Source organism: Chanodichthys erythropterus, chromosome 16, assembly GCF_024489055.1.
Source record: "Chanodichthys erythropterus isolate Z2021 chromosome 16, ASM2448905v1, whole genome shotgun sequence".
Lineage (NCBI taxonomy): Eukaryota > Metazoa > Chordata > Actinopteri > Cypriniformes > Xenocyprididae > Chanodichthys > Chanodichthys erythropterus.
The window spans coordinates 3,827,501-4,080,000 of record NC_090236.1 but is presented as its reverse complement, the minus strand read 5'-3'; the positions used below and the strand labels follow the sequence as shown (position 1 = coordinate 4,080,000).

Sequence of the window (252,500 nt, the reverse complement as noted above, 5' to 3'; positions counted from 1 at the left end):
GAGCCTGAGGACTCTGAGCCAGAGGACTGCAATCCCCCTGAAGAAGAGGATGAGGATAACCAGGAATCGGAGGATGACTTTGAGGAGGCAGATGCAGACCAAACCTTAATTTCTAAAAATGGGCAAATAACCTGGTCTACCATTCCACCTCCACAGAGGCCAGGGAGATCACCAGCTGCACAAGTTATAAAGTTGACACCTGGACCAACTAGGTATGCTTGTTCTCGTGTAGAGGACATAAAGTCCAGTTTTTTATTATTTTTTCCATCATGCATTCAAAGCATCTTGGTGGAGATGACTAATCTTGAAGGAAGGCGTGTTTATGGAGCTGACTGGAGGGATGTGGACTGGACAGATATGGAAGCATATATCGGTCTGATACTTCTTGCAGGAGTTTATCGCTCCAAAAATGAAAACCTGGAAAGTTTGTGGGATGCTCAAACTGGGCGTGCGATTTTTGGTGCAGTCATGCCGCTGAAAAAATTTAAAATTTTTTCAAGAGTCATCCGTTTCGATGACAAGGCCACAAGACCTGCCCGACGAGAGAATGACAAGCTGGCACCAATTCGGGACCTGTGGAATTCATGGGTGGAGCGCCTTCCAATGATGTTCAACCCTGGTCCAAACATAACAGTGGACGAGTGCCTGGTGTCATTCAGAGGTCGTTGCATGTTCAAACAGTACATGCCTAATAAGCCGGCAAAATACGGTATCAAAATCTGGGCAGCATGTGATGCCAAGACAAGCTATGCTTGGAGCATGCAGATTTACACCGGCAAGCCTCGTGATGGACCACCTGAGAGAAATCAAGGCATGCGTGTGGTCCTTGATTTGACCACTGGACTCCAGGGACACACTGTTACGTGTGACAATTTCTTCACTTCCTATGCCCTTGGACAGGAGCTCCTGAAAAGGAAAATGACCATGGTCGGAACTGTTCGCAGAAACAAGCCGGAACTCCCATCAGCACTTTTGACAACGAGAGACAGAGCTGTGCATTCCTCTCTTTTTGCATTCACGGAGACGCACAGTCTTGTCTCATATTGCCCCAAAAGGCATAGAAATGTGCTGCTCATGAGCACCTGTCACAAGGATGCAAAAATCAGTGACCGGGAGGACAGGAAGCCAGAGGTCATCTTGGACTACAACCGCTGTAAAGGCGGAGTTGACAACCTTGACAAGGTATTTACAAATTTCATGATTTGATGCATTATTTTGATAGTGAGTGGTATTTCTTTTGCCAGCAGATTTACTGATATATGTGTGTGTTTGCAATATTACAGATGGTTGCAAGTTACAGCTGCAAGCGTAAGACTAATCGTTGGCCAATGGTTGTCTTCTCTACCATCCTTGATGTCTCGGCCATAAATGCCTTCGTGGTGTGGAGAGAAATCAATCCATCTTGGGAGAGAGGGAAGAGCACGCAAAGGAGGATCTTTCTCGAGCAGCTGGGCAAAGCTCTGGTGTCCCCTCTTATGGAGCGACGGCAACACCTGCCTCGTGCACCAGCATCTGCATCAATCCTAAAACGACAATGGGATTCTTCCAATGCTCCAGGGCCCTCCACTGAACCACAACCAAAGCGAACAAGGTGTCAGGTTTGTCCACGGGCTAAAGATGCAAAAACTGACAAGCAGTGCGTGATCTGCAAAAGAGCCATTTGTGCTGCTCACACAGTGTTCTTTTGCCAGAAGTGCGTGGAATGATTACTTTATCATGTGTTTTACACCATGTATTTTAGAAATTTTTGGTAGTTTGTTATTGCTTTTATGTTCAATGTTAAGAATGTGATTGTACAAAAATAATTTGTTGTCCACTTTTACTTCTGTTCATGTCTAGATATTGCTGTTGGTTATTTACACTTTTTTTTTATTTTGTTTACATTCTAAAGTTAATTATTCTATTTTTTTTACACTTGATTCATTAAAATGTTCAATAATATGCAACTAAAGTCTGAATCTGTTTTTTTTTCCTTTAGGTGTGACTTATGTGGCATTTATTAGTAGTTGACCACATCCAGTAAAATGAATGGCTTTCAATGGCCCTCTGCTGGTCAAAACAATTTACTGCTTAAACTGTAATCCCCTTAGGTTTTTCATTAACCAACAGATGGCAGCATTCTACTTCTAACACCTAGATGAATATCCAGAAACAATTTAAATTAAATTTTGATAATAATTTAAGTGATTTTTTCATAAAAAAATGATATTTCATGTGCTAGCTAATTGTGTTGTTGCAGATTTTTGTGGTAAATGGGTACAAAAGTCCTTCAAATCTCCCAAAACACAGTATTAATGCATAGATGAGAAGTAAACAAAAAAAATGATATATTATTTGTATTATTGAAAATGTATATTTTTTCCACAATTATGCTTTCAATTTTGGGGTCATATTGACCCCAAAGACCAGATTAATAAACAGGAAACGAGGTCCATTTGAAGGTTAAATAGATTTAAGCTTATTTTTAATAACTGAAATATGATATATTTTATATTTGTTTGGTTTATATATATTTTTAGAAAATAAAGTTGTTTCTTTGGATCTTTTTAGTAGGCAAAGTATGATCAGTCTGGAGCACTTTTCATTATTAAATTCGATTAATTTCCTTATTATGAAATTTAAGTCTCAAGTGCATCACTTCATTATGGAAATTAATTTTAGCAAATAGGAATGTTTATGGCATTTGGTGAATGACAGCGGCCTCTCAGCGCCTAGGCTCCGCCCCGCATGTGTTTGTGTGTTGTCGGGGCCTCCGGCTGCACAGTCCACATTTCCCAGGCGCATCATCAGGGCTGACGTGGGCTCTACGTGTGTATCGAGTCGGGCTTCCTCTTCATCCGTAACGAGTGACGAGACTCTACGTAAAACTCTGGTAAGTTATTGCTGGCATTTCGATTTGCCGCCAGAGAGGATATGGAGATGAGCGCAACGAGACGAACATGAAGCTAGCTGCAGTTAAATGAGTTTCTCAAATGTAATATTTGGACAAGCCGAAGCTGTCAGGACGCGGTTCCAAGTTTAACCAAGCGCTAAAAAATATACCTGCGAATAACGAAAAGCTCTGAGATTTCATATTCTGAATGTTTCAAACTATTTATCAGAGTCATGCGGAAGCATATTATACCAAAGCTAAAAGATTAAGTTAAATTCAGTGTTGGCGTCTTGGCGATATTAAAAATTAATTGTGGCTTTGGAGAATGACGCAGCTTATTTCAGGAGTGTTCAAATATGTACAGTAGACAGCTTGCCTAAAGAACTTAAAATCTTTCCAAATTGCTTTACTGCTGTCTTGTATTTATTTGTGAGTCCATGAATGTTGCAATAATGTATGTCATATCCTCGTGCCACCGTTTGCTGTTACATAAGCACGAGCTGTTCAAAGTTTGCGCGCGTTTCTTGTCAGTCAGAAGAAACAAGTTAAGAGAGCACTGACATAGTACAGCCTTAAATCAACATTCTCAGCGTACTAAAGCTATCGAGTAAAATACCTTTCCTCATAAATTGTATGAGTCTGCTTATCTAGAATAGTTTAGAAGTTTGTGCTCTTGTCAAGAAACATGCAGAAAAATGAGGAAGTGCACGCGGCCGTTACAGCTCGCTCTGTTTTTGTCTAACATTACGTGCAATATAAATCACCCCATAATAAACCACTGTAATATTAGATTTTTAAAACACTATTTTTTTTTTTTTTTCACAATTTTTTTTTTTTAATGTTTACCTGCAGCAATTTGTCTCTTGCAGTATTGTATGGAAATTAATTTGTTTTCCCTTTAAGTTATTTTGATTTTAAAGTCTCTGACATAATCAAACACATTTTACCATTATTTTTTTCATGCATTTTTCATTTCTCACAAGATTAGGGAAAGATATGCATCACCCTGATAATAGTATGCAGGTACTGTATCTAAGAGAAAACCCACTTTGCAAAAGAAGTTTCTCTCAAATGCATGAAGATTTCAACACAAACACTCATGAATACAGAATAGTTTTATTGCATAACATTTTGGACCACTAGAATGGCAAACCTTTGGCAGAAATGATGGATTATTGCATCAAATGCAGTAGGCTGTTCAATCTTGTGACGTATGACTATACAGAGCGCTGACTGTGCATTTCCTCTCTGCTTTGTTGCTAGGCCGATCGCCATGGAAACTGCAACCATAGCGCAACAGGAAGCCAGTGCAACTGAGAAAGTAACAAGTGATATACAGTCAGACTCTGACTCACTCACACAGGTACAGATATGACGCCCGTTTTATTTAAAGATCATGCCAAACTGAACACAAATACATTAATGTTTGAATAAACTAAGGAAAATGAATGAATGAATCATCTATATAGCACTTTATTATGTACTGTTGTATACCCAAAGTGCTTTACAATCATATCACCCACCACCACCATTTTGAAAAATAAACAGACACTGTAACACACATTTCTAACCTTAGCAAAAAAGATGGTTTGACTATCATATTCATATATTATGGTATTTATGTTGTCTGGCTATCACCAGACCAAGCTCAATTTAAAATTGAACAATGATCTGGGGAATCTGTATGCATTTTCTACTGCACTAGAGGCGTGATCAACGAGCATTATTCACGCAATTTGATAGTCCTTCAACCAATCAGATCAACGATCCGGGTGACGTACTTTGCAGAGCGACGCGAAAACTCCAGACAGGTTTAGTTTGTATTGGTTTGTAGCATTGATCAGCGGTTTGCAGAAGCAGCAATGGCATCGAGCGATTTTTGCAGGTTGTGCAAAAAAAAACATGAAAGTGAGTGGTATTTACACCCACTCGAGCGATTTGTTTGCTAAACTAAAGAAGTCATTCAGCATCGTTGAGAGGTTAAAAGGAATTGACCCTTCGCAAAGCCCCGCCCCCCTTAGTTACTGTTGCTTTGTCCGACAAGCCATGGCGCTGTCACGGCACACGCAATGAAAAATACATCGTAGAGCAAAGAGGACACTGACAACACGTCGACAGACAAGACAGAGCAGGTTACTTATGATATTAAACAAAGTCCCAGCTTTCACACTGTGTAGTTTTTTAAGAAATTAAAACGGTAAAAATCGTTTTGTGGCTCTTTAATGTGTCGTGACTTGTTGTAGCGCCTCAGCTCAAGAGGCTCTTGAACCGACCATCTCTTCCTACTAGTCCATCTATAGCATCAAATAAACATGAATGAACACGAGAACAAAATTTTTTTTCAAACGCAGAAAGATGTCAATATACACAATTTTTCAAGTTTAACTCCACCAAGGTTAATCTAACTCCTGACTGCTTTGTCGGCCAAAATGGCGGATTTTGCGTTTTAATTGGTTAGATCACTTGTCAATCAAAGGTCGTGCGAAAGACAGGTAGACATCATCGTGTTATACCTGCCAATAGCGAGCAAGGTGGATAAGCCAGTCTGTGATTGGTTCCCACAAAAGTGTAACAGAAGCAGTAGAAATGAATGTACGGGTTTCCAGACTGAGTTGCCGGGCGAAATCAAATCGCCGGCAGATCAGACTGGGTTTACCCAGTCTAGTATTTATGTGGTTCTCCAAGAACAATAACATGGCATTACCAGGGCTTAATTTGAGGGGGGATGCAGGGGGATGCATCCACCTTGTTGAAAAAAAAATGACAAAAAGTAACAGAAGGTATATTACTTAATTAGTGTTTTAAGAACATTCGATGGAAACGATGTAAATACAAGTCTTAGTAAATGTTACCATCTACTTATTAAATGAAACCAAAACATGTGCTGATCTATGAGCCATTCAAGCACATTCCTGTTATTCATTTACCTGTAACTTTACCTGGAGAGACTGACCAATCACATTGCAGACAGTTAGAGCTGTAGCCAATCGCAGGGAACATTTACTGTTTCCTGGGATCAGTGGGATGAAGGAGAAGCAGATTGACATAGTAACAAGAAGAGTGAAAGTAACTGTATTGAGCACTAATGAGATTTGAGTTGAGTCAATGCATCTGATCTTCTTGGTCACACCCACACACACACACACACACACACACACACACACACACACACACACACACACACACAAAGCCGACGTCAGACAAAGCAAATCTGCTCAGGAGACGATAGGACACTCATGGTCACGTGGCACAGTTGTTATCTATATGGAAAACATATGTAAAATACATATTTCTTCAAGAACTTCAGATGGGTTTTGAAAGAATATCCCCCTTTTTCATTCAATGAAGTCTTAAAATGAACAAAACACATTCTATGCTAAATACAAATGATTTGTGTAAGGAACATCCAGAAATATAATGAAAATTCCCCTCCTCAAATTATTCTTTTAAAGGCTCATTTGGCATTAAAGGGATAGTTCACCCAAAAATGTAAATTCTGTCATCATTTACTCACCCTCAAGTTGTTCCAAACCTGTAAGAATTTCTTATGAATTTTCTTACAAAATATTTTGAAGAATATCCCCCTTGACTTCCATAGTATATGGAAAAAAATATTATGGAAGTCAATGGTGTCCATCAACTGTAGATATTCTGAAGACATCTTCTTTTGTGTTCAGCAGAAGAATGAAATTCATACAGGTTTGGAACAACTTGAGTATGAGTGTAAATGATGACAATTTTCATTTCTGGGTGAACTGTCCCTTAAAGGCGTGTACATTTGTGTGTTTGACTGTACGTGTGTTTATTTATTTTATTTAATAAAAAACTTTGGGCTCTGTTCATACTCCACTGTTTAAGATTTCATGCACCATCCATTCAAGACACAGCTAACAAAAACTACCACTAATTGCTCAATATAAGAACTCAAGAGTTGAATTTAATTCAGAAATAACTTTTTGGCAAAACTATCCAATGATAGAGCTCTGGATCACTGAAAAGTGTGGGGCTCAAAAATAAGTGTCATTTGGAAATCATTTATAGAGTTATTTTTATTAAAAATATTGATTAAATAATGTTGATAATGATTAAACATTTCAGTGGCCTCCAAAGGCGCTATTTTAGGTATATAAAGGGATGGATTGTGTGTTTGTGTGAGAGAGAGAATCTGGTGGTCACTTCAATACTACAATTATATAAATAATTTAATAAATATTGCCTATTTTCTTCAATTTAAACCATTAAATAAAAATGTTTAAGGTACAGTGGCCCCCAGCCGATGACCACACCATCCCCCATACATTTTTTTTTTTTTTTTTTTTTTTTTTTTTTTTACAATTCAACCTATGGGTATTATCAATTAAAAAACATGGTACTATTATGATACAGTGTCTGAAAAACATGATAATATCATGGTACTTGATATGTGTTGTCAGACAGATTAAATGTTAAAAAGGACACTGAACAAAATGTGACTTTATTGTTTTAAAAGATGTTGTTAAACAAGTGTTATTTTTAGCATTATTTATATACTATTAAAGCATTAATATTTTGAATTAACTTTTATATTTATATATTTAGTTTTAATTTTAGTTTGACTTTTAGTAATTTTATGTGCTTTTGCCATCTTTTATTTATTTATTTATGTATTTATTATATATATATATATATATATAATTTTTTTTATTTTTTTTATTTTTTTTTTTTCAATTTTAATAATTTTAGTATTTCTACTTAAACTTATTATATTTCAGTTTGGGGTCATTCCGTGTCAACTCAACCAGAGGTCCCCGGCTCAAATTTTTGATTTTGTTAATATTTTTTCTGTAGAAAGACAAACAAAAATAGTGATGAAAGCCAAAATATTAAGTGTCACAGATGTACATTTACTGAGTAATCCACTATTTTGTAGCGGATCAAAATGACCATTTTCACCTGAGATTTGGAGCCAGTTTACAGGGGGGTAAAAATGACTTTAGAAAGATGGCAGCATCATTATTTTATTTTTACAGAGAGATTGGTAGGTATATTAGTAAAAGCTTTCCACTTTAGCCATCTTTGCATTATATGCCAAATTTCCAAAATTTGGTTGATTTGACACAGAATGACCCTTTGTTGCTTACATTATTTAAATTAGTTAGTTTTTGTTGAAGTTTTTCATCTAATATATATTGTATTTAATTTCAGTTAAATTTGAAAAAGATTTATAGTTTTGATTAACAGCACTGGGTTAAATAGCCTCAGACATGTCTTACCCTCTCTCTGTTTGTGTCCCTCAGGTGAATGAGGGTGTAGCTGTGGTGTCATTACCTGATGGACAGACACTACATGTGCAGGGAGTCATTCAGACAACACAGCCCTCTGTCATACAGTCACCTCAGATACAAACTGTGCAGGTACACACATACAGGTTTTTTATGTATGTAATACATGTGTAGGGGAGCGGTGTAAATACAAGTCTTAGTAAATGCTACCATCTACTGTATACAGTCCAACACTTATGAAACCAAAACATGTGATCTATGAGCCATTCAAGCACAATCCTGTTATTCATTTGCCTGTAACTTTACCTGGAGAGACTGACCAATCACATTGCAGACAGTTAGAGCTGTAGCCAATCGCAGAGAACATTTACTGGGATCAATGGGATGAAGGAGAAGCAGATTGACATAGTAACAAGAAGAGTGAAAGTAACTGTATTGAGCACTAATGAGATTTGAGTTGAGTCAATGCATCTGATCTTCTTGGTCACACACACACACACAAAGCCCACGTCAGACAAAGTAAATCTGCTCAGGAGACGATAGGACACTCATGGTCACTTGGCACAATTATTATCTATAGGGAAAGTATATGTAAAATACATATTTTATTTTGAAAGAATATCCTCTTTTTTCATTCAATGAAGCCTAAACATGAACAAAAAACATTCTATGTGTGTATGACTGGTGAGCTAAATACAAAAGATTTGTGTATGGGAAAATCCAGAAATATAAGTAGTTATTCACTGAAAATTCCCCTCCACAAATGTTACCATCTTTTAAAGGCTCATTTGACATTAATAAAATGAAAATTCTGTCATCCTTTACTCATCCTCAAGTTATTCTAAACCTGTAAGAATTTCTTATATGAATTTTTACAAAATATTTTGAAGAATATCCCCATTGACTTCCATAGTATATGGGAAAAAAATACCATGGAAGTCAATGGGATCCATCAACTGTTTGGTTAATGACATACTTCAAACTTTCTTCTTTTGTGTTCAGCATAAGAAAGAAATTCATACAGGTTTCTTGAGGGTGAGGGTAAATGATGACAGTTTTCATTTCAAGGTGAACTGTTCCTTAAAGGCGTGTGCATTTGTGTGTTTGAATGTTTTTAGGTAGCTGCTGATACAGGTACAACACCATCAGACTCTCAGAAGAGGAGGGAGATTCTGTCCAGACGCCCATCTTATAGGTGAGATCAATTCAACAGTGACACAATGTTATTTTAGCATTATTCATAAACTATTATAGTATTTATTCATATTTTGAATTAGCTTTTATTTTTATATTTTCAGTTTTCATTTTAATTTGAGTAATTTTGTTGTTTGTTTTTGTAATTTATAGTAGTTTTTAAAAATATTTCTATTTAATTTATTTTTATTTAAGTTTGAGTCATTTTAGTACTTCAACTTCAACTTATTTAATATCTAGTTTAGTCATGAAACTCTAGAGGGCGCAGGCTGGCAGGTCCTTTACAAGCAATCTGCAAGCCATCACATCATTACCGCATGGCACATGCTGATTGGCCTCTGCTGATCCTGCAGCCAATGAGATTGCTTGCTCACATTAAAAAAGTCTGGTTCATTGTTTGTTGTAAGCTAGTGCTGCAGGGTGCTGCTATCAGAGTTCTTCGGGGACCTAATGTCTATTCATGCAGCAGCAGCACATCTTACATGTTCACAGCAGCATGTCTGTGTATCTATTAGCAGTAGCAAGTCTATACTTTTCAATGTTGTTTATATGTCTATGGTGTTTTAATATGCTTTAAGACAAACCATGTGCAAATTCATAAGTCAACACCATTGCTGAGTATTTTCTCCTTAAAACTGCAGTGAAAACACGACAGTCTCTAAACCACGGCTCGAAATCGACAGTGTTTCTTACGTCACAAACTACCTTGTAACCAATCACGTTAACGTGCATGCAAGTTTTAGCATATCATTAACTATGCTGCAAAGTAGGGCAGTCTCAAGAAGACAGGTTATCTCGGTATATTTTTCTGTTGATATGAAGAAAACATTCGGGTACATTTAGCAATATAGTGGGTGAATTATGTATATGATGTATATTACAATGTTATGATGAAATATATGCCTTTCTCCACTGACATTCTAAGTTGTTCAAAGCACTTCTAAGGATATTGATATTTATAAGGCAGCTGTCTGACTCTTAGAGGACGAACGGGAACATGGTTTGTGTGTAACATTAGCAGTGCATTATTAACTGTTTGATAACTAAGTCAAGCAAAATGCTAATCATATTAAGTACCGTTGTGCGTCCAATGCTGTAAAGAGCGATACCACTATGCTGTGTTTACCTCAGTAAGTTGACCGAGTGGATCTCTGAGGTAGTGTGAGTGGAGGCTGGGCTAATTTGCATATTCATGTTTCCACATATACTAAATGAGGCAAGGGTGTAGATTACATTCAAGCTATTTTAAGGCATGAAGAAATTTTTTTTCACATGAAAAAAATGTTTAAATATGTCATTTTGGTGATCAAAGATGAGTTTTACGGGATAAAATTATTGACTTGAGAGGGACTTTAAAGTGTTACATCTGATATTTATAATAGATTTTATCCTATAGATTTTTTCAGCTTTATTGTAATTACAGAAAATTATTTTTAATAGTGTTAGTTAAGTAAAAATACTTCAAATTAAACTGGCAGCCAATCAGATATCTCATAACCTGACATCATTCATATCATCCCTGCATTCAACAACAAAATACTCCAAACCCAATAATACCCAGAAACCCGCACACATGATAGTCTGAATTTATTGACATTTTGTGACAGTTACTGAAATCTACATTGTCAGATGAAGATGTTTTTATTTACATAATATGTAATTTCAGGAAAATTCTTAATGAGTTGTCATCAGATGTACCTGCTGTGCCAAAGATCGAGGAAGAGGAGAAAGTTGAGGAAGAAGCCCCGCCCACCTCTAGTGTTGCTACAGTGACAGCACCATCTTCAATCTACCAGACCAGCTCAGGGCAATACAGTACGTCTGAGTTTATTACTCGTAATAAACTATTATCTCGTGCTGCATGACATCTGAATTCAAGTTATTACCCTTATTATTAAAGGTTTTATTGTTCTTATGAAACAGCAACACATTAGATATTACGCAAATGTTTCCCAAATGTATGAAAAGCTTGCAAGTGTTTGGGAAATTGAAGATAAACTGACTTATTGTTTTGTGTCTGTGCAGTTGCAATCACTCAGGGTGGAGCGATACAGCTGGCCGGCCCTGGAGGAGAAGCCTTGCAAGGGGTTCAGGCTCTGACTCTTCCCAGCCCTGCCACACCCCAGCCTGGGGCCACTATCCTGCAGTACGGCCCCCAGCCTGGAGACCCTGGCCAACAGCTACTGCTAACCGCTGGACAGGTGCTCGTTCAGGGTAAGACACTGGAACTTTTATGAAAATGCTTTAATCTGAACCACATCACTCCTCTTCTTTTGTTTCTGAAGTCAGTCAGACAGAAAGAGGTTGTCTTTTACAAAACGTTATAATTGTTGTAATTTCAGCAATGTGGAAACACTAAAGCAACAAAGTGTTTGTATGAGCTGTGTAAGCTGATAGCAGGCCCTGATCATGCAAGGACACTGAACACATGTTGTATTGTGGGAAACTAGTTAGACTTGTTGTATTATGTTCTGAAGTTCCACATTTTGCATCAAAGGTTGTGCAGGAACTGAGAAAAAAAACTGGTTAAATTTGTCTTGAATTGACGTTAAAAATAATAAAAGTACCCTGATATGCTGGGATATTTAATTTGAAGTATTTGTGTTGAACATTGCAAAAATCATTTTCTTAAACAGTATTTTGGTCTTGATTTCCAGTAAAATATCTAAACATCCTTGAGATTAGGGCTGCACAACGATTAATCGCGATTAATCGTTTGCAAAATAAAAGTCTGTGTTCACGTAATATATGTGAGTGTTCTGTGTATAATAATTATGTATATATAAATACATGCACATACGTGTATACATTTAAGAAATATATACATGTATAAATAAAAATACATATTTATATATATTTTATGGTAACACTTTACTTGAAGGTGTGTGCAGAAGACTGACATGACACCTTCATAATCTTGACATGACACGTGTCATGAATATAAAGGTTTTATGCAAGTGTCATTCGCTCAATTATGTCATTTTTAATGCAAAGATGACATTTGACATTTGAAGTTACGACAACTTGACATTAGCAAAACATAACCTGTCATAAACATGACATAGCAGATTAATTATCAAACTTATAAAACTACTTAGCTTTATGGGTTAACATTACATTATGTTGGTAACACTTCAGTATAGGGAACACATATATAGACGATTAACTATGACTTTTCCCCTCAATAAACTCTTAATTTACTGCTTATTATAGTTAATTGTTAGGTTTAGATATTGGGTAGGATTAAGAATGTAGAATAAGATCATGAAGAATAAGGCATTAATATGTGCTTTATAAGAACTAATAAATAGCCAATATTTTAGCCATATGAATGCTAATAGTAATAAGCAACTAGTTAAAAGACCCTAAAATAAAGTGTTACCATTATTTTATAACAGTGTCATCTTTTTTACGAAATTTGAAATTGTCTATTATCTGACCTTCTGTTGGAGGAAACTTAAAAAACATGAAATGAAAAATATCATGACGCTGTTATAAAATTATTTGTCACAGTATTGTCACTTAATGACATTTTAATGACAAGTTAAATTTGTACCACTACTTGAGCTCAAGATACATATTCATGACACTATTATAATGGCCTCATGACAGCCAATGTCAAAACCAACCACATGACAGTTTAATGCAGTGTAAACCCATAAAGCTAAATGATGTCAAGTTGTCATGACAAAGACACTGACAGGTTATGATGTATTGGTTTATGTCAAGTTGTCATAACTCGGACATCTCAAACAATGTCATCTTTGCATTAAAAATGACATAATTGAGCCAATGACACTTAATGACAGTTGTCATAAACATTCATAAAACCTCCTTCATATTCATGACACGTATCATGTCATGATTATGAAGGTGTCTTGTCAGTCTTATGCACACTCCTTCAAGTAAAGTGTTACCTATTTTATATTACATATAAATATAAATATTTTATATAAATGTTAATATAAATTATATAAATATAAATTCAATTTTTTGTCTTAAATATATACATGTATGTGCATGTATTTATATATACATAATTATTATACACAGAACACGCACATATTATGTAAACACAGACTTTTATTTTGCAAACGATTAATCGCGATTAATTGTTGTGCAGCCCTACTTGAGATATTACATTTTTTTTCAAAGAATATTTAAAATATTTACATTTATTTTAAGTTTATCTTACCCTATTTGCAAATAGTTATTAAGTATAAATCCAATATACAAATATAAAATGTAAGGAAGTTTTATATATGTATATATATAAACAAGTTTTATTTATTTTTTATAAGGGTTTAAATAATTTTACTTCAAACAAAAAAAATACTGATAAAGACAACTTTTGCAGTGAATGGAGAGAGAATGGAGTGTTTAAGTGTTCATCTAACTTTTTTTTCATTAAAGTGACTAGTCTAATGTTTTTTGTGTTCGTTAGTTTGAATAAAAGTAACTAAAAATAAATGTTTTATGCTTTGCTCCTAGTAAAGTTGTAATATTGAGAAAGGGCTGGAACATTTAAACTACTGCAGATCTGAGCAGAATATAGATCATAAGAATGGATAGATTGTTTCAGATTATTTTCAGACCTATTGAAATAGATATTTATCTATGTAAACACAGGACGACTTATGTGTGTGTGTGGATGACCATTTCAGATGCCTGTGTAGTGTTATGAGGTGAAATGGGCACAGTATCCTTTTGTTTGTGCTGTAATGCTTTTGCGTCATCATGATCTAAAAATACATACTCAATAACGTATCCCTCCTTCTCTTCTCTTCTTCCCTTCTCTTCTACCATGAACTTAAATATTTAAATTCCATGCAGTTGCACAGACTTGTTAGAAATCAGTTTTAATGTTCCTCAGGCCATAAATTTAATCATAGATGTTTAATTACAAACTTAGTGTCTTCTTTCTCTCAATCTCTCTCTCTCACACACACACACACACACACACACGTGTGTGGGTGTGGGGAGGGCATTCTCCAGAGACAGTGTGTTATTTCCCTGTGAGGCTGCCGTGATGTCATAGTGATGTCAATGCCCTTAATAGTAATCTGACTGAGAAAGAGAGGGACGGAGGGAGAGAGAGAGAGAGAAAGAGAGAGAGAGGGAGGGAGAGTTAAAGGCAAAACATTAAGTGTCACAACTCAAACTAAGGCAGTCAGAAAGAGTGTATGAGAGAGGAACTCACTCAGTGAACCAGCTGGAAGGAAGAGAGAGCTTTAAGAGGAAATAAAAAGGAAACACAGAAGATAGTGCTCAAAAGACAATCACAACTGGATTACTACAGCATAGAGATGGCAGTGACCGGGGAAGAGACCGAGTCAGGTGAGAGAGATGTGTGTGTGTCAGTGTGATATGCTGTATGCATTTATGAAGTTCTGTGTTTTGTCATTTGGTGAATAAGCTAGTTGCAGCTAAAGATGAAAAAGAGATTGTTTTGTTTTTTAAGTGCACATGGGTAGATGACTTTTAATTTAGTTGATTTGTAGTTGCTTTTTAATCACTTTTTTGCTTTTTACTAGTCAATTTTAAATGATGTAGTATAGTAAATAAATTTTTCTATATTTTCCATGTAGTCTCAATTAATATAAGTTTGTATAATAATAATAATGCATGTATAATAATACGTATTATTAAATATACAGTAATTATCATAAACATATTATAAAATTAAACAATAATAATTATGAAGTGCTGTTTACATTTTTTAGAGTCACTGCAGAAAATGTCAACAATCAAAAGTATTTAATGCAGTGAACTATAATAATAGATTATTAATAATAATAATAATAATAACATTTGATATATTGAATGTTATAATTAATGTGCCCTATAACTCTGATAAAAAGCAAAAAGAAGTTATATCATGTGTGAAAGTTTGTAAACACTCTGAGAAAGTCGGTCCTCAGGCAGTGGAAGAATGACACTTGTTTTCAAGCTCCTTTTATATGGTCGAAACTTTCTTCTCGGTCGTAAACGCACTCATTGACATGCTTCTGTTTTACGAATTCAGGCTGCAAAATTTGCCTGTCTATTCACACACATGAATCATTGAGAGAGAGGCAGACAAAAGCAAAGAGAATGAAGGGGGAGGGTGGGAGGGGTTTCTGTTTGACGTCAGTCTGTTTCCTGGAAGCCAGCCGAAGCCGAGACTGAGAGAGAGGGAGAGGCGGAGAGAGAGAGAGGGAATGGGGCGGGGGTTTGGGCAATGACGCACACAGTGACATCAGCATTTTGTCACATTGTCTGATAACAGATGCGCACACACATACGTGTATGTTAAGTCAAAGCATATCCATTTTGTTGAAGGACGTTTACTGCTGGGAATATGCTGATAGCTGCATTTAAACGGTCTGTACTGCACCGGTGACCTTTTGTGGTGCTTGTATTTGGGTTTTGAATGTTACTTCAGGTAATTTTAATGTTGTTTGTGTGATGTGAAGGTTTTTATATAACTGCTCACTGTTATTGCTTTGGATTTATTACATAAACTAATGAGTCCAGTTAGACTTGCTCTTTTAAGCCTGGTCACACTAGAAATCACAGCTGATTGGTTAGATCCAGTTTTGTGTGCCTCTTTATTGGTTAGATGAATTATGACTGGCCATATGCTAATTTTCAGTAAGCGGCAAAAACTTTCTTCACAAGTTTAGCTCCAAAAAGAATTGCAAAAATAATGATTATTAGTGTATCCTATTTTCTCAAGATAAGATTCTTTATGGGCTCTGTTTGTTTCCATATGTTTGGAAATTAATATTAATAATACTTATTATTGTTATTAATAATTATGAAAAAATAATAAATTATATACTTAATTTTTATTGTATGTTTTGGTATCTTAGCTCAAGAAATAATAATAATAAACTGTGGTTGAGTATAATTATTGTCAATAATTATAAATGCATACATGGTTGTATGGGGTCTCATATATATATCACCTCTGATCTACATTTTAAACCTTTTCCAGATGAAGCTATAATCAGAATTACAAAAGTAATGATTATTATTATTATATCATATTTTCGCAATTTACTCAGCTCTGTTTCCATACGTTTGGAAATAATAATAATAATGACAATACAATTAATAAATAAAATTCGTATTTTGTTATTATCAGTAATAATAAATAATACTTTATTTTTTGAATATTTTTATGTTTTAACTCATATAAAGCATATATACCAACACTGATCTACATATTTCATTCATGAGTTTTCAGCCACAGATTAAACCATAAAAATGTTATATGTTGTATCACTGGCCATCAATTATTGGTAACATTTTACAATGTAGTTGTAAATGCTAACATAAACTAACTATGAACAATAATATTTTACAGCAATTTTTTTTTGTAGTTTAATTACATTTTAGTTTCTAATGTATTAATGTTAACATTTATGTAGAAATGAAAATTAACTATAAATAATACGATGTAAATGTATTGTTCATTGCCATTTCATGTCAACTGCTTTTATTGTAAATGTGTACAACCAAAGTTTGAAATATTACCCTTTCATCTGTCAAATTGTATAATGCATTTTTGTGTATTTGTGCATGTAGCTGCCACAGGAGACATGCCAGCATATCAGATCCGCTCCCCGTCGTCCGGGCTACCACCAGGCGTCGTTATGGCAGCGTCGCCGGGGGCGATGCACAGCCCACAGCCAAACGCAGAGGAGGCCACACGCAAGAGGGAAGTCCGCCTGATGAAGAACAGGTACCCACACACCTGAGTCTCAATGATTTGTTTGTGCATGTGCTTGCACGTGTTCGTGTTTGACCTTTTATTTGCATATTGTAGGGAGGCGGCGCGCGAGTGTCGCAGAAAGAAGAAAGAATATGTCAAATGTTTGGAGAATCGTGTGGCTGTGCTGGAAAACCAGAACAAGACTCTCATAGAGGAGCTCAAAGCTCTCAAAGACATCTACTGCCACAAGCCAGAATAACCCTCACAAACACTGCGCAAGGACTGTGTGATTCACAGACTACCCGTCTCTTCTCTTCTCCTGTCGCATCGCCTGGATTTGATCGTTTTTGTTCATTTGTTTGGCCAAATGTTTTTATAAGAAGTTGCTAACGTTGCTTCGAGGATGCTGAGGTCTACTGCTACCTGCATTTTATCCTCTCTCTCTCACACACACACACTTTAAGATGGCCGTATATTATTGCTGTTCTCTGTGTTTAAAAAAAACTGGAACTCTTCATTGATATGTGTGGAAAAATATACACGTTATACTTGAAGTCGAAATCAGAAAATGAAAGTTCATTACGTAGATGGCGTAAGCAGTCATATTAACCGGTTGCACACTGCACACATAAGCAGCATGTTAAACAGTTTTGGCGCAAAGCTAGTTTCTTCCAATGCACAGGTTTTAGTAGTAAATATGGAGAAAATGCACTAAACCCATTTGAAGCATTCATTGTTTGATGCAGGTTACATTTGCAGTGACAGTTTCTATTCAGAATCCAGGTGATTTAAGCAGTTTATTGCGACACTTTCCATTTTGGATGTGAACTAGGTCCTTGTGTAAATTAGATTTCAATCACTTTTGTACAATTTAATATTTATTTTATAATTTATGGTTGTTAATAAAGAAAATACTTAATGTAGTACCCCAGAAATCACTATATTTTCTGTATAGATCTGCAGATTCAGTTCATGCTGTTTATGTGTGCAGTGTGAAACACATCTAATACAAGATAAAACACAAGTTTCCACATAGTAGTTTTTATATAGGTGAAATGATGTGTGTTTGATTGATTGAAGTGTTTTAATTTGTTTATTAGCTGTCATAAGAGCTCACGGCTGAATATAACACTGACCCATAACTTCAAGAAACGTGGCATAATGTTCTTAAAGGGATAGTTCACCCAAAAATTGTATTATGTGTTCTATTTTTTTCTTTCTTATGTGGTACACAAAAGATATTTTTTTAAAAATGTCTCTTTGTTTTTGTTTGTTTGTTTTTTGACCACACAATGAAAGTCAGTGTTGTCCAGCGATGTTTTGAACCCCCTTGTCTTTCGTTGTGTAGACAAAACCAGTTCTTCAAAATATTTTTTGTTTTCCACAGAAGAATGTTTGGAATGACATAAGGATGAGTAAATGATGACAGAATTTTCATTTTGGCGTTAACTATCCCTTTAAGACTGCTCTTAACTCCCTTTATTTCTATTATATCACACAGATTTGCTTTTATTCATTCAGCACACTTTTATTCAGTGTACAAGTAAGAAAAATACAAGTATAAGCACACCTCTGTCAATTGCCTCATGTTGGAGCTGTAATATGAAGTGTAAGATTTTTAGTTAAAATACTTTCTACTATCTTAACATGCAGACAAACTATAAATTAGCCATTTGTAGGTTGATCGCTCTGTTTGTTTGAGCATCACAACATTGGCTCAACCAATGGAGTGAGTTTAAGGCGGAGCTACCTGTGTGAAATGTTCATTTTTGCTAATCTGTTTTGTGATGCTAGAGGCTGGGAAATTACACACTTCAGCTTTAATGCTGTTTATCTGTGCATAAAGTGTGAAGAACATTGCAGTTTGCATGGTGAAGTAAGGAAAATGGTGTAACTATGAATTGTGAACATGTTACTTACCTGTAGGTGAACGTCACAAATATTGCTTTTGATGTAATATTGTATATTATTTTAAATCTCAGTAATGAATTTCTCTTTCATTGTTTATTCTAATATTAGAAGTGAAGCATGAAAGTAAAGAGCCATTTATGAGTAATAAGTCAGGTGACATTAACTCTGAACAGATTTCCTCATATTTCAGCTCTTAGGATGCCAGTGTGTGTGTGTGTGTGTGTGTGTGTGTGTGTGTATCTTCTGTTTCTCAGACTGCTAGCCATCATGACTTCATTTTCACCTACAGCCAATCACGTTTCTGTTTCGATGCTGTACTATTTTATGAAGTCCGGTCAGAACATTTGGTTTAATATTTAAATGGCTTATGTTTTCAGCTCACCTCTCAATTAGACTCTTCAGACTGATGTTAATATAACAGATTGTATGCCCTGCCTTTCTTTAACACTGTACAGAACGCTGACATCTATTTTTAATAAAATATTTTTGTAAATGTATGATCTTTTCACATAGTCAAACCTGGATTTTGAGAAGCTCTATTGTGTGTGTGTTTTTTTTTTTTTTTGTTAGGGTGTAGTATTTATAACTAGCTATAAAAACAAAAGTGGAATGTCCCCATTTAGATGAGTTAGCTAATTATTTTTGAAAAAATCATGCATTTTTGTTTAAACATGCACAACACTCACACATGTACACACTTGAATGTAAAAGTATTTTTGAACAGATCCTGTGAGTGTGGCTTTCAAGAATTTTATTGCACATTTTCTGAACCAGCCTTAATGCTTTTCTGATCTTAAATGATATCCAAGCCCGGTTGGTCTGGTCTCTTGGCTGTTTTAGAAGGGTTTTAGGCACATTTCATCTGGTCAAGCTGGGAGATCAGCTTCCTAACCAGTTAAACCACATGAACACCAGCTGGGCCTAACTGGAAAACAGTTTGAACCACCTAAGACCAGCAAAGCTTAATCTGCTCTAATATGGTTTCAGAAGGATATTTCTTCAGTTTCATTTCTGTTTCTGTTGGTTTCTCTTTCTTCCAAATTCTCACTTAACTGTACCACTATAGCAATTGCTTTGAATGTATAGGTATAGCTAATGCATTTTCAGCTTTATCTGATGGTTGAAAATGAACGTTTTCGATATGTTTTGTGTAATCAGGATGAAGTTTTGTTTTGTTTTGTTTTGTTTTAATTAAATTGCATGAGTGTCTGAGCGGTTTGGACGCTAGAATGTGCTGTATCATGCTTTTGGCACGAAAAGGCACAGATGGAAAATTCCACAGGGTTTGAGCGCGCCCTCTACTGGAACACATCAGTTTTACACGCTCAAAAACTGTGTTTCTGCACGACACTGTCATCTAGTGGAAAGCAAGACATTTTTACCTCCCCATATAGGTACTATTATCTGTTTTTTTTGTTACTTGTACGTATTCTTTAACTACCAATATACGTAATCCAAATATCAGTAGCCTAGTATTTAAATAGAATATCACAATTGTTTTCATGTAATCCCATTGCATAAACTTTCAAGAGTTAGAAAGTTATTAAAGGGTTAGTTCACCCAAAAATGAAAATTATGCCATTAATGACTCACTCTCATGTCGTTCCAAACCCGTAAGACCTCCGTTCATCTTCGGAACACAAATTAAGATATTTTAGATTTAGTCCGAGAGCTTTCTGTCCCTCCATTGAAAGTGTATGTACGGTATACTGTCCATGTCCAGAAAGGTAATAAAAACATCATCAAAGTAGTCCATGTGACATCAGTGGGTTAGTTAGAAGTTTTTAAAGCATCGAAAATACATTTTGGTCCAAAAAATAACAAAAACTACAACTTTATTCAGAAAACAAAAACTTCTAACTGACCCACTGATATCACATGGACTACTTTGATGATGTTTTTATTACCTTTCTGGACATGGACAGTGTACCGTACAAACATTTTCAATGGAGGGACAGAAAGCTCTCGGACTAAATCTAAAATATCTTAAACTGTGTTCTGAAGATGAACGGAGGTCTTACAGGTTTGGAACGACATGAGGGTGAGTCATTAATGACATAATTTTCATTTTTGGGTGAACTAACCCTTTAAATTGGCACTCTGCTCTTTATCTTTGCCTTCTGTCCTACTGGGTCTGTCTATTCTGATGCTGTTGACATTTTATTATCTTAGGGACCCAACTGTTTGCATGTTTCTTAAATATGAAAGCAGGAAACGCCTCAGTTCGGAGAAAACGAAAGTTATGCAGTTGTCTCTCTACACACCAAAATGGCAGAATCCAGTATTTCATGGTCTCAGGAACAATTTAACTGTTCAATCTGTCTGGATCTACTGAAGGATCCAGTGACCATTCCCTGTGGACACAGTTACTGTATGAACTGTATTACAGACTGCTGGGATCAGGATGACCAGAAGGGAGTCTACAGCTGTCCTCAGTGCAGACAGACCTTCACTCCAAGACCTGTTTTAGGTAAAAACACCATGCTGGCTGAAGTGGTGGAGACACTCAAGAAGACAAAACTACAAGCTGCTCGTCCTGTTCAATGTTACACTGGATCTGGAGATCTGGAGTGTGACATCTGTACTGGAGACAAAAACAAAGCCATCAAGTCCTGTCTGGTGTGTCTGAACTCTTACTGTCAAAATCATCTGGAACAACATGAGAGTTTCTTCAAAAATAAAAAACACAATCTAATGGACGCCACTGGACGACTGCAGGAGATGATCTGCCCTCAACATGAGAAACTGCTGGAGATTTACTGTCGTACTGATCAGAACTGTATATGTTATCTGTGTACAATGGATGAACACAAAAACCACGACACTGTATCAGCTGCAGCAGAGAGGACTGAGAAACAGGTATGATTTGATTTACATAACACATAATAGCTACATAAATTAAGATCATCATACTAAAACAATTCTTACATGGGATTTCTTCTTTGCAGCTATTTAGTTTTGTGACAATTTTAAACTCACACAGAGTTTTACTTGATTTTAGCATGCAGTAATATTTATAAAGTTATTTGTCATTCCTGCAGAGTAAATTGGGTGAGATGCAGAGAACAAACCAGCAGAGAATCCAGGAGAGACAGAAGAAGCTTGAGGATCTGAGAGAGGCTATGGAGTCTCATAAGGTGAGTTTTGAGCAGAAGAACAAGTCAAGTTAATAAACATAATTTTGGGAGGAGTATGCCCATCTAATCTTCCAATTAATACCAAGGTATAAAACCAGCATATTACCTCTTCCTGTTGTTAGTTCTTTCGGCATCCCTCCTCCTTTTTGTACAATTTTGCCTGTTATAGGGGGACAATGGGAGCTTGAGAAGAATATCCTCTCCGAGCCCCCCTATAGCAGATAGCAAGCCAAATCTGTTTAAGATTATGTGAGCACACAAACTTGTGTACTGCTGGCTGCTGGAAGAGCTGTTTCAGACTCAGTTAGGACTCTCCTCCATCAGTCAGTGAGGAGCCAGTGCTGGAGCTCTTTCCAGTCCCACTGAAGCCCACTGTGGGGAACAGACTGTGTGAGGGACCAGTAAGAGCTGATTCTAATGCGTCTCTCTCTGTGTGTCCTAACAGCGCTCTGCACAGGCAGCAGTGAAGGACAGTGAGAGGATCTTTACTGAGCTGATCCGCTCCATTGAGAGAAGCCGCTCTGAGGTGACACAGCTGATCAGAGATCAGGAAAAGGCTGCAGTGATTCGAGCTGAAGAAATACTGGAGCAACTGGAGCAGGAGATTGATGATCTGAGGAGGAGAGATGCTGAACTGGAGCAGTTTTCACACACAGACCATCACATCCATTTCCTCCAGGTAACAGAGATCTGACAAACAGGACAGTAATCTTTAGGAAGGGAACAGATTGTGTTTTCCATCAAATGTTTCTGTGTCTTTAGCTGGTGTTTCTCTTTTGTCTTTATCATAGGAAAGAAAAATCAAAAGTTTAACATCTCAAATGTTTCTCCTAGACAAGAATGAGGTTACTTTAACATAAAATGGAGACTTTTCCTCGTCTCACGTTTGTCTCCTCTAAAGTTTAAAAGAGATCTCATAAACTTAATATACTGTGCTCAGAGTATTCTCCTTAGCTAAAGACTTTGCTGCTCTCACAATTGTATCCTCTAAAATTTAGAAGAGATCTCAACAACTTTACAAAGTATATTCTAAGTGAAATATTTCATTGTGAACTCAAACATTTCTATCATATGTATTAAGAATCAGATTAGTCAAGGATTGAGTCATAAGCAATTTAATGCTCCAGGGTTATATTTCCTGTTGCAGTTTTCCTGATAACAGCGTCTGGTATATTACTATTTTCAGTGATGTGCCCCAGCCATATGCACATAAACTGTACAGCTTTCTTATTGTATCAACAATTACGAGTATCATTACTTTATTTCTGCATATTTTCACTCATAATATACAGTTGAGCTTGAAAGTTTACATACCCCTTGCAGAATGTGCAAAAATGTAAAAAAAAATATATTTTTTTTTAAATAAGAACAATAATGAAAATTGCATGTTATTTTTTATTTAGTACTGTCCTGATTCTGAATAAACTTTTTCAGATGTTTACATAAAAAAAATAGCTGAATTTATAAAAAAAAAAATGACCCCATTTAAAAGTTTACATACCCCCTATTCTTAATACTTTGTGTGGTTGCCTGGATGATCCGCGACTGTTTTTATTTTTTATTTTTATTGTGATGGTTGTTCATGAGTCCCTTGTTTGTCCTGAGCAGTTAAACTGAACTCTTTTTCTTTTTTAAATTCATTTATTTTTTTGTTGATACTAAAATGAAGGATATGAGAATCACAACTAAGTCTCATGACAGGAAAAGCAACCACTGAACAATATTTTTTTTTCCTCTGGGTTTCTGTCTGTGTAGAGTTTCCAGTCTCTCTCTGTTCCTCCTGGATCTACAGATTCATCCAGCATCACTGTCAGTTCTCGTCTCTCTTTTGATGATGTTGGTAAATCTGTGTCTCATCTGAGAGAGAAACTGGAGCATTTCTGCAGAGAGGAGATAGAAAAGATATCTGATAAAGGTAAAAGACTTATCCATGATTTTATTAAAGAAACAGGTCATATTGTGTAATATTTTAAAGTTTTGTAGATACAAAGCATGTCTATATCTGAATGGTTTTCTCTTTATACAGTATGTGAATTATAATAATCTGTTAGTTTCCATAGTAACATGCATTGAGATCATTTATACCTCTGAACCCAAGACCAGGGAGGATTTCCTTCAATGTAAGTCTCTATTAACAAACAAAAATAATGAAACATTACCCACTCTATGATAAAATTGCAGAACAAACTCCATAAAATACATATGTACACAAATATCAGTTTCATCAATATCAACATCAATAAAGATTTGAATTTCACACAAGACTTGACAAATCAGTTATATTCCTTTATTATTAAATTAGTTTATTTTTCATTAACAGAACAATAGTCAGCAAATTAAAGCACTAAAAGGATTAGTTCACCAAAAAATGTAATATCTGTTATTAATTTCTCACTTTCATGTTGTTATTGCCTGTAAGACCTTCGCTAATCTTCGGAACGCAAATTAAGATATTTTTGTTGAAATCCGATGGCTCAGTGAGGCCTCCATAGTCAGCAATGACATTTCCTCTCTCAAGATTCATAAAGGTACTAAAAACATATTTAAATCGGTTCAGGAGAGTACAGTGGTTCAATATTAATATTATAAAGCGACGAGAATATTTTTGGTGCGCCAAAAAAACGACGACTTATTTAGTGATGGCCGATTTCAAAGCACTGCTTCATGAAAATTCGGAGCGTTATGAATCAGTGTGTCAAATCAGCGGTTCAGAGCGCCAAAGTCACGTGATTTTAGCAGTTTGGTGGTTTGACAAGCGATCCGGATCATGATTCGACACAGATGATTCATAACGCTCTGATGCTTCCTGAAGCAGTGTTTTGAAATCGGCCATCACTATATAAGTAGTTATTTAGATTTTTCGGCACTCCAAAAATATTTTCGTCGCTTTATAATATTAATTGAACCACTGTACTCCAATGAATTGATTTAAATATGTTTTTAGTACATTAATGGATCTTGAGAGAGGAAATGTCATTGCTGTGAATAGAGGCCTCGCCGAGCCATCAGATTTAATCAAAATATCTTAATTTGTGTTCCGGAGATTAAAGAAGGTTTTACGGGTGTGGAATGACATGAGGGTGAGTAATTAATTACATTATTTTAATTTTTGGGTGAACTAACCCTTTAACAATAATAATTGTTACATATAGTGCTTGTGGTAGATTTTCCAAGATGCACCTGACTTAAGTTACCTTCCTGGGGCATCTCCAAATCGACACTCAATAACATTTCAGGTCAACGTCTTGACACCCTTAAAAGTGCTAAAGAGGATCTTTTCGTCGACTGAGAAACCAAAGACTGTTACTGAGTTTTTGAAATGAGCGCATGCATAAGAACAACCCCCTCTGCTTTCGTGGGAACGCCTCCCAAAACTCGTGCAGGAGTATTGGAACACGAGTGTTTACCACTGGCATTATCTGTGTTGTGTTAGTGGATTCATTATGTCGGACTCACCGCAGGTAACTCATAATCTGCAGTTGTTACTCCTGTCTCTGGACAAAAACATCGCATGCGGCGCCTGTGGAGTGTGGAAAGTTACTGGAGCGCTCGTCTCTCACAAGGAACGTCACGGCAGTGATTGACAAGCCAGAGGGCCAATCGTTTACGCGATGATGTTTTTAAGGCCCTACCTCGTGCACAGATGATGTATATTAATATTATTCCTTTCAGTGCACCTAATAAATAGTCTTTTATCACTTAGTAAAGACAGTTTCAAGTAATATTGCAAAAATGTATACAACAAAACATCCTCTTTAGCGCCTTTAAACCTTGTTCCCTGACTTGCTGCGCAGCAATAATCAGACACTCTAGTTTTTTTGTCCTTCAAAGCTTTAATCACGGCCGGGAGAGTTCTCATAAATTCCAGAGAGTCTCTCTCCGAACAAAGGAATACAACAGGTTTTATAGGATTTCAGGTACACTTCACAGTCAGTATGGCATGATCTATTACTCATTATCATCAGTCTCAATACGATTGGTTTAGATTTAAGAAAAACATCTCAGTTCCTCTGTCCCACATAAATTTAGATTAGAACAACTGAATCACAAGATCATCAAAAAATGTCTCAGGGTTAATAGTTTACATTACTCAATAGGTTAAAACAATTCCTCAGAGACTATTTTTTATCCTTAGAAGGATGCTATCAAGCAGAATATTTCTGAATCACAACACTCAGTCCTAGTGACTATTCCTCTATTTAAAAGTTAGATTATTATTAGGCCTGTAAAAGAAAAGAAATGTTAGTTCATTATTAATTAGTTCAAAAATTCTATCACATGCTTTTCTCATAGACTAAAAGTGATTTACATTTCTGCTGTGCAACTAAAGAGAGACTCTGATTCATATACTCACATTCACACACACACACACACACACACACACACACACACACACACACACACACACACACACACACACACACACACACACACACACACACACACACAGAGGTTATGTCATGACACATGTAGTGAGGTGCTTTGTAAAGTACTTTATTTAGGTTACTGTCCATAAAAAGTAAAAAAAGTATTATTTTAATGAATGTACTGATGCAATGTACTGATTTAAATGATGATTATATGCTCTATCTCTGTCAGATTCTCATCAACTCACTCCGGATTTAAACACGGTGAATAAAAAGCTCCATCTGTCTGAAGAGAACAGAATGATTAAATACACTGACACAGTCCAGCCGTATCCTGATCATCCAGACAGATTTGATGGTCTTCCTCAGGTGTTGTGTAGAGAGAGTGTGTGTGGACGCTGTTACTGGGAGGTTGAGTGGAGTGGTGTGGTGGATATATCAGTGTCATATAAGAGCATCAGCAGGAAGGGACGGGGAGATGAGTGTGGATTTGGATTTAATGATCAGTCCTGGAGTTTGTACTGCTCTGACTCCATTTGTTCATTCTGGCACAATAACAAACATACGTCACTCCCTGAAGTCTCCAGCTCCTGTATAGGAGTGTATGTGGATCACAGTGCAGGAACTCTGTCCTTCTACAGAGTCTCTGACACAATGACCCTCATTCACAGAGTCCACACCACATTCACTCAACCTCTCTATGCTGGGTTTGAGTTCAGTTCAGCATGGAAAAGTGAATCAAAAGTTAAACTCTATCAATTATAAGTAATAAGGATAGAGAGAAGTTTGATAAATAAGCATCTTTTATTTTCTAATCAATAAATAAACACTGAGCTTCTCAATAAAATAAAAATCTTCTCATATGATCTAAAAATGACTTCTGGGTTAGAAAGAAGTCTTCACATACAGATGAGTTACATTTAAAAATGGGTTTTTATAAAATCAATTGGACTATAAACTCAACGCTGCTGCCTGCCAGCTGTCTGATCTACGCTCGGAGCTTCGTGGAGATTATCCTAAATCCTTCTCTTTATTCCTATTCGCATAATATAACTTTCTTATTTTTCACTAGATTACTTAACATATTGCATAGTATTACTAAACGGAACGATTTATTACTAGCAATCCACCAGCGTAATCACCTAGTGTTAGCCATAGCCTGCTAGCTACCGTCTACTTTCTTTTTTTTCCTCTAAACCAACCTTCCTTGTCGATTGAATGGCGGATTTATCCGATGTATGTTATTCTGATCTGTCCTCGCCAGATCGGGAAGCTGTGGAGACGTTGCTGCCCGGCATTCATCGATCCACCGCGAGGTACAGCGTCCCGCACATCACCCTCGCCCCAGGCACCGGCAAGCGACCGAGACATCCAGCCAGCGAGTCCCGTGTGCGTTGCAGTTTTTCGGACGGCGCTCATCAAACACACGGTCAGTCATGTCCGACGATTATCATGTGTAGTAAATGCAACATGTACAGCTTAGCTCTTTCTGTCAGCAGTGAGACTTACACATGTGATAAATGCAGGGATATTGTCAGGCTGACAGAGAGAATCTCAGAATTAGAGACACGCATCCAAACTTTAATTGAGGATAGTGAGAATGAAAGGGCCTTAGATACTGCTTTGGATGCGACTAGCCTAGTAAACACTACACATTCGGTTCCGGTTGTAGAAGCCACGCAGCAGGCTAACTGGGTGACTGTGAGGCGGCATAATGGCAAGAACAAACACCACTCTTCCGTTCCGATTAGAACATCAAACAGGTTCTCCCCACTCAGTGACGCACCCACTGAGAATCCTGTTGAAAGTGCCCTAGTAATTGGCGATTCTATTACACGGAACGTGAAAATAGAGACACCAGCCACCATAGTCACATGTTTGCCGGGGGCCAGAGCACCTGACATCAAAGCAAATTTAAAAGTGCTGGCTAATGCTAAACGTAAATATTCTAAAATCATTATCCACGTCGGCACAAATGATGTTCGACTTCGCCAGTCGGAGATCACTAAAATTAACATTAAAGAGGTGTGTGAACTCGCAAATTCAATGTCAGCAAAAGTAATTTGTTCTGGCCCTCTTCCTGTTCGTCGGAGTGATGAGATAGTTAGCAGGTTATCATCACTCAATGGCTGGCTGTCTAAGTGGTGTGCGCAGAATAATATAGGTTTCATAGACAATTGGAAAAGCTTTTGGGGCAGACCTGATCTGTTGAAAAGAGATGGTATTCATCCCTCCCGGGATGGTGCTGCTCTTCTCTCTAGAAATTTGGCAAATAGTCTTAGAGCTGAAACATGACAAACCAGGGCCCAGATCAGGACGCAGACAAACTGGCTAAACCGACCGTCTGCTAGCCGCCTCACGTCACAGAACTCAGATAATTCACAGCACATAGAAACACTTTCACCTAGATATTATCACATAGAGACTGTGTCTGTACCTCAAACTAATAAATACAAAAAAACTTCCAAAACCTTTTAAGGGTAAAAATTTAATTGATGTTCAAAAAATGAAAATCACAGATAAATCAGATAAACAAATGATAAAGCTTGGGTTACTGAATATTAGATCTATTTCTTCAAAAGCACTTATTGTAAATGAAATTATCACAGACAATAAACTAGACTTGCTGTGTTTGACAGAAACCTGGCTAAAACCAGACGATTACATTACTTTAAATGAATCTAGTCCTCAAGGTTATGATTATCGACACAATCCTCGACAGAAAGGCAAAGGGGGAGGTGTTGCTGTAATTTATAGTAATATATTCAGAATCATTCAAAAGAATTTCAAATATAATTCCTTTGAAGTGATGGTGCTTTATGTAACATTATGTAAGTTGACATTTGTGCTGGCTACTGTATACAGGCCACCAGGGCACCATACTGACTTTATCAAAGAATTTGCTGAGTTTCTATCAGAGTTAGTACTGGCTGCGGATAAAGTCCTTGTTGTTGGTGATTTTAATATCCATGTAGATAATAATAAAGACGCATTTGGATTGGCATTTGCAGATATTTTAAACTCTATTGGAGTTAAACAACACGTGTCAGGACCCACTCATTGTCGCAATCATACCCTAGATCTAATACTGTCGCATGGAATAGATATTGATGCTGTTGAAATTCTACAGCAGAGCGATGATATATCAGATCATTATTTAGTCTCGTGTATAATACAATTAGCCAAGGCTACAAAACCACCACCCAGTCATAAATATTGTAGAACAATCACGTCTGCCACTAAAGATTGCTTTATAAATAATCTCCCAGAGCAGTTTCATCGCCTTAGTATACCTGACAACTTGATGCTGCAACAGAAACTATTGGCTCTCTCTTTTCCAGCACATTAGATGCGGTCGCTCCTTTACGTCTAAAGAAGATTAAGGAAACTAATCCAACGCCGTGGTATGATGAGCACACTCGGGCTCTAAAACGAGCTGTTAGAAAAGCTGAACGTAGTTGGAAGAAAACAAAACTAGAAGTTTTTCGCCTTTCTTGGAAAGAAAAAATGATTGAGTACAGAACAGCCATAAGAAATGCTAGATCTACTTATTTTTCAAATCTCTTAATAGAAAACAAACATAATCCTAGGTATTTATTTGACACAGTGGCTAAATTAACTAGAAACAGAGATTCAACTGCTGACGTTTCCATAGAGCACAGCAGTAATGACTTTATGAACTTCTTTACTTGCAAGATTGATAATATTAGAGAGAAAATTATAAACATGCAACCATCTACAGTTTCTCTTCAGACAGTGCACTGTAGTGTCCCTGAGGTAAAACTAGAATCATTCGCCGCTATAGGAGAGGAAGAATTATCTAAACTTATCAAATCATCAAAATCAACGACATGTATGTTAGACCCAATGCCGACTGAACTACTGAAAGAAATGCTTCCAGAGGTCGTAGGTCCACTTCTTGATATAATTAATTCATCTTTAACACTAGGACACGTGCCAAAAACCTTTAAGCAGGCTATTATCAAACCTCTTATTAAAAAACCTCAACTAGATCCGAGAGATTTAGTAAATTACAGGCCAATCTCGAATCTACCTTTTCTGTCAAAGATACTAGAAAAGGCAGTTTCAACACAACTGTGTTCCTTTAGAAAGAAATGGAATCTGTGAGGATTTCCAGTCAGGATTTAGACCATACCATAGTACTGAGACTGCTCTCGTTAGAGTTACAAACGATCTACTCCTATCATCCGATCGTGGCTGTATTTCTCTATTAGTGTTATTAGATCTCAGTGCTGCTTTTGACACTATCGATCATAACATTCTTTAAAAAAGACTTGAAAACTATATTGGCATTAGTGGAATTGCTTTGGCATGGTTTAAATCATACTTATCTGACCGTTATCAGTCTGTGGTAGTTAATGAAGAGATGTCGTATCGATCACAGGTTAAATATGGGGTACCACAAGTCTCAGTATTAGGACCGTTGCTTTTCACTCTGTACATGCTGCCCTTAGGAGAGATAATTAGGAAGCATGGTGTTAGTTTTCACTGCTACGCTGACGATACTCAGCTCTATATTTCCTCGCGCCCTGACGAAACCTACAAATTCACAAAACTAACAGAATGCATAGCTGACATTAAAAACTGGATGACAAGAAATTTCTTATTATTAAATTCAGAAAAAACTGATTTCCTAATCTTTGGACCAAAAACTTCCTCACGAAAAAACCTTGAATACTCTCTAACACTTGACGGGTGCTCCATTAAACCTTCGTCCTCAGTTAGGAACCTGGGTGTGCTCTTTGATACCAATCTTTCATTTGAAAGTCATGTTTCTAGTATCTGTAAAACCGCCTTCTTCCATCTAAAAAATATATCTAAATTACGACATATGCTCTCAATGACAAATGCGGAACAGTTGGTTCATGCATTCATGACCTCAAGACTAGATTATTGTAACGCTCTACTGGGTGGTTGTTCTGCTCGGCTTTTAAACAAACTACAGTTGGTTGAAAATGCGGCAGCTAGAGTTCTTACTAGAACCAGAAAGTATGACCATATTAGCCCAATTCTGTCAACATTACATTGGCTCCCTATTAAACATCGTATAGATTTTAAAATCTTGCTACTTACTTATAAAGCTCTAAATGGTTTAGCTCCCCAGTACCTAAGTGAGCTCTTAATGCATTATAGTCCTTCACGTTTATTGCGATCTCAGAATTTAGGCCAGTTGATAATACCCAGAATATCAAAATCAACTGAAGGCGGCAGATCATTTTCCTATTTAGCACCTAAACTCTGGAACAATCTTCCTAGCATTGTTCGGGAAGCAGACACACTCTGTCAGTTTAAATCTAGACTAAAAACACATCTCTTTGCTCTTGCATACACATAACACATTATCAATACATTAACATTTTTCAAATCCGTTAAAGGATTGTTACGCTGCAATAATTAGGTCGGCCGGAACCGAGAACATTTCCTATAACACTAGATATACCTGTACATCAGAACAAGAATGGCATCTACGCTAATATCTGTCTCTCTGCTTATCCTGAGGTTTGCCGGGTGCTGGATCCAGGCCGTATCCAGGTCAGATGGAGAACCTGCGTCTGGACCTGACTACAACGTAGCCCAGGATCCCCGTATCCGCTTACATATATTTATATATAATCGATTTTTAATCTCTATAATAAAAATGTACAATTCAGATTTTGATCTCCATATACATTTACATATATATATCTTCCAAGGGTTTTTTTCCCTCCTAGGACTTTTTTCCCAGTGCTAGCACGCTGGGTTTTTCTCCTAGGGGGTTTTTTCCACCCCTGGAAGTCAGCCGACATTGGCTTAATGTAGCACCATCTTGTATATGTTACATATTACCACGCTTGTTTGTACAGTTTTAACCACTTCCCTTTTTTTCTGTGCTTCTAATATGTAAAGCTGCTTTGAAACAATTACCAATTGTAAAAGCGCTATATAAATAAATTTGACTTGACTTGACTTGACTATAAGCTGAACTGAATTTTATCAGCTGCATTCTAATGCAAGTTTTAAGTTACTATTTGTGTTCTGGTTCAATAAAATATAGCCCCAGATTTATTTTCAGGAGGGCAGAAAAAATATATAATTATTCTCTTTCAGATTTGTTATATTAAAGCCATTTAGGTGTTTTGGTTTTAATGTATTTCTGATATATTTATTTGATCTAGACTTTTCTGTAGGTTTTGCAACAGATAGTTTTGAAAGACACCTATATTATAATCCACAGTTAACAAACAAACTAGAGATTATTAGCTTACATTGTTGACCAATATCAATAAGTTAAAAATGAATGAAATAGTATTATACCAAGTAGTACAGTATCACTACATCTATATTGTTGATTTCTACAGCACTTTACTTAATCAGCTTTCATATGAGTCATAAATCTGCCTGAATTTTGTGTATTTTCACAATTTGAGTGTGTGTTTCTCCTGATGTATACTGTTTCACCACAGGAAACACTCTGTAACTCTGGGTACAGTTCACTCAATAAATATCACTGCCAGGGCAATTCTCTCAAGTCTCTCATTCTTGTCTATATTTTTGGACCAATTCCCATAGGAAACAAAAATCAAAAGTGAGATCTCTTTAACAGGAGACAAAAACAAGACAAGTGTGAGAAACAGGAAACTCAAGCAAAAGTCTCTATTTGATGTTAATGTAACCTCTTTTATGTTTCGCAGAAACATTTGAGATGTTAAAGCTTCTGTGTCATTCATCCACACCATTTCAATCGAACACAATACATGCATTGTCATATTTGAAGTTTAGAGACAGTGTTTTGTTGCACAATGATTTAACAGAGGAAATCATGACCTATATTTACATGCATTTAAAATAGGTAGTACAAGACCAACTTTGCAATGTTAAACTAAGAACAAAAAGGTTATGCAACAAACATGTAGCACTAGTGCACACTAGTATTACATTTGTTAAAAAGAGAGTATTTATCTTAGAGTAAACATCTTACACTTGTCTAATCCCTTGTATGGAATATGTGCTGCATATATAATGCTTGGCACTGAAGATAAATTTAAATTAATAACCCTTGCTATTCTGAAATTTATAATGCTATTTTAATTTACAATATTAGTTAAAATTTAAAACGTTTCTCCTAAAATAAAATTTAATACATCTGGGGACACCTAAATGAGACATATGAGAGAATAATCAGCCCTTAGTATCCCGAGTTTAGAGAAACGTCTATCAGGACCATAGCCTTGTGGGCAGCACATCTGACAGCATGAGTTTGAATCCCAGCTAAAGGTACTTTCCTGCTACTGTTCCCTTCCTGCCTGTCTCTCATCCTACAGTCCTGTCCATTAAAGGTGAAGAAAAAAAGAAGAAACCTATGAAAATGTTTTTTATAATGGAGTCTTGAAAAGATTACAGCAAGACAAGAGATGTCCCATGTTTCTCATTTTGGACTCCTTTCTCTCAGGACTTTATCATTTGTGTCTACTTTTATTTCTATTAAGGAAGTTTAGAAGAAACATCTGAGACACTGTTGATACTACGATAAAAGGCATCTTTCTTCAGCTCTCTCCAGGCTGTTGTGCTGCTTGGCTGGCTAGCTGTTCAATGGTTTCCTCTTTTTGTGTAATCTAGATGACAATATGTGCCTTTTTTACCGTTTGAGTCACTTTTCAAAAGTTGCTAAAAGTTGCCAAATAAATTTTAAAAATAGCTTAATTTGTTGCTATGTGCTTTTTGAAGAAAAAAAAAAAAAGAAAGTTGCTAGGGTAGTCTGAAAAGTTGCTTAATCTAGCAACAGGCAACGCTGGCTGTATCAGGCGTTTGGCAAGAACAGGCAGATGTGGAAAATTCCACAGAAGGAACACGGCAGTTTTACACGCTCGAAAACTGTTTCTGTACGACACTGTCATCTAGTGGACGTTGAAGGTAAGCCGTTTTCCTCCTCTATTTTACTGGTGTCTATTACTACATATTCTTTAACTACTAGTATACTTAATCTAAATATCGGTAGTATTTACATAGTATATCAAAACTGTATTATTTTAATCATGTAAAGTGAACCCATTGCATAAACTTCCAAGAGTTAAAAAGTTATAAAATTATCTCTCTGTAGCTTTGCATTCTTACACTGTCTTACCAGGTCAGTTTATTACGATTCTGTTCTACAGCTGACACTTCATTATCTTAGGGACTCAACTGTTTGCACTGGTTTTGGGGGGGAAAAATCAGACGCACCGGAAGCAGGAAACGCCTCAGTTCGGAGAAAACGAAAGTTATGCAGTTATCTCTCTACACACCAAAATGGCAGACGACAGCATTTCATGGTCTCAGGAGCAATTTAGCTGTTCAATCTGTTTGGATCTACTGAAGGATCCAGTGACCATTCACTGTGGACACAGTTACTGTATGAGCTGTATTACAGACTGCTGGGATCAGGATGATCAGAAGAGAGTCTACAGCTGTCCTCAGTGCAGACAGACCTTCACTCCAAGACCTGTTTTAGGTAAAAACACCATGCTGGCTGAAGTGGTGGAGAAACTCAAGAAGACAAAACTACAAGCTGCTCGTCCTGTTCAATGTTACACTGAATCTGGAGATGTGGAGTGTGACGTCTGTACTGGGGACAAAAACAAAGCCATCAAGTCCTGTCTGGTGTGTCTGAACTCTTACTGTCAAAATCATCTGGAACAACATGAGATTTTCTTCAGAGGTAAGAGACACAATCTAATGGATGCCACTGGACGACTGCAGGAGATGATCTGCCCTCAACATGAGAAACTGCTGGAGATTTACTGTCGTACTGATCAGAACTGTATATGTTATCCGTGTACAATGGATAGACACAAAAACCACGACACTGTATCAGCTGCAGCAGAGAGGACTGAGAAACAGGTATGACTTGATTTACATAACACATAATAGTGACATAAATGAAGATCATCATAAAACAATTCTTGCAATTAAACCCACACATAGTTTTACTTGTTTTTAGCATGCAGTAATAAGGTGAGGATTATTTGTCATTCCTGCAGAGTAAATTGGGTGAGATGCAGAGAAAATTCCAGCAGAGAATCCAGGAGAGAAAGAAGAAGCTTGAGGATCTGAGAGAGGCTGTGGAGTCTCACAAGGTGAGTTTTGAGCAGAAGAACAACTGCTGGCTGCTGGAAGAGCTGTTTCAGACTCAGTTAGGACTCTCCTCCATCAGTCAGTGAGGAGCCAGTGCTGGAGCTCTTTCCAGTCCCACTGAAGCCCACTGTGGGGAACAGGCTGTGTGAGGGACCAGTAAGAGCTGATTCTAATGCGTCTCTCTCTGTGTGTCCTAACAGCGCTCTGCACAGGCAGCAGTGAAGGACAGTGAGAGGATCTTTACTGAACTGATCCACTCCATTGAGAGAAGCCGCTCTGAGGTGACACAGCTGATCAGAGATCGGGAAAAGGCTGCAGTGAGTCGGGTTGAAGAACGACTGGAGCAACTGGAGCAGGAGATTGATGATCTGAGGAGGAGAGATGCTGAACTGGAGCAGCTTTCACACACAGACAATCACATTCATTTCCTCCAGGTAACAGAGATCGGACAAAGGGAACAGTGGTCTTTAGGAAGGGAAGAGATTTTGTTTCCTATCAAATGTTTCTGTGTCTTTAGCTGGTGTTTCTCTTGTGTTTTTGTGTCTGTGTAGAGTTTCCAGTCTCTCTCTGTTCCTCCTGGATCTACAGATTCACCCAGAATCACTGTCAGTTCTCGTCTCTCTTTTGATGATGTTGGTAAATCTGTGTCTCAACTGAGAGAGAAACTTGAGCAGTTCTGCAAAGAGGAGATAGAAAAGATATTTGGTAGAGGTAAAACACTAATTTATCCTTTTATAAGAGAAGTAAGTCATATATCATGTAATATTGTAATATTTTGTTGATACAAAACATATCACAATATCTCAATGTCACATGGTTTTGATAGTATCACTATACAGCATGTAAATTATAATAATGATCTGTTGGTTTCCATAGTAACATACATTGAGATCATTCCTACCCCTGAACCCAAGACCAGGGAGGATTTCCTTCAATGTAAGTCTCTATTAACAAACAAACATACTGAAACTGAACAAGTTTGAACCCACTCTATAATAAAATTGCAGAATAAACTCCATTTATAAATGACTACAGAATAAATATGTAAATATGAACACAAACATCAGTTTATCAATAAAAATTCTCATTTCACATGAGACTTTATTCAAATCAGTTATATACATTTATTATCAAATCAATTTATTTTTCATAAACACAGAAATACAGTCAACAAATGAAATTAAAGTACTAATAATAAGCCGGACTATTTCCATTCTCCACTCGTCTCACTAAAGTGTGTGCTACAGCTGCTCACGTCCATGACCTCCTCTATCTCCTGCAACAAAACAGAACTGCTATTATTTCCTTCCATTATTGCATTAACTACTTGAACTGCTATACTCACCTGCTTGTGACCAATACCTGCTTCTGCATATAAACTCTCATTAATTCCAACATTGTTGTGACTCTGTGTTCCATAACACCACTATTATTCTTATATTTATTTATATATTGTTTTATACTCAAATTTATAAACACACAGCTTTATGATGTCAATAATGACCGAGAATGGCACTCACATGCAGTCAGGTGTAAAGCACCTGCTCTCTGTTATCTTCACTTTAACACTGTTACTGTCCATAAAAGACTAACTTAAATCCTTCAAGTAAAAGTATTATTTAAATGATTTAAATGTACTGATTTACATTTTGATTATATGCTCTGTCTCAATCAGATTCTCGTCAACTCACTCCGGATTTAAACACAGTGAATGAAAATCTCCATCTGTCTGAGGGAAACAGAGTGATTAAATACACTGACACAGTCCAGCCGTATCCTGATCATCCAGACAGATTTGGTTATTGGGATCAGTTGTTGTGTAGAGAGAGTGTGTGTGGACGCTGTTACTGGGAGGTTGAGTGGAGTGGTGAGGGAAATATAGCAGTGTCATATAAGAGCATCAGCAGGCAGGGACAGGGAAATGAGTGTAGATTTGGATGTAATTATCGGTCTTGGTGTTTGTCCTGCTCTGAATCTTGTTGCTTATTCTGGCATAAGAACAAACAGACTAAACTCCCTGGAATCTCCAGCTCCTGTAGAATAGGAGTGTATGTGGATCACAGTGCAGGAACTCTGTCCTTCTACAGCGTCTCTGACACAATGACCCTCATTCACAGAGTCCACACCACATTCACTCAACCTCTCTATCCTGGCTTTGAGGTCAATTTAGAATGCAAGACGATCAAAATTTAAACTGTGTGAATTATAGAAATTTGAGCTCCATGATAAATCAGCAACTGTGAGACATTTAAGTCTTTTATTTTCTGATCAATAAATCAATACTGAACTTCTCATTAAAATAAGGCAGATTTCTGAATAAAAATCTTCTCATATGATCTAATGATGATCGTTGAATATGACAAAGTAATTAATGAATATGAAAGTTACCATTGGCAGTATTAATAGAAATAATATACACTATATTGCCAAAAGTTTTGGGACGCCTACCTTTACATACACATGAACTTTCATGACATCCCATTCTTAATCCGTAGGGTTTAATATTGCGTTGGCCCACCCTTTGCAGCTATAACAGTTTCAACTATTCTGGGAAGACTTTCCACAAGGTTTAGGAGTGTGTTTATGGGAATTTTTGACCATTCTTCCAGAAGCGCATTTGTGAGGTCAGGCACTGATGTTGGCGAGAAGGCCTGGCTCACAGTCTCCGCTCTAATTCATCCCAAAGGTGTCCTGTCGGGTTGAGGTCAGGACTCTGTGCAGGCCAGTCAAGTTCCTCCACACCAAACTCGCGCATCCATGTCTTTATGGACATTGCTTTGTGCACTGGTGCGCAGTCATGTTGGAACAGGAAGGGGCCATCCCCAAACTGTTCCCACAAAGGTGGGAGCATGAAATTGTCCAAAATGTCTTGGTATGCAGAAGCATTAAGAGTTCCTTTCACTGGAACTAAGGGGCCAAGCCCAACTCCTGAAAAACAACTCCACACCATAACCCCCCCTCCACAAAACTTTACACTTGGCACAATTCAGTCAAGCAAGTATTGTTTTCCTGGCAACCACCAAACTCAGACTTGTCCATTGAATTGTCAGACTGAGTTGCTGTTGTTCCCAATTACTTCCACTTTGTTATGATACCACTAACAGTTAACCGTGGAATATTTAGTAGAGAGGAAATTTCACAAATGGACTTATTGCACAGGTGGTAACATGGTACTACGCTTGAATTCACTGAGCTCCTGAGAGCGACCCATTCTTTCACAAATGTTTGTAGAAGCAGTCTGCATGCCTAGGTGCTTGATTTGATACGCCTGTGGCCATGGAAGTGATTGGAACACCTGAATTCAATGATTTGGAGGGGTGTCCCAATACTTTTGGCAATATAGTGTATTTCACTGTATTATGTCTTCACATACAGAATTAATGACATTTATGAGTCACATTCAACAGCCTGTGTACATCACTTGGACTAAGCTGAACTGAATTATACACAGCTGTATCCCACTGCAAGTTTTGAGGTTTCACATGGACATATTCTTGTACTGTATGTGTTCTGTTCAGTAAAATGTAAAGTAATAGAAATTTAATTATTTTCTTTCATATTTGTTATAATATAATATAATAATATTATTATCAGGTGGTTTGGTTTTGAAAGACATCTATATACTGAATCCAGTTAACAAGTAATCTAGAGCTACATAGTCTCCTTTAGTGACCAATATCAATAAGTTAAAAAACATGCATGAGGAATACTACACCAAGTAGTACAGTAAATAACTACTTTTTTGATTTCTACAGCAAATAATATTTTACTTGATCAGCTTTCAAATGAGTCATAAATCTGCCTGCATTTTGTGTATTTTCTCATTGTGAGTGTGTGTTTCTCCTGATGTATTATGTCTTTTCACAGGAAACATTCTGTAACACTCTGTAAATATCACTGCCAAGGCAATTCTATCAAGTCTCTTATTCTTGTCTTAATTTTTAGAGTGGTTTTATTTTCTTCTTTTCATGACTGTAAAGAGATTGCTGTAAATTTTACAGTAACTTACTGGCAGCTGGATGCGATCAACCTACAAATGGCTAATTTATAGTTTGTCTGCAATACAGTCAACAAATGAAATTAAAGTACTAATAATAAGCCGGACTATTTCCATTCTCCACTCGTCTCACTAAAGTGTGTGCTACAGCTGCTCACGTCCATGACCTCCTCTATCTCCTGCAACAAAACAGAACTGCTATTATTTCCTTCCATTATTGCATTAACTACTTGAACTGCTATACTCACCTGCTTGTGACCAATACCTGCTTCTGCATATAAACTCTCATTAATTCCAACATTGTTGTGACTCTGTGTTCCATAACACCACTATTATTCTTATATTTATTTATATATTGTTTTATACTCAAATTTATAGGAAACACAGGAAACATTCTGTAACACTCTGTAAATATCACTGCCAAGGCAATTCTATCAAGTCTCTTATTCTTGTCTTAATTTTTAGAGTGGTTTTATTTTCTTCTTTTCATGACTGTAAAGATATTGCTGTAAATTTTACAGTAACTTACTGGCAGTTGGATGCCAGGAATTTACTGTAAAATGTTTTACAGTATTGTTACTGTATTTTTCAATTACAGTATTTTGTACAGTGCTGTATTTCAGTTACAGTATTTTGCAGTACAATTTTGTTTTTAATTTACAGTATTTACTATTGTGTTGTCATTTAGTTTAAACAAAATAATTTTAAACCTGTATAAAATGATCCAATTGTGGTACAGCACTGTGTAAACCATATGTATTTTTTTCACTCCCGCCCAAAAATAACTGAACATTTGTCCATAATATTCTTTTTAATCATTTTAAATATTTTTTTTTCTTCTGTAGCATGGCAAAAAAGTACACATACTGAAAAGCAAAACAGGCCTTAAAAATGCCGTAAAAGTCAGTGTGAGTTGTTACATTTCAATAATTACGGCAGTCAAAGCTTGACAAGCTTTCTGATGAAAAAAAAACCTTGATGGGTTCAGCTGAAGCTCTTCTTTGGACCTTTCCATCTGATCTTTGACTTTGGTTTTTGGTGCCATCAGGGTTGATTCTCAGAATGAATCTGCAAGCACAAAAAACAAAACAAAGAAACATTACTTTTCAGACCAGTGTTAGTTTGCAGAATTTGCCTTAACTCTCAAACTTGGTTCCGTATGCATTTTGATGTTAATAAAAACACACACTACCAGAATTCAGTATTTGAGCGCTGTCTGAGATGCAGTTTTCAGATGCAGTCTCTTTCAAATCTTGTGCTTTTGAAACATTAGATTTATTTGAAATGAGCAAGATATTAACTGATCTAACAACTTTATTGCTTATGACAAACCAAAAAATGAATCATATGGGGCATTTTTTAGGGCCATTCACACAGAATGTGTTTTTCCATTTTTTTTTTTTTTTTTTTTTTTTATGTAAACGTTCCCGTTGTGCTAGTGTCTTTTGCAACGTTTTGCTCATGACATGGCATTCTGAAAACGCAGTGCTCAAGCAAAGCCCCTTTAAGACAAGTAATTTCACTTGGCGGCCATCTTTGAAATGCCTCTCGGGCATCCGAGTGCAGCTCTTATCTCTTTGAATGGGGAAACATCAAATTCTCTAAAGCTGTTTGCCAAGATTTTGATAAAATTTCATATTTTAAATCACCAATGAAATCTGACAGAAATTGTCTCAGAAATTTTTTTTTTAAATGACATGAGGGTGAGTAAATGATGACAGAATTGTATCTCTTTAAGTCCGCTCTTTACTTAACAATGAAAGTTTGAGGTTTGTAAGTTGGTGTGCAGCTATGAGATTGTGTTTGTGAGAAAATGGTGAATTGTTTCATGAATTCTGTGTTAGCAATTGAGAAAAACTGTAATATGCAGACAAACTATAAATTAGCCATTTGTAGGTTGATCGCTCTGTTTGTTTGAGCATCACAACATTGGCTCAACCAATGGAGTGAGTTTAAGGCGGAGCTACCTGTGTGAAATGTTCATTTTTGCTAATCTGTTTTGTGATGCTAGAGGCTGGGAAATTACACACTTCAGCTTAAATGCTGTTTATCTGTGCATAAAATGTGAAGAACATTACAGTTTGCAAGGTGAAGTAAGGAAAATGGTGTAACTGAATTGTAATATTGTATATTATTTTCTCTTTCATTGTTTATTCTAATATTAGAAGTGAAGTATGAAAGTAAAGAGCCATTTATGAGTAATAAGAGTGCAGATTCTCAAAGTCAGGTGACATTAACTCTGAACAGATTTCCTCATATTTCAGCTTTTAGGATGCCAGTGTGTGTGTGTGTGTGTGTGTGTGTGTGTATCTTCTGTTTCTCAGACTGCTAGTCATCATGACTTCATCTTCACCTACAGCCAATCATGTTTCTGTGTTTCAGTGCTGTAGTATTTTATGAGGTCTGGTCAGAAAATGGATTTGGTTTAATATTTAAATGGCTTATGTTTTCAGCTCACCTCTCAATTAGACTCTTCAGATTGATGTTAATATAACAGATTGTATGCCCTGACTTTCTTTACAGAAGACATCTATTTTTAATAAAATATCTTTGTAAATGTATATGGTCTTCCCGCATGGTCAAATCTGAGTTTTGAGAAGCTATTGTGTTTTTGTGTACCTACAAGGCTCTTTTTAGGGTGTGGGTTAAGGTTAGGGTGTAGTATTTATAACTAACTGTATATAAAAACAAAAGAAGTGGAATGTCCCCATTTAGATAAGTTTTTTTTTTTTTTTTTATCCTAAAAAAAAAAAGTCAGTCATGCATTTTTGTTTAAACATTTTTTTTCCTTGCACAACACTCACACAAGTACACACTTGAATGTAAAAGTATTTTTAAACAGATCCTGTGAGTGTGGCTTTCCAGAATTTGTCTAAAAATTTTATTGCACATTTCTTAACCAGCCGATGCTTTTCTGATCTTAAATCTTCAAGCGTGGTTGGTCTGGTCTCTTGGCTGTTTTAGAAGGGTTTTGGGCACATTTCATCTGGTCAAGCTGGGAGATCAGCTTCCTAACCAGTTAAACCACATGAACACCAGCTGGGCCTAACTGGAAAACGTACTCGGTTACTAACGTAACCTCGGTTCCCTGAGATACGGAACGAGTACTGCGTATGGGGAAAGGTCTCCTTTTTCCCCGTTACTGAAGCCTTTTTCAATAACGCAGTGTAACTGCATCGTCATTGGTTCACTCATAGACAAGTTGTTGAACCAATGACGGCGCGGCATAGCCGCTCGGCCTATGGCGACAAAGCCCGCGAATATTCCCGCCGAAATGGGCGGGGTAGCTATATAAGCAGGCGCGTCGCCATAGGATTTCAGGTCATTCGACTGAAGCGACGACACTGAAGCCGCAGCCTCGTGGCACGGCATGTAACGCAGTACTCGTTCCGTATCTCAGGGAACCGAGGTTACGTTAGTAACCGAGTACGTTCCCTTTCGATACTTCACTCGTACTGCGTATGGGGAACGAATTCAACCGCGCCGTGCCACGGCAGGGGAACGACTGGACTTGTATTGGACACCGCGAGGGAACCAGAGGACAAGTGAGAAGGCTGGAGCCGTCGAACCCTTGTTACACTACTAAAAGGGGAGTTAACTCCCAGAGTGGCATGAAGCGGAGCTCAATAGAGGCCGCTGGATCATACCGAGATGACCGAGCTTGTAAGGTCGGGACATCCAAATGATAAAAACTGACAAAAGTGGACGGCGAGGACCAGCCGGCTGCCTCACAGATGTCTTTAATCAAAACTCCACTAGACCAGGACCAAGAGGAAGCAATTCCTCTAGTGGAGTGGGCTCTAACTCCTATGGGGCAGTTGAGGCCCATAGAGGAGTAACAAAGAGTGATAGCATCGACTATCCGACACGCAAGACGTTGCTTTGAGACTGAAGACCCTTTGGTGCAGCCACCAAAGCAGATAAAGAGCTGATCGGATTGCCGGAAAGGCTGTGATCGCTCAACGTAGGTCCTTAATGCCCTGACGGGGCAGGCCAATTCCAGCTCTCGCTTGTCCGACGAGGAGGGAAGCACTGAGAGGGAAATGACCCGTGCTCTGAATGGAGTCAAGACCACCTTAGGGACGTAGCCATGCCTAGGTTTCAAAACGACTTTGGAGTCGTTGGGCCCGAACTCAAGGCATGCAGGGCTCACGGAGAGGGCCTGCAAGTCACCAACTCGCTTAACCGATGCTAGTGCAAGTAGCAGAGCGGTTTTGAGCGTCAGGGGCCTGAGGTCAGCTGAACGCAGTGGCTCAAAGGAGGCCCTTTAAGAGCTCTGAGGACCAAAGAGAGGTCCCAGGTGGGAACAGTGAGAGGACGAGGAGGATTTAATAGCCTAGAACCTCTCAAGAAACGCACCAGGAGGTTGTTTCGTCCCACTGACTGGCCAGCAATAGGAGCGTGAGAAACGCTGCAATGGCTGCTACGTAAACTTTGAGCGTTGAAGGTGTGAAACCCAGACTCAAACGCTCCTGGAGAAAAGACAGTATCGGAGATACGTCACACTCCACTGGGTCTATGTTGCGTGTAGAACACCAGTCAGCAAAGACCGACCATTTCTGGGCGTAGGCGTCTCGTGGACGGAGCTCTCGCCTGAGAAATGGTATTCAGCACCTCCCTGGGGAGGTTAGCAGGCTCCCGTCGAGGGACCAGAGGTGCAGAGCCCAGAGTTCTGGCTGGGGATGCCAAATCGTCCTGTTCGCCTGAGAGAGGAGGTCCCGTCTCAGGGGGATCGGCCCACGGGGCTTTCGTGGAAAGCCTGAACAGCTCTGAGGACCAAACTTGGCTCCTCTAGAGCAGGGCCACCAGGAGGACTCTGTGCTTGTCTTCCCTGATTAATCTGATGATCTGCAAGATCAGAGCAATCGGGGAAAAGCGTAAAGGAGGGTGCTGGGCCAGACGTGAGCCAGCGCAATGTCCTCCTTCGAGAAATAAATTGGGCAGTGAGAGTTGTCTTCTGAGGCGAAGAGGTCTACCTCTGCCTTCCCGAAGAACTCCCAGATCGTGAGAACTGTCTGGGGGTGGAGCATCCACTCGTCTGAGGGGACATTGCTCCGGGATAGCATATCTGCTCCCCAAGTTTGTTCTCCCGGTTGTGTGAGTCACTCTGAGCGACTTAAACCTTGGTAATGCCCATTCCAGAAGACGCTTCGCCAGAGCGCATAAGCGGCTGGACGAAAGACCACCCTGGTGATTTATGTATGACACCATTGTCATGCTGTCCGACTGGACTTAAGACGTTGCGTCCCGTCAGGTGTGTCTAAAAGGCGCGAAGGGCTCGAATCACTGCCAACATCGAGGCAGTTGATGTGCAGATGGCTTCTTCATGAGACCACGAGCCGAAGGCCGGTCTGCCCTTGCAAAGAGCACCCCAACCTGTGTTGGGTGCATCTGTTGAAAGCACCGTTCTTCTGAACACCGCCTATAGGGGTACACCTTGACTGAACCATACAGGGTTCATCCAGGGTTTCAGAGCTGTCTAACAGGCCTGATTGACCCCGAAACGCAGGCGGCCGTGCCGCCAGGCGTGAGGAGGGACCCGGAACTTCAACCAGTATTGCAAAGGCCGCATCCGTAAGAAGGCAGAGCTGCAGAATCGGGAAGGCGGAAGCCATCAGCCCTAGCATTCTCTGGAAGTACTTCAGAGGGAGACAGGCTCTGTTCCTGACCAATGCCGCGAGCTGCTGAATGGCCAGAGCGTGCTCTGGCGATACTACAGCCGTCATACGGGCTGAGTCGAAGACTGCACCCAGGAACATTATACGTTAGCTGGGGAGCAGTGAGCTCTTGGCAAAGTTGACCCTGAGACCCAGACACTCCATGTGGCTGAGTAGCACGGATCTGTGATGCTCCAGCTCAGCTCGTGACTGGGCTAGGATGAGCCAGTCGTCGAGAAAATTGAGAACCCGGATTCCCAACTGTCTCAGTGGGGAAAGCGCCACGTTCACGCACTTGGTAAAAGTGCGAGGAGCTAAGGGACAGCCCGAATGGAAGGACCAAATATTGGCAAGCCACGCCTTCAAATGCGAATCTCAAGAATCGCCTGAGATGGGGGGCTATCTGGATGTGAAAGTATGCATTTTTCAGGTCCAGCAAGCAGAACCAGTCCCCGGGGCAAACCTGCGCGAGGATCTGCTTCAGCGTTAACATCTTGAACTTCCATCTCATGAGGGAAAGGTTCAGCAGTCTGAGGTCTAAGATGGATCTAAGACCGCCATCACTCTAGGGAATGAGGAAGTAATGGCTGTAAATCGCTCTCTGAGGGGAGACCATTTCTATAGGCCCCTTCTCGAACAGAGACATCACTTCGGCTCGGAGGACGTGAGCGTCGTCCGTGTTTACTGAAGTGGGAAGCACCCGCAAAAACGCAGGGGTCTGCGAGCAAACTGGAGCGAGTAGCCTTGAGATATTATCCCCAGAACCCACTTGATACTCCGGGGATGGCCTGCCAGGCCCGCGTGACAAGGGGTTGAATGGTGCCGGTTGGCGGGCCGCTGGAAGGGGGCCTGCATACCGGCTAGTTTTTAGAAATGCTCATGCATCCTCATGAACGTGGCTTGCGGGGTGAAACCGGCAAACGACACGCTGAGAAACTCAGTAAACAGATATATGCTTCTTGGAAAAATATACATGTGTCCCACCTGAGTCAGGGGAGAGCATCAAGATATATTCCACAGAGCGGTGTCGGAAGTGAGACCGCTCTACCTCAATGAACATGGCTTGCAGGGCAGAGCCAGCAAGTCACATGAACAGAGGTCCAGCATAATGAGCATGTTAGTTCCACCAAGCACAAGTGAGCATTGAGCTCGCTTTCAGTGAGCGCATACATCCTCATGAACGTGGCTTGCAGGGGCAGGGCCGGCAAACGACACGCAGAGAGACTGGAATAATATGCTACATCAACTGATATGCTGAATATAAATAACATAGGTCTCACCTAAGACAGGTGAGAGTGTCGTTATATTTCTCAAAGGACGCTTGCAGGGCAGAACCGGCAAGCAACGCTGTGACGAGCAGGGCGGGCGAGAGCCGTGAGGGAACGGCGCGAGGCCGGTGACGCGAGTGATAATGAGCGTCACCTGCGAGGCGTGCCGGCCTCGAGTCTCTCACGGAGGAGCTCCGGAGGCATAAAAGGAGGAGCGACATCAGTGAAGGACGAGAGAGGACCAGGCCTGGACTTTATTTTATGGTTTATTATGTTTGTGTGGCCGGCAGACGTCCGCGAGGGTCTGCCGGCATTACTTTCGTTTTGTTTGTTTATTTTATATTAAAGTTTTGTTGAATGTTCGCCGGTTCCCGCCTCCTTCTTCCCACATCTACTAACCTCGTTACATTGGTGCCGAAACCCGGGAGGAAGGAGGGACATGCTGTCGGAGAGCCCTCGCTGCTGAGGGGGATCGCGGTGCTGCGGAGTTCGGGCAGCGCGGAAGTGAAGACCGCGAAAGGCTGCCCGAGGCGGTGGTGCTGGAGCCTTGTGAAAGGTGGGACGGAGACCCGGATGCCATGCTCCTGGGACGAGGTGGGGTGGCTGCCGTCCTGGACCTGGAGGGAGCGGAGGAGTCGCCGCCGTCTGCCGTGGGCCGGAGCCTGCTGCCATCCGCCATGAAGGGGAGGAGCAGGGGACGGGGGACTCGCTGCCGGCTGCCCTCAGTCGGAGGAGCCATCGCCGGCCGCCAGGAGGCGGTCGAGGATCGGGCCGTCCACCGAGCGTCCAGTGCCACCGCATGGCACCGCGAAGAAGAGCCTCTTGGCAGGCTGAGGACCGAGCGGCAGTGTGTCTGGGAGCCGGACCCAGCATTTTTTTTCTTTCTTTTTCCTCTCTCCCCTCTCTCGTCCTGTCGCTCCCCTTGCTTCCGTCTCCTTTCTCTCGTCTCGTCTGTCCTTACCCCCAGGTGCTGCGGCCGCCGGAGACAGGCCCCGAGGGGAGTAAAGCGCAGTCTCGGAGGTACCCCCCCGGCCTGCGAGGGGCGTTGGGGGTATGTGACGAGCAGGGCGGGCGAGAGCCGTGAGGGAACGGCGCGAGGCCGGTGACGCGAGTGATAATGAGCGTCACCTGCGAGGCGTGCCGGCCTCGAGTCTCTCACGGAGGAGCTCCGGAGGCATAAAAGGAGGAGCGACATCAGTGAAGGACGAGAGAGGACCAGGCCTGGACTTTATTTTATGGTTTATTATGTTTGTGTGGCCGGCAGACGTCCGCGAGGGTCTGCCGGCATTACTTTCGTTTTGTTTGTTTATTTTATATTAAAGTTTTGTTGAATGTTCGCCGGTTCCCGCCTCCTTCTTCCCACATCTACTAACCTCGTTACAAACGCGCTGAGAAATTCAGCAAACTCGGCAGAAATACGCTGTATCAACTGTATATATACACATATATATATATATATATATAACATATGTCTCACCCGAGACAGGGGGAGAGCGACATGTTATATTTCTCAATGAAGCGGCTTGCAGGGCAGAACCGGCAAGCAACGCATAGAAAAACTACAGAATCAGCTCCATTAATACAGTATAAAAACATGTTTCTCGCCCGAGTCGGGGGAGAAGGTCACGTTATATTTCTCAATCGACGCGGCTTGCGGGGCGGAACCGGCGAGCGACGCGCATTGAGATAAGGAAAAATACACTCACACAAATAGAAAATGTATCATGAGTCTCGCCTAAGTCAAGAGCATCATGTCAAATTCAGCTGAGAGATTGTTAACTTCTGCAAAAATCTGCTATATAAACTGAATGTTTATAACATGGGAGTCACCCAAGAGGGGGAAAAGTGACATGTTATATTTCTCAAACGCGGCTCGCGGGCAGAACCGGCGAACAACGCATAGAGAAGACTGAGTGCATACAGCAGAAAGATGCTCCATTAAATTAAGCATATAACATGTTTCTCACCCAAGCTAGGGAAGAAAGACATGTCATATATCTGAATTAACGCGGCTCGCGGGGGAGGGACCGGCGAGCGACGCACATAGGGAGAAATAAACTCACTCAGATAGAAAATGTATCACGAGTCTCGCCTAAGTCAGGGGAGAGCATCATGTCAAATTGAGCTGAGAGGGCGAGAGCTCGCATCCTCAACGAGCGCGGTTTGCGGGGGAGGACCCGGCAAATAACGCGTTCGGAGACGGCATTTGAAGCAAACGCCAGCAAGAAAGTAGAAAAATAAGCTCTGTACTCACCTGACGGAAGACGGCAGGGAATAAGCTGAATGCTCTCAGATGCTGAAGGCGGCACGAGGGCGGCGCGGTGAACAGCTGCTAGAGAACGAAGATCCGCGGAGCGGTGGCTCTGCATGTGCCACAGTTGTGGCGCGGCATTGAGGGCAACGCCGCCGCCATGCGGCGATTGTAGCTCTTTTAGAGCAGCGAGAGCCGCTGGGAAAACTCTTTTAGAAAGCGGCGTTAAGCCGCGGGGCTCTTTGAACGGCGCCGGATGGCGGCAGGAGACGCGCTGAGAGGCGGCCGGAAGCGGGAAGCGGGCGGCTCGAGAGCGGCGCTCGAAGGCAGTCTGCGAGGGCGCCGGCGCTGTCTTCGTTCGGCGGTCTCAGCTCAGTCCGCTGCGGGAGCCTCTTCAACGGCGGCGAGAACTTCTCCCAGGCGAGCTTCTTCCAGGCGGCGAAGGCTTCAGCCGGAGATCAGCGAAGAGTGATATGAAGTCGTCGCTGAAGGAGAGAGAACTGAAATCCTATGGCGACGCGCCTGCTTATATAGCTACCCCGCCCATTTCGGCGGGAATATTCGCGGGCTTTGTCGCCATAGGCCGAGCGGCTATGCCGCGCCGTCATTGGTTCAACAACTTGTCTATGAGTGAACCAATGACGATGCAGTTACACTGCGTTATTGAAAAAGGCTTCAGTAACGGGGAAAAAGGAGACCTTTCCCCATACGCAGTACGAGTGAAGTATCGAAAGGGAACAGTTTGAACCACCTAATGCCGAGTTCAGACTGCACGATTTTCAAAGTAGTCGGGTCACTGTTCTTTTCACACTGCATGACTATCTTGGCCAGCATTCAGTCGCTGCTGTGTTCAAACTGCACGATGGATCGGCAACAGAAGGTTTCACACTGCATGATTTTACATTAGGAAGAATCGCCGACAGCTTTGTCTGGCACGCAAACTGCATTTCACAACCAAACACACGCGAGATGTGACAAGGAAACAACGCGATATCACGCGTGCTAGAGTTATTATTATTATTATTATTATTATTATTAAAAAAGCAAGAAGCTTGCAATACGAATTGCCCGTGCGCTGATTTGCAGCGAAAAAAAGAAAAAGAAGAATATGGAGGAGGAAATGGTTGGGGAGACTGTGGATTGTGTGTTCTGCAACGTGAGTTGGAGGTAAATAAATAACTTTTCAATGTGCTGCTGTTGCGGATGGTCAAGCAAATGTTTGTGCTTTGTTTCTGTTTGATATAATTGTAATGTTTATCTGAAACGAAACCATGCTTGCTGATGTTGTGGTCTATAACTCCTCCCCGAACTCCCCGCTGCTCTGTATCTTGCTCTCTCATTGGCTGTCGGTCATCACCGATGTAGTTTTCAGTCAGAACACTTTTCAAACTGCAGGATTTTGAATCGCCGACAGGTCCAGATATTTAGCATGCCAAATATCTCACGGGTGTCGGCGACTCGTCGGCGATTCTCTCAGATCGCGTCTTTGCTCATTCACACTGCGTGATTGTCACTCGCGTGAACGAGCTCCGATTTGCCTGTGATTTCGGGCATTTGTCGGCGATTTCTCAAAACCTGTCGGAGAGCCAAAATCGGGGCTAAAATCGTGCAGTCTGAACTCGACTTAAGACCAGCAAAGCTTAATCTGCTCTAATATGGTTTCAGCTGGTTATCTCTAAATTAATAAAACTAAAATCCTTCAGCACTACTTCTGTTTCTGTTTGTTTCTCTCTCTTTCTTCAAAATTCTCACTTAACTTTTCCCCAATAGTAAATTACTTTGCATGTATAGGCTATAGGTATAACTAATGTTTTTTCAGCTGTTTTAGCTTTATCTGAGGGTTGATCAATTTAATTGTTCAATCTGTCTGGATCTACTGAAGGATCCAGTGGCCATTCCCTGTGGACACAGTTACTGTATGAACTGTATTACAGACTGCTGGGATCAGGATGATCAGAAGAGAGTCTACAGCTGTCCTCAGTGCAGACAGACCTTCACTCCAAGACCTGTTTTAGGTAAAAACACCATGCTGGCTGAAGTGGTGGAGAAACTCAAGAAGACAAAACTACAAGCTGCTCATCCTGTTCAATGTTACACTGAATCTGGAGATGTGGAGTGTGACATCTGTACTGGAGACAAAAACAAAGCCATCAAGTCCTGTCTGGTGTGTCTGAACTCTTACTGTCAAAATCATCTGGAACAACATGAGATTTTCTTCAAAAATAAAAAACACAATCTGATGGACGCCACTGGACGACTGCAGGAGATGATCTGCCCTCAACATGAGAAACTGCTGGAGATTTACTGTCGTACTGATCAGAACTGTATATGTTATCTGTGTATGGTGGATGAACACAAAAACCACGACACTGTATCAGCTGCAGCAGAGAGGACTGAGAAACAGGTATGATTTGATTTACATAACACATAATAGTGACATAAATGAAGATCATGAAACAATTCTTACATGGAGTTTCTTCTAGCTATTTAGTTTTGGGAAAATATTAAACACACAGAGTTTTACTTGTTTTTAGCATGCAGTAATAAGGTGAGGATTATTTGTCATTCCTGCAGAGTAAATTGGGTGAGATGCAGAGAAAATTCCAGCAGAGAATCCAGGAGAGAAAGAAGAAGCTTGAGGATCTGAGAGAGGCTGTGGAGTCTCACAAGGTGAGTTTTGAGCAGAAGAACAACTGCTGGCTGCTGGAAGAGCTGTTTCAGACTCAGTTAGGACTCTCGTCCATCAGTCAGTGAGGAGCCAGTGCTGGAGCTCTTTCCAGTCCCACTGAAGCCCACTGTGGGGAACAGATTGTGTGAGGGACCAGTAAGAGCTGATTCTAATGCGTCTCTCTCTGTGTGTCCTAACAGCGCTCTGCACAGGCAGCAGTGGAGGACAGTGAGAGGATCTTTACTGAGCTGATCCACTCCATTGAGAGAAGCCGCTCTGAGGTGACACAGCTGATCAGAGATCAGGAAAAGGCTGCAGTGATTCGAGCTGAAGAAATACTGGAGCAACTGGAGCAGGAGATTGATGATCTGAGGAGGAGAGATGCTGAACTGGAGCAGCTTTCACACACAGACCATCACATTCATTTCCTCCAGGTAACAGATCTGACAAACAGGACAGTGGAAGGGAAGAGATTGTGTTTTCTATCAAATGTTTCTGTGTTTTTAGCTGGTGTTTATCTTGTGTCTGTGTGTCTGTGTAGAGTTTCCAGTCTCTCTCTGTTCCTCCTGGACCTACAGACTCATCCAGCATCACTGTCAGTTCTCGTCTCTCTTTTGATGATGTTGGTAAATCTGTGTCTCAACTGAGAGAGAAACTTGAGCATTTCTGCAGAGAGGAGATGGAAAAGATATCTGGCAGAGGTAAAACACTAATTCATTAATTATTTTAGGAGAGAAGTAGGTCATACATATCATGTAATTTTGTAATGTTTTGTAGATACAAATATCTACAATATCTGAATGTGACATTGTTTTGATATTTTCTCTTTAAACAGTATGTGAATTATAATAAAGATCTGTTGGTTTCCCTAGTATCCTACATTGAGATCATTCCTTCCCCTAAACCCAAGTCAAGGGAGGATTTCCTTCTGTGTAAGTCTCTAACAAACAAACATACTCTAAAATAAAATTGCAGAATAAACTGCACAAAATATATAAATATCAACACAAACATCAGTTCATCACTAAAAATTCTTTTCACATGAGACTTGATTCAAATCCGTTATATACATTTATTATTGAATCAGTTTATTTTCCATGAACAGAAATACAATCAAATGAAAGTAGCCTACTTTATAAATAAGAATAACAATAAAATTATTCTTCTTATTTAGTGCTTTATACTCATATTCACAAACACACAGTTTTATGATGTCAGTATCAGTGACACTCACATGCAGTCAGGTGTAAAGCACCTGCTCTCTGTTACCTTCACTTTAACACTGTTACTGTCCATAAATCTTTTAAGTAAAAGTGTTATTTCAACAATTGAAATTTACTGATTTACATGTTCATTATATGCTCTGTCTCAAACAGATTCTCATCAACTCACTCTGGATCCAAACACAGCGAATAAAAACCTGGTACTGTCTGAGGGAAACAGAGTGATTGAATACACTGGCACTGTCCAGCCGTATCCTGATCATCCAGACAGATTTGATTATTTTGAGCAGGTGTTGTGTAGAGAGAGTGTGTGTGGACGCTGTTACTGGGAGGTTGAGTGGAGTGGTGATGTGGATATATCAGTGTCATATAAGAGCATCAGCAGGAAGGGACGGGGAGATGAGTGTAGATTTGGTTGTAATGAGCAGTCCTGGAGTTTGTCCTGCTCTGAATCCAGTTGTTCATTCTGGAAAAATCACAAAGAGACTTCACTCCCTGCAGTCTCCAGCTCCTGTAGAATAGGAGTGTATGTGGATCACAGTGCAGGAACTCTGTCCTTCTACAGAGTCTCTGACACAATGACCCTCATTCACAGAGTCCACACCACATTCACTCAGCCGCTCTATCCTGGGTGTGATTTCAGTACAGTATGTAATAGTGGATCAATAGTTAAACTGTGTGAATTATAAATATGACATAAAATGATAAATCGATGATTCAAGGATAAATCAGCAACTGTGAGACACCGAAGTCTTTTATTTTCTAATAAATAAACCAATACTGAATTTCCCTTATTAAAAATCTCATATAATCTAATAATGACTGTTGGGTATAAAAAATAAATTTAAGAATGGAATATTAAAATAAATTGCCAATGAAACTAACACAAAACAAATATTACACTGAATGTATATGAGCCTTCACATACAGGATTAATGAAATTTCCAAATAACATTCAATGACCCACTGTGTACATTGTTATAAAATGGGTTTTATAAAATCACTTGGACAAAGCTGAACTGAATTATATCCAGCTGTATCCCACTGAAAGTTTCTGTTTCACACATGCATGCATTCTTGTTCTGTTTCAGCAGCCTTTAAATTGTTTTCAGGAGGGCAGGAAAAAATATACAATTATTTTCTTTCATATTTGTTATATTAGAGCCATTTAAGTGCTTTGGTTTTATTTATTAGGGGCCAAGCACCAAAGGTGCATGTCATTCAAGCATGACTAGAGACTACATGCTGAGCTTCGGCGCCACACCACCTACTGGTCCGGAGATACGAAAAATGGCTATTTTTGCTTATAACTTCTGAAGGGTTTGTCCAAATATCATGATTCAGGGCATCATGCTGAGTCCAATGATGTCCAATTTTCCCATCTCAGCCATTTTGGGGTGTCAGCCATTTTGAGTTTTGTCATAAAATGCTCTATTTTAATAAACACGTTAGCATATCGTCACAAAACTAGGTATGGGTCATCAGTACAATGCCCTGAAGGAGCCTGAGAACTTTAAAGCCAGCGCCATCTAGTGGTAAAATCAAATATTAAAATGCTTATAACTTTGGGTGTGGTCAACTTATTTTCTCCTTCGACTCCTGAATCCTTGCCGAGTCCAACGATACCGAACATGCTAGGTTTTGACTTATGGTTTGTGCAAAGTGGTGATTTATTGCTCAAAAAACTTTTGCGAATATCTTCAAAACTCTGATCGAGACGAAACCACCATAGGAAACACGGAACCTTAGCTGGTTAACTATATGCTAATACCCTATTGCAGGGATGGGCAACTCCAGTCCTGGAGGGCCACTGCCCAGCAGAGTTTTGCTCCAACCCTAATCAAACACACCTGAACCAGCTAATCAAGGTCTTTAGGATTAGTAGAAAGCTATAGGCAAGTGAGTTTTTATCAGGGATGGAGATAAACTCTGCAGGACACTGCCCTCCAGGACCTGAGTTGTCCATCCCTGCCCTATTGTCAAAAATTTGATAAGAAGTGGCAAAAAATCAAAACAAAGCCATTCATGGGTCATTTTTTATGATCTCATACATGTAAATGTTTATAACTCCAAAACGAAATTAGATATTTTCACCAAATTTGACACACATGTATGGGCTCACTCTAAGGACACATAAAAAAGTGGTGGGATTGTGCCTCTTGGTGGCGCTATAATTGAACAAAACATGAAATTGCCATTAATTACAATACAGAAATATGATTTAAAATGCTATTATATGAATGCATTAGTGTACCATTACGAAACTCAGTATGTGCCGTGAGCATTGGCACAATGCTCTGAAGGTTCTCAAATGAGGCTGGATTGTTGTTCCTTCTTTGTTCCGTAATTGCTGCTTGCAGCTTTAATTGTTATTTTTATTTGATATATACTTTGTCTGTAAGTTTTGCAACCAAGTTTCTATAGAAATATACCTATATTGCAATCTCCAGTTAGCAGGCAAACTTGAACTCAGTCTCCTTTGGTGACCAATATTAATTCGTTAAAAAATATGCATGAAATAAGAATACTACACCAAGTAGTAGAGTATAAATAAATCTATATTGTTGATTTCTACAGCAAAGGTTATTTTACTTGATTTTACTTAATGGAAGTCATAAAATCTCCCTGCACTGTGAGTGTGTTGTTTTTCTGATGTATTCTGGAAACACTGGTAACTCAGTTCACTCAATAAATATCACTTCCAGGGCAATTCTCTCATTCTTGTCTACATGTTTTCTTTTTTTTTTTTTTTCATTACTGCGTATCTAACAGAAACGGGCTTCCATACATTAGTGTACCTGGATATTTGTAAAAAAAAAAAAAAACAAAACTTTTTTTTTTTCTTTTTTCTCTCTGGAACAACACCAAGGTGAATAAATAGTTAATATCATAGTTCCAATGTGTGGTTGCGTTGACAATAAGTTAGATGTACAACCCGAATTCCGGAAATATTGGGATGTTTTTTAAATTTGAATAAAATGAAAGCTAAAAGACTTTCAAATCCAATATTTTATTCACAATAGAACATAGATACAGAGTGGATTAGAGTGGAAGGAAGCCATATGTACTATGTAATATGTGCATCACCCTAATTTGAGTAAAACTGAAAAGTATGTAATCTAAGTTATATTATTAACCTTACTTTCATATTATAAGTTAAACAGATGTAATATTAAACTTGCTTGCTACAGGTCTCAAAATAATTGGGACAGGGGCATGTTTACCATGGTGTAGCATCTCCTCTTCTTTTCAAAACAGTTTGAAGACGTTTGTGGTCGTCTTTGACATATTTTTCATTTAATGATGCGCCAAATGTTCTGGACTGCAGGCAGGCCAATTCAGCACCGAGACTCTTCTATGATGAAGCCATTCTGTTGTAATAGCTGCAGTATGTGGTTTTGCATTGTCCTGCTGAAATACACAAGGCCTTCCTGGTATTCTGGGCGGTGGTGACAACCCTCTAAAGCACCCTTCCTCTCCGCTACAGTGCAGTATGTCGGTATGCTCTCTATGGAGCATCGGTAAAAAGATGCAATGCTTTAGATACAAAAGTGTACCTTTTGAAAGAGTACTGCCCCAGTCACAGCTTTTCTGCCTTTTTCTGTATCTGATTTTGACATTGTACACTTTGATACAGTTTTATGATGTCAATAAATGTGACACTCGTGTTTTCAAAAGTATCTGCTCTCTGTTACCCTCACTTTAACAATAAAAAAATTGAGTGAATTTTAGGTTTCCTGATTCACGTGGATTATATGATCTGTGTCCATCAGATTCACGTCAGCTCAGTGTGGATTTTAACACAGTGAAGAAACTTGTTTGTTTGAGTAGAACAGAGTGATTAAATACACTAACACAGACCAGCGGTATCCTGATCATCCAGACAGATTTGATTATTATGAGCAGGTGTTGTGTAGAGAGTGTGTGTGGACGCTGTTACTGGGAGGTTGAGTGGAGTGGTGTGGTGGATATATCAGTGTCATATAAGAGCATCAGCAGGAAGGGATGGGGAGTGTGAGTTTGATTGTAATGATCTGTTCTGGAGTTTGTCCTGCAGTTGCTGCATTTTGCTCATTCTGTTACATTTACAAACAGACTGAACTCCCTGTAGTCTCCAGCTCCTCTAGAATAGGAGTGTATGTGGTTCACAGTGCAGGAACTCTGTCCTTCTGTTTTCTAAATCAGAATCAAAGGTTAAACTCTGTGATCTGAAAATATAGATGATTCAGTGACTTTATAAAATGGCATATTGCAAGTTTGAGCTCCATGATAAATCAGCAGCTATGTATTTATATGTCTTTAAAAATTATTTTAGAGTATAAGAACTAAATGTATTACAGAAGTTATTACTAGCAGTAACAAAATAAATAATATTACATAGTATCTTAACACAGGATTTATGAAATTTCTACTTTCTCACATTTAGTGACCCAGTAAATTATTACAAAAGACTATTTATATTAAATAATATAAAATAGGTAAATCAGTTAATTTCTTGCATCCTACAATAGCAGTTTTCAAACCTGTCGATCGCTCAAAGTTTAAACATGTTATCCTGCACTCAGCATCTCAGAAATCTACATCCAATCAATAGCCATCATCTGTCTTATCGACTGTTGTTCACACTGACCGCTAGGTGACAGAATTGCAATTTGAATATAAACAGAGCAACGAGAGTACAAGTTTGCCTCTTTGATAAAAAGCTACTAAACTAGTTAAAAAATGAGCCAGGGTATTGAATGATTACCTGGGTGTTTTGTGCCACCGTACACCCGGGCCCACCCGTAGCTTCGCCACTGCAGAGTGACATGATGACACTGCTGTAAGTGGACTGATGAACAGGATCAGTTCCCTTTCGATACTACACTCGTACTGCGTCGAATGTCTTATTATACATAAGACGAGACGCATGTGGGGAAAACTTTTTTTTCTCCAATTTCTGAAGCCTTTTTCAATCACGCAGTGAAACTGCACAGCCATTGGTTCATGAAGTTAAAGTAAACAAACCAATGATGACACGCCGCAGGGTATCGAGCTATATAAGTGGCCGTCTCACCATGACAAATCGATTCATTCTCCTTCAGCGACGCGGATAGCAGCTCGCCGCTCTGCAGCAGTTTGATCAGCTCGCCTCTTCTCTGCTCGCCACTCTCTAGGACCTCCGCCCACGAGCAGCCTGCAGTTCTCTTGCCGCTCTGCCAGCTTGCTGCTCAGATCGACGCTCTCGTGCAGCGCTGATCAACCCACCGCTTCACAGCAGCCAGATCAGCTCGCCGCTCTCAAGCAGCTCTGTTCCCATGTCGCTCCCAAGCAGCCTGGTCAGTGCTTTGCTCCTTAGCCGCCTGAAGCATCGTGCAAGTGCACTTCGGTGTATCCTTCTGCAATGAGGTTGCATTATAAATAAAAAGGCTGCGTTGTTGCAAATGTTGCTCCACGGCTGTGGCACGTGCAGAGACCCTCTGCACGCTGATGAGGGGCACAGTATGTGCGTGCAATGTCTGGGGAAGTCCCATGCAGAAGCTGCGCTCACTGAAATGACCTGCTCTCACTGCAAGACCTATGGGGAAAAAACTGCAGGGCAGAGGATCCCAGCACTTGGATGAGAGTGAGCTTACACCGACTAAAGTCCCATGTACCTCACTTTCTCCACAAAGAGAGGTCTCCCCTGTCCGTTTCTTCCACCCTGACCAGCGCCCCTCTGCCATTGTGAGCGACCTGGTCTTGTACGGGGGATCTGATGAAAAGCCGCTGGATGACAACATGTCCATAGTGGCCTCGGATGCCAAGGAGTGGTTGGGCTCGCTTCATGACCTCTCCCCCCTAGCCATCTTTGGAGCAAATCAGCGCCAGGATGTCCATTGATTCTGTACTCACCCGAGTGCTGTCAAAGGCCGTCGAGCAGCTCGGTCTGGAGTGGTCTGCGCCTCACAAACTGAACAAGTGGTTCCTGCTTGGACGCCGTCAAGCGCCCCCTCCAGCTCTGCTGCTTCGAGTCGCCCCAAATCTGCACCAGCTCAGCAGCCACCCAAGGCTACGCCGCCAACCACTCAGCCCGCGCCACGACCTGAGCACAGTCCTCCTCTGTGGAGGATCCAACCATGGTTCTCGGACCTGTCTCAGTTATCGCCCAAGAAACCATGGCCAATTCCTTCGAGGCAAGACCTCCTCTCTCAAGCGAGAGGAATGATATGGCACTCCAGACCTGAGCTGTGGGATCTTCACATGTGGTTTCTCAATGGAAGCCTGCAAGCCTCCCCAATAATGTCTTAACCCTCGGGGGTCTGAGGATTTTTGGGGCCCTGGAGAAGTTTTGACATGCCCTGACATTTGTGCTTTTTTCAGTTGTTCATAAACATATTAATGGAAAAAGTGTCATTACACTGTATTCAGCACAAACTAGGCTACAATAATATGTGAGGAACATGTATGTACATGTTTGTGTTTTTGAAGGAATAACGTTTATGCGTGGTTATTGAAAAAACAAAAAACTTAAGTCACTGAAATAAGGCCAAAAAATATATATTAAATCTTTGTTCACAAGACATCTGGGTATTTGAGGTTGTAGACTAGAGTTTTTGCTTCAAAATGAGGTTAAAATTATGCTGCCTGCTTGTTCATATAAAACAATAGAGAGATTTAAATTTTCTAAAACATCTTTGGTCAAGAAACACAGTATGCGTGGAGGCGTGAATCCTCATGTATAATGGGTGATTCTCACCTGAGAAGACAAAAGAATCGCATAAAGAGCTCTAATGAACTGCATAAATAATGAGCTCTTTCAGTCAGGTAGGCTGTGAAAAAACCTGTGAGACATTGATCATGTCTCAAGCTCATGGTGTAAATCAAACATACAGAAAAAACAGCAATACTGTGAAATATTATTACAATTTGAAATAATGGTATTCTATTATATTCTTTAAAATATAATGCATTTCTGTGATGCAAAGTGTCTGAACAATTATGTTACCTCTATGGCATTTCATATAGGATTTTAGCTTAAAAGCATGCACATTTGGAGAAATACTGATGGATTCTCATATGTTTGTCAATTTTCTATACAGAGGAGTAATATTCAGGATTTATTGTCATTACTATGAGTGCTGGATACTGTGTTTATAATTCATACTTGCAGCCGGAGGGCGCTCTGCCCCTTTTGTCCACAAATGCCTGAGCACTGAAGAAGAATAGGCAATCCAGGAAATAACTGGACTAACAGAGACCAGAGATCGCTAACTATGGCTATTCAAAACACTTTTCAAGACAATAAATACACGATTGAGACGATGTATGCATGTATTGACTGAATTTGCGTCTGAATAGCGCTGGCTCCGTGGGCGTGGCCGCATTAGCGGATAATGAGCTGAATCACGGATTTCTGACATGGCTCTCTTTTCATACAGATTACATAAACACAGAAGGTTTGTTTTCGATTTGACTTACACGATTTAAAACCTGACATTTCAACGTTTTTTTAGATACAAGTCTAATTTTTTTTGTGATTAGTATTCACTAAGTTACAGTTCATTTTCTGAGAACTATCAGATTGGACTTCGTTCAGAGGGAGACGAGACATCACGCTTCATGTTTGTTTTCTTTATTTTACAAAAAGCACAACATTTTGTTTTTACTCTGAGTGTACACAAATAAAAGAAAATATTCCACAGATTAAAATGGTGTATAACTCTTAATTGTATGTGCAACATTGACAGAGTATTTTGAGTCTCTTTCATACTGGTTAGAAAAAAAATGCGGTGATCACGCCAGCAGAGTGTTAAACACCATCTCACAAGCTAGAGATCCATCAACAAGACATCTCTACTCCCTGAAATGGTCCATCTTTGCCGCCTGGTGCACGGCCCATGGCGAGGATCCACTGACTTGTGACATATCACAGATATTGTCCTTCCTTCAAGACTTAATGGATAGAGGCCATACTCCCTCTACCCTTAAGGTCTATGTCGCAGCTATAGCAGCCTCTCATGCTCCTATAGCAGGGCAGTCTTGGTTGTTCGCTTCCTTAAGGGATCCAGGAGGTTGAACCCTCCCCGTCCCCTCACGGTTCCTACCTGGGACCTATCTGTGGTTCTTAGAGGTCTTAAGGCCCTTCCTTTGAGCCAATCCAGACTGCCGACTTACGTCCCCTGTCGCTGAAAACTGCTTTAATGTTAGCTTTAGCATCGGTTAAGTGTGTGAGAGATTTGCAGGCACTCTCTGTGAGCTCCTCCTGCCTTGAATTCGGGCCTAGCGACTCCAAGGTCGTCCTGAAACCAAGACATGGTCCTATCCACCCCCTTTAAGGCGCAGTTGGTTATTCTCTCCACTCTTCCTCCTTCTCAGGATGATCAGGAGTCAAACCTAAGCTGTAATGTCAGGGCCCTGAGGACCTATATTGACCGTTCCACCTCTTTTCACCAGGTGGAACAGCTTTTCGTCTGCTTTGGTGGATGCACGAAAGGTCTTCCAGTCGCGAAGCCCAGACTCTGCAGATGGATTGTCAATGCCATAGCGCTCGCTTACTCCTCTTTAGGCCTTCAATGCCCTTTAGGCATAAGAGCGGGTTCCACGAGAGGCATGGCCTCCTCATGGGTATGGTCCTGTGGCATTTCCATCGCCGATATCTGTGCGGCGGCTGGCTGGGCCTCGCCATCCACATTTGTTAGATTATATAAACTGGACGTTTCTGCGCTTCAGAGACAGGTCCTTTCTGCGTAAGCCTCACCGCTGTTACTAGTTTATGCTTTTTTCTGTTATGTCTCCAACCATGTCCAGGTATAACTACATTTTATGCCCACTATATGCATCCTAGACCCCGCTGGTGCCTTGGCTATATGGGATTGGGAGGATGACTACAATATTTCAGAAGTATACTCACAAACATTCGCCGACTCACTACAAAAGGAATAATGGCTCTGCACTCAAGGTTATACTCATCGAACGTTCTAAGGAATGCGGCGATCACAATGACATTACAATGGAACACAAGAGTTTGAGTGAATGGAGACCTAGGCTGTTTCGTTGGATTGAAATTGAACGTGCAATACAATACAAAGAGTGACTAAGCATTTTTAATTAATGATTAATGATTAATGTTCATACACAAACTAGCACAGTTTATTCTTTATATTATATTTAACATCTGCAGCAGGTTTATAAATGGGAGAAAGTGAAGCTGTTATAACACTCAACCAAACTTAGTCAACAGATATTCAGCGTTAGCGTCAGTTCTGGCAGGTCACGTCAGTCAAACTCGCATCAGCTGACTCCTAGGTGACTTGCGTCTACCTATAGGAATACGACACCTATCACTGCATCCATATATAAGGTCCTCAGTATTATCAGCAGCTATATTGCATTTCTCAGGAGCAAATTACCCTCCTCCATCCCCAGCTCCTCCTCTCTTCAGTCAGGATTGGCCTTATTATTCCCCTGAATCAGACTAATGTCATAGATCAAAACCTGAAAATATTTAGAGGCTTTGTTAACTGCAGACCTTATTTCAGGCGATTGTAATGAATCTTTAGCGATATTACAAGTATTTAATCAATTCATGGGTGAAATATATGAATATAATAAATCATAAAGCCTTATGATTAATTATGATACATAGGCTATATCAACCCAAGAGGGAATTATGCACATATATTGTGAATTAATCACAACAAATTATAATCAATTACAGGCATGATTAGTTCTAGTTTAATAGTTGTTTAGAGAAACTATCCTAGTTTGTCCAAAACCGTTAGTTTTCTCACAGACTATTATAAAAAGAATGTTATTCTCTGGCCACAAGAATAAATTCATATTATATCATCAAAGCATAAAGCAATGTTGCTGGATAGAAACATAGAAGTGACTTGGTTTTTCTGAATGAGCAGCAGAACAATCAAGCATGAATATAATGTGTTTAATATATGAAAACTACTAATACAGAGGTTATACATCTAAATATACACAGAGGATATACATATATACAAAAGTGAAAGTAAAGGCAGTAAAAGAGAGGTGATCAAAGACCGGCAAATTACAGTTAACCTTTGAGAGCCAGCAAGGAAACTCACAAATCTTACACAAATCTTAAAGAAGTTAATACTTGCATGTAGGTTCGGGTGCTGTAGTTTTAGAGTTTCAGAGCGCTCGGTTTGGTAATTGGTCCTTCTTCAGGAGGGTGTCCTCTGGCGGGTTTTTCAAATGAGGTTTAAACTGAAGAGTAAAATAACCCGAAAAGAAAGAAGAGAGAGAGAGTCCGTCTCCGCCTCCAGAGATGGGGACTGGGGTTCTCTGTTTAGTTTCTGACAGGGCCACAAAGATGCCAAATCCCAGTCTTTCTTAGACCAGCCAGAGCCGATTTGTGATTTACATGCACCATTCAGGAGGCTAAAAGCATTCTGAGAATTCCAAAGTTGGTTGGCTAAGACGGAATATTGTACAGGCGTTACACGATTTAGTAAAAACCCATTAAAAAAACCCATAGACTTTACAGCGTTGGAACCGGAAGTCCTAAAAACTCGTTTCCGGGTTTTGCCTACAAAAACCCGTCATCCCTGAGGTACTTTATTCAAAAACATATAGATAACATTAAATGACTCAGCCAACATTTTTAGATACAGTCTGTTTTGCTATAAACGAAAATTGGGTTTATCCAAATAAATCCAATAAAGTGTTGTGCATCTTCGAGAAACAGTGTTCCATTAGGACTAAAAACTTTCCAGAAGTTTGGCGGATTAAAATTATGCTCCCTGAAGCACTGAAGAAAGAAAAAAGACTTTTGTCCAAATTTCAGCTTCTTTCAGCTTTTTTTGTAAAACAAAGCCATCAAGTCCTGTCTGGTGTATCTGAATTCTTACTGTCAAAATAATCTGGAACAACATGAGACTTTCTTCAAAAATAAAAAACACAATCTAATGGACGCCACTGGACGACTGCAGGAGATGATCTGCCCTCAACATGAGAAACTGCTGGAGATTTACTGTCGAACTGATCAGATTGATCTGTATATGTTATCTGTGTACAATGGATGAACACAGAAACCACGACACTGTATCAGCTGCAGCAGAGAGGACTGAGAAACAGGTATAACTTGATTTACATAACACATAATAGTGACATAAATGAAGATCATTATAAAACCTTTCTTACATGGGGTTTCTTTGCAGCTTTTTAGTTTTGTGACAATATTAAATTCACAGAGTTTAACTTGTTTTTAGCATAGTGGCGAGCAGGGCGGGCGAGAGCCGTGAGGGAATGGCGCATTAAATCTGAATGGTTAATGGTAAAACAAACTTGGCTTGCTGTCCTCGAAGGAGGCTTGAACCCGAGGCTCGGCTCGAGCTCCGAGTTAAACCCCCCTATAACAGTACTGCAAATAGGGAGAATAAGAGAAGTATAGGAGGAGATGGGGAGGAGGAGGGATGCTGGAAGAATTGTCGCTGGGATGAAGCAGTGACTGCTGCTTAAAGACGCTTGTAATGATGATTGACAGGACTGAATGTTTAGGCTCCTCCTGAACCTACATTTGGAACTACATAAAATGAAGGATATATGAGAATCACAACTAAGTCTCATGACAGGAAAAGCAACCACTGAACAATTTTTTTTTGTTTGTGTCTGTAGAGTTTCCAGTCTCTCTCTGTTCCTCCTGGATCTACAGACTCATCCAGCATCACTGTCAGTTCTCGTCTCTGTTTTGATGATGTTGGTAAATCTGTGTCTCATCTAAGAGAGAAACTGGAGCATTTCTGCAGAGAGGAGATAGAAAAGATATCTGATAAAGGTAAAACACTTTTATGCTTTTATCAAAAAAACTGGTTATGTCGTGTAATATTTAAAAGTTTTTTAGATACAAAGCATGTCAATATCTGAATGTTTTCTCTTTATACAGTATGTGAATTATAATAATGATCTGTTGGTTTCCATAGTAACATACACTGTGATCATTCCTACCCCTGAACCCAAGACCAGGGAGAATTTCCTTCATTGTAAGTCTCTATTAACAAACAAACATACTGAAACTGAACAAGTTTGAACCCACTCTATGATAAAATTGCAGAACAAATGCCATAAAATACATTAAAATGAACACAAACATCAGTTTCATCAATATCAACATCAATAAAGATTTTCATTTCACACAAGACTTTATTCAAATGATATTCCTTTATTATTAAATTAGTTTATTTTTCATTAACAGAACAATAGTCAGCAAATTAAATAACAAATGAAGTAATAGCAATAATAATTGTTACACATCATGCTTTTCTCATAGTGCTTTACATTTCTGCTGTGCAACTAAAGAAAAACTGTGACAATTCATATACTCACATTCACACACACACTCACACACACACACACACACATGATGATGTCAATAATGATGATGTTTCTGTACAAGTACTTTTTTAGGTTATTGTCCATAAAAAGTAAAAAAGTATTTTAATGATTGAAATATACTGATTTAAATGATGATTATATGCTCTATCTCTGTCAGATTCACATCAACTCACTCCGGATTTAAACACAGTGAATAAAAATCTCCTTCTGTCTGAAGAGAACAGAGTGATTAAATGCACTGACACAGTCCAGCTGTATCCTGATCATCCAGACAGATTTGATGGTTGGCGTCAGGTGTTGTGTAGAGAGAGTGTGTTTGGACACTGTTACTGGGAGGTTGAGTGGAGTGGTGTGGTGGATATATCAGTGTCATATAAGAGCATCAGCAGGAAGGGACAGGGACAAAAGTGTAGATTTGGATGTAATGATCATTCCTGGTGTTTGTCCTGCTCTGAAACCAGTTGTTCATTCTGGCACCATTACAAACAGACTAAACTCCCTGCAGTCTCCAGCTCCTGTAGAATAGGAGTGTATGTGGATCACAGTGCAGGAACTCTGTCCTTCTACAGCGTCTCTGACACAATGAGCCTCATTCACAGTGTCCACACCACATTCACTCAACCTCTCTATGCTGGGTTTGAGGTCAGTTCAGTGTGTAAAAGTGGATCAAAAGTTAAACTGTGAATTATAAATATGATAGAGATTCTACAAATAAAATTGTTTATTAGTAATTTGATAAATCAGGATTTGTCTTTTATTTTCTAATCAATAAATAAACACTGAACTTCTCAATAAAATAAAAATCCCTACAATCTAATAAAGACTGTTGACTAAGAAAGAAGTCTTCTCATAGAGAAGAAATTTCTGAGTCACATTGAACAATCCAATGGGTTCCCTTTCGATACTTCACTCGTACTGCGTATGGGAAAGGTCTCCTTTTTCCCCGTTACTGAAGCCTTTTTCAATAACGCAGTGTAACTGCATCGTCATTGGTTCACTCATAGACAAGTTGTTGAACCAATGACGGCGCGGCATAGCTGCGCGACCTATGGCGACAGAGCGCGCGAATATTCCCGCCGAAATGGGCGGGGTTTAGGGCTATATAAGCGGGCGTTTCGCCATAGGATTTCAGTTCTCTCTCCTTCAGCGACGACTTCACATCGCTCCTCGCTGATCTCCGGCTGAAGCCTTCGCCGCCTGGAAGAAGCTCGCCTGGAAAGAAGCTCTCGCCGCCGTCGAAGAGGCTCCCGCAGCGGACTGCTGAGCTCGCCGAGGAAGAAGCGCCCTCGCCCTCGCCGACTGCCACCTCGAGCACCGTCTCGAGCCGCCCGCTTCCCGCTTCCGGCCGCCTGCCAGCCCGTCTCCTGCCGCCATCCGGCGCGCCTGAAAGAGCGATTTTCCCGCGGTTTATTGCCGCACTAAAAGAGCTTTCCAACAGCGGTTTTCACTGCTCTAGCGGCCCTCGCCGCTCTAAAAGAGCCCCTCAAATGCCGCGCCACTCGTGTGGCACATGCAGAGCCCCTCTGCATGACGACGACAGTCACGGTGAGCGCGTCGGCTGCCTGGGCAGACCCCATGCAGAGGCCGCGCTCACCGGGACCTCGTGTTCTCACTATGAGAACATGCGTCTCGTCTCTTTGCGCTCGCGGATCGCCTTCTTCAGTGAAGGCGATCTCGTCGCTCGCGCCCTCCCATCATCTTCCTCACGCGAGCCGGCTAGGAAGAGACGGCGGGGCAGAGCGGCCCAGCGCACGGAGTTGGATGACGTCACGCCGGCTTCACCGCGTGCCTCACCCTCTCCCCCGAGAGAGCAGTCCCCCGTCCTGTTCTCCCGCCCTGAGCTGCGTCCCTCGGCAAATGCGAGCAACCTCATCTCTTTTGGCGGTTCTGAGGACGAGCCGCTTGATGACGTCATGTCTCCCGCGGCCTCTGAATCCGAAGGTTGGGCCGGTGATTCTGACCCCGCCCGCCCTCCCTCGCTGGAGCCCATTGACTGCAAGCCGGGTATGGATGCCGAGCTCTTCCGCATCCTTTCAAAAGCAGTAGAGGTTTTGGACCTCGAATGGGCACTGCCAGAGGAGCCATCACGGAGCAGGCTCGATGAGTGGTTCCTGCCGGGTTCCCACCAGGCCCCTCGTCAACGCGCCGTGCCGTTTTTCCCAGAGGTTCACAACGAGCTGACGAAGTCGTGGCGCGCCCCGTATTCTGCCCGCCTATGTACTACGAATTATTCAGCTCTCACCTCTGTGGATGGCTCTGAAGAGAAGGGTTACAAGCATCTACCGCCCCTGGACGAAGCGGTGGCGTCTCACCTCTGTGCCCCCACGGCTGTGGGTTGGTACACTAAGAGGGCCCTTCCATCCAAGCCCTGCGGGACCACTTCTGCCCTGGCTGGCAGAGCATATACGTCCGCGGGCCAAGCTGCCTCAGCGCTGCACGCCATGGCTATTCTCCAGGTGTTTCAAGCGAAGCTCCTCCGTTCTCTGGATGAGTCTGCCGTCGATGCACCTGCCTTCCGTGACCTCCGCAGCGCCACTGACTTAGCCCTGCATGCCACAAAAGCCACAGCTCAGGCTATTGGACGATCCATGGCCAGCCTGGTCGTGCTTGAGCGCCATTTGTGGCTCAACCTGACCGAGATTAAGGAGATGGACAAGACGGCCTTTTTGGATACCCCGGTCTCTCCTTCTGGTCTCTTCGGGCCAGCAGTAGAGGGCTTTACAGAGCGTTTTACTGCAGCACAAGAGTCGTCTCAGGCTATGCGACACTTCCTGCCTAAACGCCCTAGCTCCACGTCTGCTTCCAGCCGCCCCAAGTCTGCGCCGGCTCAGCAGAACAAACCTGCCCCCTCTACCTCTCAGGCAGCACCACTCAAGGAGCAGCGCCATTGTAAGCGCTCCTCCTCCCGAGGCAATGTCAGGGACCCCGGCCTAAGATTACGCTGGACCCGACGCCTCCTAAGCCCTCCTGATATTTCAGGAAGGAAGAGGATGGGGCAAAGTCTTGCCACAGCCGGACCACCCCAAAAGCTCTTTCGTTCCACCCCCCCTCCACCTCGTTCAGCTCTGGGTGTAGGAGATATGTTCAGTGTTGTGCTAACTGGGCCCAGTGCTGCATCCATGCAAAACGCTATTCTTATGGCGAACACTATGAATATTCTACCTTCTCTAAGAAAGAGCGAAGTTCCTCTTCCACTCTTTCCGGTGCACGGGCCCCCGATTGGCGGCCCGTCACCCGATACAATTTAGCCCCTTGTCACGCGGGCCGAGGCCTGGCGGGCCATCCCCGGAGTGTCAAGCTGGGTTCTGGGAACCATAAGTCGAGGCTACTCGCTACAGTACGCCCGAAGGCCCCCGCGCTTCAGCGGGGTGCTTCAGACTTCAGTCAACACGGACGACGTTCATGTCCTCCAAGCCGAAGTCATGTCTCTTCTGAGGAAAGGAGCTATAGAAATAGTCTCCCCCTCAGAGAGCAATTCAGGGTTCTACAGCCGTTATTTTCTAGTTCCCAAAAAAGATGGCGGTCTCAGACCCATCTTAGATCTCAGGCTCTTGAACCTCTCCCTCATGAGACGGAAGTTCAAGATGCTAACGCTGAAGCAGATCCTCGCGCAGGTTTTCCCCGGGGACTGGTTCTGCTCGCTGGACCTGAAAGATGCATACTTTCACATCCAGATAGCCCCCCATCACAGGCGATTCTTGAGATTCGCGTTCGAGGGTGTGGCTTACCAATATACAGTCCTTCCATTCGGACTGTCCCTAGCTCCTCGCACTTTTACCAAGTGCATGAACGTGGCGCTTTCCCCACTGAGACAGATGGGAATCCGGGTTCTCAATTACCTCGACGACTGGCTCATCCTAGCCCAGTCACGAGCCGAGCTGGAGCATCACAGATCCGTGTTACTCAGCCACTTGGAGTGCCTGGGTCTCAGGGTCAACTTTGCCAAGAGCTCACTGCTCCCCAGCCAGCGTATAACGTTCCTGGGTGCAGTTTTCAACTCCGTCCGTATGACGGCTGTAGTATCTCCAGAGCGCGCTCTGGCCATTCAGCAGCTCGCGGCATCGGCCAGGAACAGAGCCTATTTCCCTCTGAAGTTTTTCCAGAGGATGCTAGGGCTGATGGCTTCCGCCTCCCCGGTTCTGCAGCTCGGCCTTCTTCGGATGCGGCCTCTGCAGTACTGGTTGAAGTTCCGGGTCCCTCCTCATGCCTGGCGGCACGGCCGCCTGCGTCTCAGGGTCAATCAGGCCTGTTTGGCAGCTCTGAAACCCTGGATGAACCCTGTATGGTTCAGCCAAGGAGTACCCCTACAGGCGGTGTCCAGAAGGACGGTGATCTCAACGGATGCGTCCAACACAGGTTGGGGCGCTCTTTGCGAGGGCAGACCGGCCTTCGGCTCGTGGTCTCACGAGGAATGCCATCTGCACATCAACTGCCTCGAGATGTTGGCAGTGATTCGAGCCCTTCATGCATTCCAGGAACACCTGACAGGGCGCCACGTCTTAGTCCAGTCGGACAGCATGACAGTGGTGTCATACATAAATCACCAGGGCGGTCTTTCATCCAGCCGCTTATGCGCTCTGGCGAAGCGTCTTCTGGAATGGGCATCACCGAGGTTTCAGTCGCTCAGGGCGACTCACATACCCGGGAGAACAAACTTGGGAGCAGACATGCTATCTCGGAGCAATGTCCCCTCAGACGAGTGGATGCTCCACCCCCAGACGGTTCTCATGATCTGGGAGTTCTTCGGGAAGGCAGAGGTAGACCTCTTCGCTTCAGAAGGCAACTCTCACTGCCCAATTTATTTCTCGAAGGAGGAAGATGCGCTGGCCCATGTCTGGCCCAGCACCCTCCTTTACGCTTTTCCCCCGATCGCTCTGATCCCACAGGTCATCAGACGAATCAGGGAAGACAAGCACAGAGTCCTCCTGGTGGCCCCGCTCTGGAGGAGCCAAGTTTGGTCCTCAGAGCTGTTCAGGCTTTCCACAAAAGCTCCGTGGCCGATCCCCCTGAGACGGGACCTCCTCTCTCAGGCGAACAGGACGATTTGGCATCCCCAGCCAGAACTCTGGGCTCTGCACCTCTGGTCCCTCGACGGGAGCCTGCCAACCTCCCCGGGGACGTGCTGAATACCATTTCTCAGGCGAGAGCTCCGTCCACAAGACGCCTCTACGCCCAGAAATGGTCGGTCTTTGTTGACTGGTGTTCTACACGCAACATAGACCCAGTGGAGTGTGACGTATCCCCGATACTGTCTTTTCTCCAGGAGCGTTTGAATCTGGGTCGCACCCCTTCAACGCTCAAAGTTTACGTAGCAGCCATTGCAGCGTTTCACGCTCCTATCGCTGGCCAGTCAGTGGGACGAAACAACTTCGTGGTGCGTTTCTTGAGAGGTTCTAGGCGATTAAATCCTCCTCGTCCTCTCACTGTTCCCACCTGGGACCTCTCTTTGGTCCTCAGAGCTCTTAAAGGGCCTCCCTTTGAGCCACTGCGTTCAGCTGACCTCAGGCCCCTGACGCTCAAAACCGCTCTGCTACTTGCATTAGCATCAGTTAAGCGAGTTGGTGACTTGCAGGCCCTCTCCGTGAGCCCTGCATGCCTTGAGTTCGGGCCCAACGACTCCAAAGTCGTTTTGAAACCTAGGCATGGCTACGTCCCTAAGGTGCTCTCGACTCCATTCAGAGCACAGGTTATTTCCCTCTCAGCGCTTCCTCCCTTGTCGGACAAGCGAGAGTTGGAACTACTCTGCCCTGTCAGGGCATTAAGGACCTACGTTGATCGATCACAGCCTTTTCGGCAATCTGATCAGCTTTTTATCTGCTTTGGTGGTCGCACCAAGGGGTCTTCGGTCTCAAAGCAACGTCTTTCGCGTTGGATAGTCGACGCTATTGCTCTTTGTTACACCTCTATGGGCCTTGACTGCCCCATAGGAGTTAGAGCTCACTCTACTAGAGGAATGGCTTCCTCTTGGGCCTGGTCTAGTGGAGTTTCGATTAAAGACATCTGTGAGGCGTCCGGCTGGTCCTTGCCGTCTACTTTTGTCAGATTTTATCATTTGGACGTTCCGACCTTACAAGCTCGGGTCCTCTCGGTATGATCCAGCGGCCTCTATCGAGCTCCGCTTCATGCCACTCTGGGAGTTAACTCCCTTTTTGTAGTGTAACGAGGGTTCGACGGCTCCGGCCTTCTCACTTGTCCTCTGGTTCCCTCACGGTGCCCAAGACAAGTCCAGTCGTTCCCTGCCGTGGCACGGCGCGGTTGAATTCGTTCCCCATACGCAGTACGAGTGAAGTATCGAAAGGGAACGTACTCGGTTACTGACGTAACCTCGGTTCCCTGAGATACGGAACGAGTACTGCGTTACTTGCCGTGCCACGAGGCTGCGGCTTCAGTGTCGTCGCTTCAGTCGAATGACCTGAAATCCTATGGCGAAACGCCCTTTTATACAGCCCTAAACCCCGCCCATTTCGGCGGGAATATTCGCGCGCTCTGTCGCCATAGGTCGCGCAGCTATGCCGCGCCGTCATTGGTTCAACAACTTGTCTATGAGTGAACCAATGACGATGCAGTTACACTGCGTTATTGAAAAAGGCTTCAGTAACGGGGAAAAAGGAGACCTTTCCCATACGCAGTACTCGTTCCGTATCTCAGGGAACCGAGGTTACGTTAGTAACCGAGTACGTTTTATAAAATCACTTGGACTATCCACAAGTTTCCGACGCCCCATGAGGCCTTGCGTCAAACGTGGGAGCGTCTTCCGGTTCGAAGTAAACAAGCTGGACGTGACACTCATTCATTCAACAGTTGACAGTCATTCAAGATTTAACGATCCAAACTTGCGAACATTTGTTTTTTACTTAAAGATTTAAGATTCCGGCATCAATATTTGAACAATGTTTTACAGTAAAAAAAAATGTTACAGTAATAGTAATGTATTAATTTATGTCAGGAGTGCACATCAATCATGCTAAATCTAACTGATATTTATATTGACATAAAAAGAAAACACAGACCTATTCAGTTAGGCCTGCTTCCATTTATTTGCGATCACGAGAATGCAAAAAACAATTCCATTAAGGCTTTTAAATCTAAAGGCTTACACATTTAGAAATATATTGATAACATACCCTATGTTTACGTCACTTTTCTGAGACTTTCTATTGATTTTCCTCTAAATTATGCGATGATTGATATCCGAGGATGTTTGCGCGATCTCTCCGTCTATCTATCCTGATCCTTTCAGCCAGAGCAACAGAGGGAGCTCATGAGAAGACAACAAGAGTTATGAGTTATACGAGTTAACCGGTGTGAATCTGTGAAATATGCATTTGTCAGGAATCAACAGGCACAGGGAAGAGACAGATAAAACATTAAACCAAATAAATACACGATTATAATCACATAAGAACTGTCTTCATTCCTCAAGCAGTCTCTGATATTTTCCACAAGTGTATTATCGCAGTGGTTAACATAAGTAGCCTTTAGCATCGCATACAGTGGAAATGCGACTGGCTCTGGCACGCACGACACGTTAGGAGTCAATAACATCATAAGGCTTTGGTGCTAGCATCAGTGACGGGTGAAGTACAGACAGCGGGTTGTTCATGTATTGCAAGGTCAGGATGCTCTAGTCATGCAGCAGCACTTCTGGAAGGTCAGTAAAGTAAAGAGCAATTAAGGGCACGAAAACTGTTTATTGTATTGTGATATTAATGTAGTAAACTGAGATGTTGTCCCTGAGCACCGTAACGACATCTCTCATAAAGATTTGAAACTTTACAAAGTAAACAATAATCAGCCTCTTCGCTAATTAGAACACAAAATACCATTGGTATGCTACTTCCGCCGCCTCACCGGAAGTTGTACCCACGTTCTCTTTTACAGTAGCGCCCCGCCGAAACAGGTAGATAAGCTGAACTGAATTTTATCCATGATTTTATCAGATGCATCCTATTTCAAGGTTTCACACATGCATATTTTTGTACTATTTGTGTTCTGTTTTAATAAAATATAGCCCCATATTTATTTTCAGGATGGCAGAAAAAATATAAAATTATTCTCTTTCAGATTTATTATATTAAAGCCATTTAGGTGGTTTGGTTTGGCTGATATGTTTATTTGATCTAGACATTTCCTGTAGGTTTTGCAACAGGCAGTTTTGAAAGACACCTATATTGTAATCCACAGTTAACAAACAAACTAGAGATTATTAGTTTACTTTGTTGACCAATATCAATAAGTTAAAAAATGCATGAAATGGTATTACTACACCAAATAGTACAGTATCATTACATATTGTTGATTTCTACAGCAAAGAATAGTTTACTTGCAGCTTTCATATGAGTCATAAATCTGCCTGCATTTTGTGGATTTTCACATTGTGAGTGTGTGTTTCTCCTGATGTATACTGAGGAAACAGGAAACACTCTGTAACTCTGAGTAATAAATATCACTGCCAGGGCAATTCTCTCATGTCTCATTCTTGTCTATATTTTTGGACCAATTCGGAAAGAAAAATCAAAGTGAGATCTCTTTAACATCTCAAATGTTTCTCCTAGACAGAAATGAGGTTACTTGATCATCAAATGGAGACTTTTGCTTGAGTTTCCTGATTCTCACACTTAAACTTTTATCTACTTTTTTCACATTTATCCCATAAAGAGAACGGAAGAGATCTCTTCAACTTCATATACTGTGCTCAGATTATTCTCTCTAGCTACAGACTGGCACTCTCACATTTGTCTTCTTTCCATCTAAACTTTTGTAAGGTGTATACCAAGTCAAATGTCTCAATGTCAACTCAAACATTTATATCATGTATAATATGTAATAATAATCAAATTAGTCAAGGGTTGAGTTATTTCCATTGAATGTGCCTTTCAGCAAACCCATAGGAAAGAAAAATCAAAAGTGATTCTCTTTAACTTCTCAAATATTTCTTCTAAACATAAATTAGTTTACCATCAAATTGAGACTTTTTCTTGAGTCTCCTGCTTCTCACACTTTTCTCCCTTGAGACAAAATCTCTCACATCTCAACAACTTTACAGAGTGTGCACCAATAAATAAATAAAAAAGCAGTCTATAACTTCAGGGTTTAAGTCTATATTAAAAGTTAAAATATGCAGAAATAAGGTTAATGTTATTCTTAATTGTTGACACAATAAGAAAACTGTAATGTTGTTGGAAATAGAAATGTACTAGATGCTGTTAGGAAAATTGCTACGGGAAATATAACCCTGGAGCTTTCTTTGCTGAAAGGCACATTAAATGGAATCAATCCTGAGTTCACATTGAGACATTTGACTTGGAATACACTTAGTAAAGTTGTTGAGATCTCTTTTGAAATTTTAGAGATGACAAATGTGAGAGCTCCAGTTAAGGAGAAAAGTATGTGTGATGTTATTGAGATCTCTTATGAGAGGAGACAAATGTGAGAGTCCAAAAGTCTCAAATTCATGTTAAAGCAAACTCATAGAAACAATAGAGATGTTAAAGAGATCTGATTTTTTATTTTTCATTCCTATGGGAAGAGACAAGTGTGAGAAGCAGGAGACTCAAGCAAAAGTCTCAATTTGATGTTAATGTAACTTAATTTCTGTCTCGCAGAAACATTTGAGATGTTAAAGTGTTTTTCTTCCCTCTGGGTAACTTCTGTGTCATTCATCCACACCATTTCAAACAAGCACAATACTGTACATGCATTGTCATATTTTAAATTTAAAGACAGTGTTTTGTTGCAAAATGATTTAACAGAGGAAATAATGACCTATATTTACATGCATTTAAAATGGGTAGTACAAGACCAACTTTGCAATGTTAAACGAAGAACAAAAATGCAACAACCATGAAGCACTAGTACACTAGTATTACATTTGTTAAAAAGAAAGTATTAACTAAACATCTTACACTTGTCTATAATCCCTTGTATGGAATATGCGCTGCTTATATAATGCTTGGCATTAAAGATACATTTAAATGAGAAACCTTGATATTCTGAAATGTATGAAGCTATTTAAATGATAGTTTTAGTATTTACCATATTATTAAAAATGTAAAATGTTTCTCCCTAAATAAAATTGAAGACATCTGGGGCCGGTTGCAAAAATCCTACGGTAGACTAGTCTTAAAAGTTGGTCTTTTTTTCCCCCCAAGCCTGGTAATAACTTTTTAAAGTCAGTTACATAAAAAGGTAGAGCTGTTTAATTTGAAATGGAAAAGTAAGACTAATTGCCTTTTGGTGAACTGCTACTTAGTCAAATAAGTTCTTAAGTTAATATGCAATTATGCTAAGTTTCTGCAGCTGGTTCCAGAAGAATACCTAAATAAGACATATAAGAGAATAATCAGCGCTTAGTATCCCGAGTTTAGAGAAACGTCTATCAGGACGATAGCCTTGTGGGTAGCACATCTGACAGCATGAGTTTGAATCCCAGCTAAAGGTACTTTCCTGCTACTGCTCCCTTCCTGCCTGTATCTCATCCTACAGTCCTGTCCATTAAAGGTGAAGAAACAAAGTCATCCAAAAAAAAAAAAAAAAAAAAAAATAAACCTCTGAAAATATTTTTATAATGGAGTCTTGAAAAACATTACAGCAAGACAATAAAGAGATCTCCCGTGTTTCTCATTTCTCATTTTGGACTCCTTTCTCTCAGGACTTTCTCATTTGTGTCTACTTATTTTTTTCTCCTAAGGAAGTTTAGGAGAAACATCCAAGACACTGTTGATACTACATCGAAAAACAAATGAGAATCACAACAAAGTCTCATGAGCTTATAAGGAGCAACCTCTGAGCAGTTTTTTTTCATGGTGAATTAAGAAAAATGGTGTAACTATGAATTGTGAACGTTACTTACCTGTAGGTGAACATCACAAATATTGCTTTTGATGTAATATTGTACAATATTTTAAATCTCAGTAATGAATTTCTCTTTCATTATAATATTAGAAGTGAAGTATGGAAGTAAAGAGCCATTTATGAGTAATAAGAGTGCAGATTCTCAAAGTCAGGTGACATTATCTCTGAACAGATTTCCTCATATTTCAGCTGTTAGGATGCCAGTGTGTGTGTGTTTGTGTGTGTGTGTATCTTCTGTTTCTCAGACTGCTAGTCATCATGACTTCATCTTCACCTGCAGCCAATCACGTTTCTGTGTTTCAATGCTGTACTATTTTATGAAGTCTGGTCAAAAAATTGGATTTGATACTGCCCTTCACAGGTCAAAGTTTGAACTAATTGTTATATACTATTGAATAGCATATTGCATATAAAAATTAGTTCAAACTTTGACCTGTGGAGGGCAGTAATATGCTTAGCAGTGTCTACACTGCTGGAATTCTAATAGAGAAGAAGAAGAGAGCTAGTTCAAGATGAGCATTTCTGGTTAAATTGTATAAAATTTATTTTTTTTTATTTTTTTTAGAAAATGAGCGATGGTTTCTCTAGATAAGACCATTATTTCTCGTCTGGGAGCGTGTTGAACAATTTAAAGCTGCAGTGAAACTAATTTTGACCTTCAACTGTTTGGTGCCCATTGAAGTCCACTATATGGGAAAAAAAATTCCTGGAGTGTTTTCATCAAAAACTTTAATTTCTTTTCGACTGAAAAAAGAAAGACATGGACATCTTGGATGACATGGCGGTGAGTAAATCATCAGGAAAAGTTTATTTAAAAGTGGACTAATCCTTTAAGGTTAGGGTGTAGTATTTATAACTAGCTGTATATAAAAACAAAAGAAGTGTCCCCATTTAGATAAGTTAGCAAAGTTTTTTGAAATCCTAAAATTATAATAATAATAAAAAAAAAATCACTCATGCATTTTTGTTTAAACACTATTTTTGCACAACACTAACACAAGTACACACTTGAATGTAAAAGTATTTTTGTGGCCTTCAAGAATTTGTCTCAAAATTTTGTTGCACATTTTCTGAACCAGCCTTAAATGCTTGCTGATCTTAAAATATCTCTAAGCCCGGTTGGTCTGGTCTCTTGGCTGTTTTAGAAGGGTTTTAGGCACATTTCATCTGGTCAAGCTGAGAGATCAGCTTCCTTACCAGTTAAACCACATGAACACCAGATGGGTCTAACTGGAAAACAGTTTGAACCACCTAAGACCAGCAAAGCTTAACCTGCTTTAATATGGTTTCAGCCGGTTATCTCTAAAATAATAAAAATAAATCCTTCAGCACTACTTTTGTTTCTGTTTATTTCTCTCTCTTTCTACCAAATTGTCTTGCTCCACTATAGCAAATTACTTTGAATGTATAGGTATAGCTAATGCATTTTCAGCCTATGGTTGAAAATTAATGTTTTCGATATGTTTTTACTTGTATAATCATGATGAAGTGAAGTTTTTTTGTTTGTTTTTTTAATTATATTGCATGACTGTCTGAGCGTTTGGACGCTAGAATGTGCTGTATCATACTTTTGGCACGAAAAGGCACAGATGGAAAATTCCACAGGGTTTGAGAGCGCCCTCTACTGGAACACATCAGTTTTACACGCTCGAAAACTGTGTTTCTGCACGACACTGTCATCTAGTGGACGTTCAAAACAAGACATTTTTACTTTTTTTCCTCAAATAAAATTATCTATTTTTTTTGTTACTTGTACGTATTCTTTAACTACTAATATACGTAATCCAAATATCAGTTGTATTTAAATAGTAAATCACAACTGTATTCTTGTAATCATGCACAATGTAATCCAACTGCATAAACTTTCAAGAGTTCGAAAGTTATAAAAGTAGCTCTCTGTAGATTTGCATTCTTACACTGTCTTACCGGATCTGTCTATTATGATTCTGTTCTACAGTTGACATTTCATAACAGTTTGCACACGTTTCTTAAACAGAACAAGGAAACAGAAACAGGAAACGCCTCAGTTTGGAAAAAAACGAAAGTTAAGCCATTGTACACGTCTCTCTACACACCAAAATGGCAGACGCTAGTATTTCATGGTCTCGGGAAGAATTTAACTGTTCAGTTTGTCTGGATCTACTGAAGAATCCAGTGACAATTCCCTGTGGGCACAGTTATTGTATGAGCTGTATTACAGACTGCTGGGATCAGGATGATCAGAAGAGAGTCTACAGCTGTCCTCAGTGCAGACAGACCTTCACTCCAAGACCTGTTTTAGGTAAAAACACCATGCTGGCTGAAGTGGTGGAGAAACTCAAGAAGACAAAACTACAAGCTGCTCATCCTGTTCAATGTTACACTGAGTCTGTGGAGTGTGACATCTGTACTGGAGACAAAAACAAAGCCATCAAGTCCTGTCTGGTGTGTCTGAACTCTTATTGTCAAAATCATCTGGAACAACATGAGAGTTTCTTCAAAAATAAAAAACACAATCTAATGGACGCCACTGGACGACTGCAGGAGATGATCTGCCCTCAACATGAGAAACTACTGGAGATTTTCTGTCGTACTGATCAGAACTGTATATGTTATCTGTGTACAATGGATGAACACAAAAACCACGACACTGTGTCAGCTGCAGCAGAGAGGACTGAGAAACAGGTATGACTTGATTTACCCATAATAGCTACATAAATGAAGATAATCATTATAAAACAATTCTTACATGGGATTTCTTCTTTGCAGCTATTTAGCTTTGTGACAATTTTAAACCCACACAGAGTTTTACTTGTTTTTAGCATGCAGTAAAAAGGTGAGGATTATTTGTCATTCCTGCAGAGAAAATTGGGTGAGATGCAGAGAAAATTCCAGCAGAGAATCCAGGAGAAACTGAAGGAGCTTGAGGATCTGAGAGAGGCTGTGGAGTCTCACAAGGTGAGTTTTGAGCAGAAGAACAACTGCTGGCTGCTGGAAGAGCTGTTTCAGACTCAGTTAGGACTCTCCTCAATCAGTCAGTGAGGAGCCAGTGCTGGAGCTCTTTCCAGTCCCACTGAAGCCCACTGTGGGGAACAGACTGTGTGAGGGACCAGTAAGAGCTGATTCTAATGCGTCTCTCTCTGTGTGTCCTAACAGCGCTCTGCACAGGCAGCAGTGGAGGACAGTGAGAGGATCTTTACTGAGCTGATCCACTCCATTGAGAGAAGCCGCTCTGAGGTGACACAGCTGATCAGAGATCGGGAAAAGGATGCAGTGAGTCGAGATGAAGGACGACTGGAGCAACTGGAGCAGGATATTGATGATCTGAGGAGGAGAGATGCTGAACTGGAGCAGTTTTCACACACAGACCATCACATCCATTTTCTTCAGGTAACAGAGATCTGACAAACAGGACAGTGATCTTTAAGAAGTAAAGTGTTTTCTATCAGATGTTTCTCTTTAGCTGGTGTTTCTCTTGTGTCTGTGTAGAGTTTCCAGTCTCTCTCTGTTCCTCCTGGATCTACAGACTCATCCAGCATCACTATCAGTTCTCGTCTCTCTTTTGATGATGTTGGTAAATCTGTGTCTCAACTGAGAGAGAAACTGGAGCATTTCTGCAGAGAGGAGATAGAAAAGATATCTGATGGAGGTAAAACATTAATTCATCCTCTTATGAGAGTAATAGTTCATATCATGTGATATTGTAAAATTCAGTAGATACAAAGGATGTCAATATCTGAATGTGACATGTGAATTATAATAATGATCTGTTGGTTTCCATAGTAACATACATTGAGATCATTCCTACCCCTGAACCCAAGACCAGGGAGGATTTCCTTCAATGTAAGTCTCTATTAACAAACAAACATACTGAAACTGAACAAGTTTGAACCCACTCTATAATAAAATTGCAGAATAAACTCCATAAACATAAATATGAACACAAACATCAGTTCATCAAGAAAGTAATTAATAACAAGAATAATTCATTATTATTATGTGTGACAGCCACAAACAGTTTTATGATGTCAATAACAGCACCACTTTCATGTAGTCAGGTGGTGCTTTGTAAAACACCTGCCCTTTGTTACCTTAACTTTAACAGTGTTAATATTGATAAAAAGATAAAGTAAAGGTATTATTTCAGTGACTGAAATTTACTGATTTACATCTTGATTATATGCTCTGTCTCTATCAGATTCTCATCAACTCACTCCGGATTTAAACACAGTGAATAAAAAGCTCCATCTGTCTGAAAGGAACAGAGTGATAAAATACACTCGTAAAGAACAGCAGTATCCTGATCATCCAGACAGATTTGATTATCTGGATCAGTTGTTGTGTAGAGAGAGTGTGTGTGGACGCTGTTACTGGGAGGTTGAGATTAGTGGTCAAGTGGATATAGCAGTGTCCTATAAGAGCATCAGAAGGAAGGGATGGGGAAGAAGGTGTAGATTTGGATTTAATGAGCAGTCCTGGAGTTTGTCCTGCTCTGAATCTGGTTTTTCATTCTGGCATAAGAGCAAACAGACGGAACTCCCAGTAGTCTTCAGCTCCTGTAGAATAGGAGTGTATGTGGATCACAGTGCAGGAACTCTGTCCTTCTACAGCGTCTCTGACACAATGACCCTCATTCACAGAGTCCACACCACATTCACTCAACCTCTCTATCCTGGGTTTGAATTCAGCTCAGAATGCAATAAAGGATCAAAATTTAAACTGTGTGAATTATGAATACAGATATTTTGCAAATAAAATTAGCTTATTGTAAATTTGAGCTCCATGACAAATCAGCACCTGTGAGACATTGAAGTCTGCTATTTTCTAGTCAATAAATCAATACTGCTCTTTTCTGAAATTCCGAAAGTAACAACATAAATAATATTTCACTGTATTATGCACAGGATTAATACAATTTCTGAGTCACATTCAACAGCCGGCATAAATTGTTTTATGAAATCACTTGGACTGAGCTGAACGGAATTATACCCAGCTGCATCCCACTGTTTTTAGGCTTCACATATGATATAATTGTACTGTATGTGTTTTATACAGTCAAATGTAAAGGTAGGAAAAACATACAATTACTTTCTTTCATATTTGTTATATCAAGTGGTTTGGTTTTAATTTGTTGACCTAGAAATTTTCTGTAAGTTTTGCAACAGAACACTTTGAAATATACCTATACTCTAATCCACAGTTAACAAGCAAATCATAACTAGTCTCCTTGGTTGACCAATATCAATAAGTTGAAAAAAAATGCATGAACTAGTAATACTACACCAAGTAATACAGTAAATAACTACATTGTTTATTTCTACAGCAAAGAATTTTTACTTGATCAGCTTTAATAGGAGTGAAAAAATCTCCCTGTATTTTGTGTGTTTTCACATTGTGAGTGTGTGTTTCTCCTGATGTATTCTGTTTTACCACAGGAAACACTCTGTAACTCAATAAATATCACTGCCAGGGCAATTCTCTCATTTTTGTCTTTATTTTTACTGCATATCTACAACGTCCTCTTTGGATTGACATAAGCAATAAATTGGTTAGATCAGTAAATATCTTGCTCACTTTAAATAAATCAAATAAATGTTTCAAAAAGCTACTGCCACCAAGCTTTAGGACATACCACTTAGCTAATCACTATTAGCATGTAGCTATTCACTGCTAGCATGTGTAGCATGTTGGAAGTCCTGTTTGCTAGCATGAGTCAAAAGAGCCAACCGCCTATTCTGATGCAGAGATATAGGTCTTGCTAAAGGGTTGCTAGGGTACTCTGTTTGGTTGCTAGGGAGTGGCTTTGCAGCTGCCAGTGATGATACTGTAAAGGCTGCTTGCCAATATGAATGATATATACAAACCCCCATGCCTCTGTGACATTCAGATTTGAAGATATGCCTCTTTGAGTTTGGGTTGCTAGGTGCTCTAAATGGTTGCTAGGGTGTGGCTATGAAGTGTTGAAGGTGATTTGTGATTGGCCATTTGCTGCCCCGAGTCAAACAAGCCCACCCTCATGTTTCTATGACACTTCTGTCCAAAGATATTCCTTTGATCTTTTTTTAATGGAAGTCTATGGAACTGTTGCTAGGGTGCTCTAAATGGTTGCTAGGGCGTGGCTTGATAGCTTCACATTGATCCTGAGGGACTGATTGGTTGTCTGAGTGAAAAAAGCCCAACCCCTTCTCTGTATGACATTGTGATCCAGAGTTTTGTTCAATACAAAATCTCTATGTAATTTACCATAGTAGGAAAAACACAAGCAGTCACTTCCTGTTTCATGGGCACGGCTTCACCATAGTATGTCTATGGGGCAATTTACGCCCCAGGGGTACAACTTACACCCCATTTTGAGGTATGTTCTTACAGAGCCTGCCAGACTCTTCAAATGTGGTAACCCACGTTTCTACGAAATCCTAGTTAGGAGCTATGACTCGTCAAAATTTGTTGCAATGTTAAGTCTATGGGATTTTTCAGCCGATTTTTCACCCGCCATCCCAAGTACCTTAGAAACTGCCTATCAACAGCCTAGCATCCACCCAGGTTACCATAGCAACCACCTAGCAACACCTTAGCAACCATCACAAATACCTTAGCAACTGCCTAGCAACACCCTAGCAACCACCCAGAACACCTTAGCAACCACCCCAAGTACCTTAGCAACTGCCTAGCAACACCCTAGCAACCACCCAGGTTACCATAGCAACCACCCAGAACACCCTAGCAACCACCTAGCAACACCTTAGCAACCATCCCCAAGTACCTTAGCAACACCCTAGCAACCACCCAGGTTACCATAGCAACCACCCAGAACAACCTAGCAACACCTTAGCAACCACCCCAAGTACCTTAGCAACACCTTAGCAACCAACCCAAATACCTTAGCAACAGCCTAGCAACCGCCTAGCAACCACCCAGAACACCTTAGCAATTGCCTAGAAACACCCTGACAACCATTGTGGTGAGTTTTGCCACTGCAAGCACCATTCACATTTTCTTCAGGAAATGTACATTCTAGTTATTATTATTCAGACAGACATTTATTGTGGATTTCAGTATATCATACAGTGACAGGCTGTGAGGTGTACTATCATTTTAAGGTGAAATTGGGCTGTAAAAAGTATTTATTTAGTTATTTTCATTTATTACAAACTACAAATCACTCGATGATTAAACTATTTTTAAATCGGATGAAACAGTCTCAACATTTCCAACAAGACTGATGAGGAAAACAGGAGAAACGTGCCATGAATGACGATATAAGACTTTTAAATCCCAAAATCGCCACACTAACTTTTACCATGAATAAACTGTAGTAAATTACCATGGTTTTTAGAAATGTCAAATATTTATACTGAAAACTATGTTATAGCCATTTATATTGCAATATGTTTATTAGGTGGGTAGGGGGATATAATTCATGTCTTTGTTTAGGTGTAGTTTGTACCTGTGTTTAGGTGTTTTTATTTATAGACCTGTAACATATCTATCAGTAGTGAGTAGCCATGTATGGTTTTACCTGTGGTTACCAAGTCTCACTGTTATGATATTTTAATACCTCGTAACCTACACTAATGGTTTTCAAACGTTTTAAAAAAAGATATCCTGCCTAAGGAAGTTTTAAAAGGATATCATGCAGTCAGCATCTCCAAAATCTACATCCAAAATCAATACATCTCATATATATATATATATGAGATGTCTCATCGACTGTTGTTCTTCACACTGACCGCTAGGTGACAGAATTGCTACTTGAATGTAAACGGAGCAACGAGAGCGCACATTTGCCTCTGCTTCCTTGATAAAAAAAGCTACTAAACTAGTTTAAAAAAAATCATTTGCCAGGATTATGACGTATTAGAGCCGTATCATTTCGTGTCAAAATGAATACTGAATGGTTGTCCGCGTGTTTTGCTCCACTGGAAAGTTTTTTCAACGGGAAACGTCTGTAAACAAGCACGAGCTCCTGCAGCGTGTCCGTTTCTATAGCAACGCCTAACACTACAGCGAGCAAGTCATGGTCCGCAGTAAGTGCTTTATTTTTTATGTAAAGACTATATTTTTTATGAATTCCTTTAATTTATAACTTTAATTCCTTTTATTTATGTAATAAATGCATCTTTAAATAAGTAATATTTCCTCTCAAACTAGCTGGTAAACTAACACTCTTCTCTTGTGCTCAGTCAGTGAGGATCTGATCCGCCGCAGAGCCGAACACAATAATGGTGAGATCTTCTCCCTGGAGGAGGTTTCCCTCCATCAGCAGGATATCGAGAGGATCGAGCACATCCACAAATGGTGCAGGGACCTCAAAATTCTCTACTTACAAAACAACCTCATCCCTGAGATAGGTAACCAGACATTCCTCTACATATCAGTGGGAACACAGCAACTTCAATGGCTGTTCTTACATATTTTCGTATCTTTGTTTTTGCAGAAAATGTAGGCAGACTAAAGAAGCTGGAATATTTAAATCTGGCATTGAACAACATCGAAGTCATTGAGAATTTAGAAGGTGACAGACTGTTTCATTTTTTTTTTTTCATAACCTATTACCACCAGTTTATATTTTATACTTAATTTACTTAATTTTAGCAGTATATTGGGTTTGAAAATGTAACAAATATTTTTTTGAATGGTTTTGTCTGAAAGTGTGGTGTGTTTTGTTGCAAAGATTCTTTAACCAGATAACGTACATGGTTCTTGTTGCACTCCAGTTCATGTACTCTATATGCACATAGTAATGTATGTATTTGTTTGTAGGCTGCGAAAGCTTACAGAAACTAGACATGACTGTGAATTTCGTGGGTAAGCTGAGCAGTGTGGAGTCTCTGAAGCAGAACCTTCATCTCAGAGAGCTCTATCTGGTGGGAAACCCCTGTGCTGATTTTCATGGATACAGACAGTATGTGGTGGCAGTTCTACCTCAACTACAGGTACTGCACTGAGACAGACATACAGTAGAGAGATATTTTTAGCCTTGTCCATCGAATGAATGATTGTCTTTTGTGCTTTGCAGTGGTTGGATGGGAAAGAAATTGGTCGAGCTGAGCGTATCCAGGCCTTGCAGGAACTGGATGCAGTCAGGGGGCGTGTTTTAGAGCAGGAGGTGGAGTATTTAGAGAAGAGAGAGAAGCAAAAGAGGAGTGGTTTGAAAGAGACCTCAGCCACAGGAGAGCAAGAGCATCCTCAAATAAACCAGTGAGTGTCATTAAGATAGCTGAAGTTTGGAAAACTTGAATTGGGAGGGCCAAAAGATAATTTGGGTTACACTTTTGTGGGAACCAATCACAGACTGGCTTATCCTCCTTGCTCGCTATTGGCGGGTATAACACGATGACGATAGAGAAGCAACAGCAAGCAGCTTTCAAACTCTATCTGATCTACCCGTCTCTCGCATGACCGTCACTCCAAAATAACAATGCACAATCACAGTGACGCCGATTGTGTTAAGCATTTACCTTATCTGAGAGAAATGTAGCAGAGCGTTGATCCGACAGTCTCTTCGTAGGAAGATTACAAACAGCGATTAATGACACACAATGATTCTCTGCAGTTATTTTGGTGGTTTGCTTCACGATGTGAGTACAGGACTCTTTTACTTCAATGCCCCTTGATGGTAGACAATATTTTTATTATTTGCTCTATATGTTTCGTCTCCCTGCTTCTTGAAACTCGTGCCGCCTGAGCTGACTGGAATTATTTTTGGTTGTCATGACAATGACGTAGTTTAGGGCGGCTATATTCCGTGTTCATTTACACTGAACCAGAACAGTATCAGAGTTGCCTTTTAAACTCTCGACGATGCTGAATGACTTCTTTAGTTAGCAAACAAATTGCTCGAGTGGGTGTAAATACCGGTCACTTTCATGTTTTTTTGCACAACCTGCAAAAATCGCTCGATGCCATTGCTGCTTCTACAAACCGCGGATCAATGCTACAAACTAACCCTGCGTCTTAATCAGCTCCCTAGTTCCCTAGGTTGTGAATCAGTATATCATGAAAGTGAATGTGGCTGATTCCCTGATCAGTGCCCTGACTACTGAACTAGGGAGCTGATTGAGACACAGTAAACCTGTCTGGAGTTTTCGCATCGCTCTGCAAAGTACGTCACCTGGATCGTTGATCTGATTGGTTGAAGGACTATCCAATTGCGTGACTAATGCTCGTTGATCACGCCTCTTGTGCAGTAGGAAATACATAGCAAATTCCCCAGACCAATGTTCAATTTTAAATTGAGCTTTTGTCTGGTGATAGCCAGACTAACTTAAAGGGTTAGTTCACCCAAAATGTAAATTCTGTCATTTATTACTCACCCTCATGGCGTTCCACACCCGTAAAACCTTCGTTAATCTTCAGAACACAAATGAAGATATTTTAGTTGAAATCCGATAGCTCAGTGAGGCCTCCATAGGGAGCTATGACATTTCCTCTCTCAAGATCCATAAAGGTACTAAAAACATATTTAAATCGGTTCATGTGAGTACAGTGGTTCAATATTAATATTATAAAGTGACGAGAATATTTTTGGAGAAAAAAAAAAAAACGACTTATTTAGTGATGGCCAATTTCAAAACACTGCTTCAGGAAGATTCAGAGCATTATAAATCAGTGTGTCGAATCATGATTCAGATCGCGTGTCAAACTGCCAACGGCTGAAATCACGTGACTTTGGCGCTCTGAACAGCAGATTCGACACACTGATTCATATGTGCTTCGATGCTTCCAGAAGCATTGTTTTGAAATCGGCCATCACTAAATAAGTCCTTATTTAGTTTTTTTTGGTGCTCCAAAAATATTCTCATTGCTTTCTAATATTAATATTGAACCACTGTACTCACATAAACTGATTTAAATATGTTTTTAGTACCTTTATGGATCTTGAGAGAGGAAGTGTCCATTGATCCCACGGAGCTATCAGATTTCAACTAAAATATCTTAATTTGTGTTATGAAGATGAACGAAGGCCTTACGGGTGTGGAACGGCATGAGGGTGAGTAATAAATGACAGAATTTTCATTTTTTGGTGAACTAACCCTTTAACTGCAATGATTTCTCACAGATCGCTCACTGAGAACCAAAATAGGACCCATCAAAATCCAGAATCAAGCTCCAAGACTCACACAGACGCAGAGGATATGGAGAGGGAATTCTGGGAAAAGCCGTGTGCATTCACACCAGAATCCAGACTAGAGGCCCATCGCCATCTGGAGGACAAGAGGAGGGCCAAAGAGAAAGAGAGGTACTTTTTTTAAAATATTATTATTATTATGCAAACAGACAATTACAATATTTACAGATGTGAAATTAAATGGAAAATACAAATATAAAGACCAACAAAACATACATGGAAATATATGAATAAAGCAGCATGTAGGGAAGTACAAAGACATAACCAGAGTTAAAAATAAATGAATGAAATAAAGAAAAAAATTAATGACAATAATAATAATGATGATAAAGAGAGGTACTTTGCTAACTAAGAAATTATTTTAATCACTGTAATGGTATCTATATCATGTTGTTTTGCCATCTTTACATTTTTATGAGATAAAAAGAGAAAGACAGTAAGTTTTTGAATGTTTTTGCTGTAAAGGCCTTCACTTACAGCAATTCTTTCTACAGGGAGAAGCCTAAAATGAAAACCCCCAGAACTCTGATCACTGCAGACGGAAGAGTGCTGAACGTCAACGAGCCCAAGTACACATACACACACACACACACACACACACACACACACACACACACACACACACACACACACACACACACACACACACACACACACACACACACACACACACACTTGTATATGTGGTTTACGGGGACTCTCCATCGACGAAATGGTTTATGTACTGTACATACTGTATAGTCTATCCCCCTACACTACCCCTATCCCTAAAACTACCCATCATAGAAACCAGTCAGCATTTTTTGAATGTCAATTAAAAAAAAACACACAGTTTAGTATGTTTTTTAAGCCGTTTGGTTTACAAGGACAAAAGAAGTGTCCTCATAAACCATGTTTACGTTGTAATACCCATGTCATTATACACATTTGTGTCCTCATAAACCATGTATACAAGAACACACACACAAATAAAATCGCATGTGCGTACACAACTCCTGTGTAGCCATATATTTGACTACCAGCCTGTGTGAGTCTACAATACAGATTATTCTGTCCAAAGACTGCTTATGCCTGGTTCAGACTACACAATTTTGTTTTTAGTCACTGTCAGATTACGCGATTTTGACTCCAAAAATCTTGTCGTGTCCTGGACTTGAAACATGTCAGACTACACATTGCTACGCGACCAATCGTCGCTTGTTGTCACCACGTGTGTGAGACACAATGACTGAAGCGGCGTGTTTGGTATTCACTGTACTGTTGCCACAGCTCCACGAACTTTTCCTCCATTTCGTAAATCCACCTAGCCACACCATCATCTCTCTTGCGTTTCGCCATGTTTGAAAGTTGTGTACAAAAAGCGTCTGTGCTCCGATTGGTCAGCGTCACCCATGTGACGGAACCCGTCGTGAAGGACCGCAAAAAATTTGAACATGCTAGTCTTTCTGCCGTGACGTCATGAACTATCGCAGACGCGGTTTTGGTTGTCGTATACTATGACACACTATACGAGATGAAACTATAAATTCTTGCGTCCCGACGTCCATTGTCGTTTACGAATCCCTACGAAACCATATTTTGAATGTATGCGTGTTTGAGAATATCTAATTTACTTGCTGATACGTTTTTCAAACGAAACCAAAAGTTATTTCTTTGGACCTCACAAAGGTCGCAAATGTTTAAGGCATAATCTGTTTTTTTATAAACCTGTCTACCCTGACTGTCAGAAATGGTGTAGCAGCAATTTTGAATTTCTGATCTGAAAAGGTTAGGATTCATGTTTATTTAAAGTTTATTTAAACATTAAAAATTCATCCTGTAAAAACTGATTTGGAATTGGACATTTGCATTACATGGAAATGGTGTTTAAAAACCTTGGGGTCTCTTCCCCCTAGTGGGCAGTTTTTATGTTTCCAATTTTACAAAATTTAATAACATTTTTTTCTAATCTTGACAAAACACATGTCGACGGAAAAATTTGAGAGTCAAGGTTGCATATGTGGCCACTGTTTTGTGATAGATGTGATATTGTGACAGAAATGTATTCATTTGTACGGAGCCCCGGACATGACATGCAGGAAAAAAATAGTAGGCTAAATCGTTCGCATGATTTACTAATTCGTTCCCTTGATTTACTAAATTGTGCACACAATTTACTATTTTGTTCCCTCGATTTATAAATCATGCGCATGATTTATAAATCAAGGGAATGGAATGGTAAATCGTGGGAACAAATTTTTTTTCTTGCATGTCATGTGCGGGGCTCCATACATTTGTGACAGAAAAATGCATCAAAATCATTTCAGCGGAGTGTGGGTGTCACCCGGTGGCTATTTGTGGTATAGCACCTAAACAAATACATTTTTGTGATATCAACTTTAAATTTGGAACACAACTTAGTTACACAAATGGCTTTAATTTACTAGCAATTCCAAAGCAAATGCAAATGATTTTGTAAAATATATATTTTGTATAAAATAAAAAATGTTTTTTTTTCAGTGCATTTGCTTTCACATCAGCAATAATCTGCTGAGTGTCTTCTTTAAAAAGGAACCAACTTTAGATCTGTATTCCAAGTCATTCTTGAATTACAACCATTTCATTTCAATGCATTTTCACATCTGTGCTTAAAAAGGGAAAGAAAAAAAGCCAAAAATCAACATTTAAAACAAAACCTCAAAAAGCCACAAAATGCATGATATGGTGCAAATTGGACCAGAAATTATGCAAACAGTCAAAAGTCTGGCTACATGAGACTACGGCACACAAGTCATTAAAGCACAACTGAAAACATGAGTCTATTTATAGTGAGAAACAGGAAACCAACAACATATAAGATGGCTGAACTAGGACACAGGAGAGATGTATATAATAGATGTATATCAACAGTCCTCAACTCCAAGCACAGATATGAATGAGGTCACACACATACTCAAATACTACAATACCGGTTTGAGTTTGGATGTAATTATTTAATCTGATCTCTGTATACAAGGTTGGACTTCAGTCTCACTGAGGATGAGAACAACTGCCTGCTTCTGGATTTACATGTTTACAGGTACAGATCCACTTGCAACAAAATAATCCAGTCATGATTTAGCAGTATTACTTTAGTAAACTTTGAGTGTATGTGGCCGTCATTTAGTAACTTTTCTCCTAACAGCATACACACTCACATTGGTCCCTTCTGTGCTGTAGGCATATGGACACCTCCCTGCTGGATGTGGATGTTCAGCCAACATATGTGAGAGTGACCGTCAAAGGAAAGGTAGACTATCCATCTCTCTTTCTCTCTCTTTCCATCTCTCTCTCTCTCTTTCTCTCATCTGATGAGTTTGACCTTTAAAGCTGATTACCCAGCAGTAAATCTACACTCTTTATTCTGCTTCATTTCCTCACAAATCTGCCGCAGACCAGCACAAGTAACGGCTCTCGCCACACCACACCCCAGATGTACATGTGTGTGTGTGTGAATCTTAGTATTGATGGATATGAGTTTATGACTAGTGATATTGTAGATCACTTTACCAGTGGCAAGTTCTTGAAACCCCATATAAATAAAAGTGTATGTGTGTGTGCAGGTGTTCCAGCTGGTTCTGCCTGCAGAAGTGAAACCTGACAACAGCACAGCACAGAGATCCCAAACCACCGGCCACCTGCTCCTCATCCTGCCTCTGGTACTATTCACTACACCTGAAACACTTCTCAAACACCTGATGTCTTTGAACATCATTTCCAGTCCAATTTTCATGTATATGGGGAGTTCATTCCGACAGTGGCTGTGATGAGGTTCAATGAAACATCTTTTCCAAACTAAATAAAAAGGTAAAATATCATTAAGCTTACATTTTACAAATAAAATCACTGCTTGTCAGTATGTGCAGCATGAACCTCAAATCTTATCAAATATAATATCTGTTAAAATTGTACCTTTAAAATAATCCCAGAACTGCTTTAATGTAGTTAACTGATATGAAATACTAAAGTTTACATGTCATGTGGTGTGTAGTGATGTACATTTAAAATTGTACATTTAAAAATTAATTTGTCATGCTGCCAGACTACTTAAAATTAATAGTATTTTATAGTAATAGTAATTATTGAAGGCAAAAATATAATTACAAATCATGCAAGATGCAAAAAAAAAAAAAAAAAGTGATCATTCACAACACTTAAAATAAAAACTTTTCTTATATATTTATGTACACTAGTGAACTATGGATGCATTTACTTACAATAAAAAACTAATATTGTGAAATATTTTTACAATTTAAAATGCTGTTTTCAATTTTTGAAAAAGTGTATTCCTGTGACGGCAAAGCTGAATATTCAGCATCATTACTCCAGTCTTCAGTGTCACGTGATCGTTCAGAAATCATTCTAATATGCTGATTTGGTGTTCAAGAAATTTATTGCCACTGTTAAAAAAATTTTGTTACTTAATATTTTGTGGAAACTTTGATAGATTTTTTCCATGATTCTCATTTGAAATGGAAGTCTTTTGTAACAATAAAAAAGAAAAGAAAAATCTTACTGACCCCAAACTTTTGAAAGGTAGTGTAATGTTTAACCTAACATCATGAAAAAATATATGGTTTATTTTTTTATTCAGTCAAAAATACTGTGTTTGAAAGCAAAAATAACATTTTTAAATAAAAATAAAACATTGTCTTCTTAAAAACATTTTAATTGCAAAAAATAAAGTATTTGATAGTAAAACTCTTTGCACTGCAAGTAAATCTTTGTTTTTCGTTGTGCAGTTTTCATCACGCATGCACAAATTTGCTCTGTTTTGCTGTCATTGTTTGCGACATTGTTTCTAAGCACCTGAATGAAGACCTGTTTTCTATTGGTCGCTCTCCCTTGGTGCAATAATTTGGCTACGCCCATTGCTCGAACTGAGAGCGGGGTTGTATAGCAGGCTGGCATTGCAGGGTGTTTAGATATATAACACAAGGGCTTAATAATGCCCCCGCGAAATATAAATGTTGATAATTATTTACATTAACATTTTTATGGAACATAGCATTGCATAATACAGTTGCATGAGCCTTTTCGGAGTGCTCTGTCTTTCTCAGCCATGTTCAATGGAGCTTCTAAATATGACCATGGCTGATGATACACTATAATGGCCTAACAAAATCCAAAGTTTGATTATATTTTACTGCACCAACCTTTAATGCACTCTACACAGATGACAGTATACAGCTGCTTTATTGCACTTTCTTCCCATTTAGCACAGGCTTTCTTGGCCATGTGATGTCCCTTTGTTCCTAATATACATTTCTCATCTAAACATCCTTTATTCTTATAATAAATATCCTGAATTGCAATATCCTAAATTGTTGTAATCGTCTGTCTATTAGCTTACTGTTTCATCTTTTCAAACATTTCTATCGTTATAGAAGGGTGCGAGTTATGATGCGTAATATGAGTGACAGATCAGTAGCGAATCATCTGTCTGGAACTCATAGTCATTTGACCTGGAACAGAGGCAGAGCCACACAGCGCTTATCAGATCTCATAATTTAGTGGAAGATTAATAGAAAATTAACTGCTCTTTATAAAGAAATATTACATAAACATAGGAATCCATTTTCCCAAATGTGCACACTTTTGGAATAAAAGTCCTAATGGACATTGTTTATTGCGATCACATTTGGAGTAGACGCGATTGAATATGTCTCGTTATTTCATTTATATACCAATAACTTGTATGGTTTTGTATGTTTGATGTGTACTTCTGACAGAAATTAAAGGTGCCCTCGAATAACAGTATACAATACTCACATAATCCGACGCATGCATGCAGTATGCATGATGAACACTTTTTAAAGATCCATTTTGAGGGTTATATTAGCTGTGTAAACTTTGTTAAGGCACTGTTTAAGGCAAACCCGAGCTCTGTGGGCGGAGAGCACGGTATTTAAAGGGGCCGCAGCAAAAAATCGGCGTGTTTATAATGATGCCCCAAATTAATAAAAAACAATCTATGGGGTATTTTGAGCTGAAACTTCACAAACACATTCAGGGGACACCTTAGACTTATATTATATCTTTTAAAAACATAATCTAGGGCACCTTTAAAAGTTACTGGCACTGTTTATCATAAACAGTGGTCAAATATTGAAGCTAGAGAGCCCTAAATTCTTCTAATGATATTCAGTTCAAGATTAAATAAGACTATCATATAGTAACATCTCACAGTCAATGCAAACAATAAACCATACTGCTAGAGATCTTTTAAAGTTAACTGGTTAACTACATGCACTTCAGAGTGTTCTTACATAGTTTATTATGGCATTACACATTGATGTGTTGCTCTCCATGCCACAACCCCGCTCTCTGTCAGAGTCAGACTGGTGGGATCGCACAGTGGGCGTGGCCAAATTATTGCGCCAAGGGAGAGCAACCAATAGAAAACAGGTCTTTCATTCTGGTGCTTAGATACCACCCACTAAAGTGCAGCTTCACTTGAATTCAAAACTTTTCAACTCACAAGCAAAGGTTTTAGAGTCACAAACGATGACAGCAGAACAGAGAGCAAATTTGAGCATGCGTGATGAAAACTGCACAAAGAAAAACAAAGATTTACTCTTTTTTTACGACTTTTTATTTGCAATCTTTTATTTTTTTAATTGCAATATAGTTATTTTTGCTCTCAAAACACAGTTTGTTTGATTGCATAAAAAAAAAAACTCCATACATAGACGTAAACTACCCACTTGAAGTGCAGTGTAACTGGAATGGGAACCTAAAAAATTGTATAAAAATGCTGGCTAACAGCTTTCTGAAAGTCTAGTATTATCAGTTCATTTAGTTTTTTTAAATACAACTTTTTGTATACATATCTAAACTGTTTAAAACTAGCCAGTGCCTTAAAAATATTCTGATGTATTTGTGTTTATTTTCTAGGCACATGGAGAGATAAAACCAAAGAAACCCACTGTAAGGCCGGCCAGTGTTACCAGTAACCAGAATACCAAGAAAGAGACCAGGTAATTCAGTTGCAGTTCAGCTGCCTGTCTATGTTAATGTGTGTCTCAGGCATAGTCTATGTGTTCATGTCTTAATAATGTGACCTTGGTCTGAGTCAGGGTTAGTTTTCAATCTTAGTTCACATATCAAATACACAAATCTTAAAATAGAATTCTGCAAAATAACTTGTGTATTCCACTAAAAAAGAAAAATCTGGCATTCATATGACATGAGGGTGAGTTAGATGGAGGCAGTATTTTAATTTCTGGTTGAACTATCCATTTAAGATGACAAGAATCGAAGTTGTGTCCTTGAGCAAAACACTCAACTACAGGTCACTCCAGGGACACTGAGCTTCTTATTGGAAATGAGGCTTTGGAACTAAGGTTGCTAAAAGACTGAACTGCAATATATACACACATACACGCTTATGTGTTTTATTATTAATCTCTCTTTATAGTTTCTAGTTTTCTCTCTGCAGTTCACAGCAGCAGATCTTGTGGGGGTCACTTTCACACAGAACAATATCCTGTGTGTGTGTGTGTGTGTGTGTGTGTGTGCATGTCTAATGGGTCTTAATGCATGTTTGCATTAAGCAGTGTGGCTGTGGAATTAGTTAGTTGACTTAAAGGTTTTGTTCCATTGTGTGTCTGTGTGTGTCCTTCAGTCCCTTTATCAGAGCAGTAAGTGAACACCAGGGTATAATATTAAAGACCTAATAAAAATGCAAATAAGATGCAAATAAACCAGTTACTGTCATTCCGCTCACAAACACATACACTTCCGCTCTGACTTTATCCTGATAGATGACATCATCTGAACCTGATTACTCCTGACCTCCTGACACACTGGGAGGTCAGATGCTCTTCACATACACGCACACCCTCGTGTTATTATTTACTGAGACCCTCAGGTCACACACACCAACGCACCTGCGTTTGTGTACATGCCCCTGAGGAAATCACTGCACTTTCTGTAAATCATCTGTGTGTGATAATGTACCCGCCGAGGCACTGATTGGCTCTGAAAGTACAATATAATTGCACACTATCTGTACTTCAGAGTTTCAGTTGCCGCACTAATTAAATTTTGAGCGATTCATTCTTAAACCATGAAAGAGACGGAAGCGGAGATAAAAAGTGACTATAATACTGTACTATAAATAATACACTGTGTATTAGTGTTACTGTGTAGTCAAATAATTAAGCAGAAATCGTCCTGGATCGTCCTAACAAACAGTTTAAATAAAGCCCTGCTGTGTGCTGAAGTCACAAGCCTTTCAGTTTGAGTCCACAGCATGTCAGGGCTGATTTATCTGTTATCTTGATAGGTGGGGCATCACACTTGGATTTGTGTTTCTATGCAAGAGGCAGAGAGCCACACAACCCTGTTCTGTTGGGGAGGCCTACACTTCAACATGATGATGTTGTCATGTGGAAAGCAGTAGTGGATTAATGGGCATTCATCAGCTTACTTCACTGCTTACTCCTTTTCAAGCAAAGACTAAACATGAGGCCTGTCTCAAGGTGCTTTCTTGTCTGTAATTGTGGACTTGTGAAACATCATCAGTCGCTGCCCAAATCCGTTTCAATTCAAAGTTCACATTAAACTAAGTAGAGTTCAAATCCAAATGAGATATAATTCATCTTGTGTATATCTAACGGGCACTCGTTGGTCTTATGTTGTTTCTGGGCATATCGTTTTGGCTGAGGGCAAAGTAAAGTTTCATAACTTATACATTTATACTATTGTAGAGCGCTTGTCTTTGTTTACTTGTCTTTACTTCCTATTGTACAAGCTTCTTATACTTTAAATTTATACTTTTATAATGGCTATTATTTTTCATTAACACATAAACATAAAGATAATCCAAACATGATGACAAAGGGAACAGAGTAGATGCAACAGCTTTACAACAGATGTAAGATAACGACCGACAACTACAGAATGAAACACAAGGGTGGGGGGGGGTATTCCAGAAAATAAGGTTAACTTACTGTTACATATACCCTGAACTCTTGGTTAATGTACCCAAACCTTGCTTACTTGAGGTATGCTGGTTCCAAAAACATGTCTGGGAGTAAGTTCAGCCAACCCAGAGTATGTTCTCGGTTAACACACAAGACATTCTTAACAGAGCGACGAATCGACGATTCACCATGGAAACGGATGCTAAGAAAAAGCGCGCCATTCTACTTCCTTCTTCTTCTTTTGTTTAATGGCGATTTACATAACCTACTTTGTGCACATCACCACCTATTTGATTTTTGTACAATTATTTTTTCAGTCTTTTCATTTAAAAAGTAATCTTTATTCACTAAGAATCAAAATTGTTTTGTTTGTTTGATGCCAATTATTTGATAAGATATCACATATGTATTTTATTATAGAAATTATTGCATAGAAAATGTCCTATTACAAAAGGGAAAAAAACAGATCCATGTGTGAGATGACAAAATACATACATATATTAAAATTGAATAAACATTTAAACATTACCATTACCACTTTATTAATAATACTTTATAATAATGCATTATTATATATATATATATATATATATATATATATATGTGTGTGTGTGTGTGTGTGTGTGTGTGTGTGTGTGTGTGTGTGTGTGTGTGTGTGTATATGTGTATGAGAAGTGTTTCAGTATATATTGTATAATACTGATATAGCAAACTAACCCCTGGAACATAACCTCTCTGGAGCAGGTTGCTGTTGGCTACTTACATACCCCGAAAGTTACCTCCGTTTTTAGAACCGAAAGTTGAAGTTATCCGCTTACTTACTCTTAAACATACCCAGGTATGTCACATAACCTGCTTTCTGGAATACCCCCCAGAACACAAAACAAAAGAATATCAAAAATAAAAGTCACAAAACACAAGGAAAATATGACACCTTGGAAGTTAGCTTCCAAGATGAGAACCCAAGTTCAAGGAAAACAGAATTCTTGGTGCATTTAATTTCTTTTAAATAATGTATTTTTGAGGGAAATAGAATATTTATCAGGAAATAATAGCAGGACTTGATTTTCATTCATTTTATTGGATTTGATTGAATCATAAAGACTGTGCTTATGATATAATTAGTTCTTAAATGACGCTTTTCTGTATAATGACCACTAAACTGTATAACTGACCATTGTCATTGGGCATTTCCTGCATAGCTGTGGTAGTTTCATGTCTCATCACTCTGCTGTCACTTTCTCAGAAATAAAAATAATAATTTCAGCACAAATCAATATTTAATTCCCCATTTATTTATTTATTTGGTTACATATCTGTATAATAAGAAGGATAATTTGCAGTGTCAGTCATTATTGCAAAATAAAAAAAAACACCTTTCATCTGGAGATGAGCTTTATGATGATAACTTTGTCAGGTAAAGACCAGCTGACTTCAAAATAACCCTTTTTTATTATTATATTTCCCCCACATGGCCTGTTTTTTTCTGAAAAGTCATTTTCAAGGTTTATAGATTAAGATTATGAAGTATCTTACGTTAAAAATTATGAAAAACTTTTTTACTTTTGAATAAGGTGCACTGCAGAATTTTACAAAAAAAAATCTAGGACATTTATTCATAAAGTGGATCAAATTTGTCAAATAGGGTGTGTTTGTGTTGAATGGGATTTAGCGAAGAGCAGGTGGGGAAACCGACTTTGATTTTGCAGGGATTGTGCTGACTGAACAGTTAGACTAGAGTTATAGACTAATAAATTTTTAAAATACAACAAAACAGCTATCTCAGACAGATCTGTCTCTCTGCAGGGCAGTGCCAGGGCGTGAATTATTGGAGGTGGATCCCGGTCTGGCTGGGAGTCTGGCCAATATTGTTCCCAAAGGAAAGGAGTCTTCCCACAAGCCCCTGCAGCTCTCACAGCCTCACCAGCATTGTGGCGTTGAGGAGAGGCCTGTGTCAAAGGACTTTGTGGATGATCCAGAAGTGCCTCCACTTATGTGAGCAAGACAGAGAGAGAGAGAGAATATGCTATGATATGACACAGCAAGAGCGCATAAGCATAATCACACTCTCTGCTGAGCTTGTGGAACTGTGTGTGATGAAATAATGTGAGATATATTTAGCTATCTTCATTAGATGTATAGTTAAGCAGATGAGTAATTGTCAGTCTCATTAAAGCTTGCTGAATATTTCACTGCTACAGATCCTTCACTTTCAGTGTGTTCTCTCTCTCTCTATCACACACACTCAGATACTCATTTATTGACTTACAGTCATGTCTGTCTGATATAAAGGAGGAAGTGTCTCTAATGCCATGTCTACGCTGAATTGCTCCCATTATAATCAATGAAGCTGTCCGCAATGGAAATGCCTGTTTTGGCGTGTTTTGTTCAGTTGACACTCTTTCTATTTTTGATGTGCTGCACAAATTATGTATTATTATAAATTAATTGATTTTCTCAATCCACCTGAAATGATTTTATCAGAATACAATATGTGTAAAATCAAAAAAATGGAAAAAAAGATGGACAACATGTCTCCACTCCCTTCCGTTGTAGAAAAATGAAGCCAGAATATCCCAGAAACACTGATTACTTCATTTGGAGCCCAAGTCTGCACAGTAGTGACCCTGAGGTGGAGTCGCAGTATCAAGGTCCCGCCCATACTCCCATACTCATTTGCAAGCACAGCTGTCAATCATGATGTCATATCCTGTTTTTATAGCCTCAAATAATTAGATAAAAAACTAAACTTATTGGAAAAGTGAGCATTTGATAATACTGTGATAAGAACTACTTAAAGGGATAGTTCACCCGAAAATGAAAATTCTATGGAAAAATAAATACTATGGTAGTCAATGTGGGGCGAGATCTGTTTGGTTCTTCACATCCTTCCAAATATCTTACTTTGTGTTCAACAGAACAAAGAAATTAATACAGGTTTGGAGGGTGAGTAAATGATGACAGAATTTTCATTTTTAGGTGAACTATCTCTTTAACATGTCTGAAACCATCTTCAGAACAAAATTATTTGAAGTGTAATTGGATTTTTTAATTCACGGCTCACGTCCCATTAGATTACATAAAGAGGGGGAGTGGCTTATGACCTATACTGCAGCCACCCACAAGGGGGTGATCTGCATGTTTTGGCTTTACTTTTCAGGATGTGTGCGGCACACTTGTGTAAAATTTATTTGATTTGTTATATGTTCTACTTTTGATGGTTACATCAAAGCCACATAAAACACTGACAATATCTGACCGTCCACAAACATTGATTTCTGGTCATTTTCACATGGTCAAGATCTGTGTTTATGTTACTTTAAGTTGTTTAATAGCCCACTATTTCTTATCATAGTCTTCAGAGTCAGATGTAGGCTTATTGTTGTTCAGCTTTTCATTTGTGCTGTCTTTCTCTTTTCTTCTTTTTTCTTTTGTGTGTTGGAGGAATATGTGGATATGTGTTTGAGATGTGCATGACCTTATTTTGTATGTGTGTGTTTGTGCGCTGAAGAGGTCAGATGTGTACATAACTGCCAACTGATGAGCTCATTTCTCTGCAGTATTTCTATTTTCAGGAAAGCAACAAGATATACTCACCCTATAGTTCACACTTTCTTTACAGCTCGCACTCAGGGTCAGCAGGTATACACCTTTCCTCAGTGCTTAGGTTATTCCTCAGTATTGTGTCTGTGTACTTTCCGCTGCTGCTTTATGTGTGTACAAGTGACTTATCGATATGTGCAGATGGTCTGTGCTGGTTTCATTTCCACCTTTATTAAAAACTCCTGTCAGCAGATGAGTAATTTACCTTGCTGCTGACATTTAAACACCCCTGCGCTGTTCTGGACTAAATCTTATGAAAGCCATTTCAGAGACGCTTCGGAAAATGGAGTTAACGCATTACGCTTCAAAGAGCAGTGTTTAGAGAAATGTATTTAATTAATTAATTTCAGGCTAACCAGATTCTAAAAAAAAAAAATACACAGGGGGGCCAAAAGTCTTAGCTTATATTTTGATTTGCTAACAACATTTTCTTTACAAATTATATTATCAGCATAACCATTTGAGTGAACAGTTTAATTGAAAATTAATTGGTTTGTCCCCCTTTTTTGCCTTTAAGGTACAGTAATCAATTTCTGAGAAACACTGTTGATATTTGAAATCAGCCTAAACAAACAAACCCCTCCCTTCATTGCTCCGCCCCCAAAATGCACAAACACGCAATGCAAGAGTGGATATCTCTTTATCATAGCTTAAAGTAAAGAAAAATAATGCTTCACGAAAAATAAAGTGAAGATGACAAACGAACAACAAGAAAGAACAGAAATTAAACATAGAGTACACAAGTATACAAGCAAGAGTTGGTTGTTAAGGCCCCGATATACCTCAAATGAAATCGAAGTTGTAGGGGTAAAAATAAAGTTCGAAATGCGTGACCAGCGATATAAACGAAAATCTGACGCCGCCCCCACTGCTGAGAGCGACGTTTAGATGAATATGTAAATATGTGCCATGCACTTTCTTCTCAGTAACAAAATAAACACAACAAAAATGAGAAAACAGCAAGCATTTATTTTAGAAAGCATAAGAAAAGCGTCTGATTATATCGCGCTCCACGCGAGTGAAGGCGGAGCCTCGGTGCACGCCTCCTATTACGTTATCGTCACTGACCAATGGTAGTACGAAGGTGTTTTGCAGCTGGAGCGAACTTTTCCTGAAAGTTCGCTTTGGCAAGCCATTTCGAACTTCCAAAAAGAATGCCAAATGAACTTCGTTTTGGCCTGATTTTGTTCGAAATGACGTCACATCAGTTCGTTTTTCGATTTTGTTTGAAGTATATCGGGGCCTTTAGTTGCCAGCAGCGCACCAGCTCCAGACAAACAAAGACACTCAAAACTGTTATGTTACAACAGCTAACATATTATAACGACAGCATATCTTAGTTCTGTGAAACAGAAAACCAATGTTACTCACATATGGAGCAGAAACAACACAACCTTGACATTCGTTTTCAGGCCTGTCCCCTTCAGTCCATTATGTCTTTCCAGCGCTAGAAAGCTGTTCTAATATTAGCGCAGATCCTAAAGCTCTTGTTTGATCACAACCCTCCTTTTTCCAGTGATATTCCTTTGACCACAAGTTTATTTAATACTTGATGATCATGTTATCAAGGATGATTATCTAAAGAGCAATGGAACATAAGAATGACTGTCCAGAGAGTTCACACAATTAGTGTCATAAATTTGATAATTTTGTGACCTTGAAATAAGTCATAAATACACTTCTGTCCAAAAGTCATTAAGACTTTTTTTCAAACAAATGAATGTTTTTATTTACCAAGTATGGATTAAATTGATCAAAAGTGACATTAAAGGCCTGTTGAAGTGTCTTGGAACACGCAGCATTATTCGATGTGTTGACGTAATTTCAACTGAAACAGGAAGACAGGGCGATATATCGAACAGCCCCGCCCTTTTAAAGTAGCCAATAGAGTTTAGTTTATATCACAGCTCCGCCAGAGCCGTTAAACTCAGTAAAACCTCTGTTTCCTTTTAATATCTAACCGTTTATTCTCCTAATCTCCTCCATATCACTTTAAAATATAGCATTCTGTGCAGAATTTAAATGGGTCCGATACCTTTCGTGGTCTGAGCTGACTCGCAGATATGCTCTCGTGTCTCTGGACCGGAGTAGACTGCTTGCGTTGCGGTGGTTCACGTGATACTAACGCGAAAACAGACTTCATTTGCATCAATGGAAAGCATATTTACACTGTCTGAATCGTTCCGTATTCTCTAGTCTATATAGTATACTATGTGTCATTCACCATGTAGAAACTAGTAAATGTGTGAGCAAATGACAGATTTTAGCCGAGGCTTCAGTGTCTGTTGATCGTGTAGGAGGGGGCGGGACTACAGATTGTAGAGAGCATTTGATTGGACAGAAGATTTGATGAGAAGCTGAAGTGCGATGTGATGTCACGAAAATCCGTGATCTATTTTAGTGGAAGTGAGAGACTGTAAGTTTTGAATGCTTAAAAGCGAATTTTGTCATTGTTTTGGAACACACCAACTCATTCATAACACTATAGGCTAACATATTAATACTAAAAGCTAAAAAACTTAAATTTTGATTTCAGGGGGACTTTAAAGACATTTATAATGTTACAGTTTCCACAAAAATACTAAGCAGCACAACTGTTTTCAACATCGAGAATAATAATAAATTTCGTGAGCACCAAATCAGCAAATTAGAATGATTTGTGAAGAATCATGTGAAACTGAAGATGATTGAAGAATTTATTTTCAATCATAATATTTCACACTAGCATTTTCCAGTTTTTACTGTATTTTTGTATCAAATAAATGCAGCTTTGATGAACCCAGACTTTTGTATTTCTTATCCTAACATTTTCGATTTCTTCCCTTTTTTAATTTTTAATTATTTTTTTTAAAGTTTTTGTATAACGCTGTATTTTGCTAAATATTGTGTCTTCGGTGTTCATCAGACAATTTCTTTTATAAAAAGCACTATGAAAACGTAAAGTTAATGGGTCGAAATGTGTACTGCATATGCTTTTTTACATTAGGAATTGCCAATCAAAAGTTAATTCTTCTCCAGATGTGTGACTTATTGCCCTAATGTATCCAATAAGAATTTTAGGTTTCTGAAACTGTTGTGAATTAATAAAACATGATGATTTAACCCAGCAGCTGGACATAGACTGAATTATTCACCCCCTGTCATCCTGACAAAGATGCTGTCTTTTCTTTCTCTCCCTCCATCTCCTCAGCTCCCCTGGCTCTGCTGTTCCTCCAATCTCTGACAAGGAGAAGATGCCGCCTGCTCTGACTTTCCAAAAGCCTAACTCTACAGTCAGGTCATTTTTGATGTTACTTCACTTTTATTGATCGGTTTGTCTTTTTCATCCCCGCTTTTCATGCCTGGTTCTCTCTCTCCCCTCCATTTCTTTCTGTAGCCATAGGATCCTGCTCTCCCGAGGGATGTGTATGTCAGAGCGTGGTGGCACAGGCTCTCTGAGCTGAACTATGGTCGCTCTAAGGTTAACGGCATCTCTCCAAGCTGCTTGATATCATAAGCACTTAAATTTATGGCTTATGAATCATAAAAATTTATAGCTGTAATCTTAGGTTGTGTTCATATAAAGAGGAATTAAGAAAGCCTGCATCTACTTCAACTGCTTAATCCCAAAAGAGAATTGGGACTGGTTTTGAATTGACATGGATGACTGGTTAAGCAGTATGAAAGGCAAAGATAAAGAGATTCATGATTGCGCTTTAGATTTACAGGTATGTTCCCATGATGCACTGCAGCACTGGGGTCACCTTAGAGTGTCCCATAAAGCAGTGTATTTAAAGCGCCTTTCAGTTTTTGAGTTTAACAATGTGAATTTACACCTTTGTGGACAGATGGGATCATTTTAGAGCTCCTGTGTGTGTGTGTGTGTGTGTGGTCCTGGTAAACCCTACATTATGGGGACAAAATGTCCTCACAAGGATAGTAATAACAGAATTTTTTGAGGACATTTTGTGGTCCCAATGAGAAAAAGAGCTTATAAATCATACTAATTTTTTTTTTTTTTGTAACGTAATGTTTTCTGTGAGGGTTGTGTTTAGGGGTAGGTTTAGGGTTTGGAGCTAGAATATAGAGTTTGTACAGTATAAAAATCATTGTATATGTAAAGTCCCCATAAAAGATGGAAAACCCATGTGTGTGTGTTTGTGTTTGTGTCTGTGAGAGAGAGGTAGTTCAGCAGCCATCTTGACTAGCCCTGTAAAGTGCATCTGAATTCAGCAGAGAGCAGTCAGATACTCCCACTGCAGTAGAGTCTAAAAAACACCCACAAAGAGGTTAAAAAAAATGCATGCACATGGAAAAAAAATCAACTTTTGAGTTTTGATAAGACATGTGTACTGTAAAACCCCTGTGTCTGCAAAATATTCTCATCTGCTCTGATGTGTGAGATTTGAAACCTAAGAAACTTTATTCTCAGTGAGAGTGTAAATCTCATTAATGATAAATGAAATCCTGAGAACTGCTTCACTGTGGGATTCTCGGTTTCAGTTTCAGATTAGAGTGCTTTATTGCAGTGTTTCCCAACCTTTTTTGTCTTTTGTACCTCCACAACCCCATAAGGTTCAAATTCTCTAACACCAAACTAAAAATGTGTTCTTATTTGGCACAATCATTGATATCTTATCTTACTTCTGTAAAAATAATATAATAATAAAATAAAAATAAAACAACAAAATACAGGTGTATTTTGACCCCACAAAGATAGTAAAACCAGTCAATTTGACTTTATGGGGACACCATATGGGGACATTTTTTAGTCCCATGAGGAAAACAGCTAGTGAGGGAGTTAGTGTATTTTTATTGTACTTTTGATTTATTTTCTTTGTAGCTTAGTTTACCTCCCTACTAGTTAGAGAGTTTATGTTTGTTGTTTTTGATATTTTTTTATATGTTTTTGGTCATTGTAAATACACTGGGGTTGGGAACTGAACTTTGCTGCCTCCGCACATCACACCATTTTATTCTGTTACACGTTCCTGCATCTGTAGACTAAAATGAGGACATAACAATATGTGTGTGTGTGTGTGTGTGTGTGCGTTTTTGTGACATATCAAGACACAAATTTGTATAATGACATGGGTATGACATAGGTATTACAAGGAGAGGGTGACTTATGAGGACATTACCCCATGTCCCCATTTTTCAAAAGGCTTATAAATCATACAGAATTAGTTTTTTTTGAGAAAGTAAAAATGTGCACAGTTTCCTGTGATGGGTAGGTTTAGGGTTAGGGGTAGTGTAGGGCGATAGAAAATATGGTTTGTACAGTATAAAAACCATTACGCATGGAATGTCCCCACAATTCACAAAAACAAACCTGTGTGTGTGTGGAGGATATATATATATATACACACACACACACACACACACACAAAGTGTGTACAAGACGTCTGCAGATTCCAGTCTGTTATTATGAGATACATTGGGCTTCTGGAACATGAGATGCTGACTGTAAGGAGGAATTTACACAACAAAGCAAAGAGAGTATAAAAGAAGAGAGGGAGAGATACAGTACATGTCACTGCAATCGTCTGCTGACTATAGGCTTATGTGCAGTTCTTGCACTGATGTTTTGTCAGTTTATAGCTCATAGTTTTTATTATTTCAGACCTCCGTGCGGGCAGGGGCAAAATCGTGCCCCTTGGTAGAAATCGCGTTCTGGGGGGCAGGAGAAATGGGAACGCGGGGGCCTGCAAAGGGCACTTTCACGCCACCGCTTCATAGGCCTGGCCCTCCTCACTTCCCTTGGACCGCCTCCTCTCCACCACCCTCCTGAACTTTTTGTGCTTTGGGTTGTGTTTTGTTAGGACGTGTGGAGGCACACTTAGAGGTGGTGGGGGGTCACGGGGTTATGTCACGTTTGATTTTGGTTCACGTTTGTTTTGTTCACTTTTTTGTAGTTTTGTTCATGTTCTAGTTTTCAGGTCTTTTATTTTGTAATTTTCACAGTCTTTTTTCTTGGACATGTCATGTAATTCACTGATCCCCTCATGTGATCCTGTCATTTTTAGCTCTGCCAAGTCTTTGTTTATTTTGTGTTTGTTTCATGGATTATTCACATATCTTGTTTAATAAACTGCACTTGGGTTCTTCAGTTTGCCTTCAGTGGACTGCCTTGTTATAGTCATCATGGTCCATCTTATCAAGTACATAAAATAATTACAATTTCTTAATTAATTCATTAATTATCCTCTATAATGGCATACTGATTATCTAAATGAAAGTATCATTTACTCACCCCCATGTCATCCAAGATGTCCATGTCTTTCTTTCTTCAGTCGAAAAGAAATTAAGGTTTTTGATGAAAACAATCCAGTATTATTCTCTTATAGTGGACTTCAATGGCCTTCAGACAGTTGAAGGTCAAAATTATAGTTTCAGTGCAGCTTCAAAGGGCTTTAAATGATACCAGACGAGGAATAAGGGTCTTATCTAGCCAAACAATCTGTCATTTAAAAAAAAAACAACAACAACTGTATATGCTTTATAAACACAAAATATCGTCTTAAACATACTTCCGGTTTCCGCATTCTTCACGCTGTATGTCCTACCCTTCCCTATTCTACTTACGAAAAAAAAAAAAAAAACCTGGCGCCATAAGTAGAATAGGGAAGGGTAGAACATACAGCGTAAGCGTTTTGAAGAATGCGGAAACCGGAAGTATACGTTCAAGGCGATATTTTGTGTTTATAAAGCATACAGTTTAAATTTTTTTAGAAAATGAGCGATCGTTTTGCTAGATAAGACTCTTATTCCTCATTTGTTATTGTTTAAAGTCCTTTAAAGCTGCACTGAAACTGTCATTTTGACCTTTAACTGTCTGGAGGCCATTGAAGTCCACTATAAGCAGAATAATCCTGGAATGTTTTCATCAAAAATTTTCATTTCTTTTTGACTGACGAAAGAAAGACATGAACATCTTGGATGACATGGGGGTGAGTAAATTATCAGGAAAAGTTTATTTAAAAGTGGACTAATCCTTTAAGTAATTTGTATATGTGGATAAGATTGTTTTTTATCAGATGCTACAACAAAAATTGCCATTTGAAGGGACACATGGTAGCAGATTTTTAATCTGTTCCCTTGTTTGTGTGATTTAACTTTAACCTATGCATTTATGCCATAAGATGTAACAATTTACTATTATATAAAAATGCCTTCGGGTTTTTAATCTGATGGCTTTTCAGGTATGACCTCATGAAATAGCAAAGTGTCCACTAATTGTGCAGAATCTCAGCAGATATAGGTATTGTTCTCCTACTGTTTCATGAGCAATGCTTTCTAGAAGAGAAGAATGCTTACACTCTTAAAAAATAAAGGTTTCAATATGGGTTTTTTTTTTCACAGTAATGCCATAGAAGATCCATTTTGGTTCCCCTTCAGTGCAATTCTCAAAATTAACTATTTATTTATTTTGTATGAAGAACATTTTAATAATCTAACAAACCTTTTCCCAATATAAATTACCTTTTGTGCAATGGAAATGTTCCATGGATGTTAAAGATTCTTCAAGTAACCATTAATTCCATTAAAGAACCATTGCTGTAGAAAGTCAAGTCTGATTCTTTGATGTGCACTTTGTGACACTGTTTAGGTTAAGTTCACTTTCAAATAAAAATTAGCCCAAGCTTTACTCACCCTCAAGCCATCCTAGGTGTATATGGCTTTCTTCTTTCTGATGAACACAATCGTAGAAATATTAATAAATATCCTGACGCATCCGAGCTTTATAATGGCAGTAAGCGTGAACGAGTAACGCCTTCCCTATTCAAATTTCGGAAAAAAACGGAACTGGCGTCGCGTCAGTTCCGTAAGTTGAATAGGGAAGGCGTAGGACGTACAGCGTAAGCTTTTTGAAGAATACGGAAGGCGGTCTGGCGGAAGCAAGATATTTTACTTAATAACTTGTTAAATATACTTTTTTTTTTTTTTTACACAAACGCATCGTTTCGCTTCAGAAGGCCTTTATTAACCCTCCGGCGCCGTGTGGAATATGTTTATGATGGATCATACTCGTTTGGTAACGCATACTGCCATTATAAAGCTCGGATGAGTCAGGATATTTATTCATATTTCTCCAATGAAATCTTTTTCTGTGTGATTCATGTGAACGCATCTCCAGCAGCCTTTTCGTGGTTTTGGTTTGCGATGGCATCCACAATAATGCTTTGACGAGGCTCAGAGATGCTATGTCAGTAGTGTGTCACGTGGCCACAAGCTCTCTGTCTCGCGCCACCGTCTGAGCCTCCTCCCTCATCTTCTCAACAAGCAACGGCAGCACACTAGATCAGTTTGGATCAGCAATCATGCGGCCGCGCGGAGAATACGGTAAGGCAACTCTGTGTGTGTACATTTGACAGCAGAACCGCCGTTGTATTTATGCTTTCAGACATTGCTGTGTGTTGCTCATCCCGGTGTAAGCTGAAGGGATGCAATTGTTGCACGGCGTTGTTGCGGATGAACCAGATGCTCTTTGTCAGCGCTGTTGAGTCAGTCGACATAACCGCAGATTTTCCATTTAACCAGGCATTTGTGATTAGATATGGGAGTCGTAATGAATCAAATGATTCCAGTTCCGATTTCGAATCATTAGCTATTCTTTTAGTATTATCGTGGAAAATATATTAGGACAAAGTGAAATCGTATTGCTTGGAGCCTTCAGTAGTTTCAAACGATGAAGTCATTTTAAATTGTAACAGAAAATATTATAACAATTCATAAATAAATTTAATATATAGGCTATAAACCTACTTTTGGATGACTTTTCACAGACTTTTTGTCGTCCAATAGCGTTATGCTGCAATAAAATAAACAAAAATGCTATTTATTAATTACTTAATTATTTTTAATTAAGTACCATCGATTACAAAAATAATATCGTTTATTTGTAACTACATGTTTTCATTTCCAGTTCCATAAGACAGATGTTAACGTGTTCAGAATGTGAATCAGATTATTTCAGCAACCGCTCTGATTTATAAGTAGTCTATTTTTAATTCACTCAAAATAATCGACTCGTAAGAGTCATTCCTTCGGGAATCGGATCACACTGGTCGAGCTGTGTGTTTTAGATTCAATTAGAAGAACCGGTTCGGGAATCGGTGTACACTCGTATGTTCAGTCGTGGTGTTGCATTGGTGAATAGTAGTGCGGGAAACACTGTCAGTGTATGTTAGTATGCTGTTCCTTTCACATCTGCAGAAGAATTCCCATTCGACAACCGTTCATGTATGAGAGCGTGTGTGCGTTTGAGAGACTTGAATGTTTTTTTCAATCCACAGCCCATCCTCGCGCCTCCCTCCCTGAACGAGGTCCTTAAATGACCCACGACGACTAAGGAGCTCGTGCTTTCCCTGTCCGGATCATGGCATGCGCCCCATCCCGGACTTCCACACGCGCGGCGCCGAGGCTCGAGAGCAGTGAACATGGGGATCAGGTCCAGAAATGCCACTAACAGTGCCGAGGACTCGCGCGAGCGGAAGAGCGCGCTGGCCGGAGACCTGGAACAGTGCGCGGGGCAGGAACGGGACGGCGCGCTGCTTCTCGTCGGTTCGGGCAAGGAACCGGACTTCAAACGGGGCTCGCAGAACATCGGTCTGCTCGCCAAGACGCCCCTGGGCTACACTCGCCCCGTGAAGAGGAATAATATCAGGAAGCGACGGATCCAGAACCTCATCTACGACGCGCTCGAGAGACCACGAGGATGGGCGCTGCTTTACCACGCGTTTGTGTAAGTGGACCCGATGCATTTCACACCCAGAAGCGCCCACACACAGAGGGAACAGCCCAGTTAATTATCAATTACAACAATTCAGCTAAATCTAATTTGTTTGTACAGCCCTTTTCATTGTTCTAGCAGCAGCTTTACAGACAATGCAACGCCATAAAGGCAAAGAGAAACTGCCTATAATGAGATTTATTATAACTGATAAATGAACCCAAATAAAGAGAGGAAATTTAATGCAAATACATGAAAATCTCATTTATGTCTTTACTGAATCTTGGCTGAAATTGATGTATACAAAGATGTAACCAAATGCTCAAGATTAGGGGAGCAAATTTGAAAGTTTAAAGGATTAGTTCACTTCTGAAATAAAATTTACTCAACCCCATGTTATCTAAGATGTTCATGTCTTTCTTTCTTCAGTTGAAAAGAACTTAAGGATTTTGAGGTAAACATTCCAGTATTTTTCTCCATATAGTGGACTTCAGTGGGGTTCACCAGTTTCAATGCAGCTTCAAAAGGCTCTACATGATACCAGACGAGGAATACGGGTCTTATCTAACGAAACGATTGGGTCATTTTTTAAAAAAATAAATTAAAATTATCCACTTTTTAATCACAAATGCTCGTTTGCACTGCTCTGTAATGCGCCACTTATTACGTTGAAAAGTCACGCGTGAGTCGTGACGTAGGCGGAAGTACTGCGGTAGGGCGAAAAACTTCATCTAATTTTCTCCTTCAACTTCAAAATCGTCCAATATCGTTGTTTTACCTTTTTTTGGTAAAGGCTGTTTGGCTTAGGCTGCATTCCATTCCACTTTTAGACACGCACTCGCAAACTTCCCTAAGCACTTTCCCTCGGGGGAATCCCTGCCGCCATTTTAGGGAAGTTTATATGGACAGACACTCGCTGCCTCGATTTTGACCGAGTGAGCGAGTCTACTTCATATGTACACTCCAGGCAGCTCTATAAACCTCAATGCAACACGATTGTGACATCACTGCTTATCACGTTTAATTTACCCCACCACAAACAACTGTATGATATATAATTCGTTTTTTTTTTAATAGTTAAAACAACAAAAACAAACCTATATGCATATAGAATGCTGCATTAAACATATCATATAAGGGAAAAAAATGTAATTAATAAAATCAACTTCATATAGGACGTTCCAATTCAGCCTATTGCATGAGTTTCGCCAGTAGTGGGCACTTGTGCAATGTAAGCAATTAGGAATGGGCATTTTTCAAAAATATTGTATTTGAATATTTGGGCTCGTAAAAAACGAATATTCAAATATTTGTTTATTTAAATGAGGTTAAACGAGAAAGATGTTATTTTTTTAAATCATCAAGGTTTTGTAACTAATTCTGAACAAGCTTACTATTAGGAAATATACACAACAAGCCTACGTTATATACATAAGCTTACGTTTCTTTTAGTTCAAAGCAAACAAAAATATAAAAAACAAAAGTATTTGAACTGGAAAAACGCTAATAAAGCAGACAGCGGCAGTTATCATACAAAACATACATAATACACTCGAGTCAGTATATGGTTATCGTGACGTGTTCATATTGTTTCACATGTTCATGTTGAGAAAAACAATATCCACATGCTCGGGTTGAGAAAATGAGCTGAGCTGACGAAACAAAAGATAATGATAATATATAACGGTATGCTAAGCTAAGTTTCTAACAGTAGCACTTTGTGTTTTCTCTTCGTAAATATGTCTCCCTCAACAAAATTTAAAGGAAGCATATGTCTTAAAATCATTTTGCTATCTTCTCGGCTCACTTATTGGGGTAACGTTACAGCTGCGCTTTTACCTGTCGTGAATATAAGTGATGGACAGCTGTCTTTCCTCATTCGACGGGTGTTTTGATTTCATTATGGTGGTGATATTATGATAACTTGGTAAGTAATTACATTTTGTAAGATTATTTTCATCCAAGTAATTCCAAACTTCGTGAGGCAGGCGACAACATTATGCGATGATCAAATAAAATGAACTTGTTAAACACGCTCCACAGCGCCACCCGGTTCATTTAGTTATAACTGCGAGTTTTAGTGCTTAGGATTTATCATGGATTCACTGAATTTACGGCCAGAAAAGCAACATAGTAAAATTCGAATAGTATTTTTATTTTTTGAATATTAATTACAGGTCAAATATTCGACTATTTGTGCACATCCCTATAAGCAATGGCGTACACCTGTGTCAACGAGACTGAGGGAAGTTAGCGAGGGAAGGGCATAAAAAAGTGAACTGCAATGCAGCCTTAATCTTTGCATGTTCGCTTTGTCAGTACTTTGTCGGTACTTCTGCCTACGTCACGCATGACCTTTGTAACATGATTACATCATGCATGCGGATTTCAGAGCTAGTGCAAGATGAGCATTTGTGGTTAAAGGTGCCCTAGAATTAAATATTGAATTTATATTGGCATAGTTGAATAACAAGAGTTCAGTACATGGAAAAGACATACACTGAGTTTCAAACTCATTGTTTCCTCCTTCTTATATAAATCTAATTTGTTTAAAAGACCTCTGAAGAACAGGCGAATCTCAACATAACACCGACTGTTGCGTACTGTACGCCCCCAATATTTGCATATGCCAGCTCATGCTCAAGGCATTACACAAGGGCAGAACATCTGGATCTGTGCACAGCTGAATCATCAGACTAGGTAAGCAAGCAAGAACAACAGCGAAAAATGGCAGATGGAGCAATAATAACTGACATGATCCATGATAACACGATATTTTTAGTGATATTTATTACTGTATTCACGGAGACAAGAGAGTCGTCGCTATTTTAATTTTTAAACACTTGCAGTCTGTATAATGCATAAACACAACTTCATTCTTTATAAATCTCTCCAACAGTGTGTAATGTTAGCTTTAGCCACGGAGCACAATCAAACTCATTCAGAATCAAATGTAATACATCCAAATAAATACTATACTTACATCATCCGATGTATGCAAGCAGCATGCATGACGAACATCTTGTAAAGATCTATTTTGAGGGTTATATTAGCTGTGTAAATTGTGTTTATGCTGTTCAAGGCAAGCGCGAGCTCCGGGGGAGGGGGAGCACGAGAATTAAAGGGGCCGCAACCTATATATCGGCGCATAGTTAATGATGCCCCAAAATAGGCAGTTAAAAAAATGAATTAAAAAAAATCTATGGGGTATTTTGAGCTGAAACTTCACAGACACATTCAGGGGACACCTTAGACTTATATTACATCTTTTAAAAAGAAGTTCTAGGGCACCTTTAAAAAGTATATACATTTTTATTTTTTTTAGACAATAACCGATCGTTTTGCTAGATAAGACCCTTATTCCTCGCCTGTAAAGCTCTTTGAAGCTGCACTGAAACTGCAATTTGGACCTTCCACCCCGTGAACCCCATTGAAGTCCACTATATGGAGAAGAATCTTGGAACATTTTCCTCAGAAAGCTTAATTTCTTTTCGACTGAAGAAAGAAAGACATGAACATCTTGGATGACATGGGGGTGAGTAAATTATCAGGAAATCTTCATTCAGAAGTGAACTAATCCTTTAAGAGTCAGTCATTGAAAAAAAACCCCATACATATTCAACACTAGTCTTGAGTATTGAGGTTCTCCTTGATGTTTATGATGGTTAAGGCCCTAGTTATATATATATTTACAGTGGTGTATTGTCTTTTGATCATGATTGTATCATTATTTTCCTGTTTATCACTGTAAAGCTGCTTTGAAACAATGTATTGTATGACGTGCTATATAAATAAAGGTGACTTGTGGCTATGTAGAGAATGATAGCTTGCAGTTTAATGAGCTGGAGCGCAGTGTTTTTATCACACTCTGAGTTTTGTGCTTTTGCAGTGAGCACTTTGAAGTGTATAGTGTGTGCCCGTTTGTGCTGGAGCTCTCCATGGTGCTGAGGCAGAGCACGACTTCCAGCTGCTACCACCAGAGCTGAGTGACCAGAAATCAAAGCACTTATAGCTGTCTAGAAGTCGTTTGTGGTAGTATAACAGTGCCATACGTTCACCGTTGAGCCAGAGATACTGCCTGTGATCATTGTGGCGCTGAGATAAGGACACTGTGTGCTGTTGTGACACTGAAGTAAAGAGCTCCAGCCTTGACAAAGTGCCCCTGGTCTGTGGAGCTGTCCATGGTCCTGATATCAGTATTGGTTGACCGATTATACAGACGTAATAGCACAGACAACACATAAGTGACCCTTATCTTAATGAGGCAAGAATGTTAATGTTGCTTAAGTGGAAATTGTTCTTTGTCAGCCATTGGAGTGCAGATGAAAAACTTCCGTTGAAGCCCCAAGCTTGACACTAAAGCTCTGTCCCATTTTCTGTCCACTGCTCTTAATGCCTTATGCAGGATGTGAATCATAAAGTATCTGCAACTCAGCACAGATTTTCTCCAGCGTGTCTGTGGTTTCTTAGATTGTATCAGGGCTTTTAACCAGGCCCTCATGTGAGGTTAGGCCACACCATATTAATGTGAATAATTGATTAAAAATGCTTTATATGCTGAAAAGTGTTGTGGCATGCGAGTATGTGAGTGAGATGTGTGTATTTGGGAACAATTCCCAATTAATAATTCAACTTGCCCCCACCCTACCATAGCAGTGTATCTAGAGGAAGGGATTAAATTAAATTGTTAAACGTAGGGTGGGGCCTTCCTTTTTTCTGTTGTTCAACTGATGCTTTTGTTGATCCCTGCAGAGTAATATAAAAACCTCTGCAGGAATAATAAAATAAAACAAAAGTAATGTAAAATACGGTTCGCTCTTTTAAAGATTCAGAAAAATATAAATAATTATTATGGTTTTTTTATGTATATATATATATATTTTATATATATATATATATATATATATATATATATATATATATATATATATATATATATATATATACACATATATTTTTTAATATAGTATATTAGTATACTATATTAGTTTAGTATATAGTTAATTTTTATATTAATTTATGTTTCAGATAATTAAACATTTAATTCTCAGGCTGCACCTCTAGAGACGTAATTAGCTGTATTGCAGGATGGGTGAGCCAACTATTGGTAACTTCCTGTAGTTAATTACCTCAGTTGTTCCCATAGCAATGTGGTGCTTGTGGACTATAGGCTGATATGAGAAAAATATATCAGCACACTTTTTACTTACGTGTGTGACATCTGTAAGGGGCCGTTTACATAACACCGTTTTCATCCAAAAATGGGAAACCTTTTATGTTTTGGCTATTCATTTACATGATGACATTTTGCAGGCCTAAAAACACAAACGTTTGAAAACAGGTTACAAAGTGCACGTTTTTGAAAACTATATCATTATCGTTTCCGTGTCAACTACAAAAACACAAATTTGTAAAAATGATGTTGTGTAAATGCGTATTATGTGTTCAGTCTAAAGGCACATAGTGTTTCTTTACAAAGTGACATCGCCAACTACTGGCCTGGCATGCATAATACAGCATTTTATTCATTTTTGCGGATCCATGTGAATCAGAATGTTGTTATTATTTATATAATTATTTCGTCTGTACACAAAAAACGCAAAGTAAACGTACCCTGTCTTGTAAAAATCGTGTAAACGTACCCTAATTTGAAAATGTTATAGACAAGTTGTCTCTGACAAGACAACCTGGGCACTGTTTCCACCTGATATTAAGATGTGTTTTCGGATCACAAGTGGACAACGCTAAATAAAGGTGTAAAGGGGTGTTACACGTTTTGAGTTTGTCTACTTTCGACCACTTCCAGATTTTCGCCTACTTTTCAAATACTGAACTAACACGTAAACGTTATGGAAACTGGAAAGCGCGTTAGCCAGATGGGATTTAAACTTTGTTGGCTGGAGACCAAAGTTTGGTTTGAAGACAAAAAAACATACCAAACACAACATTCTCTCACCATTCCTTATTTCTAACACGCACTAACAGAGTTCACCATGGTCTTCCGGCTGTCAGAGCAGAAACGAAAGCTGATGCTCTCTGTATGTTTTTCCATCTTCTCCGGTCACATTCATATGTAAATTGCGCCAGCTTATTTCGTCCATTAGATGGAAAGATCTGAAAAAGTGGACCCAATGCATTTCACATCCAGAAGCGCCCACACACAGAGGGAACAGCCCAGTTAATTATAAATTACAACAATTCAGTTAAAACTAATTTGTTTGTACAGCCCTTTTCATTGAAGACAATGCACAGACAATGCAGCCCCATAAAGGCAAAGAGAAACTGCCTATAATGAGATTTATTATAACTGATAAATGAACACAAATAATGAGAGGAAATTTAATGCAAATACATGAAAATCTCATTTTTACTGAATCTTGGCTAGTGTTTCTTTTCAAAGTGACATTGCCAACTACTGGACTGGCATGCATAATACAGCGTTTTTAGTCATTTTTTGTGGATCCGTGTGAACAGAAATCGTTTCGACAAATTTTGTTGTCGGTATGCAAAAAACGCAAAGGAAAAACTTTGCCGTTTTTAGTACATTGTTATCGTGTAAACATACCCTAACTTGAAAATGTTATAGACAAGTTGTGTCTTACAAGACAACCTGGGCCCTCTTTCCACCTGGTATTAAGATGCATTTTGGTCAATTGGATCACAAGTGGACAGCGCTAAAAACAGGTGTAAAGGGGTGATAAACGTTTTGAGCTTGTCCACTTTCAACCACTTCCAGAGATAGTTGAAAATGCATTTGACTGGATGTGAATGTGTTCGAACAGCCCCTAAAGACTGCCTTCTTTTAGAATACTGAACTAACGCGTAAACATTATGGTAAGCACGCTAGCCAGATGGGATTTAAACTTTGTTGGCTGGAGACCAAAGTTTGGTTTGAAGATGAAAAACATACCAAGCACAATGTTCTCTCACCATTTCTGATTTCTAACACACACTAACAGAGTTCACCGTGGTCTTGTGGCTGTCAGAGCAGAAACCAAAGCTTATGTTTTTCTTCTTCTCCGATCGTGTTCATATGTAAATTGCGCGAGCTTATTTTGTCCATTAGATGGAAAGATCTGAAAAAGTGGACCCGATGCATTTCACATCCAGAAGCGCCCACACACAGAGGGAACAGCCCGGTTAATTATAAATTACAACAATTCAGTTAAAACTAATTTGTTTGTACAGCCCTTTTCATTGTTCTAGCAGCAACTTTACAGAAAATGCAGCCCCATAAAGGCAAAGAGAAACTGCCTATAATGAGATTTATTATAACTGATAAATGAACACAAATAAAGAGAGGAAATTTAATGTGAATACATGAAAATCTCATTTATGTCTTTACTGAATCTTGGCTAGTGTTTCTTTACAAAGTGACATTGGCAACTACTAGCCTGGCATGCATAATACAGCGTTTTTAGTTGTTTTTGCAGATCCGTGTGAACAAGAAAAATTTTAACAAATTTGTTGTCGGTATGCAAAAACTTACTGAACTAGCGCGTGAACATTATGGTAAGCGCACAAGCTAGATGGGATTTAAACTTTGTTGGCTGGAGATCACAGTTTGGTTTGAAGATGAAAAACATTCTCTCACCATTCCAGATTTCTAACACACACTCACAGCGTTCGGCGTGGTCTTGCGGCTGTCAGAGCAGAAACAAAAGCTGATGCTCTCCGTATGTTTTTCTTCTTCTCCCTTCATGTTAATATGTAAATTGCACAAGCTTATTTTGTCCATTAAATCGAAAGATCTGAAAAAAAGCCATATATTTATCTGCCCATAGACAATTCCCTTGAAGAAATCAGGATCGAAGTGGTTGAAAGTGGACAAAAGAGATGGATTTAAACACAGTTTAAGATATCGAAAATGTTTTTTCGATGCTTCAACAACTTCTAACTAACCCACTGATGTCACATGGACTACTTTGATGATGTTTTTATTATCTTTCTGGACATGGACAGTATACCGTACAAACATTTTCAATGGAGGGACAGAAAGCTCTCGGACTAAATCTAAAATATCTTAATTTGTGTTCCGAAGATGAACGGAGGTCTTACGGGTTTGGAATGACATGAGGGTGAGTCATTAATGACATAATTTTAATTTTTGTGTGAACTAACCCTTTAATACCAGGTGGAAACAGGACCCTGGATTTAAACTTTTATAAGAAATAAACAATTCAGGGGTGGGAGTTGTGTAGAGAATAGAGAATAGAACAGAACAAAGTAGAATAGTGTAGAGAACAGAATAAGGTTTGTAAGTGCCGTATCAATAGATTGATATAATAATGGTGGTATGGGATCAACGGTGCTGCTTAGCTCAGTAAAAAAAAAGAGAAGGTTTAGGTTTCATGCATCCATTATACTTGCTCTTTAAAATTTGACAGGATGTGATTTTCAGCATTGAGTTCTTACTTTGCCTTTGGCTATCGATTTGTGACCACCATGTACAACAGGGAATTGCAAAGCATTTCTCAGAACGCAGGAATTCTTTGATCTATATCTCAGAAAAGAACGTCCTACTTTTCTTGAACACACACGCTTCTTTTAGAGATTTATCTTGTATAAGATGTCAGGTTGAAGCTGATTTACTCCGAAGATTAAGACAGTGACGTTAGTGTTATGAAGAGTCCCTTGCTTAATTAAACTTTCCATGTGCTTCATTAAATGAGTTTTGGAAAGGTGTCAAGTCATGTATGAATAATGGTTGAAGCAGACTTAGGTCAGGGCACTGATGATTAAATTAAACCATGCTCTTATGTTACCTTGGATATATGATATTAAAAACTTGTGCTTCTGCAGCCAGGCTGCGTAGTACAGTGCGGTCATAGCTTGTGGGTAACGCGGGCCAAGGCCGCTGGCAGCACTCTTGGCTAGAAACTCTAAGTGGAATTTGATACTGGCAGCTAAATCACACTAACACAGGGAGTTCAGCAAATACATAATGTGAGAATTTATGACGGATGAATATGACAAGCAGCAGCTTAATGGTTAAAGATCTGAGCTAGTAATCTGAAGGTTGATGCTGTGATTCGTGAAGTGGAGAGCTACTGGGATCCTCCATCACAGTTTCGCCCTTGAGCAAAGCACTTAACTGCAGGTTGCTCTGGTTAGGCTGTTACTGTCATAAATATACTGTAAGTTGCTTTGGGTAAGAAAGTGTCAGCTGAATGACTAATAAAATAACATGTTGGATGGATTCAAGAGGGTCAGTGAGGAGTGAGTTGCAGTTTAGCAGAAGGTAATCTTCAAGTGAGGCTGCACGACGGGTGGTTGTCGCAATGCAATGAGAACTGAAGGTCAGCTGGACATCTAGGACGATGGCCAGGGTTTACACTCACCTGGGGGTGAAGACTTGTGACCTTCAACTCACAGAGAGATAGAGAGAGCATGTGGGGGAGGTTGGGGCTGGTTCAGAGAGGAGCTCACTGTCTTTCCAGTTTCACTACTGATTAATGTTGATTCATAGCTTTCAACAGCAAACAGAACTGTCCACCTCTTTTCCACATGGAGGTGATCCCACCTAATCCGTTTTCTCCATTGATCCAGCCATTCTCCATAATTAGAACAAATGTATGCCTAAAGGAATAGTGTCCACATTAATATTAATATAACAAACCCTCAAGTCTAAATGTGTCATTTTATTAGACATGTTTTTGTTTTCAAGATAATGAATTAAATATAATGTATTTATTTAAAAAAAATATTTGCCACATATAGAACTTGAGAGTTTTTCTTGTTTTATGTTTATATTTATAAATAAAAGAATGTAATGTGATATTTATGTGTTTTTTTTTTAAAAAAAGGGGTTGTCCCCTTAAATAGCTTCAATGTAGTCAGCTACACAATAAATTTTACCATTCAAGTGAATTTCTTAAGCTGCTCATAATTTACTTGTGTAGTTAAGCTCCACCTTTAAAAAGTAGATATTTAAAAAAAAAAATTATTTGTAATAGTTATATTGCCAAGCAGTGTTGGGGGTAACGCATTACAAGTTACATAATCAGATTACTTTTTTCAAGTAACTAGTAAAGTAACACACTACTTTTAAAGATGACCTATTATGCCCCCTTTTTACAAGATGTAATATAAGTCTCAGGTGTCCCCAGAATGTATCTGTGAAGTTTCATCTCAAAATACCCCATGGATTTTTTTATTATACCATGTTTAACAGCTTATTTTTGAGTGGGAGAAAAAATGTGCTGATTTGGTGCATGTACCTTTAAATGCAAATGAGCTTGTGCTGCCCCCAAGCTTGCGATACACTGAGGCATAAATAATACAGGAGAAGTTCACACAGCAAATATAACTCTCAAAATGGATCATTACAAACTGATGCAGCATATCAGATCACGGAAGTATGGCATGTATTTTGTGGATGTTTACATTTGATTCTGAATGAGTTTGATAGCGTGCTGCACGGCTAATGTGGCTAAAGCTACACACTGTTGGAGAGACTCAATAAGAATGAAGATGTGTTTATGAATTATACAGACTGCAAGCGTTTTCGGGTTAAAAATGAAAATAATGGCATGGCTCTGGTCTCCTTGAATACAGTAAGAAACAATGGTAACTTTAGCCACATTTAACAGTACATTGGCAACGTGCTAACAAAACACATTCAGAAAGACAATTTGCAAACATCATGAAATATATATGAAATTGGACCATGAACAGCTGGTATCGATCCATCTTTGAGAATCAACTTCTGTGCAAATCCTGTGTTTTACTGACCCTCGTGTGCAAAGCAGTCTGATGTAAAATTACTTGCACATACTGGTTTATTAATTTTACTTGGACACATTCCCTTCATAAACAAATTACACCACTGCATCCTTAATGGCTCAGATGCCAGGAGTTTATGGAGACTCATATGTTTACTATTACAGCCATTAACAGATCAGTAATAATGTTTACATAGCTGAGACATATCACAAGCTCAGGGACTGTCGTTCTTGAGTGCTGCAGTCCTGCAGAGTTTTGCTCCAACCCAACTCAACTTCCTTCACATAGCTTTAGTAATCCTGAAGACATTCAAGTGTGTTTGATCAGAAAAAGTAATGCATAACTTTCCATTAAAGTCCCTGTAAAGTCATTAATGTATGTGTTCTGAGTTTGTCACACCGCAGAAAAATGTGTTATTAACCACCGAGCCAAATTCGAATGATAATAAAAAATCTGCAAGTAAATTAAATAAGTTATCAAAATCTTGAAAAAAATAGGCAGCGCTGTCTGCTCTCAAACGCTGGGGGCGTGTCCGCTGTCGGCGCTGAAACCACGCCCACTCGCGAGAGCTGCCGTCTCAACTGACTTGAGTCTTATGTATACATAAGACTCAAAACATACTGATGCATATAAAAAGAATCATTTAGAGGGTTGCAAATTTTAGTAGAGTTACTGTGGACTACCTACTAATTATAACATAAGCAAACTCGGCAACTTACACTCATTGGTGGGCACGAACTGCCGACTGTTGTCGAGTCGAGACGGGAGGATGAAGGGAGGTTTCAGCAATGTGTTTCAGCAATACATTTGTAACATTTATAAAGAGTTTAGAAAGAATTCTCAGAATTGACTTAACAGGGACTTTAAAAGTAACTAAGTAACGTAATTAGTTACGTTTTAGGGAGTAACACAATATTGTAATGCATTACTTTTAAAAGTAACTTTCCCCAACACTGGTGCTGCTAAGGTCTCTTAACTGGCTACTAGATATTTCTAGGATCTTCTAACTGGTTGCTGTTTATTAGTCATTTTAGGGTATTCTTGATACTTGCTAGGTTTTTCTAGGTAGTTGCTAGACATTGCTAGTGTCTTTTGGCTGATTTCTAGGTGTTGATAAAAAGATGTCATGCTGGTTACAAGGGTGTTCTAGTTAGTTGCCGGGCATTGCTAGGGTCTTTTGGCTGGTTACTAGACATTTCTTGGCTATTCTAGCTGGTTGGTTGCTAGTATGTGTTCTGACTTCAGGTCAGCTCAGCATAATGAGCTAAATTCAAAGCAAAAATTGTTAACTTATATTTGCAACAGGTAAGTGAGTTACATATAACTAATCTCATTTTATATAAGCAGCAGTTTTGTAGTGGGTTAAAACTGGAAACGCTAACGGCAAACGCAGTATCACCTCACACATTTTCAGTAGGTGCGAAGTCTCTCCCTAAACTGCATTACCCAGCATTTACGGCCACATACTGATTCCTCACCTCTAGTTGGCCTCCTCTGCAAGTTTGTGTGTGGGTGTGAGTGTGACCTTCCTAGTCAGATAAAAGGTTAAAGGATTTGTTTTTTTTTCAGAGTAAGAGAAAATCCATTTATGTCATGTATGTTCAGCTCTAGGCCAATGTACTCTGTCTCTTTCTCTAACACACACACTCACAATGTGAAGGTAAATATATTTGTGTGAGTGCACATGCGGTGTGTGTGCTCTCTCTGTGGTTCTGTAATTCACAGATCATTTTATCACGGCAGGTTGTTGTGTTGCTGAGTGAGAATGGAAATGGCATGCTGTCAGAGTGGGAAATCCCTCTGTATGTGTGTGTGTTTGGATATGTGCCAACAAAGTAATGTTTTCTTCTTTTTGCTTAGCAAACTTGCTTGACAAAATGAATTAAAGGTGCTGGAGCAGGTTGGCAACACATGAGCCATGGTGCTTGTACGAGTTTAAATCTTGTAAAATTTCTCATTCACTTTCCCTGCTTTTCTTCCCATCATTTAATGTCTTCCTCTCCTCTGTAAATAAAAATGACGAGAAAGCAGCAAAAAGGCACACATAACCATAATTCTTTGCAACAACAGAATAGACTCCAGTTATAAAATTGAATTTTGGCTTCTCATGTAATTGGGTCCTCACCTCAGCAAGACAGGTCCTCACCGTAGTCTGTCAGTGGTGTGAGTAACTGTTGCCTGAATCGAGCAGCATTTTTTGTGTGTTGTTCCACTCAGATATTCCAATTCTCAAGTCACGGTTTGTCTATAGTCTGTTTTCCTTAGTCAGACATTCCCAGTAAAAAAGGCCAAGAATTGGATTGCAATAAAATGGCACTTTGCCAATAAAGTCTTTAGCCAAATATTTTGTGTGTATTATTCATTTTTATTTCAAAATGGTTAGATAGCATTTATAGTGCAGTACCAGAAGTTGAATTAGAATTAAAGTACAATTAAAATGAAATGAAATTAATATATTTTTTTTAAAATATATATTTACTTTTCAATATTAAGGACATCATTTACTCACCCACATGTTGTTCCAAACCTGCATGAATTTCTCTCTTCTGTGGAACATAAAAGAAGATATTTTGAAAGTCAGTTGTGTCAAAACAACATTGGAACCTATTGATTTTCATTGTGTTTCATTTTTCAAAAAATTGTCTTTGTGATCCACAGAAGAAAGAAAGTCATACAGGTTTCAATGACATTAGGGCGAGTAAATGATATTTTTTTGGGTGAACTATCCCTTTAATATTTTATCATACACACAACATATGGGGTATTTTCAGAATTATTATGAGTAAATAAAATTTGATGGAATATTACATGTAATCTTATAATGTTTAATTATAATTTTAGTAAATGTTGGAAACCTTAAACAGAACTTCTATGAAGTTATTATTGTTTTTATGTTATTAATCATTTTGTTGTGTCAAACTAATGAAATTCCTCTGTTGTGTGACTGTGTTGAATTTCTTTGAATTGCAGTTCAGTAAATTTGTCTTCCTATCATTCAAATTCAACACGCTGTGGGTGTGTAGCCAATTCAATTCAAATTTCAGATCATGGCTTAAAGGTAGGGATGCACCAATACTAGTATTGGTATCGGCCCGATACCAAGCTCATGTACTTGTACTCGTAAAAATACCTCCGATACCAAAGACCGATAACTCACGTGATGTAACTGACAGAGTTTTCCGTGCACAGAGACACTGGCGGCAGCTGCAGAAACAATGTCAGCCTCAGAGGTGTGGAAATGCTTCAAAATTAATGATGACAACACATTGCGAACTGCATGCTTTCAATCACAATTCGTTATCGATTAGTGAAGGTGGGATAGGTGGAATCGCACTGAATGACGCAGACTATCTCTCGCACACGCTCTCTCTCTTTCTTGTTCAAGGTGTTTCTAAGGATGCTGATTTTTAGAAGGCAGCTGTCTGACTCTGAGATTGTGAAATGGTTACATGGTTTGTGTAACATTAGCAACACATTATTAGCTGTTTGATAACATAATCAAGCCAGACGTTGTAGAGAACAATGCATAAAACGCATTGCCATTCTTATACATTGACTTGTAGACGACCTTGTATAATTTGCTCTTCCTCCTCTTGTTCTGAATCAGTTACTGGTTCAAGCATGCATGGTTGAATTAAACCAATATTTCTACTTGCCATTGTGTAGTGTTTACTACAGTAAAGTTGAGCGAGTGGATTAGTCTGAGTTGGTGTGATTGAGTGGAGGCGGGGACCAATTTGCATATTCATGAGTCCACATATACTAAATGAAGCAAGGGTGTAGAGTAACATTCAAGCTTTATTTTCACAGGAAAAAACATTATTATGTTAGTCTGTAAAATTATTGACTGCAGGGGGACTTTAAATGTTGAAGTTTGCCCAATGCTGGTGTCTGTTAACATTTATTTCATGCAGAAAGAAAACTCCTAAAGACACATCAATAAAGTGCTCTGTACAGTTGAATGTAACTTGCTGAACATAGGATTTGTTGGAAACATTTGAAGGGAAGCATAAAATGATCTACCACTGATTGATCTTGCTGAGTTTAATGAGGCCATGAGCGCCAGCTCTGCCATCAACACACACACACACAGACACACATCTGCCTGAGTCAGGTCTGTCTGGGTAAAACAGTCCCCAAATGTACAAGCAACAAGGTCCAATTCCCTCATGATTGAAATCTTTGCCTACTCTGTCAGAATGACTTGCAATAAGTCTAATATGCTGCTTGTCATGTGCAAGAAGTGGTCATTCAGCAGCCCTTTTTATCCAAAGCAGCTTACAGTGCACTTAATACAGGGACAATCTCCCTGGTGTCTTGCTCAGAAGCACAACGGTGATCGTTCATGAGTCATTCCTCTTTCTGGCACTAAGTTTTATGCGGCATCACCTTTCTAAAGATGTTCTGTTGCTGTAAAGTACTGGTTATAGTGAATATGGTAAAAAGTGAGTGGCTTGATGTAAGGCCATCAAGGGCTTCCTTCCTGTTTGGAGCGCTTTATTAGATCTGTTCTGTATTAGATCTGTTCATTTCTTCCATATATTAAAGCTAAAAGCTCTGCCAAATCATATTCTAATCTTATTCTGGTTTTGCTTCAGGATACAGATTCTACATTGGACTTAAGTGGCAAAACTAGACAAGTACAAAAATGTTCTTTAAATCAAACATTAGTTCATTAAGTTTCAAAATATTTTTTATATTTATGTTAATGAATATTATTTATTAAAGGGATAGTTCACCCTAAAATGAAAATTAAGTCATTTAATCACCCTGCTGTTGTTCTAATGCTGTAGAAAAGTATATGATATGGTTTGTTGAAAAACAACCCAAAATGTAATGTATTGTTTAACTAAAATCCTGACCTTAGCCGTCGGTCTTCTGTGCTCAACGTGCGCATTCATGAGACAACGTGACATGAAATACGAAGCCTAGAAGTCCAAAAAACATATATCCATGTACTTTCTTCACTGAGTGGTATATCTCTGGAATGGAACTGTGTTTGATAACAATCAGGGGTGCGTTTCCCGAAAGCATCGTTAGCCAACTATGGTCGTAAGTCCCATTGAACTCTATTGGTAATGACGGAACTTGCGACCATAGTTTGCTCTGGGAAACGCACCTCAGAATGACATTTGACTGATGTGAATCTGATAACTTTTTGTTGCGACGAACACAACGGATATATTTACCTCAGAGAAAAAGTATATGGATTGTATTTCTTTTTGCATGTGAACTGCAGTGCTAATAGATTTACACAAATGCGCAGTTAAGCAGAAAAGACCAACGGCATAGGTCAGGGTTTGTTAAATAATACCGTAAATTTCTTATACCCCAGAACACTTGGAACATATGCTGGTCGCTATTCACTGCCGTTATATAGATGAGCCTAAGCCCAAAAGCCCAGACGAGTGCGAGCCCAAACATATTTTTTTTTTATTTTCCTTTTGTGGTCAGAAAAAGAAAGAACGGCATAAGGCATAAAAACAACCATGTTGAGTAAATGACGACACCCTAATTACCCTAAATGAACTAAACCTTTAAAGTACCCCTATTAAGGTATTTTAAATGCTCCTAATGTTGTTGACATGACGACAGATTTACATGCATCCATGGTCAAAAAATTATCTATATCTCCATTTCAGTCATATCCATCTCTTGGTGATTCTATGGCCATCTCTCACCATACACGAGAGACTGTCCATGAATTTTGTTGGCAATGTTTTTTTCCGGGACAGTTGCCAGGTCTTTCCCCAACCCTCCCCATTTCATGGCTTGGGACTCACACACACACATTCACATCTACAATCCACCTAATCTGTATGTCTTTAGATCGTGGGGGAAACCGGAGGAAACCCACTCTGATACAAGTAGAACATGCAAACTCCACGCAGAAAGGCTCAGACCATGCCACCTGATTGCCTGCTCTTTTCTGATTGGTCAGATGGCCCAGTCTGTTGTTATTGGTCTACAGATTACAGCCGATGTCGGAAACGACATTCGGAAATACCATTCGTTACCATGAACGTTATTATAAAAAACTTCTTTATGTGAAATTTATATGTAAGTACAAATCAATTCATTTTTAACCTTTAATATTATAATGATGTACCAGTTGTGGTTACCTGTATAGTTTACAGCAATAGTTGAGAGATATTTTTTCTTTGAGGAAATTTGCCATGTACTGTACCTGATAGGCCCCAAATTAATCATTATTGAACTGAAGGTGATCAATTTGAAATCAAATCGCAAGCTTCTGAATCAAAATCGAATCCAATTGTGAAATTTGTGTCAATGCCCAGCCCTAGTGTCAATACATTTTTTTTTTTTTTTTTTTCTCATTTATTTTCTTGTAAGAGTGCATCAGAATGCTTAGTTTACATGTTAAAATCACAAAAATTTTCTCCTGGGGGAGGATGCTCCCAGACTGCCCTACTACTGTTTACTTTGTAAACATGTCACCTTTTTCCCCACTTTGGAGTCTACAACATGTTGACCACACAAACCAATGTCTTCCAGGCCTCAGCTACAACTACAGTGTTTGAGGGCAGGTCAAAGTAGATGTCGTTCACAGGCAGCCAATGAAGACCATAGGCAAGCTTTATGCAAATTTGTTACAAACCAACGTAGGTTTGTGCAGGAAGCAGTGATGTGAAATATTTGACTTAATGTAATTAGTTACTGTACTTAAGTATCTTTTTGGCTACTTTGTACTTTTTTTATAGAGTATCAAAGATATTAGCAACTTTTACTCTCTACTTGACTACATTTTTGAATAAGTATGTGCACTCTTTACTTCAATACATTTTTAATCTGAAATGCAATTACTTGTTACATTTTGCATGGCACCTAACTTTTTCTGCAGCAGTGTTTTCTACAAAAGCACTACTGTGCATTGAAGGTATTATATCTTGTGCGTTTTGCCCTCACTCAAACTTGTCAACAAGACTACTTTACGTGATTGCGAGTGCATTAGCAGGTAGTTGCTGAATCGCATGTGTTTCATATATAAGATGGTGACATGGCTGCATGCTGAGGCTGAAACCAGCATGTCCAGTGCAAGTAGACTTTGAGTAGTTAATTTTATTTAATATTATTTTATTTATCCGTTATAGTGACAAGACCTTTTTGAAGGATATTGGTTTACTTTGATATTGGCCCTTTTGAGGACTTGAGCTTAACTGATACTTGAGTGTTTGTTTAAGAGGCTATTGTGTCGATCTTGATTTATTGGAATTTTAAGGTGTTCATGTTTTATTTTGATTTTAGAAAATAAACGTGTGATTGCTCTTCTCACAAATCAACTGATTCTTGTTTTTCACTGGCATTTCTCTTAGGTGTTGCAGACTAGTGCATCTTTGATCCTACATTCAGTACGAGTAAAATACAGTTAAAATCAGATACTCAAAGACTCAAGTTGTTTTGGAATAGGCAACTTGTAATGGAGTCCCCCCCCCTTTCAAAATTGACCCTATTTACTTTGATAGAACATATTACTAGTCTTTTGGTGAATAATTAATCTGTGCAAGTTAATACACAGAGAAAAAATTGTTTGTCGTGGTAATCTTTAATCAAAATCTGAAAAGTTACTTCCAGTTTGGAATGTCGTTCCTTCTCTGATGACGTCAGTTTGACGGCTTGGGTTGAAAATGCTTAAACCACTCGCCCCCAACCATTAGTCTGCTATGAGCAATAGATGGAGAGGATGAGCGCTAAAGTAAAACCTTGCCCTCTATTCAAAAGTCGTTTGCAACTTCCGGTTCACGGAAACTTTAATAAAATGCATAGTTCCAACAATTTGCAAGATTATTAATACACCAATAATTCACTGCGCAAACCATGTTTATCGTCACTACAAGTGAACAAATTTAATGTAGATTACATTGTCATTTATTTTACCTTGCATACATACATTACATACATACATTACATTTGTTCTTTGTTTTCAAGGCTAAAGGCAAGTCGTGCAACCTCTCCATATTGGACTATTGCTATGCTAACTGTGCACATTATGTGCTTAGTTTAATTTTATTATTGACATTTAGCATTTTTTACAGTTTAGTTTTGGCACAGAAAGTGTGTTAATAGTTGTGAATCAAGTGTTCACTGAAGAGTTTGTCTTGAAGAAGGTTGTAGACCAATCTGTCCACTTTTAAAAACAGCTATTGTTAATGCATTTTTCCAAATCAGACAGAGGGCACTGACATGTGTTTTATAGACTAGAAAATTGATTTAGTTTGATATAAAAATAGCATCTTTCAGTGTATCTCTGTCTTTTCCTCTCTCGCTATTTGCTATGGCCGCTTTACTGCCTCCTTAAGCACTTAGTCATGTGACATGTTACCACGGTAACATCTCCTTGTGCAGCGGAGGAGGGCTGCTCAACTGTCTGCCAATGAACATACATACTTCCAGCATATTTACACCACTCGCTCCCCTCACAGCACAGACACATGCTTACACACACTTCTAATTTAAGCAGTTGCTGTGCAACCAGCAGCAAACAAAAATAAGTGAGCAAGTGTCAAAGTGCATTTGAGGGTGCATGCTTGTGTATGTGTGTGATAGTGTGGTGTGAGTGCATGTGTTTTGTTTTCTATGCATGACACAGAGATGTGCTCCTCAGCTTCTGTTGCTCAGCAACTGTCCCAAATTAGAGCAACAGCTAAATGTGAACAAACAGATTATGCCTACCCAAGAAGACTGTGTGTGGCTTAGACTTACATGACACCTTATGTACAAGTATAACTCTATAGGTTTGGTATGTGCTTTAGTGATTCTAGTGTCTAGATGGTATGTGCTTTAGTGATTCTAGATTCAAGATATGACATGCCCTAAAAGTAACAAGTACCTCTGTTGATAATATTTTGTTACAGTACTATGTACATATATTTGCTAATAAATAAAATAAAATAAATAGTTTATATATACTTTAAATAAATATTTATTTTATATAATTCAATGGAAACACTGCAACATTTTTTTTCAGAATTCTTTGATGAAGTTCAAAAGAGGAGACTTATTTGAAATAGAAATCTTTTGTAACATTACAAATGTCTTTACCTTCACTTTTGTTCGTACTGACCCCAAACTTTTGAATGTTAGACAGTTTTTATATCATTATTTAAAAAAAAAAAAAAAAAAAAAAAAAATCACAGAATACCCATACTGCCCCTGTTAAAAAGTAATTGAATTAGTCTTGAAATCAAGTCTTATTTGAATTTAGGCAACTGTCACCACAGCATACTATACTGAAACCAGTCCTGTTGAATTTAAATTGGCATATATTGACATTTTTTAAGAGACAAGTATTTACTACAAAGCTTTTACATGTTCACAATTAAAGAAAATTCCAAAACAACCGAAGGAAAGTTGAGATATATCAGTTTGGAAAGGGTTACAAAGTCCATTTCCTAGACTCAGTTGAACCACAGTGCAAGCCATTACTTTTAAATAGAGTAGTAGAGAATATTCCCAGAAGTGGTTGACCGGGCAAAATTTCTTGAAGAGTACAATAAAACCTCATCCGGGAAGTCTCAAAAGATCCCAGCACAACTCAGGCATCTTAAACATTAGCTTAGTTCAGTGTTCAGAACTCAAATCATCATCTGAATGGCTGAAAAGAAACAAAATGAAAGTTTTAGAGTGGCCTAGTTAAAGTTTTGAGTTGAATCCTATAGAGAGGATGTAGCAGGACGTGAAAAGAGCAGTTCTTTCTTGAAGACCTAGTTTGTCAGGGTTAAAAGAGAGTTCTTCAAAGAAGAATTAGCTGAGATTCTTCAACAGAAACCAACAAAGCTTTTAACAAACCGGTGGTGTTTAGTTAAGTTATTGCGGCAAAGTGTTATCCATCCAGATATTTGGTTTAATATTAGGGCATTTACTTTTTCACAAGGTCGATATGTCCTTATGTTAACTATTTTCACTTTTCAAATAATTAAATAATCATTAAAGGGGACCTATTATGCCCCCTTTTACAAGATGTAAAATAAGTCTCTTATGTCCCCAGAGTGTGATTGGCTGCATTTACACTGCAAGCCTTAATGCACAGATCAGATCTTTTGACCATATCCGATATTTTGGCCAGTGTGTTTACATTTACTTAAGAGGCGACTGGTATCCGATATCTGTGTTTACATTACTTCCTGTCTGCTTCATAATACATTTAAGCTACCTTTTAGTGAGCAAATGTGTCGCCCTCGCCTTGTGGTGGCTTGGAATTCCAATGGGAACCGGATGTGCGTGTTTAGACGTAGGTCGCATGTCCAGAGATCGGATATGAATCGGATTCCAGATCGGATGCGAAAAAATCGGATCTCATGTGGATTTTTGCAGCCTAGGTGAAGTTTTAGCTCAAAATACCCCATAGTTATTTTTTTATAGCATGTTAAAACTGACACTTTTTGGGAGTGGACAAAAATGCGCTGTTTCAGTGTGTGCCCTTTAAATGCAAATGAGCTGCTGCACTCGGCCTAAGAGGGCAGAGCTTCAAAAGCTGATTCTCCATTGTCAGGATTCAGTCAGGACGCACTATAATGTCAGAAACTGTGAATATATGCTGCATGGAGATAGAACAGGTATATTTTAGTTTAATTACGGTTATAACTTATATTGTCTTCTTGTTTTTATACACTATATTAATACAACCCTGTTGTACCGGACCCCGTTTGACTTTACCGATGAGTTTTATTATGTTTATTGTACTTCACACAAAAGATGATTTGTCTGTTTTCACTATACAAAATCACTGTAAGAGCTTAATAAAACAGTGTAAGTGTGCATTAAAATATTATCCATATCTCTTTCTCCCCCCCTTGCATTATCATCAACATACACAGCGAATTACACAGAAACACTCGTGACAACTTACTGTAAACAAATATATAAATACCTTATGCCTTTTTGGGTGGTGCTTAATAAACTGGTAAACTTTATATCAACTCCAATGAACTGTAATAAACAGGGTTGGGGAGTAATGAAATACATGTAACGATGTTATGTATTTAAAATACAAAATTTGAGTAACTGGATTTCGTTACAGTTACATTTTAAATAGATGGTAATCAAATTACAGTTACTTTCAAAAAGTATTTTAGATTACCAAAGGTTATTTCATTTAATAGACTATTAACGTAATTGCTGTTTGAGGATTTTTGACCAACGAGCCAATGTTGATGATTATCCGACTCTGTCTGTTTAAAAAAACCGCACGCGCAGCGACCTGCAGAGTGCAGACATGAGATTGCAAGCAAAAAATGGACGGGAGAACAGGGCATAACGCATTTCTCTAGTGGAAATTCAAAGACAGTTTTACTTATAAACGTGAAAAAGGATGTACAGTAACATCATAGTGCAATGCAAGCTATGTCTACCTGCAACAAAACTTCCATCGGCTTCAAAGGATTCAACATCTAATCTGAAAAAAAAAAATAAACATCTTGAGGTAGGCCTAAGTTGTTCTTGGTCTTTGAAAATGTTATTTTCCTTATTGACTCCTTATTTTCCCATTTACTCGAACGGTATATGGTTATCATTAGCCTACATTTAATATTTAAGAATTTATTAGGTCTTTGAAAAATAACACAATCCTCATAGAATTAACATCCACATGCGTTAAATAATGTTTTATAAAGCCAATTTCTTGGTGTACTTTACAGATAAACTTTAAATCTTAATCATTCATTCCAAATGTTTGGTAGGCTTATATGGCGCGTAACTTTACTCGAGTTCATGATCAAAAAAATAGAGATGCAGTAGTCCACTGGTCATAAATCCGAAGGTTTTTTAGTTTTATTTTGGTCTATCTTAATTCCGGGTTTGCAAACAAACTGCTTTGTAATAAATTCCAAAAATTTCAGGAAATATTTAAGAAGCCTGTCAACAGGACGTTAACACAGGCACATGCTGAATACGGACACAACGAGAACAGAAGCGCCAGCAAAGAAAATACTGCACCATGCACAAGCTCACTGTTCGCGAAATTTAGGAAGAATAATATAAATGTTAAATAGGGTTGATATGAATGTATCTCTGAAGGGAACTGTCTTCAGAAAAACTTTTCCTCTCATCTCCAGCGCAGCGCTAGTGATGGGGAGTCGACTCCAAAAGAGTCGATTCCTCGACTCTGAATAGGCCCAGAGTCGGGGTCGACTCCAGCACAGGAATCGACTCTCAGTGTCGACTCTGTTGCTGTGTCCGGAATTGCTCACTTGTTTATTGATTCTCGAATCCATATCGGCTACATAATGCATGGCAGTTAAGTGCATAATGTCTATGTTTAAGTGCACTAAGCAAGGAGTGAACGAAATGAAGCGAGGAATTCGGACACTGACGAATCGCGTCAGAGAGCTGTCGCAGAAACTTTGTCACATACATTTAGCTTACTTTAGAAACAGATAACAGTCGTAGTGCCTTTAGTTTGTAATTATACATACCTCCGTGTCAGCTTTAGTATTGATGGTACCTTATATTATTGCAATAAATATAGATTTGATTTTCCATAGTTAACAGTGTTCATTAAACTAACCATACACAAAAATAATTAAAAAAAACTCACATTAACAATAAACACATTAATAAGTGTAAAATATTGTATGCAGTTTTTATGTACTGTATTAATTTTAGTATCTTTTACTCTAGTGTCCAAGCACTTTTAAGTCAATGATCGTGTGCGTTTAGCGCCATCCCTCGACCATATGAATTCAGTAGAATCCCTGCTTTCTTCTTTATTTAATTCTGACATAATATTCAACCACAGATTATTTTTGTGACTTTTCTCTCTGTAAAATTGGGTATCGGCAATTAGCAACATTGATATTACTCATCAAGTCATCTCTAAATTGGACTAATCTGGACACTCGCTAAACGTGTGTTGTTTTAATGAGGGGATTTTAAGGCTTCTTGTCGGGGAAAAATAAATTAAGTGTGTGGACTGCCATCTTGGCTTACTTATGACGCTGTTTTGATGTACGGTAAATGGAGTCGAGGAGTCGATTCCATCACAGGTCACCCAATATCAGAGAAGCCATTTTTGGAGCTTGATTAAATAAATTTTGTTCTTTGTAAGCTATGAAATTTGCAGGATGTTTTAATGGTACAAAGACCTCTTATGTGTCAAAAGATTAAGGCAAATTTGATTTCTCATATCATTACCCCTTTAAAAGCAGCCACACAAAACTTACACTATACCTAGCATTTCTAGATTTCTATTTCCTAGATTTCTTTTTGTTATTTAAAGTCGGCATAAAATGAAAGTTGAAACAAGCATTACAATGGTCTTTTGTTCCCTATTGTGACATATATCCCAGTGAAATGGCTTTTTTTTTTTTTTGCGAAACAAGAAAAAATGCAGGGCGGGACTTGATTTTGTCCATCAGGAATTGATTGGATAGTTGGATGGTTGTGGTTTGCTATTGCTGTGATGTCATGTGAGTGATAGGTTGTCCCGCCCTCACACCAGTAATCTCATAATCAGAAGAGATGTCACTGCAAGAGGGAGGGGAAGTTATTTTGATTAAAGATTATGATGTGAATGAATGAATCATTTATAATAAATACTGCAATATTCCATAAAATAAAATAAGAATGGTCAATTTTGATTTTATGGTTACTTTAAAGGGCTCGTATCAGTAGAAATAAAATATTTTTGGATCATTTAAAGCATGTATTTGGTGCTGAAATTGTTTTGTTTTTTTAGCATTTCCCCTGCTTTTTACGGGACAGACCTGCAACCCATTTTTGGGTTGTGAACCACTTGTCAACACATACACTTCCTGCACATGCTTCCTTCTTTATGCTCTTGTCTCCAGTGAGAGCTGTAATCTGCTGTTCCCTGAAATCAGCAGAGAAATACTGCGCTTTTAACATCCACCTCACTAATAACCTCTAATGGGGCTACATGTCTCTCTCTGGCTCCCTTGCTTTTCCTCACAAGTACTACAGAATAGTTCACTGTAGAACCCAACATGCTCTGGGGCAGAGCTGCAGGGCTGTGTGTATGTGTGTGCTTTATTATAAAGGTTGATGTGTCCTGTTATGACTCACCTCATAAATTGATGCTCCCATTACAGCCAATATGCCCTCAACATCGATCAGACAAACAGCCAAGTTACACACACACACACACATTCTCACAGACACACATGTACACACACACACACACACATTACTCTAGCAGCATTACCAAGAGAGAATACAGGCATAGGGAAACTTCCATGACAGACTCTCTCTTTCAAAGGACACACAGTATTACTGGTTTTGTACAATTTGTTTCTGCACTTTCTCTGTTCTCTTGAACTTTATTAGTCACATTATATAGCGCTTACAATACAGATTTTTTTCAAAACAGCTTCACGGTGATAAACAGGAAAATAACGACCAATGATGCAAACTCCATCAAATATAAGACAAAATCACATTCTGCTATAAAGGAGCTCTAAAAAAGGCAATAGTGTCATTATTCAGCTCAAGTCAGTTCAGTGTTGATTCTGTTCAGTTGAGTACAGCTCTAAGAAGACAATAGTGTCATTAATCACTTTGAGGAAATTCAATGTTGAACTCAATTCAATTCAGTTCAATATCATTGTCGATGTTACAAAATTCATAATTTATGGAACAAAGTCGAAAAAGCCATAAAGAGATTGAAATGAGAAATCTCTCAAAATAGTGTTGTGCAGTGAAGCCATAATCTGTACGGATAACAAACTTATTTGTATTCATATGGATTCAGTTATATGCAAACATGGGTGTGATTTAAACCTGACAAACCCAACAAAATGAAACTGTGCAATGTATTTTTAGATGTACTGTAAGTCATTTCATAGTTTTATATGCTTGTACAGTATGGTGTAGTTAAACCATGGTAGGCTACTTAGTAGTAACACTGATCATATTTACCATATACAATAAGCATGCTCATATAATTAATATCCTTGCCTCTGCATGCCGATAGTCTTATATGGTGTTAAGTTAAAAACTGCACAGTTGTCTCCATTTAGTGAACTATAAATGACCCCAGATTTTACTCTTTCCTCATACCAACTGAATCACTATTGATTGGTGTGGATGGCTCTCCCTCACCAACCTCTATGTTCAACAAACATCTCTTAACAATTCTGTAGTTCTTTGTAAACAGCACTGAAAGGGTCATTTTACAAACAATCCGATTTTCCTTGATTCTATTAGATAAGAGTTTGATATACTGTGGAAACATACTGTAACTTTTACTCAAAACTTCCTCATGTATTCAAAAAGAGCTTTTATTGAAACTAATGTCCACAACTTTCTGACGTCAGACAAATTAATTCATTGACGCATCACTGTAAACCGTTACCGATGATGCCTATTGTGTGATCATACACTTGTATCATGTTGCTAGAATGCAGTCATCTGATTTGATTATGTAAGAAGACACACCATCATTTTTCAGGCTTTGATATTATAGACCTCACAAACATTTGATTACATGATATTATATGTGTTGCTCATTTTTACACCATAGAAGTCATAAAGACAAACTATAATTTTAATGGTCAAAGAGTGGGTGGAAAAGGGACAATGAAATGCCTAACAATTAAATGTTTATTTTATTTATTTTTATTTTTTCAGGAATTATTTTAGTCAAAATGCCTTAAAGAATTAGTTCACTTAAAAATGAAAACATTGTCATCATTTATTCATCCTCATGTTTTTCCAAACCCATAAGACTTCAAAATGCAAATGAAGATATTTTAAATTAAATCTGAGAGATTTCTGTCCCTTAGTAGACAGCCCACGCAACTACCACTTTGACGCTTCAAAAAGTTCATAAAGAGATCGTAAAACTAATTAATCAATTGGTTTAGTCCAAATTTTCTGAAAAGACACTGTCACTTAAACACTAACAGATTGAATAATCTACTACTTGAAATTAGCAGGCAGATTTGTAAAATAGCGCCACCTAGCATATGTTTATTTGAATATCAGCTGTGGCCTCCAGACATTGAGCGCTGGGTCTGTTCTTCGTACCTCGCTTAATACATCTGAGATGATTTGACAGATGCCAGATCTTCTAATTGTGATAACTGAACTCTGTCTAATTTGGTTCTTCAAACGAATTTGCGGATTGGATTAAAATATCTGGATTAAGTTGTCTAAGATTACTGCGCATTCTCGTGTTCCCTGAAAAGGGCAGATGTATCGATACTTGAAACCACGATCAGCAATGCAGCGATTGGCTGGAGTCAAGATGGCAACGTAATGACATCATATATTTAAAAAATACGTAAATTAAATGTGCACTTTTTTTTTTTTTTACATGATTACCCAATTATTTAGGCTATATTCACGATTCCTGGTATTTGTACAGGCACTTTTTATTTCAATGTTGTAATTAGCAACTAATTTACATTTGAAGCAGATTTGAAAGCATTAATTTAAGTTTCTTAAGGGTCAAGATCAAGTTATCTGCATCTCCTGCGCTTCATCAAGCCACTCCCATAATAGATGTCGCTGTTCAAATTAACCCTTAAATGCATGACAGTTTCGCCAATCATTCTTACATATTCGGGTCTTTATCGACCCGGATCAATATCTAACACAGAAGGATCTCTACCTGTCGCAATAATATAAAACTCCTCTGATATTAGAGTAACAATTACAGAAGGATAAAATAAAGCATATTTTGTTACCTTTTGGAGCTTGAAAGGGCTCTGTTTGAGCATATGTTTTATGCCATCATCACTGTCCTCATCAGAGCTCATTTCACAGTAAATTTAGCAAATAATAGGCTAGTTTTATGTATGAGGTCACGAATATGAGCATATTCATGATTTCAAACATATTCTCAAAACTATATAATTTTCAACATCTTCAAAATCAATATTTCGATTGCTAACAGCTTCACCAGATCCATCCAGTAACAGTTGCAGTCATATTTGATTGCGTTCAGTACTTGCTCTGCAGTAAATCGCTGAGCTATTTCATGTTTTTCTTATTATTCCATTTTCTGTCTGAATGAGTCGTCAATTCAGCATTGTGTATCAGACATTGCCACCTTGTGGAATAAGGATGAATTGCACTTATTCCATCATCTAAGATTCAATTATTGTTGTGCAGAAAAAAAATATACGTACACTCATACACACCCCGGGTCGTTAGCGACCCTATACAATTTTTACAAAAAATGAATGCAAAAATAGGCATTCTTTTATAATTTTATGATTTTATTCTTTATAATAAATTGATTGAGGAATACCAAGAAGGTTGATGTCTAACTTTAAAAAATTAACGAGGAGGAGGGTAGTGAATAGTATGCATTTAAGGGTTAATGCATGCACAGCATCTGTACATCAAGTGTGTAAGACTCCAATAAAATTATTAGGTAATTATTCCCTCATGAATGAATTTCTCAGTGAGTAAAACTGGCTGTTATGATGTACTACACGACATTATAATATTATTTGCAAATTTATTTTTAAATCATTATTATTGTCCCTGGTTTACATTAGGGTACACTTGTGGGAAAGTAGCAGTGGCTGAGACAGACTTTAAGCATCACCTCCTCTTATAAAGATGCAATCTAATCCTGTTTACATGAAATAAGTCTGCTCTCGAGCAGGTTTGAGCTTACGGACCTGTTGCTATGACAGCCAGTCCAGGATGAGCGTTGAAGAACCGAACAATCCAAGATCATGCCAAATTGGCATCAATCTAATCCAGCTTACTGAGAAAAGAACGGCCCCCTGGTTCTCATTGTCACGTTTCAGTTTGTGTTTGGACTCTCTGTTTGTCACATATTCTCCTTGTTCTCAGTTTCCCGCCACTTGTTTGTATCCTAGGTTACAGATCAATTAGTGTCTTCAGTTCAGGTGTGTTTGTTTAATTAACCTTGTTAGCTATATATATATATATATATATATATATATATATATATATATATATATATATATATATATAATTTACTTATTTATTACATATTTATTAAGTCAGTTTTATGAATATTAGGGCTGCGACAATAAATTGATGCATCTTGATTTGTGGATCGAATCTGAGATTTTCTGAATGCATCGCAATTCTCTCTCAAATCGATTCTGAGCTTAGTTTTTAACAGCAGATGGCGCTCTAGGCTAGTTTTTAACTGCACGCTCAAATGCTCATGAAGAAGAGCACTCGTGCGTTCGGCTGAGTCTGAGAATGTACTTGCACCTTAGAATGCTTTCATGACATGAGATTAATGTAAAAGGCCACTGCAAACACTCTTGTAATTCGCTTTAACCTTTTCGAACTTTATGAATGATGATTTAATTGAAGGTTCAAGTGGTATGTGTAAGGAATTGGAAGCAAGCAGAGTACGGCTGTTTCTAAAGCACACAGTGCCATCTGCTGTTAAAAACTAAGACCAGAATCGATTCGAGAGAGAATTGTGATGCATTCGGAAAATCTTAGAATCGATCCAGAATAATTTCTCGATTCGCAATGCATCAATGTATTGTTGAAGCCCTATTGAATATTAATGAAATTAGTTTTAAGTTAGTTTTTTATAATCAGCTGTGTTGTAAAAGCATCATGTAAAAGAGTCATGGCATTCCATCGTTTTGTGTTAAAGGAAGCATTTCTCTTCAAGAAAATTCTACATACTTCAACTGAGAGAGGTATGACCATTAGAGGTTATTAGTGTGATGATGCTAAAAGCTTTCACTGGAGACCAGATGCTGAGCATGTACCAGTGTGTGTGTGTGTGTGTGTGTGTGTGTGTGTGTGTGTGAGATGAATATGTGTAACCATGGAAACAGCACAGATATAACCTACAAATGCGAAACCATAGTAACTGCCAACAGGTCAACTGACAAATAGAGTGAGGACAATAAAGGAAATATGTGAGTCTGCATGTGTGCTCTGCTGAATGCCACACAATACATCTAGATTCCCAGACAGAATGGCTTGAGCGTGAGTAAATTATGGGATAATTGTCATTTTTGCATGAACTAACCCTTTAACTGCAGTGCGTACTTGGAATAAACAGAACGTTAATGTCCTCTGGTATGGACACTAATATTTTCATTGTTACAGTTATCTTTATAATTATAGTTCTTAGTGTGAACAGGCCTAGTCTTCCAGGTTTTTATGTCTTCCCTGCAGCACTCTACAGTATAAATGTTGTATGGCCCATACAACTCTATGTACATTTCTAAAGATTTAAAGTCAGAATGTTTCAGAAGTAGCAACCAGTGCCTTTTTAGTATCTCGATACTAAACTGTATGAAACTAGTATATATTTTTGCATTTTCCATATTCATTTTAATTTTAGTTAAAGTTCATTTTGTTGCATGCTTTTTGTCATTTTCATTATTATTTTTTTAATAATTCTATATTTTTATTAAATTTTATTTTATTTTTATTTATTTTAGTAAATCCAGTTAAACTAAATGAAAATGATAAATGTTGCTTTTGCAACTTGCAGAAATAAAATAAGTTGAAATGTTTTAAATATTTTATTTTATTTCAGTTAACATTTATTTTCGTTTTAGTTAATTATAATAACCTTGGTAGTGATCTCTTTTCTACAGAAGAGGATTAGGGCCAAGCAATAATAAAAAAATAAAACCATCTCGAGATTAAAGTTGTTAAATTTCGAGAAAAAAGTCGAGATAAAATGTTGAGAATAAACTTGTTAAATTACGAGAAAAAACTCATTAAATTTTGAAAAAAAAATGGAGATAAATGTTGAGAATAAACTCGTTAAATTACGAGAAAAAAACTTGTTAAATTTAGAGAAAAGGTCGAGATAAAATGTTGAGAATAAACTCGTTAAATTACGAGAAAAAACTTGTTAAATTACGAGAAAAAACTTGTTAAATTACGAGAACAAATTCGGTAAATTATGAGAAAAATGCCGTTAAATTTCGAGAAAAAAGTCGAGATAAAATGTTGAGAATAAATTTGTTAAATTACGAAAATCGCTTGGGTGTGAACACAAAAAACGTCTCGAAAAACGCTGGCGTGTGCGATATTCGTCCCGGTGTGTACAGGCCTTAAGACTCATAATAAAATATGTACACAGGTCAGCAAGCAAATCATGCATCACTCTTTGGCTTGAAATTCAGGAAGGAAATTTAATGAGCATCCTATACAGTATACAGTAGCACCAGGTTTCTGATTACCTGTCGTAAAAAATAAGCTTGTAAATCTTACCAGCTCAGCATCTGGTAATAGGATTGTTCTGCAAGTGTGTGTGGTGGACATATCAAATACATCTCTTTCTCTCTTTCTCTCTCTCTCTCCTAATGTAGTGCAGTGCATTCACCAGCCCCCTCTGCTGGTAAAATGGTATCATGATTGTTTATATCTAAAGGTAGCTGGTCTTTCTGAAAAAAAAAAAAAAAAAAAAAAAAAAAGATTTTATCATGACTCAGCTAAGGTATCCATAGCAACTATGAAAGATCCTCATCCCAGTGTGTTTTTTTTTTCAATTGCTATGATTTTATATATATTTGTGCTTTTTAACCATTTTATTGATATTGACAGTAAATAAAGAGAGTGTGGGTGCGGAAGTAACATGGATTTAAACCTTTGGTCAAAGGTCACACTCACAATCTGTTTCTTGATCTCTAGGTTTCTGATTGTTTTGGGATGTCTGATTCTGTCGATTTTAACAACATTCAAAGAGCACGAGAAAGATTCTGCTCACTGGCTGGTGATTCTGGTGAGTGCGTGTTTTTTTGTGCATAGTCCAGCGTGAGTGTGTGAGATTGAATGGTTGAGAGGAAAATGACAGAATGTTTCTCTCACCTGTAGGAGACATTTACAATCTTTATTTTTGGGGGTGAGTTTGCATTGAGGATATGGGCTGCCGGCTGCTGCTGTCGATATAAGGGCTGGAGAGGACGGCTCAAATTCGCCCGCAAACCACTGTGTGTCCTGGGTGAGTTAAACACACTGACACAAACAAACACACACATATGCACATACTCTATCATTTAAAAGTTTGGGGTCAATACATTTTTTTTTTTTTTTAAATAAATTCTTTCATTGAGCAAGGACACATTAAAGGCACAATATGTAAGAGTTTTGGATTAAAATATACAAAAAACACTTGAACAATGTTATGTATTTTGTTGACTTGTGTACTTATATTATCCCAAATGTTTCAAGAGGGTTTAAATCCAGACAAATAAGCAGTTTTAACCAGGACATGGACCTTGTCCATGCGTCACCTATCAGTGACATCATACATGCATTACCCTCAGTTTTCGGTTTTATTTTGTAGAAACCATGGACACACCAAAGATGCTTTTTAATTATGTGTTTTATTAGACAGGGGAGCAACTATTTGAATACATTCATCAACAGAAAACTAATCACTGTTATATAGCTCAACACAGTAAGTCTTGTTCTTTAAATCTCATTTTCTTGATTTAATTAATCTTTAATACATTAGCTAATCCGAGAATATGATTTCTGCCTGAGTCCCGTCGGATTCTTTTCCACTGGATGTAGACATGAAGGCAACACTTTCCACGATTCCGTGAAATCAAGGCATCGTCAAGCTACAACTTTGTTTTGAATAAGCGACCTCTAGTGGTTAAAATTACATATTGTGCCTTTAAATTGATCAAAAAAGACAGTCAAGTCATTTATAATGTTACAAAATATTTCTGTTTCAAATATGATAATAAGAAATGTCATATTACAATGATTTCTGAAGGATCATGTGACACTAAATACTGGACTAATAATGCAGAAAATTCAGTCTTGCCATCACAGAAATAAATTACATTTTGAAATATATTAAAATAGAAAACATTTATTTTAAATTGTAATAATATTTGACAGTATTACTGTTTTTACTGTATTTTTGATCAAATAAATGCAACCTTGGTGAGCATAAGAGACTTGTATTTCCCCCCTGTGCAATACGGGTACTCTCTATGTTCTCAGATATCTTTGTGCTGATCGCTTCGGTGCCGGTGGTTGCCGTACGTAACCAGGGAAATGTGTTGGCCACGTCGCTGCGCAGTCTGCGCTTCCTGCAGATCCTTCGGATGCTACGAATGGACCGCCGTGGAGGCACCTGGAAACTGCTGGGATCTGCAATATACACACACAGCAAGGTATCTGTGCGCTTGACGTGATGTACGCAAACAGGACGTACCCCTGAATCAACATCTAAGAGCATGTCCTGCTTGTTTAAATCATGTCAAGCATGTTCATATAAACCGATGGGGTCGGCAATATACACACAATCCATAGTACACACACGCACAATCATCTCTCGAAACTGCTATGATCTGCGATACACACACTCATACAAAGTATATATGTAAGCACAAACAATCACATATCAGTGTCTGGTGAAGTTTGATCTCAGTACCGCAGACAATACAACTGTATGTGTTTCCTGGCTGGTGTGTGTGGTCAGGAGCTAATCACAGCATGGTACATCGGCTTCCTGTCATTGATCCTGGCTTCCTTCCTGGTGTACCTGGTTGAGAAGGATGACGTCACCGCGGAGCTAATAGACCCTGATGGAGCCTCCCCAACACCAGCCCCGCAGGACTTTGACACCTATGCAGATGCCCTCTGGTGGGGACTGGTGAGAATTACACACGACACTCACACGCATTCCTAACTTTCTTTGAATTGAATTGAGAATGCCTATCAAATTATTTTCAATTTCTGGTAACAAATAGAATGCAGAATATAAATTACAACAAGGCTTTACATTTACTTTTTTCCCTACATGTTCCACATGTGCAAGCACATAAAAAAGTGAGGGGCACAATGAAAATGTATCAAATAATTTGTTTTTCTTCAGTAAAGGGTTACAAGACTTTTACATGCAAAATGATTTAAAGAATTAGTTCACTTTAAAATGAAAATTACCCCAAGCTTTATAATGGCAGTGAACGGGACCAATGAGTATGAAGCCAAAGAAAGTGCATCCATCCATTAAAAACATACTTCACACTGCTCCGGGGGGTTCTTCTGAAGCGAAGCGATGCATTTGTGTAAGAAAAATATCCATATTTAACAAGTTATAAAGTAAAATATGGATTTTGTATATGGATGGAAGCACTTTCTTCAGCTCATACTCATTGGTATCGCTCAAAGTCATTAAAAAGCTTAGATGCGTTAGGAAATTTATTAATATAACTCATCAGAAAGAAGAAAGTCATATATACCTAGGATGGTTTGAGAGTGAGTAAAACTTGGGGTAATTTTCATTATAAAGTGAACTAATACTTTAAGACATCTTAAACTGCTAATTAGGACTTTGGTTATAGCATTTGAGATATTTATTTAAGAATTTAGAATAAGACCTTATATTTGAAAAACAAGTGATTTAAGACCTTTTAAGGGTCTGCGGGGACCCACTTTTTTTTTGCAGACATACTCCTAAAGAGAGCTGGGTAGATTACTTTCAAATTATATGGTTACTGTTTCCAAATTACATGACAAAAACTGTAGTCCATAATGTAATCCATTACATTACACATTTAAGGTAATGTAATCAGACTTTGATTACTTTTAGATTATTTTTGACCTAACTAGTGTATCACATTGATTTGAATAGAATAATCTTGTACCGTATTGATATAAAAATACAAAGAGAAAGAAAATATACTCCATTCTTTGTTATAAACAACATGAAGTGCATTAAATATTACATTACAGCAGGGTTTCCCAGGCTGGGGTTGGTAATGAAACTGCAGGGGGTTCATGAGTTCAATGAAAAGCTATTAAGTAATTAAATCAGAAAAAAATAAACAATTTTAAAATAAAAACAATGAAAATAAAACACTTACTAAAAAAGATGAAATATTGAATTTGTTTACCAGCATGTCATGTAACCATTAATCAGAGAACCTTGAACTTAATTTTATTATTGACCTAACATATTAACAATCTCAGGCTATACTTAAAGTAAATATATTAGGTAAAAGTTCGGTCAGTTTTGGAATCCCTGCATTTCATTTAAATATGAAATTCAATGTGTTTGAAAGAAAAAAGCCTTCATACATGGTTAAATGACTCGCTGAGTGATAATTCAAATAATAATTGTGTTCGTCAGTAGCTGATTAGATATACAATGTTGAGAAAACACTTGCTGATAAAATGCTATGTGGGTCTCAGTTTTCAGTGATGGTCACCTGACCAGTGCAATTCCACAAACATGGAAGACCTTCTTAATACAGTATATATAACACGGTAGCCTTTTTTAGGAAAGAAAATGTAAAAAAAAAAAAAAAAAAAAAAAGTAGAAGTACGGAGAAATGTGAGAATAACATGTAATCATGTAATCAGTAGAAAAGTAACTGTAGTCTGATTACGAGTATTTTAAAATATAATATAATCTAATTACAAGTACTTAATTTTTGGAATGTGATCATATAATCTAAATTACATGTAATACTACCCAGCACTGCTCCTAAATAAGTTTACAGTTTGCACACATCTATTTTTAGTGACCGTGAATGCAAATGAAATGCTCACACTGCCGTGCCCTGTGTAAGGAAGTAATATTAAAATGAACCGAATCCAAAGAAATTCTTATAACGCAGCTCTAAAAGTCAACTTTAAAAGTCATACAATGCCAATGATGTCCACTTTGTTTGTACGAAACCTGCATGACTTCTCGGTTGTGCAGAGTGAATATATGAAAACTGCTGAAAAGAACAGCTCCACAAATATGCAAAAATATAATTTGTATAAAAAAAAACGTGCTCACTCTTGACATTTTTATGCACCTATTCTGTGATTTGAACTGCTATGGTAAACATGTGTAAAAGCTTTTCTCCATATTGACAAGCAAAAGTCGATTTAATAGGAACAAGGTCAAAAGTGATTTTTTAAATGTAAGGCAATACCTTTTACAGCATCTCCATTAACACCACCATTCGTGAGGATTTTACATCAGTTCCATTAGTATTACTGATTGAGATGGTTTTATAGCAGCTCTTTTCCTGACGTTGACAGCAGCTCCATTAATACTACCTTTTTAATGGTTTTATAACTCAAGTACTTTGATAGCCTCTTAGTCGTTCTAGCCTTAATCACACTTGATGACATATGATTTCACTCCTGTGTCAGATCACCTTGACAACCATTGGATATGGTGACAAGACCCCAAAGACGTGGGCAGGTCGTCTTTTGGCTGGGACCTTCGCTCTTATTGGTGTGTCGTTTTTTGCTCTTCCAGCCGTGAGTACAGCTCAACATTTACACTATTACAATATAACTGTTAAGGTGCATCTCATCTTGAAATAGCATAGAGATGTATGAAGCTGACTCACATATCACTGACAAAACTCATTACACTGTGTCCTAACAAGACACATGCGATAAGCTTCCAGCGACAAGCAATTTGTCTGTCCACACTAGATGTGACGTGACTACGAGATGCAACAAAATCAATTCTTGTTTCATTTTATTTATTTTCAAGATCTGAGGTAAATTGTCCATTGTTGCTTTCAGTACAGCTATAAATGACCCACAAAATGATATTCAAACTCACATTAGATGCTTTTAAAATTAAATAAAGCATATTAACAGTACCTGAGATTATCATTATCATACTTTGTGTTGATGTTCCAGCCATGAAATCACAGAAAAATAGAAACCGTATCGCATATCGCCGTCTCGGCTGGAGTACAAAAACACTGATTAACATGGAAAAGATACATTTTATCACGTGTTGCAGCATCTTGCCACATCTGGCTAGGACACTGTGTTGTGTATCTTTAATTATGCATTGTCATGTGAACAACCAATCACTAACTGATTGGTAACACACAAGAAATGCAAGCTAAAATTGTAAGTTGTAAGCTGTATGTGTTTGCTTCACTAAAAAGAAACGATTCATAAGAGTAATTTGTTTTGGAATCAAATGGACTACACTGCTCTCACTGTATGTTTTGCACTGTAGGAACCCAACATCATTTGGTTTGTGTTTTTCAAAACATTGAAACAGTTTCTTGGTTCGGTATGATCTGGTTATGTTTGTAGGGTATTCTTGGTTCTGGTCTGGCTCTGAAAGTTCAGGAACAGCACAGGCAGAAACACTTTGAGAAACGCAGACATCCTGCAGCTTCACTAATACAGGTAAGCAGAAACATGCCAACAAACCCTTGACTATAAACTAACATCAGCAGTAAATGTACTGCTTTTAAGCTTATTCCTCTGCACATTTGCTTGACATTCAATATTTAATATTGGTTTCAGGCTGCATGGAGATACTACTCCACCAACCCCGTCAGAGACGATCTCATTGCCACATGGAGATTCTATGAGACTGTGATCTCTCTGCCATGCTTCAGGTCTCATACACATACAATATGTCTCACAAAAAAAAAAAAAAAAAAAAAAAAATTGAATCTCTCAGTATTTATGTATTATTTTAGTTTGCTTAACTTTATGTTTGTCATCATCATGGTTTCATTTTATGCCTGGGTTTTTATGATTTCAGTGATAGTCATTTTCACTTATGTTATTCTCATGATTTCTGTGCATCTCTTGAATGTTCATTTATTTTGTTTATATTCATCTGTGTTTGTCTGCATGCAGAGACAGCATCATCTAGAGGTCTACTAGAGGTTACAGTGAGGTACTCACACTTGTGTGTGGACAATTTACTATTCCATCATAATGAAAAAAAGACTTTCCTGAACAGCAGATGTGATAAAAAAAAAAAAATAAATACTTGTAATAAATAAGCCATATTTGAGCATATTAAAATCTTCTCATAATGTGAAATTAAATTTCAGTAAAAAATTCTAAATCAGTGAAATCTGGTACTTGTTTGATAGTTAAAATTCCAAGATTAATGCACATTGTCTCAAATTGTTCACTAGCAACTATCCTGAGCCTTTTAAGAGGATGCTAGTAAAATATCTACTATAATTAATTAAAATATTTGTAATTTATATGTTGTTTGCATAAAAAAAAAAAAACTGTCAGAATACATAAAGTATTCAGACAGAATATTCTTGAATGGCTATCACTGGGGAAAGATGTTTTTTGCAGCCAGATGGTGTAGTTACAATATCTACCAGCAGGGGCTAACAGGATCATGATAAGCATTCAAACCTTGATCCCTGGACAGGCAACACTGGCTCAAATACTGGCACGGGTTTGGTGGCAGGACTCAGAGTTATTATTGTTAACTAAATCTAAAAAAAATTACAATATTTTTTTTTAAATTAAAATAAAGCTGTAATAAAATATAAATGTTAGATGAAAAACTTAAGTTTAATTTGAAGCACAAAAGTTACTAACTGGAAATAATGAAAAACTAAAATTGATATAAAAATGAATTAAACCTAAATAGTAATTTCTAAAAATAATAATAATAATAATAAAATGACAAAAACACATAACAGAATTGCCAAAATCTAAACTAAATTTAAAATGAAAAATGAAAATATTAAAATACAAGGTGACTCAAAATATTAATAAAAATATAATAGTATAAACATAATACTAAAATAACACTGGCAAGACTATCTGTTTGTCCGGCCAATGGAAGTCATTATTTTATATAATTACTAGTGATGGTCTGAAATTTTTTTTTTTTTTTTTTTTTAAGTGACATTGTTCACAAGCTGTTTTATTGACGTCTTTCCCCAGTTGAAACAGTAATTGAACGATTACATAAGACATGATCCATTTCAGTAAGTTGTACCATTTCTTTCAACATACCTTCTGATGTTCAGTCATGCTTTTTTGTGCTATAATGAGTAGTAAAAAAGAAGAGGTGATCATTCCACGTGCCGCTTGAACTGAGACGGCTACAGCGATCTGTCACACCACTTTAAAGTACACCAAAACTACATTTATTGTTTTAATTTTTAATGATAATGTTGACAGAATTTGAAAGTTGAGACTTTCTTTCATATTAAGCACTCAGCTCATTGTGATTATTGGATGGCAGGTGTGCTACAAAATAATTTTTCATGAAGTTTTGTTCAAACATCAACAGAAAACCGCATAGACTAAAAACTATTTCGGCCAAAACCGAAAACCAAAATAGTTTTTGGTTGCCAAAATTTCTGTGCATCACTAGTATTTACTTTTACAATTATGTTTGATGATGCTAAAATTACACATTTCATCTTAAAAAAAGAAATAAATTTAAACTTTTAATTTAGTATTATTTAAAGTGCTCCCTTATTGATGCTTACCGTTGTGGTTTCATTTTAGTAACTTATAACTAGCAACATATAAACAAATTGATATATATTTTTCTATATTTTGATATATTTGTTATATATATATATATATATATATATATATTAGTGAATATTCAAAAGGACTGTTGTGAACGGACATTTTTGTTGCTGTTGCAGTTATCTGGTTAAACTAAATGTTTGTGTTGTTCCCGTCATCTGCAGGAAGGACCCTCTTGAGGTTATGGCTAGGTAAGTCTCTCTCTCAATCGTTCTCATTCTCTTTGTCTCTTGCTGTCTTAAAGATTTACAGCATCTCTGTGAAGTGTGAGATTAATGAATCTGTGAAATGTGTTTCCTTAAATAACTCCTAATAACCACCACCTCCATTAATTCAGTGCCAAAGGCGTAATGACCAGCAGTGCGTTTCTGTGTGTGTGAGATTGTGAGAGCTCGTTCTTAGTTTGGGGACCTGTGGACAGTAGTTCTATATGTGATATTACAGAGTCCATTAGAAAAGAGTGAATTATGGATCACTGATAGATGATGGTGTCAAAGCAGAGCGAGGGAGAGGGACTATGAGTGTGTGTGGGAGAATTTAATGGACGGCTGGATGTGTGACGTCCGTGTCACTGTAAGGAAAATGATGGGAAGTGTTATTAGTGGTCTAAGCATGACGAGCCGTGACAAAGATGGACTGCGTATATAATAATCATGAGTATCAGTTGTCCTTGACCTGGACACTTGCCTGACAGTCTGTTTATTAAAAGACAGAAGATTTACAGATAGAAACAGAGGGAGAGTTGGATTGAGTGCTGTGCTTGTTTGTGTCGCCTGACCCGAGACCTGTAATCCATGTTCAGTCCAGATCAGAGATCAGATTACACATTAATACTGCTAATACGCAAGTGCAAAACACACACCTACGCAAACATCCATGTAAACAAGTTGGCTGGGAAACTTGTAGCCTGACATTATCACTGCCAATGACCTACCAAACAAGTCCAAATGGAGAAACCAGACCACCCACACATTACTGAGCTAAAGATATTTTATCTACCTAAGGTTGTGAATCAAGAACTGTTTTTTCTTCAGAACTGGTTTCTTCTTTTCTTGATGTTTGGTTTGGTAACTGTTCTTGAATGTCTTAATACAATACAAAGACAATAAACAGACAGCACATCTTTCTATTGCATTGTCGACAGTGCAGAGTAGTCCAATTTGGGAACAAACGACTCCTATGAACTGATTCTTTTCAGCAAATCAGTCAAAATGATTCACAGATCAGACTGAAATCAGCATAATTATTGAGTGCTTGTTTATATGACAACATGTAGTTAAAATATACACATTCTAAACAGTTTTGTTGTAATAAAAGGTACTTTTGTATTAAAAAAAAAGATCATTAGTACCTAAAGAAACACGGCGATGGGGAAAAAATGAGATGGCAGGAATAAATTATATTTCAGAGCTTTTGTGTTCATTCACAAAACTTGCGTTCTCTAGCAAAAGTATTGTGTTGCTCCAAAAAACTTTGCATTTGCTCACCAAAGGTTTAAGTTGTCTCATTATGGTATTACATTCCCCCGAAAAGCATTGTCTCGCAAACCCACTCACCACATAATATTTCCATCATAAAAAACTGCAGGAAAACAAAGTTTTGCAAAAGTTTTGAGAGAAAGAAAGTTTTGCAGATGAATGCAAAATTTATTGGGGGATGCATAAAGGTTTTGTGAAAAAATGCAAAATTACTGAAATATATATATATTTTTTTCCCATCTCAATTTTTTTCCATCACAATGTCCCTTTGGGGGCTCTGTACCAAAGTATTGTATTTTTTAGTTAAAACTAATTATTGATTGGGAGCACTGTTTTTTCGAAAGCATTCAGTACAAGAATGGATAATAGATTTGTTAAAGGGTTAGTTCACCCAAAAATGAAAATTCTGCCATTAATTACTCACCCTCATGTTCTTCCACACCCACAAGACATTCGTTCATCTTCGATAAAATCTGATGGCTCACTGAGGCCTCCATTGCCAGCAACTTTATTTATAGAGCACATAATAAAACAACATAATTAACCACCGTGCTGTACAATAAAATAAAAATAAAGAAAATTACAAAAATTAAAAACCACGGCAAATTAACACTTTCAAAAGACATATTTAAATCAGTTCATGTGACTACAGTGGTTCAACCTTAATGTAATGAAGCGACGAGAATACTTTTTGTGCACCAAAAAAACAAAATAACAACTTTATTCAACAATATATGATGGATGATTTCAAAACATTGCATCATGAAGCTTTGAAGCTTTACGAATCTTTTGTTTTGAATCAGTGGTTCGGATCGAGTATCAAACTGCCAAAGTCACGCCCCCCAGTGGTGAACCATTAAAATTTCGAAACACTTATGATTGAATGAAGCCTCGTTTTCTGAAATCACGTGAATTCGGCAGTTTGATATGCACTCCGAACCACTGATTCGAAACAAAAGATTCGTAAAGCTTCAAAGCTTCATGAAACAGTGTTTTGAAATTGCCCATCACTAAATATTGTTGAATAAAGTGGTTATTTTGGTTTTTTGGCGCACAAAAAGTATTCTCGTCTCTCTTCATAACATTAAGGTTGAACCACTGTAGTCACATAAAATGTATCTTTAGTAGCTTTCTGAACATCTGAAAGTTTTAATTATCTTGCTGGCAATGGAGACCTCACTAAGCCATCGGAATTTATCAAAAATATATTAATTTGTTTTCCGAAGACGAACAAAGGTCATACAAGTGTGGAACGACATAAGGGTGAGTAATAAATGACAGAATTTTATTTTTGGGTGAACTAACCCTTTTAGTGGAATCAGAATTTCTTATGATTCCCTTCTTTATATATCCGTTAAACTGAATCTTCACACAAACCTTTCTGCGGTTTTGCATTTTCATTACAAGTTTATCTAGTGTGTAGATGATTTCAGACCTTAACATCCTTTAGCAGACATTTTGTCCCTGCAATGTAAGCAAAACCTGACCCACTGGTACAAATACTCACACACACACACACACACACTCAGAAAGGCAAATAGCTGGGAAACCTGCAGCCTGACATTATCAATGACCTACTAAAACAAGTCCAAAATGGAGAAACTGGATCGTACACACACTAAGTAGCTCATGATATTTTGCTCCATTTATTTTTTTACGTGAAATCTATGCGTTGATTCTCATCCTGTCTGTTCTCAAGTTTTCACTGCTTTCCTGTATGTCCTATGAGCTCCTGTCTACAACAAACACACACACATACTGTAAACACTCAGAGTCATTTTTCAATCATTAAAACCCTCTCAGACAGTTTGAATCGACTGTAGACAGATTGTGTTTTGTGTGTGTGTGTGGGAAAGTGTTGTATCAGTAACTGGTTGGTAATCAGCTGTAATTGTGGAGTATTTCAAGATGTTTCAGTCCCTCTCACCACTTCAATCTTCTTCTTTTCACTGTACTCAAGAGATGCTGTGTGTGCCGCAGTGCATAGTCTGTATGTGTGTGTGAGTGTGTGTGTGTGTGTGTTTGTGTGTCCATCCTTGGGGACCCTTCACAGTAGAATGCCCTGCGTTGTTTCTTGGGAAGGGTTTAGTTTCTCCTGCAGGAAGAGTTTGTGTGTGTGTGTGTGTGTGTGTGTGTGTGTGTGTGTGTGTGTGTGTGTGTGTTTGGTTCAGGTGTACCCTATGTCCCCACAAAGATGGCAATATTCAAAATCCTTTTGGTCCATTTGATCCATTTTTGGTCCCTATGTGGAAAACAGCTTATAAATCATATTAAGTAAATTGATATATTTCAGGATTCTTTTATGAATAGAATGTTCAAAAGAACAGTGTTTATTTAAAATAGAAATCTTTTGTCAAATTATAAATATCTTTATTAATATTGTTAGTGCAGTCTTGCAAAATAAAAGTACTTATTTCTTTAAAAAAAAAAAGATGTTTATCCATATGTGGATATATTGTAATACAATTTTAGAAATATTTTTACATTAAAAATTGTAAGTCAATGGAATTTTCATTTTATTTTGTACGACGCTATCATCATCCATTCCTCTCCCACTTCAAACAGAGAGAGAGACGGTTTTGTCTTTTGAGAACATTCAATAAGAATTACAAAATTTTAAAGAATAATCAAAAAATGTGTTCAGAGCTCTGAGATTCAACTCATCTGTTATTCTGTCTCTTCATCAGTCAGAAATTGAGTTTGTTGGAACGCGTGCGGCTGTCAACTCCGAGACCATCGACCGTAAGGGCCCGTGTGATGATGCCTGCTGCGAATCCTGAAAGTGTGTCAGGGAACTGTGGCCCGGCGGAGGCGATTGAGGAGAGTCCTTCAAAAGAGGGCAAACCAGCAGGGTTCAGTAACAGAGAGAGATTCAGAACTGCTTTCAGAATGAAGGCCTACGCCCTGAGACAGAGCTCAGAGGGTATGACACACACACAAACCACATGTTCCTGAATTGAAGTACTCAAGATGCATTTTTAAAAGCTGAACTTCTTTAAAGCAGTGGTTCCCAACCTGAGGTCAGCACCCACTTAGGGGGGTACCAGAGTTCACGGAGGGCCTTATATGCTTTGAGGTCAAATGGATATGAAAAACCTTTTCATTGGTAGTTTCTAGCAAAGTCCCTTTAAGACAAGTCATTTCACTCGCAGCCATCTTTGAAATGCCTCTCGGGCATTCAAGTGCAGCTCCTATCTCTTTGAATGGGGAAACATCAAATTCTTCAAAGCTTTTTGGCAAGCTTTCGATTAAATTTCATATTTGAAATCACCAATGAAATCTGACAACAACTTTCTCATACCTTTTGTTCTAGACGCTCGAATCATGACAAAAAAACGGTATTTTCCAGTCTGGATCAAGCTCATGCGCATGCGCAATCCAAAATGCACATCTCTTGCGTCTCATTTCGGAGACGCGCGTCTGACTGTTTCTATAGGAACCAGAGCTTCTAACAGCCGCTGCAGTGACACGACGAATTTACCAATCAGTGATTGGCTCTTATTTAGAAGGCGGGACTTATTGCGCATTTCACTTTCTCCCATTCAAAACAATACGAGTGACGCGTCTTGTGTTATTCTATAGTCTTTTGCCTCGTTTCCACTGAGCGGTGCGGTTCGGTACGGTACACATTTTTTTCCGTTTCCATTGTCAAAAGTTGTGAATGGTACCCTAATTCCGAACCTTTTTTGGGACCCTTTCGTTGGGGTACCAAACACAACAGTACCGTTCCAAAAGGGTGGAGCTACACTCTGCAGAACGTTGATTGGTTGACAGAGAATCGTCACTTGCACGTGCTACAAGGGGAATGACAACAAAAGAGGCGCCACACACAAATGTGGTTCAGACAACACGTGCATTGATTATCTTCACTTCATGTAGGTTATATAACAAAACAAAATATAAAACACAACCCTGCCTCTTTTCGTTTTTATTTAAAAAATATGAAACCTATTAATGTGTGGTTCAGGCAATATGTACTCTGATTATCTTCACTGTTTGTAGCCTATAATAAAATGAAATAAGACAAAACAACCTTCTCTTTTTGTTAAACGTCAGTTTTAATTATCAATAATAACCATTATAAATAAAATATGAGAAGCTATACAATAAGAAATAAAGACGAGCAAACAATTCAGTCAAACGTTAAATGAATATATAAAGTTATAAAACTTCATTTTCCCCTCGGCCAAAACGATTTGCCCGGGAACAAATTATAAATTCATGAGACCAAAGATTGCCCGTTATACACAAGATGAATGATATCTTATTTTTAACCATCACAGAGACATCAGAGCCAGCGGCGAATGTCAGAAGGACTAGCCGAGGTACAGCTGCTCTCGGCTGGGTACATTAGCACTGAGCGCCCGGTGATCGCCTGGATCTCACAACTCCGACAACGTCAGATCAAATTTTCAAATAGGCGCAAATCTTTATAAATTAACCAAAGATTTGAGATTTAAACAACTACATTCTCGCCTGAAAAACTTTTAAAACTACATTTCATGACACAGTAAAACAGTTTTTAAATTACGCAGGGTTTCTCCTCCGCTTGCTGGTAGGTGCTGCGTCATGGACGTCTGAACTTTGCAATCTTGGTATTCCGAAACGCCGAATGCAAAACTCGTCTTCTTTTTGTGACAGACAGCCTCAAGCCAAGAAGCAAGAACAAGATCTGCTGTAGTATGTCCTCCATTGTTGTTTACTATATCGTTTTCTTCTTCGCGCGAGAATGACGTCGATTACTATTTTCCGGCTACACCACGCCTATCAAGTAAGGGTACTGTTTGCGGTGGAAACGCAAGCCTGATCAAGGTGTACCGCTCCGAACCGTACCGAACTGTACCGAACCGAACCGTACCGCTCAGTGAAAATGAGGCATTTGTTTCTAGGAATGCTCTAAATGGTAGGCCAGTGATCGGAACCAGTTGTTAATTACTTCCTTTGATTCTATATGTGGTCTCTCAGCTTGCCGATCACATAAACTGATCACATTTTTGCATCACAAAAGATGCGAGCTTGCTCACACCGGTCGTGAGAGTTGAGTAAATATCAGCCTCCACCACTACAAATGCATTAAAAGTCTGTTCTCCTCATTAAAGTTCCTGGAGAAGGGTTGCAAGTAGTAGGGATATGCCGGTCGACCAGCGCAGCGCTGCTTTGTTTACAGCTGTAACCAAGGAAACGCTATATTTCTGCTGTTCCATAAGTGCCACCTACAGGCAGAGAGTGAATTTGTATGTTTGTTTGTTTTTTGGGGGGGGTTGGGCGTCCTCCAACGTCTTATATGTAAGGAGGGGGGGCATCGAGGACAAAAGTTTGGGAATAACTGGGTTAAAGTTCTAAACTTCTAGAAAAAAAAAAAAACAGTACCAATGGACATTTAACACACACAAATGTACAGTTAATATGCATACACAATATACATAATCATAAATATGTACACTATAATAATAGATACACTCCCTTAAATACATAGAATAAGTATAGTAGAAACTCACACAGTGCAATTAATCTGACTTCATTTTGGTGTTTCATTGTAGATACAGGTGGTCTTCCTGACCCCACCCCTGAGGAGAAGGGCTTCCCACCTGACATACTGTTGGAGGAGATGATTCCAACTCTCAAATTAGTGATAAGAGCACTGCGGTACACAAATATCAAATTTTTCTAAAACAAAACTATCACTGTTTTCACAAAAATATTTTTCAACTTTGATAAGTTTTTTTTTTCTTGAGCACTAAATCAGCATATTAGAATGATTTCTGAAGGATCATGTGACACTGAAGGCTAGAGTAATGATGCTGGAAATTCAGCTTTGAATTTCAGAACTTATTTTAACAGAACTTTCAACTACTCTTGCTAAACTCAAGGTTTTAGGATTTTACTTTTTTTCTCAGTTGACCTGGGGAATCATTTGTGTTTGTGTGTGTGTTGAAGGATCATAATGTTCCTGTTGAGTAAAAAGCGTTTTAAGGAGACTCTGAGGCCGTATGATGTAAAGGATGTGATTGAGCAGTATTCTGCAGGACATCTGGACATGCTTACCAGAATCAAATATCTACAGACACGGTAACACACACATTAAAACATGCTCATATTTTTAAAGAAATGTTATCTAAAACATTTACATTATGATGATAAATTTGTTTTTTTTTATTTCAAATTGTTCACTTGTGTCTTTTAAACTGAAATTATTATTTTTATTTTGTGTTAAAAAACAAACTTTTTCTTTTTGTTTAATCTTCAGAATAGATCTGATTCTGACACCTGGACCGCCTCTTACTCCAAAACACAAGAAACCCCTGAAAGCACCATTCCCGTACCCCTCTCAGCAGTCACCTAGGTAAAAACACACCTGAAAACATCCTTCAAGGAATATTTCATGTATCTTTTTATGTTTTTAGTAACTTTTAACTCTTTGCTCGTCAGTGTTTTTTTTAAAAATAGTTAGCAGCCAACATCAGCATTTTTGATCATTTTCACAAAACTTTCATGTTCCCCAGAATATTTTGTTATATGAATATCTGAACATGCCATATATTAAAAGAAAGAGCAGAGACACTGCTTTTAAACAACAACAAAAACATTTTATTCTTGCTTCATGCATTCTTTTTATCAACACTTAAATGTGGGTAAGTTTCATTAAAAACAAAAAGCTGAGAAAGATCGTGTTTTTGTCAAAGACTACTACATCAGGATTGGATTCAGAACACAGATCAAAACATAGATTGAGTAGATCGCTTCCATCAACACCTAAAACTCTTTGTGGGTTTGACATTTCATTCAGTAACATTAGGCAGATTTGATTTATATGCTGTTAATGTTTGATGATCACGGTAGCTTACATGTGCATAAGCAATACTTCTATCACTTGTTTCATTAGGGTGTTCACTGCAGAGTCAATGGGTGGAGCTAGATGGTCCAACCACCCCGTTACCCTACCCATAACCCTATTACTAAATACAACTCCACCCATTAGGTCCACAGAGATGGAGCTGGACATTACTTGCCTCTGCAGTGAGCACCGCTTGCTTGTTCCTGCTTCTTCAACTGTGTTTTGATCTGGAGATTCTGCACTCTTTCAGAAGATGCGTAATAGCGCCCCCTACCATATAAAAGTGAAAATCATAGATTCATGAACCCCAGTCATGTAAGGGTTTGTTAACACGTAGTTCGGTTCGTTTGGTTCACTTGGTCCGGACCAAAGAAGAAAAAAACCCATTTAGTCCTGGTCCAGTTAGCGTTCACATTGCCAATTTTATCACAGAGCCAAAAGATACCGAACCTTAAGGCATAGGGATACATTCACAACGTGATTGGTCAGATTTTATGACGTATTGCCTATTTTGAAACAGAACTTACCGAACATCCAAAACAATGCTGTTTGCTGAGATTAATGCGCTCGTTGTGTGTGTGTAGCGGTGCGTAGCCTGCATGTGATGGTATTTTGGCCAGCTGGGAACTCGTGAAGAGCTTAAAAAATGTGTAAAGGAATCAAAACAGTGGCGGGGATCCATCCGTCACACACACACACAAATGATCTGCTGCATGGAGACGCGCGTCTGATGCCTGTGATGGGCAAACTCGCGACTATGACAAGAAAAACCGACATGCGTGAGGATTCTGTCCTTTTTAGGGTCTCGTCTTCCTGTTTTTGGTTCGGTTACATGTCTTTGGTCTGTGTTGCGTTCCTGTATCATTCGAACCGCACCAGAGTTCGTTTGGAAGCGGACCGAGACCCATCTTTTCAGCGGTCTCGGTCCACTTGTTTGGTGCGCACCAGGGTTCGGATGGCAGCGTTCAAATGAACCGCACTAACCGAGCAATCGCACCAGGGTTCGTTTTAATCAAACCAAACATGACAAGTGTGAACGCACCCTAAATCTTCCAGCCACATGTTGTTAAGCGTGCCATAAATCCATGTTATGCATTATGGCCTATATTGATGGTGAATTTCTGAAGTCAAGAACTTTTTTATTCATTCATATTAAGTAGATATAACCACTCTCATTTGAACTCTTTCACTCAGGTTTCCCTTTCCCTCTCTGTCTTTCTCTCTCAGACATGAGTCATATCTTGCCAAAGCAAGCCTGCCAGATCCTGAAGACCAAAGCATGATGGGAAGATTTGTGCGAGTTGAGAGACAGGTACTCATGCACTCTGACAACTCGTTGTGTGGCTTAATTAATCGTTTGGCTAAACTTTGTCGCATGACCCACACAGGTGGAAGACATGGAGAAGAAACTGGATTTCCTGGTGGATATGCATATGCAACATGACTTCACGGGCCCCGCCCACATGACCATGGAGCGCTGCGACCCCACGTTGACCGTCAGCGTCGCAGGCGACCACGTGTACTGCAGCTACGGCCCGCCGCTGCACAATACACCGTATTACACGCACTCCAATGCGCACCCACCGAGACCAACCGTCCTGCCCATCAGTCCACTGCCAAGCCACTCCCCGTCCTCCAACGTCAGCCAATCGGGAGGCCACAGGGTGGGCACACCGCTGTCGCTGTTGTCGGTCACTCACGAGGAGCTGGAACGTTCGCCCAGCGGATTCAGCATCTCCGCAGAGAGAGAGGAGGTCACGGGCAAGGCCTCGGGGTTAACAACGGGGTCGAGCTGGGGCCGCGACCGCCGATATTTAGCGGAGGGCGAGACAGATACGGACACTGATCCCTTTACCCCCAGCGGACCTGTTCCACTCTCGTCCACTGGAGACGGGTTCCACTCCGATGGAGCGTGGGGAACACCACCCTAAAGACACACACACACTCTTTATAAAGACTACAGACTTTGTACAGCACAAATTGTCACATAAAGACACAGACATAATACTCGTCATATCTAAATATGTATCCACTTCACGCTTTACCCCTGCAAAGTAGGGCTGCACGATATATTGAAATAAAATCGGTATCGCAATATGGCTTAGCGTGATTGTCAAATCGCACACACTGCGATTTAATTAAAGAAATAAATGTGCTACCGGCTCTGGAGTGGCACTGCTCATCCACACGCGTGCAGCCCATCATACAGTGCTTCAAGGGACCATGAGCTGCTTGTGTGCAAATTGTAGAGATTCACACTGTTTGCCAGCAGCCCATCAAAAATAAAAAATTTATGGTTTACAAAAAAAATAAAGAAATCAAGACATAAATATTAGTATTGTAATTTTACATTTACAAAAAAAAGTCAATAATATCAAAATTGACAAATCGTATTTTATTTATGGAATATTGCAGTATTTATTATAAATGATTTATCTGTGCACATCATTATTTTTCATGTGACTCATAATCTTAAGTCAAATTTTTTTCTGGCCTGAGGGCGGGGCAACCTGTCGCTCACATGACATCACAGCAATAGCAAACTACATACATCCAATTAATTACCAAGACAAGATCATGTCCCACCCTACATTTTTTCTTGTTTGAGAAGCTGTTCCACTCTGATATACATCACAATAGGCAAGAAAAGTCTATCGTATTTTACGTTTTATGCCGACTTTAATTTTACAGTTCCAAAAAAAATATTTTTATTAAGTAGTCAATTTCTTCTTTTACAGTACAATTACAATTTTAAAATATATTTCTTTTTTGTTTCATATATTATATAATATAAAATTATATAATAATCGCAACAAAAATCACTATTATTATTATTTTATACTGAATTATATTGGTCAAAACAGTTGGAACGTGCCCTATGCAAACACAAGCAGAAAGATATATTTTTTTAACCTCACTTACTGAAAGCGGTTTGTGTTAGTTCTTAAACCAAAGTGTGAACACCCAAAGTTTAAAAAATTGATGGTTCGCACTCAAAAAGAAGTAAAAAATCATTTTCCAACTTTTTTAACATTTATTTTGCACTCCGCAACAAAATCACCCCACACATTCTAGAATTATTAATTCTTTCCAAAAATGGCTATTAAAGTCATTTGATGAACATTCCTGTATTTCTGCAACATATAGCAGAAAAAGTACATTTTGCAATGTCAGTTTTTTCCAGTATCGTGCAGCCCTACTGCAAAGCAAAGAGCACTGCATGGAATGCATGCGTTTTATCTCTAGTGGTAGACACTGCACTTGGCAGATTGAGACTGTGTGGTTGTATTTGACTGGGAACTTTAAGGGAGGAGAACACAACAGATGCTATGCCATTTTTGTAAACATTTATTTTTCTATTTACACATCTTTTCATATGCATGGACTGCATGATTCATCCACGGAGCAGCTAAATGTATCGACGTCTCCTCCGGTTTGCACTTGCTTTCATTTTGAATACTTCGGTTTGAGGAGAGATCGCGCAAGCTTCTTTCTCTGCACATCTTGAGCTCGTTTTTAGTTCTCTTTGCAGATTGTACAAACCTTTTTACTCTGGTCAGCATGAACTGCTCTCTGGGATATTGCATATTTTCTGCAGAATGAACGTCACTACTAGCTGTTTAAGGACCAAAAGCAGAGCCTCAGTTTGGAATTCCTCAAGTGTCTGGCCTTAATCCAACCAATGAGCACATCCCATCTGTGAGCGGCGCATAAAACTGCCAGCTCAAAGAATTTTCGACACCGTACCACAGGACCAACGTTCCCATGGTAACCACAGCTTTCTTACAGTAAACCAATATCCATCACACAAGTCATTCCAGGGAAAGGCAGGGCTTGTAGTCGCTCAGTTGACTGTGGGAACTTAGCAAACTTTACCTTTAGACAGTAGAATTATTTTTCAACACTGATCAGATCATCTCAAATTACAGTAATTAAAGGTAGGGTAGGCAATTTTTTTTGGTTGAAAATTTCTTCAAATCCTGATAGCAATCAATAATGAAAAATTGTACAAATATCATTTGTGGAAGTCTCAAAGGAACAAAAAATTTAATTTTAAAAAATGTAATTTGTAAAAATTTGAGTTGTATACAGACAGTCGCTGAGTGCCACAAACAAACAGCAGCTGCCCTTTACAGTTCCTCCTGAACCAAAACAATGAGCGGCGACCCGTGACGTTTTACTCAGATTTATGTGTTTCTATGTCGACACTATTAACGGCAAGATGAATCTGCAGCAGTTTACGTTCATTATTATTGTAATGTTATGTGCTTTAAATTTTAAATTTAACACCATCTCTTATGACACTTTGCTGAATCTGTTCTGGCTGTGCGCGACCTGCGCGTTCATGTGTTTTGGATGAGGCGTGGCTTTGGAGATGCTCTGAAGGGAGGGTGGGATCTAATGCTTTCAAAGCTAGCTTGCTATTGCTAGCCACTCTGAAATTGCCTACCGTACCTTTAATAGTCACACTTACTGAATGTTTGACTCCAAAACAAATACTTAGGTCTTCCAAAATGTTTCATGTTGAACAGATCCTGCGTAAATTCACTGTTCAAATGTTATTCTTGTAAAGTAAATTTTTTTATGGTTTTAGTTTTAACTATAGCAACCCTGCCCCAGGTAATGGGTTATGCATATCTACTTCCCTTTAATAAATAATTATTTTTAATATGTTTATTTTACAATTGACAGTGTCTAAATTTAATATCACTCCAGTATATCTAGATTCAGATCAATTGAAAGCAGATTAATCTGAGGTTCAGGTCGTTTGTCAAGTCCAGTGTGAATTAAGTCGAACAGCTGGTTGTGTTGTTCCAGTCAGTGTTGTCATAAATTCTGTCTGCATCGTCTGGAGTAGTTTTATTCACCATCTCATTCACCTGAACAAGTAATTCTGACTCAAGGGACTTGATGCTCAGTAAATCTCCTTGAATTGCACAAATAATTCAACACATGCATTTAGGGTTTGAGATATAATTAGTACATAAATATAAGTAGCAGCTGTAAATCTGTAACAATCAAGACTATGAATTCAGAGAACAAAAGCCATAATATGGAAATTAACAATTACTCTTAATGCTATTTTCATTTATCTACTGTTTATGGGCTTTTCTCTTTGTTCTTTGTCTTCTTAATCCTTTCATTCTCTGTGTTTTTCTGCCTGCTAAAAGCCTGGGGTTATGATGAGGTCAAGGCAGTAATATGAGATTTAGTATGATGTTTGATGCTTAAAGGGATAGTTCATCTAATGAAACTGACTTTCTTTCTTCTGTGGATAAAAAAGAAGATATTTTATCCAAGAAAGAATGTTTTTGTCCATATAATGAAACTATGGAGCCCCATATATGACATGAGAAGGAAAAAATATGTATATATGCTGTTCCACACCCGTAAGACCTTCGTTAATCTTGGGAACACAAATTAAGATATTTTAGTTGAAATCCGATGGCTCCGTGAGGCCTCCATAGCCAGCAATGACATTTCCTCTCTCAAGATCCATTAATGTACTTAAAACATATTTAAATCGGTTCATGTGAGTACAGTGGTTAAATATTAATATTATAAAGTGACGAGAATGTTTTTGGTGCGCCAAAAAAAACAAAATAACGACTTTAGCGATTTCAAAACACTGCTTCAGGAAGCTTTGGAGCGTTATGAATCAGCATATCGAATCATGATTCAGATCACGTGTAAAACCGCAAAACTGCTGAAATCACGTGACTTTGGTGCTCCGAACAGCTGATTCGACACGCTGATTCATAATGCTCCGAAGCTTCCTGAAACAGTGTTTTGAAATCGGCCATCACTATATAAGTCGTGCACCAAAAATATTCTCATTACTTTATAATATTAATATTGAACCACTGTACTCACATGAACTGATTTAAATATGTTTTTAGTACCTTTATGGATCTTGAGAGAGGAAATGTCATTGCTGGCTGTGGAGGCCTCACTGAGCCATCGGATTTCAACAAAAATATCTTAATTTGTGTTCCGAAGATCAACGAAAGGTCTTACAGGTGTGGAACAGCATGAGGGTGAGTAATAAATGACAGGATTTTCATTTTTGGCTGAACTAACCCTTTAACTAAAATGACAGAACAAATTCTTAATTCATGTCCACGATATATATTTTTTGTCTGCATGTCATGTGTACAAAAAACAGACATTTTCCAAAATAATCTTTTTTTGTGCTTTGTAGAAGAAAGAAATTCATTCAAGTTTTGAATGAGGGTTGAGTAAATGACAGAATTTTCATACTTGGGTAAACTATCCCTTTAACTGTCCTGTAAACCTGTGATCATGTGACTAAATCATAATCTCAGACTAAACACTGGCATTAGTACTTAAGTTATGCTGTGTTCACAGCATAAGTCGTATTTACTGTAATTAGATGATGAGCTGTGATGCGCTTCCTGATTTTGTTGAGTTAGACGCGTTCAAGCAAGCTGAAGCATATTTTGTTGATCCTGGAACAAAATTCCTGCCTGATGATTTAGTCCTAACCATATCACTACCCCTAAACCTAACACTACCCATTGGTTATCCCTAAAATCATAGGGAAATGTTGTTAAAGCACCTGACCCTGGTTGTAAGCCTAAACCTGACATAAACTGTAAACTTGTCCCTCAAATCTGATTGGTTGACTGAAATAATGTTCCAAGATCGACAAAGATGCTGATCCAGGAACATGTTGTACTTGGTTCTGCACCCGTGACGCTCTACTCTGAGCTATTTACGTCCTTGGACTCAGAATTATTCGTTTCTATAGCAGCACAATTAATGCCAAAGTGAATCTGCAGAGGTCAGGTGGTACAAGTAGGAGCTCTCAGAAATTCAGAGTTTACAGTTGTACAGGTCCCCTACAGGGACGTGAACGCTTTTTACAAGTCAGAATCACGTGATTCTCATGAATGCACCTATGAACTCATATGTTCGTGATCTCAAAACTAGCCACTAAGTACAGATGTCCACTGTTAACACTGTTGCCCATTAGGATCCTAAACTAAACCTCTCAGTTCACTTATCAGTCTAATAAACAGCCCATTTTTATCTGTATTTATTTGATCTCAGACTAAAAACTGTCAATTATTATGTCAGACCAAATACAGCTGCCCATTATTATTATTATTACCCAACTGCAATGACTGCTATCTCTTTTGCTTTCTGACTATTGACTGCTGTCTATTCTGATGTACACAGAGACACTGCTGTTTATTGTTTGTGCCTTGGCCTTTTAGAGCACCAGTCCCTCTCTGCCGCTCATTACGTTCTCTTCATCATGAATCAAACCTGCCATCATTTTGCTTTTTAGGCCATCCATAATCGTTTTGCTCTCTGTGGTATCAGTAAAGCATCTGTTCATTTTACTAGGACCTATTCGGTTGTGTATTTTCTTTTAAAGACCCAACAAAAGATGTTTTAGTTCTCTCTTCTTTTTGGTTTCAGACGAAATGATTTCACACTAGTGGCCTTCTAAGCTCTTATATTCATTCCAGTTTTTGAATAATAATCTTTATTTACATTCTGGCCAAGGCCAGTTTTAATAGTTTAATTTGATGAGATAATATGCAAATGTTATGATGAACTTGATTTTTTATGTTAAATCTTCAAATTGCACCAGTTAGTAATAAAGATATATTAAAATAAATATTGTAGTTTGTTCTTGTATTGTAATGACTTTGATTCAAACGTAACAGCATATGTATCTGAGTGTTGTTGGGGAATGTTACATTTAAGATTTCACTTTTTTAACTTTATTTAGTGTGTAATGTTGCTGTTAGGGCATAAACAACATTTGCAAAGTTATGACGCTCAAAGTTCAAAGCAAAGGGAGATATGTTCTTTTAAAGAATTCTCTGTTTAGGGACTACAATGAGCTTCTTCCTGGGTTAGTGACATCACTAACTATAACATTTGCATAAACCCTGCCCCCCAAGTACATGCAACAAAGGGGGTGAGGGCATGTTGGGGAAGAGGAGGAGTTGTTGTTGTAGAGTGTTGTTGCCATGCCGTCATTTTACGCTTGACTTCTTCACAAACGTGGGTCAATTCAACACTGAATTTGCACCGAAGAATAACATGACAGCATATGCTAGTGGATGAGCTGAACTCCACAGCTACATAAATTTATCCACTAACCATTCAGAAACGTTCAGTTGCATTCTATAAGTTCTAACTTCTTCCTGAGTCTCTCCATCGGTGTCCGACTCCGGTTTGAACAATGTAAGGCTGAACACGTTACTGACAATCGTCATTTTGACAGCGTGAGATTCTCCAGCTTTGTTGTTGTTGTCGAGCAACCGAAGCGTGAGCTGTTAAAGCCCCGCCCTCTTCTAGAAAGAGGGCTGGGAACAGCAGCTCATTTGCATTTAAAGGGGCACACAAAAATGGCATGTTTTTGCTCACACTCAAACGGGCAAATTTGACAAGATATGATAAATGATCTGTGGGGTATTTTGAGCTGAAACTTCACAGACACATTCTAGGGACACCAGAGACTTATATTACATCTTGTAAAAGGGGCATAATAATAAGTCCCCTTTAAAAATAATATGTGAATATAGCATTATTTAAAAAATTAACTAGCTATGTTACATTGTTACTTGTTATGGAATGTAACATGTTATTTCTTCATATTATATTCAAAAGTTTATGATCAGTAAGATTTTTTATATTGAAAATTCTTATGTTCAGCCAAGGCTGTATTTATTTGATAAAAACACAGTAATATTGTGAAATATTACAATTTAAAATAACTGTATTTTTTTCTGTTAAAATGTAATTTATTCCTGTGATGCAAATTTTTATCATTACTCCAGTCCTCAGTGTCACACGATCCTTCAGAAAGCATTGTAATTTATGCTAATTATCAATGTTAAAAGCTGTATTAGATTTTATCCTTACCTTGAAAACAGTAATTGGATTAAGAAAAAACAGAAAAAATTAACAGACATTTAGCAGTTCCAGGTGCATCATTTCTAAAATGTTGCATAGAAACCACCCTATATTTGATCTTACAATCATTTCTCGCAAATGAACTTGAAATTGTGCACAGCCGAATGGCTTCAGATCTCCGCCTTGTAAACGCGGCCTAATTAATGTCATTAACATATAAAAGAGCTCAAGGTCCAAATCATTTACTTGAGAATCACAAGCTGCACGAATTGCTTAGATATCTAAATACCTGCAGTACACAACGACCGTTTTTATATAAATGTTGACATGGATTTTAGCGTACATACACAAAGTTCAAATCTGTGCATGTGCAAGTTTTATAAATGAGGCCCCTGGTCACCAAAGAGCCTGCCAACTGAGTTCAGAGTGCAGTAGAGTCACAATAACGGAATATAGGTGGAAATATTGTGCTGAACACAAGTAGAGGGGCTGTTGTGGGAATGGCCTGCTGCCTGAGCTCTTGGTCTCCAGGACAACTGAGTTTCCCAGGCCTTGTGTTGTCCCAGAAATCATGTGCTGCCAAAAACAACATAGTGCATGAGAGGAGAGGGTTAGCATATACAGGACATGAGATTTTCATATTTAAAGAGAGGCCAAAAGTGTGTACAAGTGTCAAACTCAGCTCTTTAAGTAGGTAGAAAGACAAGCCACATTTGTGACTGAAAAGAGGCTATAATTTAACCAAATGCACTATAGTGAAACGCCAAAAACTCTCTCTTTAGGAAGTTTGAAGTCATTTGAAATCTCCTTTTATAATAAGAACTGCATCTATAAAATGTCCTCACCAATATAGCGAAACCCAACGTGTGTGGGTTTGTAACTGTGTGTTACGTTTAGCGGGAGGGAGAGAATCTATATCTGTGAGAGTTTCTTTGTGTGTGAGAGAAAGAGAGAATGATTCTATATCTGTGAGAGTATCTGTGTGTGTGTGTGCTGGTTTGAGAGCAGGTCCTCTGTGTTTGCCAGCTGAGCTCAGGTGACACACTGGAGGGCTATTACAGCCTGTTGCCCTCTCCTGGGACCATGATGCCCTGCTGGTTCTGTGTGCGAGTGTGTGAGAGACAGCGGACAGCGAGCAGACGGCTGTCTGTGTCCTGCAGCGTCTGCGTCTCTCTTCTGCAGGTGAGTGCGGGGTTTTTTTTCACACACTCTACGTCTCAGCTCATGTGCACTTTGAATATTTAGCTAATGTCGCACACCTGTTTTGTATTATTTATTTGTTTTATTATTTCTATATTTTTATTTTTTTATGAATAGTGAAATTTTAGTTTGGATGAACAATTCTATGTGGAAATTTTCAGATTAAATAAATGGTGTTAATTGATCTTTGTACTACTTTTGTAACTGTACTGAATTAGCCTACTTTATACATTTTATATTTCTTTTTTTCCCATTTTACTGAAAGAAATTCTAGTTTAAAAAAAAAAAATGAGTTAAAGGGATAGTTTACCCAAAAATGAAAATTCTGTTATTAATTACTTATTGTTTATTCTTAGTTCATGTTAACTAAAATAGTTAACTATAATGTAAACTAATGAAACCTTTTTGTAAAGTGTTACCGAAACCCCTCTCTCTCTCCCACACGCACACACACTGTTTGTGTTGGAATTGCAGCAGTAATTAAATAGACCAAATCTGAAGGACTAACTGAAAGATTAAACATCCTAGCTGTAACTTTTCCAGACCAGCATTAAAAGGATTTTTGTAGCTAAATTTCTCTAGAGGATTGAGCTGGTGCTGTTGTGCCGTTACTAATGATGTCTTTCATCTTTAATGATATTTGCTCAGCAGTGAAAGACCCATTTTAACTTGTGAACATCATGATCTGTGTACAGAGCTGGAGAAGAGCTACTGATAGAGGCTAATTGAGTTTGCAGCGACTGATCCACTCTCTGTGGAAATTAATTACAGTTGTGAAATCTTGTCATAATTAGCAAACAAATAAAGAGCCCTGAGCTGAGTCAGAAATTAACCAGGAGCCAGGCAAAAATAAATAAATAAATAAATAATAAATAAATAATAATAAAAGGTAGTTTTTTTAATTTCATTCCATTTCATTCAACTTACACCAAGGCAACATTTCTAATTTTTGTTTAGTTAAAGGTACACTGCGTAACATTTAGTCCTCTAGAGGTTAAAAAACAAAACTGCATGCATTTTGCGGACGATCATTATTTTGGTTGTGCTTCGGCATCGCGTGACTATAGTATGTAGATGAATATGACCCTTCATAATCCACCTTATTTTTCAAGGCGGAAGTAAGGTGTTTTCTGTGAATGTGCGAGGCTTAAAAGTTATTAGCAGCTATAGGGTAATAATAATAAGAATATCAAAGTGCAGTAAACTGTAAAACTGTTTGCGCTAAACTAGTGTGTTTATAATAAAGACAATACTTTAAAATAATATGTTCTTTAAAATATACCAGTTTGCAATATCAAGCAGCATAACGAGCTGTTTTGTACAGCTAGAAGCGAATTACACCGGAAGCCAGACACATTCAATTTACAAATGGCCGTGCCCGTTCTTACCTGACAAATAAGGTGGATAGATAATGCTTTACAATGAACTCATATGGAAATGTGTAAAAGACAGAGGACAGCGAGCAGATGGCTCAGGTATTCAGACTAGGTAAGCAAGCAAGAACAATAGCGAAAAATGGCAGATGGAGCAATAATAACTGACATGATCCATGATAACATGATATTTTTAGTGATATTTGTAAATTGTCTTTCTAAATGTTTCGTTAGCATGTTGCTAATGTACTGTCAAATGTGGTTAAAGTTACCATCGTTTATTACTGTACTCACTTAGACAAGAGGCGTCGCTATTTTCATTTTTATACACTTGCAGTCTGTATAATTCATAAACACAACTTCATTCTTTATAAATCTCTCCAACAGTGTAGCATTAGCCGTTAGCCACGGAGCACAGCCTCAAACTCATTCAGAATCAAATGTAAACATCCAAATAAATACTATACTCACATGATCCGACACATGCATGCAGCATGCATGACGAACATCTTGTAAAGATCCATTTGAGGGTTATATTAGCTGTGTGAACTTTGTAAATGCACTGTATTATAGTCAAGAGCTCGGGGGGCAGGGAGCGCGAGATTTAAAGGGGCCGCAGCCTGAATCGGTGCATAGTTAATGATGCCCTAAAATAGGCAGTTAAAAAAAATTATTAAAAAAATCTATAGGGTATTTTGAGCTGAAACATCACAGACACATTCAGGGGACACCTTAGACTTATATTACATCTTGTAAAAACTGTTTCTAGGACACCTTTAAGCCCAGGACACATCAAGCCGATGATCAGCCGTCGGGCAAGGACGGACCATTTTTAAGCGTCGACTGACTAAGTTTTCCCGGTGTGTTCTGAACCGTTGGCTATGGTCGGACGCCATTGTTTTTTTTTGGGGGGGGGGGGGCTATTCAACATGTAGAATCAGTGTCGGGTGAGAAAGAGAACTCTGATTGGCTGAGCAAAACAGTGAGCAAACAAGTCAAGGTGGTACAGACAGAAGGCAGTTCTAATTTTACGTTTGTGTATCTGCGGCCTTCAGTGCCAGTCTCCCTTTCTGAATTACAAATATAGACGAATATGAAAAAAATAGACAGCGGTCTCAGGATAACACAAAATCATGTTTTGGAAGAAGAACTGATAATGTATTGACTCATTTAAAAAAAAAATGGCACACTGTAAATTTTCGCCTCTGGTCGCTTATTGAAAACAAAGCCATCGCCTCCACTAGCCCGATAGATAATGAGAGACAAAGGTGACCGCATCTCGAGAGCAGTGGAACTTTTATTATGCCGCAGTCGCCGCTTCCGCTTCTTCCGGTCATGCGTATGTGGGGTAACACAGCTCTGTTTTATTATATTAGATACATTTGAGTGTGTTTAAAGTTGTTATAGTACTACTCTGTGTTCACTTGGCAGCTACTATGAGACATTTGTTGCACACTGCAGTAAGCTACATTGATATTAGGCATGGTAAAACATGGTACTCGCAGTAAATCAAGAAAACGAGATTTAAACAAGACTAAACATGTTGAGCTATATAACAATGATTAGTTTTCTGTCGATGAATGTATCCATCCACACAGCTGCTCTCCTGTCTAATAAAACATATAATATATTAAAATGCCTTTGGTGTTTCCATGGTTTCTACAAAATAAATATGACGTCAAAGATAGGCGATGCAGGGACATGGTCAGTGCCCTGGTTAAAATTTCATGTTTCTCTTCTCTTCTAAACATTCTTGGAAGCATTTGGGATAATGTAAATACACAAGTCAACAAAATATATAACATTGTTTAGTGTTTTTTGGATATTTGAATAGAAAAATCTTACATATTGTGCCTTTAAAGGTACAATATGTAAGATTTTTGCAGTAAAATATCCAAAAACCACCAGGCTAGTGTTATATATTTTGTCCAGCTGATTACTAACAATACCTTTAATGTTTTCAACTAACGTTACTTGTAAATCATAAGAAAATTCCCATTCTAAACAGTGACACGGGGCAATGCAGTCGCCTGTCAATGACGTCAGTAACCGCCTTTACTGACGTAGAAACCACATGACAACAGTGCCGTGGACAAATGCGGAAGTAGTGTCTAGCATCCAGCAAACCACTAGCTTGCTTCAAGTATTTCCTTATTTACTTCTTGCATGTTTTATGGTGGATTGTGTTACTTATTTATGGAACATAATTACTGTTTACCATCTGCCGCTGGTTCTGTCGACAAGGACAGCTCCCGTAAACTCATGACCGGAAAAGCGGAAGCGGCGCCGGCGACTGTGTCATAATAAAAGTCCCGCTGCTTGTGAGGCGTGTGTTGATCAATCGCCCCAGCTCTTCGTTCAGCTCCCTTAACACTCGGTCCTGCTCTGCTTCATACTACAGTAAAGTTAATAATCGCATACACGAACATGAGTTCTTCCAGACTCCAATCCCTATTCTTTTGCACCGACCGTTGAGATGGAGACCACATGTCCCAAGTTTCGGCTCTAAAACTTGGCGTCATCAAACTATGCCTTTGTTTTCAATAGGCTTCTAGCGACCTCTAGCGGAAAAAAAAATCACAAATTGTACCTTTAACAGAAATGTTTTAATAGTTAGTTAAGGATAGTTAGTTAATGATAATAACTCTGGCTTGATTTTGAGTTTTTTTTGGTCCAACTTTATATTAAGTGGCCTTAACTACTATGTACTTACATCAAAAAATAAGTACAATGTACTTATTGGGTTCATATGGAATTGCAAAACACTTTTGCTGCTATTAAGGTGGGATACGGGTAAGGTTAGGAAAAGCTTTGGTGGTATGGGTAGGGGTAAGGGTTAAGGGATGGGTCAACAGTGTAATTATAAATGTAATTACAGAAATTAATTACAGATGTAATTACATGCAGGTGTTTTTAAAATATAAGTACAATTTATGTACACAATAAGTGCATTGTATCAAATGATTAATTTAAATGTAAGTACATAGTAGTTAAGGCCACTTAATATAAAGTGGGACTGTTTTTTTTTCTTTTAATTTGTTTTTAATAAACTATAGTAGTTAAATAAAATGTCCATTCAGAGTAGCGTTACTCGCACATTGATGACAGCACAGTTTCAACTCTGTTGTTGAAAACTCACTGCATAAAATATATGTAAACACTATTCTATATATGTAATTTCTTCAGGTACAAATAGTTGCAGATATAATATGAAATCTATGTAATGTTGTTCATACTGTCATACTGTTTTTAATAAATGTGTTTGCTTTGCAGAGATGGCTAATCTCAAACTAAAACATTGGATCAGCATCAGAATCTGTGCTGTCATAGTAACTCTGTTCCTTATTCATGTACAAGGTTGGTAACTGAAGAATAAACAAATACAGACTTTGCATTAATATAGGCTATCTGTTAGTCAAGAGGTAAACAATATGTGTTTTTCAGTTAAAAGACAAAGCCAGCTGATGCAAACAGAAAAACGAGAGCTCCTTCTATCCACAGGTAACCAATCAGAGTGTTTTCATAGAGGACGAGCACCAATCAGAGACAGTCAAATGAACAGGACAGAGCTCTTAACATACAGAAACACACATGAAAGCTTATGAAGGTGTTTATGAATCATTGCATACACTGAATGTTTAAACGTCCTCAGGCATTTAGTCTCCATGATTAGGTCAATGTGAAATGATGAATGTTGTGGTGAAACCTGTTGATGAGGTTCATGTGTAAAGGGTCAGCTTCAGTAATAAGAGTAATTTACAGGGCTTTAATGAATGGTTTTGCAGATCAATAGCTGGGATGTTTTACGAGGTATAAATAAGCATAATCTTCATTTACCCAGAGATCCCAGCAGAGCACATTGACCCCGCCTCTATAGATCTTACTGGACTCGTCAACACACTCATCAATGCTTCACAACCAGGTATTACAGTATATACACACATATGGGTATTTATTTGGCTATGGGCACCGTATGTCGAGGGGGCTGATATTAAATTTATTGTTTATAATGTTCTACCTTTTTCCCAGACCCAGACATTTAATTCTAAAATCAAAAGTCAGTCATGAAAATATTATTACCTAATAATATTTTCACGTAAAAAAGTAAAAAAAAAAAAACAATTCTAAACAAAGAATGAAATAAACATAAAACAGTTCAATATTATTATTTTTGGGGGGAAATTATTTATAGTTTTATAAATTATTATTTTTAATTATGTCATAGTATTATATCATTTATTTGTATGTATTTAGTCTGTCATTTTATTCCAAAAATGTTTTACAGCACAGAATACTATTAAATGCAATACAATATTTGAAATGTGGTGAAAATGACAGAAATCTCCTGTGATGCATGTAGAACATTGGGTCACCGTGACTTTGCCAAGTAAGACATGTACAAAGATGTTGATCCTGGAACAACATTACAATCAACCAATCAGATTTGAGGGACAAATTTACCGTTTATGTCAAGTTTAGGCATGCAACCAGGGTTAGGGTTGTTATTCACCTATCTTTCCCCTCTGATTTTAGGGATAAATAATGGGTAGGATTAGGTTTTGGGGTAGGAATATGGTTAAGACTAAATTTTCAGACTGGAATGTTGTTCCAGAATCAACAAAATATGTTGATCCAGGAACATGTCTTACTTGGCAAAATCACGGTGACCAGAACATTGTTAGTAGACACATAAACTAGTGTGAGATTATTTTCTACAAGTGATTAAAGTTAAAACACCCATATAGATGAACATGCAAATGCACACCACACATCTCAAAATGCTGTTTTTATGTATGTGTGTTTTCAGGTTCACAGCACCTTTTCTCCTTACTCAGTGTGACGTCACACAGTTCACTCTCTCTCCACAAGCTCACGCTGCTGGTCTACAATAGTAACTACCCTTATCCAAATAACACTGTAACTACAGCACCAATATGACACAAATATGATGTAATTCTGTGTGTTTGCAAGCATGTATCTGTGCATCATGTACACATGTGTGGGTGTGTGTAGTCTCAAACTTTCAGGACATTGAGAGCAGTTTATTTTCCTTGAGATACTGTTACTGTCTGACAAACAGGACCAATGACCTCACAGGTGAAAAACCTCCTTCAGTCAACCTTGATTGCTAATTTTATAATAATAATAATAATATATTTCTAGATCATTTTTTCGTTTTCCAGATTTCACGGCTATTCTGTTGGATGTGATGGGAAATTCCACCAGTTACCTGCAAGAACTATTTAAGTCCAACTCTATACTCTCAGGTAAAGCTACAGTACTACAGTATATCATATGGAACCACTGTTTACCTCAGTACTAATGTACTATATTGTTGTAGCACTGGTCCTTCTCACATAATATGTCATACTGTCATTTTGTCTTTATGTGTGTGTGGTCATGGTAAGCCCTATGCTGTGGGGTCATTTTTTTGATTCCCATAAGGAAAACAGCTTATAAATCATACTAAATTATATTATGTATATATATATATATATATATATATATATATTTTTTTATTTTTTTTTTTTTTTTTTTTTTTTTTTGAAAATGTAAAAATGTAGAAAGTTTTCTGTGATGGGCAGGGTTAGGGGATAGAATATACAGTTTGTACAGTATAAAAATAATTATGTCTATTAAAATTCCCCATAAAACATGTAAACCCAATTTGTGTGTGTGTGTGGTGTGTGTGCTATTATTATTATTCCAGTCAGTCAGAAGAACAGCTCTGATTGCATCTATATCTGTGTCATGGCTGGAAAGACAGGTGAGTTCTAGTATGCACACAATCAATCAATCAATCAATCAATCAATCAATCAATCAATCAATCAATCAATCAATCGAGTACCTACTTACCTATCTATCTACACTATATTGCCAAAAGTATTGGGACACCCCTCCAAATCATTGAATTCAGGTGTTCCAATCACTTCCATGGCCACAGGTGTAACAAATCAAGCACCTAGCCATGCAGACTGCTTCTACAAACATTTGTGAAAGAATGGGTCACTGAAATTTCCTCACTACTAAATATTCCACTGTCAACTTTTAGTGGTATCATAACAAAAGTGGAAGCAATTGGGAACAACAGCAACTCAGCCACGAAGTGGTAGGTCACGTAAAATCACAGAGCGGGTCAGCGCAGTGGTGCAGTGGTGTTAAGCATGCCGCCACTGAACTCTAGAGCAGTGGTACGTTTTCTCTGGAGTGATGAATCACGCTTCTCTGTCTGGAAATCTGATGGACGAGTCTGAGTTTGGCAGTTGCCAGGACAATGGTACTTGCCTGACTGCATTGTGCCAAGTGTAAAGTTTGGTGGAAGGGGGATTATGGTGTGGGGTTGTTTTTCAGGGGTTGGGCTTGGCCCCTTAGTTCCAGTGAATGGAACTCTTAATGCTTCAGCATACCGAGACATTTTGGACAATTTCATGCTCCCAACTTTGTGGGATGACCCCTTCCTGTTCCAACATGACTGCGCACAAGTGCACAAAGTAAGGTCCATAGAGACATGGGTGAGTGAGTTTGGTGTGGAGAAATTTTACTGGCCTGCACAGTCCTGACCTCAACCCGATAGAACACCTTTGGGATGAATTAGAGCGGAGACTGTGAGCCAGGCCTTCTCGCCAACATCAGTGCCTGACCTCACAAGTGCGCTTCTAGAAGAATGGTCAAAAATTCCCATAAACACACTCCTAAACCGTGTGGAAAGCCCTCCCAGAAGAGTTGAGGCTGTTATAACTGCAAAGGGTGGGCCAACGCAATATTAAACCCTACGGATTAAGAATGGGATGTCATTAAATTTCATGTGCACGTAAAGGCAGGCATCCCAAAACTTTTGGCAATATAGTGTATATTCATCCATCCATCCATCCATCCATCCATCCATCCATCCATCCATCCATCCATCCAAGTGATCTGTAAGAATCAATTCTAAATGCCACATGCTTCTTTTAATATTACCCTGCAAAAAGTCATTTTTGTAAAGGGATAGTTGAAATGACATGAAAAGCAATGAAAAGAAAATTCTGTCAGCATTTATACCCTCATGTCAATTCAAAACCATGAATTTCTTTCACAGAAGCATGCAGACAAACTTTTTGTAATATTTGGAGAATTAACTGTTCAAAATGGTGCATGATGATATGATGAAATTATTTGATTTGATTATTTTATTAAACCATAAATTGCACATTCTTACTTAACTCACTCACTTTTAAATGAATGCACTCTGCATAAATGTATTACTAACAATGTATTAAATTAACTAGATTGTTTATGTAAAAAATTAAATAATAATAATAAAACAAACTAAATTAAGGGCATGTGTTCAGACAGTGATCTGTCTCAGCTGTGGGACATGGGCTCAGTCACACCTCTGTTTAATCAGACCATCACAGAGGAAGTAACCAGAGGTACACAAACACACGCACACACACTTATATTTATCACTCCAATAGTTTATGTAATTGGAAAAGTGCTGGTCAAATTCTTTTTTTTTTTCTTCCTGTAGGTAATATGACATTTCCACTGCTGCCCTTTGGTAAGTGAGTTCAGAGTGTCTTGTTGTCAGCTATCATACTATATGCTGTATTAACACTTTCTTTATGAAATTATATATGAACATATAATGAGATTGTGAATGTATACTGACCAGTCATAACCCTGTCTTACCTTACAGTGTGGCATGACCTTCCAAACAACAGTGACCTGGTGCTGTGGCCTAAAGCAAGTACAGACTCCTACAGTACTCCCAGTACAGCTTCCCACAGGAGCAGAGGTATCTTGACTATCAGTTTATTTAGAGGAATATAGGTGCTGGTCATATAATCAAAAAGTATATCAGAGACTGATATATTTCAAATGTTTATTTCTTTTAATTTTGATGATTATAACTGAAAACTAAGGAAAATCCCAAATTCAGTTTAATATTGAAGACACCTGGTGCCACACTCTAATCAGCTAATTAACTCAAAACACCTGCAAAGGCCTTTAAATGGTCTCTCAGACTAGTTCTGTTGGCTACACAATCATGGGGAAGACTGCTGACTTGACAGTTGTCCAAAAGATGACCATTGACACCTTGCACAAGGAGGGCAAGAAACAAATGGTCATTGCAAAAGAGGCTGGCTGTTCACCGATCTCTGTGTCCAAGCACATTAATAGAGAGGCGAAGGGAAGGAAAAGATGTGGTAGAAAAAAAATGTACAAGCAATAGGGATAACCGCACCCTGGAGAGAATTGTGAAACAAAACCCATTCAAAAATGTGGGGGAGATTCACAAAGAGTGGACTGCAGCTGGAGTCAGTGCTTCAAGAACCACTACGCACAGACGTATGCAAGACATGGGTTTCAGCTGTCGCATTCCTTGTGTCAAGCCTATCTTGAACAACTGATAGCGTCAGAAGCGGCTTGCCTGGGCTAAAGACAAAAAGGACTGGACTGCTGCTGAGTGGTCCAAAGTTATGTTCTCTGATGAAAGTAAATTTTGCATTTCCTTTGGAAATCAGGGTCCATGAGTCTGGAGGAAGAGAGGAGAGGCACACAATCCACGTTGCTTGAGGTCCAATGTAAAGTTTCCACAGTCAATGATGGTTTGGGGTGCCATGTCACCTGCTGGTGTTGGTCCACTGTGTTTTCTGAGGTCCAAGGTCAACGCAGCTGTATACCAGGAAGTTTTAGAGCACTTCATGCTTCCTGCTGCTGACCAACTTTATGGAGATGCAGATTTAATTTTCCAACAGGACTTGGCACCTGCACACAGTGCCAAAGCTACCAGTACCTGGTTTAAGGACCATGGTATCCCTGTTCTTAATTGGCCAGCAAACTTGCCTGACCTTAACCCCATAGAAAATCTATGGGGTATTGTGAAGAGGAAGATGCGATATGCCAGACCCAACAATGCAGAAGAGCTGAAGGCCACTATCAGAGCAACCTGGGCTCTCATAACACCTGAGCAGTGCCACAGACTGATAGACTCCATGCCACGGCACATTGCTGCAGTAATTCAGGCAAAAGTAGCTGCAACTAAGTATTGAGTGCTGTACATGCTCATACTTTTCAGTTGGCCAAGATTTCTAAAAATCCTTTCTTTGTATTGGTCTTAAGTAATATTCTAATTTTCCGAGATACTGAATTTGGGATTTTCCTTAGTTGTCAGTTATAATCATCAAAATTAAAAGAAATAAACATTTGAAATATATCATTCTGTGTGTTTCACTTTTTGAATGGAATTAGTGAAATAAATCAACTTTTTGATGATATTCTAATTACATGACCAGCACCTGTAGTTCATCCTAAAATGAAGATCAAGTCATCATTCACTCAACCCGGTGTTGTTCTGATGCATGCCTGTCTTTCTTTTATGGGCCACAAAAGGAGAATTTTTACAAAATGTCCTGTTAACTTTTGTCCATATAATGGAAGGGAATAGTGAACAGCATAAAGTTTTTTTGTTTTTTTTTAATTTTAAAGTATCACAGAATGATCCCATGCTGTATATTTCAAGTGTCCTGGGGCTATACAATAAAGTCTGATGAAAAACAAACCAAAATTTAATGCATTATTTAATTAAATTCTTGACCTTGGCCGTTGGGCATTTCTGCACTGCTGCATGACATGCGCATTCTTGTGACAACATTAGCACTGCAGTCTCACCCAGAAAAGGCACACAAGTAGTGAGAATTCAAGAATAACATAAACACGACATGAATAATCCATGTACTTTCTTCTTCAAGGTGAATATACAGTGGTGCTCAGAATTATTGGCACCCTTGGTAAATATGTTCAAAGATGGCTATAAAAATAAATCTGCATTGTTCATCATTTTGATCTTTCATTCAAAACATCTGCAGAAATCTAACCTTTCATTGAAGCAAAATAATTGAAAGTGGGGGGAAATCACATTATAAAATCAATTTTTTTCTCCAAAACATGTTGGCCACAAGAATTTGTCATGAGTAAAATATTTCTGTAGTATATTCACATTCATTTTTACATTTTTAGCACACCTGGGTGACTTTGAGCATGAAATTGTCCAGCCATGACCTCTAGCCTTGTTTCACATCAGTATAAATATGAGGAAACACAAAGACCAGACTCCCTCAATCATCCAGCACTGAAAATCCCCATTTCCACAGGGCAATAATTAAGAAGTTCCAATCAACTAAAGATGTTACAAATCTGTCTGGTAGAGGACCTGTGTCTAAATCTTCCTAATGCGTGGTGAAGAGGAAAGTTTGAATGGCCAAAGATTCTCCAAAGATCACAGCTGGAGAATTGCAGAGATTAGTTGAGTCCCGAGTCTCAGAAAACCTAAAAAAATGTATCAAACAGCACCTACATCCCCACAAGTTGTTCAGGAGGGTTTTAAGAAAAATCCTCTGCTCTCATCTAGAAACAGTCTCCAGCATATTCAGTTGTCAGACAAGACTGGAAGTTCAAATGGGATGGGCTTCTATATGGTCAGATGAAACTAAAAAAATAGTTTTTTGGCAGCAAACCCACCAGATGGGTTTGGTGCACAAAAGGATATAAAGTACTTCATGCCCACAGTTAAATATACTGCTGGATCTTTAATGCTGTGGGCCTATTTTTCTGCTGGAGGTCCTGGACATCTTGTTCAGATACATGGCATCATGGATTCTAGCAAATACCATCAGATAAATATCAAAACCTGACGGCCTCTAGAAATCTTATATTGGGCCATGGTTGGATCTTCCATCAGGACATGGTTCCAAAACAAACATCAAAATTTTGTTTGTTCATTATGTTCATCGTAACAATAAGTTATCATGTTCACAATCACATCTGTCAACTGTCATTCTGACTCTCATCAGACAAACAGAGTTCTGGTCTGGTGATATTTGACTTTGTGAAGAGAGTACACGAATACTTTTTGGGGATTTCTAGGCGTTGTTTTTGTTAATATTGATTTCTCACAACTTGTGTGCCTTTTTTTTGGATAGGTAGGAGTGAACTGTAGCACTAATTAAGGTAAAATAATAAATTTAAACACTTGGAATATACAGCACATCACATGTATCATTCTGTGATACTTTTGCGTCTTTTTAAAAAGCTTGATGCTGATCGTTATTCACTGCAATTGACCCTTCGCAAAGACCTGCCCCCCTTAGTTACTGTTGCTTTGTCCGACATGCCATGGCGCTGTCACGCCACACGCAGTGAAAAATACATCGCAGAGCAAAAAGGACACTGACAACATGTCGACAGACAAGACAGAGCAGGTTATGACATTAAACAGTTCCAGCTTTCAAATTGTGTCATTTTTTAAGAAATTTGAACAATAAAAAGGTTTTGTGGCTCTTAAATGTGTCTTGACAGATTGCTGTAGTGTCTCAGCTCATGAATCGATCATCTCTTTCTACTAGTTAATTTAAAGCATAAAATAAACATGAATGAACATGAGAAGGAATGTTGTTTAAAATGTGGAAAGACGTAAATACACACCATTTTTCAAGCTCAAGTCCACCGAGGTTAATCTTCTAACTCCTGACTGCTTTGTCGGACAAAATGGTGGATTCAGCGTTATAACTGGTTAGATCGCTTGTCAATCAAACTCCCGGCGAGGGTCAATTATATGGGCATGCGTGAGTGGGACTTTTTTTTTTAATATTATTCTTTTGTGTTAATTGACTTAATTTTCATTTTAGGGTGAACTATCTCTTTAAGCAGACATTTGATAGTCAATTACTGCCTTAACAGCTTGATTCTTCTACTGTTTCCACAGTATCAACCAGCGATGAATCCAAAACTGAAGTGCCAACCACTAGTGCTACAATAACATCATCACCTCTTATTAGATGGACAGTTGCTCCTTCCACTACTGCCACTGTGACGACCACTGCTACTGTTTCTATGACAGACACATCCACTAGTGATCTCACAACTGCTGTGATAACCCAGTCAAAAGCTGAAACCATGACAACACAGCCAACAAAAACACCACATGTGACTGTTACCACAGTAACCTCACAGACCACAACAATTTCACTGCCAACACAGAAAAAAACAACCACGACAAGCATCCAGCAGCTTACTAAAGTATCTCATACAGAAAAACCAGGCAAGACCCTCCATCACCACACACACACACACACACACACACACACACACACACAATGGAATCTGACATGTTTGACCTTTTATTCTGTTAAAGCGGCAACGGCGACACAGTGGTGCCTTGGCACAGGCTGGCAGGGTTAATTTCATTGTTGCCATGACAATGATTTGATTTGAATGGAGTCAGGACAGAGTCACTGATAGTATCCATAGCAACAATCCATTATTTTCCCTGGAGATTGTTTTGATTTGGCTGGGTCAGGGAAGGTTAAAAGCACATTAAAAATCAATATATACACACTTACCTCTGTCTCATCGAGTCAACACAAAACGGCCACAGCATATGCGAGAGACAGAGAGTGCTATGAATCATATACAGCTGAGCTGCTTACCTGACGTCCACGTCAACAGCTCTCGATACAGGTGCCCTCATTCAGAGTGGGAGACAGAGAAAAAGAGAATGAGAGCCCTCATTGACACTTGAGTGGACATTTATTCCAGCAAATTAAAATAGATATGACCACTAGATGGCACCAGAAGCTAATGCAAAATGTTCAGCTTTGAAGAGCGGCACTGTTCCCCTCAGCAGAACCTGATTTCACCAAGTGCAACATGTTCCTGGCAAAATCAGGATGTGCGACATCGTACTGAAGCATTTAATTTCTGCACTGCATTACTAGTGTCACCAAGCAAAAGTATACATGGCTTGCTGAGAATTTATACATTTACTAGAGTAATATATTTTCAGGATATCTGTATTTTAACTCACATAATTAGTTTACTCTGTTCATCACTGAGGTATAAACATTTCCAAATTAATTTGAGTGATCATAAACTTCCATGGTTCACACCAAGAATGATACATATAATGCTAACTATTTAGGTCCACACCAAGGGATGATAACAATGTTCATGTCTTTCTTTCTTCAGTCGAAAAGAAATTAATGTATTTTGATGAAAACATTCCAGGATTATTCTCCTTATAGTGGACTTCAATGGCTTCCAAACAGTTGAAGGCCAAAATTACAGTTTCAGTGCAGCTTCAAAGGGCTTTAAACGATACCACACGAGAAATAAGGGTCTTATCTAGAGAAACAATCTTTCATTTTCTAAAAAAATACAACTGTATATGCTTTATAAACACAAATTATCACCTTGCACACCTACACCCTACGCCTTCCCTATTCTGCTTACGGAACGAACATGGCGCCAGTTTTGTTTTTTTCCATAAGTAGAATAGGGAAGGCGTAGGACATATGGCCTAAACCCTAAACCCTCACGTTCTTCCTCTGAGTCCGTAAAGCCACTTTGACTGTCAGGTAAAGTCCTCTGCATAGCTCGCAGACTTTTGGGCTCAGCTGAAGTGTGCGTTGAGAGCAAAGGGGGCGCTCATAAACACCCTTCTGAAACCTAAAATGATGAATGGGTCACCCTACGGTCTCGTGGACTTAACGGACACGCACACGTGGCAGCCATTGTAAGTCCACAAGACCGAAAGTGCCTAGAAGTGTGCCATTTGGGATTCAGCCACTGTATGCTTGACTTCCAACAGCTTCATGGCGAAACATCAAACTTTGTCAGGCCACTGACACGGCCTTCAACAAGATCTTCGCAATTTAACGTTGCTAAGGCCTTAAGATTAGACTGACCATGATGTTGATCTGGTTAAATCTCTGTTAAAGTTTAAGTACAACGTCTGGAAATGGCAAAAACTGCACAAATTTTGCAAAGAAAATTCAAAATATCTGACTTCCTGATTTTGCACCAAGATTCTTTCTTGTAGGTATTGGGCTGTTACATGTGTCTACCGAATTTCACATGAAACGTAGCCCGAGGAGCACTTTGTTGAAATTTATAGGTGGCACTATCAAGCCATTTTGCCACACCTAATTCTGACTCCCATATCAGATGTAAATTTTGCCACTTCTGACACATGTGCAAAGTTTCATGAGTTTCTGAGCATGTTTAGGCCCTTAAAAAATGTGATTCATTTCGGAGAAGAATAATAAGAAAGGGAGCAATTCCAATAGGGTAAAAATGATGGCGAGTCAGCATACAAATGATTTGCTTATAGTGGTTTCTGTATATTATGCTGGAGAAAATATAAATGTATATAATCTTTGTAGTATTGATTTTAATTTTTTTTTTTTTTTTTTTTTGTCCACCATTCTTTTTGGATTTATATTATTTTATTATTTTTCTCTGACAGGATGCCCATGGAGAATAGAGCTACTTCGTCAAGGAAGTGAGAAAGAGGACCTGAAAGAGACCCTTGAAGAGGAGATGATCTGGGGCAGAGCGACCATCAGCTCAGCGAAGCTGCAGCCATGTGTGTTTGAGCTGTGCAAGTTTTACTCTCAGTGCGTGTGCAGAGGATTCAGTCACAGAGCTGCAGCGTTACAGAGGTACAGCTCTACACAACAGCTCAACTATTCACACAGCGTTTTCGTATGTCCCTTTAAAATGAGCAAATGAGCTGCTGCTCCCGGCCGCTTTCCAGAAGAGGCTTGAGCTTTAAAGGTGCCCTAGATTCAAAAATTGAGTTTACCTCGGCATAGTTGAATAACAAGAGTTCAGTACATGGAAATGACATACAGTGAGTCTCAAACTCCATTGTTTCCTCCTTCTTATGTAAATCTCATTTGTTTAAAAGACCTCCGAAGAACAGGCGAATCTCAACATAACCCAGACTGTTACATAACAGTCGGGATGATTGATATGTACGCCCCCAATATTTGCATATGCCAGCTCATGTTCCCAACATTATGAAAGGCACTAGACAAGGGCAGCCAGTATGAACGTCTGGATCTGCACAGCTGAATCATCAGACTAGGTAAGCAAGCAAGGACAATAGCAAAAAATGGCAGATGGAGCAATAATAACTGACATGATCCATGATTACATGATATTTTTAGTGATATTTGTAAATTGTCTTTCTAAATGTTTCGTTAGCATGTTGCTAATGTACTGTTAAATGTGGTTAAAGTTACCATCGTTTCTTACTGTATTCGCGGAGACAAGACTGTCGCTATTTTCATTATTAAACACTTGCAGTCTGTATAATGCATAAACACAACTTCATTCTTTATAAATCTCTCCAACAGTGTAGCATTAGCCGTTAGCCATGGAGCACTATCAAACTCATTCAGAATCAAATGTAAACATCCAAATAAACACTGTACTTACGCGATTAGACATGTTGCATGACGAACACTTGTAAAGATCCATTTTGAGGGTTATATTAGCTGTGTGAACTTTTTTATGTTGTTTAAGGCAAACACGAGCTCTTGGGGCGTGGAGCACCAGATTTAAAGGGCCACACACCCTGAATCGGCTCATTTCTAATTATGCCCCAAAATAGGCAGTTAAAAAAAAATGAATTTAAAAAAATCTATGGGGTATTTTGAGCTGAAACTTCACAGACACATTCAGGGGACACCTTAGACTTATATAACATCTTTTAAAAAAAAGTTCTTGGGCACCTTTAACAGCTTGTGCTTCGGTTGCTTAACAACAAAGCTGGAGAATCTCACGCAGCCAAAATTATGACTCAGGAAGAAGTTACAACTTACAGAATGCATCTGGACATTTCTGAACAGTTAGTAGATAAATTTATGTAGTTGCTGTGGAGTTGATTCAACTCATCAACTAGCATGTGCCGTCATGTTAATCTATTATGCAAATCCAGCATTGAATTTACCCTGATTTGTGAAGCAGTCCGGCGTAAAATGACAACATGGTAACAACAACTCTTTCTCTTCTCTAAAGCAGCCCAACATGGCCTCGTCCCCTTTGTTGCGTGCTCTCTGGGGCAGGGTTTATGTAAATTTTAGGGTTAATGATGTCACTAACCTGAGAAGAAGCTCGTTGTAGTCCCTACCAGCCATTTGTTGTACTGTAGACCTTAAACAGCGAATTCTTTAAAAGAAAATATCCCCCTTTGCATTGAACTTTGAACATCGTAACATTGCAGATGATGTTTATTCTCTAACAGCAAAATTACACACTAACTAAAGTTTAAAAAGTGAAATCATAATCAACCACCCCTTTAAGATTTGAATAATAATATTTTTTAAGATTCTACATTATTTCTAAGTCACTTATCAAATATACAAATGTGACACTGACCATTTGACCTCCATTGTACAAAAGGTAATTTCCTTGCTTTCATTGTCAAAAAGGGACAAACCAAATACTAATGTTAAATTCATGTTTTTCAATGTTTATATTACATCTTAAAGTGAAAGTACTGACAGCTTAAGTGATCTCATTTGGACCCCATGTCACAGTTTTTGGTTATAAAATCAATAGTATCAGGGAGTAGGACAGTAATTTTGCGTGTATCCTCAGTATTATTAATTTTAAACAAAATGGTCCATATTTTGTTTGTGTTTGTGTTCTACAGATACTGTGTGGACAGCCATCACTGGTATGAGAGACATACAGCAGAGGTCTGCAGTCGGATGAGGAGAGTCACGTTTTCCAAAAGTGAGTTACACAACATCAACAAATCTAACCCTAATAACAGCAATCAAATCACAACATGCATATAATAATAATAATATATAAATATATATACAGTGGCATGAAAAAGTATGTGAACCCCTTGCAGAATCTGTGAAAATTATTTGATAAAGTTATTTTAATAAAATAAGAGGGATAATAAAAAATGCATAAAAGATAATTACATAAAAGATGTTTGCATTTAGTTCACAAGACAAAACATTAGCTGAATTTATTAAAATAACCCCATTCATAAGTTTGTGAATCATTGATTCTCAATACTGTGTGTGGTTACCTGATGATCTACGACTGTTTTTATGTTTTGTGAAGGTTGTTCATGAGTCTCTTGTTTGTCCTGAGCAGTTAAACTGAGCTCTGTTCTTCAGAAAAATCCTCCAGCTCCTGCAGATTCATCAGTTTTCAAGCATTTTTGCATATTTGAACCCTTTCCAGCAGTGGCTGTATGATTTTGAGATTCATCTTTTCACACTGAGGACAGTTGAGGGACTCAAACACAACTATTAAAAAAGGTTCAAACATTCACTGATGCTCCAGAAGGAAACACGATGCATTAAGAGCTGAGGGGTGAAAACTTTTGAATTCAAATTTCAAGGTAAATTGTACTTAATTTTTCTTCCGGGAAACATGCAAGTATCTTCTGTTGGTTCCGAAGGGGCAGTACAAAATGAAAAACAATGATATTTAAACAAAATAAGAATTGTGACATCTTCATCCTGTTCAAAAGTTTTCACACCCCGACTCTTAATGCATCGTGTTTCCTTCTGGAGCATCAGTGAATGTTTGAACCTTTTTTAATAGTTGTGTTTGAGTCCCTCAACTGTCCTCAGTGTGAAAAGATGAATCTCAAAATCCTACAGTCACTGCTGGAAAGGGTTCAAATATGCAAAAATGCTTAAAAACTGATGAATCTGCAGGACCTGGAGGATTTTTCTGATGAACAGAGTTCAGTTTAACTGCTCAGGACAAACAAGAGACTCATGAACAACCATCACAAAACATAAAAACAGTCGTGGATCATCAGGTAACCACACACAGTATTGAGAATCAATGGTTCACATACTTATGAATGGGGTTATTTTAATAAATTCAGCTATAGTTTTGTTTTGTCTTGTGAACTAAATGCAAACATCTTTTATGTAAAATATCTTACTCAGGACAGCACTAAACAAAAAATAACATGCATTTTTTATTATCCCTCTTATTTTATTAAAATAATTCTCATTTTCACAGATTCTGCAAGGGGTTCACATACTTTTTCATGCCACTATATATATATATATATATATATATATATATATATATATATATATATATATATATATATATATATATATATATATATATATGATATATATATATATAAGCGTCCATCTCCTTACCTTAGCCCGATTCACAACGGTAAGCTTGTAATAATGTTTTCTAATTCAAGTTGTACTGGTAGGTTTCCGCAGGAAATTCGAGCATGCTGCCGTTCGTCTTTGCGTCATTACATCACATCTGTTTATATAAAGTCCCAGCTAGTAGACTATATTGCATGTGAGGATGCTGCAGGTGACGGATCATTTATAGTCTTTCCTCACAGCAGCTGCAATAATCAATCTTATCATTTTGATGGCAGACTGTATGGTATGATAAATTAATGTTAGAGATTAGACTGTACAGAAACTGAAATATACGTGTAACGCTATTACACACTAAATATACATAGTCACACAATACTGATGTTGTTAACATTAACTATTTGAGAACAAACTATAATAATAATTGCCATTGTGTGATGTGATATGAGCTGAGAGATCGTTAGATTTGATCACCATTGGTAGCACTTTATTGTAATGCTTTTTTCTCAGTTGTCAGAACAAAAGTGGCGGATTTGTTACTTGTTCAGATGACATTTTCCTGTGAAAATTCCTATTTTGGTCATGCTTCCAAGACTACAATCTGTGATTCAGATTGTATCAATCTGTGACCGCCAGCCACACATTAACCTTAAAACATTAGATTTATCCACGCTGAGGAGCCGTGCCGATGCACAACCCACGTGAAGATGATAATTATGCAAATAACTTCAATTGCAGGATTCAAACAGAGATGGCGACAAAGAGGCAAAACTTACAGACTGCAGTTTTAATGCGGTCGAAGTTTTAATATCCTGTAAAAGGGTTCTCACCATTCTCATATCTTCATTTGTGTTTCTCATTGAATTGTTCTGAGTTATTTAATGCTATTACTGTCTGTGGTTAAATCAGTGTGTGAGCAAAGAGATACTGTCCATTTTCCTTGACAAGTAAATGGATAAGATCTGTTTTATCATTAAAAAAAACACACTCACCTCTCAAACACACACACAATGGCGACCTCATTAAAGAATCTGTAGATGATACTTGCATGTGGATCTGAATTCATTAAAGTGTGTGTGTGTGTTTGTGTGTGATCTCTTAAAACACACTGTTCCTATAGGACTAATGATGTCTAAGGTCAGTCTTGATGGTGAGGAGTATTTTTGCTGGATAAAGATAGAATAAGATGAATTAGGCTGCAGACAGACTTGATTGTAGTGTGTCTCCAGTGGTGCAACTGAAAAATATGTCGCTTAGTTGCTGAAGAAGCTCACACAGCTCCTTGTTTATACCACGCAACCATCCTCAAATATAATTTTTTGTCAGACATGAGCTGATAAAGCAGAAATACACAGATAGGCTACTTCACCAGTCACCCAAGGGCAAATCCTACAGGAATACATACAGTATATAGAAAGATCATAATGGAACCAAATAAGAATAAAATGTCCTACTGGTTGAAATGAAATTGTTTCAACATAAGATCGAATTATCACATTTTGATTTCAAATTTAGTAAAAAAAAAAAAAAAAAACATGCATGAATAAATCATTCACAACAACATCACAATGAATTTAGAAAGTGAATTTTAATTTTATTTTTTAATTTTGCAGGTTGTTAAAAGTTCTTTTTAAAATCTGCTTTAAAGGATTAGTTCACCCAAAAATGAAAATTCTGTCATTAATTACTCGCCCTCAAGTCATTCCTCTCCCGTAAGACTCCTGTTCATCTTCGGGAAAACACAAATTAAGATATTTTTTGATAAAATCCAATGGCTCATGAGGCCTGCACTGAGAGCAAGCTAGACTTTCAAATGCCCAGAAAGGTACTAAAGACATATTTAAAACAGTTCATGCAACTACAGTGGTTTAATCTTAATGTTATGAAGCGACGCAAATACTTTTTGTGCGCCAAAAAAAAAATATTCTAGCACTCGTCAATGAACTAAACACTGCTTCATGAGGCTTTGAAGCTTTACAAATCTTTTGTTTTGAATCAGTAGTTCGGAGCCTGTATCAAACGATCTCAAACTGCCAAAGTCACATGATTTCAGTAAATGAGGCTTCGTTACATCATAAGTGTTTTGAAATTTCAATGGTTCACATGACTTTGGTAGTTTGATACATGCTCCGAACCACTGATTTGAAACAAATGATTCGTAAAGCTTCAAAGCTTCATGAAGCAGTGTTTTGAAATCGCCCATTGTTACATTTTGTTGAATAAAGTTATTTTGTTTTTTTTTTGCCCACAAAAAGCATTCTTGTCACTTCATAACATTAAAGGGTTAGTTCACCCAAAAATGAAAATTATGTCATTAATGACTCACTCTCATGTCGTTCCAAACCCGTAAGACCTCCATTCATCTTCGGAACACAGTTTAAGATATTTTAGATTTAGTCCGAGAGCTTTCTGTCCCTCCATTGAAAGTGTATGTACGGTATACTGTCCATGTCCAGAAAGGTAATAAAAACATCATCAAAGTAGTCCATGTGACATCAGTGGGTTAGTTAGCATCGAAAACTTGGTCCAAAAATAACAAAAACTATGACTTTATTCAGCATTGTCTTGTCTTCTGGAATCCTTTCCATTGAATTGATTCCACTGAATCTATTTCGATGCTTTAACAAATTCTAACTAACCCACTGATGTCACATGGACTACTTTGATGATGTTTTTATTACCTTTCTGGACATGGACAGTCTACCATGCATACACTTTCAATGGAGGGACAGAAAGCTCTCGGACTAAATCTAAAATATCTTAAACTGTGTTCTGAAGATGAACGGAGGTCTTACGGGTTTGGAACGACATGAGGGTGAGTAATTAAGGACATCATTTTCATTTTTAGGTGAACTAACACTTTAAGGTTGAACCACTGTAGTCACATGAACTATTTTAAATATATTTTTTATACCTTTCTGGGCATTTGAAAGTCTAAGTTAATTTGCTCTCAATGCAGGCCTCACAAGCCATCGGATTTTATCAAAAATATCTTAATTTGTGTTCCGAAGATGAACAGGGTCTTACGGGTGTGGAACGACATGAGAGTGAGTAATTAAAAAAAACAGAATTTTCATTTTTGGGTGAACTAACCCTTTAAGCAGCATTCAAACCCCATTTTACTTCCATAATGTGATGTATTTTAAACTTTAACATTATTCGGTGAGAAAAAAGTAGTATAAGACTTGATCAAGAATTTATTGGATTATTAAAACAAGCCATTCCATACAAGAATGGTACCAGACCTGAATAAGAGTGACTACTGAAACACCACCTGCAACTGAAAAGTGGCCATAGTGACGTCAAGAAAGCTGTCTTAATACATTTTGATGAAAGATTACAGACAAACATCTTTTTTACTTGAATATCGTGCTCTGATGAATATTGTACAGTACAACCAGGTCAATTTTGAGTTCATGTTGAAGCAATTTCTTTACTAATACAATCACAATCTCTTTCTCAGATCTGAAGCAGAAATGTCTGGCGAGAATGTGTGTGAAGATTTAAGACAAGAACTGAGATTCTTTTGCGGGTGACAGACATCTGAACCATCTGAACTCAAGAATGTGTGTGTGTGTGTGTGTGTGTGAGTGTGAGTGTGTAAGATAGAGAAACCGTGTTCTGTTAAACAATGAACTACATTAAATCATCACTGAATCTGAATAGTAGTGTGTGAATCTATAGTGTCCAGATTGTACTTTTGTCTCTCCTGAACATGAATAAAACCAAACATATTTACCCATGTCTAATTTTTTATGTCTATAACTACCCCAACAAATACACTAAAATCAAACCTGGAAGCATCTAAAAAGAAAAAAATAAACCCAAGATGGTGGACAAGATGAGAAAAAATTTTAGTGTGAAAATACCTATTATAAAAGTAATTCAGTACTGAAATATATTGCTAAAATTGGTTCAATACAGTGTCATTACAAATATATTACATAATATTTATGGTGCTGTGCATTTGTAGTTTATTCAGAGTATTGGGCCATTAGCAGCATGCTTATTTCAAATAGAAACCTAGAGAATACAAAGAATCATTTACAACCCCCACTTTCTGCTTGATCCTCACCTGAGTTCCTGTCACACACATTCACAATGGCTAGTTGTTTGAGGAGGTAAATTTTCAGTTGGGGTCAGGACCTTTACCCTGGGTAAAAGAGAGGCATAGAAGGTGTGTGTGTGAGATCTTCATCTCTTCACGTGTGACCTGATGCAAACATAAAGAGTGTGTACTTCCTGCTGCCCTGTTACTATGACAACCTCTCTGCCTTTTGCCCTTTGACCTTTTAGAGTGTCCTAAATAGGGCTTTGTTCATTTTTGGGGATTGTTTTCTCGTCTCTTACACACACCTGCATTAGAAGAGATTCTGAAGTGAAGAGTTTGGACGTGTGTGTGTCGTCTCATTGCTGAAACTCTTGGTTTGGCTTTGCCTGGCCACTGTGCAGGACTGAACCTATGAATACTGGATGGTACAACTGATTCTTTTGTATCAGGATAAAGATGAGGCTGCTGTATCTTTTTCTCCTCTTCACCCCACAGAAAGGTGAGAAAATTCCAACAACCTTCTGTCAGTAGTGATGGTGCAGGTGAGAGTGAGTTCATCACTCTAGAACTGAAATGTAAATGATAATTATTCTCAGTCCCTACACTTTTTTTAATCAGCATTTTAGAATGATTTCTGAAGGATCATGTGACACTGAAGACTGGTGGAAAAAATTCAGCTTTTCCATCACAGGAATAAATTACATTTAAAACATTAAAATGGAAAACAGTTTTAATATTTAAGGACAAAAATACTTTTACTCTTTCAAAATGAAACTAGCAATAATTTAGTATCAAATTCAAATTTTTACGTTTACATTTTTTTTTCATTATCCATGGACTCAATGCATATGTTACAATATACATTGCCCTCCAAAAGTTTGGAAACACCCCTGGCAAAGTGTGGTTTTGGACGATATCAGCATAAATCCTTATCATTTTTTTGGTGCAAATACATTACAGTAACTTGTCATTATAATTGAAGACCAGCAATAATAATTTTCATTTTGATTACGTAATAATGGCAATATATACATGTCAAAGTCAGACATGCCCCTTTGCCAGTTGTGATGGCTGGTTAATGGTTTAAACTTGGCCCAGGTTTGTAAAAGATTTTTGGGTCAGCACCTTAATAGCTTCAACAATTGATTGCCAATTAAGTTTAGAATACAGTGAACCAATTAGAACCCAGTTTAGATCAGACAGCTGCTAAAGGTGGATTTTTTGATTAATCGAAAATGTAAGTTTTTTTCTATGTATAAACTGTTTATATAATAAAATATGTTTTCGTAGTTTGTGTTGTCCCTTATCAGTGCAAAATGATCACAAATTAAAAAGGATTCATGCCAATATTGTCCAAAACCCCACTTTTCTAGGACGTTTCCAAACTTTTGGAGGGCAGTAATATATATATATATATATATATATATATATATATATATATATATATGATTTTTTTTTGTTATATAAATCAGACCTCAATTTTAAAATATTTTGAAAAATAATATTTGGAGATTTGGTTTAGGTTCGTAGCTCGAATTTACAATATTAACATTGTATAATACAATATTAATAACAGTGTGACCAAGAATTTTATTGGCCATCTAAAATATGCATTTTGTGCCATTCAAGATAGTTTAATAAATTTTGATTTCTTATCTAATTTTGGCAAACATTCCATTACATTTTTGTTGACATAATAAAAAAACGCTGCATTACGATTATTCAGTCTATTAAGAATGTTACGGGGATAACTTGGGAATGTTATGTTAAGGTGCAATGTGTACATTTTAGGAGGATCTATTGACAGAAATGAAATATAATATACATATGTTTTCAGTGGTGTATAAAGACCTTACATAATGAACCGTTATGTTTTTATTACCTTAGAATGATCCATTTCTGTCTACATACACCGCGGGTCCCCTTACATGTTAAGTCGCCATTTTGCGCCGACATGTTTCTACAGCAGCCCTAAATGGACAAACTGTTCTACAGAGCGCGTTTGATTGACAAGCTACTCTCTGCTGTCTCAGGCGACAGCATTAGCCACCCTGACCGTAGCTTCTCAATATTGCAAATTTGCACCTCACCGCTAAAATTTACACATTGCACTTTTTTTTACAACTGAATTTACAACAAAGAAAAGTGGAACATTTGTACTTTCTCTGTGCAGTTCATGGCACTGCTGTTTTCTGCCCAGAAACAAGTGATCTCAGTTCTGATGAGCTTCTGATTGGTGAGTGCATTTAACATAAACAAATGCACAGGAGAAATTAGACAGAAAATGTTATTTATGTAAATGATATAATATATATTTAACCACATATTATTATCTCTACAATATGTGTGTGGCTTACAGGTTGTCTGGGTGTGAGGTTCAACTGGCTGTACTCTGTGTTTGATGACCTGCGGTCAGTGCTGGAGTTTGCGGTCAATCTGCGGTGTGAGACTGGTCTTTGTCCCGCGGACATTCAGAACCACGGACATTACTGCAGCAAAGCAAACACACGGGACACCGCACACACACACATACAGCCTGCCGACACACTTGACCGGTGAGAACACGCGCAGAGAGAGAGAGAGAGAAAGAAATGAGCAACGGATGGAATTAGACTCAGGAGGGGGTAGAAAGATTTTAAATGAATGTATTAACTTCTCAGTGGAGTCCACACACACTTATTGCATGCTCTGACCCCTCTTTCTGTCTGTTGCTTCTTTATGCAGTTGGTGAATAGAGATTAAAATGAAAACATGCAGAGAGAGCAGTGAAGTGTGTAAAAAAACAAACATGCATTTATATGAATGTGCATAAATTAATATAAATGCACACATATAAATATAAATGCCAACATAGCAAGGAACAATCTACAGTGAGATGTTTTCCATTTATTTTGCCCTTCTATTTTCTGTAAAGCTGCAAAAAAGATATAATGCTAAATACATAAATAAATAGAAAATTGAAATGAATGTGATTGTAGGTGTTGTCTTAACCACTGGAGATGTTCTCAAGAGCTAAAGGAGAGAAACTGCAGTCGCAGGACACCTACGTACAACAACTACACCTGCAGCTACAACTCCAGCTGTGGTAAACAGTTTCAAAACATTTTAATTGCAGATTTTTACTTCAAAGAGCCTTAAAGACACAGATTTTTGTATTAAAATATCTAAAAACCACTAGAACAATGTTATATATTTTGTTGACTTGTGTACTGACATTATCCCAAATGTTTCCAAGAATGTTTAAATCCAGAGAAATAAGCAATTTTAACCAGGACAGTGTCCGCGTGTCACCTATCAATGAGATCATATCCGCGTTACCCTCAGTTTCCGGTTTTATTTTGTATAAACCATGGGAACACCAAAGATGCTTTAATATATTATGTGCTTTATTAGACAGGCGAGCAACTGTTTGGATACATTCATCGACAAAAAAACGAATCATGTTATAAAGCTCAACACAGCAAGTCTTATTGTTTAAATATCATTTTCTTGATTTACTGCGAGTACCATGTTTTACCATGCCTACTATCGATCTAGCTTACTGCAGTGTGCAACAAGTAACCGCTTCTGCTCTGCTTCATACTACAGTAATGTTAATAATCTCATCCATGAACATGATTTATGCTCCCGTCTAGGGCTGCAACAAACAATTATTTTGATAATCGATTAATCTATCGATTATTGGAGCGATTAATCAACTAATCATCGATTATTGCAGTTAAAATATTGAGTTATAGTGTACCTTAACTAGTAAATAAAACAAGGAAATCACTTCAGCTTTTGAAAGTGTATTTTTAATGATTTTCAAGCCAACTGAATAGACCAATATCCTTCAGGTTTTGTTTCCTCCTCAGAAGTCATCAATAGTCCAACTTTTACAATGACTGGTACTGTGTTTTTAAGTCTAGGAATTGTAATAACTTTTTAATAACAGTAAAAAATATATGTAATTATGTGTTGTTTTTTTGGAATATATATATATATATATATATATATATATATATATATATATATATATATATATATATATATATATATATATATATATATATATATATATATATATATATACATATACAGTACAGTCCAAAAGTTTGGAACCACTAAGATTTTTAATGTTTTTAAAAGAAGTTTCATCTGCTCACCAAGGCTACATTTATTTAATTAAAAATACAGTAAAAACAGTAATATTGTGAAATATTATTACAATTTAAAAAAACTGTTTTCTATTTGAATATATTTCACAAAGTAATTTATTCCTGTGATGGCAAAGCTGAATTTTCAGCATCGTTACTCCAGTCTTCAGTGTCACATGATCCTTCAGAAATCATTCTAATATGTCAATTTGCTGCTCAAGAAACATTTAATGTGTACAATTGTACAAAATATTTGTGTACAATATTTTTTTTTCAGGATTATTTGATGAATAGAAAGTTCAAAAGAACAGTGTTTATCTGAAATCTAATCTTTTGTAATATTATAAATGTCTTTACTGCCACTTTTGATTGATTTAATGCATCCTTGCTGAAAAAAAGTATTCATTTCTTTCACTTCTTTTCAAAAAAATAAAAATAAAAATTCTTACTGAGCCCAAACTTTTGAACGGTAGTGTATAATACTACAGAAGCTTTGTATTTCAGATAAATGCTGTTCTTTTGAACTTTCTATTCATCAAGGATTCCTGAAAAAAAAAAAAGTACACAACTGTTTTCAACATTGAAAATAATCATAAATGTTTATTGAGCAGCAAATCAGCATATTAGAATGATTTCTGAAGGATCATGTGACACTGAAGACTGGAGTAACGATGCTGAAAATTCAGCTTTGAATCACAGGAATAAATTACTTTGTCAAATATATTTAAATAGTACACATTTATTTTAAATTGTAATAATATTTCACAATATTACTGTTTTTTTACTGTATTTTTAATTAAATAAATGTAGCCTTGGTGAGCAGACGAAACTTCTTTTAAAAACATTAAAAATCTTAGTGGTTCCAAACTTTTGGACTGTACTGTACTGTATATATATATATATATATATAGATATATATATATATATATATATATATATATATATATATATATATATATATATACACACACACACACACACACACTATCGAATTTATGGTCATTGAATGGCTTTCCTGAGGTAAATGTTACATTTTGTGTGATATATTTGTTTGCAAGTTTTATTGACTTCTTTCTGCGGTTAAAACTCTGATTAAGTGATTACACTAGAGATGGATTCATTTCAGTAAGTTCAGTAAGTACTTTTTGATGTTCATTCATGTCTATTTCGGGCTGTAATAGAGAGGAATAGGTTCACATGCCGCTTGAACCGAGGTGTTACAGCGATCTGCCGCTCCACGTTAAACAGCGTCACAACTACAAGTATTGTTTGAATCCCGTAGTAAAATTGACAGAATTTAAAAGCTGAGACTTAGTTGTACATCAAAAGTAACCTGATCTGTCGGTGCGTTGTCTGTGTCCTCTTTGCTGTGCGATGCATCTTTCACTGTGTGGGATGTGTGGCGTGAGAACAGTGAGTTCTGTCGACTATTCGTTTCAGCCCTACTCCCGTCTAGATTCTTTTCCACCGACTGTAGAAGTAAAGACAAAACCTCACATGATTCCATGAAATCAAGGTGTCACCAAGCTACGCCTTTGTTTTGAATAAGCGACCTCTAGTACCAAAAATGTACATACTGTGCCTTTAAAGTCCCCGTGAAACGGAAGTTGCAACCGACTTTTCTCCAGTGTTGTGACATATTTCCAAGTGAAACGGAATATTGAATGGTGGGTGGGGTTTTATTTTAGCGCTCCTCCTCTCCATCTCTCCCTCATAGCAGATTAACCATTGGAGGGGAGTGGTTTATGCGTTTTCAACCCAAGCCATCAAAATTATGTCATTAGAGTAGGGGCACCGTTGCAGTGAGGAGGAGCATTTTCAGATTTTGATTAAATATTCCGAAATCAAACTATTTTTTTTGTGTGGATTGACTTGCACGGATGAATTGTTTACCACAAAACTAGCAATTTGAGCTAACAAAATAAATAAGTTCGATTTCATGTGTACTTTAATGGATGAAGGTAGCCTATTTCAATGAAGGAGCCAACATATTCATATAGTATTTATATGATTACGCTGTTAAGTGGAGAAAAGAGTTGACCCCAATTGTGTCTAACATCTGCAGATATGTTGGATTTCTGTGAGGAAGGATTCTGCCAATGTGACTGGACAGTTATAGACTGCATCAGCTCAAACCATCCAGTCCCAAAACAGGATGGATATAACAAACCAATCACATCACAGACAGGTAACAGATATTAAATCAGAGCACATGCACCTTTACCTTTCAAAGATGAGATGAAGTCAAAAGATGTTCACTGATGTTTTTATCTCGTAGTTGATTTTAATCCTCCTATCATACAGTATTCATCTGTCTTTTATGTTCCCTTCAGTCTCTCCCTTTGTGACGGATATACCTGATAATGACACCTATACCAGTGATGTGCTCAATGGAACAGGTGAGGCTGTTGAGACCCACATTAGCTCATTGTTTTATCCTTTATTTATTTAGTTTGGACTTAGATAACCTAGGTACTACCTAGAGACCTGCATACAGGCTGAGCAAGAGAGAGAAAGAGAGAGACTTAGATATCTTGCTGATCAACTAACAGTGTGGTTTGTGTCTCAGACAAGGTGGAGCTTTCTCCATCAGACATCGACATGGAGATCATGTTCTATGGTAATGCACAGAAATATGAAATGTGTTTATATAAACAAAGATATAATAATTTTTTAATAAATATAACAGTTTATACATTTATAAATATATAAATCTGAAGCTTTTGTAAAATATAAACTATTGATAAGTCTGGGTTCAGTAAGATAAAAAAAAGAAAAGAAATTAATACTTTTATTTAGCATGGATTCATTAAATGAATCGAAAGTCACAGTAAATACACAGAAAATAAGAACACTGTGTGTACAAGATGAAAATCCAACTGGAATTTTGCATAAGAAAATTTTCTGTGCACATGAAAATCACATAGGATTTTTATTTTAAATACCATACCTACTTCTTTTACAGGAGTAAATGGCACACTGAATGAGACTATTAGCAACTTCACCAATGAGTTGGTGGTGGTCAACAGCTCTCAGAGCAGCAATATCCAGAGCACAGAGTACCCTGGGATATATCATTCAGGTAACATGCTTCACTAAACTCATATTTAGTCTCTTTTCTGTACCCCGGTGGATAATTTGCCTTCTATTACAAGTTCTGATAACTCTAGTAATCCCCAGCCACCTAAAGACTTCACTGATCTAAGCAGAACTTCATCTTCAGGTCCAGAGGAAGATGAAGCAGAGGAGAGAGAGTTGGACAGAAACTCAGAGAAGGGAACTACAGTTGAGAAAAAGGGAGAGGAGCCAATAGAATATGAGGATGGAGTCTCCCATGGTAAGAGTTAGTGTTTTTCGCAGATAAATTGGGTAACAGCCTTAGATGCACTGTGTTGGTTTGTGCATTTTGAGCTTTTAGCCACTCACAAACAAATTCATCTCAGTTTGTACATCAAGGACTTCTTTGAAATTCCAGCACACTTGCTGCTCACTGTTCAAAGACACTTGATCAAATGATTCTAAATGAAGACAAGCCTTTAAACCCACACAGTTTGAAATCAACTGAGGCTCTTAAAATTTATATTGCATTCATTTTTGGCATTTCTGGCTTCTTCTAGTTCTTAGTTAAGCAATTTAAAAGAAGAAAGAAAGAAAGAAAGAAAGAAAGAAAGAAAGAAAGAAAGAAAGAAAGAAAGAAAGAAAGAAAGAAAGAAAGAAAGAAAGAAAGAAAGAAAGAAAGTCTATATACAGTGGATAAAGAGAGGTAAATTAAGAACCAACGGCAAAAAGTAAGCACCAAGGATCAGCAACAAAACTAATTTAGTACAATAATTATTCAAAACAATATAAATTAACAAATTTAAATGGAGAGTTCACCCAAAAATGAAAATTCGGTCATCATTTACTCAGCCTAATGTTGTTAATGACTTTATTCTGCACATCACAAAATAAGATATTTTGAATATTTTTGATACTTTTTGATATTTTGATACTTTTTCCTCACTTGATCTTGTTTCCCTTGGCAAGGAGGTTTCACAAATGAAAGCTGCCACTTCCATAGTTGATCCCATACCTACCAGTTTGTTTAAATTGTGTTTCACTTCTCTATGCCCTGTTGTCCTGAGTATAATAAATGATTCTCTGCTTATTAGTGTTGTGCCTGCTGCATTTTAAATTGCTGTTGTAATACATGTACCAAAAAAGACTAACGTAGACTGGGACAACCTCAATAATTTCCGTCCCATTTCCAATTCTCCCTTTCTTGCTAAATTGCTTGAGCGAATTGTGGCTTCTTAATTATACACTCACCTCACTTTCAACAATCTTTTTGAGCCCCTCCAATCTGGCTGCCGTAAACTACATAGCTCTAAAACAGCATTAGTTAAGGTCACAAATGACCTGTTAATCGCTGCTGACTCTGGCTGTCTTTCAATTCTGATTCTTCTCGATTTCAGCTTTTGACACAGTAGATCATTTTCTTTTACTCACTCATTTGAAAACTGTTTTTGGTGTCACTGACACTGTATTAAACTGGTTCAAGTCTTTCCTCTCAGATCGTAGGCACTTTGTGTCCCTGGGGGGGATGTAGGTCCAAAGTGGGTTCAGTGCAATTTGGTGTTCCCCAGGGATCAGTTTTGAGTCCCTTACTTTTTAGTATGTGCGTCAATGACGTCACGGGCCATTTTTTTGTCCAAAGTCCTTAATGATAATAAAAAACAAATATATGACATCCAACGTATGTAAGGTAGTACAACTACATCACTTTTATTGAATCCAAAAGGTTTTAATTATATTTTGCTACATATAAAGGTATTTTAATGATTTTGAGGTGTCAGAAGGTCATTCGGTATGACCAAAATTGTATTTAGGTAAAACCGAAATTTTGGTTGAACTGAATGACTTTTTTTGGTGACAAATTTTGTCCATCTTGTAAAAAAATGACAAAATTTGATTTAATTGATTGTAAAAACCACATTATCTAATTGTTATCACTTAATAAAATTTCAAAATTAATTATATCCCCATTAGGTTTTTTTTTTTACACTTTTAAAAACCTTATTCATCAGTGACCCATGTACATTTTCCCCTTTGGTCAACTTCTCAGATCCTTAGGTCCTAAGTTTCATTTTTAAACAGACGACACTCAAATTTACATTAATTTAAGACCTGGTCCTGGTGATAATACGACTGTTGCCTTTCTTGAACATTGTATTTCTGAGATAAAAATATGGATGTCTCAAAATTTTCTTTGACTCAACAGCGACAAGACTGAGGTTATGCTCATAGTTTCACCCCCCAAAATACGTAAAGCTGACACTGGAATCCTAAAGGTGGATGGCTCTGCTATGGAGTTTTTAACTAAATTAAAAAAATTTGATCAATAACATTTGATAACATTTGATCTTCATGTCCAGAATATGGTTAAAACTTTTTATTTCATCTCAGAAACATTGCAAGACTGCGCCCCATGTTATCGTTTTCTGCAGCTGAAAAACTGATCAATATGTTTTTCTTGCATTGACTATTGTAATGATCTGCTTGCTGGGGTCTCTAAATATACCCTAAACAAATTACAGTATGTTCAAAACTCAGCTGCCAGAATCCTGACAAAGTCACTCCAATCTTGGAGTCCTTGCACTGGCTCCTTGTTAGGTTTCACATCGATTTTAAAATTCTCATGCTCACCTACAAGGCCTTGCATGGTTTAGTGCCACATTACCTGAACTTTTATCTGTCTACACTCCAAGACGAAATCTCCACTTTTCTGATTCTGGCTTTTTAATTGTTCCTTCAACACGTTTACGTTCTATAGGTGACCAGGCTTTTTCTTTTTTGGCTCCAAAACTCTGGAATGCTCTTCCCACTTAGATTAGACATGAGCAGATAAACATCAAATTTTCATTTTTGGGTGAACTATCCCTTTAAATTTGATTTGATGTATGTTTCTATTTTTTAATTCTATGTATTTTATTTATGTTCTTGTAAAGCTCTTTGAGATGCAACTTTGAAAGGCATTATAAAAATGTTTATTAGTAGTATTATTATATTATTAATAGGGATGTAGCGATTCACTCAACTCACGATTCGATACGATTCACGATACTGGTTTCACGATTCGATTTTCTCACGATTTTTTTTAACAAAATGAGATTTAAATGAGAAAATGTCTTTTTATTATTTCTCAGACAAAATGCTGTATATTTCTTTGTGAAATTGAAATATCTTTATAACAACTAAATTGAAATTTTAAAACAAATCCTAAATCAAATAAATAAATAAATAATACAAATAAAAGAAATCTCTTCATATGAGTACATGAACAAGACGTTTATTTGCTCTATTACAGGCTGAACTATCTGTAGCCATTTAAAATTAGAGGCAACCACTGCATTTTAATCACAATCCCAACAAAGATGCTGTTTGAGCAGTTAGATTAGTTAAATTAGCAGTTAGTTAAATTAGATTGTATAATTTTTAACATCTGAAGCAAAAACAGAATGTTCAGACTTTAGCTTTGTGAAATTATGCTACATAAAACTTCATAAGAGCAGAAGGGCTGCATGAGAACGCAAATTCACTGTCTGACAGCAGGTGGCGCTTATGGAACAGCGGCAATACAGCGCTTCCATGGTTACCGCTCTAAACAAACAGTGCTGTGCGCTAAAACTATTTTAAAAGCCATTGTATGGAAGTAAGATGAAAAGAAAATACCATCTAAACTTTTCTGAACACAGTCAGTTCTCCTCAGCTATACATTCATATAACCCCCGCCCCCAAATGTATCGCGATTCATTTAGCATCTCAACCGACTTGAATCGTCACATATTTTAATCGATTTTTAACCGGTTCCAGATGCATCGTTACATCCCTAATTATTAAACTTCCAATGCTAATAATATATTTATTGAAAATAACAAAAACATTTAATCTTAAGACCATGACCTTTGACCTGCGCTGCCACTTTCTGTATTTTAGTTACTGCTGTGCTGCTGATGACAGAAGAGTGGGGCAGTGACAAAGAGGAAATCCTTACTACCCACAATACAATGGAGTGGAGCACAAAAAGTGAGCATGTCTAGTCATACTGAAAACACACATGCAAATGACCTCATTAAAACATTCAGCATGCTTTCTGACTGTAACATATTGGTTTTATTACAGATGAGCTGACTGTTAGCATAGCGCTAACCACAATAACAGAATCACAGACTGTCACAGACTTAACAGAATCATACAGAAACACGCATTCAAACACACACAGTCCTCAGTATACACCCCACACAACACCTCCAACATACACACACACTCACACACAACCTGAACACCATTCATCTGAGGAGGACGACAATGAGAGCGATAAAGACACCTTTCATTTAGCTGCAAGCAAACCTTTCAAACACACACCTGCACATAGTACATACACTTTAAAACCTGTTACACACACATCTGGTTCACATACTACAACTAATTACTCAAATGACATTGCTAAACCGTATGTCAGCCCACCTTTAGACATCATAACAGAGGAGAAAAGTGATGAGTCAATGGAGGAGAGAGAAGAGGCAAGAGAGAGTGACAGAGAAATAGAAGAACATTCAACACAAACCAGTCCTTATATAGTTCAGATGACCACACCCACTAAAATAACAACCATTCAAAACTCACTTCACAAAACAACCCTGCCAACAGCTATCAATAAAAACACAGTAGCTGCAACCACTTCTGTGCAACTTCCATCTATGAGAGGAAGCGAGGAGAAAGAGATATTGGTTGAAAAAATGGAGAAAGAGAGTGAGGAAGATAAAGAGACTGAGAGAGAGAATGATTTGATAGTAAACCCACCAAATAACAGTCAAGAAAGCAGCACAGAATATGGCAAGATAAGCACAACCAAACCGACAATTCAAACACAAGCCAACACGAAGCCACCTTTACCTACAGAGGACGAAAGTCACAATATAGAAAGCAAGGAAGATCTACAAAGTGATGAAGAGGATGAATCAGTCAATAACCAAACCACCACAATACCACCCAGGGTCAGCAAGGTCAGTCCGTACATATGGATCATTCCAGCACAGTTCCCTAAACCTCCCATACACAGTGCATCACCAAGACCAACAGCTCACCCCGCTGCAAAACCAACTAGGAACATCAGGACCACATCTACAGTTCCCCACAAGCCTGTCAGCACACGGACCACAACATCAGGACATGCTGCTACTGAAACAGTTCCTCATCCCCAGAAACCTCCCCGCCCTGCCCTGGATCAGTTACTATCATTGACCACTACTGCTCAGCCGGAGTCTGCTGAGGAAGAGGAGCAGGAGAACGAGGAAGAAAAAGAGCCATCTGACAGCTCACAGGAATCAGAGAAAATGGGTAATGTTGACAATCCACTTCTTAAACGATTTAGCCAAGCAGGACGTGTTCCTGGATCAGCATTCTTATATCAACCAAATAGGCCGAAACTTGTTCATAACATACTCATGAAATCAGATGAAAATGATTAGTTGATGATAATCCTGTTCCTAAAAACTAATTGGTTGATTGGTATGGAAAAGTTGTACCAGAATGTTCATCCAAGAACATGTACTGCTTGAGCAAATTATGTTAAGCAATTCTCCAAACACTCTTGCACATGTGTCTGTACTCCAGAGAAATCATTGTGTGTGATTCCCAGAGTCTCACCAGGTCCGGAGACGGGCGGCGCCATTCTTTCCCTGGTCTCTACTGGAGGCTGCTGGACTGTCAGACCTGCAGCAACAAGAAGACTCTGAAGGTGAGAGATTTGGAGAGAAAAAAAGACCTAAACATACATATACAGATAACAAAACATTAAGTATGTGTACATGTGCAGTTATAATCAAGCTACAGTGGGTTATTGGTTAGTCGAGCTATTGTCTTCATCTCTCTGTTCAAGAATACATGACACATTGCGTAAGTGAACATTTGAAGCATTAGGGAAAGACCCCACAGATGAATAGGGTAAAAATTTTATTTTATTTTTAAATTTGATTAATCACAGTACATTAAGACTTATATTACAAGTTTTCTGAAAATGTATAACTATACAAATGAGGCATTAAGTAAGTAAATACACATTAATTTGCATACATTTGAACAATGGATAAAGCCAAGTTCAAAACACTTGTCTCATTTTGTTGACATATTATAGGTTTTTACACAAGGGATTTTGGATGTGTTTTTGTTACTCCATAAATGAGAAAATACTGCCAACAGCCAGAAATAAAATATACTTTACTGTGTTTTAGGATTGTTATATAAATCAGACAAATGATATATGAACCAACCCCTCTGTAAAAATCTTTAGAATATAGCTAGGAATAAAACTGGATAATTTGGTGTTTGTAAGTTCTGTTGAAGGTGAGATTTTAGGCTTACCCTTACAAAAAATAAGAACACTTCAAGTTCATTTTATTAAGTATACTTAAGTAAAGTTCAAGTATATTTTTTAAGTATACTTTATGTAGTAAGTATACTAATATCAATGGACTAGTAGTATACTTGTAAGAACTATTTCAGTACTACTTGGAACTAAATTGGCCCACTTTTTACTGTATAAATGTATACTTTAAGTGTAACAGTAGTAAACTGAGCTAAAGTAGTAGTTTACTGAGAGTATACTTCAAAGTGTACTTTCATAAACTAAGAAATGTGCTACAAGTATTTAACTAGTAAACTATTATAAGTTCACTTGTATTATAGTTGCAATATAAATGAAAAATGTAGATAAGTAGTTGTGTACTCAAGCAACTACTTAACAACTACATTTTTCATTTATATTGCAACTATACTATACTAAGTGAACTTATGATAGTTTAGTAGTTTAGGTTTGTCTCCTGGCTGGCTCGCCAAAAAAAAAGAAAAAAAAAGATAGTTTACTAGTTAAATACTTGTAGCACATTTCTACAAGTCAAGTATACTTGGAATACTTAATTTTATTTTATTTTAGTTTAAAAGAAGTGTACTAATAGCACACTTAAACTTTTTTGTAAGGGTAGTGCATGACAAAAAAATCACTTTAAGAAAATGGCCTTTAAAAATATATGTATTGCAATTGAAATCTATAGACGCAAATAGATTGGTGTGTAAAAAACAATGGTTTTGCCTGTAGTGTCTTGCCTTAAATTCACATCAACTCTGTCTTTCGGCACATCAATACAATGGTGAAGCTAACTGTAGTCTGATTAACTTGTATTCATTCTGCACAAGTCAAGCTTAAATCGCTGGAAGAATTTCAGTCAGACTAAAGCATTTTAAAAAGACAAATTATAGCTTTAGTGCAGCTGAAATCAAACTATTGAAGGGCATGTACTGTAAATATACTTAAACTGGATAAGTAAAAAATAGACAAACAATGAGAGATAAACAGATGCCATGTCATCCATGACATCCATTACCATGCTATTCTTCAATGTTCTTTGCAGTACCATACAGATACCATGGTACATTAGTCATCATTCAGTACCATAGTATCTATCAAAGTACCATGGTACTGATATCATCTCAGTAGCATGGTACCATCACAATGGTAAGATTTTTAGGGGAAATAAAAATATACCAGAATCAAATAAGTGTGGCTACATTAATGTGTGTTTGTGTGTTTGTAGAATGTAGCATGTCTTTCCTCCAGTACAGTGCATCTGGACAAGTGTTGAGGGACATGTCTGCTTTGGGAGAAATGCTGCACTGTTTGACAGGACGATGTCCTCATGAGTATCAACACTATGGCTGCTACTGTGGACAGCAGGGGACAGGAAACCCAGTAGACCAACTGGACCGGTCAGAACACAAAAACACACAAATCTTCAATGGCAAAAATGCTTGAATCAGTTAGGATAAGCAGTTATCAAATGTTTGGGCTCAGTAAGATTTTTATTTTTTTAGAAATTAAATCCTTTAAATTAAAAAAAGAAACAAAACCTTTTATAGAGCAATATATACACTGTGATTATTATGCAAGTGACATATCAGTAGGATTTCAGTACAATAAACATTCAGATTTTAGTTTTTCTAAGAAAGTGTTTGTTTATTTATCCATGTCTTTTTAGATAACTGGTATCAATTTCAGACAAAATAGTTTGCCAGGTACTTAGGTAAATGGAAACCCTATTTAAAGATGTTGTTCCACATTATTAAGCAAGTCACAGTTCTCATGCAATATGGGGAGGAAGAAAGATCTTTCTGAAGATGAAAAGCATAAAATGGTGCAATGTTGTGCAAAAGGCATGAAAACAACTAATATTGTGAGAAAACTGAATGCAGATTATTGAACCATCATAAGATTTGTGAGTGATTTACAGCACAGCAGAACTCGGTCAGATAAAGGCTTATTAAGGAAAGTTTCTGTCAAACAAGTTGTATTAAAAGGGCAGCTATAAAAAAAGCCACTGTTGAGCAGCAAACAGGTATTTGAAGCTGCTGGTGTCTCTGGAGTCTTGAGAACCTCTCCATGCAGGCTGGCAGTTATGTGTAAAATTGCATTTCAGCCACCCCTAACCAAACTTCACAAAGTGAAACATTTACAAACTATTTTGTCTGAGATTGATACCAGTTAACTAAAAAGACATGGATAAATAAACAAACACTTTCTTCGAAAAACTAAAATCGGAATGTTTATTGTACTAAAATTCTACAGATATGTCACTTGCATAATAATTTGAAACACAGTGTATATATATTGCTCTATGTATTTTGGAGATCATAAGAAACACCAAAAAGTCAATTGTATCCGAGCTATTGACTAGCAGTTTATATAAACATGCGCACACACACATGTGAATGTTACTGTAATTGTGCGGTTAAATTCAGTGCTAAAACTCTGTTGTGTCCTGACTGTCCTTGACGTGTCTTTGTGTCAGGTGCTGTTTTCTGCAGCAGTGCTGTTTGGAGCAGCTCAGTGTGCTGGGCTGCAGAAAAAACAGAAAACTCAACGCTCAAATCAGCTGCCACAAAGGAAAGCCTCGATGTACGGCATTGCACACACGAAAGCATATAATTAAGAACATTTTTCACCAAGGTCAGTTTTGTGTTAATGATTATGTTGTGTATGTATGGCAGGTTCAGGTGCGAGTGTGTGTGACCGGCTGCAGTGTGTCTGTGATCGCTCGACTGCCGAGTGTATGGCGGCTTCACACTTCAACCATTCAGTCATCTCCTCATGTTCCGGGCCCCACCCACCATGCCTCCATAATCCTCATTCTTCAACACAATCATCCAGTCAGGACTCTAGTGAGGACAGCAATGAAATGACCCCATCACGGCCTCAACTGAACACACAAAACCAATCAAACATGCACGTTCAGCCAAATACACCCAAGAACCCCACACACAGCAAACCACAACAGGGCATCAAAGAGGAGGAGGAAGAGGAAGAAGAGGAGGAGCCAGGAAAGGAAAAAGAAGAAGAGGAGGAGGAAGAAAAAGAACAAGAAGAGGAAGAAGAAGAATTGGAGCAGTAGGAGGAGGTGGTTCTATAATTTTTACATTTTCAGGGAGCTCTCAATGATAAATGAATCAGTAAGAAAAGATGTAATGCACATTTAACAAAAACTTAACTCACTTAGTATGCAGTGGCTACAAAAGATCATCCAAAATCTGCTGCTTCTTCTCTGCTTGTGTTTGATCTGCTGAAAGACTGCCAGCAGTTGTATTTTTATTTTTTACATTTTTTTAAAACATTTTTTTCATATTTTTACATTTCTCATTTTTTTTATCCAATTGTAACTGATGTTTGTTTAATTAAAAATAAAGGCATTTATTGTTTATGTAAAAATTCCATATATAATATGCTGAGGTTACAGGAGACTATTTAATAAGACTTTCTGAATTTCTTTAAAAGTGCCCTCGAATGAAAAATTGAATTTATTTTTGGCATAGTCAAAAAACAAGAGTTCAGTACATGGAAATGACATACAATGAGTCTCAAACTCCATTGTTTCCTCCTTCTTATATAAATCTCATTTGTTTAAAAGACCTCAGAAGAACAGGCGAATCTCAACATAACACCGACTGTTACGTAACAGTCGGGGTGTACGCCCCCAATATTTGCATATGCCAGCCCATGTTCCCAACATTATGAAAGGCATTATACAAGGGCAACCAGTATTAATGTCTGGATCTGTGCAGAGCTGAATCAACAGACTAGGTAAGCAAGCAAGGTCAATAGCAAAAAATGGCAGATGGACCAATAATAACTGACATTATTCATGATAACATGATATTTTTAGTGATATTTGTAAATTGTCTTTCTAAATGTTTCGTTAGCATGTTGCTAATGTACTGTTAAATGTGGTTAAAGTTACCATCGTTTCTTACTGTATTGACGGAGACAGAGCCGTCGCTATTTTCATTATTAAACACTTGCAGTCTGTATAATTCATAAACACAACTTCATTCTTTATAAATCTCTCCAACAGTGTAGCATTAGCCGTTAGCCACGGAGCACAGCCTCAAATTCATTCAGAATCAAATGTAAACAATATAACAGTAAACAATACTCACATAATCCGACGCAAGCATTCAGTATGCATGACAAACACTTTGTAAAGATCAATTTGAGGGTTATATTAGCTGTGTAAACTTTGTTTATGCACTGTTCAAGGCAAGCTCGAGCTCCGTGGGCATGGAGCAGGAGAATTAAAGGGCCAGTAGCCCTGAATCGCCTCATTTATAATGATGCCCCAAAATAGGCAGTTAAAAAAATGAATTAAAAAAAGAGCTGAAACTTCACAGACACATTCAGGGGACACCTTAGACCTTAGACTAGGCACCTTTAAATCTATAGAAATGCTGGAGAGGTGGCAGGCTATCTGGGTTTAAGTCCAACTCTAGCAATTTCCCGATCTCATTGCCCTGTTATCTGTCTGCTCCAGTATTATTTTATTATTATTTATATAGTTTTTATAAAGATGTTTAGAAAAAGCTTTAATATAGTTTTAGTTCTAATTCAATTAATAATTTTTAGTACTTCAACTGAAACTTACAGTGGGGAAAATAATAATTTGATCCCCCGCTGATTTTGTAAGTTTGACCACTTACAAAGAAACAAGGAGTCTACAATTTTTTTATGGCATGTTTATTTTAATGGATAGAGACAGAATATCACCAAAAATCCAGGGGAAAAAACACATTATATAAAGGTTATAAATTGATTAGCATTTGATCAAGTGAAGTAAGTATTTGATCCTCTACCAACCAGCAAGAATTCTGCCTCCTACAGATTGTATATGTGCCCCTGTCGAACACAGATTAGTCCCGTCACTTTAAGAAAGTAGGCCTACTCCTAATGTCAGCTCATTATGTGTATAAAAGACACCTGTCTAAAGAATCTGCATCTTCCATTCAAACCTCTCCACCACCATGGGAAAGACCAAAGAGTAGTCAAAGGACATCAGGGACAAGATTGTAGACTTGCACAAAGCTGGAATGGGCTACAAGACCATCAGTAAGAAGCTTGTTGAGAAGGAAACAACTGTTGGTGCGATTATTCGCAAATGGAAGAAATACAAAATAACCATTAATCGCTCTCGGTCTGGAGCTCCATGCAAGATCTCGCCTCATGGGGTAAGGATGATGATGAGAAAGGTGAGGGTGATCAGCCCAGAACTACACGGGAGGAGCTTGTAAGCTTGTAAATGATCTTAAGGCAGTTGGGACAACATTCACCAAGAACACCATTGGTAACACATTATGCCGCAACGGATTGAAATCCTGCAGTGCTCGCAAGGTCCCCCTGCTCAAAAAGGCACATGTACAGGCCTGTTTTAAGTTTGCCAATGAACATCTAAATGATTCAGAGAAGGCTTGGGAAGAAAGTGCTGTGGTCAGATGAGACCAAAATTTAGCTCTTTGGCATCAACAACTTGCCGTGTTTGGAGGGAGAGAAATGCTGACTATGACAAGAACACCATTCCTACAGTCAAGCATGGAGTGGAAACATTAAGCTTTGGGGCTATTTCTCTGCTAAGGACGACTTCGCCACATTGAGGGGCCAATGAACGGGGCCATGTACCATAAAATCTTTGACGAGAACCTCCTTCCTTCAGCCAGAACACTGAAGATGTGCCATGGATTGGTCTTCCAGCATGACAATGACCCAAAACATTCCACCAAGGCAACAAAGGAGTGGCCTAGCCAGTCTCCAGACCTTAATCCTATAGAAAATCTATAGATTTTTTGTTTGATTTTCTTTCTCTATCCATTAAAATAAACCTACCATAAAAATTGTAGACCCCTCATTTCTTTATAAGAGGGCAAACTAACAAAATCAGCAGTGGATGAAATAATAATTTATCCACTGTATTCTAGTTATTTCTAATTTTTGTTCAGTTTCAAATAACAAAAATCTCTGTAAAAAAAAAAACAAAACAAAATGTCTTGGTGAATCTCATGAAAAATAAAGAAATGTCTGGGTCATATTTCTATGGAGGCTTGTTTCCGCCAGTAAATAAAAAATGTCAGTGTCAGAATTGAGAGTTATGTCAGAATTACGGCGTATAACTCATAATTGTGACTTTATAACACCCAATTGTGACTATATATCATGTAATTTCTGTTATGAAATTGAGAGTCAGAATTGAGAGTTATGTCAGAATTACATGATATGAAATCACAATTCGGGTGTTATAAAGTCACAATTATGAGTTATTTGTCGTAATTCTGACATAACTCTCAATTCTGACTTTATCTCACAATTGTTAGTTTGTATCTTATGGAAGAGGATTAGGGCCCAGCAATAATAAAAAAATAAAACCATCTTGAAATTAAAGTTGTTACATTTCGAGAAAAAAGTCAAAATAAAATGTTGAGAATAACCTCATTAAATTACGAGAATTTTTTTTTAAAATTTCGAGAAAAAAGTCAAGATAAAATGTTGAGAATAAAGTTATTAAATTACGAGAAAAAAGTCGTTAAATTACGAGAACAAATTCGTTAAATTATGAGAAAAATGTCGTTAAATTTTGAGAAAAAGTCAAGATAAAATGTTGAGAATAAACTCATTAAATTATGAGAATAAAGTCATTAAATTACGAGAAAAACTCGTTAAATTGAGAAAAAAGTCGAGATAAAATGTTGAGAATAAATTAATTAAATTATGAGAATAAACTCGTTAAATTTCGAGAAAAAAGTCGAGATAAAATGTTGAGAATAAACTCATTAAATTATGAGAATAAAGTCATTAAATCACGAGAAAAGTTGTTAAATTATGAGAACAAATTCGTAATTTAACGAATTTTTCCTCATAATTTTAATGACTTTATTCTTAACATTTTATCTCTACTTTCTCGAAAGAGTTTTTTCTCGAAATTTAACAACTTTAATCTCGAGATGGTATTATTTTTTTATTATTGCTTGGCCCTAATCCTCTTCTGTAGTATCTCGCAATTCTGACATTGACAGTTTTTATTCTGAATATAACTCACAATTGCGAGTTTATATCACGCAATTCTGACTGTAAAATTCGCAATTGCAAGAAAAAAAAATTGTGAGATTAAAAAGTCGCAATTACCTTTTTTATTTTATATTCAGTGGCGGAAACAAGCTTCCATATATTTCACTAAAAAAATAAATAAAACCAAATAATTTAATTAGTCTACTGTAATGTAATGTAATGCAAAACATAATTCTCAGTACTATAATGAGAAATAAATATTTAATTTAAAAGTCCATTTGTTAAGTATAATTTTAAGTATACATAATGGTATATTTTGATGCATTGACAAAGACAACAGAAACTGAGTATTTAAATATAAAATCTTTATTAAGACTTTAAGATCTCGCACAGGAAATCTCATTGCACATTAATGTGGCAGACACTGTCAGACAGCGAACCTGGATATGGCTAAATAACACCGAAGAGATTTCATGATAAATTTTATAATCATTTACTGTAGCAACACTGCAGTGGTTTGTACCATTACACATTTGAAAATCTAGCATGATGCATGTAGACTTACCTATCCTCACACGGAAGACCCATATCGACACATCACCATCAACCCAAAATCTAACTCTTATTCTTAAACTCTTAATCTTATTCTTTACTTCTCTCCCATACAAACGAAAAAAAAAAAAAAAAAAAAATTAAAACATTGTTGAGTTACAGATAAAACTAAAGATTAGTTTCAAACAAACCATGTGATAAACACTAAACAAGTACCGTAAAGTTCCACCAAGGATGAAAATAAAACATTATATACTGTAAATTACACTAAAAATTATATTAGCAATTACAGTAAGACTGATTTCCCTTCGCTGATGTAAAAAAAGAAAAAAAAGAAAAAACAGCATGCAAAAAAAGACTCATCGTGCCCCTTTGACACACACATCTCTAAAGGTGCATTACAGATGATGTGTCGGAAACATCACATTCCTATTTCATATAACACCAAAAATATATTGCATTAATCTAGAAATTCTTTATGATTTCATATTTCTACAGAAATAACGTGCCTGATTTCATCACAGCATTAAATAGTTTTTACATGTATCGTCACAAAGCAACCTCTATTGAAATGCAGCGAGTTACTCGGAGAAATACACAACGGCCAAAGGTCAACTACTGACTATTTCCTGTCCACCAACATTTTGTCACTGAAATCATTCCTTTAACACATCAAACATCCTTTAATAGACTGGACAGATCAGGATCAAGGCAGAAAAGCCGCCATCTTGCTGTCATCAACTGATCCTATTGAACATTTAGAAGAAGCCATCTTGGAAGTTTGACCTTTAAATACTTCAAAACATTCTTTACTTTCTGTGCATACAAATCCCACAATGCAGCGCAGGTCTCTAATCATAAACAGACAGACCATTGAAACATACCGTCATCATTAAATCATCTACAATCAGCATATAAATGTACCACACCTGCAGAATACACACCTGTCTGCTTACTTGCAGTTCCGTCGAAATAAATACATTCACAAAACCAAGACAGGCCAGTCTTATGACAACAAATCCCTCAAACCTACGAAAAGCACCTCAGAATCAGCCAAAATATCCTAAATGGTCCCGCACAGACACGTTTCTACCAGCTAAATGTAACTGAAATTGATCACAGCTCTCACCACAGGAAGCTCAGATGATGTAAAACATTTCCAGCAAAGTATTTCAGCATCTAACAGTCACAAATAAATTGTCAGAATTCAGAATAACACATTTCAACCAAGGTTGATGAATAAAGTTACCTGAAAAGCAAAAAAGCATTTCAATGCCTTTGTGGCTCGATATATAAAAACAGCTGGTTGATGAACTCCCAGTTTTTTAGAAACTGTCTTATGTTTGAGTTCAAGAACACTGCAGTATTCCCGCCCTCAAAGAGAATTCGGTTTCTCATTGGCTCAAGATTTAAATGGCGGCCGTGCGTGGCCATTAAGGAAGGGTGTGGGCGGAGCTCTTTGGTGATGAAAAGCAAATGTTTTGGTTTCTCTATACAGTGAAGGCAAAATGGAGAGCATAGTGATCACTAAGAACTCTGGGTGAACAAAAGCCCCTATTAACATCCACAACATTGAAGTTAAAGGCTAATTGTAGATTAATAAAGGCCTAAACACACGGACGTTTGCAGTGAAATGTTGGCTAAGCCATGCAAACAGTACACAAATGACACTCTGCAACTATCAGCAATCATTAAATCTAAAAGTATACATATATTTGTCAAAAATAGGCTATACTACTATACCTGTGTGATAATGTACACTATAATCATATAGGAGAGATTTGAGTGAGCAGAAATCAATTGTATGTTCAAATCTCTCTGCTGATGATGGATTAATGTGCTAAAGAAATTAGTTAATGAAAATAAACTAGCAAACTTAGCACTTAAGTTAATGCTAGCAGTTAAGTTCCCTTAATGCAGCCAGAGTGAGTCATTTTCTAAATGACTCCTATGAATCAATACATAAAAAAGCTGAAGAATCAAGTGTTCAAAAGACTCAGTTTGATTCTTGGAGCTGCCGTTTAGCGAATCAAACTGGAAATCACACACATACGATTCTACAGAGCTGGTGTATGATTGGACAGCTGGTTATAAAGCTCTGAGTGCGGATTGGAGCAGATTGGAGGCGTGAAGTGCCTGTCCAGTTTGCACCCCTTCTTTCTGCTGGACATGAATGTAAGTAATGTTTATAGTGAAAGGTGTCCAATGAAGATGAGTGGCTCAGGTGAGTTAAAGGTCACAGGACCAAGCATGTGTGATAAAGGTCAGTGGTCAAAGTTGAGTCTGTGTGATTTAGACAAGGTGAAAAGTTGTGGTTCAGTACACGCAGAGGTCAGGGAACTTCATTTCATAGACTGGCACAGACTGGTACTGGGCGTGGCCTGACGTCACGGTCACAGTGCCCGAGGGACTCGGGGGAGGGCTGATTAGAGATGAACAGACAGAACAACCAATCAAATACCAGTTCACACTGAAAAATAACACCTAAATATTCTACCAATGAAAATAACTTTCTCAAACTTACCGAATGGTGAGTTCAAATATCTGAGCCAAGCGATCATGCAGCATGTTGGCCTGAAAACACACAGAGTAAGTTATATGTATAAAATTATATATATATATATATATACACACATACATAAATGTATTATTGGCCAAAATATTGTTATTATTCTCAAATAATAATTATTATCAGTTATCATATCAGCCAAAATGTCCATTGTGGTGCATCCCTAGTTTGGTTTTAAATGTAAACAGGCTGAAAGACACAGTCAAGCTGTACCTTGGACTCGCAGTGGGCGGCAATCTCCTCAAACGGAGCTTTCTGGAATTTTTCCATCACCTGCCGTCTCCTCTCCCTTTCCTGTTCCTCCAGACCAGTGGTATCTGAAAGATGGAGCAATATCAGACATTAACACACATATAAATACACACATTAACACTGAGAAGATACTGATCCACACGTACCGATGGCCTTCTTTAGGGTCTCAAACGTGATCTCCTCTGCAAGCTGAGACTACAGGATAAACAAAAATATGTTCTTTAGTCTATTTCTTGAAAATTATGACCAACTCAAGCATGTTTAAATTGTGTTAATTTATGTTTTTGTCCAGTGTACCTGATCAGGTAAGCTGTTGGAAAGGATGTCGACTTGGAGAGAAATAGTGTCGACAAAACTCTTCCTACGGGGCAGCCGGTCTTCATCTGTGGGTCAAAAGTCAGTGATATAAATGGTTGAAGCTTTGAGGACTTAAATATTTCCAATCATGCACAGATTTGGCCTGGATTTGTGCTAAACTAAACCCAGTATCCGGCTCTATGATATATGGGTTTAATTAGCCTCTTATACATAAGGGGAGGTGAATTTCAATCACTTTTGTCTCACTGACTGCTCATGTTTAATGAATGTAATGTTCAGGCAAAGCAGCATGAAAGTGTTATTAAACAGAAGAAAATGCAAATCACTCAAACAAAGCCAGAAATCACAGCAACACAAGTTTCAAAAGAATAATTCATGAGTAAAAGTGAGAGTTTCAAGGCGAGAGTGCTGATGTCAATCCATAAACATCAAATTTCAGAAAAATATATACACTCACATTCCATCAAAAGATTCCTTGCATGTTTATTTTTTTATCCTCATTATAACTGCATTACATTAAGGATGAACATACATACTTGTATACACCAAATTGCCAAAAGTTTTGGGACATCTGCCTTTATATGCACATGAACTTTGATGACATACCATTCTTAATCCGTAGGGTTTAATATGGAGTTGGCCCACCCTTTGCAGCTATAACAGCTTCAACTCTTCTGGGAAGGCTTTCCACAAGGTTTAGGAGTGTGTTTATGGGAATTTTTGACCATTTTTCTAGGTCAGGCACTGATGTTGGCGAGAAGGCCTGGCTCACAGTCTCCACTCTAATTCATCCCAAAGGTGTTCTATCGGGTTGAGGTCAGGACTCTATGCAGGCCAGTCAAGTTCCTCCACACCAAACTCGCTCATCCATGTCTTTATGGATCTTGCTTTGTGCACTGGTGTGCAGTCATGAACAGGGGCCATCCCCGAACTGTTCCCACAAAGCGTGTGTGGCGAGGGGGGCGTGGTTCAGTGAGGTCTGCAGCGGGAGAGAGCATCGGGAGATCTTTGGTGAGTGAGCGGGTTAAATGTAAATCACGAACACCTGTTTCTCATTTCAGTAATTGGCGCGGAGACAGGTTAAAACGCCGCGAGAAGCAGGAGTCGGTGAGAGAGAGAGGAACTGCTGACTGAGCCGCTGGTGCACGACAACACTGCTGGAGTGAAGCCCATTGTAAATTGTATATGCCAAGACTGGAGTGAAGCCCTTTGTGGATTATTTTGTTTTACTGTAGCTTTTGTTGGACGTTTGAATTTATTGAAATAAAAGCTCAGTCAGCAGTTGAACGCTGACCCTATCCCCTTCCTTCCTACACCTAAGAACACTGTTAGTACTACACTGGTGCCGAAACCCCCGGGAAGGAAGCTGGGTGGCCGCTGCCATGCAATCTTCATCCTCCACCCCATTTGCGGAACTCATCGCATCCCTCGCAGTCCTGCATCAGGAACAACACCGAGCCCTGCTGGACCTGCGGACCGACCAAGAACGGCGGTTCCAAGCCATCGTGCAGGCCCAGCAGGAGGACCCCAAGAGGTTCCGGAGCTGGATTGACCGGGAGGTTCAGCAGGAGACCATCGCGCAGCCGGCTGCACCTATCCACCTGCCATTGAACAAAATGGGGCCATGTGACGACCCCGAGGCCTTCCTCGATTTGTTTGAGCAGTCAGCCAAGGCAAGTGGCTGGCCGCGGGACCAGTGGTCCATGAGGTTGGTCCCGCTCCTCTCGGGGGAGTCGCAGGTGGCGGCGCAGCAGCTGCCAGCAGAGAACCTCCTGGTCTTCGACGACCTTCGGCGGGCCATTGTCCAGTGGGTTGGCCAGACCCCAGAGCAGCATCGTCAATGCTTCTGCTCCCTGGACCTGGGCGAGTCCGGCCGGCCCTTCATGTTGGCCCAACAGCTCCGGGACTCGTGCCGCAAAAGGCTACTGGCTGAGGGATGCGACGTGGACCTGGTTATTGATCGCGTGGTACTGGAGCAGTTCATCACTCGGCTCCCAAAGAAAACCGCCGAGTGGGTCCAGTGCCACCGCCCCACGTCGCTGGACTCAGCCATTCAACTGCCGGAGGACCACATGGTGGCGTGCCAAGGGGTCGGCGAACCCTTACCATCTGCCTCTCTCTCTCCTTCTTTTAATCCCCCCCTCTCTCTAAACCTGTCCCTCTACCCAGGTCTCGTCCGGGGGCGGGGTGGAACTGAACAGGGCCCGTATTATGGACCAAGGGGGGCGGGAATCCTTGCTGCCGGGCCGGACTCCGCTCCTGCTTCTCCCCTCTCTCCGCATCAACCATTTAACCCGCTCTCTGCCACAAGAGCAGCGGGCAGGTCTGGGCCGGCCTGTTGGCGTTGCGGGCACCCGGAGCACTTCGTGGACAGGTGTCCAGTGATGGAGGTTGTGACGTTGATCCGGGTCCCGGACGACCAGCAGGCTGCCCCCGGTCAAGCTACCTGTGAGTTTCCCCCCTACCGGGCCATACAAACCTCATTCAGCACCACATCGAGACAAAGCCGGGCGTGGTGGTTCGCAGCCGGCTGTATAGATTGCCTGAACACAAGAAAAACGTAGTTCAGGCAGAATTAGGGGCTATGCTTGAAATGGGAGTAATAGAAGAGTCCAGCAGTAACTGGGCGAGCCCGATAGTTTTGGTTCCCAAGACGGACGGCTCAGTTCGGTTCTGTGTGGACTACCGCAAGGTGAATGCAGTGTCGAAATTTGACGCATATCCAATGCCTCGGGTGGACGAGTTGCTTGACCGGCTAGGTACGGCTCGATTTTATTCGACACTGGACTTAACGAAAGGGCGAGGGGGGCGTGGTTCATTGAGGTCTGCAGCGGGAGAGAGCATCGGGAGATCTTTGGTGAGTGAGCGGGTTAAATGTAAATCACGAACACCTGTTTCTCATTTCAGTAATTGGCGCGGAGACAGGTTAAAACGCCGCGAGAAGCAGGAGTCGGTGAGAGAGAGGGGAACTGCTGACTGAGCCGCTGGTGCACGACAACACTACTGGAGTGAAGCCCATTGTGGATTGTATATGCCGAGACTGGAGTGAAGCCCTTTGTGGATTATTTTGTTTTACTGTTGTGCGTTGCACAGTTTGTGTTGGACGTTTGAATTTATTGAAATAAAAGCTCAGTCAGCAGTTGAACGCCGACCCTGTCCCCTTCCTTCCTACACCTAAGAACACTGTTAGTACTACAGCGTGCTTTACACCACTGCATCCGACGCTTTGCATTGCACTTGGTGATGGCTTGGATGCAGCTGCTTGGCCATGGAATCCCATTCCATGAAGCTCTCTACGCACTGTTCTTGAGCTAATCTGAAGGCCACACGAAGTTTGGAGGTCTGTAGCTATTGACATTTGATATAATTTAGCAATTATAATATACATACATACACACACACACACACACATATACATACATATATATATATATACACATATATATATATATATATATACATATACACACACACACACTTTTACAATTATATATTATATAAATATAATGCATCAACTTAAATACACATTTAAAATTAATAATAATTTAATTAATTAATTTAATAATTATTATTAGCACATACTTTTAGTCTGTTTTTCACACAAATCAGCACTGCAAATGTGAAGAAAAAAAAAATAGAAGGAATCTTTGACCAGATATTTATGGGTATAATAAACCCCCTACTCAAACGGTTTCTCAAGTGCAGCAGGTCTACTGTGACTGGAAGAAAGTGAGGTCCAAAAAGGTCAATAAAATGTCAAATGATGCTTCATCAGCACTCTCCCTGAGACCCAAGCTACTGAACTGTGAGCTCGAACTGGTGTGTGTCTCTCTTTAACCTACCAGTAACACAGTCCAGACGACAGCAGCGTACAGAACACCAAATCAGTTAAAACAGGACTAATTTATCACATGACACATCACACTTCTGCTCACTGCTGAGTCATTCAACACCACATTCAGGAGCTACTGAAAATCTGTTATGGCTGCTACGGAGGACAGGAGGTCTACATCTGCAGCTGTGGTAAACTGGGGAGAAACTAACTACATATTCTTACTTTTCACTTAGTATTTACTTAACCTTCTATCAACACACTGAAAGGTGACCTCACTAACTAAATGATAGTACCTCTGGATGCCTGTTTGCATCTGTGCAGAATCTTTCCTACCGTGTACAAGACTATAGTGCACACAGACGGAGAAAAGACAAAAGTGGAAGCAGCAGGTGAATTCACATGTAAAAAGGAAAGACCTTCAGGAGTTAGTACTAGCAGTTAAACTACTATTTCAGAGGTTTAATTGTGAGCATTGTTTTTGCAAGGGACTTATAAGACTTATTAGCAGCACCAGGTTCCTGGCTGGAATACACTACACAACTTTTAAAGTTGTCTTTCCAAAGAGTCTGGGAACCTGATCCACACACACAAACATACAAATACACACAAGAAAAGATGCCTGGAATCAGTTATCTATGGAATCAGTATTATTATTTATTATAACAACTAAAATCAATAATTTTAAAGGCTAAAAGTGAACTTAGGAATCACAACATTATAATGTACAGCATGAAAAATGGATATTTATTTTGAGATCAGCTAAAGATTACATTTAACAGTGTTATTAAATTATTAGTATTTTTAAAGATTACCTTAGAGTGTAAGATGATGGCAAAGATATTGACCAGATTTTAAAACACTAGGCATCACACACTTGCTCACTTTGTAAATGGTTATAAAGAAAAACTGGGCATTAAAACTTCAGGATCACAAACGAACAGACTTTCAGGTAACATTTCAAACACAAAAAACTGAGACCTGATGAAGGAAAAAAAAAAAAAAAAAAGTGTTCTAAAACCAGCTCAAAATATCCAATGTGATGGACATTCTCCGACTGGATGGAATCATGTGCTGCGTCCGAAAATCGTACGTATAGTAGGTAGAAGGTACTACATTCGATTTAAAACGTACATCGAAACTTAAAAAAAAAAAAAAAAAAAAACTTTCTATATAGTATGAATGCTTATAGTATGAATGAAATTCTACAATGAAAATGAAAACTACTACATCCGCCACGTTATCATTGTTCACCTATGGTGTCAGGTCCATTCACAAATACTCTCCAATGGCCTCATGGGATAGTAAAGCATCCATCGAATTTGCACTTCAGAATTGTGATGAGTCTCTCCTTCCTGCTGTGGCCGGCCGGTGGGTGTGGCTGGGAGACTCATCAACGGAACTATTTCCACCTGTTCTTCCCCTATAATGTTTGGACTTTGTTTGGTGTGCTGTGGCTCGAACTTGCTCATGGTTGTTTTTCCCCTGACTTTTCTTCGTTTATTTTGATGTTGTTATTAATTTGAAATTAGTTCTGTCTGATACTCTGATCATGTGTCTGACAGAAGTTGCTGGTTTTTGTTAATTTCTTGTTTTATAAACTTTTCTATTTATGTTAAATAAATCTTTTGTTGCAACCAAACCATCCAATTATGTCCCCCATTTTCATTTGTCACGGCTGTGAGCCGGTCGTGACAAATGTGGGGGCTCGTCCGGGATGAAAAAATATTTGAGGGGTAGAACTTGGACAAACAGTTCCCTCTAACTAAATTTCAAAATTATCTAAACTCATCCCTAATCTTCTACAGTTACTTGCAGTGGGTTTTTATATACTGTAAACCAGCGTTTGCAATGGCAACCAATTAACGAGTCACCATTACAAAACACGGACGTGTTCCCGAGACAACTGCTCTAACTGCTTTCACCGTACAAACAAAACAAACTAAACTAAACTAAACTAAACTAAAAAAAAAAAATCGGAGCAATCCGTTAAGGATACCCCGCTAAACCTAACCAGGGAAAAGCATATCCAACAATAAACCTCCTCTCAAATATACAAATAGTAGCCATACCTGACTCCTGACTTCGACCCCAAACTCCCGTGAAGCAACGAAACAGAACCAAACCAACCACTATATCCTCCAAATATTTTACAAAATCAACGATTTAACAAATATTACCAAAAGAAAACAATTTTAATTTAACAAATTAATCATCAAATTAACGAAAGTAACTATTCAACCAAACAAAATCACTTAAGTTTAAAGACGAGCCCCCACATTTGTCACGACCGGCTCACAGCCGTGACAAATGAAAATGGGGGACATAATCGGATGGTTTGGTTGCAACAAAAGATTTATTTAACATAAATAGAAAAGTATATAAAACACGAAATTAACAAAAACCAGCAACTTCTGTCAGACACATGATCAGAGTGTCAGACAGAACTAATTTCAAATTAATAACAACATTAAAATAAACGAACAAAAGTCAGGGGAAAAACAACCAAGAGCAAGTTCGAGCCACAGCACACCAAACAAAGTCCAAACTTTATAGGGGAAGAACAGGTGGAAATAGTTCCGTTGAGGAGTCTCCTAGCCACACCCATCGGCCGGCCACAGCAGGAAGGAGAGACTCGTCACAGAATCTCGCCAGAAGTAGTAGGTCATACGGGTACTTTTTACCTATTGTTTTATGAATACAATGAATTCGGACATACTACTCATCTCACATACTGTTTTTTTGCCTACTATATAGTATGGAAGTAGGCATATTCAGATGCAACAATAGAGGGTATGCATCGACGTCACTTTCCCGCCGGAACGCGCTCCCCCGGCTGGACTGAGTGGCAAAAGAACCTGCTGCATGACTGGATTTAGTAGGGGAAACTGCGAAAACGCGAATAAAACAAAATATTACACTAAAGGTTGGAATTGAATGTGTTTCTTACAACTTGTCAAATAAACCTAATCCGTGGATATTGAAATGCAGCCAGGAGTCGTGTTTCCTGACAATTATATGTGCCTGATTTCAACGCCGGGGAAATACATAAAGCAAATCTGTCTGTGAATATTGTATATAATTATAATATAGGTAGGTTTAAATCAGAGTAATCACTTATATCAGTTTATTTATATATATATCGTCATATTGTCCAGCCCTAAAACTTGTATAGTTTTTGTCAGTGTTTATTTAAAAACACCCAATTATGCAGAATATAAGATGGTAAATATTTAATTGATGAGCTGTCAACACAATATATAACAATACAATATATAGGGTATGATTTTACCAATTTGACACAAAATGATAACTGTAAATCCATGTTTCTCTGCCTGGAGTCCAGCTGTTTCAGTGAATTGCAATGATCCATTTGCTTCTTTTTTCTGTAGCTTTTGGGAGTCTTTAAATATATACCTCAGGTTTTGTGTCAAAGCTATTTGTACAGTAAATCACAAAGCTCTTCCGTTTTGGATGTGTTTTGTGTTTTTCGCGGCATTCACGCTGAAAACCAATGCTGCCGTTCAGTCTTTGTGACACCCAGTAGGCATAACCGCAGTCATAACGGTCGACGGTGACGTCACGTGCATACCCTCTATAGTCTGATGCTAAAAATACTTCGTCTGTGCCCATCATACACAACACAGTTTTCTGTTAAATCCGAACTCCAACTGCCTAAAATCTGCAGTCTGGCTTTGACTTTCAGCATCTAGCCAGAAAACGCCAAAAATTGGTAAAAATCTGGGCAAAAGTCATGTAGTGTATTCCAGCTTTAAGTAAGGTGTTTAAAGTGTTTAAAGACAGCATGAAATAGCATTCACAACCATTTTATTTCATGTGACATTTCTGTTTGAAATGAAATATTCAATGTGAAAAAACAAGACGAGTTAATTTTACCCACTGTGATTTTATTAGATGGGGAAATGTTATATTAGTAGTTACTAATACATTAATATTTTATCAAATCCTTTAGTTTGAAACATTAATCAATATAGGGTTAATTAGCATTTAATTTTGCTTTTTAAAAGGTTAGTTTATCCAAAAATGAAATTTCTGTCATTAATTACTCACTAACCTTTTAATAATTAATAACTGATGAACTTTTCACAGTAATTGAACCGAACTGAATAAACACTGAACTGACTTCAACTGAATAAATACACTATTGTCTTCTTTAGAGCTGCTTTACAGCAGAATTGATCATTATTTTCCTGTTTATTACTGTAAAGCTGCTCTGAAACAATCTTTATTGTAATAAAGCACTATATAAATAAAGATGACTTGACTTAAGATTTAATATTGGATATGAAATTAAATCAGATAACATCTCCGTTTTGTACAGTACAGAACAGTGTGTGTTTACCTGTAACCTGGGGTATGTACGGTATCGCCAGTCTCTCTACATTATATCCAGGTACAGTCAGAGCTTCTGCCAGATCAGCCGTCTGAAAATACAGACCAATGTCGTCCCGGTCCAAAGAGTCTGGGAACCTGATCCACACACACAAACATACAAATACACACAAGAAAAGATGCCTGGAATCAGTTATCTATGGAATCAGTATTATTATTTATTATAACAACTAAAATCAATAATTTTAAAGGCTAAAAGTGAACTTAGGAATCACAACATTATAATGTACAGCATGAAAAATGGATATTTATTTTGAGATCAGCTAAAGATTACATTTAACAGTGTTATTAAATTATTAGTATTTTTAAAGATTACCTTAGAGTGTAAGATGATGGCAAAGATAATTCACATGTAAAAATAGAGGAATTGAGCTTTATAATTAATTATCCAATATCAACTGATACTGATACATTGGTAACACTTTACTTGAAGGGGTGTGCATAAGACTGACATGACACCTTCATAATCATGACATGACACGTGTCATGAATATGAAGGAGGTTTTATGAATGTTTATGACAACTGTCATTAAGTGTCATTGGCTCAATTATGTCCTTTTTAATGCAAAGATGACATTGTTTGAGATGTCCGAGTTATGACAACTTGACATAAACCAATACATCATAACCTGTCAGTGTCTTTGTCATGACAACTTGACATCATTTAGCTTTATGGGTTTACACTGCATTAAACTGTCATGTGGTTGGTTTTGATATTGGCTGTCATGAGGCTATTATAATAGTGTCATGAATATGTATCTTGAGCTCAAGTAGTGGTACAAATTGAACTTGTCATTAAAATGTCATTAAGTGACAATACTGTGACAAATAATTTTATAACAGCGTCATGACTATTTTTCATTTCATGTTTTCAAGTTTCCTCCAACAGAAGGTCAGATAATAGACAATTTCAAATTTCGTAAAAAAGATGACACTGTTATAAAATAATGGTAACACTTTATTTTAGGGTCTTTTAACTAGTTGCTTATTACTATTAGCATTCATATGGCTAAAATATTGGCTTAGTACTTTATTAGTACTTATAAAGCACATATTAATGCCTTATTCTGCATGATCTTATTCTACATTCTTAATCCTACCCAATACCTAAACCTAACAATTAACTATAATAAGCAGTAAATTAAGAGTTTATTGAGGGGAAAAGTCATAGTTAATCGTCTATATATGTGTTCCCTATACTGAAGTGTTACCAACATAATGTAATGTTAACCCATAAAGCTAAGTAGTTTTTTAAGTTTGATAATTAATCTGCTATGTCATGTTTATGACAGGTTATGATGTTTTGCTAATGTCAAGTTGTCATGACAAAGACACTGACAGGTTATGATGTATTGGTTTATGTCAAGTTGTCGTAACAAAGACATCTCAAACAATGTCATCTTTGCATTAAAAATGACATAATTGAGCGAATTACATTTAATGACAGTTGTCATAAACATGCATAAAACCTCCTTCATATTCATGACACGTGTCATGTCAAGATTATGAAGGTGTCATGTCAGTCTTATGCACACCCCTTCAAGTAAAGTGTTACCGATACATTTTTAAAAAATCTCTCATATAGGCTGATTACTATGGAAGCTCGTTTCTGTCATGGAATAGAAAATAAAAAAGGTAATTGCGACTTTTTATCTCACAATTCTGACTTTTTTTCTCAGAATTGCATGATATATAAAGTTATAAAGTTAGAATTGCGAGATATAAACACAGTTCTGACTTTTTTTTCTGAGAATTGCTGGTTATAAAGTCAGAATTGTGAGATAATAGTCTTTAATCATCTTTTTTTTCCTCAGAATTGGACTTTATAACTTGCAATTTGCAAGTTTATATCTCACAATTGTGAGAAAAAAGTCAGAATTGTGAGATAAAAAGTAGCAATTATCTTTTACATTTTTTTATTCCATGGCAGGAACAAGCTTCCATAGATTACTGATGTAATTCTTATTAAAAACACATTCACACAGAAATACTCACACACACTTCTCTCTAAAAACATGTTCAGGCAGAAGATACGGAGCATCCAGATTTCTCATCTCAATCACCTGACAGGAAGAAAAGAAGTTACAGGACTGTGTATGTAGAGTGTGTGTGTGCAGTGTGTGCGTGCATTTACCTTGCTGACATGTTGGCAGAAAGGGGGATTTGCAATCATCTGACTGAGGAAGTTTAGGTATGCAGCGACCAATGCCATGATGCCACAGCGAATAAACATGGGCATATTCTCCTCATTGGCCAGGGCCATGTCCTTAAGCCAATCAAACATAGGGATTAGCATAACAAATAGGAAATCTCGGAGTAATTGCTTCTGCAAAGTCGCTTCGGATTCATGCATTTGCTAAGTGAATAAGTGCCGGTGAGAATACCTGTAAGGCGATGGACAGGCGTATGAGGTCGATCGCCACCTCTTCATTAGCCAGTTCAATAGTGATTAGAGCCAGAGCTGTGAAGAGCAGCTCAAAGTTCTTCTGCACGTTATCTTCCTCCTTACAGCCCAGATAGATGTGTCTGTATAACTGCTGCCCATGCTGGAGGGAGAAAGAGCAACAGTTTAAAGGCCAAGGTTCGACGTGTGTGTGTGGCTGTGATGTCTGTGTGCATTTGTATCATACCTTTTTCATGAAGACCACATCCTGTTTGGAGATTTTTTCTCTTTTGAACTTCAGAGCAGCCACATTAGGAATAATCCTGCGTGCACACACACATATATCAAATTGAATAAATGCCTTTACAACATTAAAGGTGCTGTAAGCGATTTATGAGAAACGCTGTTGAAAGTGAATCAGACTGAGCACCACAACACACGTGTAGCCAATCAGCAGTAGGGGGCGTGTCCTCTCATGATGGGGGAGGAGAGAGAGTGAGCAAGAGGGAGATTTGAAGAAAGACTGTAGAAAGAGAGATGTCTGAGAGACATTACGAAAGAGAAAAGAAGGGTGATAATCAGGAAAGAACCAAGATATGCTGTTGTTGTAATGTTAGCTATAGTAACAGGACAGTTTTGAGTGTCTTTGTTTGTCTGGTGCTGGTGCGCCGCTGGCGACTAACAACCAACTTTTGCTTGCATATACTCTTGTGTACTGTATGTTTATTTTTTGTTCTTTCTTGTTGTTCGTTCTTCATCTTCGCTTTATTTTTCGCCAAGCATTATTTTGCTTTGCTTCAGCTATGATAAAGAGATATCCACTCTCACATTGCTCCGCCCCCAAAAATGCAAGAACACGCAATGAAGAGAATTGTGTGCTTGTTTGGGTTTACTTCAAGTATCAATAGTGTTTCTCAGAAATCACGTACTGCACTTTTAAATTATTACAGTGTTTAATTAATTTAATCGCAGGCGTTAGCACATTGACATTGGACAGCCCTAGTTTTCACACATTCACTTAAGGGTGTTAAATATGCATCCATACCGGATCCCTCGGAGTTTGGCTCGGTTGTCATGGCGATCGATGATGTTGTGCAGAATCTCCAAGACGAGTTGCCGGAGTTCACTGTCTTCCATCAGAGAGATGGAGCACAATGGCTCCAGAAAGGCTGCAGGCAGGCCAGCACAGATCGTTTTACACTTAAACCCCGACGTTACCTACACAAACAAAGAATCCATCAGATATGACCAGCACCACACCATTATAGTACCTATATACACACACTAGTAACTTGTAACACATTGTCACACTTCTGGAAATGGCCAGCAGTAGGAGATGGAGAGCAAAAGCTGCTGACATCCAAAATAACAATGGTACGTCTCAACCTGCGGCCCATTTCTTGCCTGTTGCTGGGCAACGGTGCCTGAAAAGTTGCCCTGTCTAAAACCAGCCATAAACCAGACTAAAGACAAAATTGGACATTATAAAAAAAGAAGAAAAAGGACACAAAGCACCACAGGCAGCTGTAATCTGATGTTATGATCTGTGCAGTCTGCTGTCTAGGAACCTTCAGAAACTCCCTTCAGGAGAATGTGGAAGATTTTTACTAACAAACTCAGAGAGAGAATTCTGATGTGATGCCTGATACACATTAGCAAAATGACATTTTGGGGGGCAAAACCAATGTCGTGAATTTGTGTGACCAACTGAACTCGCTACAAAATTTGCATGGGGAAATTTTTCATCCTCATGCAAAATTCTTGATAGCATGGATTCCTATTAAAATGACTGGATTTCACCAGCAAAAATCTGCAGAGCAATAGTAAAACAACAGCACTTTTAGTTCCCCTTCATCATTACTACCTTATACACATGTTGGGTTTTCATGTTTTATGGGGACTTTCCATAGACATAGTGATTTTATACTGTACAAATTATATATTCTATCCTCTAACCTTAAACACAACCCTCACAGAAAACTTTCTGCATTTTTATATTTTCAAAACATCATTTAATATGTTTTACAAGCTGCTTTGCTCATGGGGACTAAAATTGTCCCCACAAGGTCAAAGATTTTTGGTATTACTATCCATTTTGTCCCCATAACATAGGGTTTACCAGGACCACACCGCACATTTTAATTATAGAATAGAGATTTACCATAATGAGAGAACTTAACAGCATCATCTGGATTCTCTTGGTGCCCTGATGCCTGAGAAAGAAAGAGAAGAGAATTCAAAATCTTGAATATGAATAGACTTCACTTTCTTTTTTTCTGTTTTTACATAAACAATAGCTGGATCCATATTTGCATACTATACACCCTTTACAGTATGCAAGACTGTAATTCAAGTCTGTCTCAAATCACAGTATACTGGAAAAAATTATGCCAATGATGCCACGATGATGTGCTATATCAGATGGAATGTTGAAATTAGTGCATCTGTGCATGTTTTTCATAAAAATATTACCTGCATACAAGAGTACTGGTTTTAAATAATTCTCTGAGATAGTATCAAAATGAAATTTGGTGATGTTGTAGAATGTCGAAAAACTTCCACACTTGCCTATTTCATATACTACCACTCAAAATTTTGGGGTCTCTTATGCTCACAAAGGCTGAATTTATTTGATCAAAAATATGGTAAAACAATAATACTGTGAAATATTATTACAATTTAAAATTACTGTTTTTACATTTTAATACATTTTAAAAATAACATAAAGCTGAAATTTACTCCAATCTTCAGTGTCACATGATCCTTCAGAAACCATTCTAAATTGCTGATTTGCTGAAACATTTCTTATTACTGTCAATGTTGAAAACAGTTGTCAGTTGTGCTGCTTAATGTTTTTGTGTTTTTACATTTTTGTTTCAGGGTTCTTTGATGAATAGAAAGTTCAAAAGAACAGCATTTTTTTAAATAAATATAAATCTTCATCGTCTCAATTGATCAATTAAATGCATCCTTTCTGAATAAAAGTTTTATTTCTTTCAAAAAAAAAAAAATCCCCAAACCTTTGAACTGTAGTGCAGGTAAACCTACGTAGTGCATATTTCAGCAATGCCAGCACACAATACATACTTTTTGAAATATGCAACTTGGGGAAGAAAATACAAATAAAGAGCAAAATAGCATAAAAGTATATGTAAAAATACAAACATTTCATTAGTTGGTAGCAACAGCAATATAAGTGAAATTGGATGAATATCAATATCAGTTTCAAGACCACAGCAAAGTCTGAACATACTCATTAACTAATTCAAATACTAATTAAAAAATAATTAAAATGATTAAATATTATAAATAACTATTAACAGATATTATTAAATTAGACAAATAAACTATGGCATATACACTTCAAAATTATTTCGCAATTATTTAAACATTATCAAAGTCCTTTTATGGCATATCTCTTTGAATGGGGAAACATCAAATTCTCCAAAGCTATTACCAAGCTTACAATTAAATTTCAGATTTTAAATCACCAATGAAATCTGACAGCAACTGTCTCAGAAATTTTGTTTTTAAACGCTCAAATCATGAAAAAAAAAAAAAACTTCTAAAAAGGCAGCGGCAGTGACCAACTGGCAATTGGCTACTTTATTTAGAAGGCGGGATTTATTCCGCGTTACACTTTCTCCCATTCATAGTAATATGAATGCACCGACTTTGTATATCTAAAGTCTTTGACATTACTTGAAGTTATTCAAGACATCCCTAATTGCAATAATGACAAATGTAGTCACACTGTCCTACCCAATCTTGACGGTGTCCAGCGTGTGGCATGGCGTGCCGTAAACAGGCACTTTCCCCATAATGAACATCATCACTTCTGCTCTCTGATAATCAGGAAGATTTCCTCCAAAGAAACCTAGACACACACATGAATCCATTTTATTGAATTGGTTCAGTGTTTTGACATCACAAAAGGTCAGATCTTATTGAGCACATGAAGCTGTCACCGATTGTTTGGATGATGGCATTCTGGACGATCCGCTCCTCGCTCTCTTTTGTGCGGGTGGAGGAAAGGCTGCTCGCGGAGTTCCTGCGGGAACCGTCGCCCAGCTCAAAATCAACACTCATACGCAGATGCTTCAGCAGGGTGTTAAACACCTCCAGGACTGTGGGACCTGAGAATACACACACAGTGACAGCACAAAAGTAATTACGCAGAATTATGCTGATTTTCCTTCAAAATAAGTGCACACCATGCTCAAAAATATCACAGATTCTGCCTGTGCCTACTTAATAAGCACTATATGATATTAAAAACCAAAAAAAAAAAACATCACAGCATGTGACTCAGACTAGACACAGAAACTAAAAAGCACTGCTAGGGGGCACTGCAGTTACTCTACACAGCAAACCCATAAAACCTTCAGCCACTCATCAAATACACATCCTTAAATAATCACTACCACATGAGAGGACTCTAAACAGTTAACTAGTTCACCATGCACATGCCCAATTTAATGACTGCCTGAAGGTTTTGATTGGGCGACAGCCGTGTTTGTTAACATACCCAACCACAGATTGGGCAGTGAAGAGATGGGACTGAGAAACGTGTAAGCATTGTTTTGGTTAGGAGCAATATAACCTGTGAGAGAAAACAGATTTCAGGAAGGAGAGACAGAATAAAGAAAAAGACAATGAGGAATGAACATCAGGAGAGATGATGAGATGAAAAGGGAAAATGTGAGCAGAAGTTTAATATTTTTGGCATCTGTTTGTAGCTGTAGTGACTGACACATAAGCAAAAAAAAAAAAAAAAAAAAAAAAAAGAATAACAAAATAATCATCTGAATAATGATAATAATCAGAATAAATAAATGACAGGTAGTTTTACATTCAAAAGTTTGGGGTAAGTTTTTTTTTTTTAAATTAATACTGTTATTGAGCAAGGACACATTACATTTAATGTCCCCTTTAATTGCTCGCGCTCTCCGCCCCCTCCCGAGCTCTCGACTCTATCATTGCATAAACAAAGTTCACACAGCTAATATAACCCTATATAATTATATAGGGTTATATACTAATATAACATAATATAATTATGCGAGTATTGTATTTATTTGGATGTTTACATTTGATTCTGAATGAATTTGAGGCTGTGATCTGTGGCTAATGGCTAATGCTACACTGTTGGAACGATTTATAAAGAATGAAGTTGTGTTTATGAATCACCTGCTTTCAAATGGAGTGGCATTTAATAGACAGAGCCGTAGTTCACTGATAAGCCACACAATATCGCGTTCATATCTTAGATGTATCGCCTTCGATAACGAACGCGATATTGCGTGGCTTATCAGTGAACTACGGCTCTGTCTATTAAATGCCACTCCATTTGAAAGCAGGTGATGGCGATTTAGCGGTAATCAGGGAACCGGCTTTACTGACTACATGCGCGTGACAATCACATGCGATATATCCCCCAGCCCTACCAAGGGCACCTTTAAGTTATCGCTCAGACTAATTCATCTCTCCTAAAAAAGCCAAACAATTTGCGTTATCTACGTCCGTAGCACAAACCACACAAGATGGGTTACATGTGCCAAAGTTTGATTCTTATGTTTAATAGTTTGTAAACCACATACAAAGTATGAGCAGTAATCACAATGCCTGTCTTAGGGTATGTTTATACGACAATGATACTAAAAACAGAAATGTTTTTTCCTTTGCCTTTTTTGTGTACAGATGACACCATTGTCAAAATGATCCTTGTTCACATGAATTCGCGAAAATTACTAAAAACACTGTATTGTGCATGTCAGGCCAGTAGCTGGCGATGTCAATTCGTAAAGAAACACTACGCACCTATACACTGAACACATAATAAGCATGACGTCACCTCTTTCACAAATTTGCATTTTTGTAGTTTACATGGAGACGAAAACAGTATCGTTTTCAAAAACTTGCACTTTGAAACCTGTTTTAAAAACAGGTCCCCTAAAGACCATTGTCGTGTAAATTTTAGTTTTACGTTTTTAGTTGAAAACAGTGCTGTGAAAACGGACCCTTAGATGCTTAGTACTCAGTCTTACCGATGGAGCCCTTGGCTGCTATGGCAACCGTCTCCAGCAGCACCTGAACGATACCTGCCCTCACACGTGGGGTGTTTTTACTGTGGGTGTCAAGGTGAGACAACACTTGCTGGATCACGTGGTGAGAATGCTGGGCCTGAAACACAAACACACACAAACACACACACACACACACACACACACACACACACACACACACACACACACACACACACACACACACACACACACACACACACACACACACACACACACACACACACACACACACACACACACACACACACACACACACACACACACACACACACATGTTTGTTTTTGTGAATTGTGGGGACTTTCCATAGACTTCAATGCATTTTACACTGAACAAACTGTACATTCTATCCCCCTACCCTGCCCCTACCCCTAAACCTAACCCTCACAGGAAACTGTGCAAACTTTTACTTTTTCACAAAAACTCATTCTATATGATTTATAAACCCATTTACATTGTGGGGACCGCTGGCTGGTCCCCACGATGTAGGTGAACTCAGGTTTATATTACATCATGGGGACATTTGGTCCCCACAATGTAATATAAACAAAAGCACACACACACACACACACACACACACACACACACACACACACACACACACACACACACACACACACACACACACACACACACACACACACACACACACACACACACACACACTTCATAAAACATTCTGTAGAATTTAATTTAATTTACTCTTCATTATCATTAAAAGCTGCAACGGTCACACAGGATTAACACAAAGAGATGAAGTGAGAATCTGTTCACTTTACCTGTATTGAGTACATGATTATCCTGAAACAGGAAACCGCAAAATCGTTCGGGTCCCACAGGCGATGGTTGTCTAAATGCCTGTAGGAAAACAATGCTGTGTATTACAGTATGGCCTCTTATAAGACAACATATTTACCTATATAGTCATGCATCCCTTTTCCCTGTGTTCATTAAATATTTAGTATAATATGATGCTTTCAGCTGCCAATTCTGTTGGTTCTTTTAAGCAAATTTGCCACATTTAAACCTTTGACAAACCTTGCCTTAAAAATGCTACTGTGTTTTTTTTTTTATGCAACACTATTAAAATTATTCAAAAATATGGTAAAATGTTGTTCTTTTATAATAGTAACACCAGATACCCAGAGATAAAACAAGTGGTATTTTTTGTCTCCTTTTCCAAAACTTTTAATGCATCTCCCAAAAGGGGAACAAAAATACAGTTTTTTTTCCTCTGCTGCATTTAGATTAATCATTGTCACCCCTAAATTTAGATTCGGTCTGTAGTTTTTAATCATGCTGCTGTGTAATTGGGCAATTTCTTTAAAGAAAAGCAGTAGATAAAAAGCTCTGCAATGTCCCAATTTATTCCAGTCCATTTAAGAATAATATCCAAACAGCTTTTACCACTTTTTCACAACGTTATTTTTTTGTCCATACATTGGAAAACATAGGTCACCAAAGCTGTTTGGTTACCAGCATTCTTCAAAATATCTTCTTTTATATTTTGCCGAAGAAAAAAGTTATACGAGTTTGGAAATCAAATTCAATCAATAACATAGTTTGAGTCTTTAAAATCACCATGAAATCAAATTGACAATTCCCATTTTTATGGAATATTGCGGTGTAGAGTAAGCAACACTCCGTCAAGAGCGAACATTAGCGTCTCGCTTACTATAAACCCAGTATCTGCACCGCTCACATTTTTTGGTACTCTGCATTCCCAGTGTTGTGCTGAATTATGTGACCCTAGTAGGCACTATATTGAGTTAATCTGACCTACTCCTAATCCCAATCCTAATCGTACCGTTACTACAGCGCCTACTAGTCACATAATTCTGTGGGTCACAGAATTCGGCACTACACTAGTTAAATGCAGCCAATGTGTTTACTGGCACTCACTCACAGATTGCAGCAATAGCAAACCACAACAATCCAATCAACTACCGATAAACAAAACCAAGTCACGCTCTACATTTTTCTTTTTTGGGAAGCTGTTTCACTAAGATAATAGAGGGGTTGGACAATGAAACTGAAACACCTGGTTTTATATCACTTTTCCACTGCGTGGAACGACTCGGCTTGGCTCGGTTTGGTACGGCTCGCTTACTTTTGGTTTGCTTTTCCACTGCAGTTTATTACCGCTTCAAAGTGGGTGGGATTATACACTGATCGTTATAGTAGCGACATCTGCTGCTGTGGATCTGCTCCTAAACTACCAACAAGTCTGCACTCTGTCTACTGACCACGATACAGCCATTTCTTTTTTCAAAATATGTGTGACGGCCATTTAAAGCAAGTCGTTTAAAAAAAGTTGAGTGAACAAATGATACTGCGGTGGCGGTTTTCTGACTATTTAAATCTAAGGGGTTTGGTGTCTCGTGTTTCAAATCCAATGACGCTGGTAGTGACGACTCTCTCTAACCAATCAGTGATTTGCAGTGTTTACACGTCACATTTAGTATCGGTACGGCATGCTTGGAACCTCAACCACGGTGGTACTATTTAAGCACGCCGTACCGTGGAAAAGCGCCAAAAAGTGAGCTGTATCAAGCCTTACCGAACCGTAGCATGCAGTGGAAAAGCGCCAACAGACAACAATAATTTATTAGTATGTGTAGAGCCTTCTTTTGCAGCCAATACAGAATCAGTTTGTCTTGGGAATGACTGATACAAATCAGTGGCTAGAGGGATTTTGTTCTTCCAGAACAGTTTACTACGTGATGCTGGTGGAGGAAAACGTTTTCTGATTTGCTTATTCAAAAAAATATTTGAATCTGGTGACTGTGCAAGCCATGGAAGATGTTCAGCTTCATTAGGCATGTGACGGTATAAAATTTTCATGTTGCGATTAATTGATGAAGCTTTTATCACGGTATACAGTATTAGCACGATATTACAATAAGTTGCAAAACCATTTTTGTCATAGTTTAACAGGTTTAAGTACTCTTTTTGTAATAAAACAAAAACAACTCTGACTGAAATTTTCAAACAGATTAAAATGAAAAAGAATTAGGCTATAAAGAAGAACAGATAACACTTTACTCTATTTAATGCATTAACTAAAATTGAGCAATAGCTACATTTGTTACAGAAAGTGTTATTTTTTGTTAATGTTAGTTTAGAAACACAACTGATCATTGTTAGTTTTATCTCAAGTCCATTAAGTAAGTCATTTTGATTTTAGTAATGTTATTAAATAGTAACTAAGAAATTAACATTAATTAATAATAATTAATACTTTATAAGTATTTTTATTGTCAGTTTAGTGATAATGAATTAACATGTTAACTAATGAAGCTGTATGTTTTCAAAGTTTTACTGAACAATAACAAATAATCAAAACATTTCTAATCATTAGGGCATGTTGTAGTCCAGATTAAAATATAAAAATGTTTAGGTTTGAAAATAAATATCCTTTTAGGTCTTTTTTAAGTATTCAGTATTTGGTGCTGTGATGAACAACACTGAGATTACAAAAAATGAATGGCTGTTTGAAGCATTTTAAAAACTTCACTAGCGCAGTTACTTTGTTTGCACAGTTTCCGTGGTAACCGCTGCAAGCTGCTGTTCCATCAGCGCCCTCTGCTGTCAGAGTGAAAGCGCACTTTCATTCAGCTCGTCTCCTTCACTCGTTCCGCCATGTGCTTCTCGAGCACGTTGTGATTGTTTACATCTGAGCGGGTGTCCTTTTGACGCAGAATACAGCGCTGTTGTGCATTTTATACGATTGATGGGTAAAGTATTCTTAATTGCCTTATAAAAAATTAATAATTGGTAATTAATTATTATTTACGGTATTCTGAAGTGCCGATGATTACAATATCGCGCATTTTCATTATCACGATTTATCGCATTACCGAATATCGGCACAAGTCTAAGCTTCATTTTCTTGTACATCGAACCATCCTGTCACAAGTCTTACTGTGTGTATTGATACATTATCATTCTGATAAACGGCATGTCCTTCAGGGTACAATGTTTGAAGCATTAGCTGCACATGGTCCTCCAGAATGGTCCTTGACAGCCCATCAAGCACAGTAGGGAAAAGCCATGATATTGCAGTCCAAACCCCTTTTCTTCACTCTGGGCAGCAACAGAACAGTGTTAAAGGATTAGTCCACTTTTAAATAAAATTTTCCTGATAATTTATTCACCCCAATGTCATCCAAGATGTTCATGTCTTTCTTTCTTCAGTCGAAAAGAAATTAAGGTTTTTGATGAAAACATTCCAGGATTATTCTCCTTATAGTGGACTTTAATCGCCTACAGACGGTTGAAGGTCAAAATGACAGTTTCAGTGCAGCTTCAAAGGACTTTAAACAATACCAGACGAAGAATAAGGGTCTTATCTAGCGAAACGATCGGCCATTTTCTTTAAAAAAATACAACTGTATATGCTTTATAAACACAAATTATCGGCTTGCACATGCTTCCGCTTTTCTGTAATTTTTTTCAAAAAGAACTGGTGCTGCGTTCGTTCTGTAAGTTGAATAGGGAAGGCGTAGGACATATGGCGTAAGCGTTTTGAAGAATACAGAAAGCGGAAGCACGTGCAAGGCGATAATGTGTGTTTATAAAGCATATACAGTTGTATTTTATTTGAAAATGACCGATCATTTCACTAGATAAGACCCTTATTCCTCATCTGGTATCGTTTAAAGCCTTTTGAAGCTGCACTGAAACTGTCATTTTGACCTTCAACCGTCTGGAGGCCATTGAAGTCCACTATAAAGGAGAATAATCCTGGAATGTTTTCATCAAAAACCTCAATTTCTTTTCGACTGACGAAAGAAAGACATGAACATATTGGATGACAAGGGGGTGAGTAAATTATCAGGAAAATTTTATTTAAAAGTGGACTAATCCTTTAAGCCTCTTTTGGGCTTCTCCACAGTAAGACCCATGGATGTGGAAAAGACAGTGAAGGTGGACTCATCAGAGAACAATACATGTTTCACATTATCCACAGCCCAAGATTTGCACTGTTGGCACTAACGAAACTGACATTTGGCATTGGCACAAGTGACCGAAGGTTTGGCTATAGCAGTTTGACATCCCTTCCACAGCTTCCTCTTGCTTCAGCAATTACTCATGTTGGATGTGGCTCATCCTACGTGTTGGTATTACCCTGGAAACCATAGCACTCGATACATCACAAAGACTTGCTGTCCTGGTCACAGATGAGCCAGCGAGACTCGCACCAACAATTTGTCCACTTTTGAACTCTAATAAGTCTCCCATTGTGTTGTGAGGATTGAAATATTTCTGCTCTTACTGATGGAATGTAAAATCAGAGAAGATTTGCCACCAGACTGCACATATAGGCGTGAAGCCTTCAACACTATACTGGCCAGTGTTTCAGTTTCATTGTCCAACCCCTGTGTCACAAAATGGAAGAAAAGACTAATCGCAACTACTGTTTCATGTCGACTTTAAAGGCTCATGTGCAAGGCCACAGACAACTACGTTTAATACAGGTGTTTGGAGTTGATTCTAGCACCGGTGTCTGTCACATCGAGCACGGTGGCTTCACTCAACAGAAGCTGCGATGCGGAAAACTTGAGCATTCCTGCACTGCAACACAAATCCTGTTTCCACACCTCTATCTCTCCTCTTTTCCGCAGTCTGATCTAACTCAAAAACCTCTATGCCACCATCCTCTCCCTTCCTGCTGTCGCCATGGTAACGTCAATCTGATCTCACCCCCCATCCGATGCGGGCTATTTTTAGAACGCCTGAAATCCCCCTCCACCCAAAAAAAGCTCTCGCTGTCTGTCTCTGCGAACACCAGCTTTATGTGTTATCAGAGGTACAGATATCTGCCCTGGAGCTCAACGTTCCCTCAAAACCTCACACAAGTTTAATAAATACAGAGCACACAGCGAACAGCTTAATCAGGAGAGAGTTAGAAAAAGAGCGAGACATGAGAGAAGGAGAGATGTGATGGAGAAGGTGAGGGAGCGTGATAGAGAAAGAGACGTGCTCGAGAGCCCCTCGGCGCTTTGATATTCTCTTTATACAGACATCTCACTCAGCGCTAATTGGCCAATGACTGAGATGAGCCAAAACGGTCTCATTAATGAGCCCTGAGAGTGTCTGCACATACGCCATACACACACACTGCATACGACTGCATGTGTCTGAATTGTGTGCTAATAAGCTACAGATGGAGACCAGGTCAGAGCAGTCAAACCGAGAGCTGCTCATTTACACACGATGGCAAAGTCAAAGCAGCTCATCTTCAGCTCTGAATCTAAAGTTTCACCTTCAGCCTCCATTAAACTCATCGACAGACATACACATATACAGACCTATAGTAGAGGACTTATTCTTTAACTTACAGCACAGAAATGCTAATATTTTTGTAAAGCTAAGGTTTTTATTAATGCATGCTCTAATATGATTGGACAATAGAGTTTCACAGTTTCCACAAAAAAAAAAAAAAAAAAGGTCAACTGGCAACATGATTGGGTATAAAAAGAGCCTCTCAGAGTGGCAGTGTCTCTCAGAAGTCAAGACAGGCAGAGGATCACCAATTCCCCCAATGCTGTGGTGAAAAATAGTGGAGCAATATCAGAAAGGAGTTTCTCAGAGAAAAATTGCAAAGAGTTTGAATTTATTATCATCTACAGTGCATAATATCATCCAAAGATTCAGAGAATCTGGAACAATCTCTGTGCATAAGGGTCAAGGCCGAAAAACCATACTGGATGCCCGTGATCTTCGGGACCTTAGACGGCACTGCATCACATGCAGGAATGCTACTGTAATGGAAATCACAACATGGGCTCAGTAATACTTCCAGAAAACATTGTCGGTGAACACAATCCACCGTGCCATTCGCCGTTGCCGGCTAAAACTCTATAGGTCAAAAAAGAAGCCATACCTAAACATGATCCAGAAGCGCAGACGTTTTATCTGGGTCAAGGCTCATTTAAAATGGACTGTGGCAAAGTGGAAAACTGTTCTGTGGTCAGATGAATCAAAATTTGAAGTTCTTTTTGGAAAACTGGGACGCCATGTTATCCGGACTAAAGAGGACAAGGACAACCCAAGTTGTTATCAGCGCTCAGTTCAGAAGCCTGCATCTCTGATGGTATGGGGTTGCATGAGTGCATGTGGCATGGGCAGCTTACACATCTGGAAAGGCACCATCAATGCTGAAAGGTATATCCAAGTTCTAGAACAACATATGCTCCCATCCAGACGTTGTCTCTTTCAGGGAAGACCTTGTATTCAACCTCATATCCAACATGACAATGCCAGACCACACACTGCATCAATTACAACATCATGGCTGCATAGGAGGAGGATCCGGGTACTGAAATGGCCAGCCTGCAGTCCAGATCTTTCACCCATAGAAAACATTTGGCGCATCATAAAGAGGAAGATGCGACAAAGAAGACCTAAGACAGTTGAGCAACTAAAAGCCTGTATTAGACAAGAATGGGACAACATTCCTATTCCTAAACTTGAGCAACTTGTCTCCTCAGTCCCCAGACGTTTGCAGACTGTTATAAAAAGAAGAGGGGATGCCACACAGTGGTAGACATGGCCTTGTCCCAACTTTTTTGAGATGTGTTGATGCCATGAAATTTAAAATCAACTTACTTTTCCCTTAAAATTATACATTTTCTCAGTTTAAACATTCAATATGTCATCTATGTAGTATTCTGAATAAAATATTGAAATTTGAAACTTCCACATCATTGCATTCTGTTTTTATTCACAATTTGTATAGTGTCCCAACTTTTTTGGAATCGGGTTTGTATATAATAATTCTAATAAACACATTTTTTCAAGTATAAACAGTATATTTCAATACTTAAATCACATTTCAGTGCATTATAAAAACTGGTTTTAATGCGTCAAGCTCTGCATCATAATGAAATAGTCATCATTAGACCATTCCCTCGCTTATAAAATGACCTGGAAATGACTTTAATGTTCCTCTAGACTTGCCTGGATGTGAGCTGCATGAAACAGGGGAACATTAGTGCTAATGGAGGAAAAAAAACAGCTCTAATATGATGAGATATTCAAGTAATAAGCCACAAGAGGACAAGCTACAGAGATCTTACTGTAGTTAAGAGTTAAGCATGATATGAAAGTTATGAATTTGACTGATGTGCATTCACAAAATAGCTGAGAATTTAGCTACAGGTTTCTTTTGATGAACAGATCTCTTAATTTATAATATATAGTTGTACTTCAATATTTAATACTGTTAAACTAATTCAAATACTGCATACTGCATTCATTGTGTACGGTCTACTTATGTAATACAGAGTAAAAAAAAGGGGGGGTTTTGCTGCTTGTCTAATTTAATTAAAATGAGCAGATACAATTTTTGTACATTTTATCATGCATGTAATTAATTTAAATTTGTAAAATGAAAGTTTGCTTAACCTATTTGCATTGAGATGAACAAATTTTCACTGCCATAAGGGAGTGTACAGAAATCTAGATCCAGACTGACACGGACACACTGGAAAATGATGCGTGCATTTTTAATCTAACATCATCCGTCCATGTAGTTTATTTTATTAAGTACTCTGATAAATTAAAATATGGTTATTTCCTTAATTATTTTTGTAAGGAAGGAAAAAAAAAAATCAATAGCTAATATTTGGCTATTTATAAATAGCCAAAAATGTATTAAAATATGTAATGTTATTATGAATACAAAATCCAGCTTAATGCTTTTCACTTTTTATAGTATCTTGAATTTAAGGTCAGCTAGAAAAAGAAACTCTAGAGGAGCATTTTGCTAATTATATACACTCGCTCTCAGGAGCTCAAGTGTGGTACCATGATAGGTTGCCACCTGTGCAATAAGTCCATTCGAGAAATTTCCTCACTACTCAATATTCCACAGTCAACTGTTAGTGGTATCATAACAAAGTGCAAGCAATTAGGAACAACAGCAACTCAGCCATGAAGTGGTAGGCCATGTTAAATCACAGAGCGGGGTCAGCGCATGCTGAGGCGCACAGTGTGCAGAAGTTGCCAACTTTCTGCAGAGTCAATACATACAGACCTCCAAACTTCGTGTGGCCTTCAGATTAGCTCAAGAACAGTGCGTAGAAAGCTTCATGGAATGGGTTTCCATGGCCAAAGCATGCCGCCGCTGGACTTATCTTTCAGAATCTGGAAGTAAGGTGTGGGAGTTCATTTTTAGTCCATCTCTTATCCTGAAATGTCCGTCTTGCAGAGATGGACTAAAAATGATCTTCCAAAACTTACTGCCAGATTCTGGAAGATAAATTCTTCAAACAGTGGTAAAAGAGGATGTGGAGCTGGTCCTTCAGGAGTCACTCTCAAGCTGTCTGTCTATAAGGCCTATAAAAACCCAGTCTTCATGTATTTTATAACACTTCAGCTTGTGATTCTTATTAAGTGCGGGTCATTTTTTAGGATTCTTTAGCTAACCTAAGTCTCTGAGATCCTGACACCCTGCACTTCTGGAGACTCCAGGTAGGTTGCAGTTCTGGAAAATGGTGGTGCTGGAGACTAAAGGGTTCCTGATGGTTTCACACTTAATTCTTCACCTTAATTCTTTTGCAGTTAACATGTGTCTTTTCTTTTCCACCTGTTTTGGTATGACCCCACTGACCCAATGAGCATTTGGCTGTCCCTTGGTCATGCTTTAACTTTGCAATTTCTAGTATTGCATTAGTATTGCGTCCTTCTCATGAGTATTTAATAATTTTTGACTTTTCAAAATTTCTTTTTTGCCTGTAAAAGTAAACCTGCCTAATAATTCTGCACACCTGAATATAAGGCATTTTTCATTTCCAGCCTTCATGAACAATTATATATCACTTATAAATTATTAAAAACAATATTAATAGTAGTTATTAGGATTGATGTGGATTGGAATTGGTAAAATGTGCTTGCCTAATAATTCTGCACACAGTGTATACATATATATTGTTCTTCAATATTTAATTTATGTTTTAATTTAACCTTTAATATTACCAACTGATTATAGTAATGTACCAACTTTAGTTTAGTTTAGATTTTTTTTCCTTGAGAAAATTTGCCATGTACTGTACTCGATATGAATCGAATCAATGAATCTAACCCTAACCCTTAATATGACAGAAATGAATTGAATAGAAATTTACTGAATTTAATCAAATAAATTTTTTGCATTATTTAGTTTTATTTATAATTAATTTAATTGGTTTTGTTTCATTAAACTACATTTTGTTTTGCATTAAACTATTATTGAATAAATAATGCTGTCACACTGCAGATTAGATCTCAACAGTCTCAATGAAATGATGAAGTTCTTAAAATGTTACACTGATTCTGAGTATGTGAAATCAGGGAAAGCCCATATGAATGGCAATATCAAATGTCGATATGACAGGAAAGTCACTAGGAGTCAGTGTGCAAACAGAGACACATATTTGCATCTATATACATAACCCATTTAACACATAAATCAAGCCCAGAACAGCTGGATTCAGACACAATAATTCCTTTAACACAAAACAGAGCCATCTGGGCATTTTCTGCATGATGTTTGTGTTGAGACCAGAATGAATGAATCCCATCATGCCCACAGCGTGCGAGGAAGCAGACGAGCAGCTGACAGCAGCATCGGCGTCTGGACACCTGAGCTCGGAGGCTAACACCGCACAGCGTGCTTGTCTGAAAACATCTGCGTGTCTCTGTGTGTCTCAAAGTGCTCTGGCACCCTTTGCATACGAGTATGGGCTGCATATTTGAGACTAGGGTTCACTGATCTCAGAACACCTGATTCATTTTGAAAATGTTATCATTGTCTTGCATGCTTTCAATTTTCTCTTGCAATCCCTGCTCACGGTCAACCCTGAACAGCGATTAATGGAAACTGACATGCTTGAAAAGCTGAAACGGCCACACATATTTTAGCTTGTGCGCTTGTGTGTGTGTGTTACAGTGTTACTTAAAAAGGTATAATACCAATATTTCGAAGTAATGTGAAGAATAAAAGCTTACGTTTATATGCATGATTTTAGAAAGTATTCAATGCATTTATTATGGAATTTAATATTCAGAACAACAATAAAACCTAGTGTGTTAGGGGGGCATGTAAAAGCTTCAGTGTTTAGTGTGTGAGACTGTTGTGGAGGAGATGACGTGATCTTAAATATGTTTCCAAAGCACAAAAAGTGTGTTAGCAGCAGATCCTTTAAGTCCTGTAATTTGTGAGATGATGCCTCCATGAATCGGATTGGTTTGTTCAGCACATTCCCCAGATTACTTGAATTTGGAGGCCAAGTCATGCCCATTTTTGGTGCTTTTGGTGGTGGACAGGGGTCAGTATGGGCATCCTGACTGATCTGCGGCTATGCAGCCCCATACGCAACAAACTGCGATGCACTGTGTATTCTGACACCTTTCTATCAGAACCAGCATTAACTTCTTGAGCAATTTTAGCAGTAGCTCATCTGCTGGATCAGACCACACGGGCCAGCCTTCAATCAATGAGCCATGGCCGCTTATGACCCTGTCGCCGGTTCACCACTGTTCCTTCCTTAGACCTTTTGATAGATACTGATCACTGCAGACCGCGAACACCCCACAAGAGTTTTTGGAGATGCTCTGAGCCAGTCGTCTAGCCATCACAATTTGGCCCTTGTCAAATTCACTCAAATCCTTAAACTTGGCCATTTTTCCTGCTTCTAACACTTGCTGCCTAATATATCCCAGCCACTAACATGTGCTGTGATGAAGAGCTAATCAGTGTTATTCTCTTTAACTGTTAGTGGTCAAAATATTATGCCTAATCGGTATATATATACTGTATTGTAGAGCTCCATGTTTCTGGATAAATTGAAAATAATAATTATTATTATTTTTTTAAATAGAGATCACAATTCTCCCATGATTCTGAATAGACAACTAAACAATAAATGTAATTTACCAGAGGTTCTGACAACACGTTAATTGCTGCAGTCTACTTAAAAATTATTTAATTCATTTGAATTAACTTTTTTTTAATTGGTCTGAATGAATGATTCAACGACTCTCACTCATAAAGACTTCACTTGACTCATTACTGGATGAATTGGTGTTTCTTTTTACTGAAAATCTATACTAAATCTATACTAAATCAAAGCCTATTAAAGTGAATCCCATGATATATGGGATTCCCATAGCAGCAAAAAAGAAAGTTATAAAAATCATCTTGCAACTGCACTAGCAATGTCAAAATAGCTCCTGGGCTAGAAGTGTGCTGTTAAAAATTAGGGCAAATTGTTAATTCATGGTACCCTGCTCACAATGTGATGTTACCACAGCAACAAGCCCAGTGATAAAACAACCTCAACAAGCTTGTTAATTTTACTGTAATTAGCGAATAATGACTGAACCACTGATGTTGCCATAGGGACAATTCAAACAATAGTCTTGGATAATGGTGCCTATAGCACATTGTAGCCATGGCAATGGTACTTACACCAGTACGGGGCGCACTGCATTGTTCATGTTGCCGTAAGCAGCGCGACCCAGCAATTCTCGAAAGCAACTCTCCGCCAATGAAGCCGGATTTTCCTCTCCAGCCCTGAAAGAGAGAAAGAGAGAGATTCATATAAGAGCACATGTACTAAACTCTGTCATTTACAATGTGTGGTTTTACGCTCTGCATTCTGATGTCAAATACACAAGTGCAATAAATGATGCATTAAAGACCTGTGAGGAGGAAACCCAGCCACCTCTCCCTTCCACACACACACACACACACACACTCTTTGTCCTTTCAGCTCACCGGCAGCCCATGGAAAGCAATTAACAGAATCTGACGACCTTGAAAAGCTGAAAACCACACAACTCTGCATACATATCAGTTGTGTCTATGCGTTTTCTGGAGCCAATAATAGTCACACATCCAACCTAATCAGAGTTCTGTATATTAAATCAACAGCAAACAGTGCCTATGCTTTTTAAAGGAATACAAGCATACTGCTTACTTCACAGTATATACTGTATATTAATCCGGATACATTTGAAAATAGCGTTTTCATTTCAAAAAGCTCTCTGTCCACACTAGCCTTTTCCAAACGTTTCTCATCCACACTGAAACGTCGCAAAAAGCTAAATTCACCTTACTCTGCATGCGTAAAACCTCACTGAGATGATAGATGGAACAGACATAATAAAGTTCTCATGCTATTCTTCTGGCAGGATTGTTTTATTTAGCAAAATATCTCACCATTCACTGTGAGTGGACAGATCACACTTATTCACCATATGTTGGGTCTAAAATGCAACTGCTCTAACTGTTCTAATGTTTCGCAACAGGACAGCAATTGCGAGTAAATTTTCTGTTATCTTTGCAGGACTGCGAAATGAAGAGTGTACAAAGTAACATTAGCAACATTAATAACTTTAGCAACAGTGTGAAAGTGAATGGCACAGGCACAATACCAATATAACACATCTATCGATACAATGTGTGTGACATCATGACTAAACATGCGTCATCAATTTCAAATACCTCTGTTTTTACACTCCACACTACAACGCGAAAACAGCATTTTCAAATTAATCCTTGGGAAAGCATTTTCAAAAACCTACATTTTTGCAGAGAAATTATTATTATTTTTTTTTTATGAAAATGTATTAGTGTGGACAAGGCCTTAATACCTTTTTTTATTTTGCAGTGAAATATTACATTAGTAATATGTATTTTTATTATTATTATTTTATAGTCATATTGACGTACATGTCACAAAATCTTAGGCCAAATTGTGCAGCCCTACAAACAAGCACATTAAATTTCTTTTTCAGTAAACCTTGATCTATAACGATAACAACACAGAGGAACAATATCGTTGGAATCACTTTCTGTGCAATTTTTTCTAGCTTACGTATGATTTAAAAAAAAAAAAACCTGACAGTCAATCAGAATACAACCTGCATTTTAACCAAACTTTGTGTAGAAATTATAAATAAAGAGTTAAAGTTAATGTAATTTCAACTGAAACAGGAAGATGGGGCAGGCCATATCAAACAGCCCCTCCCTATTTTTTAAAAATAGCCAATAGTGTTTTGTTTATATCACAGCTCGGCTAGAGCCGTTAAACTCGGTAAAGCCTCAGTTTCATACGAATCTCTAACTATTTCTAAATATAGCATTCTGTGCAGAATTCAAATGGGTACGTTTTGTGGTGCACTGACTCGTGCATATGATCCGCTCTGTGCTGTCGTGTCTCTGGACTGGAGCAGACTGTGTGCGTGCTGCGGCGGTTTGTGTGGAAAGCATATTTAATCGAATTAATCGTCTTAATCGTTCTCTGTCTCCTATATAGTGCACTATGTGCCATTTACCATGTAGAAAATAGTAAATGTGTGAACAAGTGACCAAGTTTAGCTGCAGCTTCAGTATCAGTTTATAACATAGGGGGGTGTGACACTAGGGCTGGGCGATATATCGAATGCTTTTGTCACGCGCATTTCGTCAGTAAAGCCGGTTCCCTGATTACCGCTAAATCGCCATCACCTGCTTTCAAATGAAACGGCATTTAATAGACAGAGCCGTAGTTCACTGACAAGCCACGCAATTTCGCGTACAATATCGATATGAATCGCCGTCGATATTGAACGCGATATTGTGTGGCCCTTTTAAATGCCGCTTCATTTGAAAGCAGGTGATGGCGATTTAGTGGTAATCAGGGAACCGGCTTTACTGACGAAATGCGCGTGACAAAAGCATTCGATATATCGCCCAGCCCTATGTGACACTTTAGATTCTAGAGAGCATTTGATTGGACAGAAGATTCGATGAGAAGCTGAAGTCTGCGCTGATGTCATGAAAATCCATGATCCATTTTAGCGTGAGAGACTGTAAGTTTTGAATGCTTATATCTCCTAAATGCGAATTTTGTCATTGTTCTGGAACACACCAGCTTATTCATAATCTTAAGGCTAACATATTCATACTAGAAGCTAAAAACTCAAATTTTGATTTCAGGGGGACTTCAAGGAAAGGTTTTCAAATCATGGTTAATATCAATAATATACTATTCGACAAGTCCAGCACATTGCATTGTGGGACAGAGCACCCTGACCATATGTACTAGTCATACACTGCACATTTTAACTAATGTAGTAGATCTGGTTATTCTATGCATACAGAAAACATGCATACTATTGCAATAGTAGTATGAATAGTATAGTAGATTAAGCAATTTCTGAACATATTCTTTACAACTGTATGCATCTAGAAAGTAATTGCAGTAAATAATGAAGTGAATTACACATTTCTAAAACAAGGCGGTTTTAATTTATTCTGAGAGATAAGCTTTCAGATGAGAAGAGAGTCCTCTGTGACATTAGCAGTTCAGGTGTCGTTCCAGCCCATCTTACACACGTCAATCAAACGTAGCCCTGTTTTGTGTTTGCAACCTTAATCACCAATCGATACACTAGATCGGATTTCAGCTCCTGATTATAGGGTAGAGGGAAACGATTGATGATTCCGTACGCAAAAACACAAACAGGCAATTAAACTTAAATATTCTGTGCACACAGGAGCCCTTATCTGAGGCACACTCACGTTTTATTCTCACAAACACACCTTTAAAGGAATCAGATATCCTTGATTGCCCTCTACATGTGGACCTCCAAAGCTCCCTTATCAAGGAAATCTCTCTTCCTCCCTACCTCTCTGTGTTTGGTGGTGTTATTCAGTGTGTGGTACAGAACAAAAATCATCAAGCACAAACTGAAAAGCAATCTGAGTATGAAAATATCAAGTATTCAAAATTAAATGATTTCCCCTGCTCGAGTGTGTGTGTGTGTGTGTTCCCAATGAAGAAAACAGCTTTTAAATCATATTATTTTTTATTTTTTTTTTTTTAAATGTGAGTGTTTGAGTTTAAGGGTAGTGTTAGGGGATAGAATATAAGGTTTGTACAGTATAAAAATCATTATGTCTATGGAAAGTCCCCATATAACATGGAAACCCAACGTCTGTGTGTGTACCTCTCGGAGTCCTCATTATCTTGCATGTTGAACAGCATGGAGGGGATGAGTTTATCCATGTGTTGAGGTTCCCAGATGATTGCCTGGAGTTCATCATTCACAGTCTTTCTGACGACACCCTGGAGACCCTTAATGCCTGCTACACGGATCCTACAGCAGGAACATGTTAAATAACTTATAGTTTGGTCCCAAAAGTTTGAATCTGACTGTATTAGTTAATACAATATCAAAGCAATTGGCATCTGGAAACTAATTATGCTAGACTTTTTTTCAATGCTAATTTCAGAAGCCACCTATGGACTATTTTGGGCTAGTGATTGAATTATTTGTTACATATCTAGTGTCTTTTTTTATAAAATATAATAATAATAATAATAATATTGAAAACAGAGTGTAAATATATATATAATATATATATATTAATATATATAATAATATATACAATTTAAATGAACTGTTTTCTATGGTATTTGAAAAAAAGTTATTTATTCCTGTGATGGCAAAGTTGAAATTTCAGCATCATTACTCCAGTCTTCAGTGTCACATGATCCTTCAGGAATCATTCAGATATGCTGATTTGGTGCTCAAGAAACATGTATTATTAGTATCAATGTTGAAAACGGTTGTGCTACTTAATATTTTGTGGAAAATGTGAAATATTTTTTAAGGATTATTTGATGACAGTTCATAATATAATATAATATAATATAATATAATATAATATAATATAATATAATATAATATAATATAATATAATATAATATAATATAATATAATATAATATAATATAATATAATATAATATAATATAATATAATAATATAATATAATATAATATAATATTATAATATAATATAATATAATATAATATAAATGTTTTTTTTTTTCTTTTATTAACAGCCCAACATAAAACAACCATAGACAGACACTAATGCACACACCTGCTGCGAGTTTCGGGGTCCTCGTGTGTGGAATGACACATGGCACTGAACTGCGAGACGAAAAAGTCGTATCTGCGATGGTAAGAGGGCGTATCCTCCTCAATGTTTGCGAACTTCACAAACTACATGGAATCAGAGACACACAGAATGATTATGTCAGAAAAACACATAACCACACCCAATCTTTTGCTGTCTCACACAATGAAAGAATCAAAAACACTCCCACACAAAAGTGTGATGGCGATACCCCCTTTCCATGATGTGCAGAGGAAGTTACTGCTATCAGCCGATAAGTATGACATCTCGTTAGACAAGCGTTCATGTGCATATGTATGTATCACTGTCTGCTTGAAATAAACAGGGGGTCCATATTTGACATTTGTAGGTCTGGTTTCACAGACAGGGCTTAGATTAAGCCAGGAGTAGGCCTTAGTTAAATTAGGACATTTAGGTAGCTTTTATAAACGTGCCTTAGAGAAAAAACATTACTGCATTTTGAGACAAAACAATGGCACTTTGAGCGCTGTTGAGCGGATTCGTAAACACATCTGATTGGTCATTGTGTTTACAGCTCATCGGATATGTCTGTGATTGGCTACAATGATCAACGCATGGGAGTGTTTGAAAGCACATGAAAGTGTTTGAATTTGAAAGCTTTTTGAATGCGGGAGCGTTTGAAAGCAGGCCTCTGTTAGTCAATCACAGACATATTCGATGAGCCGTCAACACAATGACCAATCAGAGGTGTTTATGAATCCGCTCAACAGCGCTCAAAGCATCACAATTTTAAAATTTCAGTACCGACTTGGTACTGAAGTCGGTACTTTTGACAACTCTAATGTGATGTGAACAGTCATATGTTAATGTACTCATGCAGTCAATACCGTGACGATATCTGAATGACCCGCTTTAGCGAGGACATTAAATAATATCTCATGTTACTGATAAAATGAAGTTTCGGGCTTCAATAGATGATGCAATGTTCAAAACACACAAACAACTCAATGCAGTAGAATCTTTGCAATGAAATGCTTCAGATCCTCTGTGAGCAGATATGAAAAACCCAGATGAGGAATAACACAGCAGAAAATTGAGCGAGCAGAGAGAGAGAGGGAGAGAGGGAGAGAGAGAAAGAGAGAGAGGGAGCGAGAGCAAGAGACTGAAAGAGAGAATAAAGGGAAAAAAGCCCCGTAACAAATGGCAGAATAACAGTCAAAGGCATTTCTCATCTTCCACCTGAATCTCTGATGTCTCCTGCTGAGATTTGGGACTGCATCTCTCAGGTTTGATCAGTCACACAGATAAACTTACCGAGTTGGTGCCCAGCACTTGTAAATCTGGTTCTCTGGATTCCAGCAGTTTTGCTACCATGTGTAAGAAGCTCTCCACAAATGGCTTGATACTCTGGGAATGACACGCCATCAACAACTGATCCAATGCCTCCATTGCTATCACCACGTACCTGTGCACACACACACACACACGAAACAGGGTCCAAAATGAACAAGTGCCAAGCTCCAAATATAAGTATAAATAATAAAACTGTAAGTAAATAAATAATAAAATGTTAGGAATGATAGTCTGAACATCTCTGATGTAACATTCAAAGCATATACACTCTTAAAAATAAAGGTTGCAAAAGGGGGTTTTCGCAGTAATGTCATAGAACAACCAATTTTGGTTCCCCAAAGGACCTTCTAATGAACAGTTCTTAAAAGAAACATTTTTTTCCCAATGAGAAGAACATTTTAATAATCTAAAGAACCTTTTCCACTATTAACAACCTTTTGTGCACTGGAAAGTTCCCTTATTTTTTTAAAGGTTCTTAATTGAACCAATAGGATCCAGAAGGTTTCATAGTTCCAAACTACTGGTGGAAGTTATGGGTGACCCTGAATAGTCGACGATTCGATGCTTCGATGGAAGGAGCCTGATTCAACTACCAATCTCACAGTCGAATCTTCGCAGTGGTGTTATGAGACGAGATATGGCGGTGCTCAATATCTGATTTTACATAGACCTACCGGTTTTCTCCTAATAAGTTAATATACAGCCTATTATAATAATGCTATAAATAAAATAAGAAAGAAGCTTTTAATAAATATTTTTAATGTGCATGAATAAATCCAACCACCCCTGTGACAGAGTTAAATTTCACTTTCCATAATCCGTGACCATCAGAGGGCATCTTGGGGGCAGGGATTAAATATTTAACAATGTCTGGGATTAGAAAATCTAAAGTGTAGAATTGGATGCACTTTGAAATGGTAAAAGATAATCCAAAAAACGTAAGATGCAAGTTGTGACAACAGCTCATGTCATACTGCTTAACAACAACAAACATTCTGCACTACAGCGCAACAGCGCACTTCTGCCGGCCAGCGTTAACGAGTTGACTAGCGCACTATTTGAAAAGACTCAAACGGACACAGGCAGACCGCGTGATTACGATTAGGTAGGCCAGTTCTAATTAGATTTTTGGATGCTGTGAATGTTTAGCTAAAAAGACTGCTATTCCAGTTTAACATGTTAAAAGACAAAGTTGACAATTCTGGCTATTTTAATAATTTCTTTCATTTTAATTTATTTATTGATCACCCTGGGTTATCTAATTTAACTACTTGTGGCTTGTGTTTTGAATATGTTGAATATGTTGAATATGTTTGCACTTGTGACTTGATTATGACCATTTCATTTTTAATATTATATTTTTGTATTTATTAGAACGGTATATTCTGTTCTAATTCATTTCTGTAAATTAATTTGATGGTTTTTCGGTGCATCGATGTTGCGCTGTAGAGTTAAAGCTTGCTCGCACAGGCAATTTAGCTGATTTAATTTGATTTGCCGACATGTGAAATGCATATATGTATTTTTTAGGTTTATTCATCCAAAATGTTTTTATTCATTTTCTTCTATATCTTTGTGTGGTGTTCTGTACATCGTGGCTGTGAATGTTTATCTACATTGCCTTTCATTTCAGTTTAAAAAATATAAAAAGTCATTGTCATTTTCGTCTAACACTTGACAGGCAGTTTGGTCACTTTCTTAGAAAGTTGTTTCTCTGTGCTATGTGTGAGAGAAAATAAAAGTTGTCTTAAAGCCCGGGTATAGGCCTTACTTCATTTTCTGCATCCCACTCCATCTCGTGCACGTGAGCCTTTCAAAGTAGCCTATTCTCCGTTGGCCTTGAGCGTGGAAAGTGTTCGTGCACACTATCTAGTGGACAGCTGTTTTTCAAGCACACACATATATGATTCAACTATCAATCGACTATAGGCAATCTAATTCAAGTCTGATTTGACTATGTAAATCTGTAGTCAGGGAGACCATTAGTGCAAGTACTTTTTGGGGGAAGTACCCACTTTCAGCTTGGTTTTGCACTCCTGGACCCAGGCAGCGCAAAACCAAGGTGAATGGAGGGCTGATCTATACAGAAAAAAGCCTCAACAACCTCCAATGGCTAAAAGAACGTCACCTTGAATCCAACCAACAAACATTAAATATGCTAGTCAATATATGTATATGACCTACTGTCACTTGAATTGTCGCTCGCAACAGAAGCATGCTAAACATAAAGGAGGAATGTTTTCATAGTCCCAATAACTATTGGTGGAAGTCACTTTTTTTGGCATGTTTGCAAAGCAGAAACTGGGAACGATTTTAGTTATAGGAATGCCTTTTGGGGGGACAAAATTAGCTCCTACTTCAGAGAAGGGCCTAACCCAGTATGATATGTGACATAAGTGGACGTTGACTGGATGGATGCATGGCATACGAAACACCGCTGAAAAGCCATATAAACAAATTGTTGACATATAATTATTTCATAAACTCCACAAACATAGAAAACAGCGATGAATGGACCAACGCCTAAGTCCAGGAATATCAAACTTTACGCTACAGAGTTGTTGACATTGTTGAATGGCACACTTAAATGTCTGTCCGCTTACGTCATTTCAGAGTCCCTATAGGCGGCGCAAATGCAACCAGGAAAATGGCCCTTGTTGAACATTTTGTTCTCTGGGAAACGCACTGAAGGCTAGTTCTATAACTGAGCTTCTGTGTAACTACAGTGCAAAAGCTCCTATAGATTCCAGTAAAGACCTTAAAATAAAGAAGTATTCATGGTAGATGAACTTTTTAAAATTCACTCATCATTAGCAGGTGTGTCATGAAGTTCATTTTGCAATGTCACTAAAGCGGTGAGGGAATTAACTGTGTAATTGTATGTGTCTCACCCGTAGCGATGCCGTACCACATCTCTGCTAAGACGTTCGGCCAGGTACGCTCCAATGCGGTCCAGTTTCTCTGGTGCCGACACCGCATAAAACGTCAACTTCTCCATATCAGATTTCACCAGTCCATCCTGAGGAACACAAAAACAACAATGAACATTTGTATAAAAAAAATAAAATAAAAATATTTTTTTTGAAAACTTGGCTGTAATTTTCTGAAAAAAACTGGAACTGAACCAACAGTTTTTGCAATAAACCTTGGACTCTTTAAAGGAACACTCCACTTTTTTTTAAAATAGGCTCATTGTCCAACTCCCCTAGAGTTAAACAGTTGAGTTTTACGTAATATCATTGCACTGCTGCAGCCATGGAACGGCAGCAAAGTTCCTTGATTATTACGCCTGAATGAGAGTATAGTTCCTAGCCATATCAGCCTAGAAAATCACAACTTTTTATTTTCCGTCGGTCTTAGTACACGATTTAACTACAGAAGAGTCAAGTTTTAACTAGGA

The 252,500-nt window shown here is 38.1% G+C and overlaps 10 protein-coding genes across 21 annotated transcripts in view; 9 read left to right on the top strand and 1 right to left on the bottom strand.

Moving 5' to 3' along the window:
• LOC137003496 (piggyBac transposable element-derived protein 4-like) overlaps positions 1-2,061 on the top strand; it is a 2,408-nt gene extending 347 nt beyond the window's left edge. Inside the window, exons 1-2 of the mRNA XM_067363682.1 lie at positions 1-1,182; positions 1,284-2,061. The exon at positions 1-1,182 is cut by the window's left edge and continues 347 nt beyond it. Of these exons, the coding sequence (XP_067219783.1) occupies positions 1-1,182; positions 1,284-1,706 (1,605 nt within the window). The 3' untranslated portion in view covers positions 1,707-2,061. The remainder of the gene's footprint in view (positions 1,183-1,283) is intronic.
• A 684-nt stretch (positions 2,062-2,745) lies between these two features.
• On the top strand, positions 2,746-19,473 carry crema (cAMP responsive element modulator a). Of its 4 annotated transcripts, none has more exons than XM_067363405.1 (8): positions 2,746-2,872; positions 4,136-4,235; positions 8,149-8,265; positions 9,252-9,328; positions 10,994-11,142; positions 11,353-11,541; positions 16,900-17,056; positions 17,141-19,473. In XM_067363405.1, the coding sequence occupies exons 2-8, from the start codon at positions 4,146-4,148 to the stop codon at positions 17,283-17,285; spliced, it is 924 nt and encodes a 307-aa protein (XP_067219506.1). In that variant the 5' UTR covers positions 2,746-2,872; positions 4,136-4,145; the 3' UTR covers positions 17,286-19,473. The 4 variants fall into 4 exon arrangements, with proteins under 4 accessions (XP_067219506.1, XP_067219507.1, XP_067219508.1 ...); XM_067363406.1 differs by lacking the exon at positions 2,746-2,872 and adding an exon at positions 3,679-3,895; XM_067363407.1 differs by lacking the exons at positions 2,746-2,872; positions 4,136-4,235; positions 8,149-8,265; ... (1 more) ...; positions 10,994-11,142; positions 11,353-11,541 and adding an exon at positions 13,642-14,664 and having other exon boundaries at positions 17,141-19,467.
• A 1,620-nt stretch (positions 19,474-21,093) lies between these two features.
• On the top strand, positions 21,094-28,067 carry LOC137003298 (E3 ubiquitin/ISG15 ligase TRIM25-like). Of its 4 annotated transcripts, none has more exons than XR_010891953.1 (7): positions 21,094-21,796; positions 21,979-22,074; positions 22,520-22,753; positions 23,830-23,989; positions 24,173-24,194; positions 26,674-26,810; positions 27,706-27,836. XR_010891953.1 is itself a non-coding variant. In XM_067363403.1 (7 exons), exons 1-7 carry the CDS (start codon positions 21,206-21,208, stop codon positions 27,922-27,924), a joined length of 1,497 nt encoding a protein of 498 aa, XP_067219504.1. In that variant the 5' UTR covers positions 21,094-21,205; the 3' UTR covers positions 27,925-28,067. The 4 variants fall into 4 exon arrangements, 3 of the variants coding, with proteins under 3 accessions (XP_067219504.1, XP_067219505.1, XP_067219502.1); XM_067363403.1 differs by having other exon boundaries at positions 24,135-24,194; positions 27,706-28,067; XM_067363404.1 differs by having other exon boundaries at positions 21,096-21,796; positions 24,126-24,194; positions 26,674-26,705; positions 27,706-28,067.
• A 6,625-nt stretch (positions 28,068-34,692) lies between these two features.
• On the top strand, positions 34,693-55,315 carry LOC137003297 (tripartite motif-containing protein 16-like). 2 transcript variants are annotated; one of them, XM_067363399.1, is made up of 11 exons: positions 34,693-35,318; positions 35,459-35,554; positions 35,753-35,986; positions 36,104-36,263; positions 36,429-36,488; positions 50,660-51,129; positions 51,300-51,395; positions 51,594-51,827; positions 51,935-52,094; positions 52,266-52,325; positions 52,770-55,315. In XM_067363399.1, the coding sequence occupies exons 1-11, from the start codon at positions 34,728-34,730 to the stop codon at positions 53,303-53,305; spliced, it is 2,697 nt and encodes an 898-aa protein (XP_067219500.1). In that variant the 5' UTR covers positions 34,693-34,727; the 3' UTR covers positions 53,306-55,315. The 2 variants fall into 2 exon arrangements, with proteins under 2 accessions (XP_067219500.1, XP_067219501.1); XM_067363400.1 differs by lacking the exons at positions 50,660-51,129; positions 51,300-51,395; positions 51,594-51,827; ... (1 more) ...; positions 52,266-52,325; positions 52,770-55,315 and adding an exon at positions 37,228-39,987.
• A 22,510-nt stretch (positions 55,316-77,825) lies between these two features.
• LOC137002407 (tripartite motif-containing protein 16-like) lies at positions 77,826-81,242 on the top strand. 2 transcript variants are annotated; one of them, XM_067362023.1, is made up of 6 exons: positions 77,826-78,461; positions 78,639-78,734; positions 78,933-79,166; positions 79,266-79,425; positions 79,560-79,619; positions 79,975-81,242. In XM_067362023.1, the coding sequence occupies exons 1-6, from the start codon at positions 77,877-77,879 to the stop codon at positions 80,508-80,510; spliced, it is 1,671 nt and encodes a 556-aa protein (XP_067218124.1). In that variant the 5' UTR covers positions 77,826-77,876; the 3' UTR covers positions 80,511-81,242. The 2 variants fall into 2 exon arrangements, with proteins under 2 accessions (XP_067218124.1, XP_067218125.1); XM_067362024.1 differs by lacking the exon at positions 78,639-78,734.
• A 2,433-nt stretch (positions 81,243-83,675) lies between these two features.
• dnaaf11 (dynein axonemal assembly factor 11) lies at positions 83,676-98,635 on the top strand. 2 transcript variants are annotated; one of them, XM_067362026.1, is made up of 12 exons: positions 83,676-83,803; positions 83,960-84,127; positions 84,214-84,291; positions 84,540-84,712; positions 84,796-84,977; positions 86,839-87,018; positions 87,402-87,476; positions 89,903-89,965; positions 90,106-90,175; positions 90,489-90,584; positions 93,823-93,905; positions 97,662-98,635. In XM_067362026.1, exons 1-12 carry the CDS (start codon positions 83,794-83,796, stop codon positions 97,852-97,854), a joined length of 1,371 nt encoding a protein of 456 aa, XP_067218127.1. In that variant the 5' UTR covers positions 83,676-83,793; the 3' UTR covers positions 97,855-98,635. The 2 variants fall into 2 exon arrangements, with proteins under 2 accessions (XP_067218127.1, XP_067218126.1); XM_067362025.1 differs by lacking the exons at positions 89,903-89,965; positions 97,662-98,635 and having other exon boundaries at positions 93,823-93,929.
• Positions 98,636-108,877: 10,242 nt separating this feature from the next.
• On the top strand, positions 108,878-158,339 carry kcnq3 (potassium voltage-gated channel, KQT-like subfamily, member 3). The gene is made up of 15 exons (XM_067362742.1): positions 108,878-109,182; positions 140,482-140,572; positions 140,665-140,791; positions 141,808-141,980; positions 142,289-142,462; positions 144,961-145,071; positions 145,876-145,971; positions 146,092-146,186; positions 148,260-148,286; positions 152,261-152,496; positions 155,114-155,219; positions 155,511-155,642; positions 155,821-155,916; positions 157,636-157,720; positions 157,797-158,339. The coding sequence occupies exons 1-15, from the start codon at positions 108,878-108,880 to the stop codon at positions 158,337-158,339; spliced, it is 2,397 nt and encodes a 798-aa protein (XP_067218843.1).
• A 12,815-nt stretch (positions 158,340-171,154) lies between these two features.
• LOC137003101 (HERV-H LTR-associating protein 1) lies at positions 171,155-189,329 on the top strand. The gene is made up of 14 exons (XM_067363136.1): positions 171,155-171,236; positions 171,324-171,380; positions 171,721-171,801; positions 172,687-172,770; positions 172,893-172,976; positions 173,063-173,146; positions 173,590-173,646; positions 175,212-175,292; positions 175,391-175,420; positions 175,559-175,657; positions 179,627-179,962; positions 182,168-182,363; positions 184,364-184,446; positions 189,286-189,329. Exons 1-14 carry the CDS (start codon positions 171,155-171,157, stop codon positions 189,327-189,329), a joined length of 1,398 nt encoding a protein of 465 aa, XP_067219237.1.
• A 1,000-nt stretch (positions 189,330-190,329) lies between these two features.
• oc90 (otoconin 90) lies at positions 190,330-206,491 on the top strand. Its single transcript, XM_067363135.1, has 15 exons — positions 190,330-190,372; positions 192,047-192,109; positions 192,233-192,428; positions 192,852-192,958; positions 196,075-196,197; positions 196,343-196,408; positions 196,579-196,629; positions 196,975-197,091; positions 197,233-197,346; positions 200,985-201,074; positions 201,171-202,388; positions 202,690-202,788; positions 204,641-204,812; positions 205,892-205,998; positions 206,091-206,491. Exons 1-15 carry the CDS (start codon positions 190,330-190,332, stop codon positions 206,489-206,491), a joined length of 2,967 nt encoding a protein of 988 aa, XP_067219236.1.
• Positions 206,492-210,812: 4,321 nt separating this feature from the next.
• The window catches only part of efr3a (EFR3 homolog A (S. cerevisiae)), a 65,407-nt gene continuing 23,719 nt past the window's right edge, over positions 210,813-252,500 (bottom strand). For 2 of the 3 annotated variants that reach the window (XM_067362604.1, XM_067362605.1), the window contains 21 exons: positions 251,992-252,119; positions 249,062-249,212; positions 247,751-247,872; positions 246,811-246,960; positions 243,284-243,388; positions 231,606-231,684; positions 230,790-230,925; positions 228,711-228,878; positions 228,505-228,619; positions 226,904-226,955; positions 225,788-225,960; positions 224,990-225,065; positions 224,744-224,905; positions 224,494-224,625; positions 224,355-224,422; positions 222,310-222,437; positions 214,094-214,179; positions 213,943-213,991; positions 213,758-213,861; positions 213,500-213,549; positions 210,813-213,397 (listed from right to left, as the gene is read on the bottom strand). In XM_067362604.1, the coding sequence (XP_067218705.1) occupies positions 213,292-213,397; positions 213,500-213,549; positions 213,758-213,861; positions 213,943-213,991; positions 214,094-214,179; positions 222,310-222,437; positions 224,355-224,422; positions 224,494-224,625; positions 224,744-224,905; positions 224,990-225,065; positions 225,788-225,960; positions 226,904-226,955; positions 228,505-228,619; positions 228,711-228,878; positions 230,790-230,925; positions 231,606-231,684; positions 243,284-243,388; positions 246,811-246,960; positions 247,751-247,872; positions 249,062-249,212; positions 251,992-252,119 (2,340 nt within the window). In that variant the 3' untranslated portion in view covers positions 210,813-213,291. The remainder of the gene's footprint in view (positions 213,398-213,499; positions 213,550-213,757; positions 213,862-213,942; positions 213,992-214,093; positions 214,180-222,309; positions 222,438-224,354; positions 224,423-224,493; positions 224,626-224,743; positions 224,906-224,989; positions 225,066-225,787; positions 225,961-226,903; positions 226,956-228,504; positions 228,620-228,710; positions 228,879-230,789; positions 230,926-231,605; positions 231,685-243,283; positions 243,389-246,810; positions 246,961-247,750; positions 247,873-249,061; positions 249,213-251,991; positions 252,120-252,500) is intronic. The other variant, XM_067362606.1, reaches the window with a different exon arrangement.

Coding starts and splice junctions, on each gene's coding strand:
- LOC137003101 (XM_067363136.1), top strand. CDS start 171,155: ATGGCTAATCTCAAACTAAAACATTGGATCAGCATCAGAATCTGTGCT. Junction 171,802..172,686: donor CATCAATGCTTCACAACCAG/GTATTACAGTAT, acceptor GTGTGTTTTCAG/GTTCACAGCACCTTTTCTCC. Junction 182,364..184,363: donor AGAGCTGCAGCGTTACAGAG/GTACAGCTCTAC, acceptor TGTGTTCTACAG/ATACTGTGTGGACAGCCATC.
- crema (XM_067363405.1), top strand. CDS start 4,146: ATGGAAACTGCAACCATAGCGCAACAGGAAGCCAGTGCAACTGAGAAA. Junction 11,143..11,352: donor GACCAGCTCAGGGCAATACA/GTACGTCTGAGT, acceptor GTGTCTGTGCAG/TTGCAATCACTCAGGGTGGA. Junction 11,542..16,899: donor TGGACAGGTGCTCGTTCAGG/GTAAGACACTGG, acceptor TTGTGCATGTAG/CTGCCACAGGAGACATGCCA.
- dnaaf11 (XM_067362026.1), top strand. Junction 84,713..84,795: donor CAGTTCTACCTCAACTACAG/GTACTGCACTGA, acceptor TGTGCTTTGCAG/TGGTTGGATGGGAAAGAAAT. Junction 90,585..93,822: donor TGCTCCTCATCCTGCCTCTG/GTACTATTCACT, acceptor TTTATTTTCTAG/GCACATGGAGAGATAAAACC.
- LOC137003298 (XM_067363401.1), top strand. CDS start 21,206: ATGGCAGAATCCAGTATTTCATGGTCTCAGGAACAATTTAACTGTTCA. Junction 21,797..21,978: donor CAGAGAGGACTGAGAAACAG/GTATGATTTGAT, acceptor TCATTCCTGCAG/AGTAAATTGGGTGAGATGCA. Junction 22,075..22,519: donor AGGCTATGGAGTCTCATAAG/GTGAGTTTTGAG, acceptor GTGTCCTAACAG/CGCTCTGCACAGGCAGCAGT.
- LOC137003297 (XM_067363399.1), top strand. CDS start 34,728: ATGGCAGACGACAGCATTTCATGGTCTCAGGAGCAATTTAGCTGTTCA. Junction 35,319..35,458: donor CAGAGAGGACTGAGAAACAG/GTATGACTTGAT, acceptor TCATTCCTGCAG/AGTAAATTGGGTGAGATGCA. Junction 52,326..52,769: donor AAGGGAGGATTTCCTTCTGT/GTAAGTCTCTAA, acceptor TGTCTCAAACAG/ATTCTCATCAACTCACTCTG.
- LOC137002407 (XM_067362023.1), top strand. CDS start 77,877: ATGGCAGACGCTAGTATTTCATGGTCTCGGGAAGAATTTAACTGTTCA. Junction 79,167..79,265: donor ATCACATCCATTTTCTTCAG/GTAACAGAGATC, acceptor GTGTCTGTGTAG/AGTTTCCAGTCTCTCTCTGT. Junction 79,620..79,974: donor CAGGGAGGATTTCCTTCAAT/GTAAGTCTCTAT, acceptor TGTCTCTATCAG/ATTCTCATCAACTCACTCCG.
- kcnq3 (XM_067362742.1), top strand. CDS start 108,878: ATGGGGATCAGGTCCAGAAATGCCACTAACAGTGCCGAGGACTCGCGC. Junction 140,573..140,664: donor CTCACTGGCTGGTGATTCTG/GTGAGTGCGTGT, acceptor TCTCACCTGTAG/GAGACATTTACAATCTTTAT. Junction 141,981..142,288: donor CAATATACACACACAGCAAG/GTATCTGTGCGC, acceptor GTGTGTGGTCAG/GAGCTAATCACAGCATGGTA.
- oc90 (XM_067363135.1), top strand. CDS start 190,330: ATGAGGCTGCTGTATCTTTTTCTCCTCTTCACCCCACAGAAAG. Junction 192,959..196,074: donor CAGCTACAACTCCAGCTGTG/GTAAACAGTTTC, acceptor TAACATCTGCAG/ATATGTTGGATTTCTGTGAG. Junction 196,409..196,578: donor TGATGTGCTCAATGGAACAG/GTGAGGCTGTTG, acceptor TTTGTGTCTCAG/ACAAGGTGGAGCTTTCTCCA.